The sequence below is a fragment of the Vipera berus genome (genome assembly GCF_964194415.1).
Source record: "Vipera berus genome assembly, chromosome: Z".
NCBI classification, from domain to species: Eukaryota; Metazoa; Chordata; class Lepidosauria; order Squamata; family Viperidae; genus Vipera; species Vipera berus.
In genome coordinates, this window is record NC_138205.1 from 107,181,818 (window position 1) to 107,470,175 (window position 288,358).

At 39.3% G+C, this 288,358-nt stretch overlaps 5 protein-coding genes across 8 annotated transcripts; 3 read left to right on the plus strand and 2 right to left on the minus strand.

Moving 5' to 3' along the window:
- Positions 1–4,826: 4,826 nt before the first annotated feature.
- On the minus strand, positions 4,827–79,848 carry MRC1 (mannose receptor C-type 1; the record flags this gene model as incomplete). Its single annotated transcript, XM_081345096.1, is given in 32 exon segments — positions 4,827–5,808; positions 7,061–7,102; positions 8,222–8,389; positions 10,097–10,213; positions 18,122–18,271; positions 21,222–21,387; positions 22,743–22,972; positions 23,955–24,057; positions 25,575–25,729; positions 26,836–26,956; positions 28,292–28,434; positions 33,372–33,472; positions 34,091–34,158; positions 35,644–35,807; positions 39,977–40,018; positions 41,352–41,493; positions 43,145–43,226; positions 44,058–44,179; positions 45,971–46,170; positions 46,766–46,914; positions 48,220–48,335; positions 49,519–49,629; positions 56,604–56,761; positions 59,288–59,470; positions 67,322–67,468; positions 68,221–68,334; positions 69,105–69,266; positions 73,394–73,567; positions 76,274–76,672; positions 79,743–79,809; positions 79,813–79,830; positions 79,834–79,848. Coding segments are annotated over 32 exon segments (4,380 nt in total). The 3' UTR covers positions 4,827–5,557.
- An 8,114-nt stretch (positions 79,849–87,962) lies between these two features.
- STAM (signal transducing adaptor molecule) lies at positions 87,963–134,133 on the minus strand. 3 transcript variants are annotated; one of them, XM_081345221.1, is made up of 14 exons: positions 133,931–134,133; positions 125,699–125,783; positions 117,645–117,720; positions 117,482–117,556; positions 116,632–116,778; positions 115,151–115,241; positions 113,482–113,671; positions 103,177–103,271; positions 99,104–99,192; positions 94,624–94,711; positions 94,253–94,307; positions 93,350–93,503; positions 92,517–92,692; positions 87,963–91,497 (listed from the first exon to the last, which is right to left on the minus strand). In XM_081345221.1, exons 1-14 carry the CDS (start codon positions 133,968–133,970, stop codon positions 91,281–91,283), a joined length of 1,578 nt encoding a protein of 525 aa, XP_081201347.1. In that variant the 5' UTR covers positions 133,971–134,133; the 3' UTR covers positions 87,963–91,280. The 3 variants fall into 3 exon arrangements, with proteins under 3 accessions (XP_081201347.1, XP_081201346.1, XP_081201348.1); XM_081345220.1 differs by having other exon boundaries at positions 117,461–117,556; XM_081345222.1 differs by lacking the exons at positions 125,699–125,783; positions 133,931–134,133 and adding an exon at positions 118,623–119,198 and having other exon boundaries at positions 117,461–117,556.
- A 4,433-nt stretch (positions 134,134–138,566) lies between these two features.
- LOC308676934 (uncharacterized protein) lies at positions 138,567–146,755 on the plus strand. Its single transcript, XM_081343005.1, has 9 exons — positions 138,567–138,594; positions 138,815–138,901; positions 140,235–140,370; positions 141,030–141,162; positions 141,278–141,418; positions 142,132–142,316; positions 142,421–142,538; positions 144,969–145,118; positions 145,293–146,755. The coding sequence occupies exons 6-9, from the start codon at positions 142,267–142,269 to the stop codon at positions 145,584–145,586; spliced, it is 612 nt and encodes a 203-aa protein (XP_081199131.1). The 5' UTR covers positions 138,567–138,594; positions 138,815–138,901; positions 140,235–140,370; positions 141,030–141,162; positions 141,278–141,418; positions 142,132–142,266; the 3' UTR covers positions 145,587–146,755.
- A 12,845-nt stretch (positions 146,756–159,600) lies between these two features.
- On the plus strand, positions 159,601–178,548 carry HACD1 (3-hydroxyacyl-CoA dehydratase 1). Of its 2 annotated transcripts, none has more exons than XM_081344444.1 (7): positions 159,601–159,795; positions 163,026–163,143; positions 165,783–165,801; positions 165,882–165,970; positions 169,402–169,523; positions 173,553–173,731; positions 174,612–178,548. In XM_081344444.1, exons 1-7 carry the CDS (start codon positions 159,659–159,661, stop codon positions 174,692–174,694), a joined length of 747 nt encoding a protein of 248 aa, XP_081200570.1. In that variant the 5' UTR covers positions 159,601–159,658; the 3' UTR covers positions 174,695–178,548. The 2 variants fall into 2 exon arrangements, with proteins under 2 accessions (XP_081200570.1, XP_081200571.1); XM_081344445.1 differs by having other exon boundaries at positions 165,888–165,970.
- Positions 178,549–221,882: 43,334 nt separating this feature from the next.
- On the plus strand, positions 221,883–269,131 carry ST8SIA6 (ST8 alpha-N-acetyl-neuraminide alpha-2,8-sialyltransferase 6; the record flags this gene model as incomplete). The annotated part of the gene is made up of 8 exons (XM_081346266.1): positions 221,883–221,977; positions 222,228–222,335; positions 227,975–228,073; positions 243,178–243,264; positions 261,222–261,366; positions 262,022–262,131; positions 267,984–268,076; positions 268,663–269,131. 8 exons carry the CDS (start codon positions 221,883–221,885, stop codon positions 269,129–269,131), a joined length of 1,206 nt encoding a protein of 401 aa, XP_081202392.1.
- Positions 269,132–288,358: the final 19,227 nt, after the last annotated feature.

A 288,358-nucleotide genomic window follows, 5' to 3' on the forward strand; every position in this document is an offset into this window, starting at 1 on the left:
TAAATCCTTCGATGTCAATGCAGCAGGAGGAAGCAAGGCTTGCAACGGTGTCTGTTGCACCGGAGAAGTTCCAGCACTCCGAAGGGTTTTTGAGGGAGGTTTAGCCGCCATCTTTTACTTTCACTTGTGACGCAGTTTCACTTTAAGTTTAAAAAAGTCCATTAAGCTCGAGAGTAAACATAAAGATCCTCTTCTCCTTTTTCTCTTGTACCGCTCTGCCTGCTCCTTTTATTCCAGGGTCTTTCCTTCTGGCAGGGGTGGTCGTAAACGCCTGGCTCTGCTCCAAGAAATCCGGAGCAGAGACGCTGACCAGCTGGGAGCAACCCAGGCTACGGGGGAGTTCGATCCTTCAGCCGCCCAAGTTTTGAACTCAGGCGGCCCCGGAGAACTCGACCCCTACCTGGGGCCTCACCCCCTCCTCTTCTCCCGAGGAGGGGGCTTCAAATTCACCCGAACAGCTGATCGGCGCTGTTTCGGGTGAAATCTACACAGCTGAGCCGCGGGCAGCCCGAAAAGGCTGTCTCTGGCGCTCCGCCGCCACCGGAAGTCCAAGAACTTTCATGTTATTATGAGATATTTCTATTAGTTTGAAATATAATGTATGGAATATAACACTTATCACTAGACTTTATAAGACACTAGAAAACCAAACCTGGAAAAACTGTATAGTTGCTATGGTCTATAAAAAGCCGATTCACTCACGATTAGCTTTATCCCCAGTGATAACAGGAACACTTTCATTAAAGTCTCCTTGTCAACAATACCGTAAAGCAGTGATTTGCCATTATCATCTTTCAGATTGCTTTTTTCAATTATCAGACCAACTTGCAACCAGGGGTCTCTTGGTCATCTTTCATCCAGACATTAATTAGATGTAACTCTACTTAGCTTTTTTCAAGAACAGCCAATATGAATTAGGTGACCTGTTGCAACTTTGAAGGAATTGCAAAACAGAAACAAAGAATGATTTTGCACTTTTATTGTATTTTCATGTTTTGATGGATTGTATTTTGGTTTCCTATGTGTACCACTAGAAAATAGCTTTAGGTTGAATTTGACTGCATATTATATGTATGAAATGTAACATGAATAAAGTATGAATTAGAAGGCCAATCTATTATTGTGTTTAAAAATTTATGAAGATTGAAGAGCTATCTAGTACAACATTCTGTTTCCACAATGTACTTGGGAAGATCATAAACTTAACACAGGAGAAATAATGCTACTTCCTGCATGTCTGCTGGGGCTGCATAGGTTCTGATTCTGCATGATTAGGTTCTTCTTTTCAATAGCCTTACACAGTTTTATTCTGCATAAATTTATCTAATCAATGGTACTGCATCATGCCAATACATATTCTTTAATCTGTCCTGTGACTCCATCATTCAGTATCATTCAGATACCTTTATCCTAGTTACATGAAGAAGAGATAAAAACCTTATCCTTATTTATTTTCTTCTCATCATATAAAATTATAAAATTCCTTATATTTTTATCAATTGTCTCTTACTTAAACCTTCCCCTCCAATATTTTTAATTTTCTGTCTTGGCTTCCATTGCATCTGAGATAGCATGCTTGTTCATTCAACAAGTTTTCCAGAACCACATTTTTCAATCACCTGATTACTGATTAGAAGCTCAAAATTCACAATACATTTTTGAAGAATCCTATTTCAAACACAATATGAAGCCCTATCCATCATCTCTCCATCATCTACAGTTGGATAGAGAAACTGAGGAACAAATTGCATCTTAGAACGTCACTTCTACTGCTTTTACTAAATACCATCTCAGCCATTAGCCAGATCTTTTATACATAAATAATTTCATGCCTCTATTCATTTGTTGCTATTTCATGCAATCTATGGCTACTGAGTTTGGGTTTTCCTGAAGACTTACCAGGTTTTATTGGATACAGAAATGTCCTGATTCACCCAGAACCTTCAGACAAGATCAAGTACACCACTCCACATCAAGTCCTCATGCAAGCATTCTGCTAACCATCATCACTAGAAAGCCTCCCCCATACCTTAGAATCATGGTTGGAACTCACTTTTGACTATCTATCCCATTTCGCCCTCTCAAGCCAGCAATCTCAGGGCTAGGGTTACTCTTTGTACATATGCTTAAAATAAATGCACAATCTATTCTTGTTTCCAGGTCAAATTTTGGATAGTAAGCAGCTCCTTGAAAAGTGTAAATGCACAATCAAACAATAGTAATAATGACCAATTGAAATATTAAATGCATACCAGGTTTGGTTTATTTTAGCAACACAAAAGAATATTGCTTACAAAGTTACCCCTTGTCAGGTTCCCTAGTGTATTTCCCATTATTAATCTCTTTGTTGTTCTTTTGACATAAATTGAGAACATTAGCTTGCAGTCATATTTATTTTCTCAGAATGCTGACATAAGCCCAGAGACAGCTTTGTAAAGATAATAATACACTAGGCTAGACCTTTGAAAATGTCCTGTGTTCCATTAAAAAAGCAACTTAATAGGGTAAGGTAATGTATTAATGTTGGATGAGACAGAAAGATTGATAAGAATAGAAAGAATAGAATAGAATAGAATAGAATAGAATAGAATAGAATAGAATAGAATAGAATAGAATAGAATAGAATAGAATAGAATAGAATAGAATAGAATAGAATGGGGTCATCTAGTCCAACTCCCATCCAGAAGACACCATTTCTTGCAGATGGCAGTCCAGTCTCTTCTTGAAAGCTTCCAGTGATGAAGCTCCCACAGCTTCTGAAGACAATCTGCTCCATTGGTTGATTGTTCTCACTCTAAGAAAATTTCTTCTTATTTCTAGGTTGAATCTCTCCTTGATAAGTTTCCATCTGTTATTCTTCATCTGGCCTTCAGGTCTTTGGAACATAGGTTGCCCCCCTCATCTCTGTGAGACACCCCCCCTCAAATATTGGAACAGTGTTATCATGTCCTTTTCTTCACTAGACTAGCCATGCCCAATTCCTGTAACTGTTCTTCATATGTTTTAGTCTCCAGTCCCCTAATCATTTTTGTTGCCCTTCTCTGCACTTTTTCTAAAGTCTCAACATCTTTTTTATCAAGTTCTTATTTTGAAAATAAAAACTTATTTAATCATCCCATTGATTCCTTGCATCAAATGATTCTTCAGATAAATGGACGCTTGGAAATAGATTATTAAAAATGTAAAATAGGTCATATTTTGCAACAACAATCACATCATAATATGCATGCTGAGATTGAGAATTGTTTGGATGTTTTTAATTTTGGAGATGAATTTTATAATAAACTATTTTTCAATTCACAAAATCAGCATTCAACTTGGAGTATACATATTTGTTGCTGAATATTGTAAGGAAATGCAGAGATGATCTAAGGAAACCCATGCATACTTTTGTTCATTTACATTTGAGAAAATGAATCCATTAAACTCTGCTATATTTTACATTGAACATCATTTACAGTCTGAAAACAATGCAATTTCATATGGTCCCTCATTAGATATACAGCACCAAAAATATTTTCTGAGTTATTCTAAGCATCAATGAACAGTTTCAAATACACTTTTGATCCAAATGGGGAAGAAGAACTTCAGGTTTATTTGAAATAGTCAGTTATTTCATCATATGAATTTTAAAATTATATAAAATTATAAAAAGTGGATGTATAATTCATGGAAATAATTACAGGAATTAAAATAAAATGTCCATATTGAGGGGTAAGAGAAGTTCAGTTCTCCTTCCCTTTTTTTATATTTTCTCTTTCTCCCCATAATCCTCATGTAGGAAGCAGCAGACCATGTTTGACAGAGTTCTGAACAAAGGATTGGAAAATAGGATGAGAGCTTAATGCATAACATTAACATAAATGCTATGGACATTTGTTGTTTATCTGTCTACTGGCCTTGCTTCCAAAGATTTATTTAAGCCAAGGGACATATCTTAACTTGTATGTTTCCCCACTTTTCCTCTGGCAATGTTTACGTGGAAATATCATGGACTAAATCTAAAGAAGAAGCAGCAACACAACATATCTGAGATGGAATCTGCATAAACCCCCAAATGAAAAAGACTTTTTAATGACCTAAATCACTCAGCTTTTTGGCACAAGGATATTTGAAATATTTGAGGTCATTCTAAAAACAGTGAAAATTACAATACATGAAATATGCCAAGTGTAGTAGTGACACCTAAAATGATTGTTTCCCCAAAGTACCACCTATATTCACAGGCTTAAAAAAGGGAGATAAATGATACAAAGATAGGTGGAAGAATTGAAATGTCTGGCCTGCAAAAAAGACAGTGGAGGGGAAACAGTGTTCCAATACTATACATGAAAGCATATCAAAGAGAAAACGTTACATTACATTACATTACATTACATTACATTACATTACATTACATTACATTACATTACATTACATTAACTTTACTGCAGTCACTGACCGACATACAGAGAAAATAGTCACTAACTATTTTGTACTGTCCCAAAACTAGAACCAGAAATAATGTGCATGGAAATAAAAACTTTGTAATAGTAAGGTGGAAAGTTAAGCATTCCACTTACCAAGGTTGTGGGTCCTCTATCTCTGAAGGTTTTTAAGAAGATATCTTAACCTCTTCAGAGTGGTTTAATTGGTTTTCCTGCATAAGGCAAAGGGTTAGATTAGATGATCCTTGGGAACCTTTCTAGATGATCCTTGGGATCCTTTCCAACTCCACCATTTAACTATATGAATCTGATCTGAAATTAGTCCTGTAATACTAATATAATGGTAATAGTTTGGTATGCAATTTGCAGGCTTCTTCTTGATGAACAATTTGAGCATATGATGATATAACAGAAATATATGTTAGATACATTTGCATTTGCAAATTTGCTACTGATTTAAGAAGTACAGCACATTCAATAAAGCAATTAAATATTTCAGTAGATTCTTAGATCTGCCCTTCCAATGGGAATATATCAAAATTTATTGTTTACTTGTTTATTAATTTTATATTCTGCCCATCTTGCTATCCAGATATTAAATGATGTTATCCTGTGAATAATTTACACAGGGGCAAATTTAGTGATGCAAATAGAGGGAACAATGACAATATTTCTCCAGACAAAACACTTTTTTCATATCTCTTATTTATTATGCCCCTCGAGTTAATGTAAATTATTCCATTATTTTTGTTTCAGGAATTCAGCATTAGAATACAGCTTACGGATTCAGTAATGTAGTTCTCTGGTTCTTTCCTCTTCTTTCTACTTTTTTTTTTTAGTGCCAGAAATACCATCAAATCTAGCAGTTGCCATGTTTCCCTCCGACTGCAGTATGAATTTGAGAATGGATCTTCACTTAAACGTTGTAAGCTGCCTCTCGTTATACAAAAATTTAGCTATCGGTCATATTGTTTACTTTGAATGCATTATTTAGTGTCTGCAATGAAATTATTGTTCCTTTTGATATGTAGTAAGGATGCTGAAACAGATAGACTCGTTATAATTGACATTAGAATGTGTTTCAGAAGTCAGTGTTTATTTTATAAGAGACAGTTTAGATTGTTGTCAAATTAATTGGTTGCCTGTTCATTCTGCTCCATGTTCATGACCAGATCAATTCCATCACTAGTTGTTGGAGCAGCTCTACCAGTGAAATAAAAAGAATTTTCAAAATTCTCATCTATCAAGCCATGTTGATTCCTTTTCTTGTAGAAATATAAACCTGTGAGAGCAGCTCCGGAAAGGATGAGGATCACCAGCACCACCACAATGACGGCTTTGTTATGGGTTTGTGAAGGAATGACATCTGTCTTTCTTGATTCTGTAAATTAATGCAGGGTAATCACAGCACAATATTCAGGGAAATTTGTCTTAGTATAATTGGACCTTGTCCTTCAAAGAGCACTGGTACTGTTCCTCTCCATTTATTTTTTTCAATAACATTGTGAGATTATGAAATGACGCTCCAGTGATCTTTGTGGTTATGTGGCATTGCAATCCATTTCTTTGGTTGTTTGTCTAATACTGTAGCAACACTAAAACATCACCATAAACCAGGGGTGTCAAACTGCCGGCCCATGGGCCAGATGCATCATGCGGAAACCATGCCCACCCCATTGCTGGCAATGGAAAAAAAGTCAGGATACGTCACAACACGTCACGTGACATTGTGAGTTTGACACCCCTGCCATAAAGCATCACTATATTGGGCCAACATGAAGCTGACCCCAGATCTATCTGACCCCCATGTTGGCCCAAAGTTTTCCCCTTAACTCGACACCCCTTTAACTGAAACTGGAAAAAGGCTGAAGCTGAATGGGGCTTATGATAGTTTGTGTTCTCATGGGTGGGAACTTCATCTAGTCCTTTTTCCCAGCTTCTATACTTAAGTGACATTTAATTCTTTCTTTCCTCCTCTCCCAAGAGGATAAATGTTTTGTTCCTGGACACTGAATTTATTTATTTCTCTTTCTTTCCCTCCAGTTATCTGCAATTTCTACACTGAATTCCATGGAGTTTTGTCCTCAAGGAGAACTTGTATTATAAATAAAGATTAGGAATATTCATTATGGATGGTATTGCAGGTTGTTCTCAGATTTGTTATTTCCCCACCCCCACCCCACCTAAAGAATTTAAATAAGAATTCAGAATTGCTGGAATTTTGCCTAAAATTTTTCTGGATGATGTTCTGTCTACAGAAAATAGCAATATGAACATTATTCTAACTGGTGCATTCCAGTTATATTAGATCAAAACTCATGTGAATTAGGAATGCTACATATTTTGTTTTAATACTTCTAAATACATCAGGTTAAAAGAAACTGAAAGATTCATTTCTTTGGTGCTGGAATCTTGAAAAAGCAACAAGAACAATCCCACATCTTAATATTTAAATTTTATCAGTTGAGAAACTGATTTGAAAATATAATAATGTACAATTAATTATTTTAAAAGATATGAGACAGAGAGGGAAGAGAGAGTGGTAGGTAGGTAGGTAGGTAGGTAGGTAGATGACAGAAACAAATATTTCTCATCTGAGTTTTAAAATTTATTTACTGTGCATAAATTCTTACCTTTGTTTTCTTTCGTCTTCTCAGTAGGTACTGTTTCAACAACTTTAAAAGAGAAATATTGTGAATTATGTTATGCTCAGAGTCCATTACATTTCAGTGTAATGGACTCTGTAATGGACTCTTTGGAATTATCATTGATCATTAAATGGGTATTGTATAAATAGCAACATAATAGCCAAAAAGATACATGCAGTTTCAAGTTGTACCAATATAAATATAGTTCACAAGAAGTAAAAACCCCACTGCATTCTGCACTGGTCAGGCTCTTCTTTCAATACTGGGAGATACTGCTAATGCTCAGCTTTGAGAAAAAGAAATGAGAGCTGGAGAGAGATAGGAAAAGAGTTTTCAAGTATCTGAAACAGTTTTACAAAAAAGTCCAAGATCTGACCTTAATCACACCAAGGTGCTAGGCAAAAAACAGTGGCATTAAATTACAGGAAAGTATATTCTGGTTGAATATTAGAAAAGACATCCTATTAGCAAGAGCAGGGCTTTTTTTCTCATAGAACGCTCAGAACGGAGTTCCGGCACCTTTTTTTAGATGGAACCTTGTAGGGTAGGCAAGGTGGGTTGTATGACATGTGTGAGTTCTGGCACCTTTTTCTGTTACAAAAAAAGCACTGAGCAAGAGTGTTCAGTATATGGTCCTAATTACCAAGAGAGTTCCCCTTCATTTAATATACTCAAGCAAACTATAATTTGGATTCCTACCACAATCAAAACATTGTGTAGGAATGGAAAGAATGTGACTTTTTTCCTGTAAGGTGAAAAATCATGGACTCTCCATAAATCTCCTTGCTTGAATCCTCTCAGGAGACTTATGATTCATCCCTTTACAAAATTTCAGAGCTGTTGATTTTTCTTTCTTTCTCTTCCTTTGGGTATCTATTATTGCCAGTGCAGGTCAGATTAAATGCAGGAAGACAATTTTGTGGTCAAGCTAGGTGAATTAACTGGAAATTCTTTTCTAGACTGATTTCATTCATGTTCAAGATAAACATGAAGATCATCTTAAAGTTGCTGACATATACTTATATCCCATTTGCTCCCTTTCTCCCTCTCATTTTCAGTTATGTTGTGACAAAAAGGCCAAACTGAAGAAAACTAGAAAAATAAAAACATAAAAAATAAAATAAAAATATAAAATGTATTACTTACTTTTGGGTTTTTTGCAAATATATCCCAGATATGAATTACAATAAACATTATTCCAAATCCCATTTGAAGCAAACATTTCTACACAATGTTCATCATACTGGCTTGAAGGTTCTCCAGTGTTCCAGTTGACAAAGGCCACAACAGAATTGTCAATCCATAACCAATCACCTAATGTTGAGATAGAAAATACACCAAGATAATCAGCTCCAGCAATGTCTTTCTTTCTTCCTTCCTTCCTTCCTTCCTTCCTTCCTTCCTTCCTTCCTTCCTTCCTTCCTTCCTTCCTTCCATACTTACTTACTTACTTACTTAGCCTATTTTATGATTAAATGCATGGTTCCATTTAAACACCTCTAGATTTAAACAAAAGTAAAGAACTTTAGTCATGTATGTTACCTGCAGTTATTAGAAATTTGTATTTATTTCAATTTAAAACAAATATGGTTTTAAATATAAAGCAGGAAAACTGTTTCCTGACCAGATATACACATATAGCAGTAGAATTTGGAAACATCCTTTTCCTTTACCAATTTAATAAAAGGAGGACGGTATGATTTTTTTTGTTCATTCAGTTTTAAATAATTGGGCAGAACAAATTCATGTGCCAATTTTTAACCATATAATTTAAATTTGTCATATTGTTGAATTCATAAATGTACAAAGCCATAAATCACAAGGTTGGATTTATACATTACTCTAAGCCAAAAATAAACATTTTTTTTAGTCAAGGTCCTCATTTGTATATTGTATAACATGCCAAAGGTACATGCAAAAACATTAGTGGGCCAGGATCAAAAAAACCCCAAGATGAACTATGGGTGTCCACAGGGGCATCAATGGGCAGCAGACAATGAAATATCCATGGCAACATCACTATGCAAACTGCCTCTTTCATCCTTGTGGTGGACCTTCACTTATGATGACATAATATGTGTTTTCTCATTTGTATGAAATTTCAGCTCATTACAAAACAAGTGGCTATAACAGAAATAAATTTGATGTGATGTCATGTTTTATTTCTTTATTTAGAAAGTTTATATGGGCAGCTAACCCTGGGCAGCTTACAAAAAATAAAAACCCAATAAAGAAACAATAAAAATAATAACCCCCTCCCATCACCCCTCTATAAATGTTAATTTATATATGATTAAAGTTATGTTAATTACTTTGGGGGCAAACTCTCAGGGTACTCTAAAAGCTTTCAGGGAGCAGATAGAATTTGTTCCTCCAAGCCAAAAGTAAATGTCCTTATATTTTAACATAATGGATAAATCTACTAATTTTGCATTTAGTAATTGATGCATTTTTTCCAGAGCAGGGCATGTGACAAAATGCCCTGTGATGTATGAAACTGAGCTATAGTCTCAAATTCCCAACATAATCAATGAAACACTTAACCACACACACACACACACACACACACACACACAGAGAGAGAGAGAGAGAGAGAGAGAGAGAGAGAGAGAGAGAGAGAGAGAGAGAGAGAGAGAGAGAGAGAGAGAGAGAGAGAGAGAGAGAGAGAGAGAGAAATATTTATTGGTTAATGCTTTTTTAAAAACTCAGGATTGAATAATCTAGCGCAGATTCATCTGCCAGTTAGCTAAATAAATTAATAATATATTTTACCTTGGGAAGCATTAGATTGTGACTGAAAAATCTCAAATGTGCTATTTATTTTTTCCTAAATTTAAAGTTTGAGTTATAATTAAAAATCACGTCTACATTTTTCTCTGTTTTTCTCTGTTTTTATATACAAGGAAAATTGTAAGGAGCAATCAAACCTTCTTTGGTACTTGCCAGAAGATTCAATTGTGATCATAATAAAATATTCATAATATAAACAACACTGAGCTTAGAACTTAAATTAAAATATACCATTTAGATTTTTGAACATTCCTATCCAAAATGATTGGGATTTGCTTTCAAGATTTTCTGTAAATTCTGTTAGAAAGTTTGCTTCAGCTGTATCCATTACTGAAACCAGAGAGGCGTCTGTAAAAAAATCAGCAAAAATCAGAGAAAATATTATTTGACTAATTTTTTGACCCATAGCAAGTTAAGTAGCTAATTAAAAGAACATCAAAAAAATATTAAAACATGTTTTTTCTTTGATTCCCCCTTTTTTATATATGGATACCCTGATCAAGCTAACCACTTAAATTTTAAAATAAAGAACACACATCTATACCCATCATATTATTCTCTTTCAAACATTGTGCAAAATGCAGAAAAAGAGTAAACAGTGGTAAACAAATGAAATTAAAGCAGGAAATAAAGGGGAAAATAAAATATAGTTTATAGCAACACTTAGTGCTATATTGTATATCTTCATATCTTTCTAATTCTACAAACTATCCTTGCTTCCTCTGGTTCTGGAAACCAATTTATAAATTGCCTCTTCTTTAAAAATTTTCTCTTTCTAAGGAAGTCATCAACTTTATCCATTGACAAATTTTTTGGGCTTCCCCTTCGTCTTCACTCATTCATTTTTACCTTATGTAAAAAGTATTAGTTTTGTGATTAGAGCCTTACTCATTCCCTATCAACCCTGCTCAGTGTTCTTCTTTCGTATTTCTATTGTATTGGTCATTTACTTTTGTATTCGATCCCCATTCCTTCAGTACCCCATTCCAACTCCATGCAATTTACTCTTGTTTCTCCTCACATGCCCAAATCTTACTTCCATATAACAAACTGGTCAAATGCATATGCTTAGAGAAAGCCATTTCACATCTTTTGACAAACCTCCATTTCTTTAATATTAATCATTTGTTCTACGTTATTCACGTAAGAATCAATAATATAACAAAGATCCTGAAAACAATATCAAGAGACTATCAGCAGCTTGGCATGAAAACCAAAGAGTTAGGAGCAGAGGTGGTATTTTCATCTGTACTTCCAATGGAAGATCAACATCCAGTGAGGGAATGGAGGATTCTAGAAATAAACCACTGGTTTAAAGGATGGTGCTATCGAGAGATCTTCAGATTCCTAGACTAGGATCAACATTACATATATGAGAGCTTCTGGAAGAAGACAGGCTGTATGTCACAAGAACTGGGAAGAATGGGTGTGGAAAATAACTCAGCAAATCTGAAGGACTTTAAACTAAAACTGGAAGGGCGGGGGATCCAATCTTTAGGTCTAATCACAAGCATAAATCCCAAGACAACTAATATAACAGTGAACTAGGGAGTGGTGCAAAGAAAGGGGAACTCAGAAACAAAATAGGAGAACTAGGAAACAAATGCAGGGTTGGCCAGAAAGGACCCAGATAAGTATACACGAATGCTCAAAGTATGAGGAACAAATAGGTCATACTTAAAATCCTAGTACATGAGGGATTGGTGGGATTGGTGGGATTGGGCTGGGTGGGATGAAACTCATGACTGGAATATACTGCTGGAAAGATATAAATTGTTCAAAAGAAATAAATCTAACATAAGAGAAGATGGAGTTGTGTTGTATACAAGAAATCACTACACCACTACAGAAATGCATAAAACCAAGGGTGAAAGCCTTCCTGAATACATATAGGTTAGTACAAAATGAAAAGGGAATGATATTGCATAGGTGTATATCACAGATCATACAACCAAGTAGAATAAATATAGGAATTCTTTGCTAGTCACTTAGCTAAGGTATGTAGGAAACACACCATAGTAGTAATCAGGGACTTTAGCTAAACTGAGAGCTAACTTCAAAAAACTAAGAGAAAGTTTAGGAAGTATTCCATGGATGGAAATCCTAAAGGAGAAAACAAGTCAAGATGCTTGGGAAATTCTAAAAAATGAGATTATAAAAGTTCAATATAAAACAATATTACAAAGAAAGAAAGAAAAACAAGAGACCCAGGATGAAACCAGCATAGTTACACAAAGAACTCTCTGACAAACTGAGAAAAAAGGACAAGTATTAAAAAAATGGAAAGAGGGACATATAACTAAAACAGAATACAAGCAAATAGGTCAAATCTGCAAAGATAAGGTCAGGAAAGCTAAGGTTAAGATTTACAACAAATGTCAAGAATAATTATAAAAAAATTCAAATTTAAGAAACAAGGAAAAGGTCAAGGAATTGATCAGTCAGCTAATGGGAGAAGATGACAGGTTGGCCATGGTTAGCAGGAAGAAAGCAGAACTGTTTCATTCATTCTTTGTATTTGTCTTCCTGCAAAAAGAAAAAAAATAATCCAACCTATCAAAAGGGGTACCGTAAAAGATAGATTAGTAATACAAATTGAAATAGACAAGAAAATGATAAAACAACACCTATCCAGTCTAGACAAGTTCAAATCATCAAGATCAGATAGAATACATCCCACAGTTCTGTACTAGCTGTTAAACATGATCTCAAAACCATCAAACATTTTGTTAAAAAAAAAGCTCCTTGAGTATGGGAGAACTACCAGAGGATTAGAAAAGAGCTGATGTGGTTTCAGAATACAAAAAGGGGAGGGAGTGGATGTAGGAAACTACAGACATATCAGCCTGATATCAATACCTAGGGAAATCCTTGAAAAGATAATCAAGCAGTACATTTGTGAGTACCACTGGGCTCTATCCAACAAAATGCAATTCAATGAGAAAAGTTCCTACACATAGGCAAGAAAAACCAAATGCACAGATATAGAATAGGTGGCACATGGCTCAACTGTAGTAACTGTGAAAGGGATCTTGTGTCTTTGTAGACTACCACTTAAGTATGAGCCAGCAGTATGCTGCAGGTAACAAAGAAGCCAAAGTAGTCCTAGGCTGCACCAATAAAGGGGCAGTTTCAAGATCACATGAAAAGATAGTACTATATTATACTGATCCAATTCTGCTCACCACAATACAAAAAAAAATGTTGAGGACTTCCAGTTTGACGTCACAGCATGACGGGTGCTGGAAGATGGCACTCCATCCTCTGCATTTGATTTTTCCCCACTGGGGACCCTAAAAAGGGTTGAAAGTCACCCCAAAGAGGCACCAGAGAAGGAAGGGACTCTCATTGATCGTGGGAGGGCAACGGTCTTTCCATTTGATCTGAGGAAGCCCTCCAAACTAGTGGGGGACAGACTGGCTACATTCTTGAGGCCAATTAGAAGCTGCTGACATCTGAAGAAAATAAACATTAACCAGCAACTTTTCAGCAACATGGATAAAACTGGATGAGATCTTATCCTCTCTTTATGATTTTAAGACTTTTTCCTGGGGGAAAACCGCCCAAAGCAAAGAATCCTCCCCAATGAGAAAGGGAAGGGGAATTTCCACCCCATTCCCTCAGGAAAAGAAAAGTGGCAAATTAATTGCTTGGGGGAAAATACAGAAAATTACAAGAATAATTTGGAAGCAACACACATATATAACTTTGAAATTTGTAGACTAAAAGTGCTTTTGAGATTTTTTTTAAAGAGACTTAAAAAAGCTTGTAATATATGTTTGGATGCAAACAGCTGGAAGATGGTGTCAATGACATCTAGTGGCAAACTACAGCACTACAATTTATTATGCCTAAAGGAAACTTGGCTGGAAGCCCAGACTCAGGTAAGACTCTTGTTTTCAGAAACTTTCACTTTTGAAAACTGCAACTGGGAAAAGTGGGTGGAGAACCCTCTTGGGCTACTTATCTGTGTGGCAGAGAAAATAAACTATTTTGAAACTGGCCTGCCTGGACTATGAATATAAATACTAACTGACTTTTAGAGCAGTGTCATGGAGCTATTTCCCTATAGAAGAAACATGCATTATTGATTGAGATGATGGAATACTTTGCACTATAAACCTTTGATTGATGAACAATTTTTATTTGCTCTTCCCTCTCTCTGGACAAAAAGGATGTGTTTTTCATTGGACATAAAAATTTGAAAAATTTGAACTTTACTTATATTTGCTGAGGGGAAATTTAAAGACAGACTGATAGGCTGGCTGGATAATTAGGAGTACAAATGACAATTGACTGAAACTTTTTAAATCCCTAAATAGATTGGACTATAAAGACTACATACAAAAACAAAATGGATGTTCCATACTTAGCTTCAAATGGTAAAAAACCATCCCTAACACCTGTCCCCAAAGTCCCGAGCTTGACATACCAACAAGAAAATGTTGTTGAAGTTTAGAAAGAAATTCTATGTTAAAATCATTACAAGAGACAATTGACTTAGCTCATGATGAGACTAAAAATAACAAAGATAAAAGAGCAATTATTTAATCTAAATCTACAAACTCAGAAAATGATTACAAAGAAGGAACTGCAACCCATAAAATGGAAAATCAAAGGAAGCAGATCAAAAGATGGAGGACCTAAAGAAGGGAATTAACAGACAGAGTTAGAGAAACGAAGAGTTAGAAGACGTAGCGATATTGGAAATGGAAAAGATATCTTAGCTGTCAAGATCTCAGAATACACTTGAGGGTAAAAAGAAAGAATTGCTGACTGAATGGAAGATAGAGCTGTTAGGAGAATTGTGGGAAACTGGAGAAGGAGGGAGGCTGTTTAATGAATATCAGTGGGCTGAGCGTCCTTCCAAAAATACTTTAATCAAATTGTCTTTCTTATTCCAAACAATATATACAAATATAGAGCAAGAATTACTTGATGATTCAAATGCATTGACTTAGAAAGTTAGACGGCAAAGCAAAAAAGGTAAAGTAAGACTGAAGAAGAAAATAGAGGTTTTGACCCATTAGATGGGATATTATACTATTAATCAGATGTTTGAACATGGCTGAGAATAGATAATTGTTAGAAATAGAAGTATTTTTATAACTAGAATATTATATTTTAGTATGAGAAGGGAAATGTGAAAATTCTAAAAGGGTTTGAATAAGGGAAGCTTTTGGCTACCCAAATATAACATTATGGGAAATTATAAGTGACAGAGACATTTTGAACACTGATGGGAAATTACAATTAAAAAAGCTGGAAAAACAGGATATTAATTGAACAAATGGATATTAAGTGCAAATGCAATTAAGATATATTTGGTTAGAAAATATATTTTAAACTGCCATTATTGATATTAGGAAAATGTAACAAAGATGTTGACATTCAATTGTATATGTATTAACAATAATAAGAATTATATTTGCCAAATGTGGGGAAATGTGTACTACTGGAAGAAGAAAGGAAGCATTGGATGGTGTAATACTGGGCCTAGATTGAAGAAGTTAAAATGTACCACTGAATTACTAATGGACCCAGGACAACACATTGTTTATTAAGTACTTATGATTGTAAAACTAGAAAATTTATATAATATTTATATAAAAAAGTTGAAACCCTAGAAAGAATGTAGAAAAGAACATCAAAGATGATAAGGGGTCTGGAGGCTAAACCATACAATGAACAATTCAGGGAGCTAGGTACCATGTTTCCCCGAAAGTAAACCCACCCCCGAAAATAAGTCCCCAGTATAAGCCCTCTCTCCGAAAGTAAGCCCTACTTTTTATAAATAAATATTTTATTAATTTTCTATTTTTACAATCAAGTGCATAATTAAACAACGTTATGACTGAGTGCATTAGTAAATCCATGGTACATGTAAGCTTCTTCAAACTTAATCCAGTATTACACCCTCCAATACATCCTCTCTTCTTCTGGTAATAGACATTTTTCCACACTAAGCAAATACAATTCTTATTGTTGTAAATAAATATACAATTGCCTATCAACGTTTGTTATATTTTCTAAAGGTGACAATAATATCAGTTTACAATATCTTTTATCCAAAGCATATCTTAATTGAGTTTGCATTCAATATCCATTTATTCAGTCTATATCCTATTTTCACTTTTTACCATTTTAATTCCCCATCTCCAAAGTGGCAGGTGGAGTGCTGGAGGCTCGGGGAGGGAGGGTAGGCGGGCCATTGGTGAGCGCAATGTGGCTCGCCTGAAAGCGGCCTTGGAACAAGTGGGGCAGGTAAGGAAAGAAATCCTCACTCCCCCCCCCCAGGAATTGCCTTTCTTTGCTTACCTGACTCCCACCCCCATGCCATTTCTCCTTCACGATCTGCTGCCACCACGTACAGGGAAACAAAGGAAGGGGTGGAAAGGTCAACCAAGCAATTCAAAATTGGGAAAGGAGTCCGGCAAGGCTGTATACTGTCACGCTGCCTATTTAACTTATATGCAGAGCACATCATGAGAAAGGCAGGGCTAGATGAATCAAAAGTTGGAGTTAAGATTGCTGGCAGAAATATCAACAACCTAAGATATGCAGATGATACCACTCTAATGGCAGAAAGTGAAGAAAAACTAAAGAGCCTCTTGTTGCGGGTGAAGAAGGAGAGTGCAAAACTTGGGTTGAAACTTAACATTAAGAAAACCAAGATCATGGCATCCGGCCCTCTCAATTCCTGGCAAATAGATGGGGAAGAAATGGAGGTAGTGACAGATTTTATTTTCCTGGGCTCCAAGGTCACTGCAGATGGGGATTGTAGCCAAGAAATTAAAAGATGCTTGCTCTTGGGAATGAAAGCCATGGCAAATCTAGACAGCAAACTAAAAAGCAGAGACATCACCCTGTCAACAAAAGTGTGTATAGTCAAGGCTATGGTCTTCCCAGTTGCAATGTATGGCAGTGAAAGCTGGACCATAAAAAAGGCTGAGCGCCAAAGAATTGAGGCCTTTGAACTGTGGTACTGGAGAAGACTCCTGCGAGAGTCCCTTGGACTGCAAGGCGATCAAACCGGTCAGTCCTAGAGGAGATCAACCCTGACTGTTCTTTAGAAGGCCAGATCCTGAAGCTAAAACTCAAATACTTTGGCCACCTAATGAGAAGGAAGGACTCACTGGAGAAGAGCCTAATGCTGGGAAAGATTGAGGGCAAGAGAAGAAGGGGACGACGATGAGGTGGCTGGATGGAGTCACTGAAGCAGTAGGCGTGAGCTTAAATGGACTCCAGAAGATGGTAGAGGACAGGAAGGCCTGGAGGAATGTTGTCCATAGGGTCGCGATGGGTCGGACACGACTTTGCAGCTAACAACAACAACAATGCAGCTGAAAGGCAGATTAGTAAAAAAAAATCCTTGGGGGAGGCAAGAGCATCTGGTGGGGACGGACACGGCAACCTTGCCCTGTGCAACTTTGACAGGTGTCTGGCAGGCAGAGGGAAGTAATTCCACCACCACCCCATAGCAACCTTACCCGGCATGGCTTTGGCAGGTGTCTGGCAGGTGGAGGGAAGCAACTCCACCCTTCCCCATGGCAACCTTACCCTGTGTGGCTTTGGCATGTGCTGGCAAGCAGAGGAAAGCAACTGGTCTGCCACCACACTCTCGCCACCGTGTTTCTTCTCCACCCCATGCACAGGCCCTGCCTCCCACACACACACTTGAGGTCTACTGGTGCCAGTACCAGCAAAAAATAATCTCTCCCCCCCCCAAAAAAAACTAGTGCTTACTTCAGAGCCCAAAAGAAAGTAAGACAGGGTCTTGCTATCAGGGAAACATGATTTGTTTATCTAACAAAAAGAAGGATTAGGGATGATATGATAGCAGTACTTTAGTCTGTCCTTTAAGTAAACTTAACATGATTGACCTATTCTCCAAAGCACTTGAGGGCAGGACAAGAAGTAATTGGTGGAAGAGCATTAAATAGAGATCCAATCCAGAACTAAGGAGAAATTTTCTGACAGTGAAAACAATCAGTTGAATGTTTGTGGATGCTCCAACACTGGAAGGTTTCAAGTAGAGACTGGACAGCAATTTGTCCAGAATTCTGTAAGATCTCCTTCTCAAGTAGAGGGTTGGAGTATAAGGCCTCTAAGATCCCTTCCAATCCTATTCTATATTCTAAGGAATCCACATCCTTTCTATTAAAATATTTACAAATCTTAGTATTTTAATATTAGTTTCTTCTACTTGTTTTAAAATAAAATCAGATATTATAATTAGTGAATGGAAACACTTACCTAGTTGCAAACAAGCTAATGATGCCTTTGGCCAACTCATCTTTGATGAGGCTTCAAAGTGATAGCAATGACCACGGAATGGAATCCAAGATTTCTCCACTGTAAGTGGGCAGTTTCCTGGTTCTTGGGGTGGAACAGTAGGTGACAACACTGTTTTTAAAAAAACAATATAATTTTTAATTCTAATTAATTTATTTTGGTTAAAAGATTATTATGAGGAACATTATCAAAACTGCAGTGTTTTCTAGTAAGCACCCTTGTCCTTTTTAATATTTTTTATGTTACTGTTAACTATTTTTTAGTTTTACACACCAACATAGGGAAATATAGATAGAGCTTAAATTAGGTGGTTATGGTCACTACCTTCACACTTCTATAAATGTACACTCCCTAATATATGCACTGGTGGGTGTATAGTTATTCCTAATATGCTCTTTTTTGACACACAGTCATTGAGTTCAAATATAGATCACAAAACTGAAAGAATGCAGCATGTGAAAAATAATTGTGTTCCAATATGTAGTCTTTTGAGATCTAACTATTTAAAGGGCAGACTAAATTTGCCAGTCTCTTTCCTCCTTAAACACTGTTATAGTTCACAATCTGACTTAACTAGTATATAAAGGCAGAGGTCCTTCCATCCAGGTGCAATTTAAGGGGCAGGTCTCCTCCTAAACATCATCCAAGCTGTATGGTTGCATTTATTTATTGTACATATTAGAATTTCATCTTCCTTTTATTACTTTACAGGTAGCCCAAAATGACAAACATATCTAATGCTACTTACTCCCCTTATTTTCTCCACAACTACAACTCTGTAAGGTGAACTGGGCTGAGAGAGAGAGAGAGTGACTGCTGCAAAGTTACACAGTTGGCTTTTGTGCCTAAATCAGGATTAGAACTCTCAGTCTCCTGGTTTCCAGACCACTACATCAAACAGTCTCTTTAAATTTTTGCAAGCTAAATCATGAATACCCCTACATTAGAAGAGTAAAATTTGGAATTCCCTACATTGCTGAATTACAATTCTTAGCAAGCATTAATTTATTTTATTTATTTATTTATTTAGTTATATTTATATACCGCCCTATTCCCTGAGGACTCAGGGCGGTTTACAGGGAATTAAAAATCCAAAATACAAAAATTAAGAACCAAATTAAAAAATATTAAATTAACCCTGTAGTCAGTTAAAAAGAACCCCAAATTAAAAATTCCTCCTCAGTCTGGGCCCGAGAGCTCAAAGAGCCAGGTCTTCAGGCCCCGGCGGAATGATCGAAGGTCGGGGGCAGTTCTCAGCTCCACCGGCAGCTGGTTCCAGAGGGCAGGCGCTCCCACCGAGAAGGCCCTATCCCTGGGTGTCACCCGCCGGCAGTCTCTTACCGGCGGGACCCTGAGCAGACCCTCCCTGTGGGAGCGCACTGGGCGAAGGGCATTTGATGCCGGCAGCAGGTGTTCCCTCAGATATCCCGGACCCAGGCCATGTAGGGCTTTATAGGTGATAACCAGCACCTTGAATTTCACCCGGAGGGCAACCGGAAGCCAATGCAGCTCACGGAGTAGAGGTGTTACATGGGAGTATCGGGAAACCCCCATTACAACTCGCGCGGCCGCATTCTGCACCAGTTGAAGCCTCCGAGTGGTCTTCAAGGGCAGCCCCATGTAGAGAGCGTTAGTAGTCCAAATGGGAGGTCACAAGCGCATGAGTAACTGTGCGTAGGGCATCTCGGTCCAGATAGGGACGCAACTGGCGCACCAGGCGAACCTGGGCAAAAGCCCCCCTGGTCACGGCTCCTATATGGTCTTCGAAATTGAGCCGTGAATCCAGGAGGACGCCCAAGTTGCGAGCCCTATCGACGGGGGGTAACACCTCACCCCCCATCATTAAGGATGGAATAACTTGGTTAACCCGAGATGCCGATATGCACAGCCACTCAGTCTTGGCGGGATTGAGACGAAGCCTGTTTCTCCCCATCCAGACCTGAACCGCCTCCAGGCACCGGGACATCACGGAGAGGGCATCACTGGGTTGGTTCGGGGTGGAAAGAAAAAGTTGGGTATCATCAGCGTACTGATGATACCCCACCCCAAAACCACGAATGATCTCGCCCAGCGGCTTCATATAGATGTTGAACAGGAGAGGCGAGAGAACCGACCCCTGAGGGACTCCACAAATGAGAGACCTCGGGGCGGATCTCTGCCCTCCTGTCAACACCGACTGCGAGCGGCCCTGGAGGTAGGAGGAGAACCACCGTAAAACGGTGCCTCCCACTCCCAGCCCCCTGAGACGCCGCAGTAAGATACCATGGTCGATGGTATCGAACGCCGCTGAGAGATCTAATAGGACCAGGACAGAGGAGCAACCCCTGTCCCTAGCCCTCCAGAGATCATTCACCAGCGCGACCAATGCCGTCTCCGTGCTGTGTCCGGGCCTGAAGCCCGATTGGTACGGGTCCAGATAATCAGTTTCCTCCAGGAACAGAGGGAGCTGATGCGCCACCACACTCTCAACAACCTTCGCCAGAAAGCGAAGGTTGGAGACTGGACGGTAGTTGTTTAAAACAGCCGGGTCCAAAGCAGGCTTCTTGAGAAGGGGTCTCACCACCGCCTCCTTCAAGGCGGCAGGAAAGACACCCTCCTTCAAGGAAGCAGTTATTACTGCATGGAACCAGCCTCGTGTTCCTTCCCGAGCCGCATAAGCTAGCCAGGAGGGGCACGGATCCAACAAACAGGTGGTGGTGCTCAGTCTCCCCATGATCCTGTCCACATCATCAGGGGAAACAGGGTCGAACTCATTCCAGATAACGTGCTCAAGATGTTAATGTTATTCGTGATGGCTAAGTCTGCTTGGCATGTAGTTCAGTAACGTTTTCCTATGTCCACTCTACAATATTCCCAAAGACTTTTTAAATAAGACTTGTGCAAAATTTCACCGCTTAAATGAAGGTGTATTCCCTGCAAAAAGTAACCTGGATGTCTATGGCACTGTTTCTAAATTATTTGTGGCACTCCAACATACTTACAAGATGCCAAGGCTGGAGAAAACTGCTTTAGTCTGAATATGAAACCATTAAGAAAAATTTTTACCTATCCTCTAACTTACTCTTGGGATATTTGCAAAGAGGAAAATACTTTATACTGCATGAGTCTGTCTTCCAGGTCCCATCCAAGTCCATATAAACACAGCCTAATTTTTGTTTGGGTTCATTTGCTGCCCATCTAGTATACTTCATCCGGAACTTATCAATCCATATGTACTGTCCACCAGTCTAAAAAACAAACAAACAAAAAACCCACATTGAATGAGAGACATGTTTCTTATGAGGGATCACTAATCTGAAAATATTGGGCTTTTGATGTCTGTCGTTGTGCCCAGAGTAAAAAAATGACAATAAAGATTATCTGATCTGATCTGATCTAGGAATGTTACATTATTGCTTCACTGGAAAGAAATCCTATCAGAATTTAGTCTTTATTTGTAGTAACAACAGCAATCCAATTTGAAATACAAATATTAGAGTAAATGCAATGTAGGTTGTTTTGATGGATGGTTTCACAACAACACTAAGCCTTCATGTTTGCTGCCATAAACCAAGAGAAGTCTTTGGTTCCGAATTCCAATTCCCAATAATTTGCCAAATGCTCATGGACTTACATAATAAATATAGCTTTAAGTAAACTCTGACTTGGTTAAAAGTTTTGAGAGATAGAAAAAAACAAGAACTGCTTCAGAATAACATTTGCTCACTATTGTTTCATCTATTCTGAGAATCCTCGTGCTATATACTCGTATTGTTTGAACCTGGCCACTAAGAGCGTGTTTAAAAATAAATAATTAAAAAATACTGGCATAATAGCAATATGTATCTGGGTGCAATTAAAGGTGCTGGTAATTACCTATAAAGCCCTACATAGCTTGGGACCAGGGAATCTGAGGGATCGCCTATTTCCTGTACAAGAGTTTCTACCTATCCAGTTAGATCAAATAGGATGGACATGCTGCAGATCCCACCAGCCAAAGAATGTCAGCTGATGGGGACTGGAAGATGAGCTTTTTCTGCAGAGCAAATCCTTGCTCTGTGGAACATCTTCCATCCAGAGATTAGAATGGCCCTAACTCTGTTAGCAAAGCTTTAAAGACCAGGCTATGCTCCTGAGCCTACATTCGCCAAGAGCCCCGCCTCCTGGATATATTATAAACAGGCCATATGTTTTGGTTTGAATGAACCTGAATTAAACACTTTAATGGCTTTTGCTGTTTTTGTTGTTTTAAAATATTTTTTACAATTGTAATTGTAATATATGTTTCAGAATTGTGAGCCACTCAGAGTCATTTTCTGAGATGGGTGGCTATAGAAATCAAATCAAATGAATCAACAAATGAATAAATAGATATCAGCATGTGTGAATTCAAACTCTGGTCTTGGGAGGGCAAAGTCATATTAGACTGACTGGAAGGTATAGCAAATAGTCATTTCATTCATCTACAGTAGTTTTCTCATTTTCATTTCCACTGAATGGAACAACTGCCCTCAAAATTAATAGCATATTCTTGTATGCTCCAAAATAAATAAACAAATAGAAATTTGATGGAACTTTGTGGACTGATACAAGTTGCATTTACCAGATTACTGTTGAGGCCAAGCCACACAATCCTTTTTTGTTTTAGTATTTTTAGCCAGAGATATGAGAGGCCAAAGGGATCTAAAATGCTAGCAAGACTTGAGTCTCTCCTGTCACAACTTTTCCTTGCATCTTCCCATGTCATTTTGGCTTCAATGATGAAGTAGCTGCTATTTCTATAATGGAAACGCTGCTCTGGGGTGGTGGATGGAAGAAAAGAGTATTTGGGGTCTACAAAAGAAAAAGAATATGGTAAGGCTCTTGTCAAAAATATGAAGACATAAAATGCAAAAATGAGAAAACCCCTTTTTAGACATACAGTGGAAATGATATCTGAGGCAAATTGACGTTTGTTTTGGGAAAGGTCAGCATAAAATGCGAAATGTGTTTTTATTTCAAGGTCAAAACCAATAGCCCCACTTGAAACACTTTCAGGTATTTTGATCATAGAATATGCCTGGTTTTTTTAAAAAAAAATCATGACCAGGTAATAAAGATGACACCCCCATACTTTTTGGCTGGACTAATGCATGGGATTGTCCTTGAAGATCACTCAGAAGTCAGTTAATTCCAACTGCAGCAGCTTAAATGATGGGCTTAACTTAGTTACCACTGATATTTTTACTTTAAGAGCTGCACTAGTTACTAAGAGCAATTCAAGATGGTAATTGTCACTCTTAAAGCACTGCATGTACCAGGACTTAAGTATCTTTGTGATCATCTGCTCTGAGAAAAAGTTTGCCTATCTGGTGAGATCTGGTAGACCAAATTTGCTTTAGGTCTCATCACCAAGGACAACATGGGAGAACATTCTCCCTGCTCACATCTCTTCTCTGGAACAGCTAACAGTACAGTCAGGTTGAAGGCTGCTCCATCCTTGCTAGTAATTCACAAAATAAATGAAGTACTGGCAGTTAGTGACTGATGAAATTTTATATTAATGTATCATGCATTTTGACTTTATTATTGCATTAATCAAATGTTATGCTTCTCAGTCATTTTTCATCTGGAGAGGCATGTAAGTCTTAGCAAATAAATAAAACACCTAATTATAATTCTGCACTATGGTTATGCTCTGAGATTAAAGACCATCATAGTCTGGTGGTTGTATTGAAACATTGTGCGGGAAAGTCAGAGAAATTTAAAACAAAATGTGCTTTTCTTTTCAGAAATTAAACAGAGGCAAGGAGACAAAAATAGACAAAATACTCACTAGTGTTAGCTTGGCATATGTACCCTTTGTTATAGTAGCAATAACTATTTCTCCATAAGCCTGCACTTTTGTAAGGCAACGATTTCATTACAATACAATCTTCCTGTATGAAATGGAAAACAATAAATGTTGAAAGTGGTATGGATAAACTCCTTAGTTTCTCAGTCATACCAATTTAGTAGCCATGGGAAAGCAGAGAAAGTTGGTAGAGAAGGTTACATGGAATCCTCAATTTACAACCACTTGTTTATTGACCATTTTAAGTTACAACAGTCCTGACAAAACTGACTTATGACCAGTCCTCACAACCACTGCAGCATTTCTCCATAGTCACGTGATCCAGATTGGGACACATGGTAATCAACATATATTTACACTGTTACAGTATCCTTGGGTCATGTGATCACCATCTGCAATCTTTCCAACAGGCTTCTGCCAAGCAAAGTCAATGCGGAAAGGCGGATTCACTTAGTGATGACAGGATTCATTAACAACTGCAGTGATTTGCTCAATAACCATGATAAAAAACTGGGCAAGATTCACTTAACAATCACCTTATTTAGCAATGGAATTTCTGGTTACAATTGTGGCTGTAAATCAGGGACCTCCTGTACAGAAGGAGTCACCATGGTTTCTGGCAGTATGGAAAAGCAAGAATGTTGCATGCCCAGATGTCAACAGTGCGCTGCAAATGGTAAATCCCACCCACCCACTCTCCCAATCATAACTCAGGCATAGCTCCACAGGATGTTCCTGGAAACATAGTTGGATGTATTTGTCAAGAGATGACAAATCTGGGATAGAATAAGGAAATATCATTTGTAATAGCTGCTCTTACACTGTATGCTACCTTATTACGAGATCTGCTATACACCAAGGCAATTCACAAAAGTAGCCTATTTGTTTTCCTCGCAGAGAGCATTGGTCAAGATCAGTTTTTCCCTGGGTAACAATCAGAATAGTCACCTGCCCAGTTGCTATCCTTAATTCTTTTGTCCAGTCTGCAGGATACCCTGCACTTGTCCCTCCTAGCTGATTGTTAGATCAGCAAACTAGCTAGTGGATTCTGGGAATTGAAACTGACACTTCTTACAGTTGCCAAGATTGAGAAAAACTGGCTTACTGTGTAGATCCTATTCTCAAAGGAAGTACCTTGAGATTTAATTTTCAATATTGCCTCTGCTGATTTATTCTGCTGATAAAGATGTGCAATCAAGCTGAATGGTGCTTCAGACGGCATGGGATGCTAACATAACCCCTGTCTGCAACTCCTTAAAGCAGCCATATTTTTTCCTGTGATTGCCTAGCTGCCCTCTGCAACTGCAACATAATTCTGAGAAAAAACACACATTTAGTTTTAGAAACTGTAAAGGAGTATATTTTCTGTACTCCTATGTGTATGTAAGAGAACATCTGCCTTCAAATCTAAATCAAAACAAAACAAAACAATAACCACTAGTAGTTCATTAAATTATTTTGCCTACTCATGTTGCTTTTTTTCTTCTAATCGTGTGACACTAATTTCAGACTCATACAGTATAACAGAGGTTGAGTGGGAAGAAGATAAAGCAAGGAAATTGGGAGACGTTTTCAGATTCCATCATGTAGTCAAATACCTACACTGCTTTGTCCAAAACTCAGTGGGAAACCTTTGTCCCAGTTGGTGTAACGGACTCCTCTTCCATCTGTCCAGAGGTACATTTGATCCTCATTGATGTCATTTAGTCCTATCCATACGTCACTTTGGAATTTATTTAAATGGAAGGTGAGAAAGGCTAAAAAGAAAAAGTAGTGGGAGAAGAATGATCAGAGAAAGTAGATATTCCTAATATTTGGGACAGCATGAAACCAAAGCAAATATTTCACTAAATAAAGAATTCTGAAATGAATTAAAACATATTGAAAAGTAGACTTAAATGAATGCATAATGAGTATTTGAAACAAAGTCACTGAAGTTTGAAATTTGATTTGGAAAATGTACCAAGCTTTGTGGGAAATGAATAACCACACCATGAATGTTATAATTCCACTGAGATACTTACTGCTTTTACATTCAGTGGTTTGCCATTAGTAACAAAAGTGAGCTCAAGCTTTTATAATGTATATGAACAACACATTTATTTATGTACTGATTAAAATATTTTAATCTCACTTTGATCCTAGAGCAATACAACTGAATCATAAAACATATGTGTGGGTGTGTTATCAATGTGTATGGCACCTTGATCACAAAAGCAGCTCTAAATGATTTATACATTATATGACTGCAAAAATCTGTAAATATTATGGCTGTGTAAATACTTGGAAATTTATGTGTTTGAGTGTTCAAGAGCATATAAAAGATTTTTTTTTTCAAATTGTTAAATCATCCATGTCTATTTTGGCTGTCTTAGCATGAATAGCCAACAGGGAAAATGCAAAGCAAAGCAAACATTTTGCACATCTCTAATAAATATATACAGCAGGTACCTTCCTTTCTTCCTTTGCTTTTAGTATGAAAGGGAACATCTGAAACTTTTTTCTGTAATTTCTATGAAATCACAATTTTCCATTTTATCTTAAAGATGCAAAATGACTTTTACAACTATATTTGCTTGGGGGCAAACACAGGTTTACCATTATCTGTATGTAATAGTAAGAAAATTAAGGAGGAGGAAGAAATAGTTGTACTAGCAGCAGTAAGAAAGGAGAAAATATGAATTAAGGTGTTATAACTTTTCATTTAAAATTCTGGGTACAAACTAGTATTGTAAGACTCCATAAAAGTGGTCAGGTGGTTTCATCAATGGCATATTCATCCCATAAAACATAATCACCCCAAAGTTGATGTAAAATTTCACAAATAAGTAAACTTTTATTAATTGATATGGTGCTTATATACCTTGTACCCTTTCATTGAGTATTGTAACCAGGTTTCCTCCAGTTTCATAATCCTGACAAGCTTTCCGTGCATTTTTCCAATTTTTTCGGTCATCTTGATTAAATCCAAAGAATTTATAGCACTTTTTTTACAAAAAAAAATCCAAATGCAAGGATAGAGACAAATAAAAATAAATGTTTATTTCATTATTAATTATTTTAGAAATGTATATAGTCACAGACAATAAAAGCAATAAATAATATACAATTTAAAAACCAAGCAGCCAGGAAAAAAGCATCAGTTAGAAGTCAAATACACTACCCTCTTCGTCATTCTTTTTTGATCCCAGCCTGGAGGAAAAGCCAGATTATCTAGACAGAGACCACATAGATGTCAGCTGGGAGAGTCTCCCAGAGAACCATGTTTGCAACAGAAAACAATCTCACAAGTGCTTTTCTAAGTACGCTCACTAGATTTTGTGGTAGTAGCATCCAGTTCTTGATTGATTAGATTTTTCCCCCACCTTAGTTTATAAGTAATTCAAACTGAAGAACATTCATAGGATTCCTTTCTCCTCTTATTTTCCCCACAACAATGCTGTGAGCTGGATTGGGCCAGGAAAAAGGGACTGGCCCAAAGTCATTTAACCAGCTTTAATGCCTAATGGGAGGATTAGAACTTAGTGTCCTGGTTTCTAGACCAGATCTTAATCATTATACCAAATTGGCTCTATTAGAAAATTATGGTTGATTTTGAAAAAATGGATCTGATTGGTACTTGGAAACTGACATGTGTCCTTCTATTGGGAAATCCAAAAAGATTCCACTAGGACAATATATTTCCTTATAGTTACCAAAGAAACTGGAGGAACTGATATTGGTACCTATGGATGGAGGAGCAAAGAGGACCAAACCAATAAAAGCTGTGTAACAATGCAAACCCTATCCATTTTTATACAGTATATGCATTGCAATGATGCACATATGGATGGAATGAACTGAGCTTGCAGAATGATAATATTTACACTGCTTTTGCCATTTTTTTTAATGCGAAGGATCCTTGTTATAGGATGTGGGAAAGGCCTTGGGAGACTGTCTTTGTGAAGAGATGCTCAGAGACAATACAGCTATAGCTGGTTAATGGGCAGATCAAGAGGCTCAGAAGGGACTCTACCTAAGTTCTTGATCAGTAAAGGTAATAATTGTACTTTCAGATTTGCAAGATTCTGTTAATGTAGCTTTACCATAATGTAAAATTAGTTTATCTGGTCACGTATACTGTCTAGTATATATGGTAAGACTGATGAGCGTTCACCTTTATTTTATGTATATATGCACAAAATTCATCTGTGATGCCATCTTATCAAGGCATTTATTTTAATCGTGTAAAAAAAATCTTCCATAGAAAGTTCCTCTCATCTTGTTATCCTTTTGTTTCTTGGAGCAATTCTTTTTAAAAAAGGAAATAATTACTATACCTTGTTTTCAAACAACAGCCAAGATTCAGCGCATCCTCCTTGAAAGGAAGGTGGTGTGGGGGCAACAGTTACATGGACTGAGTTGTTATGTCGTTCACATATGAAAGAAGACGGATAGCCACAGTTTATATCATTCCAAAGTCCTAAGCAAAAGAAGAGAAATGGTTGAATGTGAGCAGGGGAAGGGGACTACAGGGTGGTCAAACAGTCAAGAAGGTAAGAACAACCTTGCAACCAAATCCCCACACATTTCTAATGTGTCATGACAATAGCTACATGAGCTGCTTCATGAGTTTCTAATGCATGCATTGACAGACAAGGAGATAATTAGAGGAGCATTTATCCACAAAGCTGGATTCACCCATGCTAGAAGTGAATTGAGGTCACTGTATTGGTGGGTGTCTCACAAGACAGCATTGTCTCCAGATGCCTATTAGCCTGCATGATACTCAGATTCTCTAAGACTAAGTCTTGTCCCATTTGTAGTAAGGAACTGATTCCTTTCTCTTTTGTTTGCTATTAAACAGTAACATTATTTCAGTTCTTAAGAAACTCCTGGAAAAATACAAGTTAATGCTGAGTGACTAATGGAATTCCAGATTTTATATCCATATATTCTGAGCTCAGAATATTAAAAACACATTTCAAACACAACTGACTGTTGGCTAAGTAATTAGAAAGACTATGTGACCAGCACTTGAAACAAAATCTAACATTCCTATGTTAAACAATACTGCAGAGAATCAAACAGCTTCTTCCTTCAGCCAATCCAAATTCTTTTCAGATTTGGGAAAAGAGCCACAGCTTGCTGTCCAATCTATAGAAGAGACTGTCCTAAAAACAGCATGTTAGCTTGAGTCACATTCAAATAACGTATGCATATTACAACTGCTTTTCTAAAGCCCATATCCTGGTAGAAGACAACATTAGTGATATAGATGCACTGTGATTAACCAGACTACATGATATCTCTATTGATCAACTTGGGAGTCACAGAATATTTTGAAAAGTAGACTTCAGTGCAACTCCAGATGTACCTAATCTCCCAATTCAAGAATTTCAGCAACTAAATAAATCCAGTCAAAACAATGCTCCTCAGCAATGATTAACAAATTAGGAAAATGAAATTTCTCCAGACAGAGCAGCAGCTAAGCCAAAAGGAAATGCCATAATGGCTTCCAGGGCTAGGGAAGGACTAGAACTAGTAAAAGTCATACTCTCAAGAAAATGTGAGACAGCCTTGGAAAAAGTAGAGAAGAATCTAGAGATGTTGAGAATGTTATAACTCCAGCATAATTTATCAAGGTTGAGGCCTTGACAAAGTCTCAATCCTATACTGCAAAAATACATTTTCCCACATTTAAAGTCTTTTGTTATATGTATCCTGACAATTATTGATTGCAAGATATTGAAACACACAAAAGGCACATTTATTATATGCTACTGGGCCTATATCAGTAGTGGGATTCAGCTGGTTCACACCACTTCAACAGAACCGGTAGCTAATTTTTTGTTGCCCAGGCCCAGAACGGACTTCCGGAAGTGGCATCCACACAGAGAACCGGTTGTTCACATATCTGAATCCCACCACTGGGCTGTATGCTTCTTTACTGTATACAGGTAATCATTGACTTATAACCATTCATTTAATGACTGTTCAAAGTTATAATGGCCCTGAAAAAAGTGACTTATAACCTGTCCTCACACTTATGACCATTGCAGCACCCATAGATGATCATACTTTGGGCCCTTGTCAACCAGCATATATTTACAATGGTCACACTGTCCTGGGATCATGTGGCCACAATTTGTGAACTTTCCAAACAGCTTCTGACAAGCAAAGTTAATGAAGGAAGCTAGATTCACTTAATGACTGTGTGATTCACTTAAATTTAATTTAATTTAATTTAATTATGGGACTTATATGCCATCCTATCTCCCGAAGGACTCAGGGCGGCTAACAACAATAAAAAAACAATAAATACAATGAATACAAATTTTAAAAGAGATTAAATTTTACAAAGCCCCACTAAAACCTGTAAAAATTAAAAACATGATTAAAACCCCCAACATCAGTCCGGGTCGGCCAGTTGGAAAAGATATGTCTTTAGGTCGTGACGAAAGGAACGGAGATCTGGGTCTATCCGAAGTTCTCGGGGGAGCTGATTCCAAAGGGCAGCCGCCCCAACAGAGAAGGCCCTCCCCCTGGGGGTCACCAGCCAACATTGTAGGGCTGACGGCACCCTGAGGATACCCTCTCTGTGTGAGTGCACAGGGCGATGGGAAGTCGTTCCTGGCAGCAGACGGTCCTGCAAATATCCCGGACCTAAGCCATGTAGGGCTTTATAAGTAAGAACCAGCACCTTGAACCTCACCCGGAGGGCAACCGGCAACCAATGCAGCTCACGCAGGAGGGGTGTAATATGGGACTATCGGGATGCTCCCATCACAACCCGTGTGGCCGCATTCTGCACCAGCTGAAGCCTCTGGGTGGCCTTCAAGGGCAACCCCATGTAGAGAGCGTTGCAGTAATCTACACAGGAGGTAACGAGTGCATGAGTGACTGTACGTAAGGCATCACGGTCCAGATAGGGGTGCAACTGGCGCACCAGGCAAACCTGGGCAAATGCCCCCCTGGCCACGACCCCTATATGGTCTTCTAAATTGAGTCGTGCATCCAGGAGGACACCCAAGTTGTGTGCCCTATCAACGGGAGGTAACACCTCTCCCCCATAACCAAAGATGATGAATCTTGGACAACACAAGATGCCAATACATAGAGCCACTCAGTCTTGGCCGGGTTGAGTTGGAGCCTGTTCTTCCCCATCCAGATCCGCACCGTTTCCAGGCAACAGGACATCACGTCGAGGGCATCACTGGGTTGGTTCGGAGTGGAGATGAAAAGCTGGGTATCATCAGCATATTGATGATACCTCACTCCGAAACCACGTATGATCTCACCCAGTGGCTTCATGTAGATGTTGAACAGGAGGGGAGAGAGGACCAACCCCTGAGGCACCCCACAATCAAGGGGCCTTGGGTTGACCTCTGTCCTCCTGCCTACACTGTCTGCGAACAGCCCGAGAGGTAGGAGGAGAACCACCGTAAGATGGTGCCTCCCACTCCCAACCCCTGGAGACGTCACAGCAAGATACCATGGTCGATGGTATCAAAAGCCGCTGAGAGATCTAATAGGATCAGGATAGAGGAATAACCCCTATCCCGAGCCCGCCAGAGATCATCCACCAGCGCGACCAATGCCGTCTCCATGCTGAGCCTGAGGCTGATGCAGCACATGGAAACATGGAGGGCATAAATCAATCAGAGGGACCGCTCCCTCCGAGCCCAACCAAGTTTCCGTAATGCATGCCAGGTCTGCGTCTTCCTCCTCGATCAAATCACGGATGAGGAGAGCTTTATTCACAACAGACCTGGCATTCAAATAAATCAGCCTGAGCTCAGGTATCTGCCCTCCCCCTTCCCTGGGAAAGCAGGTGAGAGCCAGAGGGTTGGAGCGCGCCACAGCTCAAAAATAGTGGGGGTGCAATCCCAGATTACGATATGGTCCTCTGTTCATCCATCTGCCGCCATTCCCAATCACCGTGGGGATTGCTATCCCCACCCCATCCCCCCAGGCCCCAAGACTCTCCCTGGCCCCCTTATCGCTGAGACCATCAGCCAACCTAGGCCTAAATAGGTCCGGCAACCCCCCCCCCTCATTCTGTTGGGCCTGATAGCCCTCCCCCCTCCCTAACCCATTAAATTTTTTTAAAAGAAAACCCAAAAGCCTCCTTTTTGCGCTATGCCACCTCTCGGGGTCCCAAGACCCGTCATTAAGGAAACGGCAGCACAGATTGGATGGCCACATCTGAGAGAGGCGGGAATCTCTCAGGGCGAGCAACTCACTTACAGTATAAGCCATCAAAAGATAAAAGCAAAAGGAACGAGTCAGCTGGAACAAAATGCATATTAATAATAAGTCCACAGAGCTGGACAGTGACTCCCAAAACATGGTCATACTTTCACAGTGACCAAGATCTTCCAGTCTCAGGGAGAAACCACTATCCAGATCTGGGTAGGTCGCAGAAGGAGAAAAAGTCCGATGGCTGGGCGATAGTAAAACAGTCTATTGGTGATGGCATTCGTAGCTCCGATGATAAGCAGATGTAAAGTCTCAGGCTCCAGATTCCAGGCCCAGCCAACAACAGCTGGGTCCCTCTGCTGCCCAATATCACCAAGCCGCATCGCCAACACCTCCAAAGCCACCAAGGATTTCAATGGGTGGCAACAGGGGCCAGGCCAGTCATCCATCTCCATTCCTTGAATGTAATCACGACCAAAAGGGGCTGTAGTAAGTCTCTGGATGTGGAAAATGAAGGAGGCTCACCTCAGTTCTCTAATATGGCCCCCAAGAAGATAACCACCATCTCGGGCGCCATCTGGCATGCTCCACCTTCAACTTCAAGTGGCCACAGATGTTTCCACCCTCCAAACAAGTCCAGGAGGGCTCCAAACGGCACTCAATCCATCGAACGGCGGCCTCCACCATCCAAGGAACCTCCACCGGAGGGGGAAGCTCGCCGATCAAACAGATGAGTAGACTCAGCATCCACAAGCCCAGGAGCCTCGCCAGCCAGACTGCTTCTCCAGGCTGCCACAGGCCGTCACAACCCTGCCGCAGGCCACCACAGGTCCACACTGCCTCTCTAGGCCACCGCAGGTCTGCCGCAGGCCACAGCAGGCCCATCGCAGACAATAGCAGGCCTGCCACAGGCCGCCGCAGGCCACCACAGGCCCGTAGCCTCGCCGTTCAAGCCACCTTGCTCGACCATCATAGGTCCGGGAGCCTTGCCGCCCCGCCGCCCAATAACCAAAGGCCAAAAAATATGGCCATATTCACTTAATTATTGCCTTGCTTAGCAACAGAAATTCTGATCTCGTGTGTTCATAAGTCAAGGACTACCTGCATATATTTTTATTTCTGCATTGTAAAGTATATCATCATTACTAAAACCATACATTTTAGCTTGCATACAGTAATACATCAGAAACTGGAATTGTCAACTAGCAAACCACATACCTGTAGTCCTATAAATGACCACACAGTTTTCATCGTTGTTTGCAAAGTTAGGTTCATGTGGTGCCCAGGCAACATACTGGACAGGAGTTTTATCCATCCAGCTTTAAGAAAAGTTAACATGTTATTGTTAATCAGTTTAAAAGAAAAAGGCTCCCATCAGAACTGTGTTTCTCAAACTTGGCAACTCTAAGATGTATGGACTTCAATTTCCAGAATTCCCCAGTCAGCAGTCCCTAACCAGAATTCTGAGAGTTGAAATGCACACATTTTAAAGTTGCCAAATTGGGAAACACTGCATTATAATGACATCATGCAGAGTGAATCATTTCCCCTACTGGAAACCATGGATGGAAACTAATCAAGGAGAGAAGCAACCTAGAACTAAGGAGAAATTTCTAGACAGTTTGAACAATTAATCAGTGGAACAACTTGGCTCCAGAAGCTGTGAATGCTCCAACACTGGAAGTTTTCAAGAAGACAACTATTTGTCTGAAATGGTATAGGGTTTCTGCCTCAGCAGAGAGTTAGACACTAGAAGGTCCTTTTCAAGTCTGTTATTCTGTTACTCCCCACATGGAGTAGTAAGGACAGCATGTCATGTGAACTAGTCCAATGTATTGGGCTTTCCTAGATGAAAATCCTAATTGTCTGTCGGAGGATAACAAAATAAACAAAACAAACCCTCATATAATAAAATGCAGTGTTTTCTGTTTGCTCACCTGACTACTTTATCAAGGCTCAGGTACAGTCCAATGAAATAAGAATTCACCTGTTCGTTTTGTAAGATCTAAAGAATCAAAACAAAAGACCGTCACATATATTTGTAGCCTGGGAATTATCTCTCAAGCAAGAATATATTAAGCTTTATGAAATTATTTTAGAAAACAGCATTGTTCCTTTAAGAAGAAAACATTTAAGAGTTGCTAACAATCCAGTAATTGGCTCCTAATTTTTTTTAATGACCCTGTAATCCTTTGATTTGAGGTAGAGTCAGGGCAACTGAATGGAGCTGAGCATTTATTGATTATTGGCTCCTAAATAAAAGTAGAAAAATATCAGGCAGGGAAATTGGTTAAACATCCCAACTCCAGCCTTTTCTTCTTACATTCCATAATTATAAAGAATCAAGTCTGAAATGGAATAGGGTCTCCTACCTGAACAGAAGGTTGGACTGGAAGACCTTCAAGGTATCTTCCAATTCTGTTCTTCTGTTAAGTCAATCTAACCTGACAACAGATAGATGATTTGCTGGGCACTAATGTAAATGTTAGGGACGCGGTGGCTGAGTGGGTTAGGACGCTGAGCTTGTTGATCTGAAGATCAGCGGTTTGGCAGGTCAAATCCCGAGTGCCGCGTAACAGAGTGAGCACCTGTTACTCGTCCCAGCTTCTGCCAACCTAGCAGTTCGAAAGCACGTAAAAATGCAAGTAGAAAAATAGGGACCACTGCGGTGGGAAGGTAACAGCGTTCCATGCGCCTTTGGCGTCTAGTTATGCCGGCCACATGACCACAGAGACATCCTCGGACAAGCGCTGGCTCTTCGGCTTTGAAACGGAGATGAGCACCGGCCCCTAGAGTCAGGAACGACTAGCACGCATGTGCGGGGGAACCTTTACCTTTACCTTTAATGTAAATGTTAATAAATAAATATTTGCCAGCTTTTAATTGCAATCATAAAACAGATCTTGTCAGGATCCAGTATTTGTTAACCTAGCTTTTTGTTCCTTGATTAAAAACTACAAATGTAACTATTTGTCTGAAATGGTATAGGGTTTTCTGCTTGAGCAGGGGGTTGGACTAGAAGACCTCCAAGGTACCTTCCATATCTGTTGTTCTGTTATTCTATTCGGATTAAGAGGAATGGCTTTCTTATGAATATATTCAATAGAATTGATGTTGGAGCCATAGGATAGAAGAAAGCTGATGTGCATGGAATACAGACTAGCATGTCTGAATTTTAGATCCAGTTGTGAAAATCAAAAGCTGTCCTTTCATACTTATTCCAGCACTAAGTATTTTGATATGAACAACTGTAGAATAGAAACAATCTATGTTATTTAAATTTTAATTCACTAATGGGAAAAGCTCAAATATACTCATTATACTCCACAGTGTAGATTTTGTGCTATAAATTTATAAAGAAGGCTATGGTTATTGTAAGCCATCAAGCATCATCATTTGGCAGCCACGGAAATGCCTTAAATAAACTAAAAATAAGCAAATAATACACATTCATTCTTTTCATATCAAAAATAATAAATGAGTGCCTTACATATTTCCAGATAAACTTCCTTTCAGTGTTGTCTTCAATGACAAGCAAATCTCCAAAGTTTCTTTTACAAAATTTACGAGCTTCTTCCATTGGAACTTTGTTGGTGTTGAAATAATACTGCTTGTCTTTATTGACGACCCAGCCATCACTAGTAAATTGATAATCTATGAGAGATATTAATTAGCTATTTATCCCACATTTATTACTTAGTCATTTAAGGCAGCAAAGATACACAATACACTTTCCTCTTCCTATTTTCTCACAACAATTTTAGAAGTTGACCTAAGAGAGAATGATTGACGCACAGTTACCCAGACAGCTTTCATGGGACAAGAACTTATCGTCTCCTGGTTTCTAGGCCAGCAGTACACCAAACTGACTCTCATATTCTGTGGTCCCAGCTAGGCAGCCAATCAGCAAATAGCCTTCAGTTTATGAAAAGATCTGACAATGCTACAAATTTGATCAATTTCAAGACTCTCATTGGGTGATTTTGGGATATTCTCCTTCAGTCCAACTTAATTTATAGGACTGCTGTGGTGATCACATTAGGATACAATATCCCCATGTACACTGGAGCACAAATCATAATATAATATAAATAGGCAAGGTGGAATTAAATCTTTTCTTCCTGTATTGCAGCTAATAACAAATTGAGATTCTCCAGCTTGTTGAGGAAATGATAACAGAACAATAGAATAACAGAGTTGGAAGGGACCTTGGAGGTCTTCTAGTCCAGCCTCTGATCAAGCAGGAGAACTTACACCATTTCAGACAAAGGACTATCCAATCTCTTTTTAAAAACCTATAGTGATGGAGCACCATAAATTCTGAAGGGAAACCTTTCCACTGATTAATTATTCTGTCAGGACATTTCTCCTTATTTCTAGGTTGGTTCTCTCCTTGTTTAGTTTCCATCCACTGCTTCTTGTGCTGCCTTTAGTTGCAATGGAAAATAGGTTGACCTCCTCTTCTTTCTGATAGTCCCTCAAACATCCTTTTTTCATTAGACTAGACATACCCAATTCCTGTAACCGTTCTTTATATATTTTAGCTTCCAATCCCCTATTCATTTTTGTTGCTCTTCTTTGCACTCTTTCTGGAGTGTCAACATCTTTTTTATATCATGGCAACCAAAACAGGATGCAATATTCCAAGTGTGATCTTATCAAGGCATTTATAAAGGAGTACTATCACTTCATGTCATCTGGATTCTATCCTTCTGTTAATGCAGCCTAGGATTGTATTGGCCTTTTTTGCAGCTACAGAACACTGCTGGCCTGTATTTAAGTGGCTGTCAACAAAGACTTCTAGATCCCTCTCACAGGTACTACTATTGGGCTAGATACCACATATTCAATACCTGTACATTTGGTTTTTCTTTCATAAATGTAAAACCTTATTTTTCTCACCACTGAATTTCATTTTGTTAGATAGGGCCTATTGTCCAAGAGTGTCAAGACCCTTCTGGATGTTGAGCCTATCGTCTGGTATGTTGGCTATTCCAGACAATAGTTTGGTGTTATCTGAAAATTTGGTGAGTTCCTCTTCTACCCCCTTGTCTAAATCATTTATGAAGATATTTTTTTTAATCCCATTTATATCCCGCCCTTCTCCAAAGACTCAGGGTGGCTTACAATCTAAAGCACAATGTGCTTAGCAATAGCCTTCATTCTATGTATATACCTGCTTATTAGGGCTTTCACACCCCGCCCACAAGTGGCATTTTTACAAAGTCAGCTTATTGCCCCCAACAATCTGGGTCCTCATTTTACCTACCTCAGAAGGATGGAAGGCTGAGTCAACCTTGAGCCTGGTGGGATGCGAACCTGCACTAATTGCAGGCAACTGGTGTTACTTAAGGAGGCATTAGCCCACTGCTCCACCAAGGCTCTTGGTACTGCATCTAAGACACTGCATACTTCTCTCCACATAGATGCAGGTCCATTAAGGATTGTACATTGAATATCCATGTTTTTCTATTTTGTCAAGTAATAGGTTGTAGTCCATTTGATTGAATGTCTTACTGAAGTCCAAGTAAATTATGACCACAGCCTTACACTACTTCACTAATTTAGTCACTTTGTCAAAGAATACAATAAGATTTGTCTAGTGCAAGGATGTCAAACTGCCAGCCCATGGGCCGGACGCATCACCAGGAAACCGCGCCCACCCCATTGCTGGCAATGGGGAAAAAGCCCCGATACATCGCACAATGTCATATGACTTCGTGAGTTTGACCTGTCTGGTCTAGTGTGATCTGTTTTTGACAAAGTCATATTGGCTTCTGGTTATAATTTTGCTTGCCTCTAGGTATTTGCAGATTCATTGCTTGTTTATCTTTTACAGGATCTTCCCAGGTATTGATGTCATACTGATAGATTTGTAGTTTCCTGAATCCATTTTTTTTCCTTTTTTTTGGAAAATGATAACTACATCATCTCTTTTCCAATCCTCTGGTAACTCCCCTGTCAAAGCAAGAACATCCATTTGACATCCCCACTCATTCAGACTCTTTGAAAAATATAGCGCAAGATTTGATTCCAAGATCATGTTTGCTAGTTCCTTCAGAATCCTGGGATGTAATCCATGTGGACCTGGTGAATTGAAATCATCTAGAATGGGTAAGTGTTCTTTTATCATTTTCTTGCCTCTTTTGACTTGCATTGCTAATCTTTTTTATGGTGCTGTTTTTGATAGGCTAAGCTATTTTTCATTTTGTGTGAAGACAGATGCAAAGAATTAAACAGCTCCATTTTCTCACTGCTACCCATCACTTCCTTGCTATCTTCTCCCTTTAGTGGACTTCCTTGACTTTTTTCTTGTTTTTTATATGTTGAAAGAACTTTTATAAAAAAAATGACATTTGTTGCAAGTTGTTGATTCTGACTTCATCTTTGCAGATTCGTGCTATATGCTTGTATTCTGCCTTAGTTATGCTTCCTTCTTTCCATTTTTTATACTTGTTCTTTTTGTCTTTCAGCTTACCAGGTGTAACCATGCTGGTTTGTTCTTGGATGTATTTTTTAATGGTATTGTGATGGGCTGGGCCTTCACAATCTCATTTTTCAGAGTCTCCCAAGCTTCTTCAGTTGTTTTCTCCTTTAAGTTTTCATCCATGGAATTTTTCCCAAGTTTGTTGAAATCAGCTCTCTTAAAGTTTATGATACTGGTTTAAAGGTTTTGCCTATCCAATCCTTCATTGTAGGCAATGTAAACCATGGTCTAAGAATCCAAACTTTTCTTGATGACACCAACTTTTAAGCCAGTGATTTATTTTCAAAATCCTCTATTCTCTCATTGGATGTTGACCGTCCTTTGGAAGTACTGATGAAAACAGCACATGAGCTGCTTATAGATATAACAATCTGTGGACTTCATTATTTTACTAAGGCTCTCAGTCACATTTTTGATTTTCACTCCTGACAGGCAAGATACCTCCCTAAATTGATTGTCCATTCTACAGTTTGCCGATTCTGTTCCTCTGAGAAGTGAATCTCCTGTCATAAATAAACACCTTTTTTTCCCTTGAGAAAGTCTAAGCTACTTTTCTTGCTGTCACTGGAACATTTGATGATGTCCATTTTCCAGGTGTCTGCATGCTTTCTTCCAGGGGGAGGATATGAATCTGGTTTCTTAGCTCCAGCAAGGTTGTACTGGGCTGGCTTTACTAGACAGCAAAGACATTGTTCTTCATTGTAGTTTTCCTCTATGAGTGACATATTACCATCGGTCTATCTCTAAAGATTATGTTCATTTCTTCTGGAAATGTTTGTTCCTTACTATGTTCAGTTTGGATGAACTCTTTTTTTTAACTTTGTTTGGAGTTTCTCATTTTGTAGAGTTAGTGCCTAGACTTGCCTTCACTTTTTCTTCAAGCAGTTTATTTAGTTTACATTTGGTAAATGTGTTATTTGGGTCATCTGTGGGCATGAATACATGCATGGAACATATTACGCAAATCACTATAGTGTCAGTCTCTTTTTCCATGGCTATGTTTTATCAATAGTTCGTTTAAAGTTAAAAATTTCAAAACTGTTCAAAATTTTCAAAAAATATAAAATATTTTTTCAAAAATTTTAAAAGTTCATTTAAAACTATTTTTTCACTATTTTCAGGCATCATTTCCCTCAGCAAACTGCAACAAGTCAATGTGTCAATGTCCAAACTATGACATCATTATGCTGCCTTTACTTACTTGTGTCCTACATTTAACACAAGCATATAAGTAATAGCATTTGTTTGATAATGCCACATGCCCACTTTGTCCTCAAGAAGACAATTTTAGCTTTAGCATAGAAATATTTCATCACAACAAACCATAGAAACGTACTTGGAATGGGTGGACTTGTTGGTTCTGACTTTAGTTGCACACCTGAAAAAGAAAAGTTAGAGTAAAATCTTATTAACATATATGGTTCCTCAATTAAAATGACAAAATTGAATAACATCATACTTTTATAGTAATAAATATTTGGGGAGGGGTGCCTTGAAGTCATTGTTGACTCCTGGCAACTGCTTGAACCTGTCCCTGCACTTTTCTTGGCAAGGTTTTTTTGGTTGCCATTGCTTCCCTCCTAAGGCTGAGAGATAGTGGTTTGTCCAAGGTTATTCAGCTGGCATTAATTAGTGTAATTATCATAATTTAAATAAATGTTTCAAAAATCTTCTCTATGTGGTTTAAAATTGTAATTTTAAAAGGCATAAAGATATAATAGCCTCAGTGAGTCAAGCAAAGAATTTAGCTAAAACAGCATCCTGTCATCTCCACTGGTCAACCAAGTGACAATCAAAACTTCACAAATGGTTATTTTCTTCTCTTTCTTCTCTTCTGGGAACATTTAATGAAAATTATGCATAGCCCACATGACTAGTAGCCACTAACTTTTTAAAAAAATACTAAATATTTACAGAGTTTCATCACTCTCATTCATATCTAGATTCTAACAAAATATCAACGGAATTTTCAAGGATGAATTCTTTACCATTTTTCTTTTCACTGAAAGAAAAAGAAATTCCAAATATCTTACTTGGAACAGGTATTGTAACCGTTATATTATTTAAATCTAACATAATTTCAGTAAATATTTGGCTTATCACTATCAAATTTTATACCATGCTGACAAAGGAAAAAATGAAAATGTAGATTGGCTCAATTTAATTATACTATGATAACAAATGTTACTTGCTCCAAAATCACAGCATTTACACCGTGAATTGATTAATAAAATACATTGAGACAGATTTGAAGGTGGCATAATCCTCTCATTGATATTAAAGACTAAAATGTCTATATGGTGGAAAAATAATAAAAATCAACATTTTTCCACTATATAAACATTTTAGTCCTTAATATCAATGAGAGGATTATGCCACCTTCAAATCCGTCACAATTTTTAACTTCCGTGAAGGAAAGTGCAAGAGACTAAAGACATTTTTTTAAATATGATAAATCTACTACTATCTCTCATGCCTTCCCAGCTTGCCTTGTTAAGCTTACACTGCTAGGTCACCAAGAAATGAAATATTCTAGTTAATTTTATTGATAGAAATTTTAAACAACGATAATTCATGTTTATTATTCCCAAAGTCCAGCCAAATTAGAGATTATTTTTTTTAAAGTAAACCCATTATTGTTGGTTAGTCATGCTATTAACCTGATATCAGTCTGAAGATGTTATGATTTCCTATGACAAAGAAAGTTGTACCTTTTGTAATCTGGCAGATCCAGAAAAACATTTCCTCACAATGTACATCATTCCAATACATATTTTGTGGATTTATCTCTCCACAGTGTTCTGCTCCATTATAATTATTGGGTTCTCCATATGCCCAGTTGACATAACCTAGCTAATATAGAAATATGTAATATTCATTTGTTGAAAAAATACATTTTATGATGCAAAATTAAAAAAAAAACTAACTATACATAAAAAGTTCCCCACTATTGAGTCTGAAAACTGGTCCACCTTAGCAAACATTGCTTACACTGACTGGCAGTGACTCTCTAGAATTTAGACTGGAATTTTTTAATCTGTATTGGTGGTTACAGGTTTAATATTGGGTTTTTTACATGCTAAGCAGCATCCTACCATTGAGACAATCAACTGCAACAGTCAAGGAAATGTCCTAATTCCTCATGGATACTTTTTGATAATTCATTTTGCTTGAGTTTTAAGATGTTAATCATATCATTTCTCCATCCAGGCAAGCTTGCTATCTTGCTTCCTTGCCTGCTTGCTTATTTGTTTGTTTGTCTGTTTGTTAGACTCTATTGATTTTTATCCCATCTTTATTATCAGATTGGCAAACTTAAATAATGTTCCCTCCTCCTCCTACTTTCCCCCAGTAATAACACTGTAAAGTGAGTTGGGCTGAGAGAAAGTGACTGGCCCAAGCTGGCTTTCCTACTTAAGGCAGAACTAGAACTTAAGTCCCCTGGTTTCTAAGCCAAACTGTTGTTTTAGTTGGAGGCCAGGTTTCATTATCACCATTTATCAATATTATTTGTTTGCTTGTCTGTAATCTAACTTTATTCTTTTAGAAATAACTTATCCAACACACCTTCCTCCTCTCATTTTTCCAACAATACCAACAACCCTGTGAGGTGTGTGGGGCTCTGAGAGAGTGAATGACCCGAAGTCACCCAGGTGACTTTTATTATGATCCTCTACCTTTGGTCACTGAAACGATGGTGTAGTCACATTGCCGGAGGGGACATAGCAGAGTATTTTGGGGTTTGTTTTTTATTGTGTAGGGTGCCTTGGGGGTTAAAGATAAAGGAGATTACTTTATATGCCATAGAGTATCAAAATAAATACACAAGCAAGCTAGCCTTGGGGAGGTGTAATTATTTTCTCTTTATTTTATTTAAAAGTAACTTAATTTGCTCTTTTGCCAAAAAAATTTGGCACTGAGATTTCTGGAGGAAGATAGTTATATTCTGGATATCAGCGAACCATTCAGTTCTGATCTAAGTCATGAAGTCTGGTAATGAATCTTTTACCTCAGTTAGCAATCAAATCTTCTTCAGGTTGTCCCTTTTTTTTTGCTCCCCCTGATGGTAGATGACCTCACTCTGTGCTTCATGTAGATGTTAGATAGGAGAGAGAAAGTAACAGGCTCTGCAGAGCCACACAAGAGCAGCCATGGACTGGACCTCTCACTTCCTATCAACACTGACTGGGACTGATCTTGGAACAAGGAGCCAAACCAGCACAAAACTCCATTGCCCAGCCCCAAATCCAGCAGCCAGCCAGAAAGGATATTACAATCAAGGCCTCTGAGAGGTCAAGAAGAGCAAGGATGGATGCATTCCCCCCACCCCACTTTCACCAGAGATCCATGAAATATTCAATATTGTAGAATGCAATATTTCAGTTCAATATTCCAGATCCCTTATTTTTTCAACTCAATTCCCCAGTCTACTTTGCCAAAGCGTATTTTTAAAAAAAACAAAACAGGAAGAATATTGCCTGAGAAAAAAGTTGAAATCACTCACTGGTGAATCATCACTCCATTTAAACCCCTCCTGTTGGTTTAAATAATTTAAACCAATCCAGTAATTGGCGGTTCCATAATTCCTACAATATAACACAAACACAAATAAAATCAATGTTTTTAAAAGGTAAGATAGACTATGGTTAATTTCCATTAAAATCTGAAAAAGTTTGAAAATTTCTATAAATGTTTCTGATAGGTAGACTCGCTATGTAAGGAAAATGCAAATTAATTTTCAAATTTTCTTTTTGGCCTTTCGGGAGATAGGGCGGGATACAAATCCCATCAATAAATAAATAAATAAATAAATATTAAAAAAGGAGTGGAATTTGGATCATGGCCTTTGCCCACCATCTATCAGCAAAAGAGGAGAATAATGGGAGTGTCAGAATGAAGAATGATGAGAAGGTAAATGGACAGCCAGCAGAAAAGAAAAATAGATGGATATCAAACAAAAAGAAAAGTTAGGAATTCTTTCTACTTTAGGCTTAGTCCATTCCCCAAACTGGTAAGCAATTCAGTCCCAGATTAAGAAATTTCCTTGGGAATCTGACCTTCAGCAGGAAAAAAAATGATCATCTCAAAGAGAATGTGTTACAAGTTATAAAGTCAGAGTCTGGTCCTAATGTTTAATTCCGTGTTTCTCATTTGGCATCTTTAAATGTTTGGACTTCAACTCCCAGTATTCTTCAGCCAGCTAAACCACATATCTTAAAGTTGCTGTGTTTGAAAAACCCTAGTTCAATTGTTCTGTCACTTTATTTCAACTCTTAGAATCTCCAGCCCAGATATGTGGGTTGATATGTGTGAATTCCAGCTTATATCTTCTTTATTGTCTACAAAACGTAAAGGCATTTTGATTATGCTCCTCGAATGAAATAGCTAAGATTGCAGGGATGCATCCATTGACTTACTGCAAGTAATTCTGCAGCTTGTTGGATTCTTTGGTACTAGAAATGGTAGCCAGGTCTCCTCCAATTGCTAAACAGAAACTCCGAGCCTCTGTCCATGATCTCTTGCCATGGTTTAAGAAAACCTAATGACAATACATTACTTTGCAGTTAGGCAGGAGAAAAAAAAAACATGCACATGATAAAGTTGAAAAGTGTGTCATTAGCAAAGCATGGTAATGATACTGACATACTCACCAAAGTCAAACAGGAAAAGAGATATGGGATGTAACAGTCAACATTAAAATTAGTTTCCCTACTTCAGTTATGTGCAACTGTTGATTATAATTTTTAAGCTATTTTATACACTAATTCACATACGGTAACTCTTTTTTCACCAAGTCTGATTCTCTCCAATTGGTTGGAATTCAAGTCCTGAAATTCCCAGAGCAAACCCAATTAGCAATAATTGGGAAAAGATGATTACATCGTCCATTACTGTCTATTCTGAATGGATGTTGTTTTCTGAAATTTTTGTTTATCTGCCCCTCACATTCTTCGTAATAAATATTTGAGGAATTAAAGCTCAGGATCTTGGTGTTCACACCTGATACCCTTCTATCAAGTTATTGGGCCCTGCATCTTTGTCAAAAGTAAACAATGCACACAAAAATAAAGCTAAACAAATAAAACGGCTCTCAAGCTATAGAATGCATATACTTTCATCTCCATTTTTTCTACTTCAGGAAAGAATGGAACACCTCCCCACCACCAGTTAGGTCTGAATTAAATTGCTTTTTAAATATCTTCTAAACTGCTTACAGCTAATTATGGGGGACTCCACTGAGTTTACCATGGATGGAAATGCAAGGTAACATTTATTTTATCAAATTTAGATTCCACCCATTTTACTCACAAATGGCAACAGTAATGCAATATAATTTTGAAAACTCAGTTTGTAGTAAAATAATGAATTCACATTGAACATAAACACTTGGTGATAATGTGGACATGTAGCCTTTTTGCAAACAATATGAAAGTAGTTCACAAATGCCTTTTTCCAAAATATCCTGCTCTGATAATCTCCTATCCATGTACAAAATAATTCCAAGCCTGCTTAGTTTTATCTAAATCAACCAATGTTTTCATATCTTATGGGACAGTTTCAAAAGAAAGACCTGGAATTGTATTGAATTGGTAGGATTTTTTTCCAGAGATGTGGGAATGAGCAAAATGCTGCCATCAGATACCAATATGCATTTAGGTATGTCATTTGTCCTAGAGGAGTACCTTATAGCTACAAAAATGAAAGGAAAGATGCATTTATTAAGATCTGCATACATCTGGTGTCTCAGCAAATGGCAGTACTTAACTGTGGTCCTCAGGAGCATCAGTGGAGGGGATCAAAATTGTCAAGATGACAGGCACAACTATGCAGTCAAAACCCTGCCCTTTTTTATGGTTTCAACATACGTGAAAAGGGGTGGGGCTTTCACACACACACACACACACACACACACACACACACACACACACAAACACATCATTGCTGGTTCAAAAGTTATGTTATTGAAACTCTGTGTTTAGACTTTAGTAGGTGTCTTTGGTAAGAGACCAGCATGAAGAAAGACAAATAAGGTATATCATGGTTGTTATTGTGACAGGAAAGTTTTTTTAAAAAAAATCCTTTTAGAACAGGGATGTCAAACTGCCAGACCGCAGCCCAGATGTGTCATGCCGAAACTACGCCCACCCCATTGCAAGCAATGGGAAAAAAGTCGTGATATGTCATGTTGCGAGTTTGACACCCTGTTCTAGAAGGCAATGGCAAAGTACTACCATATAGTTACTAAAAAGATTACATGCAACATCCATGAAGTATCAGGAACTGAGTTTAGCTTTTCTTATGTCATACATTCTACAATGAAGTGGCATACTTTGAAGCACATATTCCTTTCTTCACTTGCAACCCAGCCTTCAGGACACTGAGGGGCAGGTGTTGTAGTTGGTATCGGTGGAGGGGTCACGCCATCAGCAAAGCGCTTACAAAGAAACTTTGCCCTGGTCTCACATTTCAGAAGATCCCATAATCCAGCTGTAATTCCAGTTGTCATTGCAACACAGCCTAGCTTCCGACCTTCACGATAGATCAAACAATAAACATGTCTGTATCATTTAAAGTGAGATATCTTATTCAAGTTAGATACTTAGTTGCCTCTTGATTTACTTTACTATCTTCCCAAACCATTTCCCCAAAGTATGCTATCATTTTTTAAAATTTGAGATTACATTGTTTATAAAGAATGAATAAATAAGGAACATTATTTCTAAAGAAAACATAACTTCATGCCAAATTGGCATTGTGCCAGACTTAGATTTATTATCCTTATTTTCAACAAAACAGAAAATTTGAAATCTGAGTAAGAATCTTTCAAAATGTTGCTCATTAATTCATTTTTGGATTTAATTAGATCAACATCCAGTTCTAAGAAAGGAAGTAATTAACAATAAGAAGACCAATTAAATAAATTTACCTTTATTATTTATTTATTTATAATCTATTTGCATTCTATCAATTCCAAGGAAGCACATTTTCAGAAAAAATGTTTGTGTGACTGAGAAAAACAAATGAAAGTATCCTCAGATGTCCTTAAGATCAAGATACGAGGTGGGAATTTTATTAAATCCAATAGGTTTGAGTAGAGCCATCTCCAAATGTTAACTATACGTACCTGGCATTTCTGAATTCCAGTGAGTGAACTGGACTGGTTGTCCATTGGTCCACCTGAATGTTCCTTTTTCTTCTAGGTCAGAAAGACCAATCCAGATGTAAGGTTCAGTTTTGAAACCAACCAAACTGGTCAGAAAAGCTTGTTCATATCTGTAAAAAGGAGATAATTGGCAATATTTTTGCCAATTTTTAACAAATATTTTGTCAGTATTTATCTCAATGTGCTATTCCTGCTAAAATCAATGTGCAAAATGATTTTTAAATTCTTTAAATCAAGTGCTTATTTAAGAAAATCAACCCTGACTGTTCTTTGGAAGGACAGATACTGAAGCTGAAGCTCAAATACTTTGACCACCAAATGTGAGGTGAGGACTCATTAGAAAAGACTCTGATGCAGGGAAAGATTGAAGGCAAAAGAAGGGGACAGCAGAGGATGAGATGGTTAAATAGCGTCATCAACACAGTGAAAATGAATTTTGGAAGACTCCTGGAGATAGACAGTGGAGGGCAAAGGGGCCTGGTGTACTATGGTCCCTTGGGATCGTTAAGAGTTGGGCACGACTTAGCAACTGCACAACAAAATTGCATATTTATTCAAATTTCAGGAATGTTTTAGATGGTTTACTAGAAAGAGAGCATGTTCATTGTTATAGACCAATTCTCTGATGGTCAGCAGAGAATTGCCTTACAGTGATGAGTAGAACAAATTTCTCTTGGATATTGCAATAGTTGTGTTTGAAATGGAGAGGAGTCAGAAAGTTCCCAGGAGTAGACAACTTCCTGCCATCCATTTAAGCAATAATCCAAACTAGTACAGCCAAGAGGCAATTAGCATGGCTCCAATATTTGGAGAGTATCTTATCAACCAGAATTTAATACTGCCTTCTAAATGGAATATATCACATCCATAAAGCAGGAATTGTCTATTTTTTTTCTCCTACCCTTTGAAATTTCTTTATTCTAGAAAAATTGTTCCTGTTAGTTCAGGGGTGTCAAACTTCTGGCCCGTGGGCCAGATGTGTCACATGGAAGCCACGCCCACCCCATTGCCAGCAATGGAGAAAAAGCTCCGATACGTCGCACGACATCACGTGACGTTGTGAGTTTGACATGTCTGTGTTAGTTGGAAGAATTTTAGATATTGTCTGTCTTTAAACTTAGTTAAATGTTGCACCAAAGCTAGTCTCAATAAAGTTAAGTATTTTTCAACTTGAGTATCTGTTATTTAAATCAGCTTCCTAACTTGAGGACCACCAGATGTTTGGACTTTACTCATTATTTCCCACTATGTAAACTAGTATTTGGTCATGAAGACTGGGCATATTGAAAGTTGAAGCAGAATACAACTGCATGGTATCAGACTTTTCTGCAGCAAGATTTTTTTTCCAGAAGACACTGGAAAAATATGTAATTAACACTCTTTAAGCCAAACAATTTTTAATTAATGTTTATTACCTATTTTCAATATAGGCTAAAGTAGCCCCATTTTCTGTACACCTTTGACCTGCTTGAGCAAATGATGCAAATGTACTTCCAATCATGTAGCAGTATAAATAGTATCTTTTCCAGCCCTGGAAACAGAAGAAGACAGAGAATGAAACCCAAGTAGCCTTTTTTGCTATAGCTAAGCAGTTGTATACAACATTGTATAAAAAATCATTTTAACCATTTCTTAAACTTGAAGGATGGCAAGCAAAGATTTTAATAACACAGTAGTATTTTTTTATTGAAAAGTTTTACAGTACATTTTATCTTTAACAATCCCCCCTCCCTTATAGATACTACAAAAAACTTAAATGCAACAGAAAACCAGCAACTCTACATTTATCTAATCTCTCTCTCTCTCTCTCTCTCTCTCTCACACACACACACACACACACACACAAACATACACAGAGACAAACACACACATACACACACGTACATCTTCAAAGTACAAATCTGACACTCTTTCTCTGACTAACAGACTAACAGACTAAGTCATTTGTCACAAGGAAGGATGATTAATATCTGAGCATTGTTATAACTGACTCATCGGATCTCATGCTCTTTGCTCTGACCTTTTTCCTAGTTTCATGGTATGCATTCCATATATTTTTTTAAAGTGTGGAGGGTCACAGTGAAAATATATTGAGAACTTATGCTTTTGAAGTAAAAGTAATAATCAGTTTAGAGGGAGAGGGAGAAAACTCAGACAGATACAAAAATAATTCTGCTAAGTATGACATGAGCTTAATGGATGAAAAGACACTTTCTAAGTGTCTTTTGTTATCAATATTGTTAGGAATATGTTTTTAATAGAGATATTAAAATCATAAAACATTACCATGTAAGAGATAATATTTGTTCTGCTTCTGCTCTTTTTTACCTATTTAAATACAAATCTCTTGTTGAAATATTTTTGAGGACATTCATGTGTGGAAATAGTTTTTAATATTATATAAAATATGGTTGCTCCCCCATTTTAAATTAATTTCCTTTACAATTATGCATCTTTGCATGTTTATTAATTTGGTTTTAAGATTATTTGTTTTATAACAATAATATAAGACATATTTTAATATTTTACTATATCGCATCCAAAATATAGAAGACAATTTAAAAATTCCTTCAAGCAATCTGTCACACATAAAGATGAATCAATAATCAGATAAAATGTTTAGTTTTGTTCCATTTTCATACTTACTGAACAAATTGCAGAGAACAAGGAAGAGTAACTACTTAGCACTTTGATCTCACCAATTTTCTACTTACTTTCGAGCACCCTTCATCAATTATATCCTTTTCTGGTGCTATTTTTAAAGGTTTTCTTTTGCAAATGTATCCATATTCCATGTCACACGGTTCATCTGCCCAATACCCATCCTGTGTTGGGCAGAAGGAGAACAAATTTAGAATTCCACTATAAATATCCTCTATCAATGAGGCGATATGCGGACTTTCTCTTCAGGACTGATGGCTTGACATCTCTCTTTGTGGCTCACCAAACTGAGTTGTTTTCCTGATAGCCCCTGGTCTTTTTTATCCATAAAATCCCAGAATCAAGCTAATCTCCACATATCAAATAGATGCATCAGATACAATAGAAAATATTGAAGGGTGTGCTTCTTAGATACTGGGTTATTAGAATTGTTATGTATCCAGAGCAGGCAACTGCATGGCAACAGCCACTAGGGGGCGTTGGCCTGGACGGTTTTGGCGGGAACCTCAGTTTTGGCGGGAAACCTAGGGCCAACCCCATTGGCTGATCGCATACCTGGCTGGGTATTTAAGGAGGCCAGGTAACCCTTGTTCCTCAGTACGCTACCCCCCCGGCTGAACACATACTCCGGCTGGCATCTCTTCCTTCTGTCGGACCCACTACATTACAGTGGTGACGAGAATGGGATCCTGCCGACAGAAGAGCTGAAGTCACTGGGGGAGAGCACCACACGCTGAAGGGGAAAGAGGAATCTTTTCCTTTTCCCCAACGTGACTGCCAGCCACCGCAACCGGCCACCGCAAGACACCGGTCAGGCCGCCTTGCACGCAACAGAACCCCATGCCACAACGAACGACGGGACGATGGCACGAGCTGGGCAACCCCACAAGTTCGACATCCACCACCCCGAGAAATGGGCCCGGTACCTGTCGCACGCCGAGCTGTATATGAGATTTAACCAAATCTCGGAAGACGGCTCAAAGGCGGCAGCTCTGCTCTGCATTGGCGGACCCACACTCCTCGAGGTCGCCGCCAACCTGTTCGCCCCGGAGGCCATTGATACCGTCTCATACCGGGACCTCGTCGCAAAGCTGAATGCCAATTTCTGGCCCCGCAGGTCCAAACTGGCTGCAAGATCCCAGTTTGAGAAGAGGGACCAGCGTCCCGAAGAAACCGGGGCCGAGTTCATCACCGCCTTGCGAGAAGCCGCCGTCGCCTGCAACTTTTCAAACTTGGAGGAGCGGCTACGGGACAGGCTGGTTTGTGGCCTATGGGACACGAGGCTGCAGGAGCGCCTATTCGAAAAAGAGGAGGTTTTGCTCCAAGAAGCCCAGGACGCCATCCTGGCCCACGAAGCAGCATGTGGGGCCGTCCAGGCAGTGCAGGAGTCCAAAACCAGCAGCCAGGTGGCCAGCATCCACCAGCAGGTTGCCTCAGCCAAGGACGAGAAGGATGGACAGAGCATCGACCTCTTCCAGTGGAAGTCGACCCCCGACCATCGAGGCGGACGCCCGGACAAGCCCAGGCCAATGGGTGACAACAATCCGCAGAAATGCACAGGCTGTGGCGGAAACCACGTGCGCAGCCTCTGCAAGTTCCGGTCGGCCACGTGTCGGGCCTGCAAGAAAACAGGCCACATAGCCGTGGTCTGTCGTAGCCGCCGCCCCCGAGAAGAGATCCATGAGCTGCACCCGGAGGAATCGCCATTTGAAGGTACTGGGGCCCCGACCAAATTAAGAATTGGCTATGTTGAGAGCCGGCTGGCCATCCACCACACGGGTAGCCACCGGCTGCTCAAACCAAAAATTAGACTTATAATCCGCTTGCAAGGCATTCCTTGCAGCATGGAGCTTGACTCCGGATCAGCAGTCTCTGTCATTTCGGACAGGACCCTTCACTATATCAACAGCTGGAGCAAGCAGCGGATTAAATTACGGCCTTCAAATTTAGCCCTGACCGATTTCCAAAACTCGCTGGTCAAGGTAAAGGGGGAGGCCACCCTTTCCATGGGGTTTAAGAGTCGCAAAGAGCACCTGGAGGTTGTAGTGGTAGAGGGCCGAAGAGCCAGCCTAGTCGGCCTAGACTGGTTTGAGGCCCTGGGAATCACCGTCTCCAGGATCCACCGGATCCAGGGAGAATCCATCGAGGCCGTCTGCAAAGAGTTCGCAGACGTCTTCGATGGGATGCTGGGCAGGTACACAGGGCCCCCCATCTCTTTTAAGCTCAACCCGAATGTTCCCCCCATTAGGGTCAGGCCGCGGCGAGTTCCCTTCACGCTCAAGCACAAGATCGAGTGCAAACTGGATAAGCTGGTGGCCCAGGGAATCTTAGAGCCCGTAGATGGGGGGAGTGGAAGACCCCAATAGTCACCCCACTAAAAGCCAATGAGGAGGTAAGGATCTGTGCCGACTACAAGTGTTCGGTGAACCACGCCCTAAACCCGCATGCGTACCCGGTCCCCACGGTCAGACACGTTCTCGCTTCCCTCCAAGGCGGCGCCATCTTTTCAAGGCTCGATCTTGCGCAGGCGTACCAGCAACTCACGGTTACCCGGGAAACTGCGGACGCTCAGACAATAGTGACGCACAGGGGAGCGTTCAGGGTAAACAGGCTGCAGTTTGGGATCAGCGTAGCTCCTGGCATATTTCAGGAGATCATGGAAAAGACGCTCAGGGGCATCCCAGGGGTTTGCCCTTATTTTGATGACGTCCTGATTGCAGGAGCATCAGCTGAAGAACTGGCAGGCAGGCTGAGGGAGGTAATAACCAGGCTGCGCACTGCTGGACTCAAACTGAAGAGGGAGAAGTGCAGCATTGGTGTCCAATCCACGAAATTTCTGGGATTCAGGTTAGATGCCAAGGAAATCCACCCCACAGAGTCCAAGGTGAGGGCAATCAGACTGGCACCTACACCTAAGAACAAGGCAGAGCTACAGGCATTCCTGGGCCTGCTTAGCGTCTATCATACATTCCTTCCACACAAGGCAGCCATTGCAGAGCCACTCCACAGGTTACTAGACAAGAAGGCAGCATGGGTCTGGACATCCGTCCACAACCAGAGTTTCAGAGCCCTAAAGGCACTACTGTCTGATAAGCCCACAGTAACCCATTTCATTGAAACAAAGCCCATATGCATCGCGTGTGATGCATCCCCTTACGGTGTGGGTGCGGTACTAAGTCACCTCGAGCCTAATGGGGCTCAAATCCCCATAGCCTACTATTCCAGGACGCTGTCTGGAGCAGAGAGGAACTACGCCCAAATAGATAGGGAAGCCCTCGCAATCGTGGCAGGAATCAAGAAGTTCCACGATTATCTGTATGGCAGGGAGTTCACTGTCTACACGGATCACAAACCCCAGCTAGGCCTGTTCACAACAGACAAGCAGACCCCCCAAATACTGTCCCCCAGAATGCTCCGGTGGTCCATCTTCCTTGCAGCTTACAATTGCAAGCTGGTGCACAAGCCAGGGAAGGAGATGGGCCATGCAGACGGCCTAAGTAGGCTACCCATTGACACCACTGAACCAGACCCGGCACCAGCAACACAAATCCTAGCTCTGAAAGAACTACCAGAATGCCCAGTCCATGCCAAGGACATTGCAAGCAGCACAGCCACTGACAACATCATGAGCAGGGTACACTCATGGGTTTGCACGGGGTGGCAGGACAAGTCTCCGAGGCCAGAGTTCCAGGCCTATTTCACCAGGCGACACGAGCTCTCCACGCACCAGGGTTGTCTCCTTTGGGGAAGCAGGGTCATCATCCCCACAGCAGTCCGGGGCAGGGTATTGGAATCCTTACATGAGGGACATCCGGGGGTGGTTAGGATGAAGGCACTGGCCAGAAGCTACCTCTGGTGGCCAGGGCTGGACAAGGATATTGAGGAACAGATCAAGGCCTGTTACACATGCCAGAGATCTATGCCAGAAATGCCTCACGCCCTTGTACACAGGTGGGAAGCCACAGTCACACCCTGGTCCCGCATTCACATCGACTATGCGGGGCCGTTCCAGGGCCAACTGTTCTTAGTCGTAGTGGACAGCCACTCTAAGTGGCTGGAGGTAGTCCCTGTCCCCAGCATGACCTCCGCAAGGACAATCCAGGTGGTCAGAGCCCTCTTTGCCACACACGGCCTCCCCGACGTAATTGTGTCTGATAACAGGCCTCAGTTTACCGCTAATGATTTCCAGGCGTTCTTGAAGGCGAATTAGATTAGGCATGCCACCTCCACGCCCTTCCACCTATCGACTAACGGGCAAGCTGAACGGATGGTAAGGACGACCAAGGACGCACTCCGGCACATCATTAGCAGGGACTGGCACCACAGACTGGCAAAATTCCTGCTTGCCGAACACACTACACCATGCGTTGCCACAGGAAAGAGCCCAGCAGAACTACGGTGGGGATGGTGCCTCATCACTAAGCTTGACCGTTTGCACCCCGACTGAGTGGCAGCAGAGATGAATAGGCCCTCAGCATCAGCATCATCACACAGGGTTCTCAACGTGGGGGACCTGGTTTGGGCAAGGAACTACGGGACAGGGCATCCATGGATTCCAGGGACTGTGGTTGAGAAAACTGGGCCTCTCTCCTACATCGTGGGGGTGGAGGGGGATCGACACATAAGGCGACATATTGACCAGCTCAGAGGAAGGGTCCCTGAGTACACCAACCATGGCCAACAGGACTGCCACACCTCAGGGGAGGTCCACACCCCAGGGGAGGTCAGTCCAACCGAAAATGACTCGGAACCAGAGCCAGAGGAGGATGGCCTCCTGCAACCAACCCTGCTCAACCCAGTACAAAGGCAGCACGAGCCCACTGTCCAGGTCCAGGGCCAGGCACATCATTAGCAGGGACTGGCACCACAGACTGGCACTAAGCTTGATCGACACATAAGGCGACATATTGACCAGCTCAGAGGAAGGGTCCCTGAGTACACCAACCATGGCCAACAGGACTGCCACACCCCAGGGGAGGTCCACACCCCAGGGGAGGTCAGTCCAACCGAAAATGACTTGGAACCAGAGCCAGAGGAGGATGGCCTCCTGCAACCAACCCTGCTCAACCCAGTACAAAGGCAGCACGAGCCCACTGTCCAGGTCCAGGGCCAGGCACATCATTAGCAGGGACTGGCACCACAGACTGGCAAAATTCCTGCTTGCCGAACACACTACACCATGCGTTGCCACAGGAAAGAGCCCAGCAGAACTACGGTGGGGATGGCGCCTCATCACTAAGCTTGACCGTTTGCACCCCGACTGAGTGGCAGTACAAAGGCAGCACCCCGACTGAGTGGCAGTACAAAGGCAGCACGAGCCCACTGTCCAGGTCCAGGGCCAGGCTACACCCAGATGGTCCACCAGGCCCCACAGGGCACCGGCATACTTAGCGGACTATGTGTGCAAATGATCACCCAACAGCTGCGCATGTTGAATACACACTGTACATAGTTATGTATATAGTTGTAATGTTGGTTCTACAGTTGTCATGTGGTTCTTCTCTAAGGGGGGAGGGGTGTTATGTATCCAGAGCAGGCAATTGCATGTCAACAGCCACTAGGGGGGCGTTGGCCTGGACGGTTTTGGCAGTAATCTCAGTTTCGGCGGGAAACCTAGGGCCAACCCCATTGGCTGATCGCATACCTGGCTGGGTATTTAAGGAGGCCAGGTAACCCTTGTTCCTCAGTACGCTACCCCCCCCCAATAAAGAGCTGAACACGTACTCCGGCTGGCGTCTCTTCCTTCCGTCGGACCCACTACATTACAAGAACAGAATAAAAATGATCAGCTTAAGCCATGCTGTTCTTCTAGACAGAAAGTTAAATGCTTATTGGAAGTCTTTGTCAAAATGTGCCCACTAAATGATGACTGTAACAGAGAAGCCCTCAGTTCTGACATGCAAGGAAAGCCTTCAATTATCTTTTTATTACAACTTAAAGGGGGGGAAAGTCTTTTTCTCCTAGTTTAGATTTATTAGTTTAATTTGAATATTTAAAAGTTTCTGCAAGGAGGTAGCAACTTTCACACAATTTATTTTTCTTGCTTTTATAGAAATAATCTTTTTATTACTGAGGGAATTGAAATTATAGTAACAAATTAAAGAAATAAAACAAAACACATCTCTTAAAACTGCACTTGTGATGTCAGAAGTGGTGCAGATTATAGATTCCAAAGTTGAATCTTGTGTAGTTTTGCCCATTGCTGGTCTCCCAAACCTTGTTTGTTCTTCTGCAGGTTTTGCTGCCTTAAAGTAAGACAAATCTATTATCCAATTATCTCAGTATTCTCTTAATGACAAGATAGCTTTTCCAGCCTTACTATAGATATCGGAGAGCAAACCTGGGGCCCTCTATATGCAAAACATGAGTTCTAATCTCAATTAATCTAAAGCAGACATGTCAAACACAAGGCCCGGGGGCCAGATCCGGCCCATGAAGTGGTTTCATGAGGCCCGCGAAGCCATCCTGGAAACAGTGAGGGAATGGCCCCCACTGCCTTGGCCCTGGCCCAGAGACCCTCCTCCTGCCAGAGACCCTCAGATCTGTCCCACTCCTGCCCAGGCCCCCATAGGCACCCTTGATGCGAACGATGTAGAGCTGGCCATGCCCACCCAGGCCACACCCACCCGGCCCCCTGAGGGCAACCTCAATGCTGATGCGGCCCTCAATGAAATTGAGTTTGACACCCCTGATCTAAAGAAAGGTGGGAAGTAATTATCTAAATAAAATCATTATCTCAAAGGAGAATTATCATTCATCTTAATGAAGTCATGAATTAATTACTACTTATCATGAGCAGCCTACTGATTAGTGCTCTATACAATTAACTAGAGACTTATTTAAAGTTAATGTGGGAACTAGTATGCAGTAATGCAGATCCTAAAACCTTTCATTTTTAACACTGTAGCTCTGCTTTTGTGTTTCTATTATCCATAGTCAGCCATTTCTTATCTTCATTATCTCTACCCACCTGGTCATTTTGAGGTACTAACTATGATGATTCACCATGCACAATAGGTTCAATAAGCTTAAAAGATTCTCTCCATTCAACTAGTTGACTACATATAGTTGTCAAGTATTAAGAGGATTCTAACAATATTTATTTAGAATATGATGGAGATGTCAAAATTACATTTACCTTTCCTTTCATGACCACACAGTCTTCTTGCCTGTTGTTAGCATGTGTTGGCTGGCCACGGAGCCATTTGGTATATGTCACAGGACTCCCATCTGACCATTCAAAGAACATTTGGATCTTGAGATCATTCAGGCCAATCCATAATTCATCACTTGGTTCTTAATTCATTGCAGGTAAACAAAAAGTTTATTAATATTTCCAACATACATGCCACAATACATTTTTCTAAATAAACAATCTGCTATTTACATTATTATCATTTATACTTTGCATTTTAGTTAATGTTTTAGTGTTTTTGTTTAATATAACTTTAGTACATTGCAAACTATTTGAGAAGAAGGGGTTTAAAAGATAATATACACATTTTTAAAAAAAATTAAAACAACAATACATTTTCCCATGATCCATCTCAATCATGGATGCTGTCTCCTGTATTCGGGCATCCTGCTGGTTATGGAAGATCATTTGAGTCACTTTCTTCAATCTGGCAGATGTGTCAGGATTACAATTCCCAGAACTCTCAGTTGGTATGATCAAGTGTCCTACAAATGATCTCAAGTATACAGGTTTCCCACTACTTCTTTCCTTCCACCTCTGGATTATACACAAGGGCAGCCACATTATAAGCTCCACTAGGTAGACCAGCCCAGGAAATTAACTCCACAGGAAGGTTAAAATTACTCTTATTGAGACAGTCTTTGAAGTCTGATTGTGCTGTAGCCCCCTCTTCCTTCTTATAGTTCAGTAAATCAGGGATGTCTCTGGCTGAGCCATTTCTGAATGTTGTTCTGGACTTAAAAAAATACTTCAGATCCTTTTGCCTGCATGACTCCATCAAGGTTACCTTCCTTAGTCTCAGCAAGCATTGCCCATTATGAACAATGAGAGAAATAGGTTAGGGGAAAATTGTAAAGCTGTGTGAAGACATCTCTGCCTCTCCCAACCTGCCAGTCAGTCCTCATTCCTGTGGATCCAGGAGTCTTTGTCTCACAAGTGCTACATAAGGAATGGCTTCAATGAGACCCTTCCTCCACTAGATAGTACTGAAATATGAAGGGACTGCTTTTCAGTAATAATTTTCTAATGAGATTCCTTGTGCAGAATTTTTTTTATACTAAACAAGAGGGGATACCTTTAAAATGTCATACATAGAAGAGTAATCAGTATAATAGGACTCTGTGCCAGAATATAACAGGTGTTTCCTTTCCATGGGACTAAAATACTATGACTAAAATGTCCATGTGCAAATGATTTCCTCAGACCTGTACAAAATTCAAAAGAGCAGAGCACATTATACTATTTGGCTTCCTGCTCTTACTGTCATTTTGACTGTTGTCTCATGACAAAGGTACTGCTTTTTGAATTCCTGAAATTTTCACATAGTTTTCCTATTTGCTCTCATAACCCTGTTCCTATGCTTCCTATTACTGACAATAGAGATATGCTGCAAGAAGCAAAATCCTTCTCTCAGGAATATTGTGGCCTATGCAAAAATCCTCAACATTTTCACTTGAACTGAGTTTTCTAGATTTCAAATACATAACAAACATTGCACAAAAATACTAATTTTTGCAACCCAATACGGTCCACCAGAATTGTGATTTCATATATGGAGAAGTTCCCCTGGTTTGATTTCCCTGACAGAGGCCAAATATGTTTAGTATCTATTATCCCAAGGAACATCTTCCAAATTAAACCTTCAGCATCATATTAAATTCTAATCTTGTAGTAGACAAATCTTAATCTTGTAGCATGTGTTAACTATGGAACTTCAATATTTGTCTGCTTCTTCTTCAGTATTATTTATTCTGCTTCTACGAGCTATTGAAAAAGCTTCACTGGTTGAGCATCAAATCTCCATTTAACATATAAAGCAGCTTTAAGCAAAATCAAATAGTCTAGCTGCATGAAATATTTAGACCCATTGGCAGTGGTTCTTCAAAAAAATGTAAGCTAATTTTTTCCCCCAGTCATTTAATATCTGATCCTTTGAGTTCACATGCAAGAGTTGAACTTGTCACCTTCTGTATCCAAAGGATGAATTGTGTTACTGAGTAACAATTCCTCCCTTGTAATTCCCCAAAGATCCCCCATTCTCAGGGGTGGGAGTAATGCTTTTGAACTTATTTTGTTCTACTAGTGTGTGTGTGTGTGTGTGTGTGTGTGTGTGTATCCATGTCAGCGTATAGTGTTCCTGTTTCCCACCAGGTCAATTAAGTCCCAAAGGAAAACTTTTCATGGAAATGGTAAATCCAGGCAGGCCCAAATTTTGCAAAATGATGGGAAGTTATGTAACTGAAAACAGTGACACCAGGTCCAGAATTCTTCACCAGCTCTAATAGTAAAGAAAGTTAAACTGTCCTAACAAGCACTCTGAGAAAGAAATTGCAAGTTAGATTTCCACCCAATTTGACTATGGATACTCCCTGAAAACACAGTTTCTCTGCAGAAGTAATGTCATTCCCACATTCATGAACATCTGCACAATCAATGGAGGAACCCACATACAGAAATTTTCAGAAAATCCTGCAAAGAGGCTGCACTTACGATTAAAATTCTTACTGGCAATGTTTAATCACTTAAAACTGGGGCTGTCAAAATAAACCACTGCTGTTACTTTCACCCAAACCAACCGTGTTTTTAAAAAGCACTGAACATCCACATAACCCCATATTGATACTCACTGTACCCAAGCAGAGAAAAAATAAAACTGTACTCTTCCACGTTATGGATGCTCGCCAGATCACCACCCTCCTTTCTACACAGAGTAGAAGCATCTTGCCAGGAAGTAGTTTGTCTACGAATCTTATAACACTGACCCACATAAAATATCCATCCTTCAGGGCAATCAGCTGGTATCTCAGAATCTGAAAAACACCACAACACCAACCATAATCAAAGCTCTGCTTAGTACTTATGCAATACTAAGTACTTAGGCAGATATTTGTTAAGTCCTTTATTGATTGCATTTATATGGCTTTCCACCTCAACCCAATGACTATGGTACCAATAAAGGATATTTGTAACTCTGGGTTGAAATGAGGGGCCTTGGGTACTTTCTGAGCTTGGTGGTTTTTTTGCAAACATTTCATTACCCAACTAGGTAACATCATCAGTAAGAAAACCAGCAAGAAAACCACCAAGAGAACCAAGAACCCTTTAAGTGACTCTCGGCAGCATAAAAGTTAACTACAACTACAACCTTAAAGAAAGTGAAACAAAAGACCCTAAAAGTCAATTGAAGCCATAAAATGGCAACTAGACTAAAATATACTAGCATTGGTGTGCAAACTCTCAGCCATGCCTTTTACCTAAAGTATCTTCTTAATTGTCTGAATTACAAACCCATCATTTAATCTATACCAACTTGCTACTGTGGGATTCCTTAGGTTAGAACAGAAATGAGGTGAGGTGGACATGGATAGAGCCAGAAGTTTTTTCCCCATTATTTTTGGAAACAATCCAAAAGCAAAGAGGTTAGATTAGACTGGATATCTTACTGATTCACCATCACCTTGATCGGAAAGCCATGTCATTCTTGGCAAGGAGGACTGGAACTTGTCACACCCAACTTCCCAGAATTGGAGTAGAACTTATTAGTTCCAGCAGCAATATTATACCACTGTTTAACTCCGGTGACCAGATTATTGACATAACTAGGGAATCAGATAACTGGGAATTTCCCAAAGCAAAATACAAAAATGCTGAACTTGGAATTAGGAAGATATAATTTAAAAATGTATGTTAGTACTATCTGAAAATCGACTGGAGAAAAATGGTTGGGTACCTTAAAGCAGCTCATGAAATATTTGGAATTTGACAGTGATTTAAGAACTCAGAGATGTCTGGGAGCATACTGAAGTGTTTAGTAAGACCTGGAGTACCAATATGCCAGTAAAGAAATACAGAAAATATAATATTTTGCTGTCATATTTTGCTGGAACTGGATTCTACTTGTCTTCATTGACTGCAGTACAATCATAAAACTGGAGCATCTTTGGCAGCATTCACACAACATGCTTCCCTAGATCAAGGAGAGGTAGTTGCATTTTTTACATTTCCTGCTCCTGATTTGCTTCTGTTTAAACTGGTAATTATAAGGAACTCGAACAAAGGCCAGGTTCTCAAAACAACTTTAGCCATCGTAGGATGTGTTTCATTTTTACATATGTAGTCTGTGAACTTAAATGCTGCAATTTTCTGACTAGATTAATATTCAGCCAACCATAACTAACTGCATAAGTAAACCTCATGAAGGAGTTGCTGCATACATGATTTTTACCTTCTTCATATCTTTTTTCTTTTGGTGTGGTTGAGCTTGAAAGGGGGAAACTGTCAACATTCATGCTGATTTGCAAACTGCTGTATAGCAATCTTGTTTCATTTAAAATCATTTTAATAAACATGGTATAAAAATTTATTAAAATATAACCTGACATCCTTTGACTTATGTCTAATAATTTATTATTAATAAGTTTCTAGAAAAGAAATAGCTCAGTATATTGAATGTATGTATGTTTGTGTATACATGTAGAGGCTGCCATATCAACTCATTGGAAATCTTATCATTTCAGTATAGCAAATCCAATAACATTTCTTCCTATGGAAAGTCTTACTGACCATATATATTTTTACTTATTTCATGCATTTACAAAATTAAATTGAGGCTAGATACAGAAAATGAAAAAAAATCAAAATGCATACACATACAGGCTATTAACCAACTTTAAAGTATACCTAGTCCTCACTTATGAACAATAATTGAGACCGACAACTCCATCATTAAGTGGTGCAATCATTAAGTGAAACATCATGTCACCATGCCAACGTATGATGTCAGTTCCAGCTACAGTTGTTAAGCAAGTCATTGCATGTTATTATGTATCAACACATGACTGATTTTGACTTCCTGTCAATTTCCCCATTGACTTTGCTTGTTGATAACTGGCAGGAGATAAGGGTCTTGATAAGAATGGTGTGATCATCATAACTGTGGAATCATAATTTGGGCATTTCAGTTGCCCAAATTATGATCATGTGACTATAGAGCCACTGCAACAACTGTAACTTCAATGACCTGTCATAAATCATCTTTTTTAATGTCACTGTAACTGTAGAGATGACCAGGCTGAGCCTAACGAAGGAGGTCAAATGCTTTAATCAGTCTTGAGTCCTTTCATGCCCACAAGAGATCTAAGTCCAGCCCAGCTTGAATTCCATTGATTCTTATCTACCACTTATTTGCCTTGACTATTAGTAGTTCAGATTTTTAGAAAGAGCATAAGCTTGCAAAAAAAAAATATTCTTTTGAATGCCTAGATTTCCAGATTTTCCCATGCTTGACAGTAACTCTGAATGGTCGCTGAACAAGTGATTGATAAGAGAGGATTACTTGTAAACATTATTGCTGCCTTCTTGAACTCTAATGTCTTCTAAAGATATTTTTATCATTAATGCTAAAGTGACAAAGCAGCTGTAATATCTGCCTTTGAAGTAGAAAGTTTCTAATTACAAAACTAAGGGAAATGTATGCAAATCTTAAATTATTTGTAAAATAATTATATAATGATATTTAATCATTATTTTTATTTATCTGAGCTATTCTGAGCTAATAAATTATTATTTATTTATCTGGGTAAGAGAATACACTGCATTGTTTCATAGATTTTTAACTGATTACAAAACCATGAACTTGTATAACATTTGACTTTCTTTCTTTTTTTTTAAGGAAATCCAAGGAAAAATAGGAAGCTTGGGGGAAATATACAATTTTGAAAAAATATGCAATATTTTGAAACAATAACTTTCTATTTACAAGCGTTAGAACTTATGTGTTATTATGGCATTATAGTTAATCACTGAAAACATTACAGAAGGGAACAATAATTAGTTCAGCTTAGAGGCTGTTTGGCCTTTGTAGTTAGTGAACTGCTGGGGCTGGCCAGTAACAAAGCAGTCGCCAAAGCAGAAAGAGCACTTGAGGTGACAATAGGGAGGAAAGTTTCTTTTAAATGGAAGCAGAAACATTTATACAAATTTTGCATTTGTAATGAAAGTAGGTCAATATAGAGCAATGGCTTTTGTTTTTACCTTCCAAAAATGGTTGTGGGCCTGTTCAGGCAATGCAGAGAGAAAGCAAGCTAAAAATATCTTTAGGAAAAGACTTCCGGTCCTGCGTGGTAGTGACTAGTCACGGGCTTGCAGATCGCCGAACCCCCGCAGCTAATTTTCATCCTGCCTGGAGACCCTAATGGGTCCAACCGCCCCGGAGAGGCGACAAAGAAAGAAGGGTGCCCTGGCAACTCTGGAATGATGGTGGTTGTTCTGTTCATCTTGGGGAAAGCCTTCTAACCTGACAGCAGAAAGGTTGTATTTCACCGATCAACCCAAGCTACTTGCAACCGAAGTCCACAAAAATTAACCAGCACAACAGTAAACAGTGTGCTTGAAACTGGGTGAGGAATCTGATCTTCCCTTTTCTTCTACACTTAATTTCCTGAAAAGATCCCCCAAAAGCTAAATACCTATGAAAGTGAAGGAGGGGAAGCAGTGAATTGAAATTTCCATGGAGTATCAAAATATATGGTAGTGAAATAAATTTATAAACTTGAAAGCTAAAATTTAACTTTGGACAAGTTTAAAATTGTTGAATGGTTAAGACTCTCATTTTAAAGACTACTGTTCATATTGAAAACTAAATAGACGCTGACACTTAGTGGTGGATGAAAATTATGACAGCTATGATTTCCATAGAAAATTTGCCAAAACCTAGGAAAAGCTAATCTGTGTTTGTGACCTTCAAAGCTTTAATAACAAAGAACAGCTGTGACAAAATCTGGGCTGCAGACAAAGAAAGAATTATAAACTTCAGAAAAAAAATCTTTTTTGGATTACAAATATTTAACTGGGACTCTAAAGCTATTTGCAGATAAGAAGGAAAAATTCAACTTTTGGCCATCATGGATCAGAGACATGTAGATAGAACACACCAAGAAAACATAAATACCTCTCAGGAGGAGATATACAGTATACTGCAATTAATTCAAATAAGACTGAGTTCAAATCACAAAGAAATCCAAAATAAATTTGAAAATATAAATCAATCTATTTCTAAGTTAACTCTACAAAAAAACCTTCCAGGAAACAACAACAGAGAAGGAGCAGACAAAACAAATAAGTGGACATAAAATTGAAAATAGAGACTCAAAGATGAAACTTAACAAAGCAAGAAAACATGATTAAATCCTAGTGGGGGAAAAATTACAAGAAATGGAAAAAAACAACTCATCCCTTAAGATTACAAAATAAATCTGAAGACAAAAAAATAGATTGGATAAAATGGAATGTAAAGATGTTGAAAACATTAGAGAGAAAGGAAATGATCAGAGAAGCAAAGAAGGAGAAAAAGAAAAAGATTTTCAAGAAACATGGAAAGGCAAAATCTCATATAAAGACACTTTATTTGATTTACTTCTTATACCTACAGCAACTGTAAGTCATTACTATATGAAAGCACTTTTTGATTCAGCAAAACACATTGATCAAGAAAGATACTGGTCAAAGGAAAAAGATTAAAGTGAAAATTAAGAAAATAGATGATGGGATTTACCAGATAGAATATATAAAAAAGAAATATTTATTTGAATATGGCTAAAGAAATAGAAAAGATTCTGAATACGTATGTCATTCTAAGAGAGATGAATTCCTTAAATGGTACTGTATGCTTTCCCTTCCTTTTTTATTTTATTTCTTGAGATAGGTAATATAATACTGTTGAAATGGCTTAGATGAAGGAAATGTTTTAGACAATTAAATATGTTTGAATTTAGGGAAATTATAATGTATAAAAAAGAAAAAATGTTTTAAATAGGAGTTAAATGATTAGATGACTACACATTAAATGGAATATTTAAACATTAAATATTTTTATAATTATGGTTAAAAAGAATAAGAAATTTTGGGAATGAATATATATAGCTTAGGAGGAATATATATTTTAAGTAGTATTTTACTTTTTATGTTTCTTTACTCTTGTTCTCTTTTCCTTTTGTTTACTGTTTTTACCTATTTTTTAAGAAATGTAAAAGTGTTGAGATGGTTTATATGGGAAAAATAGATTTAAATCTTTAAATATAATTAACTGTTGAGAAAATCTTAACCAGCAAGAATACTTTGAACTTTATGGGAGAAACAAATTTAAACAAGGACTCTAACAGATATATGATGAGGCAACCAGAATGACTAGATAGAAAAGAAATATTGATGTGATCATTATTTCTAGGAATATTGGGGAAAAATCATATATGCAACTGCTATTTATCAAAATAATAAAAACTGTATTAATTCAAGGTTTGCAAAGAAGACATTTTGATGAAAAGGGGAAATCAGCTAAATGTACTATGTGGATTATGGATTATAGAAACCAATTGTTAATTATTTTTCTTTATAAATGTAAACCCAGCAAACACACTGTTTACCAACTATTAAGTGATTTATGTTTTAAAAATTCAATAAAATTTATTTTATTGTGTTTAGGAAATATCTGGATCTGTTTTCAGGAAACAACAAGCAGAAATTAGAGTTTTCTTCTAATTGGCATGATACATTGGGATAATTAACAAATACGTTTTTACAAGCATTTTATAAACAAATATATTTTTACAAGGATTTTTTCTGATCACTAGATCTGATCTTTCTTCTCTAGCTGGAAACCCTCTCCTCACCATATACCTGCTAGTGATGGGAATTTCCATGTCTCAGGAGATGGGATCAGTAAGACCAAGGAGATCTTGTCCTCCATGAGTTTTTTTAGGTAATCTCAAGTTCAACCACATAATTGGACATACAACAAATCTTATTTTTTATTCAGAATCTTTGTCTTGTGATCTGGTTAGGGAGGGCATTTCTATCACTCTTTTGCCAGAATCATATCAGTCCCGGTCCAGAGGAGTTTGTCAGCTACCAGCAACCTCTATAAGACAAGGTGTATTCATCTCAACTACTGGTGGCATCTGATGGATCTGGGTGGTTCTCAACTATTCAGAAACTAAGGAAAGTTTCCCAACAATCTGGCAGGCAAATTTATCAGGAACCTAGTTGTCCACTGACATTGTGAAGCAATCCAGACTTTTTATATGATTCCCAAATGTCCTTTCTCTAATGGTAAGTCCTAGTTTGCTCCTTGGTTTACTGAGGATCTGGAAATAAATCAATGCATAGAGAATTGATGGAGGAAGACAAAAAGAAAATCTGACCAAGTTTGGATATAGGCTATATTTGGTCCTATAATATGGTAATACCGGCAAGGCTTCTTTTGCTTGTATTTATCTGGTAATATGTAAAAAAAAAATCTACAGCAGTCCCTCTGAGCAGAAGCTGCAAATATCTAAATTCCCCTTTCCCTTGATGTACCAAACTGTGATCAGGAACCACGAAATGTACTGTGATAAAAATTCCTGCCAATGGAAAAATAGAATAGCCAGAAGTCCATTGCAGAATTGTTGTTATTGTTTTAATTTTAAACTGTGATTGAAAATAAATTGCAGAAAAGTCAGAAGTAAATAATCTCTACTCTTGAATGCAGCCACTCGTGGGACCACAGATATTCCAAGCTGTTTTCTGAATTGGTGCAATATCTTATTTTGAAAATGCCCTAGATGCACACTGATGTGTATAAAAAAGCTGGGCTTTTAGAATAAAAAAATCGAATACAGAAAGATAATAGAGTCAAGAAAGGGATACAGATAGTTAATAATGAGGAGCAGAAGGATGGAAAAGAAAAGGAAAAAACAAAAAGATTGTCTGTGGGATCAGGATGGGAAGGCACTAAAGAACTATCCAGATGTTTTCCCACAAATAGCAAAGAGTTTGACTTCCTGTTGTCTAATTGTACAATAGCAAAATACTTCCCTTGGCACCCTGAATTATTAAAGTGAAGAAACAAAGAAAGCTTGAAGAAACAATGACATTTTCACTTCATTTTCATGTTCAGTCTAATCCTAAGGTTGGACATTTGTGGGTTCAGATTTTTAAAAATATAAATGGATGTCTTTAACATGCCTTGATAGATTTTACAGTTCCAGGAAAAATTAATGAAGCAATAGAAACCTGTGTGGTGTGGTGGTTAAGGGGCTAGGCTGGTATCAAAGACATCCACCTTCAACCATGGAAGCTCCTTCAGTGGCTAAAGAGCCAGCCAATGTCTATCAGCCCAATCTATTACACAAGATTGGGAGATGGGCAATAGGAAAAAAAATCTTTCTACAACATCCTGAGCTCCTGAATATAACTTGGGATATAAATCTCATGAGAAAATAATTTTAAAAATTGCCTAAATTATGCCTATCATACTTTTATATAGGAATTTATTGAAACAATTGCTATCATTGACTAGTACAGATGATATCTCCTAGTTTGGGTAATCATATCTCTGCAAGAAAACAACCAAGCTCAGAGACCACCAAAGTCCCCAACTCCCCCATCAATTGTTATTACTGGAAGTTAGAGGCTCTTGCAGATGATATAGTTGATTATATATTTCTGAATTAGCTAACTTTAGTTCATAAAGCTAGACTTTCCCAGAACTAGAAAATGCAAAGGCTTCCCTTGGTATGAGAGGATTCACAAATGCATTTAAAGAAAACTTAGAACACTATCTTTTTCCATCAAAGCAACATCAATTTTGTCAATTTATCTCCATGTTGCATTTACTAACCTACCTGAAGGAATAATGAAGTTGTTCAGAGAGGCATTTCCTTTTTTACAAATGTAACCAAGCTTTTTATCACATTCCAGGTTTTCCCACTTGGCAGCTTTACCAGGATTTAATGCTCCACAAATTTTCCCAGGCTCTGGGGAAGGGCTTCCTTCAGGAAACAAGTAGAAAGCAACAAGGGCATTATTAACTTGCATAATTTTGTAAAACTTTATTGAACCTAATGGAGATGTGGATATTAACCTTGTGAACTCTCAAGTTTCCTCCTTCCATTATATATTCAAGATGGACAGTATTTAATATTTATTTGTTATGTATATGTAGAGGTGTGGGTCTATACATATGTGTATATAGTATGGTTAGGTGTGTGTCATGTATGTGTTCCACTTTGAGAGCGAGCAACTAAATTTCATTTTTGATGTGTGCCATTGTGCCCACAGTAAAAAAAATGACAATAAAGGTTATCTTATCTTATATGGGCAAGGCTGTGCAACTTGTTCAAAAGATCTTTAGTGTGTGTGACAGCCCATACATAGATTGGGCTCATATTTGCACAGCAGCCTGATAATATAGAGTCACCCTACTATCTTTCAGTGCTTTCTTGCTGTCCCTATCCTGCACCTTTCCTCTCTAAGTTGTGTATATTGGAAACACAAAGTACAGGCAATGGCATTCCACACTGTCCAAAGAACAACCTATGTTAGTGTTTCTGTGCATGTTAAAACTGAAGACAAGAATTAAAGCATTCAGAAAGAGTAGATGGAAGGAAGAAATATGCCAAATGTTGAAGAAACCATTTTATTTATTTATCCAAATATAATAGGAAATTAGGTGTTGTAAGATTTTAATGCAAAAACAAATTAAATGTTAAAATGTATATGTTAACATAAAAGAGAAAATTACCTGGTGCCCAATTTAGATATCTTAAAGGATAGCCACCACTCCATTGCCAACCACTGTTGAAATCCAAACTGTTAAGACCAAACCAGAGTGCAGTATTCAAACTAGAAGTTAACCCTGAAAAAGTAACAGAATAACAGAACTGGAAGGGACCTTGGAGGTCATCTAGTCCAACCCCCTGCCCAGGCAGGAAATCTTATACCATTTCAGACAAATGGCTGCCCAATCTCCTCTTAAAAACTTCCAGTGTTGGAACATTCACAACTTCTGGAGGCAGGTTGTTCCACTGATTAATTATTAATTGTTCTAACTGTCAGGAAATTTCTCCTTAGTTCTAGGTTGCTTCTCTCTTTGATTAGTTTCCATCCATTGCTTCTTGTGCTGCCTTCAGGCGCTTTGGAGAATAGCTTGACTCTCTCTTCTTTGGGGCAGCCCCTGAGATATTGGAACACTGCTATCATGTCCCCCTCGTCCTTCTCTTCATTAAACTAGACATACCCAATTCTAACAACATTTAACAATGCATCTGAGTGGCAAGCAGCAACAATTACAATTTATTGGGAGACATAAAGCTTACACTTAGTTGCTTCTCATATTTCTTCAACCACAACTCTATAAAACTTGTATGTCCTAGATTGTTTATGGTAGAAGAATACTAAGAGTGTCACCTACCCTGCCAGGGCACTGCACATTCACAGCTCATAGTGGAACTACTTCTGAGCAATTGTGAATCCTGATTTTCCAGAACCACCAATAACAGGGAAGATAATAATAGACAGATACTAACCCTGGGCATGCCAAGGATTGGGAATAAAATGTTATGGCCTTCTCTTTATTTTAAGTCTGATGTACTATATGAAATACTACAAAATATTAATGGCCTTTACCTGTAAGGTACATTTGTTCATGTACCTCTGTGATATCCAACAAATTGGCATCTTGTTGCTGGCAACTTTTACTAGCTTGGAACCAGGTTAGAGCAGCATCTGAGTTTATTTGATACTGGACAGTTGCCACAGGGCCTGTAGTCCAATAGATGTCTACATCAGCTGTTAAAAGAAAGATGTATCCATATCTCATAGTTTTAAAACAATATCATACTAAATATTTCATTAAGACTAAAACCACATTCATAAAATTGCCTTAATAATAGTAATTTAATTTTCACTCAGTACTGTGAGGATTCTTCCTATATTTCAAAATAAAATAATTTGGTAAAGCAGCTAAAAAAAAGCATAAGACTTTACTACCCAAAGACTAGATGTCTAAGTAATGGTTTATACAGAGAAAAGAGGCAATTTTGCACTAATGTCTGAAACTGGTACATTCCACATATGTGAATTATCCCTCCAGGCTTCCCCATACCATTTTTCTCTAGATGTATTAGACTATGGCTTCCATAATTTATTTACTAATTTGTGCCTTTGAGTCAACCTTGTCTCAAGTCCATGTAGTGGTAATATTAACAGAACTGAAGAGAATTTTGGAAGTCTGCACGAACCATAGGTAGGTGCCACAGAATCACATTCAACTTCTGATGAATCCTTAAAGAAAGGGTAACACTGTGTGTATTTATGTATTTAATAACAGCCTTTTCTCCATTTAGGTCTAAAGCCTAATTTCATTAGAACATAGCACATTAAACATGAATTAGATGTGGCAACAAGTTGTAGTTAAATCAGAAAATCTTTTATTTTTACTCTAACTGAGCATAATATAATGAATATGTTCACAGCAGCTCAGATGAACAAATTGTCCCTTAGTTTGACAAATGAATCATAGAGCTACAACTTTTGAGTTTTTCTGCTACAGGGCATTTGTCATAGGGGCTAATATAAAGTAATTAGAAAGAAGAAGAAAGGCAATTGTCTATGGAGATTCTCACTCATCCAGGTCATGTTTGTCTCATGTACTTTCATTCAAGAAGTTTTTTCAGTTCTGAAGAAGAACCGAAGAAGAACTGAAGAAGCTTCTTGGATGAGAAGTGAAGTGTGTTTAAGGAAAAAACAAAGTCCAGTTGTCTTTTGAAAAAGAGCCTTTGGGAGAAGAAAGCTTATTGGTAATTCACTAATAAAGAAGCTGTCTGCAGAACAATATCTCCATTACATTACAGTAATATTAACCCCCAGAAGAAGAGGCAGTAATGAAATGTTTTCAAATGAAAGTTCTTCAATTATAAAATTCAGGAAGGAGATCAGAGTTATCTGTCATGCTTCCTGTAAGCTAGACAATTTTGCAAGAACATACAGAGCAAAAGACAATGTGCAAAACAAATGTGTCAAAAGATCAGGATGCAGTTCCACTTTTTCCTGAATTAGCCTTCGCCATCTAAACAATGCTATAGTTGTTGCTTATCATACAGTCCAAATACATTCTAGTAATGGGTTATATAGTATGCTATATAGTATGCTTATATGTTCTGCACTTAATTGATAGTTTACAATGTAGTGTCTAATCATATTGCATATTAATTACATACATATTACATTAACGACACTGACTCCATAATACTGTTTGAATCATTATAACATACTTGATGTGGCCCTGATCTAGAATACATCTAGGAGCATCAACTGGTCCACAATGCAGTAAGGTGAGTAATTATGTCTGTATAATTCTACTCTGTGAATTGAAGTAGCTCACTGAGCTTCTGGATGCAACTTCAAGATATTGGAGTTGGTTATCAGCTATAAAGGCATACATTGTTTTGTGTGGGCATGTGTGTGTGTGCATGTGTGTGCATGGACATACATACTTTTGAGTCATTATTGACTCTTGATGACTGATTGGACAAGTCCCCTGCAAACATGAGACTGAAACTCACTTTCTGCTGCTTCCTTGTTTTGTACCTTAGCTACTACACTAAACTGGTCCTTTCCCAGTACATTGCTTAAAGGTAAAGGTAAAGGTTCCCCCGCAAATGCGTGCTAGTCGTTTCTGACTCTAGGGGCCGGTGCTCATCTCCGTTTCAAAGCCGAAGAGCCAGCGCTTGTCCGAGGACATCTCCATGGTCATGTGGCCGGCATGACTACACACCAAAGGCACACGGAACGCTGTTACCTTCCCACCCTAGTGGTCCCTATTTTTCTACTTGCATTTTTTACATGCTTTCAAACTGCTAGGTTGGCAGAAGCTGGGACTCGGGATTCAACCCGCCAAACTGCCGACCTTCTGATCGACAAGCTCAGCGTCCTAACCCACTGAGCCACCGTGTCCCTGTACATTGCTTAGGAGAAGGCTGATTGTGAAACTTCCTGCTCCCAAATGTATTTGACAGTCCCAAATGTTCCAACAGAATGAACACCTGGTTCCCTTACTGAAGTAATGTCAGCTTATGGATCTTAGAAGTATGCCTTCTTAGTAGCACTTCCTTTTTCTTTCTTTTCTTTTCTTTTCTTTTTTCTTTTCTTTTTTTTTGAACAATCTTCATCCATCTTCACAATTGTTCCCAACACTTTCAGAAAGACAGTCAAGACCTAGTATTTCCCCCAGGGCTCAGGCTCTGGATGAGCAAATTTTCCAATTGGATAAGCTATATGCTATACTGAATTCTGACAACTCTTTACTGCTTTAGTTGCTATTTAATTGTATGTGTTATTTGCTATGTGTTTGGTATGTGGTGATTTTTGCTTACCACCCAGAGACACTACAAACAAATATTAGTCTTTTTTAAAAAAGTATTTCCTCTATACAACAGTGTTACATAGTTACCTCACATCTTCACTATTGCAAAGTGCTCTACTTCAGGCTGCTCATGAAAAGGATCCAGAAGCAACATTTGATTCAAAATGCAGCAGCCTGCATGGTTTTGTGCAGGCCTAGGTAAATATATGTGTCACCTCTCCTGCAGGAGCTGCATTGGCTGCCAATTTGCTTCTGGGTACAATTCATGGTGCTGGTTAAAGCCCTTCGTGGCTTGGGACCAGATTATCTAAAGGACCTTCTCTCCCCGATTACATTTATACAACCCACCAGAGTGGGAAGGCAGGGAAAGTTACAGGTCACCTCTCCTAAGGAGGAACATCTGGTGGGACCCAGAAGAAGGACCTTCTCTGTGGTGGCTCTGCCCCTTTGGAACATCATCCCCACAAAGATTACACTGGCCTCCACTTTTATAATCTTTTGCCAACTGGCCTGGGGAACCCAGACTGGGATACAGCCTGTCAATTGGGTTGTTTGACTGATTGCTGTCACCAGGTGAGATGAGGTGATATTATTTTAAGTTTGTATATTGGGTTTTAAATTTTGTAAGCTGCCCAGAGTCACTGAGCACGGTCATCGACCATATAAATGTTTTAAGTAAATAAAATAAATAAATAAAAACAGTGAAAGTCAGGTAAGAGAAGTGATAGCCATTAAACTAATAATTTTGGCTGAAGGAGAACTCTCCTATTTCCTTCACATGGTAAATCTTCATTTTTCCAATGTTGAATGAATACAATTCTCACTGCAGTTAATACATGTAAAATTAGACATATACACTCTTTCTCCTTACTATCTTTATAAGTTGAGTGTTCACTTCACCCAAGAACTCACTGTCACAGTAGAAAAAAGCCTTGTGAAATGGAAAGCATCCAGAAAACCACTTTGCTGAACAATAGGAGATCCAACAGATCTAAAGCTTTGTTTCGTAAAGTCATATGAAAAGTCCAAGATGTGTGTCTCAGAAGAGCTGATCAGCATTCTGGCTACAGATTATGGGAGTATGTGATAGACAAAACCTAAGTTGTAGGCATCACATGGAAGCCCCAAGGATGTTGAATGCATTATGACAACTTCATACAAATTATGTCATGTGCATCATTTGTATAATGACAACATAGCACATGCAACATCATTTGCTCCACTCCCACTCTTATGAACAATAGGTTGAGCAGGGATCTTAGTAAATTCCTCTGAAGATATATTGCATATAGGAATAAATCACTGGTATGAACAGTTTTGTGCATGATGATAATAATATACCCAAGAAAGATGAAGTTTAATTCATTTTTAATTGATAGAGCAGAGTATCTTTTGAATCTAGTATGATGATGTAAAAAATAATAAAACATGAAAAAAAATCTTTATCAACCACATAAAACCCCTATAACTTTTTAATTAGGTAAAACTTTTAACAGAAACATAGTACCATAATAACACTTCACGATCCAAACTTTTCTTGAAAAAACATTACCTTTCACAGGACAGAATCCATATTTCTTGTCTTTATTATAATCCCTTGTAGTTGAACACCATTGCAAACCATCGGTCCTTCCTTCAATTGTACATGTTGCAAACCACTTGGTAGTAAATTGAAAAGGAAATACACAAGGAGCCCCATTGCTGTTGCCTTTTATGGTAAATAAGTCTGGAATGAAGGGAAGAAGAAACAATTAAATATAATTTACATATTTGTAAGAAATGCTCCTTCCTACAAAGAAGGAAAAAGAAAAGTTCTCCTCAAAGCTAATGGCGGGGTTTCCAAAGTGAACACTGTGAATTCTTCAGTATATCTCTACTTTCTGCATACATGATTGTATACAGAAATGGAAGTTAGCAAGAGTAGCGTGATATCGTTTTTTGGATCTGCATGACAATATGAAGGACTTCACTGTTTGGTACAGAGAGCCAGTTCTGTGTAGTGGTTAAGGCAGAAGGCAAGAAACTAGGAGACTGTAAGTTCTAGTCCAGTCTTAGGCACAAAGTCAGCTGGGTGACCTGGGGCCAGTCACTCTCTCTCAACCATAGAAAGCAGAAAATAAAATATTGCCAAGAAAACAGCAGGGACATATCAAGACAGTTACTAGGATTCACTACTGACACAATGACACAGACCGCATACACAAACATGCAGGCACACATATACACAACAAAAACAATTTGGCATGCATGGAACTGCCAAATTTCAGTGTGATTCTATAATAGATCTCTCAGCATTACTCCTTTGTTTTCTGCCCACTCACCTTACAACTGTCTTCCACTTTACCAATTTCTTTTTCATGAAATTGAAAGGAAAAGATTGAACATTAAATGTAAGAGATATTTTGGTGGAACATTGAAGTGTATTATTCAATTTTACAGCACACTAAAAAGCAGAGACATCACCCTGTCAACAAAAGTGCGTATAGTCAAGGCTATGGTCTTCCCAGTTGCAATGTATGGCAGTGAAAGTTGGACCATAAGAAAGGCTGAGCGCAAAAGAATTGAGGCCTTTGAACTCTGGTGCTGGAGAAGACTCCTGCGAGTCCCTTGGACTGCAAGGCGATCAAACCGGTCAGTCCTAGAGGAGATCAACCCTGACTGCTCTTTAGAAGGCCAGATCCTGAAGCTAAAACTCAAATACTTTGGCCACCTAATGAGGAGGAAGGACTCACTGGAGAAGAGCCTAATGCTGGGAAAGATTGAGGGCAATAGAAGAAGGGGACGACAGAGAATGAGGTGGCTGGATGGAGTCACTGAAGCAGTAGGCGTGAGCTTAACTGGACTCCAGAAGATGGTAGAGGACAGGAAGGCCTGGAGGAACATTGTCCATAGGGTCGCGATGGGTCGGACACGACTTCGCAACTAACAAATTCAATTTTAATTCTGCATCTGACTTAAATGAAGATATGAGGAATCAGAAGCCCTGAACAAATATTTTTGGTCAGGTGCAAATAGAAGTGCATAAGATAACATTTGATTATAAACAATTTATTTAGAGTATGAATCAAATAAAAAAGTTCAAGTCTTTTTTTGCTTCAGTATTAAATATTTACTACAGTAGAGGCAAACATGCTAAAATGATCAATGAAAAGATAATTCATATTGATTTCAAGGTTTAGCCTTTAATAAAACAAAGATGAAATCTTTTCAGACTACTACATTTGGGTGGAATATCTGAGATCTGACCAACTTTGAAAAGCTTATAACACCAAATTTAGAACATTTGTTGTGTGTGTTTGTGTGTGTTGTGTGTATGCACAACATCTTACAGAAATATGTTTCAGAGACTGAACAACTCAAACAAATGCATAACTTAAATGGACAATTTCTAAGCAATAACAATGGGGTAAATGTATTTGCTGTTAATATTACACTCAAATAAATTGATTTTCCCCCTTTGGAATATTACTCCATAGTTGATGTATAATATATATTGAAAATAACTGTTGCAAATATAAAAATTAGTTTGGGATCATTATGGTGGCAATGCCAGAAAGCTGGGCAGCTCTGCAACATGATTAATTTTAGAATAAAACAAATTTTAAATTCTGACTTTTTTCTGTGAAGTCAGATCTCATATGAAGTATACTGAGCTGACTTTATATCAGAGCATCACTGAGATAACTATGCTTTTCCATGAAAATTACATCTCATCCTTTCACTGGAGGTCTGTCAGAGTAAACTTTGAAATATACATCGATCGTACAAATATTTTTGTACCTAAAAATAAGTCTGATACTAACTTTAATTTAATTTGGAATCTCTAATTTTGCCTTGCCACATCCAAAATTTGTGTTTCTTTCAATATGAAGGTTAGTCCAATTGGCCAATGTGTTATGGATAGATTGCTTCATATTACGGTACTTAAAAATAATACATTCATTCTGATTATTTTGCCAGTTAATTCTTATTACTTTGGTATTTTTGACAACTTCTAATGTGATTCTAATATTAGTTCTTTGTTCAAAGGGCGCAAGATTTTATATGTTCTAATCTGTGATTTGTAAGAATAACTGTGAATTTTTTTTTCTTTTAATATGTTGTAATTTTTAAAGGAATATTAATATTTTGTATATTTTTAATGTATTTTTATTTTTTGTCTTTTAGAAAACAAGATAGATAGATAGATAGATAGATAGATAGATAGATAGATAGATAGATAGATAGATAGATAGATAGATAGATAGATAGATGATAGATAGATAGATAGATGATAGATAGATAGATAGATAGATAGATAGATAGATAGATAGATAGATAGATAGATTAATTTTTGTTTGATGTGCCTCTATCTTTACTTTTTTTTTTTACCACATTCTTTGGACCTCGCTGTATTCAAGAGGGAGTAAGCAAGCAAGCATGCACAGGTTACCTTCATAGCCCCGAGAGCATAAATCATCTTTAGTTCCATGGACTTTCCATCTACTCCACGAGCCTGATCCTTTGTAGAGCATAATTCTTTTTTCATTTCTGTTGCCATAGTTGAAATACAGGTTTGCCTCATGAATGGCAAAAAGTGTGTCATTTCTGCACTCCCATTTCTGAAGACTACTTGAGCTGCATGGGTAGAGTTCAACTGGTGTCCAGTCAATTTTTGAAGCTACTCCCAAGCATAATTTCTTAGAAACACTCATCAACTGGTATCTTGAAATCCACCTGAATTTCTGTGCCTCGTTTTCATAACTACAAGCAGCCGTTGTAACATTGTTGGCCGGCTGAACATATACACAGACTTTATGGTCTTCATTATATATTAGAAATGTGCTTGTATCTATAGATATAAAAATAAGTTAAAGCATAACTAAAGCAAATGTTGGCCATAGAATTGGTTAAAACAATTAGTTGTGCATATCACTGAATTAAATATATGTCTTCCAGATTAGAAGATTGAATATACAACTCCTAAATAGACAACTTCTAAAAGGAAGCAGGATTAACACATTTAATCTGAGCATGCTAAACTTTCACAGGATTGGTGGATTTAAATAAAATTAAACAGTATAATCACTATTAACAGCTAAATTTCTGATCACTGTTTTGCAAATTGTAATAAACTATAATTAATTTCTTCTGGTGAGAAGAAATATCTGTTTTCCTACAAACCATAATATACAAATGTGCTATTCCTACCTGGAAATTTAAAATACTATTTTTATTTTATTTTATTATTAAAATAAATATTAATTATTAAATTTGTTAAAATAATAAATAATAAAATAAAGTAATAATACATTTTATTATTATTGAACTAGATAACTAGTAGATGGCTGCAAGAGGTTTTGGTTTGCTTTGATGGTCTTTTGTAATTTTATTGCTAGATAAAGTAAAGCCAATTTTTATTGTCTATATTTATCATGCAAGTAATTTCTAAATCAATTGCACTACATTACACATTATACTGTCTTCATGGGAGGCAGTAAACAGCTTTTCTGCAGACTTATGACCTAGAAGTTTTTCTGTCTCAGTTAAAAGTTTGGCCTAGACTTATCTCATCCATAAACCAATTTCCGCCCCTTGTTCTGTTTGGCTTAGGCCATTAGGAAACAGAATACAGCTGATGAGAACAAACTCTTACTGTTTGACAGTTGGTTTTTCTTACTGACAATACCAGGAAATATATAATTATCACCAATAGTGATAAAGCTTAGTATTGCATTGTTCTAGCAACACTCAATTTATTTAAGCAAGCTAATGCTGTATATGCAGTGTTTGCAAAATGTCCTGCTTTATGGAAATATCTAGCAAAAAAGGGAGGGGCCAGTTTTATAGATCATTCTTCTATACTGGTCTATGACCATAATAAATATTGGTTTGAAGCTAAAAGGAGGGGAGAATTTCACAAATTCTGCCTTGAACTTCCAGAAGAAAGGCAGGATGCAAATGTGATGGTGTGATTGTGGTAATGACCCAGACAGTGGCATGATAATGATTATGGTAATGCATGTGTGAAAGGGATGCTTCAAAATACACAAGGATATCTTCCCAGGGTATCTTGTAAGAAATGTATCTTTTTTTTAGGCTTGGGCAAATTTCTGAAAAAGGACATCGCTATTTTAAAGAAGTCCTGTGCTTAAACTCACGTTCAGGCACAATCTGAAGTATCTCTTCCAACTAATAAAAACATCTATAATTATAAGAATAACCATAATCCAAACATTATATACAGGACACTGTGCATTTTGCTCTTCCTTTCAACTCCATGGAATCATAATTAAAAAGTTGAGAAGGTACCATATTCTTTTAAGATTTTACTGAAAATCAAACTCACTTTATGAGCTTGTGTACTCATCCTTGTTTCCAAATGTTGTTTCTGCTGCAAGATGTATCTGGCACATTGTATTCTATAGCAGCCAGGTTTTGCTGGTTCTGTCTATAATCCAAACATTATACACAGGACAGTGTGCATATCAGCAGTGAAAAAAACTATCCCCAAGAAAAAGTTATAGAACAGCTGTGAAAATAGGTCCTCCCTTCCTTTCTCCAACAGCAGGAAAACTATAGATTGTCTTCAAGGCTATACTATACCCCAAAAAAGTGTGTGTTTAATGTTCAAGCCAATGATGAGATCCACAGCTGTCCACACAACAAAATAGAACATAACCATCTCAGCTTGTTCTTTGGGACATTCATGAGTTCTGCATAGGCAAGCAGACTTTTGCATAGAAGATACTAGTTGAGATTCCATGCAGAAGATTTCACAGAAAAGGTAAGCAATGTAATATTTTTTTATTCCTCCTTCTATTGATTGAAGTAGCTTTGCACACCAGGATTAACTAAGGCTGCTAATCATGAGGAAATTGGCATATTACTTTTATTTACAGAGATATATGCTTGGAAACACAAGCAAGATAATCCTTCGGTTCTACTTTGGAGCTTCTCATAAGCATCTTTATGGCTCTCATGGGCTAGACGAGTCTCTGGACAAATCCAGCATTTTGGATGCATAGAATACAATGTGCCAGATACATCTTGCGGCAGAAACATAACATTTGGAAACAAGGATGAACATACTGGCCCATAGTTCTGTATTTAATAAAAGTGGGTTTGATTTTCATTAAAATCTTAAAATAATATAGTACATTCTCAACTTTTTAATTATGATTCTATGGAGGTGAAAGGAAGAGCAAAATGCTTTCCAAACATTTAGCTAATGCATTAAACAAAATATAAGGTATCTTTGCATTACCCCAATTTCTGAAAATCCTAAAAGCTTTCCTTTGTAATAGTGTATAAAGTAGTCACTTAAATAATGATTATAAATCAGTATCTCCCAATGACTTCAAATGAGATTACCCAAAAAGAAATACATGAGGTTGTAGTTTTAAAGTAGTACTCAGGAGCTAAATTTATAAGAGATAACTATTTTTGCCTTTAGAGTTAGAAACACTAAAGTTACTACTCCTTTAAAAACTTACTCAACCCATGTAAAACTGCATCTTAACAGAATGGCTAGGAGTGAAATGTTCATTTTTTTCTTGATACAAATCCATATTTCATGCCACATGAGTTTATTCTGGGTTTATTACAATACCCGCCCATTCTCCAGTCTTCAATGACTATATTAGAGGTGGGGGGGTATTTTATTTACCGTAATCTTCAGACATCCAAATGAAGATTTGGCAAATGAATCCCTGTGCAATAGAAACCTCACCTGGGTTATTTAAACTGACCCTCTTCCCAACCTATTACTACCATTACAGTTAAATCATTGCACGAAATATCAGTTTGAAATATATATTCTCCTATGTGGGTGGAAAAAACTATTTTTCCCTATATAGCAGGATTCCTATGCTGTTTCATATGAATACGCCATTCATGGCAAAGATTTGAGAGCCACTTACCCACAAGCGAAACAGTGCTGTGAAGAGCAGAAAGAAAAAAGAGAAGCAAAGAGATGATCATTGCTAGCTAGTCTCCACTCTCTTCCTTTCAACCAGGATATGTCATATCATGGGCTCCTTTTGTAGTCCATCTTATTAAATCCAGCCAAGAGGAGAGATGGGCTCATTTCTGAGAACTGATAGATCTGTGGGTACATTCTGGAGCTCAAATGATAAGGAAATGTGCTTCCGCATTGAGCATTTTGGAATAACAGGAATCTGCCATTCAAACTTTGCTTCCATAAGCTAATTTCACTGCTGTTGGGAGGGGGTTGGGGCTTCCATAGAGTCACAGGTGATAAAGCAATGATTGTTCAGCATTTTTTCACCTCTGGGATTCTGAAATCAAACTAGAGGCTATGATTCACCCTAGGAAGAGGGCAAGATTTTCATCATTATTATGGAAAGAGATGAGTTAGTGATGCACTTTTTCCACCAAGAAATTTATTTTGGAAGGGTGATTTTAAAAAAGAAAAAGGCTGATTTTGCCTTTTAGGGAAAATAGTCTGGAATATTATGTATGATTGATCCTGTAAGCATACTTTTCTAGATGAAGACTGCAAGCTTTATAAATCCACTTGGTGTAAATCTTAATACAGTGATTAAATCTAGCTAGTGTTTGAATAGCATATTATCAGGGAATCCCAAGGCTGAAGCTAGACTGTGAAATCAGATATCATCCTGGGGGAAAAATCCCTACCAGAGTTCCACTACCAGAAAACAATGTCACTGAATTCATGTAATTTCCAAGATGTTTAATTTGACTACTTAAGGTGTGATTGGACAAAAGTTATCCTGCTGCCTTTGGGCCTAAGGTGGGACTAGAACTCAGTGAAAAGTGTTGATGTAGTTTCCTATCAGTATAAAACAAAACTGGAGTGTAGAAATAAATAAAAAGCCAAATCCCTTTTCCCTTGCAAAAAGAGAAGAAAGAAAGGAAACTCCTGCTCAGAGTGTGGTTCACAGGCTGACACTACTTCTGTCCAAATGATAGAAGGCACATATGTGTGATGACATAACAACATAGCAAATGGGTGGACCTCGCATCAGTCCAAACACACAATTCAGTATGCCTCCAGCCCATACAAAATTTACTACCCCTGCTTGCAAAGAATATGTCCTCTTCTGTTAGCCCTACCCCTGACTTTCCCCGTCGTTGATGACATTTCCAGCTCCATACTATTTGAGAGACCAAGGCTGTACAGAAGGCAGACAGAATGGCCTTGAGGGACAGGAGGAGAAGCCACTGCAGAGGTGTCAAGTAAAAGCAACCTAGGAAAGAGCTGTAACATACACAGATGTCTCAGATAAGATCCTCCCTTCTTCACAGGAAGAAAAAAAGGAGAGAATAAGAAAGCGCGTTCAGGTGTGCAAGGTTTGGTTACTATAACTTTATGTTAAACGTAATATAGGTCTATGTGATTTTGACTTCCTTGTCTGGTGTCTACAGCAATCCAGTTCACCTCTATCACTTTTTTTTACTCAAATACATCATAAAAAAGAAGCAACAACCACAAAATCTTTCTAGTTTGATGAATCTTTACATTTTTCTATTATTGGAATCTGCCAGATGATGGGTGAGGGTGATATTAAATCTTCCTCCACTACAGAGAGCAATGTTTTTCTATGAATGTTTATAACTGTGCATTAGACAACCTGGATTTTGTGGAATGAACTTGTGACCAAGGATAGAAGTGCTGAAAAATAAGTAATTTCAAACTTTCAGGTTCTCAGTTCTCCCTTTTCTTTTGTTGCTGCCTGTGAAGCAAATATATACTGTGTGACAGGAACTATTGTGAACCTCATGATTTCCTTTGTCAAAAACAGTGTCCTTAAGGACAACAACAAAAAATACTCTTTATTAGAAGTTCCTGCTAACATTTCCATTAGCTATAACACCCAAACATTGAGGTTTTCTATCTACAATTGTACAGAACTTTAATAATTCTAATCTCATAGCATGACTTTATTATTATCCCCATGCATTGAAAATGTTTGCTATTCTTTAATAATATTGAATATACTTCCTTAATGGTGGACCTTGAATTAAGAACTGATCAAAAAAATTAACATGGAGTATGTAATGTATTGGAGTTTTTGCTTGTACTGATTCACGTGTCTGTTAAATGCTGCATTAACGGTTGCTAAATGGTGTGTATGTGTAACAGCTACTGACTAAGCCAGACTTGTTGTCTCCAGGGCTATCATTGGTTGATTTGGGCCGGGAATGGCTTCCTTCAAATCTATTGGCCGCCGCCTAGTGGCCAACCGTATAAATAGCTGCGCAGCAGCCACTGTTTCAGTACTGTTCTGCTTGACTTCAAATAAAGCATGTTACTGTTTGGAACCTTCCGTCTTGCTCAATGCCTACCAAGAACCAGCTACACAACAGAGTATTAAAGCTCTTATCTACTATTCCTCATCACCATGTACCTTGCATTCAAGTTAGGAATATTTTAGACAATTTAGTCCAATAATATTTGCATTTCTTTTATGATAGTTTAATTCCTTTACCATATATTCATAAGTAGAATCAGAATATGTAGAATCACTATGATTTAAATCATCCTGATTTTTAAGTATATTGTAGCCATCATTTTGACTTTTTTTACCATACCCTGTGGATATAACTGTTTCAATACAATTGTTGGACTGCAAAGCAATTAAATATGTAAGTTATTAATTTTGGCTTACTTTGCTCAGCATCTTGCCATGGTATTTAATTGATGATTTAACTGATTATTTTAATCAATTAGCCAACTAAAAGGACGTCATATATAATAGCAGTCTTATCTCTAACACACAAAACTAGAAGAAATATTAGGCAATGGGAACATCATTTTGATTGTAAAATCAAGAACATTCGTATTAGTAGGAACATATCGATTGATTGATTGATTGTGTGTGTGTCTGTGTGTGTCTGTGTCTGTGACTGCATCTGTGTGTCTCTCTCTGTGTGTACAGAGACTGTATATACACAGACACACCAAAGAAGCATATCTGGCCTTTGAGTTGTGCACTGGTCCTACTTAAAAAATAATAATAAATGGAGCCAGAATAAAGAAGCATCCAGTTGCAGAATTAAATTACATATAATTTAAACTTAATTATGTAGTTCTTTCCCTTCATTAATATATCTTTCTCTTTACATATATTAAACATTAAAATTTGGTGACAACATTTGATGGAGTTCTAATGATTGCAAATCAAGCATGGGGTTGCATGTGAAGTCTGGAGCTTAAGCTTGTCCACCTCTTTTATATAGAAGTTAATCAAAAAAGGAAATGTAAGATATGAAATCACCATGTCATTGTAATTCAATCATTCAGATGGTCAAGGGCTATATAGTAGCTATAATCAGATCCCAGATGAAGAAAGAATTCATCCCAGATGAAGCATCCAAGAAGAGGTAGACATGACCATGTGATCATCTAGTGATGGTCACTGTCTTGATATTTTTACATGTCCAAGAGACAACCTACTCTGATTTCCATAGATTTCTCCTCCCAAAGTTCCTATGCATTTTTCTTCTTTCCTTCTCCTATTTTTTTTCATTTTCATTCTTTAAATATTTTTAAAAATAATATTATGAAAATGAAAAGAAATAGGAAGAATGAATATATCAGAACCCTTGGATGGAAATGGGTAAAATTTAGTACTTTGCTCTGCACTATAGCTCTTATCTAAATGTGAACTTTTGGTGTAGGATTAAAGACTTCCAAACCTGGTGTAGTGAGTGTTCTGTTGAGGAAAACAAGAAGTGGGAAAGAGCCTATCAAGATTTTAACCATAAATCCCAAGAAAGGATTTCAATTGAAATTAACACAATGTGATAATCAGGGAATCTTGGCTGATCTTGAAATACTAAGCTGGTTCAAGTGCTGATCCACACTTGGATGAGAAGTCACTAAAAAAAGCTAAGGCTGTAAAGTGAATTGCAATATTGAAAAAACATGCTGGGAGGAGGAAATGTCAAACCATTTTTTGCATTGCATCCCCAACCACCACCCAAAAGCTGTTACAAGACAATGTCTGCAATTTCACGATCAGTCCAACAAAACTTTTTTTCTTGTTTGTGATTTAATATATTAAAAACTCATGATTCCAAAAAAGAAAAAAATGGCATCTTGTTAGTTTAGTGATAATTTTAACCGTAACAGATCATCACATCTAGCTAGGAAGTACATGAATATATTCATTGCCGTAATAAATGTTTTAGTTTATTAATCTAATTCTTTTTAAAGGAATTTATCTTGGCAAGCAATGTATCCTCTTCTGAAAAAGCAATGAGTATGTTCATTAAACATAACTTTTGCTCAGTAAACAGTAACCTTCAGAGACCTGGGTAGTGAAATCTGTTTCCTTGCTGAAATCAATTGTGCAACGAGGTTGCGTTTATTGCAGGCGTGGGCCAAGCATCTGTGGCATATTGTGAAACAAGGAAGATGGTTTTCTTCTTTGTAAGAGCAGCAAGTGAATGCTACGGTGTTTCCACAAAATGTTCTTACAGTTCTCCTGAGTCATTGATCTACATTTAACAAGTAAGCAAGCTGAGTTTTGGAAAAGCAGGGAGGGTTTTTTTAAAAAAAGAAAGAATCTGGCCTTTTATACTTTGTTTACAGTAAATATAAATTGGAAGTAACTTCTTTATATGTTTCTTTATAATACTTCTTTCTCTTTTCTTTCTTTTCTGTTTTTTCCTTTCTATCACTGAGTTTAATTTTTTTTTCCAAATAGTCCTCAAACTAAACTATAATGTACCCCAGAATTTCTGTTGTATGTCATGACAGTTATAAGTCAAGGCACCCATGTGACCAAACCAATTTTACAATATAATTTGTGGCAGTTGTTAAGAGAATTCCATGATAATTAAGCAAACACTGTGGTTGTTAAGCAAACCTTTTATCCACGATGCGGGGGTGGGGTGGGGTGGGGGTTGTCCCAAACTGGAAGTAAACACTAATTTTTTGCCCAAATTGAAAATTGTGGTCACACGACCATGGGTTGTTACAAATGATCTTAAATGTGGGTTGGCTGCCAAATGCCTAAAATACAATCACATGACTGCATAGAAGGGAGTAGTTGTCAGAACGTTCAATCCAGGTCATAAATACCATTTTGTGAATTCATCATAACTTTGAACAATCCCTAAGTGACTGGTCATAAGTCAAGAACTTCCTGTATTGGTTGTTATTAAATCATTAACATTAAAATTAAAATCTTTCATTAAAATCTTTAATAGTATATTGGCAGCTACTGACAGTAAGCTGAAGTGGCTGACATTGGGAAATCCTACCAGTGTCTGAAAAAATTTTCAGTCCCAATTGTGGTTACAAATCAAGGATCGGTATAGGTGATGGTTGGTTGCTTAGCGACTGTTCAGTTATAACAAACCCTCCAAAAGGCTATTTGCAGCACCCTGCAGACATATAACTGCGATTTACAACTTTTCTGCTAAAAACTGGCTTCTACTTCGCCACAAAAAAGTTGTATAATCAGATCAGTCATTTGATGGCCTGCTTAATGACTGGTGTGGTTTACAACTGTAATTACAAGCTCAATTATGGTTCAAAGTTGTGGACTAGCTGTACATAAAATCTGTTTAAGGATTTATATTACAATGATCCTTATATTAAAAGGTCAGGAAACATTCTATGATTTAAGGAAGCTCCAATAAGTACGTAAAATGATTTCGGAGATCACATATGATTGGTTGTCCAATTCAACCAGAGCAAGCATCTTTCCTCTTGAAACATTTTTCTCCATATTCCTGAAAGTTCTGAAAAGAGCTTGGTTTTTGTCATAAGTTCCTCAGCCCTGTGATTGAAGAAAAATATCAGAATTTCTCTATGAAATTCCCTCATTCCCCCAGGGACCTAATGACTTAAGTTAATTATTTTAATTTTAAGTAATAGCCACATTAGATGGTTGAATGACCTGATATGACCATGTTTCCTATCAAAACATTTGAATGAATCATAATTCCAAGGTAGTAAATGACATCCATCACTTAGTCTAGGTTTTGTCAGTATATCAGTGTAATTATAAACAAATGTTCACTTGAATTTAAATTCTTTTACTGAGAAATAGCATGAACTGTGAATTATGCAGCACTGATCTGAAATCTAGTATCCCAAGAAACCCTTAAAAGCAGAACATTTGAGTCATACTGTGCAGAAGCATGGGGAACTTCTGTTCAGAAAACTACAAAAGCTGAAGTGAAAAACAGACCTATTTTGATCTCTGTTCCAACCAGATAATCAAACAACTCCATTATAATTTCCAAACAACTCTTTGAGAAGAAACATTTTATAATTTATGATAGGCAAATTATAAATTATTGTTGATGTTATCTGATATTTCTCAGTCTCATTGCCCTGCCGCTGTCTACATCACGATATATTAGATTTTAGAGGTTTGACTTGTTGCTCCATTTTACATTATTACCTTCCCACCATAATGCTCATCTTCTCCACTTTGGGTTGTGCTATAGAAATGAGGCCAGTCAGCCAATAACTCACTCAAATGTTCCCACTGGTTACCTTCCACAACAGGGATTTTGACCATGAATTCCTGGCCTTATCTTATTTCATGTAATAATTGATTCAGGAATACTATAATTTATTTTCCAACGTATGATTTCACTTTCTCCCTTCATCTAGGGCAGGAGTTGGAGAATTCTGGGAGTTGAAGTTCACACATCTTAAAGTTGTTGAGGTTGAGAAATATTTCTCTTAGGAATCCAAAGTTATAAAAGTGTCCCTGTCATATTTACACTCTCCTATCTCTTCCAGATTGAGTATTATTCAGGGCTTACCCTCTTAAAATATGATGTTTGCTCTCTGAGATAATCTACTCAATAATTATATTTCCAACGCCTACCTGGCTTCTGTTTTTATCAATAGAGTGTGGATTGCATGAATTTATTCATCACTTTTGGACTTTGCTAGAAGGACAATTACTTTCTGGAGGCATTTTCAACTCTGTTCATCAAATGCCAAGAATGATTCCAAGAACATTATTTGCTGAAACTGTGATTGTTATAGTGCTTAATAACAATTTTGAAAATACCACTGTTAATACTGATATCCAGTTATATTTATGCTACTGAGAATCCCAAAGTAATTTATACCAAGTTATCCAACAAGATTGGAAATATGGATCCCTCTATGAAAGATGGGTAGTTTCTAAATTTGATGGATAAATACCAAAAGCATGATTCAAAATGTCATAAGATATGTGCATTTAAGCAAAGTTCTTGTTAAGAGCATTAGATCAGAAACAACAATATGAAAAAAATCAGGTTGCTTTTTCGAGTAGTTAGATGTGCAATCTCACATAAGGGTTTTTATGAGCTTACAAAATAAACCTCAGATAGACTTTAAAATTCAATCCAGGTAATGTCCTACCTTTGCTGCTTGAATGGATTTTAAAATAATAATAAAGTTGTATCTTGAAAAGACCATTCAAATCCATTGTCAAGTATCATAGAATCATCTTAGCATAGAATGAAAACATAAATGATTTCAGATAGCTTTCTGAAGTACAGTTACAGGAAATCAATCTTCCATTACTTCTTCATAGTCTTTGAAGTTTACATATGTAAACAAATTATTATGAATTTACATGGATGCAGGACTGTCCTGTTCCTTAATGTGTAGGATATACTCCAGCAAAGAAATATAGTAAAAAATCAAATCAGTAATAGAAATACCCAATTGTTCTTATTCTTTCAAAGAACTGTAATTGAATTATGTAATCTAATTAATTATATTGGTGAAGAGGTAGATCTTTTCCAAAAAGATGTTGAATAGGAAAAAAAATCGTAAGACACACATTGACAATGACAATGAGCTAATCTAGGGGTCCCAACACTAAATGAACGAGACAGCAGACTATAACAAGGGATGAAACAAAACTTCAATTAATTAAAACCTAGATGTTTATGAATTAAATGTTAGTGAAGTAATTTGCAGTTTCATTTCATATTACATTTGTCTTTCATTTATTTGTGATTAAACACTGTTCTGTCAAAATGTATAAGCCCAATTTTTGAATACTTGACGGCTTTCTTGCATTAACTATTGGTTTCAGGTTATGCCACTGCAATATTACTGAGCTGAATCAATTCACAATGGAGGAATTGGCTAAAATTCTACATACCAGTTCAAGGATGGATCCAAAGTTATTGTGGCTATGATACAACCAGTTACTGAGCATAAGTACTTTTTGTGCTGACAAATAGTTTATTGAATACTTCATATTTCACAAAGAAAAGCACTGGGCCCTGATATTTTTATACAGATTCCTTTTAAACATCATAAGGATCCCAAGAAGCTCTGAAAACACACAACAAAATAATGAAAAAAAATCAGAAAACCCCAAACAAATGCTTCTTCATAGAATTATATATGATGAATTATCCAGCTCAGTTTTTACCTATGGGGAGAATTAAAAGGTGAATACACACAAGAACTTAATTTTCTTTTGTGAAAATTTTTACTTTATTTGCATGCTCCTAGAGAGAACTACAACATTGAAACTGTTCTGGCAACTGGGATCAGCTGTCACAAGCTATGGGGACATACAGATTTATGTTCAACTTCTCTTTTTCAATTAAACTGGGGTAGGGCTTTTGCCAATTTTGTAATTTTAAAATCAGTAAATAGAAATAAAAAAAACATTACAATATTATACTTTTCAGGTTTGATTTTTTTAGTCTGTGTGCAATTTGAAAATGACATTATAGTGTTGTCTATTCCACCATTTCCCAAACCTCCTTTTGTTGAAAATATACTTTCTTAGAGTGAACACCAAGTTGGGAAAAGTTAAAGTAGTCCAACTTGCAATAGTTTAGGTACAAGGTTTAATTAAACCCTGTGTCTGGAGATCCTTTTAGAGGAAAAATGAGCCTACCTTAATGTTTATTCTATCAATGAATAAATTTTGTATTCTTCCAATTATCCTTAAGTAACATTTTCAATATGCTATTCCAAAAACCTGAGGCCATCTAAATAAATTACTTACATAGCTCAATTGAATATATAGATTATAGAAATTTGTATGATTGAATACTTATCTTCAGTATCTCTGTTCTCAGATTAAATATTAATTTTTCTTATTTGTTCTTCTGCTAAAAGCTATGTTAAGGTTGTTGACAAATTCAATCCAGCAAAAGTTTCAGAGCTTTATCTGGAGTAACCAGAAGGTTATAGATTAGCAACTGGTGAAAGAACAGGAAACACAGAGCAGGAATACATAGGAAACTTTCACAATGGAGGGAAGTGAGATTCTTCACAAGGATATGCAATAAAACCTGTACTACTTATTCATATAGATAATATGCATTAGCTTGCAAATAGGATACACTGAAATATTTTTAACTCAGTGACCTGTAAATCCTTCTCTCTAAATTATGTTAATAGGAAACAAAACAGCAAATAGAATTCCATGATGATAATTATTTAGATATCAAATAAAAAGTACCTAAGGATCATAATCAAAATGAAGAAAGCAACAGTTCCTAATCCTACTTGGTACTCATATATTCTAATGATATTTGTTAAGTATGTATTGATAAAGGTACATGTAACAAGTCCATGTTTTGAAAAATGCAATGTTTTCATGAGTATGCACTCAAATGTAAAGCTGTTTGAAATGAATGACTTTTTTTTATTTTAATTCCATTTATATCCCGCCCTTCTCCGAAGACTCAGGGCGGCTTACAAGCTTAGCAGTAGCCTTCATTCTATGTATATGCCTGCTTATTAGGGCTTTCACACACACCCCCAAGCGGCATTATTACAAAGTCAGCTTAATTGCCCCCAACAATCCGGGTCCTCCAGGTAAGTACATTTAGGACTGTAGCATTAGCAAAGCTAAGGCTGAATAAATAAAATATGTATATTTTGATTTATTTTCAGTCCCTATGAGCATCCCAAGCAAGTAGTGGTCATTTTTAATAAGGATAGCTGTTGTGAGGACAGTTGAGTGGATTGGTCTCTGAGCAGGAAACTGATTAAATAGGAAAGTTTCTATTTTAATCAAAAACATGGCAAATCTTGGCCTCCCTACATGTTTTGCTACTGGAAAGCAAAGAATGAGTTTCCTGTGTTTAACCTTCTAATTATGCCTAAAATGTAGGTGGCTGTAGCTCTAGAAGTTTAAAGAAATGGTTTGAAAAGGATATAAACATAACTAGAATTCTTTTAGCGCCCTCTTTAAAAATGAACTAAATAAATAAATATCCAAAACTACCCATCATAATCAAAGAATAAATCCAAAAGCATATAGAAGTTGCTGCTTGGTAAAGTATTTTTAGAAGCAATTTTCAGTTCAGAAGAGTATTTGCCAGAGAAACCAACAATAAACTAGTGTCATTAACTATATTCATTCATGTATCACTCTATCGCTGAATCAGGTAATAAATTTCAGGACTATATTCATATAGCTTGAGTCATGAGTAGTTAAATTATTTCACTCCTTAATAAAAGCTGATCTTGGAGGCATTTCTCTATGAAATTGATAGTTGAAATTGCTCTGTATTGTATAAGGACTACAAAGAACGGTAATTCAACAAAAACCATAAAAAAGAGTGTTTTTACAAAACAAAGTCAACAAAAGTGGCAATTATGGCAGTCTTTAACAAGACTTTAATAAATGTAGTGTTTTCATTATTCCAGTTTAAAAATGTCATTCATTCACATCCAAAGTGTCCCACTCAGCATGTTACATAAAACTAGCATGGAAATGTAAGTCATATCATTTAAACAGTAAAGATAAAACAGTTTTGTTTCATGGTTCCATAAATTTAGCAGCCTGCCACTTATTGTTTTGAAACCATTACTGACAAGCATAACACATTTTCTGAATGAAGAGTGTCTGAAATTCTAGCCTACTTTGGTAGATAAGTCATTTCATAGCATCCACAGGCTACAGGAAGGCAGAAAACAACACAATTGCATTCTGTGTATTATTAATGAAAACCAAGCAGTTCAGGTTCAATAACATATCCACAATCTGTAAATATTTGACATACAGAGGTTAAAGCAAACATTCTTATAAAATACATGAACATGGTCCATCTATGACCAAGACTCATGATTAACAGTAATGTAAATTTTAACACATTATATGTTCACACGATCACTATAGTAATTCAGAACAATCACTAATGCAACATATTGTATGTACATTACATATATGCCACAACAATTTGCTGAGTTGGATCTTCACAAACTCAACAGTTTCAGCAGACATAAATAACTTTGTACCAATGTTTAGGCATTTTAAAGGAATTGAATATTCTAAATATTTTAATTCCTTTTCCACAGGTAAAACAAAAATCTTAAAAAGTCAGTGCAAATAGAATTCTTCACCAAGAGATTCTTATTAAGCCAAGGATAACCCATGTCTAAAATATTAAAGAAACAAACTCATAACTTTGTAAACTGCCTTCAACAGAGGTTAGATTAGATTAGGAATCGAAAGTCCTACTTCCTATAGTAATGCCTTCTGTGATGATGGAGGCTGTGGTGGTGGTGGTTGGTTTCCTGGAGGCTGGGGAAGAGTTGACGTGACTAAATTATAACCTGGCACCTGAGACAAAGTTCCAGAATTCTGATAAGAAGTAGCATCAGTAGCAGCAGCAGGGGTTGGGCTGTACACTGCAGCTTGGCTGGAGTAAGTGTTTCCTGGAACAGAACCAACCATCGTGCTAGAAATAGAGATAGGAAGGGAAAGAAGATAAACAAAAGGATACATAACAAGGTTCACAAAAGTAATCAAATTCTTCTATAAACATATACACAAAACTAGTGTGAGCTTCTCTTCCAATCCCAGTGAGGAAATAGTTAAGACAAAATAGTTAAAGCAATAGTTAAGACAAAGTACTTGAAGTAGAAATATGAAAGCTTTTAGTCAAATCTTTCCAGCCCCATCTTTTAAACCAGTTTCTTTTAGTGAACACAAAAGTGTTTCAACTTCTTGGCTTACATGAATAATCTCTTAACTGTACCTATTTAGGCTGGGATAAACTAGCATATTTGTCTTTTGATGTTCTTCTATTTTCTAAACTGCAGCCTTGCCTTAACTCTTCTTTCACTGTTTTTATGGTTGAAATATAATTCAATTTAAGAGAAAATCCAAACTGACCTCTCAGCTAGTTAGATTATCTGACATGATTTATTAATATTCAATAAGTATTACTACTAAATACCATTGGTGGACATATCAAGTTTTAGGAATCTTATTCACATGCTACTCTATAAAATCCATTCAATTTCTTGTCTTGGAAGAGCGTCTCAAGATATGGTAACCTGTAATTTAACTTCAAAAAACCACCTTTACCATAAAGAAGTACTTCAGGTAAGAAAAGGAAAAGTCACTCGGAGATCTAAAAAGATACATATTGTCTGCAATCTTTTGACTACCACGAACAGGAATGTTATGGTTTTTTCCTCCCAAACTATCTTAAAAATCTGTTATTAAATTAACACTCAAAATGAAAACCATTTAAAACTAATAAAACTCAATAAAACTAATTTATGGAACTCTATTTCAATTAGTGTTTTCATTCTGATTTTATTCATGTTCTTTTAAAGTGAAGAACAAATCAAATACATTAAAAAGATTACAGAGATGAGTAATTCAAGACAATTTGATGCTGAAAGTTTCTGTTAATTTCCACTTTAAAACTGGCTAGTTTAGTTTAAAACAGATTTTTTTTCCAATTACTTTGTATAAGATGCCTGGACTGGCTGGCTAGCTAACCCAGAACTTGCTACTGGAGGAACTGTGCCTTGATTAAGAGATGGAAGTTGATCTGATGGAAGGCTGTAGCCTTGCACGTGACTCATCTGTGTATTTCCTCCCACTAAATAAGTATTGCTCTGAGGCTGTCCTGGATAAACCTAAAAAACATCAAATAGGCAGAAACAAATTACAAGAAGTCAATTCATTTCCAACATATGCTTATTGGTTTAATCCCCCTCCCCCCAAACAAAAGACTAGCAATATTTACTTGCAGCTTAAGAAAAGGAATCCGGGTTCACTAACATCTTTTCATAATGTCTATTATATAACAGAACATTAGAGCCTCATCTCTTACAAATCCTTAAACGTGAAGTCATTACTCTCCAGGTGGACTCAATTACAGGGCTGGTCAGTGCACTGAAGGACTAAGTTAGGGATAGATTGTTATGGGAAAAATTTCTAGGTGATCATTACGAATCAACACCAAATAGATGGTACATAATCCATCAAGCAATCATTTTTTTCCAAGATGAATGTAATTTACTATGTATTTTGGTTCTATATAGTAGAATTGGGGTATAATAAATTTGACTTCATAACTCTGGGCAGATGATAGAGACTCCCATTATATTTTGTTATGATATATGTCACATTAATACTGCCCCCATAATTTTCAAAAAAAATGTACAACACAAACCTCCCACATTCTGAAAATCACTGATCATTTATGACTAATATATATTAATAACTTTGTAATGATTTGGCTCAAAATGGGACATTATCTCTACAGGTTTTTAAAACATTCAGGTGCATACCTGAGAGTTAGAAACATTAGACTGAGTCATGTAGTATTGAGGGTTTTGTAATTTTGAATACATAGAGTACATTGGATCTTCATTCATCAACTTAGTATATAGTGAAAGGGCTTCCATCACTTTTACATTGAGCTCCGAAAGTTCTGAGTGCTTCCTGGGTGAAACAAATAAAAATAAGTAATATTTTTTAAATACAAGATTTCATCATGAGTTATTTGTAACAGTTTATTGGTTAATAAGAAATAAAAATCATTCCACTGCAAGTCAAAAGTAGAAGCACAAAGCTACTAGAAATAGATTTTTACAGAACCTCTTGCTTCCTAATTCCCTTTTTATGACCCTGTAATCTCTTTATTCGGGGTAGAGTGGGGGCAACTGGATGGAAACTGAGCATTTACTGGCCGGATGCCCTTTCTGAAGCCACACAGAGTTTACAGCAGATATAACCCTTTTGCTTCCTAACAGCAAAAAAAGACCCTACCAACCTTTGTAAAGAAGAAAAGTATTGCTAGGAAATGATCACAGGATAAAAATACCTAAAAAAAGAAGAAGTAGTGACTATGTGGCCTGAATCTCAAGTAACTGCAGGTAAGGAACCAACTGTATGCCTTCTCAAATGGGAAAATGGAAACAATAATGGCTACTATTAAAACTAAATAACATTAACACATATCACTTTTAAAAAAATTGTGTAGAAATGTAAACAGTGGTATAACTCTAAAATAGGCCAACTACTTATAAACCTGCCAAAAATTTCTCTGAAAGCCAGTGTTGCCCATGGCTGTGATATAGTCTCAAAACTTCATAGTTTTCCCTGTCCCCCTCCAATGTTATGTGCTGTCTTTGGCATAAAAAAGGCTGCCAATCCCTACTGTAAGATACTAAGCTTACTGCTATTCTTACCGGTCAATATCTTCTAGCTTTTCATCAATGAGAGGTCCCATTTGATGGCACATTGCTAGAAATAGAGATATTAATATGCTTTATTTGCTCCAACTGTTACAAACGTTAACATTGTATTACTTCCAGATTCCTTATTCTATAACATCTCTAAACAAATAGACAACTGCTGTAGATAAATGGTGTGATTAGACAACAGAGCTAAGCACTGTTTCCTTCACTGAATTAACAAATAAAAAAGATTTAAGACAGTTAAAGAAAGCTAGTTTTGCAGAAATGGTCAGGATAGCTCAGCTTAGCAGTTTTTGAAAAGGTTTTTAGGGAGGAGGTCTGTTGTGTGACGTTATATGTAGCGTGAAGGAAAGGAAGCCTACTTTCAAGATGGACAAGCTCTGGAAGGTCCGGCTGGTCATCTGCTGGATCTGCACTTTGCAACATTTGCAACAGTTGGTCCATTTTATCCTAGAAGATGACAAATTCTTTATTTGTAACTGCATGAAGTATTCACAACAACTTGAATATAGTTGCTTTTTTTTCTTTCCTTCAAAATGAAATACTTTTCTTCTATCCTCAACTGCCCTGAGATATTGGAATTTAATTTTAAAAATCCATTTAAGTGCAAAAGGTTTGTCATGTGACATGGAGATGCCTGTTGACTTAAAAAAACAGATCAAGCCTCATTGCAACACCCAGAAATAAATACATCGTTTCTATATATGGGCTATCAGGGAATTTTTTCGGGGGGTGGGGCTGTGCTTTCAAGTTAGTCTTTACTCCTGGAAACTTCAGACTGCCCAAGGTCACCCCAGCTGGCTGTGTGCTAAGGTGGAATTGGAACTAGGTTCTAGCCGGGCACCTTAACCACTAATAGCATTTTCTTAAATAAAATTAAATTATGTGCCAAATAGTCACCTTTAAGAAAGCAGTACCAGTATTATCAAGCCAGTTGCAAGTAGATTTAATAATACAGTTGTATTTTCACACCAGATTTCTTTCAGTGAAACATATCTTTATGTGAAGAAGGAAGTTCTACAATATCTTTTGTAGAAAATAAATTGTGTAAACTGATACCATACATTTTAATATATTGATGTAAAAATTTAATAAATATCACTGAGTTAAAGAAATACTGGTCAGATTTATACAACTGTTCTGCAACTATAATTTTAAAAGATATTGATAACCTCAACAAATCTATTAACAGGCCTAAAATAAAAGTAACATTTCATATGTTTGAAAATATTTATTTATTTATTTATTTAAGAAAATATGAATGGCCGCCCACTCACTCTCAGTGACTCTGGGCGGCTTACAAAAATATAAAGAATTCACAATACTATGAATAATTTCCAATTATTCTATCACTAGTACAAATAGATTATTTCAACATATACAAGCTACTTCAGAAATCTCTAAGCAAGAACGGAACCCCATTGCTAATCATTAACTACAGCAATACTGCCATCTAGTGATTAAATCTCCTTCATGGATTACTGCCTTGTCGTGGCAAAGGGGCTTGCATAATTCAATGAAGCTATGAGCTATGCCGTGCAGGGCCACACAAGACGGAAAGGTCATAGCAGAGTTCTGTGATCTACTGGAGGAAATGGCAACCCACTCCTAAAGTAGGAAGCCTAAAGATAACCAGAATAACAGGCACGTTTGGCCTTGGAGTACAAAATGAAGCAGGGCACAGGCTGATAGAATTTTGTCAAGAGAATACGATGGTCATAGCAAACACTCTTTTCCAACAACCCAAGAGACGGCTCTACACATGGACATCACCAGATGGTCAACATAGAAATCAGATTGACTATGTGCTCTGCAGCCAAAGATGGAGAAGTTCTATATAGTCAGTAAGAACAAGACCAGGAGCTGACTGTGGCTCAGACCATGAGCTTCTTGTTGCAAAGTTTAGGCTTCAACTGAAGAAAGTAGGGAAAAGCACTAGGCCACTCAGGTATGAATTAAATCATATCCCTGTTGAATATACAGTAGAGGTGATAAATAGATTTAAGGAATTAGATCTGATAGACAGAGTGCCTGAAGAACTGTGGATGGAGGTTTGCAACATTGTACAAGAGGTAGCAACTAAAACCATCCCAAAGAAAAAGAAATGCAAGAAAGCAAAATGGCTGTCTAAGGAAGCTTTGCAAATAGCTGAGGAAAGGAGGGAAGCGAAAAGCAAGGGAGAAAAAGAAAGATACACCCAACTGAATGCAGAATTCCAGAGAATAGCTAAAAGAGATAAGAATGCCTTCTTAAATGAACAGTGCAAAGAAATAGAAGAAAACAATAGAATAGGGAGGACTAGAGATCTCTTCAAGAAAATTGGAAAGATGAAGGGAACGTTTCATGCAAAAATGGGCATGATAAAGGACCAAAATGGCAGGGACCTAATAAGAGGTAGAAGAGATTAAGAAGAGGTGGCAAAATTACACAGAAGAACTATACAAGAATGAGCTTAACGTCCCTGATAACCACAATGAGGTGGTCACTGACCTCGAGCCAGACATCCTAGAATGTGAAGTGGGTCTTAGAAAAACTGAGCAACAACAAAGCTAGTGGAGGTGACAGTATTCCAGCTGAGCTGTTCAAAATCTTAAAAGACGATGCAGTAAAAGTGCTACACTCAATTTGAAAGCAAATTTGGAAAACTCAACAGTGGCCACAGGATTGGAAAAGATCAGTTTACATTCCAATTCCAAAGAAAGGCAGTGCCAAAAAATGTTCAAACTATCGCACCCTTGCATTCATTTCACATGCTAGTAAAGTTATGCTTAAAATCCTACAAGCTAGTCTCCAGCAGTATGTGGACAGAGAACTACCAGAAGTACAGGCAGGATTTCGAAGAGACAGAGGAACTAGAGATCAAATTGCCAACATACGCTGGATCATGGAGAAAGCTAGGGAGTTCCAGAAAAACATCTACTTCTGCTTCACTGACTATGCTAAACCATTTGATTGTGTGGATCACAACAAACTGTGGCAAGTTCTTAAAGAGATGGGAGTACCAGACCATCTTTTTTGTCTCTTGAGAAACCTATAAGAAGCAACAGTGAGAACTGGACACAGAACCACTGATTGGTTCAAAATTGGGAAAGGAGTCCGGCAAGGCTGTATACGGTTGCCCTGCCTATTTAACTTATATGCAGAGCACATCATGAGAAAGGCAGGGCTAGATGAATCAAAAGTTGGAGTTAAGATTGCTGGCAGAAATATCAACAACCTAAGATATGCAGATGATACCACTCTAATGGCAGAAAGAGCCTCTTGTTGCAGGTGAAGGAGAGTGCAAAAGTTGGGTTGAAACTTAACATTAAGAAAACCAAGATCATGGCATCTGGCCCTCTCAATTCCTGGAAAATAGATGGGGAAGAAATGGAGGTAGTGACAGATTTTATTTTCCTGGGCTCCAAGATCACTGCAGATAGGGATTGAAGCCAAGAAACTAAAAGATGCTTGCTCTTGGGAAGGAAAGCCACGGCAAATTTAGACAGCACACTAAAAAGCAGAGACATCACCCTACCAACAAAAGTGCGTACAGTCAAGGCTATGGTCTTCCCAGTTGCAATGTATGGCAGTGAAAGTTGGACCATAAGAAAGGCTGAGCGCCAAAGAATTGAGGCCTTTGAACTATGGTGCTGGAGAAGACTCCTGTGAGTCCCTTGGACTGCAAGGCGATCAAACCAGTCAGTCCTTAAGGAGATCAATCCTGACTGCTCTTTAGAAGGCCAGATCCTGAAGTTGAAACTCAAATACTTTGGCCACCTAATGAGAACGAAGGACTCACTGGAGAAGAGCCTAATGCTGGGAAAGATTGAGGGCAATAGAAGAACGGGACGACAAAGAATGAGGTGGCTGGATGGAGTCACTGAAGTAGTAGGCATGCGTTTAAATGGACTCCAGAAGATGGTAGAGGACAGGAAGGCCTGGAGGAATGTTGTCCATGGGGTCGCAATGGGTCGGACACGACTTCGCAGCTAACAACAACAACAACAAAGTGATTAAATAGCAAATAAAATGAAACAAGGGAATAGTGAAAGATAATAAACCTGTGGCAAAATGTTATGTGGAACAAATCTATTAAAATTCTTCTAAATCATACGTATTCCAAATATTTTGGTATAAAAGCTAAATATTCTAATGAAACAAAAAAACTACTTTAAACTTTATTTCTAAGCTACCCATTTCACTATCTGAAACAACTCTGGGTAGTTTATAGTACAATAAAAATATAAATATAAAGACAATTGCCTTTTGTTAAATATTTGATTTGTTTGCTACTCCAAATATATATATATATATATACTGTATATGGATAGCAGTAGGCATAAAAGTAATAATTTGAATATGAGCCAATGGATGATGTAATTTGGAAATAAATATTAAATCTTTAAACTCAAACAAGAAAAGATTAAGGGAAGAATCTGTGCTCATTATTCAGGCACGTCTTTTCAGCTTCTATGTGAGTTGTTTTAAGCATCATACTGAGCTGACAAAGCCTAAAAAGAGGTGAATGAATGAGAAGTTGAGAAGTGCTGTGCTGGTGCAAATTGTGAACCACTTCTTCAAAATAATTTTTGAAGCATGCACAACTTGAAATAGCAGTTTCCATTATATTTACTTCCTAGCAAGTATGTTTATTAATGTTTTAATTAAACAGCAATGAAGATATTACTAAGGGAAAACAATAGGGGAAAAATAAAAGCTATAGGGACCACTTAACATGCTTAAAATAGAAAAACAAATTGACTGAGGTTTTTAGTACTTTGATCTATTGAGAGCACTCAACCTCTGAAATCAAGACAGTACTTCATGTATTCTTTACTGATGGCTGGATTTTGTACATACTTCATCAATATACATTGGTTCAGGTTCTGGTTCAATTGTTTCAACTTGAATTTCATCACTAAACTGTACCGTTTTCTTTTCAGACTTCACTGCAAAAACAAAAAATGAAAGAATACTGAACAAAATGTTTTCATTGGAAAATAACTTTACATCAGGTGTTAATATAGATTCAGATTCCTATAGCACTACAATCATCCAGTGTCTTCCCACCCCCAGCCAAAATATTATTGTGACTCTTAGATCCTGCTGGCAGTTGGCTGCCAGTTAGGCAGAGTAGTATTTTCAGGGACTGAAAAGATTGTCACAGTGGAGGAAATCAGAAGGGCAAAAAGAAATCAGCATATAGCATCTCAACTTCCACTCCAATTAGTTTTGGTGAACTGGATATAATTTTCAAGTCAGTTATGTCCACATAATTGTCATCCTATCCAGCTTCATTTTATTAGTTGCCTATTCAGAATGTAATAAGGTACAATGTGAAATGCTTTGCTGAAATAAAGATATATCTTCAGCATTTCCATTATCTGCTATGAAAGCTACTTGATTGTAAAATAATGTATAAACCTTGCTAATACTTGTTTTTGACAAACACATACAGAATTCAGGTATCCATTGTTTATAACATTTACACACTAATGCTTTTCTGATTAGTTCTATAAATTTCCCAAGCACTGAGGTCAGACTATCCTGTAGTTCCATTACGGGTGGTAGTTTAGTTCATCACTGAAATCATAGCTTCATTATTCTCTAACTGCTATTCTCTAAGAGTAATAAATATGCTAGGAGATAGACTCGATGGAATCTGTGAAGCTATTTTTGAACAGCAAAGCAAATGACTCAACAAATAACAGTGAAGGCTACCTGCAAATAATCTAGCTTTATCAGAGCAAAGGTGGGCAAGATCAGAAATGCCACAATTAAGCTTGTGCATTTTAATTGTGTGAGAGGAAAATTGCACAGCAAAAAAAGTTATTTGTGCCCCTGCCTGCCCTTCCTTTATTTGGCAGTTTGGCTCTATTTTTAAAGGGGTCTGAAAAGAAAGTGTGGTAGTAATGACAAAAAAGGGATCATGAGAAAGAAAGAAGCCGAGAACTGAGCTCAGCCAAGGGAAGCTTCCAGCCTTTCCCTATAGCAACAGCTGATCAGTAAGCCCCAACAAGTAACCAGCATTACAGTATCATCAGCAGTGTTGTAACTAGCTCTAGCAATCATGCAACACAGCAATGGAAAGTAGAAAGACTCTAGAGATATGAAACTCCAGAAGCTACAGTATATTTCACCTAGGCAAATATATACCAATCTCTGCTGCAGACTGGGAGAATTATTATCTGCTTGTTTGCCCCCACCGAACCGGTAAAGAAATTATTTTTAAACACTGATTTGGTAAATCCTAGAACCCTCCCCCCTTGGCCACCAGTCTCAGAAAAGGAGATACAGTCCATCATTAAAAGCTTAAATAGCAATAAAGCCCCAGGCGAGGATTTTTTACCAGCAGAATTATTTAAGAAATTTCCCAACTGGTGGGGCCCTGTATTAGCAGATCTTTTTACACACATAAATAACACCTGCCATATACCAGACGGGTGGAAGATGGCAATAGTTGTCCCCATATATAAAAAAGGGAATAAAAAGGATCCTAGTAATTATAGGCCCATCAGCCTGATTGACATTGTAGCAAAAATATATGCTAGGTACCTTTTGAACAGAATTGAAATCTGGGTAGAGGAAAACAACATCCTCACAGAAGAACAAGTAGGTTTTAGACAGAACAGATCTACTATTGATAACTGCTTTGTTTTGAACCATCTAATTGCCAAATATGCCTATAAGAGGAGACCCCTGTTTGCTGCTTTTATAGACCTTACAGCAGCATTTGATATGGTAAATAGAGACGTACTATGGAGTAAATTGACATCTCTTAAAATAGAACCCAGACTTCTGGCTTTGATTAAAGCCCTTTACACAAGTACCTGTTTGAGGGTGCGGTATGGGGTTAATGGGGCCCTGACTAACAGGATTCACACAAATAAAGGGATAAGGCAAGGGTGTATCCTGGCCCCATTATTATTTAATTTATACATCAATGACTTGCCAGGGTTAATGAAGGATACCATGGTACACATGCCGATGATCCTAAATACTTACTGTAACAGCTTGCTTTATGCTGATATGATTTTATTATCATACTCACAAGTAGGATTACGTAGGCTATTAAGAAGATTCAGCTCTTATTGCCAGGATAACTCCCTAATTATTAGCAAATCCAAATCGAAAATAATGGTGTTTGGAAGAAACCATCAGAGACATAAGTGGCAATTAGACGGTGAACCAATTGAGCAGGTTAATACCTTTGTATATTTGGGAGTAACTTTTTCCAAGACTGGATCTTGGGCCTGCCATCATCAACGAAGTACATTTAGAGCAAAAGCCCGTTTGAATTTATTGCTCAAACTAAAGAACCATAGTTACCCAGGGTCCCTAGCTCTACTACTCAAAGTTTATAAAGCTAAGGTTACGACAATGCTCTTGTATGGAGCAGAAATTTGGGGTCTTTATTCAACCACAGCTTTAGAACGAACACAGTCCCAGCATCTGAGATGTATTTTGGGTGTAGATCCAAGAACATCTGCTGCAGCAGTTAGAGCTGAATTGGGAATTCATACAATTCAGGCATTATCTAAAATTAGAGCTTATAACTACTGGTGCAAAGTTAATGAAATGGAGACTGATAGACTCCCCAAATTATGCCTACAAGAGCAAATAAAACTGCAATCACAAATCTCCTGGATCACCAAACTAACAAACTTTGTAAGAAGCTGTGGCCTTCCTGTTTCTTGCGTAACAGGAGAACAATCTAAAAAAAGAGTTGCCCAAAGAATTAAGGATATAGAAGCACAAACTGATATAGCTATCCTTAGTAAGGTGGGTAACTTGAAATGGCTGAGTAAATACAAATGTACTTTTCAAGTGGACAGTTATTTGAAGTTACAACTCCCAAAACATCTTAGGGAGATATTTACGAGAGCGAGATTCGAACAGCTTGATACAATGGTCAGATATGGGAGATTTCATGCTATACCGTACAATGAGCGTCTCTGCATTTGCGGAGCGGCAGAGGTAGAGGACCTGGCTCACATCCTATTTGACTGTTGTCTGTATAAGAGGGTGAGAGACAGGTATCTTGGTCTATATACCAAATGAATGACCCATTGGGATCCCCATATCAAAATAACTTACCGTACCTTATGTCCGGCCAGAACTTGAAAATAACATCCAACGTAGCACAGTATTTGAACAAAATGATCCAGTTAAGATCTGCATATGTGGGACTGATTGGGGTAGATTGTAAGGGCGACTCCGAAATATAATGTTTCCATATTTTATCTATATCTTAAATTTGTATTTTATTACTATTTTAACTTAAATTGTATTTTAATTCCATTTTAAATTGTATTTTATCAAATTCCATTTCGGATTGCTTTTATCTAGTTTTGGTGACGGTTTGTTGCTGGAACTTTGTACTTTGATATGGCCCAAGGGCTAATCAATAAAGTTGTTGTTGTTGTACCTAGGCAAATAAATCAGGAAAAGAGAGTCCTGACTTGAAATCGCAGCCACCAACTGTTAGCAACACTAAATCTCTGATAGCACTGCAGTATACACAAAGCATAGAAAAAGCAGGCAAGATGCCAGCCTTCCCCCACACACACAAACACTCCAACCCACCCAGTACACAGCTATTAGACTACACAAGTAATTGCAGACAGAGGTGAAGAAGGATTTAGGGGGCATTGAAAGCTAAAAAAAATATCCCAGATTAAATTAAAATGGAAATAGATTAGGAGATATTAATTAGAATATATACAACAAATAAATTAGAATTGAATAGAGACTAAGATAGAAGAATACAGAGTAAAATAAATAGAATATAAAACTAAGGGTCTTTTGTAATAAAGAAAAATATTTTCTGTAGTAGTTAAAATCCTTTTTGAAGGGAATTATTTAGCCTTTTTCTGATTCTTGCACCATCTATCCAAATGATCCATGGCTTTTCTCTCAGTGTTGCTACTCACTCATTTCTGGTTCAGCAGTAAGATCAGCTGTTACAAAATTGGAAGGAAATAATCCTGTCCCTTGGTGAGTTTCACCTTTCCACCAGTTTGTATCACTGTGAAAGATCAAGAAAATAATTACTTAGAATGGAAAAATAAAAGGTCGAGCAGTGACAAGTTGCATCCCATTTCTACCCACCAAAATACTTTGGACAGCATCCTTGATTAATTCTTGAAGCCACTAAATTAAATACACACTCTTATCTACTTATCTGTAGGTTTATTAAGAAATGAATAATTCATCTGAAACAAATAAGATAAAGAACAACTATTCAGAGAACTCTAAGGAATATGAAACACAAGGAATTTTTAAAAGGCAGCTTTTTCCCAGTAAAAGTCATAAGTTTGATAAAACCTTGATTTTACAAAGGAGGATATTAGTTAAAGTTAAGTCCTTGTGAAGTTCAATTTATGGAGCGTAATAAATTTTACATAATCACATAAAATATAAACAATGTAAAACTTCTAAATTTAAGCATTTGGTCATTGCCTGAAATGTCTGCTGATAGGGAATTTTACTGTATTACAAATGACCTGCTGCCCATAAAAATTAAAAATATCTTCCTTGGATTATGATTTCAAACGTTTGTGCTTATGTTCTTGCTTAAAATAATGCATTTGGCTGTTACTGTACTGTTGATTCTTGTTTAATAACTGCTCATTCAAAGACCGTTCAAATTTACAATGTCATTGAAAGAGCAGTACTTAGGACTTCCCAAAATTCCAGCCATTGCTGTGTCCCCACAGTTACATGAATGTGACCCAGATGCTTGGTGATTACTTCACAACTACAGCACCCATTTGAATGGGAACCATGGGACATTGGACTTTACAATGGTATGTAATTTGCTTAATGATGGCAAATAGAAGTGCCATCACTAAGAAGTGCAGTCACATAACATCATTCTTTACAACTGCTTTATTTAGTAATGGAATTCCTATTCAGGCAATACAAGCATTAAACACTGCAATGCAAAGAATAGATAGGAAAAAAATTGCTAAATATATTTTACCATTTCAAATATTCAAAATTCTATTCTTAACTTTTAAAGGATTCAAAAAATAATTTTTCTGTAGGCCTGAGGACAATTTAATTTATGCCTTGCTATGAGACCAAAGCCCTATGTTTATATTAAACTTTTTTTTATTTCTATTGTCCTACATAGAAAACTACTCTTTTTATATATCACTTAACACTATGTCCAGGTTTTAGCTCCTACATCTTATGTATCATACATGTATGTATGAGCAGCATGGTGTCTTAGTGGTGAAGTCACTAGCTCCCATTCAAAAGGTTGAAAGTGCACTCCTAGGTAGTGGCAGATGTTTCTCTCCTAGGGTGCAAAGAAAAAAATATCTGCTGCAAACTCTTGATTGGTGTCAGGAAGAGCATCTGGCCAGCTCAGTTCCATCCAGTCACCCTGACTCTACCCGAATTAAGGGATTACAGAGCGATAAAAAGGGAGTATATGTATGTGTGTAAGCGTGTGGGTTGAAACTTAACTTTAAGAAAACCAATATCATGGCATCTGGCCCTCTCAATTCCTGGTAAATAGATGGGGAAGAAATGGAGGTAGTTGTTCTGAACCAGCCCTCTTCTGGCCTTGTAATAAGGCAAACCCCTATTCAGAAAGAAGAGACTGGAGAGCGTCCAAGGCTAAAAGGCATCTGCCAAGATTTATTACGCAGTTAACAAAAACACTAGAGCTTGTCTTCTCAAGCGGAAAAGTTGCTTTCAGCAACCAGCCCCTCCCCAAACACTCCTTTTATAGAGAGCTCAGGGCGTGGTCTCCCTGTGCCTCCTCCCGAGGAGTCCCGCAGCCTTTCTTTGTTTGTTCCTGCTCGACTGCCTCCTGCGTCGGGCGTCCTTGAACAGGGCCAGCTGTGGGTCATCTTCCTCCGCACTCTCGGGCTCACGCAGCTGAGAAGAGGTCCCCGGCTGAGGGCTCTGCAAAGCCTCCAAACCATCATCAGCCGGTTCGTTTCCCTCCTCCCCCTCATCTGAGTCATCCGATACATCGGAGCCGGCTGTCGGACCCACAGGCTGGCCCTGAGTCACAACAGTAGTGACAGATTTTATTTTCCTGGGCTCCAAGATCACTGCAGATGGGGACTGTAGCCAAGAAATTAAAAGACGCTTGCTCCTCGGGAGGAAAGCCATGACAAATCTAGACAGCACACTAAAAAGCAGAGACATCACCTTGTCAACAAAAGTGCATATAGTCAAGGCTATGGTCTTCCCAGTTGCAATATATGGCAGTTAAAGTTGGACCATAAGAAAGGCCAAGAGTCAAAGAATTGAGGCCTTTGAGGTATGGTGCTGGAGAAGACTCCTGCGAGTCCCTTGGACTGCAAGGCGATCAAACCGGTCAGTCCTAGAGATCAACCCTGACTGCTCTTTAGAAGGCCAGATCCTGAAGCTAAAACTCAAATACTTTGGCCACCTAATGAGAAGGAAGGACTCACTGGAGAAGAGCCTAATGCTGGGAAAGATTGAGGGCAAGAGAAGAAGGGGACGACAGAGAATGAGGTGGCTGGATGGAGTCACTGAAGCAGTAGGCGTGAGCTTAAATGGACTCCAGAAGATGGTAGAGGACAGGAAGGCCTGGAGGGTCGCGATGGGGTCGGACATGACTTTGCAGCTAACAACAACAAAAGTGTGCACACGCATGCGCGCGCGTGGGTGTGTGTATGATGTGGTCATTGACTGAATCTTCATGTGATGATCCAATTTTAAGGCTGTTTTATCAACGTCATTAAGCAAATCACTGCAGTCATTAAGTGAAGAGTTTCCCCCATTAATTTTACTTTTTGGAAGATAGTTGGGAAGGTCACAAGTCACAATCAACTGACTACAGGATATTGCAACTGTCAATGATGGGAGCCAGTTGCCAAGCATCCAAATTGTGATGACATGACCATGGGGGTATGAATGTTATCACTTCAAGGAAGGTGTGTCACTTTTTTTTGGCACCACTGTAACCCCAAACCATTGTTAAATGAATGGTTGTAAGTGAAAGACTATACGTAGATATTTATGTTCTGTGCATATTTATTTATATTTCCACAAAATAAAATAATTTCTATATTTTTACTTAATAGTCTAACATTTAATATGTAGAACTTGTATTTTCTATCCACTTTATTTCGATTAGTCTATTCTGTTTCTATAACTCAGGTTTTATTTTTAGTACCCTGTCACATGTACTCATTAATTATAGTAAAATATTTTATGCATTCTTATTGAAGTTTTAGTTTAGATTTTAGACATTCTTGCTGTCTTCTCTATACACTGTCTGTCACCTTTGGAATGGATTAGGGATATACAAGCCTGCTGAATATGATTATTGTATCCAACACAACATATTGATTTCACTCCAAATAATCTTCATGGAAGAACTGTCTTTCTGATGCAGTAAAAGAATGCTGCACAAAAATTTAATTACAGGCTGTGCTTTACTATAATGACCAAATAGCTGGGGAATGTGCATGCAAACGATCAGTAAGCCCCTAGAGCCATTACAAGGTGTTTTGCAAAAGTAAATGGTTGTATGCTATTGCCTTAGATTTCTCAGATGAGAATAAATGAATTAATTTCGCTCATACTTCTTCATATCCCAACTATTTTCTAATTCCAAAATTAGGCCACATAAAAGAATCTGTTCAATAAGGCTAATGCTTCAGAACAGATGCACTAACAGAGGATACTAGCTGAATAAGCCAGTTACAATGAGGGGGAAAAATATTTGATCCCCTGCTGATTTTGTACATTTGCCCACTGACAAAGAAATGAGCAGTCTACAATTGTAAGGGTAGGTTTATTTTAACAGAGACAGAACAACAACAAAAATCCAGAAAAATGTATTTCAAGTTATAAATTGATTTGCCTACTAAGTCCCAACCATACTTTAGCTTATTAAACCTCTAAGCCCCAGCCACATTCTATCCTAAGCCTTTAAACCCCAACCATACTCTAGCCTACTAAACCCTATCCACATCTAGCCAACTAAGCCCCACCCACACTCTAGCCTACTAAACCTCTAAGTCCCATCCACACTCTAACCTACTAAACCTCTAAACCCCGGCCACAATCTAGTCTACTAAGCCTCATCCACACTCTAGCCAACTAAACCCCAGGCATACTATATTCAACTAAACCCCATCCACACACTGGCCTACTAAACCTCTGAGTCCCAACCACACTCTAGCCTACTAAGCCCCATCTTCACTCTAGCCAATTAAACCACTAAGCCCCATTTACACTCCAGCCTACTAAGCTCCAACCACACTCTAGCCAACTAAGCCTCTAAACCCCAACTATACTCTAGAAAATGGGGTTAGAAATATTTGTTCCAGCTCACACACACTGGGGCCTGTTAGTAGGAAATCAAGTTCCACAAGGTGATAAAGAAAGTGAGGTTGTAACAGAGTATCCCACAACGCAAAAGTGAATTCACATTAAATTCTTTTATCTGCTATATAAAAAGAGCTCCCACTATGAACACTAAAACCGTTCATGAGTTACGTGCTGTTGCAAAACAAGGATGAGTTATTCAAGGTTTTAAAAGGCTGAATTGATTACTTTACTTAGTAGCTGTGATACACCTATGAGCCCACTACTCAATGAGCTGGTTCCACATATACAGGTTGTCCCTATTACACTAGCACCAACCCGAATATTCAACGTTTATGACAAGACCAAATCTACCATCAACCCATTTGTTGATTGGTTTATTAACCATGTACCTGAGGAAACAAAGAGAGTTGTGAATGAAAAACTCAAAGCACTCAAAACTCAAGTCAAATCTATCTCCAACAAGCTTTACAAGAACAAAGTGCTGGTGAGAGAAAGCAAGACGGCAATCAAAGGATTTGCAAAGCAATATGTTACTGACAGAATCGAAGGAGTCGGACGCTATTCCATTTCTAAGAAGGGCAAGAAACGAAGTTATAAATCTGCTGGCTAATAATCACATGACAAAATTTAACTTGACTCTTTGTTGTGGGATGGAGCGTGTTGATATGAAAAGCAGAGAAGTTATCAGCACTGATGCTCTGTTTTGTTCAAACATCAGAAGCTGTATTAGAAGCGACCGATATCCGCGAACTGTATAGCAAAGCTGTTGACAAGATAATGGAGTCAATGGCACTGTTTCAGATGCAGGGCAGTAACTGGGGGTTCAAGGCCATGCAAAGGTTGGAGATAAACACTGTTGAGTACATGCCATTAAAGGGTAAGTTGTACATTCCGCTTCCACCCGTTTTAGTGAACAAAGAAGCCATTAACAACCTGAAAAACAAAGGCAACAAATGTTTCAAGGCGTGTGACACGAGTGTTGAATCTGATAAATCATATTCTACAGAATAACAAAGGAATTGAGGAAACAAGCAGAGACGTTTGATGGGAGCGGTATCAAATTCCTGGTTGCTGTTGATGAAAATGTTTTCAATGTTTGAAAGAAACATCAGTGTTAATGTCTTTGGATATAATAGAGGTGCATACCTATTACATGTGTCCAACCGTCAAACCAATAAAGTTGTTGATCTGCTGCTTATTTCCAATGGCATCAAGAAGCATTACTGCTGGATAAGGAACTTTATCAGACTACTAATATACATTAGCATTGTGGGATACTCTATTACAACCTCACTTTCTTTAGCACCTTGTGGATCTTGATTTCTTTACTAACAGGCCCCAGTATGTGTGACCTGGAACAAATATTTCTAACAACATTTTCTTGAGAACAGGTTCTCCTCAGGGCTGTCTCCTAAGTCTGCTGCTGTTCACCTTGTTGACCCATGACTGTTATACTAGATTTGCCACCAACCATATTGTAAAGTCTGCAGATGATACAACAGTAGTGGGCTTTATTCAAGACAATGAGGGTGCTTACCGCAAGGAGGTTGAAGGTTTGGTGAACTGGTGTAAGGAAAACAGCCTAGTTTTAAACATTGGAAAAACCAGAGATCATTGTCGATTTCAGAAAAGGCAAGCACAGCCACACAGCCTCTGTGCATTAATGATTCACCTGTGGAGATGGCTACCAGCATCAAATTCCTGGGTGTGCAGTTAACAAGTAGGCTGGCTTGGTCACTCAACAGTGAGACACTGGTGAAGCGGGCACAGCAGCACCTGCATTTTCTGTGTCGCATGAGAAAAGCACATCTTCCTTCCCCTGTCCTTGCCACTTTCTACAGAGGGATGATTGAGAGCATCCTGTCACACAGCATCACAGTCTGGTTTGGAAGCATCATTACTTCAGATAGGAAGGGGGTGCAGAGAGTGGTGAGGATGGCTGAAAAGATTATTGGCAGTTCCCTCCCGTCCATCCAGGACATAGCATATAAGTGTTGCAAGATTGTCTGGGACACTACACATCCTCTTCACGACCTGTTTTTTTTGTTACCTTCTGGGAGGAGGCTTCGTGGTGTCCGAAGCAGAACTTCCAGATTCAGTCATAGTTTTGTTCTATACAATATTAACCTTGTGAACTCTAAAGCTTCCTCCTTCCGTTATGTATTCAAGAGGGACAGAGACTAACATTTATATGTTACTTACATGTAAGGATGTAGGTCTATACATATGTTGTACATACTATGTTTAAATGTTTATAATGTATTTTTTTACTTCGAGAGCAAGCAACTAAATTTTATTTTTAATCTGTGCCATTGTGCCTACAGTAAAAAATGACAATAAAGGTTATCTATCAAGTGCTATTTCATACTTACCCTTATACGGTTTTCTTTGGATGTACGTCATAGTCATCTGTGAACAACCTAGCGGGTAGCTAGCCTTCCTGATCGAAGGATACTCTGTCACAACACCGCTTTTTATATCTTTAACTATCACCTTCCTCGTGTTATGGCGAATCAATTTAAGGTGCTCACAGTTTGGGTTATTTCACGACCTTTTGTGGTTTTGTGAGAGCCACAGAGGGGAAAAGCCCTCTTTCATCAAGAAGTGTTAAGATCTCTGGTTTGTTCATAGTTGATGTGCCTTTCATTAAATGCTTCAGGGTAGGAAGTGGATATTTCGTTGCTGTAGTCATGTTTTTATATAGGCTGGTAATAAATAATGTTAATGTGATTTCAATTTTATTTTATAAGTTCCTAGTTTTAAGTGTGTGCAGGGGGATTAGAGGGCTAGAGTGTGGATGGGGTTTATAGGTATAGTAGGCTAGAGTATATGGTTGGGGTTTAGAGGCTTAGTTGGCTAGAGTGTGGTTGGGGCTGAGTAGGCTGGAGTGTAGATGGGGCTTAGGGGTTTAATTGGCTAGAGCAGGAGTAGGCCACCTAAAACACTTAAAGAGCCACTTGGACCCATTTCCCACCGAAAAGAAAACACTGGGAGCCGCAAAAAAACCTTTTGACATCTAAAATGAAGATAACACTGCATATATTGTTTTTACCTTTATGCTATGTATAAAAAAACTATAGCGTGCTACATTTATGAAATCAATGAACTGCTACAAAGAAAACAAATTTTTATTTCTGCATGCAACAAAAGCGTTTTGAACTCCACAAAAAAGACACTGGGTTGAAAGTTACTTTCAAATAAAATACTCAAAATGTCTATTTGAATCCTCCTCGTAGTTATGAAATAAAAAGCCAGTGCAAGCTATAAAAACACGAACAGAAAAATAGAAAAGAAAAAAACTGTGGGGGGAGAAAAAGAAAAGGATAGGAGAAAGAAGGAAAAAAAACCTTTCTCCTTAATCCCAACAGGTAAAAACAATTTTAGTAGCTTATCTACCATCTTTAAATACAGCATAATTATCCCCATACCTCACCTCTTTATTAAAAAAAAATCAAAATATTTCATTAAATGTTCTTTACTAAAAGTCCAGTAAGGACAACCACATATATTCATATTTTCTCTCTCTTTCCCTCCCTCCCCCTCTCTCTCCCTCCCTTCCTTTTTCCCTCTCTCCCTCCCTCCCTTTCTCTTTCTGCTCTTGGTCTGCCAGTCCTCTTCCCCCACTCAATGTGTTTGTGTGTTGTGTGTGTGTGTGAGAGAGAAAGAGACAGAGAGAGGCACTTGCGCTTCCCTTCTCTCTCTCTCTCTTTCTGCCCTTGGTCTGCCAGTCCTCTTCCCCCACTTGGTGTGTGTGTGTGTGTGTGTGTGTGTGTGTGTGTGTGAAAGAGACAGAGAGGCACTTGTGCTTCTTCTTCTTCTTCTTCTTCTTCTTCTTCTCTCTCTCTCTCTCTCTCTCTCTCTCTCTCTCTCTCTCCCTCCCTCCCTCCCTCCCTCTCTTTCTGCCCTTGGTCTGCCAGTCCTCTTCCCCCACTCAGTGTGTGTGTGTGTGTGTGTGTGTGTGTGTGTGTGCACGTGAGACAGACAGAGAGAAAGAGAGACACTTGTGCTGCCCTTCTCTCTCCCTCACTCCCTTTCTCTCCCTCCCTCTCTCCGATCTTCTGTTCACCTGGCAAGCTGGCTTCATGCTCTTCTTGGACAAGCTGATACACATTCTTATTGGGCTGGGTCTCTTCCTGCGGAGACGCAGCAAAGGGAGGAGCCCTGCCCAATAAGCTCATCAGCTTCTCAGAGGACAGCATGAGTTTTACACACACACACACACACACACTTACACACACACACACACACAAACACAGAGAGGGGGGGGAGAGCGCAAGTGCCTGTCTCTGTCTCTGCAAATGGGAAGCCGCAGGAGAAGGCTGGAAAAAGCCGCATGCGGCTCCAGAGCTGCAGGTTGCCGACCCGCGAGCTAGAGTGTAGATGGGGCTTGGTAGACTAGAGTGTGGGACTTTGAGGTTTAGTAGGCTAGAGTGTGGATGGGTTTAGTTGAATATAGTGTGACTGGGGTTTAGTTGGCTAGAGGGTGGATGAGGCTTAGTAGGCTAGATTGTGGCCGGGATTTAGAAGTTTAGTAGGCTAGTGTGGATGGGAATTAGTTGGTTAGAGTGTGGCCGGGGTTTAATTCACTAGAATGTGCATGAGGCTTAGTTGACTAGAAGGTGGCCGGGGTTTAGAGGCTTAGTAGGTTAGAATGTGGCTGGGGTTTAGCAGGCTTAGTAGGATAGAGTGTTGTTGGGGCTTAGTTGGCTAGTATGGTTGGGGCTTAGAGGTTTAGTAGGCCAGAGTGTGGCTGGGAATTGGTTGGCTAGTGTGTGGCTGGGGATTAGAGGTTTAGTGGGCTAGAATATGGTTGGGTTTAAAGGCTTAATAGGGTAGAATATGGCTGGGGCTTAGAGGTTTAGAATGCTAGTGTGGTTGGGGCTTAGTAGGTAAATCAATTTATAACTTTTTTGAAATATATTTTTCTGAATTTTTTAATTGTTATTCCATCTTTCAATGTTAAAATAAACCTACCATTACAATTATAGACTGATCCTTTCTTTGTCAGTGGGCAAATGAACAAAATCAGCAGGGGATCAAATATTTTTTCCCTTCACTGTACCTGATTTAAATGTAAACTGAAGACTGTTTGCATTATCAACAAATGCCTAAGTCCTATGCGTGAACCAGAGTTTATGGCATAACATCTTACAAAACCATACTTTCTGATGCTCTAAAGCAGGGGTCCCCAACCCCCGGTCCGTGGACCAATACTGGGCCACGGCATGCCAGCAACTGGGCCGCACAAACAAAGCTCCATCTGTGAGATGCAGGCAGCACACAAAATCACGTCCCCTCCGATCCATGAAAAAACTCTGCTCCACAGAACCGGTCCCAGGTGCCCAAAAGGTCAGGGACATCTGCTCTAAAGGACCAGCTCCATTCAGACATTTGTATGGAGATCTCAAAGTGGAATAAAAAAGAGATCACAAATGCAGTTCTGCCCCACCACTACTCTTCAACCTCAATATATTCAAGTAGCAGATCTAAAGAGGAAATTATACTTGTGTTCACTTAAATGCAAGGACCACCATCAACCTTTTGAAATCCAGATTAAAGAAGTAACTGTATTCATATGTAGTGCTAATAGTTTTCTACATAAAATGGCCTTCTTTTCTGAAAGTGGTATGCTTGGATTCAGCCCACTATATTTAAGGGCTTTTCAATGTCCTTTCATTAAAAAAAGCACAAAGACTGAAAAAAGCAAACAAGTAACATTAGGCTACTAAAGTTATGCCTAACAGTTAAGCATATTCTGATTCAAGTGAATCAAAAGAATATGATGATCCAAAGATCATTAAAACGTAGGCCACATTCTACTGAGCTGCACAGCATTATGATAACTGAAAGTAATAAGTACATATCAAGGTATTTAACAATTCTATATGTCCAAGAGATACTCCTTTTACCTGTCATCAAGAACAGTGATAAGTTCTCCAGCTTTAAATGTTAATTCATTATCTTCAGCAGCTTCGAAATCATAAATTGCTCTAACATTTCGCCCCTCGTGTTTGTGATTTGAGAGTGTTGTAGTGTTTGGATAAAGAGTGGAAAGTGGTGTTTGCTGTTGTCTTTGTTCTTTCAGTGATAATTCAATAGCTGTGAAGTAATAAAGAACGAAAATAAATTTTCATTAAATTTATGCCATTTAAGTTGTGTGATTATTTGCGTATCATTAAAAGTAAACTAAAAAATGACAATTCATTTAAATTAGCACAGCATAACTTATACTGAAGATATACAATTATGCCTACTAAGAGAGAAAGTTCATGAATTGATTCTCATGTTTGCATTGCAATATTCTTGAATAACATACTTTTTAAAAAACTACTCAAACTTAACAAGCAATTATTGGGGGACAAGGAGATTATGCAGAATAAAAGAAAGAGGAAAAATACTTCATAAAGTATAAATATGAGAAGACCTATCAAATACCAATTTAAAAGATATATTAAATATATATGTAAGACATGTTTGTTTAAACTAAAAAATACTTTTTTCCTGTGTCATTTCTAAGCAGTGGAATTCCCCTTAGGAGTAGTGGCTGATCCATTCTGTCATCAAAAACAGTTTTAAAATATATATTTCCCATTTAATCTAACATATTAATTAACAGACTAATAAATTAATAATGGTCACCAGATTTTATTGGCTTTTAATCTTTTTTTGTATAGTGTTAATTCTGTTTTTAATTTATGTTGCATGGTATTATTAGCCAGCTTGAATATCTTTCTCCTCTGATGGAAAAGTAGGATTTAATCCAAGTATTATTATATTTTCTGGTCAGCTTAATCTTCAATATCAGATATGCAAAGTAATAACAGTAATACTAGTAAAATTATCATGTACCAACAATTAAATGCAGTGCAGAAATTAGGATTTTGTCCCTAGCGTTCATGACTTCTCACATTTGAATTACTTTCTGGTGCTCTTATTTGGATTGCAGTTTAATATTTTGAAAGAAATCTTTTTGTAACAATTTTTCTTCTTCTTTGCAGGTTATTTGAAATATTAATGGAATTTGGTCAGAATATATTCTGCAGAGCCTTGAAAGTAAAATAAGATTAAGATAACACAGTATTGTCTTAGTCTTACGTTACTTTCAAGGCTCTGTAGAATCCCTTCTGAACAATGTTCACTAACGTTTAAAATAATATGTAAACATTATAGAATCTCTTAATATTTTCTTTTGATTTCCTATTTACAAAGCTGGTTTTATAATCATTCTTTTTTTTAAGCCAAATACTCTGATCTCTACTTCCTTGAAAAATGGTTGTTTCTTTCATAATTAATTGGTCCTCAGCAATAATTAGGCTTTAGTTCAAGTACATCTGTTCACATACCAGTCATAAAGTTGTTTTGGCATCATTGTTTAGGCCAGCTTTTTTTTCTACTTTTTCATTTCACAACAAAAAGCTACTGGATATGTTACATGTTCAAAAACTACATTTTCATACAAAGAATATAAATACATCATCTAATAAAGCATATTAACTATACAATCATTGGTTTTTATTAAATTTTTAAAATACCACCTGTAAATGTTGAATGTTTATATTGTTTTTAAGTCAAACCAACCTTTAGCTAAATCCTCTTCTTCTTTCTTATTTGCTACTGTTCCAGGATCTTTGGCTACTAGAGCTGGGCTTGCTTTTGCTTGTTCTGCAGCCTGATTAAAACATAGAGAAACAACACTTAGATTTTTTTAAAAAAATCACTGCAGTATATTCAATATATTAAAAATCCCATTGTTTTCTTTTAACATATTTCCAACTGGCTTTGAAAAGTCAAGTAGAGCAATGGTCTATGAAGGGAGCATACTGTTCTAAAAAGCACAATTCTCCAAACACCCACTCAGAAAAAAAAACCTACTTAAGCTTCAGCCTAGGTTCATGGAATGTAAGCATGACAGGAATTGACAGTCGTTGTTGTATCTGTTTGAGATTTGATAAAAACACCTAAAATATAAGAACATAATCTATGTTATCTAGGTAATAGTAACTTATTCATTAATTTAAAAAAGCAATCTTTTTGCACTTAAGTGCCTTTGTCATTATAAAAAATAGCACCTATGGATATGAATGTGATACTTCATCATGTTTGCTTCACTGATTTCTTTGCTGTGGAACAAAGTAGTCTGTAGTTGTTACAACAGGTCAGGCATGCAATTTTTCAAGGTTAGAGGCGGGTTCATGAGTGCTAGGCTTCACTAGACATGCTTCTTCACCACTCAGGCTACATAATTCTGACAGCTTCTGGGAAAGGATCAGTTTTAAAATCAATAGTCCTGAATATAGTAACAACTGCAAGTTTTACTGTTTGCAAAAGCACAATTGGTGGTAATTTTTTTAGAGGATTAGAAGATGTCAAGTTAGGTCTTGTCAATTCCTTCTTCAGTGACTGAGAACCCACGTGAGTAGCAGCAAACATTAGGAAAATTGTATTATGAACTGGTGGATCTGAAAATCAATGTATAAAAAACCAAGTCGGTGGCCTGAGACAGGAAATCAATACAGTGCAAATTGTTTACTTGAGAAATGTGTATGATAAACAAGATAGGATGAAGAATAAATGCTGAACAAATATGGACTGAATACCGAATGAGTGAACAATATGAAAGAAGTATGTTGAAGTTAACCAGTTCTACAGAGATAATTAAATGTCATTCCTTCCATATAAAGTAAGAGTGAATGGTGAAAGAGGAAGACTAAGAAAATTATAGTTAGATTTCGGTATAAAAAAAAACATATGGGTGATTTTGGACAGACACTCAGCTTAATCCACTCACAGGGTTGTTATGAGGAAACCAGGAGAAAGTATTACCGTAGATATATTCACATCTTTGAGTTATTTATAAAAAAATAAAGATGGAATAAAAATAAAAGAACTAAAAATTGATGTAACTAATGAAGGCCAAGAAATAGAAAGATGTAATTTAGAAAACAAAAGATTATGTATGAAGTAGTATGTGGACATGTACTAGAAGTACAGAAGCAATAGAAATGGAGGAAGCAAGAACAGTTTGTGATACAAATATAAGTTATTTATTACCACTATACCTGTGAACCAATAACTGGAAACATGACACCCTGTTCCTTAAGGTTTTTTATCATAGCAGATATTAGACTAAGTTGAGGATCATTCTTGAATTCATCTGTCCATTCCACCATGAGGGCTTTTAACTTTTCACAGACCTTTGGATGACCCTGTGAAAAGCGTAACATATTTACTATAAAATAAGATCATCAGACTCAGCCTTAATTATTTGATATCATAGGACAAATGGATAAATGGACTAATTTCTAATAGCATTCAGAGGGTACCAAACCATTTTTCAAAAATGTTTTTGAATATATGCTTTAAACTTCATGCAAATATATAAACTGTTGGCTATTCTTAAAAATAGCCAGTTTTTTTCAGGCTTCCATAGAGGACTCAGTTCTTTTAGGAATTTCATAAACTTTAATGACTGATTTTCATTATTACAAAATTCTGTTTAAATACTGTATTCAATTAACAAGAGTACAGACAATATGAACATCATTTCCTTGGAAATTTATTCAGATCAATATACACTAAGATTTCTGATAGCTAGAATAAAAACATTGGTGGGCTTTTTTCTGTCTTCCCTTCCCAACCTTGATTTCTATTTGATAATTTAACAAAAGCATATAAGCACATTAAGGACCAATTTATTTTATGAATTACTGCTCACTTCAACTTAAAAATCCTTGATTATATTTTTTGCTAAAGAACAGCATTCCTATTATAATCATATAATTATTTATCCATATATATATATTATTCATGGTGAAGTGTATCTGTCTCTCATAGTATCTATCTCTCTTCTAAACTGATAGCTGTATAACCAACTTTAAACTATATTACCTTATTTAGTACATTGCTTACTTCGCTTGCAAAATCTCTTGAACATACTTCCAAATGAAATATTTTACCACAATTTGAGACACATGCTCCAAGAAGCTAAAGATAAGAGGGAAAAATTGAGATTAGGTATTTAACTATTTAAATTTATTTTAAAATTTTCTTAAAAAAATAAAAAGCCACGTACGGTCAATGCCTGCATAGCAACATGAGGATCCTTGTGGTTCACCCTCTTCATTATAGAACGAAGACAGTCCTTAGGCCTAAACAAATAAAATCAGTAGGTTTTAAAATATATTGACCAAAGCTGCTACAGCCTGAAGGAGACAATTCCTAAGATACCCTGAAGCAAAGGCACTAAGGACTTTATAGGTTAAAAATAGCCCTCCGAATTGGATTCAAGAGGTAATTGGCAGCCAATGCCACAAACATGGGAAAAAGCTGTTATGCTTGCATAGTTGTTCTTATCCATTAGCATCCCTGCAGAATACTGCATCCACTTATTTTCAAACTAGCCATGTGTACAATCACCTAAATGGATGATGATAAATTCATAATTTGTTGCCAAAAACATCCCAGCCTAGGTAAAGAACCAGTTGGCCCAACCAGCCTCAGCTTATCAAATGACATCCTGGCCATGGTTCCCACCTGACATTCCAGCAGGAGACATAGGTCCTGGGTGGACCTTCCCCTCAGGAGAACAGTGATTCCATCCAAAGCCAACAGACTTGAAGCCAGCGTGTTTCAGGACAAACATCAATTACCTCTAGCTGGGAGTTTGTTCTATCCATCCAGATCTCACAACTTCCACACAGTCAAATTTGCAAGATAATCCAGACAAAAAGCACACCCAGAAGTACAACTTTATTGTAAGGTTACATTAACAGAATCTTCCCAACTCTGAAAGTACATCTCTCCTTCCCTAACCTTACAAGAAACTAGGGAAAGTCCCTTGTGGAATATTTCTCACACCCACATTCTTTCTGCCGATTCAGCCACCACTTGTCATACCACTGTCAGGTTTATGGCCCCTTCTCCTGCCTCCCAAGATCATTCTTATATGCCACTACATATACATTGGATTAGGATTTCAATAGCATCTGCAGGGTGATCTAAAGTAGCAGGTGTTCAGCTGAATATCATCAGTGCATAGATAAGACCTCACCCTAAAACAGCATATGACCTCCTCCAAATGTCTTATGCATGCTGATTTGTAGTGTGGAGAAACAGAGTCCTGTTGCAACACAGACAGGGCACCCAGTAACAGAACTGCTTCTTCTCTACTGCTGCTGATTGGAATTGCCATTATTAATATAGAAATGAACCACTGAAAAAAAAAGCTCCTCCAACTCCCAACCCCCACAGGTGGTCCAATATAATAGCATTGCTGTTGATATTAAAAGCTGCTGAGAGATGTATGGATGAATACGGTTATGTTCCCACTATCTAGATACCAACAGAGTCCATCTACCAGAAAACAATATTGTTTTGGTTCCACACCCAAGTCTGAATCCAGATTTGAAGGAATCCAGATAATCTGCTTCACCTAAAATTCAAAGAAATCCCAAGCAACATCTCAAAATTCTATCTAAGAGGTATTTAATTTGAATGAATATGAGAAAAATTATTGGGGGGAAAACCCTAACAAATATTTCATGATGAATAGTGCAAGAGCCTTGGGAAAAAAACCCAGAATGACCAGCAACTGCCTCCCATACTATAGGGTAAGACTGGATATGCCCTGTCAGCAATCAGAGAAAGATAGCAAGAGTCAGTGGATGAACTTGATTCAATTTCACTGTATCATTTTTGAGTTTAGGCCTGATAGATTATGTTAACATGTAGAATCACTTTGATGTAGATGATGAAACCTAGAGTTTTTGAGTTCTAGTCCTCCTTTAAGCATGAAAGCTGGCTGATTTTGGACCAGTGGCTCCCTCTCAGACTAACCCGCTCACAAGGCTGTTGTTGTGAAGACAGAAGACAGAAATATTAGCTATGTTCATATATAAACACACACATTAATATCATTAATAATGGTATAAAAATACAATATTTTTTGTCAAATATCAATATGCAGCTGAAGGGAACAGTAGTTTAATTATACTTTATATGGGATATCTTTATTTGGTGGTCTCTATGTTTTGTAAATTGCTGCATCATTTTGGCACTACTAATTATAAAACACAAGCCAAATAATATGATTATTTCACACTGCATGGAACTGCAATCTTGTCAAATTCCAGGCAGTAGTCTCCATTATACTTTTGGTAAAATGATTATGTTCTTATTTTATATGAAAAATGAAGGCATGTAATAAACTGAATATTTATCATAACAACCATATATTTTAAGACGCATTAGAGAATAAGGCACGTAATACAATATATTAATTCAAATTTATTTTGTTGTTTAATGACAATCATTTCATTCTGCTTTTTTACTAGTTAACTGAAACTTATGTATTTAATTAAACAAATAATTCAACTGCACTCCATAATTTAAGTCTTATTTGAAAAGCTGAATTTTAATTTTGCTTTGTTTAGGGACTCATAGGTTTGAATGTACCTAAAGATCAATTCTCATAGCAACATTGAATAACACTGACATAACACAAAAGAACCTTTAAACAGCACTAATATACAGCATATCAACGAAGGCCTCAGTATTGCAGCCTTGTGGTAATATCTACAATAATGTTACAGAAAAGCATTGTAAATAAACCATCAAGCAGTAATAAAAGATAAATGTAGCAAAATATATATCCTAAATTATATGACAAACCTTGGTTTCAAAGTTTTGGTTTATTTAAATAGTACAAGACTTAGAAAGTTATATTTATATAAATGATTTGCTTCCAGAAAGTTCAATTTTTTACCCAGAACTATTTGTTCATAATTGTGAAGTGCTTTTAATATTCTTTTAACACTTTAACCTATTTTAAAATCAAAACACATTAAAAGCTATTGTACGTATTACTATTCTGAATTTATCATTTTAAAAATAACACTATCTGTGCCTATCATATTAGAACAAATACTATATGTACATTTCAATAATCTTAAAGTTTATATCAAGTCATGGAAATGAAGAAGCCATAATTTAAGACTAAATTAAAATAATGTTAACAAATAATATTATTATACAGAATGATAGCCTGCAGTGGAAAAATAAAATTCAAGTAGTAATTTAAGATCTGAGTCTTTACCCTGCTCAATGAAACTTTTAAATTTCTAAGCGTTATATATGATACTCCATACTACATAGTACTTCTTAAAGTTTCCTTATTCATAAAATTTGTTTCAAATAATGTAACTTCTTCCAAACAAATTCAAGAACAAAGAAATTAACATGGTGTTATATTTGTGACACCAACTAAAACATACAAATTCATTACGGCAAACTAAATGGATAAAGTTGGTTTGTATTTGTCTTCATAGTCTTTTTTCATGAAATCAATTGAAATAAAAGACTATAAGGGAAATATGGTGCTACTGCATAAATAATGATTACAATAAAAGTTTTTAAATCTACATTATACAGGACAATGAAGTAAAAGAAAAAATTTCAACAAATTATATATATACCAAACAATTCTGTTAAAAGGGAGACGGCCCTGGTTGACGTCTGAGACGGTTGGCGGTGAGGGAGTTGGAGTGCCGCGACCGCCTTGGCACGGTGACTATGGCTGGGTGGAGTATGGACTTTTATGCCTGGACATCTGGAGGCATGGACTATTATAGCTCACTGGACCATATCCCTGAGCCCCACTCCGTGACTTTACGGGTTTTTACCCTAATCCATCTCGCTGACTGGTTTCCCCTATTGTCCTCCCTTTTTCCTTTTCCCCTTGGGTTGTGGAAGGCGCCGGGTGTATAACCACTGTGAGAGAGTGGTTATGAGCTAAGAGTTTCCATCTGTTCCGTCTTAGAGGTGAGAGCTCTAGGCGGTATCTCTCTCCCTGGCCGTATATCTCAGGCTGCTCCCCGGTTCTTACCGTTGTGAGAGAACGGGGATTGTCCCGGGGTTACCCAGCTCTAGTGGCAGAAGAGCTGGGTTTGCAGTCTGGATACTCTCCTTCCATTTTTAAGATCCTCCCATTTTATTTATTCGATCTGGGTCTGTTTTTGCTGTTTTACCCAATTTTACCATGGTTTTGAGGTATTCCAGCACGGTTTTACTCGCTCTCAGGGGTGCCCCCCCATCCTGGGAGCGACCCGCCTTACCTATTAATTTGCCTCTTGATGACGGGTCTGACTGTTGGGTCCCTGAGAGATGGCCGGGCAGTAACAGGGGCCTAAGATATAAATTTAATAAGAGGCCCCTGATTACTTTTTTAGCCAGATTTTTTGTAGGGTTAGGGAGGGGGGAGGGTTGTGGTTGGTTGGAGAGGGGGGGTAATCCGCCAACTGCTGTTCAGACCAGGCCTAGGATAGATCGCGTTGAGGGGGAGCCGGGGTCGGTCATCTCTGGAGCTCTGGAGCGGGTCGTGGGAATGCCAATTCCCACGACGATAGGGAATGGCAGCAGGTGTAAGATCAGAGGGCCGTACCGACCTCCGGGAGGGCCTCTCCGCTACCTACAAGCGGTGAGGCGCTCCGACCCTCTGCCTTCGACCCAAGGTTCTGGGAGCGGGGATGTGCAGCCACCTGAGCTCCGACTGGTGTACTTGAATGCCAGGTCCGTTGCTAATAAGGCTCCCCTCGTCCGGGATTTAGTCGAGGGTGAGCAAGCGGACCTGGCCTGCATCACGGAAACCTGGTTGGGCCCAGAGGGTGGTATCCCCCTGGTTGATCTTTGCCCACCAGGCTTCCGGGTGCTACACCGGCCTCGGACTCAGGGTAGGGGTGGGGGAGTGGCTGTGGTTATGAGGGAGACCTTATGTCCGCAGGAGGCCACCGTTCCTCAGATAGTCGGGTGTGAATCTCTCTTATTGAGGTTTGGTCCCAGGGCGCAGTTGGGCTTGCTGCTCGTGTACCTTTCGCCTAGTCGCGTAGCAGCAGCCCTGCCTGAGCTTCTCGATATCCTCTCAGGGCTGGTGATTGAGTTTCCCAAACTTATGGTTTTGGGAGACTTCAATCTACCATCCCTGGGAGGAGCATCTGAGGTAGCTCGGGAGTTCATGGCTTCCATGACGGCCATGGACCTGACGCAGGTAATTCTTGGACCGACTCATGAGGGAGGTCACACCCTTGACTTGGTTTTCTTATCTGGTCGGTGGTTAGATGATCTTGGTGGGGGCTCCCCAATTGTTATGCCCCTGTCATGGACCGATCATCATCTCCTGCGGCTGGTCTTCCGTTTTGCCACTCCCCACCGTGGGGTTGTTGAGCCAACTAGATGGTTCCGCCCCAGACGCTTAATGGACCCTGAGAGGTTTCAGGCAGCGCTGGGGTCCCCACCTGCCTCCTCAGCTCACAGCTCGGCAGATGCCTTAGTGGAAGCCTGGGAAAGGACGGCCACGGAGGCACTTGACCGAGTTGTACCCTTGCGGCCCCTGACCCGGCGCAGATCCCAATGGGCTCCATGGTTCTCCGCGGAGCTCCGGGAGATGAAGCGTCGGAGACGGGGCCTAGAGAGCGTTTGGAGGTCCACCCGATCTGAATCCGACCGATTGCGACTAAGAACCCATATTAGGTCTTATCTCGCAGCGATGAGGGTAGCGAGATCTAACTACTTCGCTGCCCTCATCGCGTCCGCAGATAATCGCCCGGCCGCCCTGTTTAGGGTGACCCGCTCCCTCCTTAATCAGGAGGTTAGTGGGGAACCCTTGCAGGGGCGGGCCGAGGAATTTAGTCAACATCTGTCGGACAAAATCGCTCGGATTCGGACCGGTTTGGACTCCGACTGGGCAGTATCGGACGATCAGGACACGAGCGGTCTTGTCAATGTCACCTGGGAGGAGTTCGATCCTGTGACTCTGGAGGAAGTGGACAGGATCATGGGGAGGCTGAGCTCCACCACATGTTTATTGGACCCGTGCCCTTCCTGGCTGGTTTATGCAGCCCAGGAGGGGACACGAGGCTGGTTCCAGGCGGTTATATCTGCTTCTCTGAGTGAGGGTAGTTTTCCCGCCGCCTTGAAAGAGGCGGTGGTGAGACCTCTCCTCAAGAAGCCTGCCTTGGACCCGGCTGTTTTGAATAACTTTCGTCCGGTCTCCAACCTTCGCTTTCTTGCGAAGGTTGTTGAGAGTGTGGTGGCGCATCAGCTCCCTCTGGTCCTGGATGAAGCGGATTATCTAGACCCGTACCAATCGGGCTTCAGACCCGGGTACAGCACGGAGACGGCATTGGTCGCGCTGGTGAATGATCTCTGGAGGGCTCGGGACAGAGGATACTCCTCTGTTCTAGTCCTATTAGACCTCTCAGCGGCTTTCGATACCATCGACCATGGTATCTTGCTGCGGCGTCTCAGGGGATTGGGAGTGGGAGGCACGGTTTTTCAGTGGTTCTCCTCCTATCTCCTGGGACGCTCGCAGTCGGTGTTGGCAGGAGGGCAGAGGTCGACCGCGAGGCCTCTCGCTTGTGGAGTCCCTCAGGGGTCGGTCCTCTCGCCCCTTCTGTTCAACATCTACATGAAACCGCTGGGTGAGATCATTCGTGGTTTTGGAGTTGGGTATCATCAGTATGCTGATGATACCCAACTTTTCATTTCGACCCCAAACCACCCCAGTGATGCCCTCGACGTGATGTCCCGGTGCCTGGAGGCGGTCCGGGTCTGGATGGGGAGGAACAGGCTTCGTCTCAACCCTGACAAGACGGAGTGGCTGTGCGTACCGGCATCTCGGGATATTCAGGATATCCCACCCCTCATTATGTGGGGTGAGTCTTTACCTCCTGTAGTTAGGGCTCGCAACTTGGGAGTCCTCCTAGACTCACAACTCTCCTTAGAAGATCATATTGTAGCTGTGACTAGGGGGGCGTTCGCCCAGGTTCGCCTGGTGCGCCAGTTGCGGCCCTATCTAGACCGGGATGCCTTGCGCACGGTCACTCATGCGCTCGTGACCTCTCGTCTTGATTACTGCAACGCTCTCTACATGGGGCTACCCTTGAAGACCACTCGGAGGCTCCAACTGGTACAGAATGCAGCCGCGAGAGTTGTATTGGGAGTCTCCCGATACTCCCGTGTTACACCTCTGCTCCGCGAGCTGCATTGGTTACCAGTTGTCTTCCGGGTGAGGTTCAAGGTGTTGGTAATGACCTACAAAGCCCTCCATGGCATGGGTCCAGAATACCTTGGGGAGCACCTGCAGCCGGCGTCAACTTCCCTCCGCCCAGTACGCTCCCACAGAGAGGGCCTCCTCAGGGTGCCGCCGGTCAAAGAATGCCGACTGGTGGCCCCCAGGGGGAGAGCGTTCTCTGTGGGAGCACCGGATTTATGGAACCATCTTCCGGTTGAGCTCCGGATGGCGCCCGATCTCCGCTCCTTCCGGCGCGACCTTAAAACCTATCTCTTTAAACAAGCTGGCCTGGCCTGATGGGACGGGGTGGGATTTTTATTAACGACTTCAATTTTAAATTTGTATTATTTCTGGGCATTGTTTAATTATGTTTTAATAATCTAATTTTAACTTTTGTATCTAATTTTTATGTATTGCCCTGTTCACCGCCCTGAGTCTCTTGAGAGAAGGGCGGTATATAAATTAAATTAATAAATAAATAAATAAATAAATAAAATAAACTGGTTTTTTTAATCTAATTTCCAAAATGCTATTAAGAGTATTGGGTATTTTTATAAAAACAAAAAAAAATGATTTTATTTTATTTAATACAATTTTATACATCAGGTAAAAATATTTTAGCAGCCCACCAGAAAAAAAAATAGCAAACTGCTCAGTCACTTCAATGCTTTGATTATGATGATTAGATGCCAATTCTTAGAATTCAACTCTGAGTGCTTTGGAAATGCTTATTTTGAAAATAAGAAGTACTAATTCACTGCATTATTTACAAGATCAACTGCAATTAGAAGAGTACTTGAATATTGTAACAACTGAAAGCTACAATTATGGGCTGCCTAATGCAAAATTAATGAAATATTCTATATCAGCTGCACACAATTCTACTAAATGCATTCCTAAATTTCATATCCTTCTGCAAAAAAAGCTAAAACTATAAACAATTTGCAAACCTGAGCATTACCACATGCAATGTTACGTTTGCCCCAAGAGGTGTTTTACACATTTTAGATTTCTAAGCTCTTTATTTCAAATATTGCCAAATTAATTCAAACAATACTTACCCAGTCCGTGATTGTCCAACTTTATCACAGATATCTAAGATGAGTCCCCAGTCTTCAGCAGTATTCATTTCACTAGTTGCTTTCTCTTAACAAAGAGAAGTGAAGTATGAGTAAAAATTTAGTATCAAAATCATACTGAATTAACTATGATAATTTTAGTGATATGTCATTCTACTGTTAAAAGATGAGTTTTCTTTTAAGCAGGCATAGCATTGTTTTACTATTTTAAGAATGTATATTTGCAATGTGAACATATTTAACAGCAGAATTTCATTACTGAAAACATTAACACATTGCTTCATCAAATCAACACATTTATGCTACCAGCTATTACTGTAGATCTTGCAAGCCAGTAATAATTTGTTTCCCTTGCCTGCTCTATATTTGCTTTTAAACAGTTTGGAACTATTCATAATTTCTGACTTCTAAGTCTAACTAGGAACAACACAAAAAGTGGGTCAGTTAAAGTCTTTAGTTCACAGAAATAATGGAAAATATGTGACAATAATTGTGACTGCTCTGTAGTTCTTTGCCATCTGTTGTAATCATGCATAATTATACCGTCTAAATCCAAAGCCTTAACAGATCATGCTGAGCTTGCCAATCATCCCCATGATACAACACACCTTCTAAAAAAAATTATGTTTGATTTCTATTTTGTAAATATTGTCCAAGTACTGAGACTGTATACTATTTCAATCTAAGTAAAGATGTTTTCTCTCAAAGATTAAAGATCAAAATTCATTTTATTTTTTATTCCATATTACAGACTTAGAACCTCAAAAATGAAACTTATTCAACAGTTACTCTGATAGTAGTGCTACAACTAATAAAATGATATCATTAATATCAGCAATCCGTATGTCCTACGTTAAAATTAAAAATTTAGAACTTACCTGCTCCAGGAAATTGCATGTGCAAAATAGAATTCAAATTATATACTGAAAAAACTTTCACAATAATGGATCAAACGCACTATAGCTAACTAAGGTTTTATTTGTATATAGATTTGAGAGTGTCAATTTGGTGTAGTGATTAAAGGCTTCAGGGTAAAAACCAGGAGACTGAGTTCCAATCTTATCTTAGGCCCAGACAGCTGGATGACCTTGGGCCAATCACACTCTCTCAGATCTAGGAAGAGGGCAATGGAAAATCACCTCCAAAAATCTTGCCAAGAAAACTTACTCAGAGGTGCACAAAACATAATCATCAAACTGAATATCTAATATCCTTATTTTAATGGTGCCTCTACAATTAGTATTATTAATTCCCCAACAGATTTCACTCGAGATTTTTACTCGATAGATTCTAGGTTTTATTTATTAAATGTATACACAGCCTTAACACTGTCAAGTGACTCTGGACAGCTTAAAGCACTACTGTGCTTCCCCCCCTAAAAAGACCCACACGGAAAATAAGCCCCAGCCTGAATTTTTTGGGTGAGCCTAATATAAACTCTAAACCAAAAATAAAACCAGGGGGGTGGACATGGCCAATACAAGAGTCGGTGAGCATAGGGGACCGGCCCCATCCACAGTGCAGCACAAGGAAGTCTGAGGACTGCAGCAGAGGCAGGGAGGAGGCAGACAACCCCGATGCGCCATGCACTTTTCACCCAGAGGGAGACTGGAAGCTTTCTCTGCTTGCAAATGGGGCACTTGGAAACAGAGTGAATAGCTCTCTTTCCAAGTGGCCCATTTGCAAGTAGATGAAGCTTCCAGTCTCCCTCTGGGTGAAAAGTGTTTGGGCTCCTATGGGGTGCTTGGAAACGGAGCAATTTGCTCCATTTCCAAGTGCCCCATAAGCACCCAAAACCTTTTCGCTCAGATGAAGAACTGACAAGACTAGAAGCTAGGTCTGCTTGGAAAAGAAAAGAGTGTGGCAGGTGAGGCTTGAGCCGCCTGGTCACAGTGCAAGCCACAGGAGAGTTAGTGGAGGAGGCAACTATCACCGGGGAGGTCTGCAGGGAGAACCGGAGGCGGCCCAGATCGAAGAAAGTCCCTCCAGCGGCAGATGCAGTTGATGCGCAGCAGAGACCTTTCGCCATCACTTCCCCCATGGCTCCGAAACGGCAGAGGGGGATCGGGTAAGGAGACCGAGCCTCACCCACACATTCTCCACACGAGGTAAGTAGGTATGGGGCGGTTGGGGCAGCTCCATCCCCCTACCTGCCTTACCTCACCTTGTGGCGGCAGCACCGGTGCCATGCGTGCTCTCCTGTCCCACTGCAGCCACAAGCAACCAGACAATGGGATGGAGTGGGTAGGCGGCTGCAAAGTCAGACATTCCCCCAAAATAAGCCCTAAGGGGTCTTTTGGTCCAACAAAAAATATAAGACTCGGTCTTATTTTCATGGAAACACGGTATAAAAACAGAGATAGAAATATTAAAATACTAAAATTAAAATTCATAACAATAAGTAGGAACCAGAACACAATCGGGTGGGAGTGAGATCTTCCTATAATCTTGAAGAATCTGTGACTTTTCAAGAATTTGATGAATTGTAATACATACAAACTTCTAATTCCTTTCCAAAATTATTCTTTCTTATAGTCAGCTAACCATACAAAAAAATTTAAAACATCAAAAAAGAAACAAACCGTGTCTTAAAAGATCTTAAATTTGATTGCAGAATATTGTATTTTCATGCTACTCCTCTTAATTAAAATATAAATTATTGTAGCTTTACAGACACAAGAAACACAGAACCTTAATTAACCCAAGTGTGGCATTTAATGATGTGAACCCAACTATTCATAATGGTGCCTAAGCATAAGGGAGTATGCAACTTAGTAGAATATGCAGAGAGCCAGTTTGGTGTAGTGGTTAAGGCACTAGGCTAGAAAGCAAGAGAACATGAATTCAAATCCTGCCTTAGCTATGAAAGCCAACTGGGTGACCTTGGGGAATTCACTCTCTCTCAGCCCAATTCACATTGCAGGATTGTTGTCAGGAAAATAAGAGGTGGAAGAGGTGTTGGATATGTTCTCCGTCTTGAGTTATTTGTAAAAATAATATAAGCGGGATATAAACAAATAAATATGTAAATCTAGTCACTGTTTTACTTAGTGGCACTAGCCATAAAACGTAATCAGTCAGAATTAAAGTAATTAAATAAAATACTTTTATCCATAATGTTTATCTTCCATATGTTACTGCTAGTTATCATCTATTTCATTTTTAGTTTGTTACAATTTTTAGCCAGCATACAAGATATAAAAGCCTTGTAGACTGAATAGCATATAGTCACCATCTTAAAACTGAAGGCTACTGAAAGGCAGAACTATAATGGTTTTTTTTAAAAAAAAAAGTCTTACATGCTATATTACAATCAAAACTATTTATGTCCTTCATTTTAAAATACTTTAATACTGTGAGAACCCTGTAAAATAATATGGCTGAAATTATAAACAGGGTAGCAGGAAAAATATCAAAATATGGCTGTGGTTTGCTTATTCATGTGTGAATATTTCATCTTACCCAATGAAGAATGTCATAATACTCCCTTATAAAAAGACAAGTTATGAAAGCATACATGTAAAAAACACAATTATTGTAAGTTATACAGGTAGTCCTCTACTTCACAATAGTTCATTTAGTGACCATTCAAAGTTACATCAGGATTGAAAAAATGATCATTTTTCACTTATGAGCATTGCAGTATCCTCATGATCACATGATCAAAATTCAGATGCTTGGCAATTGACTCATATTTGTGACAGCTGCAATATCCCAGGATCATGTGGTCACTTTCTGTGATCTTCTGACATGCAGTCAATGGGGAAGCCAGATTCACTTAACAACTGTGGAAAGAAAAGTCATAAAATGGGGCAAAATTCACTTAATGTTTCACTTAACAAAATAAATGGGTTCAACTGTGGTTGTAAGTCAAGAAATACCTGTATAGATATGGCAAAAAATCAAGAAAAAATTATGTACCTTACTTCGGCAGTCCCCAACCTTTCTGGCACTAGGAACCAGTTTCAGAAGATTTTTTTTTCCAGACAGGGGGAGGGGGGGAATGGTTTCATGTGCAAACTAGATCCTGCACATGCACAGATGAAACTTTGCTTGTTCGCCGGCCTCATGTGGGGCCCGGAGCCTAACAAGTCATGGACCGGTACTGGTCCACGGCCTGGTGATTGGGGCTTTACCTGATTTCCTAAAACAGTGTTTTTCAACCACTGTTCCGCGGCACACTAGTGTGCCGCGAGATGTTGCCTGGTGTGCCGTGGGAAAAATTGAAAAAACACTGACCTAGGAGACAGCGGTGAGAGGAGGAGGAGGAGGAGGAGGAGGAACAGCCGCGGGCGGAGCGGCGCTCCAAGGCTCTCTGGCGAGGAGCGCTGGGCACCGGAGCCTTGGCTAAGCTGACGGCCCTACTTCGCTGGAAGCAAAAGCCCGGGAAAAGAAGTGGGCTCGACCTCTCTAGGCACCAGGGCTCCATGGCAGCGTAGCTCCGCCCCCTTCTCTGGCTTTGGAGGGTCTCTTGCTGAAGAGAGAGAAGCTGGGGAGAGGCGACCGGCTCGCTTATCGGAAGAGGACGGACGGGCGGCCAGCCCGGCTCGCCTGAGCTGTCGCGTGGTTGGTTGCCTGCAACATTCGAAAAAGCTCTTCTTCCCCAGCACGCGCCGCTTACTCCTTACTCCCCGCGCGGCTGAGGATGCGAGACTCCCGCCTGGTCGGCTGCCTGGCTCCGCTTTCTTTGCTCGCCGCGACCCCTCGCCCCAGCCCGAAATAGAGGGATCTGACCGCTTCGCTCTTGGAGGCTTCGCTTGCGTCTGAAAAATTACATGGCTGATTTTTTTTAAACCTGTCCTTTTGATATGTTGCATAATAAAATGTCCTTTGGACCAAAGCAATTAAAAACCTTTGGGGTTCCCCCCCCCCTGGAGTGAAGTGCTTTTAATGGTAAAGGTGAGAAAGAAAGAAAAAAGGAAGGGAAAAAAGGAGAAAGGGGGAAGGGGAAAAGGGAGGGAGAAAGAAAAAAAAGGAGAATAGAAAAGAAAGAGAGAGAGAGAGAGAGGAAGGGAGGAAGGAAAAAAAGCAGGAAGAAAAATTAAAAAGAAATGCAAGTAGCTTCCAGTTTCCACAACAAGTAGAAAGCAAGAAATTGAGAGAGGGAGGGAAAGAAAGTGGGAGAGAGAAAGGAAGGAAGGAAGATAAAGAAAGAAAAGAGAGGGAGGGAAGAGAGGGAAGGAAGGAAGGAAAGAAGAGAAAAAAGAAAATACAGAAAGATAAATTAAAAAGAAATGCAAGCTTTCCTTTTCTTTCACAGCAAAAACAAACAAACAAAAGCCCCAAAATAAAATAAAATAAAATAAAATAAAGAGGCTAATAATAATAATAATAATAATAATAATAAGAAGAAGAAGAAGAAGAAGAAGAAGAAGAAGAAGAAGAAGAAGAAGAAGAAGAAGAAGAAGAAGAAGTTGGAAGGGACCTTGGAGGTCATCTAGTCCAACCCCTTGAGAACACAGGCCATCCTCGACTTACGACCGTTCGTGTAGCGACCGTGGGGAGGTCCAACGGTGCGGAAAACGGTGGAGTGCCTCGTGATTTTTTTCATGAAACAAGTGTGCCTTTGCCCAAAAAAGGTTGAAAAACACTGTCCTAAAAGATGGGAAAGTTGATGAAGAAATTTAAAGATGTGGGAATGCTGGTAGAAAGGCAGTATATGGTTTGTTACTAGGAACAATTTATTGAACTAAGTCATATACCTGTGTGCTTCTGCACAGTGTTGTATGAAAATAAACAACGGTTATACCAGAAGAAGCATAAAATTTGTATAAAGTGGAGTGGGTGATCTGAGAAATATGTGTGGCGCATACAATTAAAAAAATGGATGCTGAATGAATGTGAATAAATTACAAAACTTAATGACCAATAAAAAAGACCTACCGTAAGTGATCTACTCACATTGACAGAATGAATGAGGATTGAATAGTGAATTATATATAAATGAAAAGTGAAAGGCTTGAGAGGAAGGGGAAAAACAGAAAAAAATCATAGTTGGATGGAATTAATTAGCTTCTCAAAGGAAAGAGCTGAGATGTTTAAGGAACAAAAAGACAGTTTATGAAGCAGTATATAGATGTTATTTTTTGCAAGAATAGAAAGATATCAAGATATATAATAAATAAGTATAATATAATAAAAAGTATAGGTAAAGGTAAAGGTTCCCCCGCACATGCGTGCTAGTCGTTTTCGACTCTGGGGGCCACTGCTCATCTCCGTTTCAAAGCTGAATAGCCAGCGCTTGTCCGAGGACATCTCCGTGGTCATGTGGCCGGCATGACTAGACGCCAAAGGCGCACAGAACGCTGTTACCTTCCCACCGGAGTGGTCCCTATTTTTCTACTTGCATTTTTACGTGCTTTCAAACTGCTAGGTTGGCAGAAGCTGGGATGAGTAACAGGCGCTCACTCTGTTACGCAGCACTCGGGATTCAACCCACCAAACTGCCAACCTTCTGATCAACAGAAATATAAATAAATAGATTTAGCTATATCTCCTTCTTTTTCTTATTCTATGCCTTAATTTCAAATCTTGAAAGTCCAATTATTTAAACAACTCATTATAGCAGGAAGGTATAGGGAGGTGATTTTAAGAGCTTACATACAAAAGCCTGTTCCTAAATTCTCTGCTAGAAAATCCTGATAGGAAAATAAAATGTAGATAGGAGAGTATGATCTATTAACAAATTGCTTCTCTAGCAGCTTGATAAAACAAAGCAGTGCTTGTAAAACATTCATTGTGTCACTCTGAGAAGTCATCCTTGAATTACTTAGTGTAGACTTTAACACAAATGAAGTACTCTCCATTAATATATTGTTTCAGTTTACTGCATATTAACTAATGCAGCCTTGTGACAAACATGTCACAAGTTCCTATGAATCACTGATGACTGTGTGTAACTAACTAAGTTATAAACAGAATTAAATTTATTTCATATTTGTTGAATATCCTTCATGCTTTGGCAACAAATTACAGCAGTCTACATTTCCATTTGTCTACATATCATATAACTCTAAGTCTGAAGATTCTTAGCATTAAACTCTGTATGGAAAAGATTCTGATGAACCAATCTCTTCAGATATTTTGGCAATGTTGACCAAGGATATGTTGGCCTAAAATATCAAGTTGCCTTAACTCTGCCTTAACCTCTGGACTTTCCGTTCACATCTTTCTCTTGGAAAAAAATAAGAGTTATTTAATCATTCACTGCAAATAAGCAAATCAATTTTGCAATATAATATAGTTGCACTGTATAAATTTTTTACCCCAAAGGCACTATAAAATATGAAAATGATAAACATCCTTTAGTTATAATATTCAATGTTACTATAGGAGTGCTCCTCATATACTTAAAGTTAAAAGCTACTTCCAATCACAGAGATGAAAGTCTACATAAGACAATAGCTATTTCATTATTATAAAGCTTTCTTCAGATTTGTTTACAACAGAAAAAGCCAGTGAGTCAATAAAACTGAAAACCACTAATATCATATAATACTCAAGCATGATGCTGAAGTAGTATCAGTTTAAAAAGTTCCTGAAAAGAGTTAAAAGCTTCAAGAGAAAAACTAAAGAAATACTATTTAAAAATTGTAAAAAGTACAATAGGTAGTACATTTCCATTTAATGTTTCTAAATATACAACACAGTTCAAAATCCCACATGGTATATTGCACTAAAATTAATTACTTGCGCTATTATTTTGGGAGAATAGTTTATTTTGCAAACGTGGCTAATTTTGAATCACCCTCAATTTGCGGGGTAAGGGGAGCCATTATAACAAGCAGAAAAGGAGTAAATTCCTCGGATAACGAAAATAACGTTAAAAACACTAAGCGGGTTCACGCTATAAACGGTTTAAGGTAGAGAATAAAGATAAAAGGGAACTTTTCCCCACTTCCAAGACCCCTGGACCGGGATGAAGGAAACTGGCTAATGATTCTGAAGGGCACCGTGTCCCAGAAAGGATGGTTTTAAACACGGTTCGCCTAATTTGGGGAGCCCAAGTTCGCTTTGCTCCAGTCCCCAGATCAAAATCCAAGGCAGGGCATTCTGCGACGAAGGGAGCAGACGCGGTCCCATTATGGGGAAGGATGAAGCAGAGCCTCACAAAGACCCCGATGACGACATGGCGAGGGCCTAAGTCCAGGAAGAGGGCAGCCCCGGACAGGGCCCAAGCTGGCTTGACGACAGGTGGGCCTCCCTCACACTTACCCACATCCTGATCGAAGGGGTTGCTGGTGAAGAGAGGCATTTTTCCGGGGTGGGCGAGCGGCTCAGCAAGGCCAGTACCCCCCGTCCCCGACCTTGTGAGGTAGGACAGAAGACGGACACCGACGGCTCAGCTGAAGGACCAGCGACCCGAAACGGACGAAGCTCCACCCCGCACCCGCTCCACGCTCTTCTCCCGGAGCTCCTCTTTCTTTCTCCGCTTGGCGCTCCAGACACCGCCTCCGTGGGAACCGGCCACGCAGTGCATGTCGGGAGAGAGGAATAGGTATCTTCCGCATTGCCAGAAGTCCGGCATTTCAACTGCCAGGGCTGAGGAAAAAAAGTTTTACACTTTTCACCAGCTTCCTCTAAATGTCAACATTTGTTGCGTGAGTGCATAGGGATATACGGGTGAAGTAAAACATTGAATAATCTCAGGCTTGGTCAGGACAAGAACTGTGGGCCTTCCAATGAGGCCCCCTCAGGCACAAAAATCATAGAGATGGAAGGGCCGCGTTTTTGTTTTTAAAGGGTCTGCTGTGGTTGAAGTACGAATACAGTAGTTGGTGGTCATAAGGCGAATTGTTCGAACTTTCATTGTACTAGAGTTTAGTATGTTCATGCATGTTCCAACTCACTATTATTTTTGGTTTCTATTTTTTTCCAACTAGAATCCTAAAACATTTATTGGATAATGAGTTTATGGGCTTGGGGGTTTAAAAATTGATTTTTTCATTTCAAGAAACTGAATTTGTACTCTTCCTACTAAAAATAAAAAGTAGTGTTTATTTTCAAATCTTTTTTGTAAATTTATATCTTTATATTTCTTTATTTGAAGGTTCTGAATAATTCTGTGTTTAAATTGTCAGTAGGCTGGCTTTGAAGATCTAAACAAAAATTGCCTGCCTGTATTCAGACAGGATGCCAGAGACATCCTGGTTTCCTGCCCAGATATTGAATAGAACCAGGCAGCTATATACCCATTATGCATCAAAGTATAGAAATCATCTTTTGTTTAAGGGAGTGAAAATTGCCTAAACTTCCAAATAATATTTAATAGGCTGCTTTGCCTGCTTAGAATTGCTGTGGAGCAGTGCTTTTTTTGTTAAAAAAAGGTGCCGGAACTCACCCGCCTTGCCTACTCTACAAGATTTACCTTTGTAGTTGGAAAAAAAAACCCTTCAATTTTTAGTGTATCTACAAGACTAGGATTTTGTTCAAGGTAAGTTAATACTATTAATGTTACCATGCACTCTGTGGCTTTAAATTACAAGAAGGCATTTTATTAATCTTTTGGGACATTTACCACTGGCATACCCATTTAGTTTAATGAGTGGAAATGTCAGCTTTCTGTGTGGAATGAAATTGGCCCAATAAAACAAAATTTGGTGGCTTGTAAAAGATTGAATTATTTTTAAGAAGTTGTCAAACAAGGTGGAAAAATTTACATTTGAAGTTTAATATGGATATTGACTTGAAACAAATTAAAGTTAAAACTTTGTCAAATCATAAGACATTGGCTTTATTCTTATTCTTCCCCTCTGCAGTTTGAATATAAAGTATAAAAGACAAAAAAGAGATTTTCGTAGACATCCCAGCCTTTGAACTACCCAAGGAACCGAAACAGCAAAGTTTCACTGTCAGGCAGGCTTCCACGCCCAGCTGCCTTTCTTTCCTCTCGCTTCGCCTCTTTTTAACCTCACACCCCACCTTCTGTAAGGGAAGGCAAAAGGCTCGCTCACCCTCTCGTGAAAGAGGGCTGCCATGTTTATGTGTCTCACCACCAATGGCTTCCACACCACATGGTCCGACCCTTCCAATCAAGCCACACTCTGGCTGTGGTGCTCCAGCGCCTCATGGCTCCTCCTACAGGAGACAGACAGCACCAGAGGGGACCCGACCACCAATGGGGCATTTTCAAAAACAAAAGAGGATAGGAAGGGAAACAATAGGAAAAGAACGCAACTCTGGAAAATCCACCGAAAAAAGGTGCCGGCACTCCATCCTGGTGCATTCTATGACAAAAAAAGCCCTGCTGTGAAGGATACACTAATCGTGGTTAGCCTAAACACTGTTACAGGTAATGATTCTTACATTCTACCTTTCAAAAGTCCATCCATTGCCTTTCACAGAGGAGTCGCTGGCTTAAGGAGTAGGGGATGGTTCTTTTAGATCCCCGTTTGCCTCTGGTTCTCCCATGGTTTAGGATTTGCAGAGGGATTTCTGCTAGTGCGTAGGAGACCCTTGTGTATTGCAGATGTTCACCTCTCTTTTTTTCCCTTTTTTCCCTCTTCCCTTCAGTGGTTTGGTTTACCTTCTATTGCTTTGCCGTTGCGCTTTTCAAAGAGACAGTTTGCTTTGGCAAGGTGAGCAATTTTATTTGATTGGATTGTCACTTTACTAATAGTTTATAAAAAAGACTGATACACAGCCAGATAGAAGGGAGATAGATAGATGATAGATAGATAGATAGATAGATAGATAGATAGATAGATAGATAGATAGATAGATAGATAGATGATAGATAGATAGATAACATGAAATGATATTAAGAATTTTTTGGTAATAAGAAAACCTTTTCTTTTCAGGTGTTCTAGCTAGCATTTTATAATCCACTAATGTTTGGTTATCTTGTGGAAATCTGTGAGAATCAACTATATTAACGTGAAAACAATCTTTTATCTTTCCCCCCCCCCCCAGCCTTTCAGTAAGTTACATGGGTAACCTACTGAATTCTAAAATCTTCCAGCCATCCACAGGACGTAGGTGTGAATATAATATAATAACAGATTAAAATATTAAAAAGTAAAAAAACTACATGAAAACCATGTAACAGAATCTACGGAATGAAAAGCAGTCAACATCAAAAAAAAATTTTTTTATTTATATAGCCACTTATCTCAAATGCTATTTATTCCATATATTTCTCAAATATATATTCTGGATATACAGTGTTAAATTTCTTGGGTGAAGAATGATTAACTTTGCCACCCAGAAACCTGCCATTTAAGACATTTTGGCCCAATAAACATATTTTACAGTATTGTAATTTTGAGGGCATCAGTATCCTAAACCAAATTTTATTGGCGTAGAGATGGCAGCAATTAATTTATGATCTCTCACAACTAATATTTATGACATAAAACTATTTTTTTACTGTGGCTTTTAATTGATTTACAACAGTTCGAGAATAATTATTGTATCCTTTGTCTTGCCTAAGAGTACACAAACACTCAGAGAGGAAAGAAAGGTTCCACAAGAAAAACTAAAGGTACAAGTATAGATTTGGTGAAACTTGGCTCAATAGCAGCAACTATGAGAGGAACCTTGGAGTCCTAGTGGAGAATCACTTAAATATGAGCCAGTTGTGTGTGGCAGCAGCCAAAAAAGCCAATACAATCCTAGGCTGCATTAATGGGGGTAGAAAAAAGATGATGTATTAGTACCACTTTATAAAGCCTTAGTAAGGCCACACTTGGAATACCACATCCAGTTTTGGTCATCACAATATAAAAAAGATATCGAGACTCTGGAAAGAGTGTAGAGAAGAACAGCAAAGATGATTGGGGTCCTGGAGGCTAAAATATATGAAGAACAGTTGCAGAAATTGGAATCTCTAGTCTAGAGAAAAGGACAGGGGTGACATGATAACAGTCTTCCCATAGCTGCCCCAAAGAAGGAGGGGTCCACCTATTCTCCAAAGCACCGAAAGTAGGACAAGAAGGGCCAACCCTGAGTCACCCACAACTCCACTTAATGACCTAGATGTTCATTTACCGATACATCGGGGAGAATGGAGGGGGGGTCATTAGATTTGACACTCAATGGCCGTCACAACCTGCAACCGTAATAGGCAGACTCTGCCTTCATGTTTTATGATTATTATCATTGAAATGATAAAAATATAAGAGATGGTTTAGTTATTAAATTCCTTTGCCTCTCCATCTCCCCACAAGATGACTCTGTGTGGCTTCCATTGTACACAACGTTAATGCAATTATTACTGCCGATTAATACATTTGTGATGTGAGCCTGGCACCTTCCCCTTTGCTCTTGATCTGCCTCCGTCTCTCTCTGGATCCTTCTGCATGTGATGAAATTGTCTCCTCCTGCTATTCAAGTCTCTGATCACATGTTATTTGGACGTTCTGCCAGAGACGGGTGTGAAGAGCAGGTATAATTTTCCATTTTTCAAGGACCTGGTCTTTCCTACTGGGAGTCTCGCTTACGGGGTAGGGAGGGAACACGCAAGAATCTTGATCTTTGTCTTAAGGAATGGGACAGGCTGAATGGGGAGGCTCCTGCCTTATTCGTATCCCAGTTGGATTCTGACATCCGAGTCTACACAGGGTTTCCCTTAAATGCCATCTAGAAGTGTGACAATATTGTCTCCTTCTGCTCTTCAGGTTTCTGATCACACGGAATTTGTAAAGAGCAGGTATAATTTCCCATTTTTCAAGGCCCTGATCCTTTTTTCTGATGGTCTCGCTTAACGACCTGCATGTTCATTTACTGATACATTGGGGAGAATGGAGGGGGGGGGTGTTAGGTCTGCCTCTGTCTCTGTCTGGATCCTTCTGCATGTGACAATATTGTCTCCTTCTGCTATTCAGGTCTCTGATCACATGTCATCTGGACGTTCTGCCAGGGACGGGTGTGAAGAGCAGGTATAATTTCCCATTTTTCAAGGACCTGGTCTTTCTTACTGAGGGTCTTACACACGGGGTAGGGAGGAAACAGGCAAGAATCTTGATCTTGTCATAAGGAATGGGACCTGCTGAATTGGGAGGCTCCTGCCATTTTTGGATTCCGACATCCAAGTCCATATAGGGTTTCCCTCCAAGGCCGTCTAGAGGTGTGACGATACTATCTCCTTCCGCTATTCAGGTCTCTGATCACACGTCATCCGTAGATCGGACGTGTGAGCGCTTCGAGGCTCGGCTTGCTGCCGCTATGGAGGAGCTATGCTCCAGGGTAAGAGCATCTTCGTTACACGGGCTCTGTGCAGAATTTATTTATTTATTTATTTATTTATTTATTTATTTATTTATTTATTTATTTAGATTTATATACCGCCCTTTCCCAAAGGACTCAGGGCGGTTTACAGGGCATTTAAAAGAAAGTCAATACAAACGTTAAAACAAATTAAAAAAGATTTAATAGAACCCTGAGAAGATGAAGAATGACTGACTTCCTAAACGTCCTCACCAGGAAGGAAAGGATGACATTTTGAAGGAAGGTCTCAGTGCTGGGAAGTGGGGATAGAAAGAGACAATTGGGTTCAGGCTATTGGTGCCAGCTAGTGAAGGGAACAAGAAGAGGTTCCTATCTCACCAAAGTTCCCAGGCTGGTTCCATTTCCCCCAAAAGTGTTGCTTCCTGAAAAATGTCTGGTGATGATGTTAGACCTCCAAACCTTGGGACAAAGCCGCCAAAGAGGCAGCTTTGGCAGCAAAACCAGCTGTTTGTCAGCGGGAGAGAAAAACCACCCGCCACTCAGCACCCCTTCTTCTGGGAGGTCCTGATAAGAGACTCTAAATTAAAGAGTATTTTTCCTCAATGGGTGGCAGCAGAATTGTGCAACCATTCTTTCCTCTGGTATTACGGTTTAGTACTTCTAAAAATATTTTCAAAAACATCCTCTCAATATTTTCCCCCCTCCATCTATGATTGGATTAAAGACTTTCTTAGGGACCAGCTACAAACAGTGAGGGTCATGTCTGTTTTATCCACACACACCCTGAAGCTTTGCACCGGCTCGCCACAGGGCTGCATGCTTAGCCCCTACCTGTACTCTTTGTACACATATGACTGTGTATCATCCGACCCATTTACTGCGATAATTAAGTTCGCAGATGATACGACCGTGGTGGGTCTTATTACAGGTGGGGATGAGACAGCATACAGGGCGGAGGTACAAAAACTCCATATGGTGTTGTAACAACAACTTGCACCTGAACATCGGCAAGACGAAAGAGATGGTGCTAGACTTCCGGAGGAAAAGAGAGGAACCTGCCCCACTTTACATTGGGGAGGGAGGGGCTGTGTGGAGAGAGTCTCCTCCTTTAAATTTCTGGGAGTCTACCTCTGCGAAGATCTGACCTGGAAAGTTAATACAACCCAGGTGGCCAGAAAGGCCCAACAGAGACTCCACTTCCTCAGGGTCTTGCGGAAGAACAGGGTAGAACAACGGCTAATGACCTTTTTCCAGCCTAGTATAGTGAGTGTCCTCTCGTACTCTGGAGAAACCGTTTATACACCACTTGTGTTTATTTCACTTCCCTGCTGCTGGTTTCCCTTTGTTTCAGAGGTGTTGCTCTCTCCACTGCAAGGCGATTTTGGACATTCTCCAGAGCCTACTTGACTGGCAGAAAGATCAGGCACATCTGAACAGAATAATTGCGGTATGATCACGGGCGATGGTTGTGACCGTCCAGTTTGAAGGTATTTAAAACCATGTTGGCTACGACTCATAAATCGTAGTATTGTAATCAAATGGGTTGCCCTTTCCTCAGTCACAGAGAGGACTCAGGACTTGCTATTTCATCCAGAGGAGCCAAATCCTAACCAGATGAGGCATTTTTAAGAAAGAGCAGTTTGCAATAAAATGTAAACACTTGCAAGCCGTTGTTGCTACATTAACCAGCATTGTCCTAGTGGTGGTTTTATTGAAAACATACTGCAGTATAGTAAACTGAAATAATTACATTTAAATTTAAAAAGCTTAGAAAAATGGCTTCTTTCTACAGTAAGCATCTTAATTACTGATAAGAGCAGTGCAGTTTTTCTATTACTGATATATGATGAAGTATTCATAGAGATTCTCAAATAAATCAAAGAGTGCAATATATATAAAAGGTTAAAAAAGTCTACATTATCCTGCAACATAATCATAGCGTCCGTATAATAGGTTAAGCCAAAGCAATTGATATTCTTTAATTATAAGTTGTTGTTTTTTTTAAAAGCAAAGTGAAAAAAAAAGCCAACCCATAATAAATAATTTATGGACACAATATGTCGTCATCATCGTTCTGGTCCTTGAGGATGACTTTCACCATTTTTTCTGGGTCACCGTCACTGATAATCTTTATTTTTCCCTCCAGCGAAATCCAAGCCGTCTGGAGCTGCTTGGCAGCCGATGCCTCTCTCCACCTCAAAGTCCTCCTTCATCTGCTGAGCAAGATTCCCCCCATGAAGGAAGTGATGGAGGAGATGGAGTTCGAATTGCTCACTTCTGTAGGTTGCCCACCTGAGGGGTTTCTCTCCGCCTGCCGTTCCCGGGAGGGTTTGGAGAGAAGACCCTAGAAAACCTGACTCTTCTCCTTCCTCTTCTGTCTCTCTCTCCCAACAGCGGGGTGCCACCCTTTGGGACTTCATTGCGGTGATGAAAAAGGAAGAACTGCCCAAAGGGCAAGTGGACACCCTTCTCTTTTATTCCATTTTTTATCTACCTGACTGGCCCAAAGGAGAGCGACCGCTGTAGTCCCTGCAGGTGATTCATCACGATTTCTTCCCATAATTTTTCCTGTTTAAGCTTTACACTGAACGGTGTTAGCCTTGAGGGAAGACAGGAGATGGTATCTGCTGGGCCTGTTTCTGATGAACTCGCCAGGCCGGTGGCCAGTCTCAAGTCTGAGACATTTGAAGAACATCTGAATCCAACTGAGAGTCAATATGGATCCTTCAGAGCTCCTGATGGATGCAAGAACATCAGAGAGTGGAGGGTGGGCTGGAAATCCTTGAGGTTATCACAGCCCAAACCTTGTTCCATGTGAGAAAACAGAGAACTGATGGAGTAAGGCTTGGAGCCAAAGGGATATGAGGCACAGAGCCAAAATTTGCACATTTATACGAGTTAAATGATTTAAAATGCTATATTTAAGCCTTCTTGCCAAAGTGCATTGCAGCCTCATTGCAGATTTTTGATCTTTTATTTGATATTATCAAATTCAGATTCATTCCCGCAATCTAAGATATTGATGTGGTGCCGGAGTAATGAACCAAATGGAAAGGGAAAAGGAAAGGGAAACCCACCTGAGTTTTGCATTTTTATCCTACAATAATTTGGGGCAGGGATAGGGGTTTGGCTATTGTCACCCAGGAGATTGTGGTGGATTCCAGGGATGGGGAGATCTCTATTGGTGAAGCTGGGCCATCTGGGTCCCCCATCACCTTGTCTAGCAGCCTCTCTCATCTGATACACAGAGCCAGAATCAGCCTATTGATCAACTCTACCATCTCATGTAGAGTGTGGCAGTTGAAGCCCTGAAGAAAATTATGAAAATAGCCTAGACCAATTCCCGCATCTTGGTGGCCATCAACAAAAACCACGGCTGGGAGATGCTCAAAGATCCCGAGGAGCAACACAAGGGATTTTCCTCTCTAGGAAGGTAAAGGGCAGAATCCTCTCTTGGGCTTTAAAAGATGATACTTGACTTTGTCCACTTGGAAAGGAGGTCTTCTGCCTCTAATATGAACAATTTCTCCTTTTCAGAGCAATGCGGATGTGCAGAATGGACGAATTTCCAGGGAGACTGATTCCTCATTTATTTGAATACCTGTTTTTGGAAAAGGAGGTTACGAGAAAGGATTACGCTGCATTTTTTGCAGAGGTATTTTTCTCACAACTAGATAAATTAGGGAGGGAGTTGAGAGATGAGAGGCCTGACCATACAATGCCCTTATTTCCTGCTCTGAAAACAGAGCAGGGAACTAGGAAGTGACCAGACTTAGCAGATTAGAGATGTTTTACTAGTCTCAGCTTATTTTGTGGAGAAGTGGAGCTGCTGCATAAGAATTTAGGAAACAGCTGGGAAAGGCGGGTAGAGCTATGAGAAACTGCAGGGGAGAAATCCATGGATTTAAGACTGCATTCTTTTGCTCCACACTTTTATCACAACTTTCCTTCTTCCAACAGCATCAAACAGAGGCAAGGAAACAGGGAGGGAATGCATGAAAGGGGAACATTTTCATCAACCACAATTGGGCTGCAAAAACTTCAGGTTGTCCTTTACCCAGAACTGTAATGAAACCCGCCCATTAGGGTGGTATTGCATAATGGTCATGAAATGGGTTGGTCATATCAACGAGCAGATTTTAGGAGCTTTTTTGTGGAGGTTGTTAAGCAAGACACCATTGGGAAGCAAGCCAATGATTTCCTGGAGTTTGGTATTGCCATCAGCCAGAGGGAAGGGCTGGTTTTGGGCAAAAGTGTCATATAATGCAGTCAGGGGTGGCCAAGCATGCAAAGTTAGGTCATGTGACCCTGGAGGGGAGCAACCATCACAATTTCAAATCCAGTTTGTAAGTTCTCTCTTGTGTCAGTCTTAACGTTCAACGTTCAAGTTAAGATAGGCAAAAAAATGGTAAGTGAGCACCTGTCCAGCCTAGATGAGTTCAAATCACCAGGACCAGATGGATTACACCCCAAGGTTCTCAAGGAACTGGCAGATGTGATCTCAGAACCACTGAACTATATTTTTCAAAAATCCTGGAGCACTGGGGAACTACCAGAAGACTGGAAAAGAGCTGATGTAGTTCCCATCTTCAAAAAAGGAAAAAAAATGGATCCAGGAAATTACAGACCTATCAGCCTGACCTCAATATCTGGAAAGATTCTGGAAAAGATAATCAAACAACAAATCAGTGAACACCTTGATGCAAACAAAGTCATCACTAAAAGCCAATATGGGTTTTTCAAAAACAGATCATGCCAGGCAAATCTTATTGCATTCTTTGATCAAGTGAAAAAATTAGTGGACCTGAAGAATGCTGTAGATATAATTTACTTGGACTTCAGTAAGGCATTTGATAAAGTAGATCACAACCTACTACTTGATAAGATAGAAAAATGTGGGTTAGATAGCATCACCACCTGCCATACTCAGCATGTGGTCCTCAGTGGAACTGCATTTACATGGAAGGAAGTGTGTAGTGGGGTGCCCCAGGGCTCTGTTCTGGGCCCAGTGCTCTTCAACATGTTCATCAAAAAATTGCATGAGGGGATTGATGGGGAACTCATCAAATTTGCAGACGACACCAAGCTGGCAGGACTAGCAAATACTCCAGGCTTAAGATACAGGAGGATCTGGACAGACTCGAACACTCGGCGCTATCTAACAAAATGAAATTCAATGGTGAAAAAGTAAGGTTCTACATTTAGGCAGGAAAAATCAAATGCACAGGTATAGGATAGGTGATACCTTGCTCAATAGTAGTAACTGTGAAAGGGATCTCAGAGGCCTAGTGGACAATCACTTCAATATGAGCCAGCAGTGTGCTGTAGCTGCCAAAAAAGCCAACACAGTGCTAGGCTGCATTAACAGAGGGATAGAATCAAGATCAAGTGAAGTACTAATACCACTTTACAATGCTTTGGTAAGGCCACATCTGGAATACTGCACCCAGTTTTGGTCACCACGATGTAAAAAAGATGTTGAGACTCTAGAAAGAGTACAGAGAAGAGCAACAAAGATGATTGGAGGACTGGAGGCTAAAACATATAGGGAACGGTTGCTGGAATTGGGTATGTGTAGTTTAATGAAGAGAAGGGTGAGGGGTGACATTATAGCAGTGTTCCAATATCTCAGGGGCTGCCACAAAGAAGAGGGAGTCAAACTATTCTCCAAAGCACCTGAAGGCAGGACAAGAAGCAACGGATGGAAACTAACCAGAGAGAAGCAACCTAGAACTAAGGAGAAACTTCCTGACAGTTAGAACAATTAACCAGTGGAACAACCTGCCTCCAGAAGCTGTGAACGCTCCAACACTGGAAGTTTTTAAGAAGAGACTGGACAGCCATTTATCTGAAATGGTATAGGGTTTCCTGCCTGAGCAGGGGGTTGGACTAGATGACCTCCAAGGTCCCTTCCAACTACTACTACTTCTACTACTACTACTACTACTACTTATTATTATTATTATTATTATTATTATTATTATTATTATTATTATTATTATTATTATTATTATTATTATTATTATTATTATTAAACGTCCGCTTCCTTAGAGTGGAAGTCATCCTGCCCTCTTGTTCCCCTCAGTTTATTGGCAGGCCCTTCCAAAAAAAGGAGAAAGCTCTGATGGAAAGAATCTTCTTCGGCCTGAAGTTCCTGCTAAATGACCGCAGCAGCCTCATCCAACTCTTCGGCATCAGAGGAATCTGCAACGCAGCCCCGAATCTTCCCCAGAAGGTAAACCTGGACGTAACGTGGGACAGATGGCGACATCGTCCTTCTTGGAGGAATTTGGTTTTAGGGTTCATGATGTAAACGTCTATGTGGCCTGATGCCTTTATTTTATTCATGAGAACTGATGAGGCGATGGGGCCACTAATAAAACTGACTTTCTTCCTTTCGGGTCAAAAGGAAGGAGGAGCTGATTTTAAATGCTTGCCTGAAATTTACAAGAGATTCACATTGAGTGATCTGGCAAGAGCAATGGACGGGATCCTGAAGACTTGTCCAGCTCCTCCTCCTCCTCCTCCAGCAGAAGTTTCACTGCCATCCGCACAGAAGGAGGACAACCTGCACATTGGGGAAACTGAGGAACCTCTCAGTGGATGCAGGCACAGCCCAGAGGACAAACCCCTCAGGGCGGGATTTGGCCACTCATCTGCACCTGAAAGACACTGGTCACCTTGCTCAGGACAGCAAGATTGACCTTCTGGACAGAGAGGTCTAAACAACGAGTCAAAGACTTCTACACTCTTCTCTTCTACTTTACTCTTCTGTACTCTACTCTAAATTCTACTCTTCTTTACTCTACTTCTCTTCTACTCTCTTTTCTTCTACCTTCTCTCCTCTGCTCTCCCCTCCTTTCTCTTTTCTCTTCTCTTCTTCTTCTCTTCTACTCTACTGTACTCTACACTCTATTCTCTACTCGGAATGGCTGTGTTGTGACGCCGCTCCGAATGAGAGTGCCGATCTCACAGCTTTTTCTTTGTTCCCGGGTTTTTTTTAAAAAAAAGCTCCAGATCTCTCGGAGGGAGATTAGAAGCAGAGGCGCCCAGCTAAGCAGCTCAGGACGGCGGTTTGAGCTGCAGAAAGCAGGAAAGCCTAGGAGAGAGCCGGGTGAAGGAGACGGCCCATTATGGCGGCTGTGAAGAAATGACAGCTGTCAAAAATAGCGGGCCAGCGGGACAGCGATTCATCTAACCTGGCAGAAGAATCACTCAGCGAACTCTTGTAAGTGTTCCGGATGGTGAAATCTTTCTAGAGAATGTGTTATATTGATGTTAAAATGTGTTATTGTTGAAAAGTTATGTTAACCACTGTTGAGGTAAATAGCCGTGATGGGAATACACGCGGCAGCTTTTGACAGTTGTCAAAAGCCGCCGGCGAGTGTGCAGGCGCAGCAGCAGCTGACAGCTCTCAGCGGCTGTGAAGAAATGACAGCTGTCAAAAATAGCGGTGGGCCAGCGGGACAGCGATTCATCTAACCTGGCAGAAGAAACACTCAGCGAACTCTTGTAAGTGTTCCGGATGGTGAAATCTTTCCAGAGAATGTGTTATATTGATGTTAAAATGTGTTATTGTTGAAAAGTTATGTTAACCACTGTTGAGGTAAATAGCCGTGACAGGAATACACGCGGCAGCTTTTGACAGTTGTCAAAAGCTGCCGCCGGAGAGTGCGCAGGCGCAGCAGCTGACAGCTCTCAGCTGTCAGCACGGCTTACCACCACGCATGCGCAACCGCCACGAGGACACGAAGCTGTCAAACACACCCCGCAGCCGATTGGCTCAGCAGTTCATGCGGGAGGAGAACGTGCAGCTGATTGGTGCAGCCAGACGGCGGCCGGCTATAAAAGAGCAGGAGCAGAGCATATGATTGTCCGGTACCTCAATAAACAGTTAGACTAAGCCAGCTGTCTCCGAGTTGTTCTTAAGCCACTTCAGAGAATTTCACAGAAGAGAAGATAAGAGGAGAGGCCCCAGAGCGAAAGGGGAATTCATCTCCCCTGTCAGATAATGGTGAGAAGGAGGGGGGGTGTGGAGAGATCTGACCTTAAAGCAACAGGCTCACAGGCTGTAAGGACTGGAGATCAAGGGTGGTTTCTCTTTCTGGCTTTTGCAGTAAAGCCAAGAAGTAGTTTAACAAAAAACAAAATAAACTTGAAGAGTGACAGTGCGGACTGAGCTGAGAGAGCGGACATCTTGAAGAAAAACTAATGACCAATTAGCATCAAAGGAGGGAAGAGTGATACTCATAACATAAGAAGTGAACTATTTGTTTCAAAAAGTTTCTAAAACAAAAGGGATAAATGGTAATTGTTTTGAGAATTTAGACCAATAAGAATTAATTGAATATAACCTATGGTATGATTGATCTGGAGGAAACTAATTAGGAATAAAAAGTTGAATGTTTAAGAAGGGAGAGAAAATCTATTTCTCCCCTTGTTGTATATAATAATATTCATAACTGAACTGACTGTGAAATCTGGTTTTTATTGTTAAAGAATTGAATAATATTGGTTATATTATTGTTACATGTTTCTTTATAGAAAAGTTAGGACTGTTTGGAATATAGATATTTGAAATTGATTAATAATGATTATTATGTTTTAGTGTAATAGGTGTAATAGGTTGGATATTGTGTTAGCAACAAAATCTAGCATTGTTAAGATATAAGGCACTAGTGATTATAACCTTGGAAGAACGATAAATTCCCCAGGTGTGGTGGAGGGAAAGACAAAGATTGTGTATAAGTGGGAGGGTTGGCTGACGTCTTTTAGAAAGATGACAAGCATCCCAAAATCTCACGAGAGTTGGGACTGGAAGAAGGCAGATGACCCAAGCCTCATCAGCAGGATTAAGCTCAGCAGGGCAAAGATCTATAGAGGAGATGATGCCGCGGGAGAGAGCAAGCTCACTTAAAGACATACAAGCAATATTACAATCCATGCAAGAGGTTATGTTGAGAAATCATGAGGATTTAAAAAGAGAAATAGGTGAAATAAGGAATGATACTGGAGAACTCAAAGAGAGGATGGGAGCAATGGACGGAAAATTTGAATGTTTTCAACAGCAAATATTGAAAAATGAACAGAAATTATTAGAAATGGAAGATAGAATGAATAAGGAGGAAAGGAGTAGATGAAATGAATGAAAAACTTTTGCAAGCAAACAAAGAGTTAGAAAAAACCATTATACTGTTTGAAACCGAGAAAGCAGACCACTATTTATGTTTCTAAAACATGAAGGAAGAGAAGGGGGAGGACCTCCCAGAAATGATGACGGACTTGCTAGCAAGGGCCCTAGGGACAGGGAAAGATGAGATGGCAAATGAGATTGATGAAATATATAGAATTCACACAAATTACGCGAGAAGAAATAACTTACCTAAGGAGGTACATATCAGATTTCTGAAGGTCAATTAGGGATGAGATTTTGCACAGAACAAGAGACGACCCAATAGAATATAGAGGTAAACAACTAATTGTCCTCAAACAAGTCCCTAGGAGGGTAAGAGATCTGAGAAGGCCCTACCAACATATTACATTAAAATTAATAAGACAAAATATTAATTTTAGGTGGCTGATGCCGGAAGGGATTGTGGTGACCTGGCAAGAAAAGAGATATAGGTTAGATTCGATTGATAAAGCAGAAGAGTTTTTCCAGCAGCATCTAGGCAATGAAGATGAACTAGAAGAAAGAGAGTTAAGAGAAGGAAACAATGCAGAGAGATATAATAGAAAGACACAGGAATCACAAGACAAAGAACAGGAAACAGAGAGAAGAGAAAAAATGAGAATGCACCATGACAACAATGATGAGTGTAGACAAAGAAGTTAAGGAAGATAGACCGACAAGGGCAACAAGATAAAAACAGAGGCAGTAATATAGAAATATTAACAGTATTATCATTAAATGTGAATGGACTAAACTCCCCAGCTAAGAGAAATATACGGTAACTTTGAATAAACTCAGTAAAAAATTTTTAGATATAACAATTCTACAAGAAACACATATAAAGACTCAAGATCAGGATCTATTAAACTACCCTAAGTTAGGAATTAAATTTGTATCGCTTTCACAGCAGAAGAAAGGAGGAATTGTGATATATGTTAAAGAAAGAATCCCAGCAAAACAAATTTATCGAGATGAGGAAGGTAGAATATTGATTATTGAAATTTCCTTGAACAAAATAAAGGTCGCCCTGGTAGGAATTTATGCCCCCAATGAAAAACAAAGACAATTTTATAAGAAATTGCATAAGGTTATTGCTGATATGGATTATGAGAACATTTGTATAATTGGCGATTTTAATGCAATTATAGAGAGAGAATTAGATTATAGGAGTGAAGAAGTTAGGAAACGAACCAGGAGAATATTACCCGGTACTTTTTTTAAATGGTGGATGAATTAAATATTCAACATAGTTGGAGGGAGAAAAATTTGAATGAAAAGCAATTTACATACTATTCAGGGCGGCATCAATCGTGGTCTAGAATTGATATGGTCTGGACAACGAAAGAACTAAATTCAGATATTGATGATATAATAATAGATATTAATACTTGGGCAGATCATAATCCCATTGTAATTAAATGGAAAGAACAGAAGACAACAACAAGGAGGTGGACTCTTAAAAAGGCAATCCTAAACCAAACAGAATTTAAACATAAGATGGAGGAACAAATGTGGACATTCTTCCAGATAAATAAGAAAGAGGAGACTGGCACTCAAAATTTATGGGATAGGGCCAAAGCAGTTATGAGAGGGACTGCAATTGCATATATGACCAATGAATATAAAAAGAAAAGGCAAAATCAAAAAAGTTTAGAGGATAAACATAAAAAATTAGAATTAGAACTATAAAAAACCCACAATGTAGAGATTTAAAACAACAGTTGGATTTAAATAAGCATAAATTGAATATTATAGAAAAGGGAGAATTGGCACACACAAAAAAGCATTAGACAAAAAATTTTTGAGCAGGCAAATAAACCTGGGACATGGCTGGACTATAGATTGAAAAAACAAGATAATAGATGGATTAGTAAATTACGTAATCAAGCAGGGGAGATAGTACGTCAAAATGATGGGAAAAATGGATGACATATGAATTCTATAAAAATCTTTATAAAGAGGAGGAAATGATCACTGAGGAAAGAGTATCACAATATCTTATGAAAGCAGACCTACCGAAGGTTTCAGAAGAATTTCAAAATGTATTAAATAAAGATATAACAGTTCAGGAAATTATGGAAGCTATTAAAAAACAAAAAAGTAATAAAACACCTGGCCCTGATGGACTACTATCCAAAATATATAAAAACCTCCAAGAACTTTTGTTCCCAACACTATTGGATTTATTTAATGAGGTACTAAACACAGCAAAAATTCCAAATTCATGGAAAGAAGTAATCATCTCACTAATTCCTAAAGAAAACTCTGATTTGACCTGTATTAAAAATTATAGACCCATTTCTTTACTGAACACGGATTACAAGATTTTCATGACTATAATGGCAGAAAGATTAAAAAAATATTTAGCGGAATTTATTCATATTGACCAAAACGGCTTCTTGCCTAAAAGACAAATTAGACATAATGTCAGGATCATACTAGACATCTTAGAATACTATGAATTTCATAGCAAAAAACAAGTGGCATTAATTTTTGTCGATGCTCAGAAAGCCTTTGATAATGTCAAATGGAATTTAATGTTCACTCAACTCAAACAGATGGAATTCGGAGAAAAAATTATGAATATGTTTAAAGCAATCTATTCCAAGCAAGAGGCAAAAGTAATCATAAACGGAGAATTAACAAATAGCATTCAAATACAAAAAGGTACGAGACAAGGCTGTCCACTATCTCCTTTATTTTTCATTCTTTCTTTAGAAGTACTCACAAGAATAATCCGAAAAGATAAGATGATTAAAGGATTAGAAATCAGAAAAGAGACATTTAAACTACAGGCTTATGCGGATGATTTAGTTTTCATCTCGGAACACCCTTTAGAATCTGGAACAAGATTATTAGAGGTGCTGGAAAATTATGGAGATGTTGCGGGATTAAAAATTAACACAGAAAAAACTAAAATGCTCGTTAAAAATATGTCCAACTTGCAAGAGACTGAGTTAGTAGAAAAAATTGACATCCAGACATCTAAAAAAGTATTTGGGGATACAACTATCAGCAAGATGTACTACACTTAAAAGAGAAAATTATGATAAGTTAATGGACCAAATTATAGTAGACCTAGATCAGGGGTATGATTCATGGACTTCAACTCCCAGAATTCCTGAGCCAGCCATGCTGGCTCAGGAATTCTGGGAGTTGAAGTCCATGAGTGATTAAAGAGCCGAGGTTGCCTACCCCTGACCTAGATAGATGGAAAAACTTGCAGCTCTCTTTTATGGGAAGAATAGCGACAATCAAGATGAATATACTGCCCAAATTACTCTTTTTATTCCAATGTGTACCAATTAAATTAGGTAAGGATTTTTTTGAAAATTTAAATAGAGTTACATCTAAATTTATGTGACAAGGTAAAAAACTGAGAATCAAGTTAAAATTATTACAGGATGCAAAGGAAAGAGGAGGGCTCGGCCTCCCAGATTGGGAAAAATATTATCAAGCAGCAATAGCGGTATAGATAAAGGATTGGATACATATAAGGAATAGAAGACTACTAGCCTTAGAAGGTCATGACATGCAAATTGGGTGGCATGCTATAATGTGGAATGGAAAATATAGGGCTCATCAGTATTTTCAGAATCATCATATTAGACGGGCACTATTAGATGTGTGGATAAAAATTAAAAAAATTAACTATATAGAAATTCCCAGTTGGCTATATTAGAGATTTTTATGCACCCCAAGTTTATAAATCTAGGAAGTGTAATTACATATAAAGATCTCTTAGATGAAAATGGAGACCTGAAAACAAGAAAAAGATTATCAGAAGATGGTGTAGTGTTGGAATGGTGGGCATACTTACAAATACAGTCACAATACAGAAAAGAAAAAAAAACCAGGGATAAAATTAGAGCATACACAATTAGATAAAATTCTTCTAGGAACAGAAGATCGATTGATAAAAAAGATATACCAATATTTATTAGAACAGGATTTATTAGAAGAACAGATAAAAGAAACAATGTTAACCTGGAGTAAAAATTTTGGTTATAATATTGACTTAGATAATTGGCAAATACTATGGGATAGAAATAGGAGGTTAACGCTAGCCACCTCCTATAAAGAGAATTTGTACAAGATGTATTATAGATGGCATCTTCCCCCTACAAGGTTAGCAAAAATAGATAAAAAAATCTCACCAATATGCTGGAAATGCAGAAGGCTTCAAGGGACTTATTATCATATGTGGTGGGAATGTTCAGAAGCGAAAATTTTTTGGCAGTGGATTAAAAATTGGTTGGAAGAAATATTACAACAAAAAATTAATTTAAAACCAGAAATCTTTTTATTAGGGATTATTAACGATAATCTCAGTAAAGCATCTCTCTACTTATTAGTACATATCTTAATCGCAGCAAAACTGGCATATGCCCAAAAATGGAAAAGAAAGGAAACACCCACTGAAGAAGAAATAATTGATAAAATTTTATCCTGTGCTGAAATGGACAGGTTAACCCTAGAGATCAAAAATAAGAACGAAACGGAGTATTATGAAATTTGGCAAAATTTGTACAATTGGTTAGAGTAAGGAGGATCGCTGAGATGAACATTGTTTGATTGGTTGATAATGTAAAGATTTTTTTATTAGCATCTATATAATGGACATAACTGAAAGATACGTAAATATAATGCTGAGGACTGAAGGACTGTTTACTAAAAAAGCGACAGATCTTATATGTACAGTTTTTTATACTCTGTCCTGTTATAGATTGTATTTTAGGTTTTTGTTATTTCTTTCTGTAACATAAGATAATACTAATAGTAGTGTTGTAGCTAGGGAAGTTGAATCATGTCTACTTTTGTTTTTAAATGTATATTTAATAAAAAATTTAAAAAAAGAACAGGACAGGATAGGATAGGATAGGATAGGATTGAATATTCTCACTGTCAGGAAATTTCTCCTTAGTTCTAGGTTGTTTCTCTCTCTGATAGGTTTCCATCCATTGCTTCTTGTTTTGCCTTCAGTGCTTTGGAAAATAAATTGACACCCCCCCCCTTCTTTGTAGCTGCCCCTCAAATATTGGAAGACTGCTATCATGTCTCCCCTCATCCTTCTCTTCATTAAACCAGACATACCCAATTCTGGCAACCGTTTTTTATATGTTTTAGCCTCCAGTCCCCTCATCACTCTTGTTGTTCTTCTTTGCAGTCTTTCTGGAATCTCAACATCTTTTTTACATCATGGGGAGCAAAACTGGATGCAGGATTCCAAGTGTGCTCTTACCAAGGCATTATAGAGTGATATTAACACTTCACGAGCCTGATCTTGATTTTATCCCTCTGTTATTGCAGCCTGGAACTGCATTGGCCTTTTTGGCAGCTGCAGCACATGGCTGGCTCCTGTTTAAGCGATTTTCACTAGGACTCCACAATCCCTCTCACAGTTGCTACTATTGAGGGAGGTGCCATTTATACTGTAGGAAGGAAGGAAACACAAAGTCAGCCATCAAGGACTCACACCTAGATGAACCTTTTGCTAATGAGTTAGCTAATGTATTCAGGAAACACATCACCGTAGTAGAGATTTTAAAAGCCCTGAGATCCATTGGGAGACAAATTCTGGACCACGTCAGAGATCAAACAGGGCCCTGACAAACACAGCTGGCAGGTTTTGTCATCCAAAGACAGAGGAGGGAACTAGAGGGTTCAGCTATCCTGGACTTACATCTTACTAATAGAGATGAAATGAGGGAGGGGATTGAAATTGTGGGAACTTTGGGGGAGAGGGATTGTGTCACAGTGGAATTCTACATAATGCAAGCACTAGTAACTGAACAATGTTAAACTACTGTCTGAAACTTTAAGAGAGATGATTTCAACAAACTAAGATATAGTTTAGGAAGGGTTCCATGGATGGAAATCCTAAAGGGGAAAAATAACTCAAAATGCTTGGGAAACTTTGAAAGATGAGATTACAAAAGGGCAATTTAACACAATACCCCAGAGAAAAGAGAAACGAGACCCCAAACAAAGCCAGCATGGTTTCATAAAGTACTGTGATAAACGGGGGGGGGGGGAATGGAAATGTATACAAAACGGAAAGAGGGACATATAACTAAAACAGAACAGAATAGGAAAGCTAAGAGTCTCTGTAGATTCTCAATCATCCAACTCATGGTTGTCCCAAATGTGCTTTTTGTTTCTTCAAAAGGCAACTGCACTATCTTGGTTTTTTCCCCTTTGAAAACTTTTCACTTCTCATCTAAGAAGCTTCCCCAGTTCTAACCAATGTGGGGACTTGAAGGAGTTCTATTCTTTGCAGCCATCCAGTTGTTGGCACTTTGAGAGTCTGTTCTTAGCATTTGGAGAGTCCTGCAGGGCCATTTGGGGGAGGGTTCTCTGTATTTTCAGAGTCACCTGAATTGGGGTAAACAGTTGTTGGACCTCCCAGGACAGCTGGAAGGACTACATTGTCAGCAAACTAAGAGATAGTTCAGGAAGGATTCCATGGCTGGAAATCCTAAAGGGGAAAAGAACTCAAAATGCTTGGGAAACTGAAAAATGGGATTAGAAAAGGGCAATTTAACACTGTATCACAGAGAAAGAGAAACAAGAGACCCCAGACAAAGCCAGCATGGTTGCATAAAGTACTCTGATACACTGAGAAAAACAAATGGAAAGAGGGATAATAGGATAGAACAGAACAGGAGAAAGAATAGGATAGAGTAGAGTAGAGTAGAGTAGAGTAGAATAGAATAGAATAGAATAGAATAGAATAGAATAGAATAGAATAGAATAGAATAGAATAGAATAGAATAGAATAGAATAGAATAGAATAGAATAGAATAGAATAGAATTAGAGGGAGGCCTGTTCAGTTTTAATCCAGATTGCCTCTTTGACTCCTCTTTCAAACCAGTGGTCCTCTGTCCAGAATGTCAACCTTACTGTCCTAAGCAGAGTTGACTCTCTTCTTGCAAATGAGCAGCTGAATTTTGTTCTGCAGAGTTTGTTCTTCGTGTTGTGTCATGCATTCCTGAAATGGTTGTTTAGTCCCCTTAATGTGAAGGTCTGTCATGTCTGCAGAGTTCACGAAAAGCACCACCACTACAGGACACAGAAGAGCAATACAACTCAAGATAAGCCAGGAGATGATCCGAAGATGCCTATCCACTTCAGACCAGTTCAAATCGGCGGAGGTAAATGGGTTAAATGGAACAACTTGCCTTGTGGATTCTCCAACACTGGAAGTTTTTCAGAAGAGATTGGACAACCTTTTCTCTGAAATGGTGTAGGGCAGACATGTCAAACTTGCGACGTCGTGCAATATATTGGGATTGTTTTGCCATTGCCGGCAGTGGGGTGGGCGCGACTTCTGCATGACATGTCCGGCCGGTGGGCTGGCACTTTGACATCCCTGGTGTAGCAGGGAGTTGGACTAGAAGACCTCTAAGGTCCCTTCCAACTCTTTTGTTTCCATTTCTGTCTTTTAATCATATTTGCTCTCCCACTCATTTATCAAGCAACGATTTGAGAATCTAACTAGGCTATAAATATCAAGAAAAAAAACTTAGAAACCAATGTGCATTTTGAAAAAGTTTAGAGGACTAGATTTATCATTGCATAAATACACAAATAAATATTATTTCAATATTTTTAAAACTCCAAGGTGATTCTACTTTCAATCTCATTTTAAAATAGTTGTTTTCTTAACTCCGATCTTAGCACCCCACATCCATTAAGCGACATGTAACCTCTCACCCAAAGACAAGTAATTATATAATAGGGATTCTGCATTCTAGCTTAGTTTCATTCATCACAGACTGAAACTGTACTCCATTCCAGGATACTTAATTATTGGTTTAAGTAAAAACCAGTTTTTCAAGATATGTCACTCCATATCCCCACAGTAGTTGTAATAAAAATGATTGTGCTTTGTTCTTTCTGAACACTAGCTTATTAACAAATATTATCCCATCCCCAAAACAAAAGTCTAAGAAATCTCTGTATCATCTAGGTAACAAGTGTAATTATTCAGCCTAGAGTAATCTTGAAACTGACTAAGGTATTTCATAGTCCCAGTTGGTCTCTCTGCATATTTATAAACTTTATTTTGCAGAGCAGAATAGTGGTTTGGAATTCTCTGTTGACTCCAATGTTTGTTTGTTTGTTTAAGTGTTCTTTCTACAGTCATGTTAACATACACTCCTCCTCCCATCCTTGAGCCAGCAGAAAATATACTGGTAGTCCTTGACTTACAATCACAACTGGGACCTGAATTTCCTTTGCTAAGTAAAGGTTAGCAACAACCTGGTTGTGGTTGTTAAGTAACTTGCATCTGATTCTGTGATTGTTAAATGACTCCCACAGACATTAAGCAAATCTTACCCCATTAAATTTGCTTGTCAAAAGGTTGCAAATGGCAATTATGTGACCCTGGGATGCTGCAACAGTTGTAAATATATGCTGATTACAAAATACCTGAATGTTGATCGCGTGACCATGGGGATGATGTTATGATCATAAGTGTAAGGGTCAATCATGAGTCGCTTTTTTAATAGTATTGTAACTCTGAACAGTTGTTAAATGAATAATCATAAGTGAAGAACTACCTTTACCAGCATAATTTGTATTGCTGCTACAGCCAAATTTTCAGCTTCCTCTGAGTCTGTCAGTATAGGTTTCCTGTGGAACAACTTAAGAACAGTAATTAGTGGTTTTCCCAGCCTTCATTTCCTTTCCCATCCAACGTATTCACCCAGTTGGAAAAGCAGTTATCAGTTGTTCTTCTTAATAGTAGGAAGGCATGGGGAACTGGGTAAATGCCTGGTTTGAGGGTTTAGCCACATTTCAAAATGTTTGACAGACAGATAACTAACATGAAGATTTTCAACCATTAACCTGTCACTCAAGTTAGTTCTGAACACAGGTGTACCCATTTTTTAAAAGAAGAAATACATTACCTGAAAACTGACACCTTAAAAGAAATGTAAAGTGCTCCCATGGTGGATTGAGACTGAGGCAGTCTACATTATGACAAGATCTTTAAAAATGAGAGTAATTATCTCATACATGCATGCCAATGCGTTCATTCTCACTGTTATGTCCGGATTGACGAGCAGAGACAGCGAGGCTTAGCAAGGAACATTTATTGAACTCACATATGTCAACTGACTAACAACGGTTAAACACTACCTTATATACTAACTGTTATTCAAAACGTAACCAATCCCCAACCTTGAATCTCCCGCTGAGAAGTAACAGCCAATGGCTGCACTGGGTTTTCCCGCCGAAGGAGAACCCTCCCGTAACTAAGGACACAACACCCCTTCCCCCCTGGATGAAATTTACCATTGGATATAGTCCTTCAAGTACCCAGGAGGCTTATGCTTCCTGACTGGGTATCTGCTGACCATACTAGCTGCTGAATGGGTTTCAGTTCCACCATTGCCAATTGCCTCTGACCCAGGTGTGTGTATTGGTGTTTCAGATGGTGAATCCCTATCGGGCTGTTGTTGTTGATGCTGTTGTTGGGGTTCACTGGACTGACTGGACGACTCTGTTGGGCTGTCAGGACGCAATTTCTGTTTCAGCATTGCGAAACTGGGGGGTTGCTTCTATTGACCTGAATTGTATTTCCCTCCCATTACCCCCTGGTGCTGTGTTTACCCTGGCTGGGGAAGGAACAGTGTCTGCTGTGGTGTTCTCACCTACTTTGTTGGCTAGTACACATTCGGGGGCCCTTTTCCTTAACTGATCAATGTGTCTCCTAAGCAGTTGCCTCCCTTCCCCCTCAATTAAATACGACAGTGGTCCAGTTTTGTCAATTACTGCCCCAGGAACCCATTTGTCCCTAATACGAATCTCCAGATTGTCGTATTTGCAGCGCAGGGCTGCTTCTCTGACCGCCGCCACAAACTGTTGAATAGATTCACCCGGCCGTTGGTTCCGCTTCTCGAATATCCGCCGCCAAAACAGCTCCGACCTTTTAGGGGTGAAATGGACCTTCAGCTTGGCCAACAGGTCAGCGTACGATACGCTGGAGACTGGCAGGGGTTGGCACAGGCCTACGGTTACCCGGTAAACCGGTGTGCCGCTGATTGTTAGGAGAGCCGCCGCCTTTTTCCTGTCCTCCGTGATCCCGTTGACCAGCATGAACCCCTCGACTTGACCGACATACTCCTCCCAGTCTTCGGGGTAATTAGGGTCGAACTCCTTCAGAGACCCCACTTGCGCCATCCTTTAGGTCTACTCGCTTGCTGCTCGGTTGACTGTGGTTCAAATTTCCCGCTTTTCGCCCGGTCGGGGTTTTTTTGTTTTTTTTTTCTATTCCCCCGGCTCCTTCGCTGATCTGCTGTCAGATCCCACCTTCGTCGCCACTGTTATGTCCGGATTGACGAGCAGAGACAGCGAGGCTTAGCAAGGAACATTTATTGAACTCACATATGTCAACTGACTAACAACGGTTAAACACTACCTTATATACTAACTGTTATTCAAAACGTAACCAATCCCCAACCTTGAATCTCCCGCTGAGAAGTAACAGCCAATGGCTGCACTGGGTTTTCCCGCCGAAGGAGAACCCTCCCGTAACTAAGGACACAACACTCACAGATTAAAAAGAAAACAGGTACAAAGAGAAATTCTGCTGAATCATGTCAAATTAGCAAACCTCTCATCAGTTTAGTGATGCTCTAAGGATGCAGTAATCTTCCCTGGAATTTATCCACAGCACTTATGTTACTGTAGTACAGAAGTCCCCAATCTTTTGGGCATCGGACTGGTCCATGGAGAAAGGTTTTTCCACGGACCCGGAGAGTGCATGGTTTTATGTCTGCCTGCATCCCACGGATGGGGATTTTTTGTTTGTGCGGACCGGTTGCTGGCATGCCATGGCCCAGTACTAGTCTATGGACCAGGGGGTTGGGGACCCCTGCTGTAGTATATTGTTTACCCACAGAGGTCTGCTACCTTTGGATTTGGAAGTTCCATTTTGCCCTCCAAAAACCCATGAAACCGTCTGAATATAGTCGTCTTTAAAAGTAATCAGAAAGGAACATAAACTAACCTTTTCAGCCTAGCAGACATCCCAAAGTATGCAAGTAATTACTGCACCCATTTTTTATTTCTCTAAATAAGGAGAATCAGTGACTTTTTGAAATGTGCCAACTGCTTTGCAGAACCCCAGTCTGAAGCCTTCCAAGTGTGCTGAACCACAACTTGCAACTTCCACCGGGTATTCTTTAGGATGTAGAAAAGCTCAAGAGTTTATGTAGTGCAACCCACCTGGAGAGCGCATTTCCCATTATTGAATAAGCTACTTAGGAAGAATGAGGGGGAAGGTCCGAATGTATCTGGGATAGAATATGTTCATTTGGCTACCCTTGAAAATCACCCAAGCAAAAGCCCCGCGGGCAAGTGACAACTCCTTTGCCGTCATGAAACAACACAAAGTTGTGTGAGTGGAGCGCAGCAAAGGAAGGGGGGGAGGAGATAGTCGCCCTCGCCCCCACTAAGTCGATGCCCGAGTGCCTAAGCTGGCCGCCCCGCCTGCGCCTGGCCCCGCCTGCTCTGCTCCTCCCCTCCGCCCCTTTCGCGGCCGCGCGTGCCTCGACCTGTCTGCGCCTGGCCTCGGGGGAGAGAGACCATGGCGTCCAGCGAAGAGGACGGCAGCGCCGGCAACGGGTCGATGGAAGAAAAGGAGAATGGCAAGAAGTTGCTCCGGCCTCGCAACGCCGTGACCACAACCTGGCTGATCTTCTACAACATCACCATGACGGCCGGGTGAGCCTGGTGTTGCAGGTGGAGCCGGCGGTGGGGCGAAAACGGAACTTTTCCTCCTCCCCGTCCCAGGACGAAAGGCTTCCTCTCTGAACCACCGGCCGGGCTGTACCTGCTGGGCACTGTGGCGAGGGGAAAAAGGGGCGGCATTGGCGGGGCAGCGCGCGGCGACTGGGGGATAAGCCCTGGCTTGCTTGCATTGCCTAATACGGTGCAGGCTTCCAGCAAGACGAGCACGTCATCCCTCGAGCCCGCTGGAGAGGTTAAGTATAGCCCGAGCCCGGAATGCCGGCCGGGAGTTGTGGAATGGGGCAGACTGCTTCCCTCGGCATAATTTATTGCGGTGGCCGCCGAAGAGAAGAGCGTATTCAGTCGGCGCTCGGTCCCCTCCCACTGACTTGAGCCGGCTTCCTTCGACAGCACCTGCCCCGGCCAGATGGCCGCGGTAACCCGAGCCAGATCAGGGAGCATTAACCCCAAACCTTCTGGGCGACAAGAGGATTAGTAGGAACTTCCTTAAAGAAGAACTTCTAACATTGTTACAAACTTGTAATATTGTTTGGTTCCAGCTTAGTCCTTGCATTGCTTTAGATGGGTTTAAAACGAAACGTGCACAGTGGTTCTATTGACCTCCATGGTTTTGTTTAATCATTGAAATGAAATGAAATGAAATGAAACTTTTTTATTGTCAAAGTACAACTATGTGTACATTGAGATTAGCTGAGCCTCCCTTTGTGCTCCCACCCCCCAACACACAGTGAATAAACCATAACAAGCTAAGTGCATACATTACATTACTGATCTGATTTGTACTTTCTGAACATACCTTCTGAATGTTAAATTAAGAGATGTTGGGTCTTCCATAATGGATGTAAATGACAATAGAATGTTTTCCCAAAGAGTAGGCATGCTGCCGTTTTCAACTCTGCTTTTATTTTCATTATTTCAAATTATTAAAAAGATTGAAAAAGAACCCCATGCCCCCCCCCCAAAATTTTTATTTTTGCATGCTTCATGTCTTCAAACATGTCAAGCCCCAAACCAAGAATGGCAGGGGTCATAATTCTTCCATGCTCTTTATTGTTTCACACATAGAGATAAACTCTTATCAGACTGAGGACTCCTGAGGATTCACATGCAGCTACAGTATATTCTACATCCCTCTATTATTAGCAAGGGCTGTCTTCACTCTCTACCTCTCACATATACACTGTATAGTATCTGGACTAAGTTGCCTCTTTCTCTTCTGGACTTCAACCACTTCCTCATGGGAACCCTTACTACATTCCATCTCAAACATTAGTGAATCTAGCCTTTGTGATTTATAATTCTGTTCCTATGTAGCCACTTGTGTACTTTTAACCCCTAAATTTCACTAGGAATCTGACTTGATTCATTTTATTTATTTGTATCTTGCTTTTCTTATTTTTAGAAATAACTCAAAGCAGCGAACATATCCAACATACCTTCTTCCTCCTATTTCCCCCAAAACAGCCACCCTGTGGTCCATGACTGGCTTTCATGGCTAAGGCAGGACTTGAATTTATGGTCTTCTGCTTTCTGGCCTGGTGCTTAACCACTACTAGACCAAACAGACTGACAGATGTGTCTTTCTATTATGCATTCATTGTTTATATTTACTATTTGTATGCAGTCAGATGTTCTTATTCAGCAAACAGTTGTTAAAGCAAACCATAACTTGGTGTAGGATCTTATTCTGTGTCTCAAGTTATTAGAAGGTTATATATAATATAATGTCTTGTGTATTCATTAACATTCCACATGAACACTTGGGTTTCAGATTCAGTTTATTGCAATTGACAATCGTATGCCTCAGCTGGACATGTTATGATGAACTTCTATTCCTGGTTCATAAGATATGTTTTAAAAGCTTTCAGACCTCACTACCTACCTAGAGGGGGCTTAAGATTTATTTGTTTACTCAATCAAATTTATCTGGAGATGGTCTAGCTATGAAGTCTGTGTAATTGTTACTTGATAGCACATAGTCAATCATAACCAATCCAAATTGGACATTTTTGTATTAAGTTTTTACTAAGGTTTATGAAAGCTTTTTTTTAAAAAAACAGGCAGAGCTTGAAATGTATGGAATGAGATAACAGACAAAATTTTCTTCCTTATACTATATAACAATAGTCACAAAGATTATTTCACTATCTAAAGTAGGACTTAGCTTCTATTCTCCCCATGCTGGGGAGAGCAGTGTATGCTTCATCTCTTGAATTACACCTCTTGCCCCCCCTTTAACTCAGAAAATTGCTTTAAAGAGACTTGTGGCTATCAATTTTTGTTTATGTATTTTTTGCTGCATTATGATTTCGGAATCATAATTGAATGCTTTGTGTAGGAAATAAAAAACGAACTCCTAATTTGCTGCATATTAATGTACCTATCTAGTAAGGAACCACTTTATCTTAATGGAATGATTAGCTACAGAAATTTGTGTGGTGGCCTCCGTTACATTTTTGTAATGGGCAGTTCAAACTCAGCTGTTCTGTATAGCTGTTGAAAAACATAAAAACACTCTTGTTACCAGGGTTTCAGTTTGTTCATGATTTATGGATTTTGCATAGCTGTAAATTACCAGAAATTAGTGATACAAAATGTGTAATAAAATAAATTCAGTTGGAGCATGAATAATAGTTGAAATTAGAGAAAGGAATCCTCTGAAATACTGTTGTCTTGCCGCAGAGTAAACTTGCTCTCCATTCTTTCCAGTACTTTAGAATTTGTATCTGTGTAAAAACACTTTCACTTACTTATAAATACGAAACACAGATGAATGACAGTGTCTAAGACAGACATGTCAAACACAAGGCCCGGGGGCCAGATCAGGCCCACGAAGTGGTTTCATGTGGCCCGCAAAGCCATCCTGGAAACAGTGAGGGAGCGGCCCCCACTGCCTTGGCCCTGGCCCAGAGACCCTCCTTCTGCCAGAGACCCTCAGATCTGTCCCACTCCTGCCCAGGCCCCCATAGGCACCCTTGATGCGAACGATGTAGAGCTGGCCACACCCACCCAGTAGGCCACACCCACCCAGGCCATACCCACCCGGCCCCCTGAGGGCAACCGCAGTGCTGATGCAGCCCTCAATGAAATTGAGTTTGACACCCCTGGTCTAAGAGATGACTTATACATAACTGATATGGAACACCATGAAAATACTTTAACCATTCATTATTCCAATAAGGATATTGTTTTTTTCTGTTTAGGTGGCTTGTACTGGCTATTGCCATGGCCCGGTTCTATATGGACAAAGGAACATACAAAGGCTTATATAAAAGCATTCAAAAGACACTTAAATTTTTCCAGACTTTTGCTTTGCTTGAGGTAAGTTTTTAATAAATATATCTTATTTGAAAGGAGAATGTAAATTTGGACAAAAAGTAGTTAGCAGCCTAAACTAATTGTTGCCAGAGGCTGTTGGGCTGTTAGTGAGATCAGAAGGTATTTATGGATTTATTCTGAGCTGTAGCTTTCAGGATGCCCTTTCCAAATTGTTTTGTGACACTTTATTAAGGGTTCAATGGTGACAAAAAAGAGTTGGAGCCAGAGTTGTTAGTTACTTTCCCAGAATGCCTCTTTGGGATTCTGTGGGAAATTAAAATGATGGTTTCCAGACCTTTTTTAAAACGAAGAGCCCTACAAGTTACTAGAGCTGTATTTAATGAACTAGCGCTTTCAGATAAGAGCTGTACTCACCTGTCACTGATAAAATATATGCAACTGTAATAGTTATTTTATGAAATGTCAAGATCAAATATAATTATTATAATTCATAGACATCCCACATGGAAATGCTATGAGAGCACTTCAGCTTACAGACTTTAATGTTGCAAATTTCATACTCTGTGTGCTCATTTAGAACCTCTTCAAGTGACTGCAATGTAATCTAAATTAGTTCATGAGTAGTTCTCAACTAATGACTGTAATTGTGCCTGGGATTACTGTTGTAAGTTGTGACCATGCTCAGTGTTAGAATATTTTTTGTGGTGGTCATTAAGTAAATATCATGAATGTGAAGTGAACGCCACTGTCATTAAATGAGTCTGTTTTCCCCAGAGGGGGTGGTTGCTTATTTTTTGCTGAAACAAATGCCAGAAACGAGCAAAAAACACCAAAAATCATGGTCATGTGACTGAGCAGTGGGTGCAGCTGTCAGCTGCTGTTTGGAAAAAAGTCATAAGTAATTCTGGGAAGTCTGTCTTAACTTTGAACAATTGCTAAGTGACTGGTCATTAAGCAAAAACTATCACTATTTATTTTGTGATGCCTCTGAAACATGTTCAGCAAGCCCTGAAGGATCAGGAAGATCTGCTATTTCAGATACCCAGCCATCTCTCTTTGTGCTGGCTGTTATCCATTATGATGTCATTCCCTGTCAATGTGTCTCTGAGCGGTAGCAGTTTAATGTCTGATTTTTTTAAAAAAAATATCTTAATATGTTCTCTATTGAGTGCACACAGACAATCCATTCACACTTATTTGCAGTAATATGGGAAAAATCTTCCTATGCTCTGATATCCTGAGAATTTGAATTTGTAATCATAAATGCCCAGTGATATGCACTGATTGGAAGGAAGTAAAGAACATCAAACATTATTGCTTAGTGTGTAATAGTTAGGAAATATGGAAACCCAAGCTTAAGTCCCAACTCACCCATAGAATTCTTTAGGTGTATCTGGAACAATCACTTTCAGCTCAAATTCCTTCATTGATTTGCTGCTGTGGAGATAAACTTAAGGGATATCCTCAAATGTTATCTTGCGAGATAAAGCAGAATAAAAATGTACTAAATAAACTGAGTTCTTCAAAACAGAGAATCCTAATCCTAACTATAATCCTTTAAAGCCTCTTTCATTTTAGGTGCTAGAGAAATCATATATATATATCAGTCTTCTGTAGCCTACATTTGAAGCTCAGTTTGCACAATTTCCTAGTTGTCCCAGGTAGATTTTATGTTAAAATATGAATAAGAAACATGCCCATCCAAATTCTTTGGAATTCCTCCTATCAATACAACCAGCATGGCCCTTGGTGAGAATTAGTGGGATATATTGGAAACATCATCCATCTTATGTACCTTGTGGCATATAATTTCTTCAATTTTGCTATTTTCATGTTTTTTTCAAGATATTAGATTTCATAATTTTACAGGTCATAGGATTGGTTAATTAGATATTGAACTCTAATGCCATATAATTATTTGCTCATTTTTTTCAATGTAATCATGCCTTCTCCCCCCCCCCCTTGGGCATTAACGGATATTAATAGAGAAAATGCAAACACAATAATAAATGTCATGGCTGAGTTGGGGATGCATGTTAGTCATAACTATGAAAAAGTGAGAGGGAGAGAGAAATAAAGAAAGTAATTATAGATAAGTGACACTATTTTACACCAAATAGCACAGGTAGTAAGCCCTGTGCCAACATGTAAGTTTATGTTATTTTATCCACTTATAACTGGGGGACATCACAACTCACCTCTTCCAATCCATTTGTATTGCATTATAATTGCCTAACTTGAGTAATTAACTTCAAATCATAAGGAAGATGCCATAACCAGTAATCTGTATAATCTAAATTGGATGCATTTTGGTTGAGATAAGAAAAAGGAAAACCTGCTATTATTACTTTTATTTTTCATTATTACTGCTGTTTTTAATTAATATTTGTAAAGTAAATTAGGTAACCAGTTCACTTTCTTCCCAGAGTCCTACTCCCAAATAGAGTCCTACTCCCAAATTATCATACTTCTCTGATAATTTCTCCATGGTTACTATATATCTTGTATTTTCCATGTTACAATTCATTCTTAATACAAGATCCATGTACAAATTAAATTAATTATTTCCATGTGTATGTGTAAGAAAAACCTCTCTGAAAAAAATGATTTTCCAGCCATAGGCCAATTCTGAATACTCACGTTCTAATTCCTTCTGTCTTCCCCTCCTTTCAATTTTACAGATAATCCACTGTGCAGCTGGTGAGTCTCTTTTCAGTTCCTCAATTAACTAAGCCCACTCTTACTTTATTAGACAACGGTGACCTATTTCTCTTTTTAAGGAGTAGTGCACACTTCTGTGCTTGTGACGGGGGTCCAAGTGAGTTCCAGAATCTTCATGGTGTGGTTTGTTACACATAGTATAAAGCAGGTAAGCGTCAAAATGAACATTACATCGTTCAGTCCACAATATCATGGTTTCACAGAAACAGTTAAACATTTACAGATACATTGAAATTTTTAAAACATAAGTTAGCATAGACCCATTGTCAATGGTCTTAAGAAAGACTGAAATGCACAGACCCAAAAGGTAAACTGAAAAAGGCCCTAATACATGTATATGGGTGAAGAGGCTGTAAAAACGACTGAAGTTGGATATACAACTCTTATGCTTTGTCATTCCATATTTAAATTACGAAGAAAAAGTACCCATTCTTGCAATGCGTATTATAAAGTGGAATTGGGTAAAGGGATTTTTGGGTTTGAGGAAAAATGTGTATTTTTAGGCAGCTGAATTTTTGGATATATATTCTAAGTAAGAGCAATTGCTATGCCTTAAATAGTATTTCTATGCTTTTGACTTGCTGAAAAATAAAAGTAAACAGAAGAATGGAGCCTAGTCCCTCAGTGTCCCATTGATTTCAATTGCATTTACTCTAAGAGTTTGTAGCTTCTGTTCTGATACTGCTACAGAGGATTATCAGTTCATGGTATAGTTATTAATCCAGTCAGTAAATGTATTGGATCAAGATTGTTATTCTCAGTTGAAGAAGTTCTCTTTAGGTGGACATGGAAATGACAGTCTTAAATCCATTCACTGGGAGATCATTTCTTACTGCACAAACTGAGAAAAAGTCCGGTTAACTATATTTATGATTGCCTTATATCACTTTGGTTGGATGGGGTGCAGATTCTATTATAATAAGGTAAAAAAAGTGTTTTCTGCTATTTTATAACCTGTTGGATCAGTTTTTGCATTTAGGAATTATTAGTAAATTGTTAGTGATTACTGTGTGAATGGACCTTAGATTTTAGACTTTTGCTCACATAAAGCTGGTTTGTTTTTGTATACCCCTATGCACTTTGAAACAGTTGGATCTCTCACCAGCAGATGGCAGTTAGTGATTTCCTTATGTGGGAAAGTAAGTAGGACTGGCCTCTTCCCCCTGATTAAAACTCTTATGGTTTTTCTGTTCCTATGCTACTTGAAAGTTTATTTTTTATTAGACTAGATAATTGCCTCATATAACCATGGTTTATATATAAATACTTTTTTCAACAGCAATGGAAGATATCCCACAGTTTCTAAGATATTGATCAGGCTAGGTTTATGTTTCCCAGAAAGAAAAATGTAAAACACATTGATTCCAGGAGAATACTAGAGCCAATTGAAGGAATAGGGAATAGTACAGATAGTCCTTGACTTCAAATTATAACTGAGCCCTAAACTTCCATTCCTAAGCAAGGCAGTTGTTAAGTGAGTTTTGTCCCATTTTATGACTTTTTTGCCACAGTTATTAAGTAAATCATTGCAGTTGTTAAGTGATTCATTATGCAAATCTGGCTTCCGCCATTGGCTTTGCTTATTGGAAGCTGGCTGGGAAGCTCACAAATGGTGATCACATAACTCCGGGACTGTGCAACTGTTATAGGCCAGTTGCCAACTGTCCAAATTTTGATCACGTGACCATGGAGATGTTGTAACATTGATATATGTATGAAGACTAGTCATAAGTCACTTTTTTCAGTGCTATAGTAGTAATTTCAGATGGTAACTAAACAAATGGCTATAAGTCAAGGACTATTTGTAAAAGACTGTCCAGACAGGAAAAAAAAGTTTAAAGATGACTGTAGGATGATAATGTTATTAGCAACAACAAAAAGGTTATGAAGCTTTCTGATTTATAATGCATAAAATTAAATTATACTATGCCAGATAAAACAAGAATTCAGGCTTCAAAAGAGCAATTGCTTTGAAAATCTAAATGTGTAGTAATCACACACTTGCTTTTCTATAGCAATAAGTCAGGATACACAAATTAAAAATATTACTTTAGTGTATTATTATAAAACATGTAGTAATTTACGTATGGGTACAAGGTATTTATACAGGGTTACCGTAACTAGAATTATTTTAACCCTGGTGATTTAGATAACTAAAGATAAAGAGAAAAAGGTTAAGTAATGTGTTTTCTAAAATGTTAATATTGCATAATAAGCATAAGATTACTTATATTTTACATCCAGAGATGAGTTTAGCTTTGATAAACAACTGCAAAATACTTAAATTATTTTTTATATAATAAAGGTTTCTACCTTAATATGAAGAGTTTCACAGTATTGTGGCATATTGCTGTTTCTTCATTTTAGAAAAAAAGTTTAAAAGCGATTTGATTTCTATCTTATCCCTTCTTTAGGCCATAATCAATTTCCATTTAGCCTCCCCCACTCCCAGAAACCATAGTGTAAGTGCAAGTATAACAATGTTTGTACAGAAGTTAAACAAAAAAAAATGCTTTTACTTAAATACTTCTAGAGAAAAAAATGAATGCATTTATTAAGGAAAAAATTGTTATTCTTAAAACTAATACACAGTCTTTGTATTATTGTAGTGGAAATAGCCAAAGTTGTCTTTTCTCTTAAAAACAATTTTGAATCTTTATTTCTCAGATGCCGTTGGAATGTGTGTTAGCCTTTGAGCAAGAAGATCTATTACAAAATTCTTCCTATTTTAATGAAAGGAAAATTACTTGTCTATAGTGATTTCAGAAACTAATCAATAGATCTTATTTTGTAAATCTGGGAATTAATTTAATCCGCCATAGATGCAAGTGTCATAAAAGAATGGCTACATCAATATAAGCTATTGAGACAGTGAAATGACTATGGGCTTTTCCCCATCTGCCAAAGAACAATAAAAAAAAGTTGTTCATTGCAGCAGTGTTAACATTTTATTTTGAAAAGCATGTGCAATAATTTTTAATGTTTGTTTTACCCTGTTTTGTTCAAGGGTGTTCTGCCAAAGAAATCCCTCAAAATCTGAGCCAATACAACTTCTGTAAAAAAATATTTTTGCCAGTTATCCGAATAGTGTCCCTTGCACCCCTACATGTAATTATGATGGATTTCTAAAGAAGTTACTTCTGAGAAGCTATGTATAGTGGCATTCTTTAAGCTACTCCTCCTCAGATGTGTAGGATTTCAGTATTCAGAATTCTCCATCTAGGTTAGGCATTTTTGACTGGAGGTTGAGTGTTGTAATTCCCTTATATCTGCAGAGCACCTGGTTGGGGAAGGGTGATAGTTGTGTTTATGAGACCAAATAGAAATAATATAGACATAATCTTAAAAAAGGGATGCTAGAAAGAAAAAGAGAATGGTTAGTTTAAAAATAAGAATATTACATTATGTATCAGTTCTTTGCTTCTACATCTTTTTCAATTTAATAGCAACCTACTCACTTAGACTAAAATATAGACAGCATCTCTATTCGTCCTAGATAATATTGGCTTTGGTGAATTATCTGAGAGTCTGTTGCAATTCTAGGATTCAAGAAAATGTTGGCTCTTTATACTTCCACAGATCCAGAATGAGGAGAGTGTTATTCTTTTTCTGGTTGTATGGACTATGACTGAGATTACTCGATATTCCTTCTACACATTCAACATGCTCAACCATTTGCCATACTTCATAAAATGGGCCAGGTGGAGAATGCCTTGCAGTTTAGTTTCTTATTGTTCTGGGCATGCTTTTCATGCATGCCTAATCATTAAGGAAGAAATTTGCTTTGAGAGTTTTCCATGTATGTGTATAAAGTGATTTGATGTGCTTTAAGCACACTGTAAGTTCTTAGAACTGAATATATTTTAAAGGCAGAATTCTGTAACTTTTCATTAACTTTCCCTTTGCTAATGGCCTTAATATTTCTAAGGCATGCTTGTGTGTGTCTTTTGAAAATTGAAAATTGAATTTATTTTAATTTGCTTATTAGGTTTTTATTCTGCATTTATAATTTTTATAAATATCTCTTCTTTTCTTTACAACAACAACCCTGTGAGGTAGGTTAGGCTGAGAGAGAGTAACTGCCCAAGGTCACCGAGCTGCTTTCATCTCTAACTGGGGAGAAGAACTCCACTCTCCTGGTTTTTAGGTCAGCACCTTATTAGCTAGTCAGTGTACCATTTAAAGTGTCCTTCATTTTTGCATATTGCAATGCTAGATGTTACTTCTTATAGAATTTGTTAGAGACTTTCTATTCTGCCATTTTTGGGCATTATTTTGCTGGAATGAAATGTAAAAGAAGGTAAAGTAATAGAAATATGCAAGGTACGGTTTCTGGAAAGGCACATCATATCTAAAAAATTAGAAAGCAATTTATTGGAGAACTTAAATTTCAGATATTCTATTCATATCCAACATGAACTTTACTCCCCGGTAATTTCTCCTTCAGTAGCTAGTTCTTGCAGTCATGTTGGTTTTCACAGACTATATGGATTGAAACTGAGGCTCTGGAAATCATGTAATTGTAATATGTTGCTTTTTATGACTGTCCAATGTAAGTGTTTTTCACTTTGGAGATTCATTCATAATAGTATATTTTGCAAAGGCCTACACAATTAACATTTGGGGCATTTTTTTCTTCTCAAGGTAGATCTAGTTTTTATTTGAACTATAAAAATAATTGAATTTCATTAAGAGCTTCCAAGCTGAATAGAGATTTGAACTTGGGTCTCTTTAGCAAGATGTGATAATTTTCCTTCAAGCTCTGCTCAGTTAAATGTTAATAGTGCTGTACATCATTACAATACTACTTAAATGTGCAGTAACTAGCAAAAAATTATTAACAATGCAAATTAAAGAATGCCAGTAAATTAGCAATTTAAATTTTCAAACATTTCAATGGAGCTAAAAGGAAGAAGAGCCTATCACTTTGCTGATTTCCCCCCCCCCCCAAATATCCTTTGTTGTAAAAATAAATAGTTTAGCTGGAAAGTTCCTTGTGAGTGTACAGAATTTAATTTCTAAATCTAATTTATAGGATTGCATACATGTAAAAGCTAAAACAATTTTCATATTTTTCAGAAGAAGATAGCACATACAATAGCAACAGTTTATTAAAAAAAAGTCAGCAAATTAGTTCAAATCATTTGAAACTTAAGAAAATGCACAATGACAATTATAGTCTTACAAACTCTCAAATCATGGTACTGAACTCTTCTGAGTGTAAAAGAGAAATTTTGCAAGTTGTCTGAATATCATAGAATAAAGACAACAATATTCTAAAATAGAATTGCAAAAATCCATATGACAGTTAGTTGGCAGCCATTCTTTTGCGAAATGAAAATGATAGTTCTAAACTGAACTTTCCCACAACCTTTTCTAAAGCGAGTGTTCAAAATTCAAAAGACTTTGTGGTTTAAATTCTCAAATTTTGGTTCTGCAATAAAAAAAACTTTGCATAGGCATGGTTTTCACTTAAACTTTATTGATTTGCAGTTATTATAGTTACAGTTGCATTAATTAGTTTCTCCTTCAAGGTATTCTTGGGCCTCGTGTTGAATCCCATTCATTCATTCCAGTTGACCTATATATTATCTAAGTTTATTAAATCTTATGAAGTTTTCAGGTTCTGGTGCTGCTGTTTTAAAAACTATTTTCTTCATTGAATGCCCTTTGTGCAGTTTTTCTAACTGTCTCCTTCCTTTTCCCAGCATGAATTGAAGAGAGATTTTATTTTATGAAGACTACATTTGCATGCTGTATCTTGCATGAAAACTCTTCAAATATTTTCAAATCCTTTTGAAGGTTTTCAGTGAGTGACTTGACAACAAGTAAATAAGACAGTGCTTTTCAAAGCAGCCAGTCTTTCATTTTTTAAAAAAAATCATCCTAGCATTTCCCAAGATGCTATTCCTTCAGTTGTAAGCTTTTATCCATATAACATCACTAGTTGCCTATGAAATAGCTGTGGGAATTGCTTGACTGCTGTTCCTTATTTCATTTTTAAAACATTCAGCCTAGCATTTTTAATGCCATTCTAAACTATTAGAGCATAACCTCACACTTAATTTGTAAGTGTCATTATAATCTAAGGCCTCAGGTTCTTATAGGGAAACAAGATGAAGAAGGAAAAATGAATAAATTAACAAAAATATTTATAAGCAAATAAGGAAAAAAAGATAGCAACAATAACATTTTGGAACATTTTAGATTATGAATATTAATCTTTAAAATCTCTTATTGGTTTTCTACCTGTTATAAAGATTCAGCAGAACCCTTATTGATCTGCTGAATTTATAAAGCCTGAATAGAAAGCCAGTACATTATATTACAGTATGCCCTTCGGTGGGAAGGTAACACAGTTTTATACATCGATGCTGGCCACATAACCATGGAAATGTTTTCAGATAACCCTGCCTTCATCGGGTAAGAAATGGAGATGGTCACTGCCCCCTAGAGTCAGGCACAACTAGACAGGGGAAAACTTTTATCTTTGCCTTTTCTTTAAGGTAAAGGTAAAGGTTTTCCCACACATGCATGCTAGTCGTTTCCGACTCTAGGGGCCGGTGCTCATCTCCGTTGCAAAGCCTAAGAGCCAGTGCTTGTCTGAGGACGTCTCCATGGTCATGTGGCCGGCATGACTAGATGCCAAAGGTGCACAGAACACTGTTACCTTCCCACCGTAGTGGTCCCTATTTTTCTACTTGCATTTTTACGTGCTTTCGAACTGCTAGGTTGGCAGAAGCTGGGACGAATAACAGGTGCTCACTCTGTTACACGGCACTCAGGATTCGACCCGCCAAACTGCCAACCTTCTGATCGACAAGCTCAGCGTCCTAACCGGCAGCGGTGTCCATAAGTGGGAATGACAGCCTTAGCTGTGTGATTGAAGTCATACCTTTTTATGAGCATCCATATTGGTTGGCTGGTTGGTTGGTTGGTTGTTTGGTTGGTTGGTTGGTTGGTTCGTTGGTTGGTTTATTGGATTCCTAGGCTGTCCATCTCAATAATACAGTGACACTGGGCAATCTACAATATAATTAAAGTTAAGTGCAAAAAACAATTAAAATAGAATAAAAAGTTTTAAATTAAAAATCAACAGGATGGGAAGCTTGGTGGAAAGAATCTTCCCTGTCTCATCATCTGCTCCCAATATAGTAAGGCACTATTGTTATCACAGACCATGTGGCAGAGCCACATTTCTAGGCTTTTCCAGAAGGTGAGGAGTGTGGGACCGGATCTCATGTCTAATAGGAGAATATTCCAGATGATGGGAACTACAGTAGAAATGACACTTCTTCTGGACTCCACTAGCTAAAATCCTTTGGCTGATGGGAACCCAAGTAGGTCCTTTCCACTGGAATGAGTGAGGCAGGTTAATCCCATTGTGATTAGACAGTTCCTCACATGCAAGGATGGAACTTTAGTTGATAGTTGCAAGATCCCTCCCCACTGACATTCCTGTGAACAGGTTTTCATGCAAGCCTTCAAAATAATATGGACCCCTGAAAAAGATATTCAGCTATTGACTTGCCCACCAGAACATATACATATTTTAAAGCAATGTTAAGAACACTACAGTATGCTGGATAGAAATATATTTTTCACATGACAAACTATCCTAAATGGAACCTATTTCAGTTAAGTACAGATAGACTTGCAGTTGGTCTTTTCCTTACTGGTTGTGTTACGGCAAAGCAGAAGGCAAGTAATTTATCTGCTGTTTCTTCCAGGTACAATTTTTTCATCATCTTATATCCAGTAGGAGTTGTTGGTGAACTTCTAACGATTTATGCAGCATTACCCTATGTGAAGAGATCAGGCATGTTTTCTGTGAGGCTTCCCAACAAATATAATGTGTCTTTTGACTACTACTATTTTCTGCTGATCATCATGGCCTCATATATACCATGTAAGTTTCAGTGAATATATATATTCATCTCAGATAAAGGGTATGACTGATTGATGAGAACAAAATAAGTTCGAAATGGCCATATCAGCCTCCCAAATTCTTTATTAGCAATTTGAATAATTTACACAAATAATGAACTGTTGTAAGTTGTGATTATAGCCTGTGGATAGCCTTGGGCTAGACTGAAACAAGAAAGAAGATTTAACTAGCAAGGTGTTCAAAAAGACTTGACAAATACTTAACATACACACACACACACACACACACACACACACAATCATTTTTGTTGTATAGTGCTAACTTTTTAAGAATGCTATGAATGTTATAGTCATTTGAGATGAATTATAGTTTAATAAATAAAACATGGAGCTTAAATGAATTCTGTCATGCATTACAACTTCTTAGATATGATATCTAGAATTAAAAAGGATTTTGAATAGCCTGGAAAAAATTGTAATGAGCCAGAGATCATGAAGAGCTGCTGTATACTGGAATAGGCAAAACTGCACCAGATGGGACCATGGAATATTTCAGGTGTTGCAAAACCGATAATTCCTTCCCAGTATGTCTTAATTTAGATCAGGAAGTTCCCAAAGTGAGATACTGAAATCACTATCTAGTAAAACACTATCCAGTGCTATTCATTAAATTATTAATGAATATATTAATTAAAAATTAGTATTTTGAAATAGTAATAAAAGTCTTATCAAAGATTAAAACACAAGCTAAAAGCAATTCTTGGACTTTCAGATAGGGATCATTCTAACCAATTTACTAATCCAGGATTCAATTTCATATTGTACCTATTCAATGCACTGCAGTTTGATTGCACATTTTATTTTCAACATAGTCTAACTTGTTTTGTTTTTTGCTTTTTTAGTGTTTCCACAATTGTATTTTCACATGCTTCGTCAAAGGAGAAAAGTGCTTCATGGTGAAGTGATTGTAGAAAAGGACGATTAAAACAAACTTTGTAATCGTGGTGCTTTTTCAGAGTAACAATCATATCCTTCATGTTACCAAGTCCAACCTGGAAATTATGGGACAAAATAAAATCAATATAGATCATGATATTTCGTAACATATGCGCTCCCAAGGGCCTATATGAAATTTTAGTCTTATTTTTCAAGCTGTTTAATATGCTTTTGGTCACATATCTCAGCAGAGGTTGAGTAAGATGAAATTCCCATTCATCATTTTAAATCATGCTTGATTACTAAATTAATATTATTGCACTAGCCGAATTTGGCTAAGCTTCCATAGGAAATGCAAGTAGTGATTGTGCTCACAAAATCTTTTTACCTGTCCTTGATGGTAAAGGCAGCTTTGAGTCAAGGTCAACTAATAGTGACAACCTGGAACAAAACTATGTCGTTTTCTTGGCAATACTATGGAAACAGCTTGACATTGGCTTTCTCAGGATGTTTTTATCTCCCAAAGCTGGGCTACAACCTTGCTGTTTTCCTTGGTGATTATACTCCCACATGCTAACAAGGCATAAGCTTACTTAGCTTTTGAACCTGGCCAGATGTTTCCACCTACTGAGTGGCATTTGGAAGTAGCTGGATGCTTGTGACAGCCTCTTTCTGTGTTATAAGATGCTGCTTAAAAAGGCTCCTAAGTAATGAAAATGGTTTTCTTTTCTTTGTTAATAACCTTGCATTCATATTTTTTTTTGTTTCATGCTTAGAGTTTTTTAACCAATCTTAAACTTAACATTCATTAGAATTATTTGCATTGAATATGCATGATTTTTAAAAGCATCACCCTGTAATAATTACAACAGTATAAATAAATAATAGAAATTAGAAATAAACAAAATAGAAATAGAAATACATAATAGAAATTAGTCTTAAATATAAAATAATTCATAACTGGAAGTAGCTAACAAGCAAATAAATGTAATATCTCTGCAATCCAAACCTAGTAAATTCCAGAATAATTTTTAAAAGGAACATTTAAGCACCCAAGTAATTTTTAACTGACTGTCAAAAAAGCATTTTTGTATAAAAAAATTGGATACAAAAATGTATGAAAATATTACATCCACTAGTTATGCTAGGAAAAACCATGGTAAACTCTGTCAAATTTTGGTTTAGCATGATGATGTTTAGTGTTTTTTAATTATTTCAACCCTTCTGGTTAAAGACCAGAACAGAGGTTAAAATTGCAGAGGAGCATTCAAAGAAACAAACAAGGACTGGGTAAAATTTTGGTTTCAATTCCAGATAAATATCTTGGAGCACATGGGAGTGTGACTGCCACAGCTGTCTCCAATTCTTTTAAGATATGTCCAATTCTTTTAAGATATGTCTTCCATATCTTTCCCCAGATCTTGTTGCAGATAATACCACATATGGTTCCATGCTAGGACCAGGTGTACATTTTAAAGAGTTGCAAAACAAGCTGCCATTTCCATATGTTTCAAAATTTATTTTTCACAATTATTTGTGAAACACTGCCCTAGCAATTAGCTCCAGGTGTTCATGAAGTCTTAGAATTTATATTTTGTAGGGAAAAAATGTTATTTGGTCAAATAGATTTTAAAAATCTGCTAATGGGAGAATTGCTGATAGGAAATAAAAATCTAACTTTCCCCTCCAAAATAACATGATGTAAGCTATCTAACTTTTTGAATTCTTGTCATTCTAATTTGAATAAAATAGGTACTGGAAGAAATAATGCTTATAATTTTAGATCAACCTGAAATCTGACTCCAGGGATGTTCAAAGCAGAAGTAAGCAATTTTTTGACATCCAAAAGTTGCATTTAAAAAAAAAATTCAGTAGTGAATAATGATACAGAATGGATAGTAAGAGTATATATAAAAGAAAGTGTAGTTGATAATATTTTGCCTATTTATTATCAGGGGGATAATGCTAAAAATTCCTAATCAGATCCATAACATTTTTACTTTAAAAACAAATTATTGCTTTTCAGGCTTCCTCTGGACTTCAGAAGTGTGTTCTGCAGAACTCTATGAGCTATGAAAATGGCGGGGAGGAGACATTTCCATTTGGGGCTCATGGGATTAGGGAATTTTGCTACACAGCATCTGGACTATAAAACCTATAGGGGCAGTTACTGGCTAAATCTAAGTGATGGTCTTAATTGTTTGGGACAAATCCTTATATGATTTTTTTTTAAAATTCCATTTATATCCCGCCCTTCTCCGAAGACTCAGGGCGGCTTACAAGCTTAGCAGTAGCCTAAGATTTTAAGGAAAAGCTTATTAAAACTACATTTAAAAATTGTTTTCACTGCTCAGATATTATGTTTAATTGAAATTTGTTTCTACAATAAGATGATGAAAGGTGCTCTGTTTATCTCATGTTGTAAAAATCTTTTAAGATAAAGTACCACGAAAAGCCTTCGGTCATACTTGTATGTAAAGATTTCAAGAGGAATCAACTGTATCTTGCAATAACTGCTTGTGTCTTCTTTTAACCATTTCATCTGTTTCACACAAAATATACTGGCAGCTGTTTGAAACAGATTTCTGAATTAGTACAGAGAAGAGCAATATGAAAAGAAGTTTGTTAATGACTGATGTCTTTATTTTCTTCAATGTTTTAACACTTATTACACATATCTTCTTCATGCTGTTAATTCTTTCTGGTCTAACTTGGAATTGCTCCAGGTGCTTTTGGATATAAATATTTGGTTTTAATTTATGCTGTCATTAAACTGGGGATGTCATTCATTAAACAAATGACTATTATAAGGTGTTTTTTTATCATTTTGTACATCCCAGTAAATAATACCATTTTCGATTCTCAACACATACAGTACTTGGAGTGAATTTCTGGACATAATTTAAGAACAAAAATATTTTATTCTGGAAACTGCTTTTCCAATACATCATTTAAACCATATCCCTATGTTTTAATGATTTTGCTATTCTCAGTTCCCAGAAACACAGAGATTGGATTGTTACTTGTTTTATAGGACTAAGATTTAGTGCTGAGTCACACATAACACTAAATAAAGCAGGTTGAATTCACTTATCATGATAAGCTGAAAACAGATTTCACATAACTATGTGTAAATCAGCCACAGTCAAAGAATAGACTGATAATTGAATAGAGGGTGATTTTCAAACATGGCAACTTTAAGATACATGGACTTCAACTCCCAGAATTCCCCACCATTCTGAATGGAGAATTTTGGGAATTTTAAGTCCGTACATTTTAAAAGTTCAAGTTGAGAAACCCTGGAACATAGAAAAGTTAGACTCACGTTTGTTACTAAGGCATTTAAAAAGATGAAATTTCTGATGTAGCTTTTCTTTTTCCTTCAGCCTGACAGTTGCGTTTATTCTTTATTAAGAATAAAATGCCTTTTGTCCAAGTTTCCTAATCTTTTACAGTAACTCATCATTTTCATCTTAGATTGACTATAATACACATTGAAAATTTTGAAGATTTTCTATGTGATGCTGAGCTCCTGACATTTTATTCTTTAAGTCATTTTTACAGAGGAACAGAAAATCTCTAGTCATAGTCCCTTTCTGCAATTTTGGCTGCTGGGCTTGGAATTGCAGTATTTATTACTGCCGTTTCTGAGAAAAATGGAACTCTCAGGCCGGTTTTGAAAATGGAGTCAAGCTACTGTTTTCAAAACCACAGTTGTTCATAATTGAATTTCACAGACTCTGTTACAAATGTGAAGGCTTAATTATTGTCATCCTATATGGTATCTTTGGATTTGCAAAACATTCGAGTTCCTTTAATGTGTGTCTTTAATACAAATGGCTTTATGCATATTTTTTCTTACACTTTTACAAATTTTCAATAGCCTTCTACATAAATCTATCCTGACTTCATACAGAAAGAATCTATTCATACATTTGAAATTCCCCAAGAGGCATTTTCACATGCACTGCCAATACTACTGAAAATGTATGTGGGGTTTTTTTTAAAAAAAATGGAAACAGCAGAAAAAATGAAATCAAATAATTTCCAACTGTTTACATAGCAAGGCTTTTCAGATGAGACTGTACATTTGACTTTTCAGAATGTATTATTAGTAACCTTGAAGCTGATCAGTGGGATAATTCAGTGAAAAATCTGTTGGTCATGTGGCTGTGCTTAATTTTAATAAGCATTGCTAAAAAGACACAGATCAGCTTATGCAATTAAATATTTTTCAGACAGTTAAAGCCAGTCATCGCACAAAAACAAAGTATTTCCATGACAGGAATATTGCACACATTTTGGTACATTAAAAATATTCATGCATTTTCAACATTTGGAAACACTTGGTTCAAATAAGCATTGTTAGTAACTGTTCATTAACTTGCAATTTATTTGGTGCTTTTGTTTTTCATTCTTCAGTGTATTGAAAGGTGTAAGAAATAGTTATGTATGCTTCACTTGTGCTGAATAATGATTTTCTGCTATACAGGTAGTCCTTGACTTACGATCACAATTGGGACCAGAATTTCCAATGTTAAAGCAAGGAGAATGTTACCTGGGTCTCACCCAATTTTATGTTATTTTTTGCCATAGTTGTGAAGCAAATAAGGTTCTCCTGATTGACTTTGCTTGTCAAAAGCCAACTTGGCTGGGAAGGTCACAATTGATGATCATATCACCTTGGGATACGGCAACCATTATAAGTACATGACAGTTGCTAAATGCTCGAATTTTAATTACATGACTGTGAGGATGCTGCCCCAGTTACTTTTTTGGTGATGTTGAAACTTCAAATGGTTGCTAAATGAATGGTTATAAGTCAAAGAATATCTGTAATACATTTAAATGTTGGCTACAATTGTCACACATCTCGCCATTCTCTTGTTCAACCCCGTAACCCAGACTTTTAACTAATCTTACTGTAGATGTATCTGATTTCATTTCTCAATTCTTTTAAGTTTATAAAATAAACATATTTTTCACTTTCCCTTCAATTATATCAACTAGTCCTCCATTCTTTTGCATGAAGTATGCAGTTATATATGATTGCCTTTCCTTTCCTTTGTACAGTTGTCTTTTTGTTCATGTTTTTTTATCCAGCTCCTTGTGTACTGAATGCTTTTAATGGGAAATGCCTTTCTTTCTCCCCTTTTCCTTGTGAACTGTATTTTATACCAGGGTGGCATATCTAGGATAAGAAACACTTTTGAATTCTATTCATATTGTCACCAACTAATGGTTGTATTAGTTGATAGGATGGGTATTGAATTCATACTCATGCCATGTATCAGAAGTCTATTGTTATAAAGTTATTTTCTCAGAGATAAACTCCTCTTAAAAGGTTTCTTAAGAATATTTCAAGATGTGTTTCCTTTCAAAGTGGCTACCGAATGTCTTCTTTTGTAATGCGTCTGTTTTCTGTCCTCATACTGAATTTCCAATCTGCATCCACTCATCCAAAAGAGGCAGTATCTCATGTCCTTTAATAAAAACTTGTATGTTGAGTCTGCATATAATATTTATCATTTATTTATTTATATCTCACCTTTATTATTTTTACAAATAAGTCAAGATGGTGAAGATATCCAAAAACCCAGTGAGTTGAAAGAGAGTGGTTGGACCATGCTGGATCGAGAACAAACCACCACAGCCAACTCGCCATGGGACAATTCGCTGTGGATCAATTCAATGGTGTATTAATCACTTCATTCAATTGCTGTCATTCATGGTGACAGGTTTTCATTGAAATTATTGTAACTATTGTATTTCTGGATTGACTTTATTATTATTGGCCACAGTTCCATTGAAATTAATTTAACTTTTGTATTTTTGAATTGTTCTGTGGAGAGTTGTCCCACGACAAGTTGACCATAGCAAATTGACCCATTTCAGCCCAAGCTCATCCATATATATTAACTAATAATATATATTAATAGGTGTGCATATATTAAATGAATTAGGCTACTCACACAGTACATGGAAATGAGATTTAGGCAAACAATTTCTTATTAATGAATGTATAACTAATATTTATAAAAAATGTTGAAAAGAGATTAAAATGAACAGAAAAAAATAGACGTTAGGAATCACAATTCTTTGAAAATCAATTAAGATTAAGATAATCCCCTAGCTACTTCTCAATCTATTATTTCTTTCCTACTGATAGGAAGGATTTGCTGCTTAAACTGCAAGAAACAATTGCTGTGAAGCTGCCATGAGTGAGGTGGCAGTCATATGTGATGAATGTTCTACTAGCATGAAGTCTTTGATGCTTTCTGAACTTGGCTGTTTTTTGCAAATGTTTCATTATCCAACTAGGTAACAACTTTAGTACATTGAAGATGTTACCTAGATTGATAAAGAAACTTTTGCAAAAAAATAATAATCAAGCTCAGACAGCACCTGGAACTCCATCGTTCAACCCTGAGCTACATGTACTCTCTTCTTATGCTCTACTAGGGTGTATTACCTCAACTGGACTATGAAGCAAGTAGCAACATAATTTTGGTCTCCAATAAGATTAAAAGGTAAAGGTTTCCATATCTAGTCATGTCCAACATTAGGGTGTGGTGTGCATCTCCATTTCATGACCAAGAGAGCCAGAGCTGTCTGAAGACATTTTCCGTGGTCATGTGGCTAACATGGCTATGCACCGAAGGCACACAGAACACTGTTATCTTCCCACCAAAATGGTACCTATTCATCTACTTGCATTTACATGCTTTTTAACTGTTATGTGGGCAGGAGCTGGGGCAAGTAATAGAAGCTCAAATCCATGTTGTCAGTTTTCTAGCTAACAAGCTCAGTGGTTAAAGAACAACTAATAATTGGCAATTATTAATAATAAATTATAAATAATTAGCAATTGGTGATTTGCCAATTGTCTGACACTACTATACTTATGAATATTATATTGGAGTTACAATATTGGAGTTCTAAGATGGCGGTGCCTGGATTGGCTGCGGCTGCATTGGCTCTCAAAGGTGAAAAGTTTTGGAAAGGATATAAGGGATACAGGCCACATGATCAGGAAGGTTTTAATGAGTTTGAGCAACGTGGTGGAACTAAAGTAACGTACGACCGATAATCTTTGCTGGTATGGTAAGTTTTTAGCTTTTTCGGAACTGTTGGTGAGACCGTTAAAAGTCATTGGTGCTGTCTGAAATTGTTCTGCCAGCAGCAAGGACTGACTGCTGGCACAATGACAGATTCTATTGCAAATCAGAGCTGTTTCCAAAGGAGGCAGAGGAGCAGAGGTCCTGGGGCTTATGGAGCAAAGGAACTGGATGAGGCTGTTGGCAGGCCCAGAGGAAGGGAGAGAGGCTTTTGGAGGAGTTGGAGGCGGTGGCAGCATGCTCCAGGGGCGAAAAGGAGCAAGACCCCTTTAAGGAAAAGGTGGAAGAGACAGGATCAGAAAAAGGAAAGGAGGCAAGATTGCCGTGCATGAATATAAGCTAATTTGAGGGCTATGTTGTGATTCAGGGTCAGCCTGTGGGTTCGGCAGTTGGGTCGGATGACTCAAATGAGGGGGAGGAGGGGGGTGTTGAAGAACTTGCTGATGATGGCTTTGAGGCTCTGCAGAGCCCCCAGCCAGGCCCCTCCTACCTGGTGGAGACCCAGCTGTGTGAGCCTGATAGTGTGGATGAAGATGACCCACAGCTGGCCCTGTTCAAGGACGCCCGACGCAGGAGGCAGTCAAGTAGGAGCAAGCAGAGGAAGGCTGTGGGACTTCTCGGAAGGAGGCAAAGAGAGGCCACGCCCTGAACTCTTTATAAAGGGAATGTTTGGGGGAGGGCTGGTTTGCTGAAAGCAACCGCTCTGATAGTGTTTCAAAGCTCCGGTATCTTGTTTCATGTTTTGTTTGTTTTTGTAATAAATTTGGCAGACGTATTCCAGCCTTTTGCCGTCTGTAAAGGGGTTGCCTTTTCTGCAAGGCCGGTAGCAGGCTGGTACAGAACAGGCTAATCCACATGGAGCTCTGTTTCCATCGGTCCTGTTTGCCATCATTTGTTCCCTAGACACTAAAATGGATGATCAGAAACTTGAACTGGCCATGAACAAGGATTGTATATCGGAGCTCTATGCAACGAAATTTAATTTTGATGTATGCCGTTTGGTGTACATTCAAAGTGACAATAAAGTTGTTGTTGTTGTTAGGACTACAACCAGTAAAATGCAAGTTTGATTTTAAAAACAACGATACATGTTAATCAGTTCACTGTAACAGCAAATATTTGACTCATATGTCTGCAGTCATCAGCCATGACTACGTTTTAATCACATTATGTCCAAAACAGACTGAAAATCAAACAATAGTTGCTGTGATATTTTCCACTCACATAGCTTAATCAAGTGAACATTACTCTCTTGCTGACATTCCTACTGTTCTAACCAGTTACATTTCACATGTTCCAAGTGTGGTATTCACATAGTATTGTAAGGCAATTGGCAAATCACCAATGTTGGGTGGGAGAGGCTTTCATAACTTATGCTAGAGATATGTTTTTTAATTTGGCATGTTCAACAGCTGTATCCCAAATTATATTTTTGTGACAAACGTCCAAATGTTCTATCTCAGGTCTTGCTTGAAATAATGATGCAACAGATTGATGGAAATATACTTCTCTTTTTCTGATCGTTTTAGTCCTTCTTTCTCCTATTAATTTACATTATAACTGATTTCTTGCATTAATCTTTTGCAATCTGATACGTTCATAATGTGGTGGAACCTCTAATCAGCACACAGCCTACATGTATTTAATATTGTTAGATTTATGATGGAGGAGTTATCTAAGTAAGCATTAGGCAAATTATAGCATATTCTTAGGTTTTTCTCAACCTTTCCCCAACAGCATCTGCAGAATCTAATGATTTCATCAGTGTGATAAGCATCATGGCAGACATACAAAAGGGCAGAACTTGTGTTGTGATGGCACAATGCTTAACTTTGTTTTCCCCTCTGAATGCTTCTACCTTCAACCACCTCTGTCCAATATTTCTGACAATTGGGAACATATTATTTCCTGCCAGGTAAATCCTCCCTCCCCCCTCAAAAAAAAATCCTACTCTATACTGCACTAGTGAGGCCACATTTGGAATAATACATCCGCTTCTGGTCAACAAGATACAAAAACGATGCTGATGCTTGAGAAAGAATGCAGAGAAGTGTGACAAAGTTGGTAAGGGGTGTGGAGGCTAAATCCTATGATGAATGATTAAGAAAACTAAGAATGTCTAGCCGACGAGTCAGCAACCCGTGGCTCCAGAGCTGCATGCGGCTTTTTCAGCCATCTCCTGCGGTTCCCAGTCCTCTGCCATGTGCAGTCCAAAAAAAAAAAGTGGGACTAAAAAAGTTCAACCAATCAATTCAAACTTCTCATGGAAAAAAAAACTTGCGAAGCTTGAATTGATTGGTTAAAGTTCTTCCCACAAGCTGTTTGTGGGACTGCCCACAAACCTCTTTTCTTCCTCGGACTGCACATGGCGGCAGCAGAGGAAGAGACAGGAGGACTGCTGGAAAGGTCGGTCAGATGGGGCATGCTGGGGAGGGACAGTTCTGTGTGTGTACACGTGCGTGCGCCTCCAAATCCATTCATTGCCAAGGTTTATTCCCAGTGAGGAGGGTCTGCTAGAAAGGGGATTTAGCAGGTTAGTTGGTCAGCCCACAAGCTTTCTCTTACCAGTTTTGCTGGATGAGGAAAGACGCAATCCCCCTTCCCAAACTGCCCCCTCCCTAATACCCATTGGGTACCACTCTGTCCGTTAGAAGGAAAGAAACCAAAAGGCATCCCTTTCATGTTCCTCCTTCCAAGCAGGGAACCTTTTGGGGGAGGAAAGGGTGAAGCAAACACACCCCTCCCCCAACCATTCCTTGCAGAAGAAACTAAGACTGATGAGCCGCATTTATTAGGAAGCAGCCCCTCTATTCTGGAGAGCCAGCAGGGCCCCTGCTTTGCTTTTCCTACATCAGCAGGGCTGGCACTCCCTTAGCCTGGAAAAAGAAGAGTAAAAAACTCAAAAAGATGGTTCTTGCTAGTGGCAGGGAGCTGTGAAGGTTGGTGACTCGGGAGAAATGGCCAGGGGGAAGGTGGTGTCAGAAGAAAGGGATAAAAGGAAAGCTTTTATCTCACTCTCTCATTCACTCACACGTTCCTCGCAAAAGCTTATTTTGCTCTCATTGACTTCCATGGGGACGCTTGGCAATTAAAACCACTCCCGCTACTGCTGCTACTACTAACTGTTTCACTTGCTGCTTGGTTCTGATGCTTTTCAGGCAGCTTAGTGCCATTGCCGAGATATGGAGGTGCTCCAGGCCCACGCTCCTCTCCTCTCCACTGTTGGTGACTCTGAACAGCTGGCCCCGACCTCCGACAAGCCCGTCAGAGGAGGTCGGAGCCGGTAGTACAGAGTCGTCAGCTGATCAGCAGCCCTGTGTATGCGTCCTCCTGGGCCCACGGGAGCTCTGGCAACTCCGTAAGGCCAGCCCCAAACTTCACAAGTGGAAATCGAGGGAGATTGCCAGGAACACGAGATTGGCGTTTTTCAGCCCGCGCTGATCTCGTGCTCCTTACAGTCTCCCTCTCTGTTTCAGCTTGCTTTCTGCATTTGGGATGAACACCAAATCTCAATTCTTCATCCCAAATGCAGAAAGCAAGCTGAAACAAGAGGGAGACTGTAAGGAGCGCGAGATCAGCATGCGTGGAGAAATGCCAAATCTCAAGTCTTCGTCCCGAAATGCTTGCCTTCTGCAATGCAAGCAACTGGGATGGCTCAGCAGAGGGAATGGGTGTTACTCTGCGCGCACTGATGAGCGTGCATGGAGAAACACCAAATCTCAAGTCTTTGTCCCAAATGCAGAAAAGCAGCTGCCACCGCCACCAACCTTTCTGTTTTTTCTGCCCGGCAGGCAGGCGTTGCTACTTCTGCCACCAAAGATGCTCCAGCGTCTCGGCGAGCGCACTAGGCCACCCCAACAGCAGCCACCAGTGGCGGAGCGATTGCCTGCTCCTTGGGGCTCGCTGCTGCCATGGGGGCCGGCACGGGGATTTGTTTCTGTGGGGGAGGCGGAGGCTGACAGAGATGCGGCAGACCTCCAGCGTCTCTCTTACCGCCGCCTCCACCGCTACTGTTGTTGGCTTCCGCTACGGCCAAACCTGGGCAGCCTCCTCCACCGCCAGCAGTGGCATCCAGGGATTCTCAGGTTAAATCGGAACCAAGCAGCAAGTTAAAAACTTAGTAGTAGCTGCAGTAGTGGGAGTGGTTTTAATTGCCAAGCGTCCCCATGGAAGTCAATGAAGGTGCTGCAGCTGGCCTTTTGAGTTGGTGAGTGAATGAGAGTGAGAGAGAAACATTTTTTGAGCAGTGTGAGTGAATGAGAACGTGAAAGAGGCTTTTTAGAGCAAAAGTGAGGGAATAAGAGAGCGAGAGAGAAGCTTTTGCAAACAAAACGTGAGTGAATGAGAGCGAGAGAGAAGCTTTTCCATGCAAAGGCGAGTGAATGAGAGTGGAGGGGGCAGGGTGGCTGCATGTCTCCCCTTAGGCTCCACTGTTCTGTCAAACCTCTTGTTTTGCACATGCACGCGCATGTGCATCCTTCTTTGCGGCTCCCAGTTTTTTCTTTTGTGAGGGAACCAGTTCCGAGTGGCTCTTTCACTGTTTCAGGTTGCCAACCCCTGCTCTAGACCCTTTATCATCTCTTTCTACAGTCTCAACATCTTTTTTATATTGTGGTGACCACAACTGGATGCAGTATTCCAAGTATGGTGTCACCAGTACAATATAAAGCAATACTATCACTTCATGTTATCTTGAAATAATCTTTCTCTTGATGCAACCTACGACTTTTTTGGTCAGGTGCAGCGCACTGCTGGCTTATACTTAAGTGAGACAGTAAATAGCTGTTCTAGGTTTTTTTCAACTTGGCACCTACCTAAAGCTTATCTTCTTTAATTTGCTCAACTCAAAAACATAAATTTTGTATATATACATGAGTAAAAATATTTAAATATTATTGTATCATTTTGCAATTTTTCTATTGCTACACTGGGATAAATTGAGTCGATACTGGTATTACCTGTTTCTATTTTTATAAAATACGAAAGATTTAAGTGAGCCACTAGGGAAATCCATTGTTCTCTGCACTGAACAGAAAATCAGACCTGAATTCCAGCTCAGTAACTGCATGGGGAAAAAATGCCTAAAATATAAGAAAAAATGCCTAAGTAAATGGCTTCCTAAAAGAATAAAAACTTTAAATTTAAAAGCAGAAGCCGTAAACTACAAAAACTGAATGAAAGGTATTGCTTCAATACATCTTATTTTGGAAGCTATGGCATTATATAAAGGTTTTCTTCTAAACTTTGACTCTCTTTCAGATGGATTTCTTTACATGAGAAATTTGATTAACCATAGCAGTTCCACTAAAGTAAATATTTATTAGTAATTACTGACAAGTACAAAAAGGAACTATTTAGCAGTAGAGTATGTTTTCTGATTTCTAAGGCCCTGATACATTTTTCTACATTTTTATATGAAGATTAAGGTGAACTTTGTACTATGGATTCTATTCATATGGCTGGAAGCCAAGTTATTTGTTTAATATCGGTTATTAATTTGCTAATTCTGGGAGATCTGGATGGGATTTGGAAGTAAATATCCTTGATTTATGGCTTGTTATTGGCTTCACTACAATGATATGGAAATTGTTTGCTATTGCTTTATTCCAGAGAGTTTTTTTGTTTTCTCAGTTAAGCTCAGGTTTCTCAACCTTAGAACTGGCTGGGGAATTCTGGCAGTTGAAGACCACCAATAGCCCTGAAATTCCCTTATAGTGTTCAGTGCAAGTATCCCTCTCGCGACCCCATGGAAAACGTTCCTCCAGGCCTTCCTGTCCTCTACCATCTTCTGAAGTCCATTTAAGCTCACGCCTACTGCTTCAGTGACTCCATCCAGCCACCTCATTCTCTGTCGTCCCCTTCTTCTCTTGCCCTCAATCTTTCCCAGCATTAGGCTCTTCTCCAGTGAGTCCTTCCTTCTCATTAGGTGGCCAAAGTATTTGAGTTTCAACTTCAGGATCTGGCCTTCTAAAGAGCATATATATAAAATTTGTCCTAAAGATGCAAGTCTCGGGTGTATTCATAACAAAACTGGAAACACGGATCACCAAGACTAAAATTTTTATTAAAACTGAGCTTTCGTCAGCTCCTGCTGACATCATCAGAGTGTAAGCCAGGATTGGGAAGCATGCTTTTATAGTCCCTGTGAAGCCAACAGTTTAGCTAATGAGCTGTTACGGGACTGTTTGGCCCCATCCTCCTGCAGTCAATTGCATCGATCCTATTGCTGTCAGGCTGGCTGACCTCTGTTTGATTTTGGGTGCTCTGCCTCTCTCCACTTGCCCCACCTGCCAGGAGCGTTCGTCTTGCTGCGTGCGATCATCTCGCTGCCCAAATGACTCTTCTGCATGCAATGCTGCCGTCTTGGCTGGTCACGCCTTCATCATGCTGGCATCACTCTCTGTGGTGGTCCGGTGCCCTCTTCTGATGTCTGTGGGTCCGGTCCACTCCTCGTCATCTCCTGCTGCACTAATATATCAGCTAATAAGAGGTTACGATCTTCTGCGCCCCTGCTCACACCAGGGGGAAGGGATCGTTGGTTCATAAGTTCAATCCTCCTGCATGATAACTCATGTCAGCACAGCATCAGGTAGGCTGGCAATAGTTCAATGTGTCGGTTGACAGAATGTTGATTGGACAATCAAGCCTCTTTTAACAAGTGGCTGCCCTTAGTTGTATCGTGAGCAATGACTCTGGCCTCTGTAAAATTGAAGGTATGGTTGTGCTCAATAGCATGAGCCCATACCTGAGATCGCTTTTCTTTGCATTTGATGGCCAGTTTGTGCTCATGGAGCCTTGAGCTTCTCTGTGTAGAACTTTGATTCATAGAGCTCATTAGCTATGGTTTGCTTGACAATAGAACAGAGAAATATATGGTAGATTCACACAATATACTAAGCATAAATAAGTTTTAGTGCAGTGAACCCAACCTCAGGCAAGAGCAAAAGATAGTTTATTTGCTCATGCCTGTATGTCTGCTCATACTCTCTCTGTTTACAAGAGTTCAGCAGAGCAAAGATGATAGCTGAGCCAGCAAATGACTTATTGGTCAGAACCCAGGGTCATATTAAACATAAAGAGACATAGTTTTATATAATGCTTGTCTTCATTCTGACCTTCAGAAGGATAAGAGTAAATTACCAAATGAAAGTACAAGAACTTACTTGGATCTTCTCATTATTTTCTTTAAAAAAAATAGTGGAAAACTCTCCTGCTTTCAGCTAAGGCCTTTATGAGTGGATGGGAACAGGAATTAAACTCTTTCCCTCTACTCACCCTCTAATCAACCCCTTTTCAGTGCAGGAAATTCAGAGTTCTAACTACTATTGTTTAAAGTTGCCAGAATGTAAACATAACTTTAATGTAAAAGGGGTTAGGCTTTGGTAATTTGATTTTTATCTTTTATGTATGCACCCCACCTATTTGAAATCCTATTATTTAATCCTGTTCTCCAGGACATCAGAAAATAAGCATTTGAAGGGGAAATTATAGATTTTTAAATGAGTGGTAGCTGCTCAAAATTTTCATCACTTCCTTCTTACTACTGAAACAGGAAAGCAATTTATTTGGGATGGAAATGTAATCTGCAGCAGAAATGTAGTTAAAAAATGGAAGTTTAATGACAGTTTGTAAAGAACAAGCATGTAACAAAAATCCACAAATGTAGAATAGAATATTACAAATGTCACTGTGGAAACAAGAGCTATTATCCTGTAAACATGCCATGTGAGGGAACTGTGCCAGAGATTTTAATAGGTTCATTGACTTTCAGAAATCATACAGGACAGCTGAAGTAATGAAATTGCTAGCTTAACAGACTAGCAAGGATTTACACAAGGAAGATGTAATTCAAGAAAATAAAAGTAATACTGACTTGGTTTTCACATCAGGCTAAGCCAAACCCAAACACAATCAGATTTATCGGCCTAAGCAAAATGTGTGAATTCAATCATTATGGTTTATTAACCATTGTGTATAATTTAATACTATGTAAACCAGCACATTATGTGTTCTTTCAACAAATAAGAGTAAAAAAAATAACATTTATATTTATGCCACTACTTAGTTTCAAGGTTTATGGCAGTGTCACAAATTAATGCAATAAAAAGGAAGACAAAATTAAGTTAAATATTTTATTGTGCAACCACTCTGTCTTATTTATATAATGTTACTGGAGGTTCAGATATGCTCTTTTTGTCACCTTCTGCATTTTTCTAACATGGTACAACATATGAGCCCAGATAATTGTAGCATACTCATAAAACAATGGTCTATAAGTCATGGTTTATTGAGATGTGGGAACCCACCCACTGAAATGATATAGCCAAGAGTAACAATCTTTTACACGGCTGTCTCATTTTCCATACATCACTTTTCATTCAAAATAGGCAAATAAAAGCCAGAACAAAAAGACTATGAGTTGATCATGATTTCATTATTATAATAGTTTATACGGCTACTACCCTCCACAATTTGTTCAGTTTGTCAAGTCCAAAATGTGGTAAATGAATTGCTGAGAAAAAGACAGTATGAGTTATATTAGAAACAACAAAGGTATGACTGTACATGAACCCAAAGACCCCTTGTGTAATGTAAAATCGTACTACAGTATGGTGTTACATTTGCTTCAAGATACTTGCTGAAAGACAGAAGTAGATTTATGCCTTCTAAGTGAATAATTTCTCCTAAGCAGATCTTTTTTTAAAAAAAAATACCTTGAAAATATAAATCTCAGAGTGAAGGGAAGAGTCCAGGAATAGCACTGAGAGGGATCAAAAGCAACTTCTTGCATACTGGTGTACTGGAAAAAAATTATGAAAAAAAATGCAGATCACTTTCATTTGACTCTGACTTCATGATCTACCCATATCTCTTGCCAGGAGAAATAGTTGGCTGGCCTAGCATTGAAATTGATTTCATTCTTTTCATTGCTACTTCCTTCCTTCCTGGAGGGTATCAACTTACAGATTCTATATTGCAGAAACAGTTTATGAAACTGCCATCATTTGTACCAAGCAATGGATTTTAACATTAACTTACTCAGAAATAAAGATCTGGAGTTCAACATCCAGATAGGACAACTCTGACAGCTGTTGTTGGAGCCATTTAAAAAAGTTTAATAGAAGCATTAAGGTTTTGCTATGATTCTTACTCTCGGGAAATGGAAAAGTTAATTGAAAAGGATCATATTAAAATGCTACATTCATACAACAAGACTGCTTCTACGGGCATCTAAAATGCCAGTTTTCCCAGCATTATATGCTTGTTTTCTTCATGAAAGGATAATTATTTTGTTGCTGAACAGGAATATAATAATCACCATTGTCACAGCTAATGTTACAAATGAAACAAATTCATTTTAGAGCTGTGCTGAGGGATTGTTTTAATTGGGTTAAACTCCATTGGAATTTTACTTATTGTTTTTCACTTAGTAGCATCTGTACTTGTTCAATGTACAACTGATTGAAGATGTTTACTGCCACGAGGGCCCTTGGTATTCACATTACTTTAGGTAGCTTTTAAAAGGCATTAGCTAAACTGATAGAATTTAATATATAGTCAATAGTCCCTAGATTTCTGAGTCCATTAATTTTTAGAAAACATCCATAGCCGCAAAACTTTACTGTATTAGGCATGTTCTTATAATGTTCTGCCAATTATTCACTATTGCACTACAGAAGGAATAACATTAACTGTAAAATGATTGAGATTGGTTTTTCATATGAAAAGAAAACTCATTTATTTATCATTTAGATCTCTAAGGCTATCCAACTTAACACTAAGAGAAGAATCTAAAACTTCTACTCCTAATTCTTGACCTGGCCTCTGGTTTTTTTTAAAAAAAAATTGTGGGGGTTTTTTTTGTTTTTTTTTATTTTTTGTTTTTTTGCATTAAGGAAAAAAAACCCTAACCAGACTTGGCATCTGAGGCTTCAAAACCACAAATGTATGTATCAACAATGGAAGACTTAACTGTAAAGCTGTGCCCACTTTCTTGCAGACTATGAGTCCTCCCCAGGAAGCCTTCACCTTAGCTCAGCTTGATATAATTATCATGATGCCTTGATTTCCACATGGAGGTAGATCACATTGGGAACACCCTATCTCCTACTGGAAGCCAAAAGGACACTATTCCCTGAGTGAAGATCTTTTGAAGTTGTAAACAGACTAATTCCCAATTCCTAGATTTTCTTCTTGGTAGAGGACAGGAAGGCCTGGAGGAATGTTGTCCATAGGGTCGCGATGGGTCGGACACGACTTCGCAGCTAACAACAACAACAGATTTTCTTCTAGAAAGTAATATATAATATTTCAGCTTTTCTTTTTTTGATTGATTGATTGATTGATTGACTGACTAACTGAGTGATTGATACCCCACCTTTACTTTGTACTCAAGGCAGAGCATCTCCAACTATTTTCTTCATAACAAAAGTCCTCTGAACTGAGTTGTGCTCAATGAAAATGGCCAGCCCAAAGTCATCCTGATAGCTTCTGTGCCTAAGAACCCAACTGGCAAAATGCACAATGACCTCTTCTAAAGTTGTCTCCTAGCGTACTAGTATATGTTATTCAAAGGGAAATTATAAAGAAGTAACCCAGTTTGAGTGTGGAAACACTGCAGTTTATTGGACAAATATTTTTATTTGGTATTTGTACAGACCAAAACAAATACAGTATTCTAAGGAAACATTAGGATGTGTACTTATTAGATGTTAGTCCCGCTGAATTTATTACCAAAGAAAAATTACTGTGCTGACACAATTGTTTAAGTCTGTAGATTATTTAGATTTATCCTCTTTTCCTTTAAAATGATATGAAAAGTCTCACAAAGAATGGCTGTTCTGTGGTTTTTTTAAATTAAAAACACATTTTCCTAATCGTTGCACAAGTCTGTCCTCAACCATTAATGCAAATTAGGGATTTGCCCAATTGTTCAAAAAGAAGCTGACAATTCAGCTAGGGAAATCTAAGGACTGTTAAAGAACTCATTCCATTTCAAGCCATTAATTAAGACTTTACTGCCACTTTGAATTATTATCACACTGCAAAATGATAAATTTCTCTTTTGGCAAGGCAGCAGCTGCCTGAAGTGTAAAAAAAGAAGTGGCAATATTTATAAGATGATAGAATGAAGATTTAGGCCAATTTAATGATAAGAGCAAAGCCAGCAGCAGTCTGTCACTGTATCTGATGAAACCTGAATGTATTCAGTCGTAATGCCAATTTGAATGGAACCATCTTTCTAGTTTCCAGTATGATGTAATCTTTTCTAAAATAGCAGATGGTGTCTGGTTTCTCTTAAATACATTTGTTGTTGTTGTTAGCTGCGAAGCCGTGTCCGACCCATCGCGACCCTATGGACAACATTCCTCCAGGCCTTTCTGTCCTCTACCATCTTCTGGAGTCCATTTAAGCTCACGCCTACTGCTTCAGTGACTCCATCCAGCCACCTCATTCTCTGTCGTCCCCTTCTTCTATTGCCCTCGATCTTTCCCAGCATTAGGCTTTTCTCCAGTGAGTCCTTCCTTCTCATTAGGTGGCCAAAGTATTTGAGTTTTAGCTTCAGGATCTGGCCTTCTAAAGAGCAGTCAGGATTGATCTCCTCTAGGACTGACCGGTTTGATCGCCTTGCAGTCCAAGGGACTCGCAGGAGTCTTCTCCAGCACCATAGTTCAAAGGCCTCAATTCTTTGGCGCTCAGCCTTTCTTATGGTCCAACTTTCACTGCCATACATTGCAACTGGGAAGATCATAGCCTTGACTATACGCACTTTTGTTGACAGGGTGATGTCTCTGCTTTTTAGTGTGCTGTCTAGATTTGTCATGGCTTTCCTCCCCAGGAGCAAGCGTCTTTTAATTTCTTGGCTACAGTCCCCATCTGCAGTGATCTTGGAGCCCAGGAAAATAAAATCTGTCACTACCTCCATTTCTTCCCCATCTATTTGCCAGGAATTGAGAGGGCCAGATGCCATGATCTTGGTTTTCTAAATGTTTAGTTTCAACCCAAGTTTTGCACTCTCCTTCTTCACCCGCAACAAGAGGCTCTTTAGTTCTTCTTCACTTTCTGCCATTAGAGTGGTATCATCTGCGTATCTTAGGTTGTTGATATTTCTTCCGGCAATCTTAATTCCAACTTTTGATTCATCTAGCCCTGCCTTTCTCATGATGTGCTCTGCATATAAGTTAAATAGGCAGGGCGACAGTATACAGCCTTGCCGGACTCCTTTCCCAATTTTGAACCAATCAGTGGTTCCATGTCCAGTTCTCACTGTTGCTTCTTGACCCGCATATAGGTTTCTCAAGAGACAAATAAGATGGTCTGGTACTCCCATCTCTTTAAGAACTTGCCACAGTTTGTTATGATCCACACAATCAAAGGCTTTAGCATAGTCAATGAAGCAGAAGTAGATGTTTTTCTGGAACTCCCTAGCTTTCTCCATGATCCAGCGTATGTTGGCAATTTGATCTCTAGTTCCTCTGCCTCTTCGAAATCCTGCCTGTACTTCTGGTAGTTCTCGATCCACATACTGCTGAAGTCTAGCTTGTAGGATTTTAAGCATGACTTTACTAGCATGAGAAATGAGTGCAATGGTGCGATAGTTTGAACATTCTTTGGCACTGCTTTTCTTTGGAATTGGAATGTAAACTGATCTTTTCCAATCCTGTGGCCACTGTTGAGTTTTCCAAATTTGCTGGCACATTGAGTGTAGCACTTTTACTGCACTGTCTTTTAAGATTTTGAATAGCTCAGCTGGAATACTGTCACCTCCACTAGCTTTGTTGTTGCTCAGCTTTTCTAAGGCCCACTTCACTTCACATTCTAGGATGTCTGGCTCGAGGTCAGTGACCACCTCATTGTGATTATCAGGGACATTAAGCTCATTCTTGTATAGTTCTTCTGTGTAATTTTGCCACCTCTTCTTAATCTCTTCTGCCTCTGTTAGGTCCCTGCCATTTTGGTCCTTTATCATGCCCATTTTTGCATGAAACGTTCCCTTCATCTCTCCAATTTTCTTGAAAAGATCTCTGGTCCTCCCTATTCTATTGTTTTCTTCTATTTCTTTGCACTGTTCATTTAAGAAGGCATTCTTATCTCTTCTAGCTATTCTCTGGAATTCTGCATTCAATTGGGCATATCTATGTTTTTCTCCCTTGCCTTTCGCTTCCCTCCTTTCATTAGCTATTTGCAAAGCTTCCTCAGACAGCCATTTTGCTTTCTTGCATTTCTTTTTCTTTGGGATGGTTTTGGTTGCTACCTGTTGTACAATGTCGCGAACCTCTGTCCATAGTTCTTCGGGCACTCTGTCTATCAGATCTAATTCCTTAAATCTATTTGTCACCTCTACTGTATATTCAACAGGGATATGATTTAATTCATACCTGAGTGGCCTAGTGCTTTTCCCTACTTTCTTCAGTTTAAGCTTAAACTTTGCAAGGAGAAGCTCATGGTCTGAGCCACAGTCAGCTCCTGGTCTTGTTTTTACTGACTGTATAGAGCTTCTCCATCTTTGGCTGCAGAGCATATAGTCAATCTGATTTCTGTGATGACCGTCTGGTGATGTCCATGTGTAGAGCCGTCTCTTGGGTTGTTGGAAAAGAGTGTTTGCTATGACCATCGTATTCTCTTGACAAAATTCTATCAGCCTGTGCCCTGCTTCATTTTGTACTCCAAGGCCAAACTTGCCTGTTATTCCGGTTATCTTTTGGCTTCCTACTTTAGCATTCCAATCCCCCATGATGATAAGGACATCATTTTTTGGTGTTAGTTCTATAAGGTGCTGTAGGGCTTCATAGAACCGGTCAATTTCATCCTCTTCAGCACTGGTGGTTGGGGCATAGACTTGTACTACTGTGATATTGAATGGTTTGGCTTGGATTCGAACTGAGATCATTCTGTCATTTTGAGGATTGTATCCCAGTATTGCTTTTCCTACTCTTTTATTGACTATGAAGGCTACTCCATTTCTTCTGAGGGATTCTTGCCCGCAGTAGTATACCTGGTGGTCATCTGAATTAAATTCACCCATTCCTGTCCATTTTAGTTCGCTGATACCTAAGATGTCGATGTTCAGTCTTGTCATCTCTTGTTTGACCACGTCCAGCTTTCCTTGATTCATGGATCTTACATTCCAGGTTCCTATGGAGAAAAAATCTTTACAGCATCGGACTTTCCTTTCACCACCAGACACCTCCACAGCTGAGCGTCCTTTCGGCTTTGGCCCAGTCGCTTCATTCTTTCTGGCGCTACTAGTACTAGCCCTCTGCTCTTCCCCAGTAGCATATTGGACGCCTTCCGACCTGAGGGGCTCATCTTCCAGCGTCATATCGTTTTGCCTTTTGGTACTGTCCATAGGGTTTTCATGGCAAAGATACTGGAGTGGGTTGCCATTTCCTTCTCCAGTGGATCACGTTTTGTCAGAACTCTCGGCTATGACCTGTCCGTCTTGGGTGGCCCTGCACGGCATAGCTCATAGCTTCATTGAATTACGCAAGCCCCTTCGCCACGACAAGGCAGTAATCCATGAAGGGGTTAAATACATTAGCAGCATGTAATTCAAAGGGAACAGAAATTAAAAGAGTAGAGACTAAAGTAAATCATTGTTTGTTGTATCAATTATTCTTCAAGATGAGGACTGCCCCTGGCTTCATGAATGGCATGTTTGGGACAATACTCCCCAAAACCATGGCAAGCTGAGAAAAAGAGTAGAGAGGTGATTTAGTTTACTTTCAATTCAGTTTAATTCAATGCAAAAATATGATTATTCTCTTTGTCTTTGATGAGGTTTCCCTTCTTTTCACATAAAAGTAATAAGTTAAGACAAACTTTGGGTTGACCATGGGCCTATGCTCAAGGCTTTCGGGGCCATAGATACATTCAGATCCTTTCTTAGTATGTCCCAAACTTGTTAGATTGTTAGTAACAGCAGAAATAACAGGAGAATCTTTTATCTGAACAGCTATACATGTAAATAATGATAAAGCAGATCAAGCTGAGCAGCAGAGAGAACAAAACCAAGATGCTTCTTTAACACTGTCTGGTTCTTACTGTCTCTTTCCCCTCGGCTGCTTCCATTTACAGCAGGATCTCCCTGTTAAATACAATTCTGTACCTCAGTGATCTTTACAGTTATTAACCTACAATGTCTTTCAAAACTGTTGAAAGCCCCAAAAAGTTAACTCATTATTTTTTTTAAAAAAAAAGTAGGAACCTCCTCCCATTACTGCCCTAAATAAATGCAACTGCTGTCATCACACTGAATTTCATTCAATAAAATTTCTTTTCACTTATGATGATAGTCCAGAGACTATCATTCTTTCAGTTCAGCCAGTCAGGAGTTAAATAGCATGTCAGTTTAATAATAAATAATTAATTTTAAATTATTATTTTTAAAATCTGCTTTGTTTCCATAGAAAAGTGAAGCCCTGTTTTATCAACAGCTCTTTTAGTGCTATTATTATTACAGTTGGTCGCATAGTCAGCCAGGTTTTAGACTATATTTGGCATTTTTATCCACCTATCAAGTTCTTCCCAAGAACCTGGGATAGACAGATGTTGTTTGATGGTCTTAAAGCAAGGGTGTCAAACTCGCAACACCACATGACATGTTGCGACGTATTGTGACTTTTTTGCCATTGGCGGCAATGGCATGGGCGCAGTTTCGCTATGATGCATCCTGCCTGTGGGCCGGCAGTTTGACACCCCTGTCTTGTTGTGGGATATAAGCTGTTCCAAGTAAAGCTACATTTTACAATAGACCGATTGCAAGTGATTTTGTCAATGCCAATGATGTTCAAGCAGATGTTTTGGGATTACATCCAAGGCACCTATCATTATGAATACTACTTTGTCTTTTTCTTACTATACTCATTCTATTTGCAGCTTTTTTATTTTGTGGTTTTCTATAGTTCTTTTTTTCTATTTTGATGACTCTAGGTACTACCCCATTCACTATTCAGACTTTTATGTCTTTCTTATCAAGAATTGTCTGTGAGTTGTCAGTTCTAAAATTCCAGAGAACTTTAGCTTCTTCATTTTCTATAATTTTGTCTATTTTGTGATCCCATCAATTCTTGTTTGCAGGCAAATGGTATTTCTTACAGATATTACATGCATCATGGAATACTGTTGCTACTTTGTCATGCCGTTGTTTGTAGTCATTCTGTTCGATCTTTTTGCAGCAGCTAACTAGGTGGCCCACTGTTTCTTCAGTTTCTCCACAGAGATGGCCTTTACTCTCTTTTGCTATCTTCTTCATTCTGACTTTATATGTATTTATTCTTAAGGCTTGGTCTTATGCAGCCAGGATTAGCCCCTCTATCTCTTTCTTCAACTTTTCTGCTCTTAGCCATTGCCAAATCTTGTTTTATATCCTTTGCCTGCTAGAGTGTGTGTGTGTGTGTGTGTGTGTGTGTGTGTGTGTGTGTGTGTGTGTGTGCTGGCCTTGTAATAGTTTGTCTTGCAATGTCTCTTTTCTGTTCTTCATTTGATCTTTCTTATAGGCCAGTTTGATCTTTCCAGTATTCAATAAGCCTTCAGGCATCTTCTTCACCATCCTTCAGATATTCTTCCAATCTGCTTTTTTCTTCTTCAACTGCATGATGTACTTGAAACATTCCACTCCACCTACTGTATGCTCCTTGGCAAGTAGAGGCTGTCAACATCACTGAGTGGATGAAAGGTATGATTCATTGTCACTATTTTTCTGGTCTTCCCATTCAGGTCTTTTAATTCTGCTGAGTCCAGTCCACAGTTCCAGCAATGTACCTAATGACTGAAATTGCTCAGATGTGGATTGCCTTAATGGTATTTCCTCCAGGGAATTTGGACTTTAAGATCTCCTTCACTCTCACGATGTATTCACTTGTAAGTTCTTCTTGACTTCAGTTGTCTTCATCCAAACTCATGATATTATTTTCCTAGAGCACCTTAATTCCTTCAGTTTTCACTATTTTGCCCCGATTGATGGTAAGGTACGTTTGTCCAATCCAAATTCCATAGCATCATCTTGGCTGTATATATGGACAGTGTTGAACAGTGATTCTTTTTCAGATCATGTTTTTCCATATAGCTTCAATATTGTTCCTGTAAAGGAGCTGGAATACCCTGCTTTTGATGTTTTATAGTTGTAGCTTGACTTGTTTAGTATTTTGGACAGAGGTATCAATGCAGTAACGAACAGTAATAATGATAATGAGCATCTTTGAAAGACTCTTCTCTTGATATTAATCTCTCTCAGTGTATCCCCATTATTATTGTTCACTGTAATAGAAGGGCAATATGCTCTACATTCATGTTTAAATTGCAAAATTTTAGACAAGTGGAATTTGCAGAGTATTCACATTCTATTACCAGTTAGAGGAAAAGTATTATTTCTGCCTATACTTGGTAGAGAAGAATTGCTTTTCCTCTAGCTCCAAAAGGGAGTAGATGTAGTGCAACCGTCAAAACTATAACAGACCAACTACTGTTTTAAAAGACTCTCTGTAATAGCCAATTTTATAAATTTTATAGAATGTTGTATATTCAATAAACTTATTTTCACTTGCTTCCCTAACTTTATGCTGCAAATAAAATTATCTGATTTGCACATTACATTATTACTTCTTTGACATCTGATATCTATGTACACAACTGTCTATATTTTTCTAAAAATATAGACTTTTTAAAATAAAATGTCAGTTGAATTACAAAAACAGAAACATGCAAATATTAATGTGTCAGATATCTAATTTTGGGAATATGCATTGGATAAACTATAGATTTATTTTCTTTTTTATTTCAATACCATTAGGGCCACTATTAATTTTTATTAAAATAGCACTTTAAACCTTTTAACAGACAGCATATGCTGTTCCTGTAATGAAGACCCAAAAAGGTGAGGATCTGCAAAAATTCCAATTTAGGTTCAACATGGCTATGGAATATTATTGTTAAATGCTTTATTTTCTTTTTCCTAATCAAGATATGTCATATTTTCATTGTTTCTGTGCTATTAGTGGTTTAGTAATCATCTGGCTTGCTTCTTGTTTGGAACAGTTGCTGTGCCATCTAGTGTTTTATCTTATTGATGAATTATGTGCAAGATAGGAGAGGCATTGGAGATAATTGTGTGTAAGCAGCTGCATGATGGCAAATAAATATGGAAAATTAATCCAAGCCGCTTACAATGTTACCTGAGACTTTATGGGGACAATGCAAAACACTTAAAATCACTTTTCCAATAAAAAACAGTTAATATAGGTAATACAACCTAAAACTCCTACAAAAACCATCCCAAAATCCAGTAGAGAAATTAAATATTATTTTCAGATGCAGCAATAAATACTGGAAGTAGCTTTGCAATGGTGCCAAATATCTGTAAGTAGCATTGTTAATCATAAAATCCTCATAAACTAAAAACCATCATGAAATGCTGTGACTGCAAGTTAATATTTTTTTAAAAAAAATAAACATCTGAGTGGGATTCATATCCCATAGAACAAAGTCATAGCTGTTTTCTTGCATTTCTCATTTCAGTTTATTATTTACCCTGCAGACAACAAATGAAAAGTAATATGAAGATCATTTCATTACTATATATTCATTTTTTATTTGTAGTTTTTCATATACTCGCATATAAAGAATTCATACACACACACACAAACACAAAGTCAGCAATGCCCCTAGTTATACAATGATATTTTATATAATAATAATAATAACAACAACTAATTCCATGAAAGCGAAGATACAAAAATCCACTGACAATCCAAATTGCTGACTTTGCAATGACAAAGTTGAAACTGTTTCACATTTAATATGTGAGTGCAGCAAAATCATGCGAGCTGATTACAAAGCTAGACATGACCGAGTTGCTAAATTAATCCACTGGGCATTGTGTAAAAAATACGACTTGGTGTCCGAAAAGACGTGAGAACATAGGGTGGAAAAAGTTGTCGAGAATGAGAGGGTGAAGATCTTGTGGGACTTTCGAATACAGACAGATTGCAATTTGTCACACAACATGCCAGATATTGCAGTTGTAGAGAACTGAAGCGTACAGCTGATTGATATCACTGTACCAGGAGATGCCAGAGTCGAAGAAAAAGAACTGGAAAAAATTACAAAATATCACGAGCTGATATATTCCTGTATGCCCTGGGTTACTTCCAGTTTGGTGGCTTTAACATTCACTGGATTCCAACCTCCCTCTTTCTGGCTAGTGCAGTTTTTCAGTGTTGGACTTGGGATGGAAACCTCTGTATATTGTGAGGAGCTTCTGGGTCTTCACATGAATGATTTCCATGTTCTTCTTTGGCCATTTTAATCTTCACACTTTTCTCCAGACAGGTAGGTACTAGCAATCAACTGACATCATGTAGTAGACAGGGATCAGAAGATAGCAACGGTGATAGATATAGAGGTGCCAAATGACAGTTGTAATGTATTGGGCTTCGTCTTATTAAGGGAACACCACTGGGTTAATTGCTGGAAGGTTGCTTAAGCAGGGAAGCTGGTTAATGGCTCCCAGCTCCTCAGAAAACCCGTCTCCAGTGCCACCATTGGCTGCCTCTAGGGTGGCAATAGGTTGCTTCAAACTTATTGGCCGCCACCTAGAGGCCAGGGTATGAACTGCTGCATTCGCAGCCCTGTTTCTCAGTTCAGATCCTGCAAGCAATAAACAATTATCTTTGCTGAACTCGCCTCATCTTGTCATTGAAGCGACGAGCCCAGTATTCAACACTGGCGATGAGGATGGGATCCTGCTCCTCCAACTGATCTGAAGACTCACTAGGGGAGAGGCAGCGCACGCCTGGTGGGAAAAGCAATTCCCCCCCCTTACGGTCGGCTAGCACAGGCACGCTAGCAACCATGCGCCCAGAGGACCAGTCCCTGGGGAACAGAGGAGCAGGATTCGAAGATGCTGAGCACCAGCCACAAAGACCAGCAGAAATGGCCAAGGTCGGAAAGCTGGAAGAATTCAACATAACTCGGCCAGAAGGGTGGTCCTCGTACCTGTCCAGGGTTGAGAACTACCTTTGAGCGAACCAGGTCAGATTGAAGGCTGCCACGCTCCTTTGTGTGTGCGGCTCAGCAACGTTCGACATAGCGGAGAACCTGTTTGCGCCAACACCATTGGAGTCCGTATCATTCGCAGACTTGAAGAAGAACCTCGGAGACCACTTCCAGCCCAGGCTGTCGGTAATCACTTGACGCTAGGCATTCGAGCAAAGAGTCCAGCAACCACGTGAAACTGCATCTGAGTTCATCACGGCCTTGAGGCAGGCTGTACACCTGTGCCAATTCTCCAACGTCGAGGAGAAGCTACGAGACCAGTTTTTCTGCGGTCTCCGAAACCGAGAGCTACAGCAAAAGCTCTTCACCAAAGAGACTCTGTCGTTCTTAGATGCGCTGAAGGAAGTCTTGGCAGACGAAGCCGCCGGTGGGGCCGTATGAGCCATGCAGCCCGCCAAAACTACACAATGCGAAGAAGCCATCCACCACGAGGACTCCAAACACACAGAAGACCTCGAAGATGACACAGAAGTTGACAAGCTACACAGACACCATAACCAACAGTGTCGCAGTGACAAGCAACATGGGGCCACTTACAAGGCAGATCCCTTCCTTAGATGTCCAGGTTGTGGCAGCCGCCACCAACACTTGGACTGTAGGTTCCGGACAGCCATGTGCCAGACCTGTGGAAAGATGGGCCACATCGCGTCCATCTGCAGAGGTTGCCAGAGGGACTGGCCATCAAACCACCAGTCGGAAGATCCAACCAGGAGAGGTACCGGGGCCCCGGGACAGTATAGCGTGGGGTTTTGCTCCAGCTGCAGAAGCATTTGCCGTACCGGGGCTTGCCACCCGATTAAGCCAAAATAGAGACTTCAGGTAGAGCTGCAAGGGGTCCCCTGCAAGAAGGAGCTGGACACGGGCTCCACTGTTTCCATTATTTCCCTTGAAACATTTAATTTTGTTTGTGGTCGCAGTAAAAGATGGACCAAGCTGAGGCCATCTGATATTGTATTAACTGATTTTCAGAATGCCAGAGTCACAGTCAAGGGTGAGGCCACACTAGCCATTAAATTTAAGGGGTTTTTGGGGCACCTGGATGTTGTTGTAGTAGGGGAACAGTGAACGAGCCTGATCGAGCTCAATTGGCTTGATGCACTAGGCATCCAAGTAACCGGGATCAACCGGACACAAGTCGTGAGTCTAGCGACAGTATGCGAGAAATTTGCAGATGTGTTTGATTCAGCTCTGGGGACATACACAGGCCCGCCAATAGTATTTAAACTAGATCCAAACATAGTGCCAGTCAGGATTAAACCTCGTAGGGTTCCATTTGCTCTTAAACACAAGAGAGATGCTGAACTAGATAAACTTATTGAACAGGGCGTACTGCAGCCAGTAGATGGGGGTGAGTGGGAGACCCCAATTGTAACACCACTTAAAGCCAATACAAATGCACAATTAACCATGCACTCAAACAGCACGCATACCCAGTACCGGTAGTAAGCCACATCCTGGCATCTTTGCAGGGTGGCACCATTTTTGCAAAATTAGATTTGGCTCAGGCCTACCAGCAGCTCCCTGTTGATGAGGCCACAGCCGTGGCACAGACTACTGTAACCCATAGGGGGTGTTTACAGTAAAGCGCCTGCAATTTGGGGTCAGTGTAGCCCTGGGCATTTTTCAGGGCATCATGGAACATACACTCAAGGGCATTCCGGGGGTTTTGATGACGTGCTCATTGCTGGTGAGTCCACTGAGGTGCTTGCAAGGAGGCTCAGAGCCATCCTGCAAAGGCTGCGTGAAGCAGGCCTCAAGCTTAAAAAGAATAAGTGCAGTATTGTAGTCCCCTCACTGAGTTCTTAGGGTATCACATTGATGCTGACAGCATCCACCCTGCTGAGTCGAAAGTAAAAGCCATTCAGATGGCACCCAGCCCTAAACCAAAAGAAGAGCTGCAGGCATTCCTAGGCCTCCTAAATTTTTACCACGCGTTCCTTCCTAACAAGGCCGCAGTGGCAGAGCCGCTACACCAGCTCTTGGATAAAAATGCTACATGGAAGTGGACTAGTGTTCACGAAAAGAATTTCCAGGAATTGAAGGCCCTTCTGTCCGTTAGTTCCACGATCACTCATTTCAAGGAGTCAAGACCAGTATGCCTAGCATGTGACGCGTCCCCATAAGGGGTGGGTACAGTCCTAAGTCACTTAGAGAGAGATGGAACTCAAGTTCCAATTGCTTTTTATTCAAGGACATTGTCCTCCGCCGAGTGTAATTATGCTCAAATCAACAAAGAGGCACTGGCTATAGTTGCTGGAGTAAAAAAAATTCCACGACTACTTATACGGCAGGGACTTCACGGTCTTCACAGACCATAAACCATTATTGGGGTTATTCACTACAGACAGACAGACACCCCACATCCTATCCCCTAGGATGCTTAGATGGTCCATTTTTTTAATCGGCTTATACTTTTAAGCTAATTCACAAACCTGGCAACGATATGGGCCATGCAGATGGCCTGAGCAGGCTTCCACTGCCTCAAATTGAACCAGATCCAGCCCCAGCAGCCCGTGTTTTGTCCATTCAGGACTTGCCAGACATAGCTGCAGAAACAGCAGCAGACAAGACTCTAAGTAGAGTGCTATCTTGGGTACACACAGGGTGGCTGGATAAAAGCCCAGGTCCTGAATTTCAGAGTTATTTTACAAGGAGACATGAACATTCAGCTCATAAGGGTTGTATTCTTTGGGGGAACAAGGTCATAGTTCCTACCTCACTAAGAGACAGGGTACTGCAATCCCTTCATGAAGGTCATCTGGGTATTGTTCGCATGAAAGCTTTGGCAAGAAGCTATTTATGGTGGCCAGGATTAGATAAAGCCATTGAGGCCCAGGTGAATGGGTGTTATACATGCCAGCAATCAAGGCCTGAAATGCCACATGCTCCAGTTCACAGGTGGGAGTAGACACACACTCCCTGGTCTAGGATTCATATAGACTTTGCTGGGCCCTTTAAGGGACAGCTCTTTCTTATAGTGGTCAACAGCCACTCTAAATGGCTAGAAGTTATACCAATCGCAAATATGACTACTGCTAGGACCATCCAGGTGCTTAGGAAACTTTGCAATGCACGGGCTGCTGGACATCGTAGTGTCCGATAATGGGGCCCAATTTACTGTGGCAGAATTTCAGGCGTTCCTTAGGGCAAACCTCATTAGGCATGCAACATCGGCTCCATTTCACCCATCTACTAATGGTCAAGCCAAACGTATGGTTCGCACCACAAAAGAGTCATTGTGGCATATAGTGACTAGGGACTGGCACCACAGACTGGCCAACTTTTTGCTCTGTCAACATTCCACGCCATGCATGGCAACAGGGAAAAGCCCAGCAAAGCTGTGCTGGGGGAGGCGCCTAATCACAAAGCTGGACAGGCTGCATCCAAACCAGGTGGCAGCTGAGGCCTCCCGAGGGGCTGCAAGTGGGCGACGGGGTGTGGGCCAGGAACTATGGGCATGGGAACTTGTGGGTGCCAGGGAAGATCACCAAAATGTCAGGCCCTCTCTCATACGAAGTGGGCCTAGAGGGCGGGCGAGTTGTCCGTCACCATATCGATCAGCTTAGAAAGCGTTTTCCAGAATGGCCACAAAGTGAGGACTTCATCCCAGGTCCTTTCCACGGACCGCAAACTGGCAGCCAGGCTGATCAATCCATAGGCTGTGAAGGTCCAAGCAGCCAGAGCAATGGGGAGGTGGCCGTAGGAGAGGAAAGCCCAGGAGTGCAACATGGGTCCCCTGACGGAGCAAGCCAACCAGAACACTACAGCCACTGTGCTAACTCTGTGGAGCAAACTGACTCTAGGGTGGACCAACCTGGAAGGGCCAGCCAGAGAATTCCGAGTCAACCAGACTCACTTGAACTTAAAGACACTGGTCTACCCAGCCCAGAGGGCAAGCTGGTAGACCAGGAAGTGCCTGGGTCCCGCAGGTGTTCCACAAGGGTTCGCAAGCCTCCTGCATATCTACAAGATCTTGTTCTGAAATAACGAAGCTATAATGTTGTCTGTATCATTATTGTGCTGCTAGCTAGGAAGCATCATTATTAGCCAGGAGGAAAAACATGTAATTGCACACTATTGTTGTACCTTTGTAAACTTGTATTGCTGTAATCATTTTCCTTTTGTTATTATGTTTGTACATTCTAGGGGGGAGGGGTGTAATGTATTGGGCTTTGTCTTGTTAAGGGAACACCACTGGGTTAATTGCTGGAAGGTTGCTTAAGCAGGGAAGCTGGCTAACGGCTCCCAGCTCCTCAGACAACCTGTCTCCAGCACCGCCATTGGCTGCCTCTAGGGCGGCAATAGGTTGCTTCAAACCTATTGGCTGCCATGTAGAGGCCATGGTATAAATTGCTGCATTCACAGCCCTGTTTCTCAGTTCAGATCCTGCAAGCAATAAAAAATGATCTTTGCAGAACTCAACTCGCCTTGTCTCATCATTAAAGCGACGAATCCAGTATTCAACAACAGTAACATCAGGAAGGAGTATGAGAAGATGGAGAAGTACCAGACCCTGAAGAAGGAGCTAGAGATGATGTGGATAGTAAAAGCCAAGTAGACCCTGTGGTATTAAGAGTATTTGAGCCTCCTAATCTGGAAAAGTGGTTCCACAAATCCCAGGAGAGGCAGCAGAGCTTTCTGTGCAGAAGAGTGCGGTGCTAGGAATAGTTAAGATCCTGTGAAGAACCTCAAATTTCCAGGCCTCTGGTAGAGGAACTGAGACTGAGGAAGACACAGGCCACACATAAAAGTGAAAGTGTTTTTTTGGTTTTTTGCTAAATATAACAACCAGAAGATATGATGAAGTACAATGAAAAAATGTTGTTAGCTGCGAAGTCGTGTCCGACCCATCGCGACCAAATGGACAATGTTCCTCCAGGCCTTCCTGTCCTCTACCATCTTCTGGAGTCCATTTAAGCTCACACCTACTGCTTCAGTGACTCCATCTAGCCACCTCATTCTCTGTCGTCCCCTTCTTCTCTTGCCCTCAATCTTTCCCAGCATGAGGCTCTTCTCCAGTGAATCCTTCCTTCTCATTAGGTGGCCAAAGTATTTGAGTTTTAGCTTCAGGATCTGGCCTTCTAAAGAGCAGTCAGGGTTGATCTCCTCTAGGACTGACCGGTTTGATCGCCTTGCAGTCCAAGGGACTTGCAGGAGTCTTCTCCAGCACCATAGCTCAAAGGCCTCAATTCCTTGGTGCTCGGTCTTTCTTATGGTCCAACTTTCACTGCTATACATTGCAACTGGGAAGATCATAGCCTTGACTATACGCACTTTTGTTGACAAGGTGATGTCTCTGCTTTTTAGTGTGCTGTCTAGATTTGTCATGGCTTTCCTCCCGAGGAGCAAGCATCTTTTAATTTCTTGGCTACAGTGTCCATCTGCAGTGATCTTGGAGCCCAGGAAAATAAAAACTGTCACTACCTCCATTTCTTCCCCATCTATTTGCCAGGAATTGAGAGGGCCGGATGCCATGATCTTAGTTTTCTTAATGTTAAGTTTCAACCCAACGTTTGCACTCTCCTTCTTCACCCGCAACAAGAGGCTCTTTAGTTCTTCTTCACTTTCTGCCATTAGAGTGGTATCATCTGCATTAGGTTGTTGATATTTCTTCCGGCAATCTTAATTCCAACTTTTGATTCATTTAGCCCTGCCTTTCTCATGATGTGCTCTGCATATAAATTAAATAGGCAGGGCGACAGTATACAGCCTTGCCGGACTCCTTTCCCAATTTTGAACCAATCAGTGGTTCCGTGTCCAGTTCTCACTGTTGCTTCTTGGCCCACATATAGGTTTCTTAAGAGACAAATAAGATGGTCTGGAATGCCCATATCTTTAAGAACTTGCCACAGTTTGTTATGATCCACACAATCAAAGGCTTTAGCATAGTCAATGAAGCAGAAGTAGATGTTTTTCTGGAACTCTCTAGCTTTCTCCATGATCCAGCGTATGTTGGCAATTTGATCTCTAGTTCCTCTGCCTCTTCGAAATCCTGCCTGTACTTCTGGGTAGTTCTCGATCCACATACTGCTGAAGTCTAGCTTGTAGGATTTTAAACATAACTTCACTAGCATGAGAAATGAGTGCAATGGTGCGATAGTTTGAACATTCTTTGGCACTGCCTTTCTTTAGAATTGGAATGTAAACTGATCTTTTCCAATCCTGTGGCCACTGTTGAGTTTTCCAAATTTGCTTTCAAATTGAGTGTAGCACTTTTACTGCATCGTCTTTTAAGATTTTGAATGGCTCAGCTGGAATACTGTCACCTCCACTAGCTTTGTTGTTGCTCAGCTTTTCTAAGGCCCACTTCACTTCACATTCTAGGATGTCTGGCTCAAGGTCAGTGACCACCTCATTGTGATTATCAGGGACATTAAGCTCATTCTTGTATAGTTCTTCTGTGTAATGTTGCCACCTCTTCTTAATCTCTTCTGCCTCTGTTACGTCCCTGCCGTTTTGGTCCTTTATCATGCCCATTTTTGCATGAAACGTTCCCTTCATCTCTCCAATTTTCTTGAAAAGATCTCTGGTCCTCCCTATTCTATTGTTTTCTTCTATTTCTTTGCACTGTTCATTTAAGAAGGCATTCTTATCTCTTCTAGCTATTCTCTGGAATTATGCATTCAATTGGGCATATCTTTCTTTTTCTCCCTTGCCTTTCACTTTCCTCCTTTCCTCAGCTATTTGCAAAGCTTCCTCAGGCAGACATTTTGCTTTCTTGCATTTCTTTTTCTTTGGGATGGTTTTGGATGCTACCTGTTGTACAATGTTGTGAACCTCTGTCCATAGTTCTTCAGGCACTCTGTCTATCAGATCTAATTCCTTAAATCTATTTGTCACCTCTACTGTATATTCAACCGGAATATGATTTAATTCATACCTGACTGGCCTAGTGCTTTTCCCTACTTTCTTCAGTTTAAGCCTAAACTTTGCAATGAGAAGCTCATGGTCTGAGCCACAGTCAGCTCCTGGTCTTGTTTTTACTGACTGTATAGAGGTTCTCCATCTTTGGCTGCAGAGTACATAGTCAATCTGATTTCTGTGTTGACCGTCTGGTGATGTCCATGTGTAGAGCCATCTCTTGGGTTGTTGGAAAAGAGTGTTTGCTATGACCATCTTATTCTCTTGACAAAATTCTATCAACCTCTGTCCTGCTTCATTTTGTACTCCAAGGCCAAACTTGCCTGTTATTCTGGTTATCTTTTGGCTATGGAGAAAAAATCTTTACAGCATCGGACTTTCCTTTTACCACCAGACACATCCACAGCTGAGTGTCCTTTCGGCTTTGGCCCAGTCGCTTCATTCTTTCTGGCGCTACTAGTACTAGCCCTCTGCTCTTCCCAAGTAGCATATTGGATGTCTTCCGACCTGAGGGGCTCATCTTCCAGTGTCATATCGTTTTGCCTTTTGGTACTGTCCATAGGGTTTTCATGGCAAAGATACTGGAGTGGGTTGCCATTTCCTTCTCCAGTGGATCACGTTTTGTGAGAACTCTCTGCTATGACCTGTCCATCTTGGGTGGCCCTGCACGACATAGCTCATAGTTTCATTGAATTACGCAAGCCCCTTCGCCACGACAAGGCAGTAATCCATGAAGGGGACAATAAAAAATATAAAGCACTAATAACATCAGAGAAAATAATATACTGAATAATGAATGAGTGATATTTATAGAAATATATATCCATAAATTTTAATATAGAACTTGATCAGTCCCTTAACATACTATTAAATCAAACCATGTAAACCATCTATTGCTCCACCTTCTCCATTATAGTCCAAGATGTTGTTTTAGTACAATAATACTTATATAATATGCTTAGATTATTAATACTCTATTAAGTAGGTTCCTTAGAGTATTAAATATAGATAAGAGGAAAGAAAAGAAAGTGAATATTCCATCAATATTAGTTACAATGTGAATGTTACAAATAGCATAATTATTTGACTTTTTTACTGTATATATTGCATGTTTGATGTCTTCAGCCCTTATTTACTATTATTTGTAAAAATCATAAAGGCAGATTTTAAAAAAAATGCAGTGGCCATTAAGCAGGATTTCAATCCCACTGGCACATATGTACCAAACTGAATACCAGACTGAAAATGATCAATTTAAATAATAATAACAATCATCATTATTATCATCATCAAGATCATCTAAATCATATAAATCGAATAAATAAATAAATCTGGTGTTTCTGTCATTAGCAGGTCCCTGCAGGCAAAGCCAGGGAATGGAGATTCCAGTTTTTCCAAACCTTGCACAAAGCTGACTTAAATTTTGTCAAAAGAAGAATACAAGTTTAGCCGTTTAAACTTACTCTTTGTTTGCCTGGAAAAACTCACTGGCTTCCATAGGCAAAGAGGAAGCAGGTTAAGATTCAGGAGTAAATCTATACTATATGTGTTTAAACTGTTTTTATATTCTGGGATTGGTTTGTTTGTTCGTTTGATGGCACCTTGACAAGACCAGATTGGAGTGTAAAATTAAGAAAAACAATCTGATCAAATCTTGACATAGATGGTGATCTAACATCTATAGATTAATTGACATAAAGAGTAAAATTAATAAAACTATTTTAATTGGACGAAGACAGTGTTAAAACTGATTTTATCATGCTAGTTTTGAACAATTGCTTTGAATTATCCAGCAAGCACATGCCTGCAGGTCATTACAATTTTATTTGCATTCACAATGTGCTTCGTAATGGTTCCTGGAGAATCCACACTGGGATCTTGTGAGAACAACAGAGTCAGTTCTAGATTTCTGTGGAAAATGCTTATATGCAGTGATTATGAAGACAATTGCCTTCTGCTAGCCAGACTAATTTAAGATATCAAGAATCTCCTAGAAATAATCAGTTCTACCTCCCGCTTCATTTGTTTGTTTGTATGGAGGATGCATGCATGATGATGGGTTGATATTGCCTGCAGGGACAAAGAATAAAATTGTACTTGATAGCTTTACATTGCTTTTGAATTGTTTCTTGCAGATCTTCATGTGCCTCTCTATATGTGATCTGATTTAAATGTGGGTCCTTAAAAGCTACTTTCCAAACTGGTGAGCTTGCACAAATGTGAATCAATTCAAATGCTTGGAGTGACAATTTTGATTCCTTATATAATCAATAGATTCACCAAGAGTCATTTATCACATCCTCAATTCTAGAAGAATTCAGCCCGGTTGCATTCTACAAGATATAAAACTACCCCCCACACCCACACCCGCCGCCATAAGAACTGTGCTCGGTAAATCAGTCCAATATTTTGGCATTTTTGCCTTCTCTAAAGATTGGAGAAAGTTCCCTATTTTTCCCCATCATTTTTACTTTGCTTTTCACTCTAAAATTTGCCAGAGCAAATTGGTTTTCACAATGGGGCAGGAAGTGCAAGAAGGCAGTTAATTTGTGCCTTTTAGAAATGGAATGATACACATGCACTGTTATCTAAAGAGAAATTCTGGAACATTAAGTACAGGATCTGTTATTTACAGTATCATAGGTCATGGATCCAGACCTCAGTCCAGCCAAATGACCTTCCTGTGTCATTATCTATGATGCTCTTGTGTTCTTCAAACCTTGACCAGCAATTAATTTCTCTTGATGGAAAATCTCATTCCACAACTAGGAAAATGTTTCAGTGTGATGTATTGAGTTTAATAAATCAACATTTGAACTTAAGGGAGGGATCATGTCTGCAATTTTGCAGAAACACATTGTTTTATATTGGTGGACACATTTCGGATCAGGGAGTATATTTTGAGAGCATTCCCAAAGTGGTTCCCATGTGTAAGAAGTCACAAACTCTCATTTCTTAGAAAGCAAGTAGGTGAGCCCCAGATTTTCTTTAGTGCTCCAATGAATCTTCATCCTTTTCCTGAAGAAGTGGGCACAATGTAAAAGAATTCCCTCTTTGTTGATAATAATGTAAATGTATGTCTGGCACCCTTAAGCATTCTTTAAATAAAGTTGGTTCTACAGTCTGCTGCTTTGCTCTATATAGCATGTTGATTTCCCATTTATTTTTATTTTTACTTAAAAGAAACTTTAGAAGAATTAAATAAGTTGAAAAATGAGGGTTTCTTAGTGCCAAGGGAGATGTTTGCAAGCATATCAATTCCCATGAGCACCAAATTCATTTCTCTTGCTAAAATTAATTAAGATACCTATAGGAGCATTCCTTCAGTTTGGAATGGTCCCCAGGAGCAGCTTACATCATATCAATGAGAGAAACAATCTGATATTCCATGAACAGAAAGCAAATGCTCAACGCCAGACTGCATTTGGAATTAAACTTGTTTTAACTGATGGACTGTAACTATTATTACTTTCACTGATGATAGTTACTATGTTTTTGCCCTGTTTTATATTGTTCATTTTTGTATTCCACTTGGAGGTCCTTCAGGAGTGATGTTAAAATAAAATCGCAAGACTTCCAGTTTGTCACGCAGCTGCTGTGGATGGCTGGGAGACTTGCTCTCTCTCTCCCCCATCCAGTTTCGCATCACTGGGAGGCATTGAAAGGGGCCGAAAGTCATCCCAAAGAGGTGACCAACAAGGAGGGGTGCTCGCTGGATCATGGGAGAGTTGCAACTCTCCCGTTAGACCTGGTGATCCCTCCAAACCGGCAGATGAAAGGACCGGCCATTATGGCTCATCCCTAAACTGTGAACAGCCAAAGTCAGATTTTCCACCAGGCAACTCTTAAAGCAGCATGGAAGAGACTGGGTGAGATCTACCTCTTTTACACCCTAATTACTTTCTGTACCTCCTTAAGCTGCTAAGCATTTTCTCCCCTGCGGTGAGGGAAAGGTGATTTCTGCCCTCTCTCCAGAAAGACTAAATACCCAGGGGTGTTTTAAATGTTGAAAAAGTAACTGAATCCCAATTGGAACTTTATTTCTCAGAGCATGTGGATTGAAAGATTTTTTATTTCCTATTTTTTCATTGTCTACTTCTGTTGGAAATCTGGATTCTTTCTTATGAAAAGAAAAAGAAAAAGAAAAACTGAAAAGATTAAGACAACTTTGGGACTCAAAGGGAAACTTTAAAAGGGGCCTGGCTGACTGCTTAGGGAAATAGATAAGATACATAACCTTGAGAACTTTGAAACAACAGCTGTGAAAGGCTTTGTATTCCCTGCCTAGAAAAAAAAATCTCTCTTTTGGATTTTCTAAGTCTGCTCTAAAGCCTTTAGCTTAAAATACCAATATGGAAAAAGACCAGGAACAAAATTTATTTATGGATGAAGATCAACAAACTCTCACTATGTTGAAAACACTAATCCAAATTCTTACTACAACCAATGAAATACTAAGAGGCTATGTGAAGGAAGAAGAAGAAGGCACAGAAATGAAAGCCCAAACTTTGACCACAACTAAAGTATCATCTACACAAAATACAATAGAAAAAAATGAAACATTCAAGTACGATGACAGAAGAATCTACTATTAAACAAATATTGATATTTGAATATTCAGAAAAGACATTGACAACTTGGAAAAAGGAAAAGGTTTCTTATACAACTCAGAAGGAACTAGAGGATCTAGAAAAAGAACAGTTGGATGAGAAGACAAACAATTCAGAACAACTACATCGATATGGAAGAATAAAGAGATGACCCACTAGACCTACAAGTCCTCTCAAAAAATGGTGATCAGATGGTTGTGCCAATATCAATTAATATACATGATATTACAAGGAGATTGGTTCGATGACCCAAAAACAAGGACATGGAAGATAATTTGGCAAAGGAAAAAAGCCAGAATAAGACTCAAGAAGAATGGAGTTTCGACCATCTTATTGAAATCTGAAACAGAATGTACTTAAATAGATAAGATGTGTATGTTGAACACAAGACATTGTTATGAACTGAGATAAAGAAAATTTTTGGTCATTAAAATTTAGCAGTATAAATATTAATAGCTAATTTGAAAATTGATTTGTGCATAAAGGTCATGTAAAAGTGAATAATGTAGACAAGCTAAAAACCTATTGTTTAAAGTAATAAATAGGTCTACATGGAATGTTAAAAATGAAAATTATCAGTTTAAGCAAGAGATAGCAGATACAAAAAGGAAGAGAGGAATTATTAAATATTGAAATAAAAAGAAATTTTGATTACTACTTAAAAAGACAACTGAAAATTAGCAAAAAGGAAGGATATCATATTGTATCCTTAATTTGTTGACATATAGGGTGAGAAGTTAAGTAAATGGGATGTGTATTTTGAATATTAGATTTTATGAGGAATGGTGATAGATGAATTGGGAGTATACTAAAAATTTTGGGAACGATAAATATCAAAGGTTAAATCTAAATGTTAGTGGAAATTAAAATTGAAAAATCTATTAGGTCATTGATTGTCTAAAAGATTGTATGTTAAAACAATCAGAATATGTGTAAACTAAAAACTTTGGGTATATATAAGAAAGTTATTTTCTATGTGATTGATAGGATAAAACTTGTCTTTAAATCTACAAATAGACAGTATATATTTTATTTATTTTATTTAATTAAATGAAATTAAAAAATAAATAAAAATAAATAAATATATGAAAGGAAAAAGAGAGGAAATGTTCATGGTAGCAGTTTGAAATCTGTACTAATCATATCTGTATGTTATTGAATTACTACTACCCAGCCACCATGTTGCTTTTCAAATATGTGAATGTAATATTAGAAAATCAATAAAATTTGTAAATAAAATAAAATTGCATAAATTAACCATCAATAATACCATGAGTAAAGTAGCCATTAAAAACAGCAGCCAAGACACTTCCCTCTTCAGTAGCAACTATGTCTCAACCAAGATTTAAAAACCAGTAAGGTTTTTAAGTCAAAGAGGAGACTTCACCTAAGTCATTAATTTTCCTTTTAATTATTTCAAGGCCAGGTAAGGAGCTGAAGACAATGAAAAATGAATAAAATGCTAACCACATGAAAACAATAGCAAAGTGAGGTGACTGATCCCATAATTGAGATTAGAACAGCATTATTATTTCTATATTGTATATAAGTCCCTTTGGAGTTATTTCTGAACCAAGAGACCAGATAGAAATAAAAATAGCTTGCAAAATAAGCAGCAGGATGTGGATGGCTAAACTTTGGATACACATCATATAGCATTCCAGCTACCTTTGAATATCTGAGGCAATGTTTTCCATCTCAGTTTTGCCAGAGTAACTAATTTGTATAACTAGAAGGTCTTGTTAAGGGAATGAGGCAACTAGAATCTGTTTCAAGAGCAGCTAATGAATGGATATTCATCACAAAACAACCAGAAGAAGCAAACATCAGTTTGTTTGGAGGTCTCTCGGGAGGAGATCAAAAAGATCAGGAAGTGCTCACATGATTGAAGTCCACCCTCTTTTTTACATGTATCAGGCATGCATTACACTTTTTTTTAAAAAAAATGTGACTTTAGTTGCAGGGGCATTTCTGCCATGTTGATGTTTGTAACATACACACAGATGTTAATTTTAAAATTAAATTAAATTAAATTTAAAAATTTAAGGCATAAAGCTAGAGACTGAGAGAGCATGAGTTCTTCTCCCACCCCCAGGCACAAAGCCAGATGACGGACCTTGGGCTAGTCGCTTTCTCTCTCAGCATTAGTGGGGGAAGCACTTGTGAAGAAGCACCTTGCTAAGAAAACTGCAGGGACTTGTCCAGGCAGTCTATGAGAATTGGACATGACTGAATGGAAGGACAATACACAAACAGATACATCCCACATATTATTGGTCCTGCTTGTCTGGTTTCCCAGTAAAATCCCTAAAATTTTGCAAAACGGGACTTGTTTGCAACTTCCCTTTTTGTTTCATGCATGAATACAGAGAAATTTATTCTAGCTCTCCTTGATCATAATCAAGCTGGAGGATGAAAAGCCAAGATTGTTTTGGCCATAAAAAAGAATCTCAAATACATATTAAGGCATTATGTCAATTCAATGACATGCAAACCATTTCACTCCCCTATGACTTCTTCTTAAGAATTATGGTAACCAAGCCAAAAATTTTTTTTTTTAAAAAAAAGTATTATGATTGACATTGTGGCTACATCTCATCTTGTGATGGGAACAGTCTTTACATTCTCCATTCTGACAATAAGCCATATGCCCTGAACATTTCTTGATAGTTTAGGATTCATTGTGCTGTTTTCCAAAAGCTTCTTCTCTTATTAACTTGAGAGATAAGAGCCAAGCTGAACACTTGATAAATACATGAATACTTTCTTGTACTGTACATTTCTTGGCAAAACTACAAAAATTAATAAACATGGAGTCTGGTAGCACTTTCAAGACTCAAGTTTATTAGAGTGTAAGATTTTGAGAGGAGCTTTCATCCTAATGAACTTAATCTTGAATGTACTACCAGAGTTCACTTTGTTCATAAAGTAACTTGGCTCTTCCCCATCTACAGTTTAGACTATCTTTCCCACTATCTCCTTCTGGGATACTTTTTTTGATTCCCCAATCTAACTTACAACTTTGAAATATCATGGTGACCCTTTCTTCTGATCCTAAGCAGATAATATGAAAAGTTTGAAACAAACTGGCAGTGATATGTTGTCTGAATGTGATCTTGTTTTTCCCCGCCCCCTTTTATTTTGCTTTGCATAAAGTGATCTAGCATATTCAAAGGCATATACATTATTCTGTGCCCTTGACTTGAACTACCATTAAGTATTATTATCCTAATTTGCATGTTGGCAGATTTGAAAGAAACATTCAAGTGAGTCCAGATTGGAAATCATGGAGTCATGTAGCTACCTAAGTGGAATACTTATGTTCAGAGAAGATAGATGACTAAAACCCAGATACTGACAGCAGATATTAGGGGACAGCTGTTGGCTAATAATTACAGATCCTGTTTATAAATTTACCAGAAACATCTGGCTGACCACTGGTAGAGACAGGATGACACATTAATTAGGGAATGTCTTGATTCTGCAGAGTTTTTACAGGATCTGAATGTCATCCTTGCGTTCATTTCTGGTTTGTCGAATGTCCTCTAATTTGTCATGAAAAGAGTTTTCACTTTTTAGATGTTCAGTACTGCCCACACTTTGGAAGAATTGAAGTACATTAAAGTGTTCTAAAGTTCAATGCTATGAACGCATTTCATTATGAAATAGATCATTACACAGAAAAATGTCCACTCAACACTTCGATACAATCTGTGGTACAATTTTTGGGGAGGGGATGGAAGAGGAGAGAGAATAGGTACCAAATTTATGGCACACTAAAAATAAATGTTCTTCAGAGCATCAAAAGCCTCTTCATGCATCGAAACAGCATCTCTGAAGGACAGAAATAAAAAGAGTTGCGTTAATGGAATACAATTCCTCTTTTAGAGTTCAAGTATAAGAATTTCTCTCTTCCCAATGTCTCTTACTGTAAAAATTACACTGACATAGACCATGAGGATTTTGCATATCAAGTGTCTATTTCTACATCTTGTGGTGTGCAAAATCCCCAGGAAGACAAAAATCTGGCACTAATAACTTCACATTGGATGTGCCTGCACATATGACATGTTTATGTCAACATCTATCTGAGGCAAAACAGCTTTTGAAAGCCCTACAGGGATTCAGAAAGCTGCTTTTGTTTTCTCTTTTTCTAGCCAATTCAATATATTTTTAAAATCTTCTATGAGTTTCTTTAAATTATTCATAAATGAAAAAGGGTTGCCATTTTGTAGCTGTAGGATTTTTGCTTGTATACTACAATCTTTAATACAATTATTGGAGACAAATCTTGCCATGTTGGTGGATGGTAGGCAATAATTTCCAAACAGAATTCCCAGTAGAAAATGAGGTAATTAGGAAAATTTGGGAATGCGCAGAAATGGATAAATTAACTCTGGAATTTAAAAATAAAGATCAATCAGATTACTACAGAATTTGGAATAAATTTTATCTTTGGCGGGAACAAAAGGAAGGTCTCTATTAGGTCTTACAGACTGGTTCATTGTTCTAAGTATTGTATTATACTTAACTGATTTGTATCTTAAGTGTATTTAAGTGTATTTTATATATATATATATATATATATATATATATATATATATATATATATATATGGGACGCGGTGGCTCAGTGGGTTGTCGATCAGAAGGTCGGCAGTTTGGCAGGTCGAATCCCGAGTGCCGCGTAACAGAGTGAGCGCCTGTTACTCGTCCCAGCTTCTGCCAACCTAGCAGTTCGAAAGCACATAAAAATGCAAGTAGAAAAATAGGGACCACTAGGGTGGGAAGGTAACAGCGTTCCGTGCGCCTTTGGCGTCTAGTCATGCCGGCCACATGACCACGGAGACGTCCTCGGACAAGCGCTGGCTCTTCGGCTTTGAAACAGAGATGAGCACCGGCCCCTAGAGTCGGAAACAACTAGCACGCGTGTGCGGGGGAAACTTTACCTTTACTTTACTTTATATATATATATATATATATGAATATTGTAGACAAGAAGGTTTGTCAGTTTGTCAGTCCGTTTGTACCGTGTCCAATGTTTTTAAATAATAAATTTAATAAAATATATTATAAAAAAAATAAAAACTTATTTATTTGAGCAATCTGACCTGGTCTGATGGGTTAGGGTTGGGGTTTTAATATGTTTTTAATACTGTTTTAAACTTGGGCTAAATATTTAATCGTTTTTTAACTTTTGTATTTCGTTTTTTATATTTATTGCCCTGTACAGCGCCCTGAATCCTTCGGGAGAAGGGCGGTATAAAAATATAATAAATAAATAAATAAATAAATAAATAAATAAATAAGTAAATAAATAATAGCAAACCGTTTGATAAAAACATATACCAATCGTTAATTGGGAGTTTGATGTACCTGTGTAACTGGTCAAGACCTCATATAGCTTTTACTGTAAATCACCTTGCAAGATATTGCGAAAATCCAACAGTAAAATGCTGGCAAGGTGCTAAAAGAGTTTTACGGTATTTAAAGCACACCATACATTATTATTTGTATTTAGAGCCAACAAGGGAAATGGAACGGAAAGCGTTTGCAGATGCCAGCTTTGCATCTGATACTGTTACCAGAAAATCCACTTCAGGTCTGGTTATATTATTGGGAAACGCTTTGATAGGATGGAAATCAAACAGACAGAAACATGTTAGCTTGTCTACAATTGAATCTGAATTCTCCTGTCTATCGTTATTGTGCACTGAGCTACTGGTTTGGAAACAGTTAATGTCTGATATGGGGTTGGAATGTAAGAAACCAATAACTGTGTTTGAAGACAATCAAGCAGCTATTAAGTTGGCAACAAGCCGCTGCAGTAAAGACTAGATCTAAACACACAGATCTACGTTATCTCAATGTCAGACAATGCATTAAAGATAATTTAATAAAATTGGAATATTGTGCTACAGAAGATAATATTGCTGACCAGTTTACTAAGGCACAGGGTGCTGTGAAACATAAAACTGTATGTAATGAATATAATTTAAGATTGTAAAAGTGTAAAAGTGTATGTCGCCCAAAAGGGGAGATTGTTAGGAATTAAAGTCCTAACCTGGTTTGGGTGAAATACATATAATATGGTTGTGTACCTTTAAGAAGAGAAATGGCCTAAGGGTGTGACTAATTCTATTCAGCATAAATGAATTTCAGATGTTAGACTTATTCTGGCTCTCTCTCGTGTTTTTTCTCTGACTGACTTGTTACTGTGTGTATTGATATTTGTCTTTTAACTGGTAAGGATTTTTGACTTTGACTTTGTTTACTCCTGAACTGTTATTCAACGGTGATTCTTCATTACTGACCTTGGATTGAAAACTGGACTATATGTAATTGTATGTTTTTTTGTTTTGTGTTATATTGTCTGAGTAAAAATATTGTTATGATACAAAAAAAAAAAAGAATTCCCAGAAGGACATTTCTGTAAAAACAAAGCATTGAAATTTAAAGAGAAGCTTTGCACAAAATCGCTTGACTTGTCAGCTTGACTGAAATTTATTGGGATTAACTCTCCTATGTTAAGCAAATTTCAGATCAGTTCAAACAATAAGCAAAAGACAAAGAATAGTTATTTGATCTTCCAAACTCACAAATCAAATGAGGAAATCATGGTGATCAGGGGCCAAAATCCAGGAGTAAATATATGACATTATTAAGATTAAAGGGCTGGGTAAACATTAGAGCTGGGCATGGGCCCTCTTTGATGAGCCCTTGGCTTTATTTTAGGTGCCCTCCATAGGCAAAGAGTTGAGACCTTTAGCAGGATGATTTTAGACTTCTGCATATAGGAGGCTAGGAAACAGTGAGAAACAGGGAAGCACAGAGAAGTAACAAAAAGAGGCAGTGAATAAGAAGATGGCAGAAAACAAATGTGTATCATATTTATTTGGTTTTGTCCAGCCTATTACTTACCTGGTATATCTTTTTTCAAATTTCTATCCCACATTTTATCCATACACAACTCAAGCTGACAAACATGCATAACACACTTTCCTCCTCCTATTCTCTCGACAAAAACAATCTTGTGGGTGACTTGGGCTGAAAGAAAAGTGACCTGCCTAAAGTCACCCAATCAGTTTTCATGCTTAAGTCAGGACCAGACATATACCCCACAGACATCCTTACCAACCCACTACATTTGGGTCTCTACGGGTGGTTCAGAAAGGAACGTAACCATCCCACAATAAAAATGTGGCCTGTTCCACGTTTAAAAGACAAAGAGTGAAGACAAAGTACTGCTGAATTAGACTATACACTCTTCCAGTCCAGCATTTTGATCTCCTTTCCACAAATATCTGTTCGGGCAAGCCTTGGAAAAAGCACAAGCAGGACCTATGGCCTGATGCAGGAGATAATGCATTAAATCGAGTTTTGGACCACCTGATATTTCACAGGCTATGGACTCAAGGAATGTGTTCATTCATTATCCAGGTTAATGCAGTGAATGCAGCCAATGAGTTTGCTTGTATTGATCCACGACTAACCAAGTTCTAAGTTCATATGACCAATAATATTTTTTTTAAAAAAAAGCCTCAGTCAAGATAAAAGTAACATTTGGCATGTTGCAGCTATACAGGTGCTAGATATAGAAGTGACCTTCTCAAACCAATTGTGTCAATACATTGTTGGTATCAAGAATAACTAGTGACAAGAGATAGGGAGGGGCAAGGCTGGCCCTCTTCTGTTGTTCTTTTCTCACTATTACCTGTAAAAGGAAAAGTGAGTAAAAATTGCTCACATGTGAGGGCTTGGCATTCCTCCACTATAGTAGTTGCTTTGGATGGATGCCCACAATTTAAGCCTCAGAAATGTCCTACATAGAAGATTTTACAAATCTATCAGAGCTTGGGTTGAAATCTTACTCTTTTCTGCAGTATCATTCATAACAGTTCTGGTGGCTTTTTCACACTATGCTTGCTTAGCTCTCAGAAGAAAATTGAAATCCTGTTATTGTCCCTAAAGCTCTATCGTTCCTCACATGCTCAGAGGCACCCTTTTCCTGTCGTTTTACACCGGATCCTGTTGCAGCTGGAAAATGGGTGCTGGCAAATACTTGGTTTCTCTCCGCTCTTCTCTTTCACAGCACCCGATTACTCCCAACATCTCCTCCCCGCGCCACCCCCACCTCCCAATTCCGTTTCCATCCCTCCAGGCGCTTGGTGTCGATAGGAGAAGAGCGAGCGAGAGACCGCGGGGGAGAGAAATGGAGGCGGATTGCCAAGGGATGTTCTCAGGGCTGGGACAAGGTGCTCCCCTCCCCTCGGCTTTGTCAGACCCAGAAGGAAGCGAATCTCGTGCCACCAAGCCGGACTGGCGGTGATAGCCCCTCGCGAGTTGAATCAGCTGGGGAGGCGGCGCGGCGCGGCCAAAGAGGAGGCGGCGATCCTGGGCGGACCGTCGCCGCCCCTCCTTCACCCACCACCGCCACTGCCGCCGACCTGACGGTGTTGCCATCACTGCAGCGGGGGGGGGAGGGGGGCTGCCATTGCCATCGCTTCTTCATTCACCATTCCTCGCTCTTTCTGCAGCTCTCGGGTCGCGTCGCCGTCCAGCTGCTTCGGCAGCTGCAGGCAGGCGAGCGGACGATGCGGGCGGTCCTTGCCCTGCTCGCTCTGATCGCCAGCCTGCTCCTTTTCCTGTGCTTGGCGCGGCTCCCGGCCGACGGCGCCGGGGGCGCAAGGTAGGCGGAGGAGACCCGGAGCTTCCACGGGGGAGGCGTGGCTTAGGAAGGGGAAAGAGTTCGGGGGGGGCACCAATGGCAAATGGGGGAGCCGATACCCCGGACAGGGTGCACGTAGGTCACGGTCCCGCGGGGATTGCAAGAAGGATTAGCCGCTGAATAAGCGCGTGCTGTGGCTCTTGCTGACCGCTCCTCTCGCTGGACCTTCTAGACAACTTTGGTCTCTCTTGCTTGCTTGCTTGCTTTCCAGTGGCTGGGAGCAGGAGGTCAGAGCTGCAACGGACTACACCCCCAGAGTGATGAGGTACCTCCGGTCCCCCGCGCATGTCCACATGGCTTCTCCGTTGGCCCCGAACAGGTAAAGACGGTGAGGGGGTTGCTGTGTTGGGAATACATCTCTGCGTTCTCTTGGACAAGAAAAGATCGCTGCTAACTAACATCAGCCTGCTCTGAGAATGCGGAGCATCTCAAAAACTCTCAGGAGTTTGTCTCTTTGGGTTGGGCAGTAATGTAAAGAATTATTCCACAGGAAACTAAGATGCCCCCCTCACCCCTCTTCTAAATGGCTGATCCAATTATGCCCTAAAGTTCAGTTGTCTATTAGTGCAATAATCTTTCATTTCATTGATAGTTGGGCAATTGTCTGATGCTCTACTTACAGCACTTTTAAAACTTTGTGTATGAGAGTCTATATACTATATATATAATGCATGAACATATATTCCAGATTTCAGATCTCTTGAAGTAAATCTCAGAGTTTCAATAAATGATGTCTTATACAACAGCAGAAAACACACTAATTTGTAACAATGGAAAAATGGTCTGCCTTGCCTTAGACTTGTTTTTTCCCCACATTTAAGCTAGTAGAATAATAATATTTCTGAAATAGTCTGGGAAATTATTTACGTACTTGGCTTCCATTTCTTTTCCTTTCTAGAATTTTTGAATTTTATCTCTTATTTTGTCTCCAGGCCTTTCTTTGATGAGCAACTAGATGTTTTGTGTGTGTGTGTGTGTGTGTGTACCTGTGTGCGCACAAGCACACAGTAATATCTTTCCTGTGATTATTAAAACCTCATCACTTAAAATGGGATGAAAATTTTTCAAAAGGAAAGAAATTCATATTTAAGTTCTTTGGCATCATATTTAAGGTAAAGGTAAAGGTTCCCTCGCACATGCGTGCTAGTCGTTTCCGACTCTAGGGGCCAGTGCTCATCTCCGTTTCAAAGCCGAAGAGCCAGCGCTTGTCCGAGGACCTCTCCGTGGTCATGTGGCCGGCATGACTAGACGCCAAAGGCACACGGAACGCTGTTACCTTCCCACCCTAGTGGTCCCTATTTTTCTACTTGCATTTTTTACATGCTTTCGAACTGCTAGGTTGGCAGAAGCTGGGACGAGTAACAGGCGCTCACTCTGTTACGCGGCACTCAGGATTCAACCTGCCAAACTGCCGACCATCTGATCGACAAGCTCAGTGTCCTAACCCACTGAGCCACCACGTCCCACGGCATCATATTTACTAGTACTCATAACATATGTTACATTAGTTTCCTATAAACCTAAATTCACACAGAGGAGTAGTGAAATATATCATTACAAGTGCCTCTTCACACAATAAGTATGCAGCAGTTTTTCTCAAGTTGGAATTCAGATCAAATGTTAGCTCGATATAGTTCGCAATTATTGTACTTTAAAAAATATCATCACTCTTGTGTTCATCCAAAGCAATGGACAAAGGAGATGGTTTACAGGGACAGAGATATTGGGAAGTAGAGAACAAGCTTCCTGCTTATTTTCTGTTCTCTGTAAATGAAAGGATACTTTTGGAAGAAGTGCTCCTGTTATTTACTTTCAGAAAATCTCTTCTAGTTGACAGTTTGGTGCCTATGGAAAATATAGGTTCCCTTCTTATGTTTACCAGGTTTTTTATTTCACTTGCATTTTAGAAATATATTATTTTAGGAAGCAGGTACGTATGAGGTAGAGACTAGGAATGAGGACACCCAGTTTCAAGTCTATCCCTTACCCCTGGATGGTCATTTAGTGGCTCTTGGTCTCTTTCAGCTCAACTCACCTAATAGGCTTATTGTGGTAACTGGAAAAGGAGGAGAGAACACTATGCACCCTTCAGCTCTTTCATGAAAAGTGGAGTGTCCATCAAATCAGCCAATCAATATCATAATGCAAACCACTGGTCCTTGCACTTTATTTATTGGAATGACTCTGGATTCTAAACAGATCCCTTTTCGCCCCTAGAATAGTAGCATATCCTGAGAAGTTCATTTATGCCTTGAAAAATTCATGCTTTTGTTCAGGGTATTAGATCTGGGTTACATACAGTACCTCCAGGGAGGTGCAAGAAGATGCATAGAACTTAATTCCTTGGTGTTTTCATGTAGAAGATGCCTGAGTTTGCAGCTTGGATTTGACAGCTCTATGGCCCTTCCCATTTTAAATAGGCAGATTTCCATGGTAACCCTTTGGGATCGCAGCAGCCCACATCAGCTCCCAACATTCCTAATGTGTCCCTGGCTGAAAAAAGTTGTTCCATTGTTGTATGATGTACCTATAGGAAATCCGTTTTCACATAGGAAGCACATCATTTGCATTTATTACTTTAAGATCATTTGCTGTTTGCTGTAGTGTAATGCTTTACAAATATAAATATAAAAAATATAATACAGATATTTACCATACCTACCAATCTGAGCCAAAATAACTGAGATGTTCCAAGAAGTCAGCAAAGAGATACAGAAAACTGTATAACATCTTTCTATTATCTAGCAATCATCTGGATTTTTGTAGTCCCAATTTGGTAGTCCTACATTTAACACATAACACAAACACACAGACACACACACACACACACACACAGACACACACAGACACACACAAATGACCAACCACTAGGCTAGGGAATGAAGTCTTATTCATACAGGCATTTTCCTGGTAAACCACTGCTGAAGCTGGTACATTATAAATTCTCTTGACTAAGAGGATGTGCTCCTTTCCTTGATTCCAGGGAATTGCAAGATAAGATCCAAAGGTAGAAAAATAGGGTTGGGTTAACGATATTTAAATTGTAAAAATTCTGACAGCCTTTAGATGCTAGCAAATATGTACAGATATTGATACACATGTATCAATGAAGATGATGTGGTAGCCCTAATTAGAACAAGGTGTGGAAATTGGGAGGAAATTTCTTCTAGGTTAAGGCATGGGCAACTATTTTTGGCCAAGTGCTGCACAGTAATCTGCAGAGGATTGCAAGGTGCATCCTCAGTGACCCACCAGCATAGTAAGGAAAGGAGAGAAACTTGAATTTGGGGAAAGGTTGAGATAGATAATAAATGCAGAGTATTTACATACAAAGCAAAAAACAACCCAAAGAAACAAATATACCACAACATCAATAATTGGTTTAGCATAGTTTGGTTTTCTCAAACATAGGTAGTGAGTTCTGAAGTTAGACTCAGGCTGCAAAATGGGGAGCTGTGAGGCTTTGTGTGTTTGTGTGTGGGGTGTGTGTGTGTGTCCATGGACTGCACATCCCAATTGATCCAACAATCAACTGTATCCAACTGAGGAGCTGTCTGAGAAGAAACTATAGAGCTATACTGTAACTAGAATAACTAGAATTTCTGTAAAGTGTTATGGTATGGACTCAGATTTAGTCATGCTCAGAGAAAATGTTGAAAAAACTGAAATGAGACAAGTTACTTATTGCTAACTTAAATCAATTTAAGATATTGATTTCAGTGTGCTTACTCTAAGCACAGCAATGGTGACAGTAGGTCTTTCTATTACGATTCTGAGAAATTACAAGGAGAAATGTAAGTTTCAAATACTGCTTATGTTAAATAATATTTATATTATTTCAGGTTTCCATTAATGAAGGATTTGCAGAGATAAAAAGGAAAAAAGCTTTTTAAAAAAAGTAGGAAAGAAATAATGAATTCTCATGTTGTAATAAATCACAATGTATTTAATTTTTCTTCAGTTGCCTATTGAATGAAATAGTTAGTTTAAAACACTGAATTAAGCCCACACAAAATAATTTACATTCTGGCTTAGGACAATAAGGTAAAAACGTGGAAGAAGTATTCTTCACTTTACTAAAACTACTTATATAAGAAAACAGGTTTTATTCATGCCTCGGTGCCTGTCTGCTAGTCTTTTGTTCTGCAAAAATATTTTATGGCCCAAAGGACTTATAGTTTTATAATCTGTCTGACAGACTGTCTCCCTGTTTCATTTTGGAATGCAGTGATGAAGGTTCCCACCCTGGCTGAAGAGTGCTAATCATTTTATAAATCTCACTACTACCTATTAATAATTGTTTTCTAGTTTTTTTTGCTTGGCTTTTCACTCTGTGGTCACCATCTTAGGAAACAGAATAACAGAATTGGAAGGGAGATTGGAACCCCTATATTATTCTGCACAAATGGCTGTCCAATCTCTTCTTAAAAACCTCCAATGATGGAGCACCCACAACTCCAGGAGGCAAACTGTCCTACTGATTAATTGTTCTCACTGTCAGAAGGTTTCTCCTTAATTCTAGGTTGGCTCTCTCTTTAATAATCTTCTATCTGTCGCTTCTAGTCCTGCCCTCAGGAAAACACCTTTATCAAGCCATAACAGCTGCCTTCTTTACCAATTTTCACCAAGTCAAGGGTGAACTTTTAAACCACATTAACTGCCAAACATTTCTTAGTGTGATTATTCATACATTATTTTTCACTGTCATTTTCTTCGATGTGCATGTTGTAGGAGCCTACTTTCAGCCAAGTGGTAGTGAGATATACAATATTAGCTGAAGGAAGGTGGAAAGGAAGCTGTTTTCAGGGATGAAAAAGATTACATCAATATATTGGGCTATATTCAACTAAAATTCATGACTGGTTTTCATAAAAGATTGTGTGCAATTCAGCCCTTCTTCTTATTTCTCTAAGGGATTAGAGATATTCTTACTTCCAAGTACTTTGTTTTTTCTGTCTTGGTAGCTTCCTTACAGAATTCGATAGTGATGTCCAAATCCTGGGAAGAAGTGGGAAGATGTCACTGATAAATTTTGAGCAAAACACTCCAAGCTTCTTCATAGGCTAATGTGTGTCCTTCCCTTGCTTTGGACTGCAAAATGAAATGGCCACATGGCTTTGCTTATCCCACTTTGCTTCCTTTCTTTATGCCTTTCTGTGGCCAGAAGCAGATTCAACAGAGGTTAGAAAAGCCATAGAGGTTTCTCTGCAGGTGCAGGATCAAGCCACGTGCAAGCATCCCAGCCACTTGATGGTACCTTCTGTGTTACACAGAGAACACTTATGGAAGGGGTGAAGAAGATGGACAAACTATGTAGACCTCATTTCATCTTCACCTCAAAGAACATATCATTATTGGGGTATGAAGCTTTTTGTCTGGTTGCATTTAAGTTGCCTGCCACAGGCCCAGTGCTTGCAGCCATTATAATGGTTTCTCCCAACTGCATTGCAATCCTCTTGCTTAGGCAACAAATGCCATAAGGAGTTGTTTTTCAACTTTGCAATTTTAAGATATATGAGCTTCAATTCCCAGAATTCCCAAGCCAGCATATCTAATATTGTTGCTGTGTAGAAGGTCACGGTGCCACATACAATTACCTGGCACTAAAAGAATCAGCTGACATAAAGATTACAGCAAAGCAGGATGACTAAGTATTACCATTTCAACTTAAATAATTATTGATTATTGAATATATTCTATTTCTTTTAATGTGTTTTTGATTTACATTAGCATCTACACAATGCACTACTACACAATTCAATCAGAAATCAAATTGAAAAAATAAATTCTTCATTGGGTGGCAATTCAGTCATTCTTCTTCAGAGTGAAATAGACTTCATTGGTATTTCTTGTTACTTTCATAATCAGAGCTGTTACTTTTCTTTTCAGCAATTCATTGTGCTGCTGCAAAGAGTGTTTGCTCTTCTTTCAAATGGGTTTTCCTTTTTATATAAACAGACTAATTCCTAATCCAGCCAGAGTGCAGAAATCTGAGCAAGCCTCCAAATGCAAGGATATATGGAGTAACAATTGGTCATCGTCAATCAAGAAGAAAAGGTAAAGTGTCTGCATTCAGTTATAAATGTACTTGACTGACAAGCAGCCATGGCAATTTTACAATCCTGAAAAGCTAAGTGTATAGTATAGCAATTTTAGGTATGAAGAATCCATTGGCTTCTCCTTATAGGAACTTGGGCAAAATCTTTTAGTAGTTGAATTGGCCAACATCTGATTTAACTTAAATGTGGTTACCTTGAGAAATTATTATAGCATCATACTTTACTGTCATGGCATCTGCTGTCTAGAATGGCATCTCTCAACAGGTTCACATTGCCCCAACTCCATTGCCCAGCAAATTAGTTTTAATTATCTGCAAATACCTGAACAACCAGTTCTCTTATTGGATGCAGGCCTCAGTCTCTGAGGCCTAGAACAGATTTCCAGAAGTGACATGCATGCACTTCCGATGGGCTGTTCTAGGCCTGGGTGGCCTCCAAGGCCTAGAACAGAATTCCGGAAGTGGCATTCATGCACTTCTGGCAGGCCGTTCTAGCTGGTGTCTTGATCTTTTATGTTAGGTTTTATTTTATCACAAGCTGAAAGAATGGTTTCATGTATTGCTTTCAACATGGAAAGGATCTTTTCCTGGTCTTCATCCATCTCTTTCACATGTTTATTAATAGTCTTTATAGTAGAAGTCATTTGTCAAGCAAGAATTTATAGCCCAAGGTATTTCATCATCTCATATAGTAACTAATATTCCTCAAGTAAAGAGATAGGAAGGCAATTCCCCACATATAACTCTGAAAGTCAGTAAGGGTTTACATTCACAGTTCAAGTATGCCATTTACGCCGCCCAGCTGTTCTCTTACAACTGAGTTTCTCACAGGTGATGCCAAGGTCAGAAAAGTCTTATCTGAGGCCTGGGCTTTGAGCCAAGTCTTTTAGGAAATAACAAGTTGTAATACCAAACCTTGCCACAAGATGTCACTGATGCCATTTAAGGTTTTTTAAATCCAAAATATTTATGATCCTTTTTCCAGTTTTATTTCCTTTTTGTAGATAAAAGCAAAAGTCTCCAATAAAAATAGAAAAATTTGGTCCCCATGTTTCAGGAACATATAAATCCAATTAAATTAAAATTGTTCTTTTAACACTTTAATTCCCCTGGGTAGTCAGTCCCTGCTGTTCTTAGAGAGTGGGATAGAAATTCCCTTCCCTCTCCCCTCACAGGGGGAAAGATATTTCAGGCAGCTTTTACAGGAAAAGAAAGTACTTAGGGTAAAGAGAAGATCAGATCTCACCCAGTTTCATCTGCATTGCTTTCAAAGTGCTTGGCAGTGAGTTTGACTTCTGCTGTCTGCAGCCTAGTGACAGGCCATATTACTATTGCCGGTCTTTCCTCCACCAGTTTGGAGGGCTGCCCTCCCGTGATTAAGTGGGGGTTCCCTCCTTGCTTGTCGGCCCTACAGGGCGACTTTTGACTCTTTCCAGGGTCCCCCAGCGAAGCAAAACCAAATGCAGAAGACAGAGCTCACCTTCCAGCATCCACAGCGGCTGCAGTGGCAAACTGGAAACCTCCTATTCCAATGAATTTTTTACGAACCCAAGACAGTTGATTATTGCAGCCACCCAGCTATATAGTGGTGGAGAATGGACCTCCAGGCCAGAAGAAGTCAGAATAACTGAGTCAGCAGGGACAGGCTTTTAGGCACACAAGTCAGGTTGAATCAACAGCAGCCTGTCAAACTGTTGATTGCCATAACCCTTGGCAACCATTACAGGAGTTCTTAAATAGCTGTAGAATGGAATGCTTTTGGAGCCTATTTATACAGAAAAACAGGCTATCTTATTCAAAGATTAAGAGCTTGCATTAATTTGCTTCTTTTGGTTTTATGTACCGTAGCATGCTGATAATTCTAATGCAATATCAGTAAACTCTGACCTATATCAAGATTTGTTACAGTTATAGATCTTTTATGATTTAACAATAAAAATTTCAAAGCAACATTAACAGTAACTATTTCACTGAATACCAGAATCTGATATCTTCTTTCTCATGTGCTGCAACTCAAGCAGTGATGACCAACTAAGAATTTCCTTCGGATATTATTATTTATTTATTTTATTTATTTTATTATATTTATATACCGCCCTTTCCCGAAGGACTCAGGGCGGTTTACAGGGTGGTTAAAACAAAAAATACAAAAGTTAAAAACAGATTAAAAAAATTATATCCATCCCTGAACAAATAAAACCCCAGTTAAAATTAAAATTAAAATTAAAATTCTCAGCCTGGGCCAGAGAGCTTGAAGAGCCAGGTCTTCAGGTCCTGGCGGAACAAACGGAGGTCGGGGGCGGTCCTAAGCTCCACTGGCAGCTGGTTCCAAAGGGCAGGCGCACCCACTGAGAAGGCCCTATCCCTGGGTGTCGTCCGCCGGCAATCTCTTACCGGCAGTACCCTGAGAAGGCGCTCCCTGTGGGAGCGCACTGGACAAAGGGAGCTTGATGCCGGCAGCAGGTGTTCCCTCAGATAACCCAGACCCAAGCCATTTAGGGCTTTATAGGTCACCAGCACCTTGAATCTCACCCAGAGGGCAACCGGGAGCCAATGCAGCTCGCGGAGTAGAGGTGTTACATGGGAGTATCGGGAAACCCCCATCACAACTCGCGCGGCCGCATTCTGCTCATTCTTCAGGAACTATAGTTTCCTTCGCAATTAGGATTGCTTTAAAGCTATGTAAATCATGGTATGTGAAGCATAGGATTTAGATCTGTCACTGATACCAGTTGATTTAATATTTTCCTGGAGATTGTTTACATGGTATTTAGCCAGATTGGTATTTACATGAACTTTAAGCAAATTGAAGCTTTCTGGAAGTTTTGGGATATCGCTACTTATGTCCCTTGTAAGCTTCAAGGGGGAATGAGACCTACAGTATATGGATAACAAAAACATTCAAAGACTTTACCAATTTATGTAAAGAACAAAAAAAATCTCTTCAGATACTATGGAGGAGTATATAACAATTAAAAATCTTTCTAAACTGTCAGGAAACTGATAAGAGAAGCAAATTTTGAATAGTCCAATAACAACTTTTGAAATAATAGAAGCAATTAAAAGAACTAAAACAGGTTAAGCTCCAGGACCAGTTGGCTTCTAAGTGGTTTTTATAAAATTTTCAAAGATTAACTACTTCTTCCGATGAAGGACTTAATGAATTCTATCTTACAAGGCAACCCTATAACAGACTCTTGGAAGGATGCCTATATTTCTTTAATACCCAAAGATGGATTGGATTTAACTTCTGTGAAAAATTATAGGCCAATTTCTCTCCTTAATAATAATTACAAACTTTTTATATCTATCTTAGCTGAAAGATTTAAAAAACGTTTTACAGGATTATATACATGAAGATCAGTGTGGTTTCTTACCTAAAGACAACTAAAAGATAATATAAGAGTAATTTTGAATATAATTGAATATTTACAACAGTGTAGCGACAGGTTGCATTAGTTTTTCTGGATGCAGAAAAAGCTTTTGACAACTTGAACTGGGCCTTTATGTTTAAAGTAGTGGAAAAGATTATTCCAGAAATCTTTCTTGATTACCTATAACCTCATCAGAAGTGGTAGAATTCTATTTTATCACTTAGTTATCCATTTTAACACTTCAAAATTAAATCACATATTCCATGTGCTTTTGTAATACCTATAGAACATTAATGCAATTCTATTCCATCTCTTGATAAGCATAAAGAATTAGGTGTTTCTGAACATTGCCATAATATTTTTCTGAATGTATCTACAAGTGTATATTTTATGGATGATACTAATTCTTATCTTTGCTTTATGTAGAATACACCCTTCTAAGTCAGCACTTCTAGGATGCCTGAATGTGGAAAAATTCTAATAAAATAAAGAGCTTTGGGAAACTATCTGGTTCATTGATCATCAGCCAATGTGAGAATTAAGGTTGAGGAGGAAGTAGAGATTTATGTTAATCTAATTAACTATTGATAATTTGAACTTTGTTTTCCTAATCCAGCCTCCACATCTGGTACTATGCAGATGTGTTGGTCTTCAACCACTATGATTTCTAATAATTCATGTATGAATTATTGGATTTGAAATCCAACACAACTGGAAGACATCAGGTTTATGGTTGCTTTAATTGATAAGATCTCCTTTTGGACAAAATTAAGGAACAATCACATCTCTTCTCTATTATTTTATAGAAATTGCTGAATAAGTACTTTTATGGTTATATATTTCATTGAGGTACATGGAGGAGAAAGGAGACATACCTTAATGTGAGATTGTCTCCTATATTTGGCTCAAATTCAATTAGAAGCTGCCCACGCATTCATCTCAGCATGGCAGTATCTTTATATACCTCATTTTTTTTAATCAACATGTAAATGCAATACCTTCCTCTACCCCCAAAAGTAGAAATCTACCCATTCTTTTCCCTACTTTTTCCTCTGTCTTAGTGGATCCTTTACCTGCTCTTTCTCACACTACAGACTAGGTGGTAGTTGGCTTTTGGCTAATTAGACTTCTTGCCTTGGAAATAAATCTACTACACTTAGATATATTATATAAGTTTGAAGCAAAGAACTTGTAGTAGTGTGTTATCCATTATTCTTTCAAGTATTTTCTATCTATAATTATTTATTAGCAAGATATTGATTAGGCAGGGTTTAATTAGATTGAACTGATTTAAGTTCAATAAATTGGAAGAATCAGAAGGCAACTGAAACTGTGCTTTGAAGCTTATGTGCCTCTTCTAGAAACACCTAAGGAATTTTTCCCAATGCTAGAGCCAAAGAAAGGATTGCCAGTCCATCTGGCATTTGGAAATGGAATGGGAGACAGTATCCTCTTGTTAAATCTTAGGCCAGTCCTTAAGATAACTGCTCTAGGAAAGTGTTCTTACTATGAATGAAAGCACTGTCAGAGCACATGCTTAAAAAAAGTCTGAATTTCAAGATTTAAATTTCAGAGCATCTTCCTTCCCATTATATTCTGACCTAAAATGTTTATTTAGGACTACACTGAGATCTTTTCAGGGCCTCTTCACAATCCTTTTGCATGTACCATCTTTCTAGAGAATACAGTGTGTGGAAATATCAAGTTCCTACTTAATGATTGTGAAAGTGGTGTTCAGACTGTGGGATTCTCTGGAATTGAATGTTGCAGCTGCCATTTTCTATTGTATTGCCAGGTAATGACTTTTCTTCCAGAGCCTGAGAGTTCTCATTTTCTTATCCCCAGCCAGTGAATATCTATAGGCAACAAGTTCCCATTATAGGAATTTCTCTAGATGAAATCATTGCCCAAAGTAACTTTTTCCCCTTCAGTAATATCAGGTTTATAGTCTACCTCTTAATTTATAGAAATTTCCCCCCCTTAAGCTTCAAGCTTCTAAGTAAAATTATTTTTCTGTCATAGGATGATAACCAGCATTAACTAAAGGAATGGCTGAATAGTTACTCTTATTCACTCTTTTTTCTTTGCTCTGCTGAATGATAGCCTGGCCATAAGATTTCCATAAAACAGAAAGCTTAATAAAATTAACAATATCAGAGAATTGGTTTCTACAGAAACATTTATTGAATGCTCTAATCAGTGTTCATTACACTGAAATGTTGGTTTTAAGAGCATTTAAAATAAAGTATTTAATACTTTCTGTATTTCTGGAGTCTACAAGCATAAATAATGAATATAAATTGGAAAGATTTGAAAAAAAATCTCTTTTTGCAAGTTTGCTTTATCAGCTTATCACTATAATGAGATAAAATATTATGATCATAATGAAAAAAATGCTGTTATGTGATTTGGGCCAAATATCTTGAAATATGTCAGGACTTCTTCCTTCCAAAACCTCCTTCTACCCTCATTCAGGCATATCTTATTTCTCACAGCTAGAACAACTGTTATGCGGTTTATTTTTACTATCAGGCAAAATGGCCCCTCACCCAAAATGAGGAGGAAAAAAAAGGCCTCTCCTACACTAGAAACAGAAAACCAGTTTGGTATAGTGGTTAAGGCACCAGGTTAGAAGATCAGTGGTTAAGGTACCAGCAGATCAAGAGTCCTAATCCCAGCTTAAACACAAAACCCACTTGAAACAAAGTTAGGCACACTACATCACACTAAAGCTGGTGAAGCATCATCTCCCCAGGACAAATTTTTAACTTGGGCAAATTTACTGCGGGGGGGGAGAACATAATGGAAAATACTAATAGAATTCAGAGTGCCATGATGATGCTTTCTACCTCTTTGAGACTCAGAGAAACCACATGCACTAGAAGTCCAGCTATGGAAAACATGAAAAAGTGTGTGTGTGTGTGTGTGTGTGTACACGGGGGAAAAAGTTGAATAGCATCTGTCAAGTGCAAAGAATCAGGACCATTTGCAAGTTTGCAGCATAGAAGATTTATTGAAGCCTATACTATACACAAGAATCTGGAAAACTAAAGTTCAGCACTAAACTGACACCAGATAAGGGTCAACAGAATTCAGGAGAGGTTGGACTTGGGGCACTTGTAGGAACTCAATGACTGATAATACACTTAACTCTGCCCTCAAATCTGCCTGCTTTTCTCCTATAGTATCATGCTTAAAAATAAGGCTTTAAAAAACTAGGAGCAAATTTGTCAATGCATTTGATAAATCTGACATTTACCCCATAAACTCCCCCCTTTTTCCACGAGCTGAGTATCTCACATTATGCAAATTTTCTTTCAGTAAGCTTTTCCCTAGCCTGTATTTTCCTTCGTAAACTCACCAGATTGCCTGTCATATCCATTTATTCATTATATGCTGTTGTTTCATTATATGGTGGTTTTCTTAGTATTTGTCCTGCATGGTTATGGAGTTTGCTTATTTTTTCAGTATACTGACCCAATTCTTACAGCATAGTTGTAGATGAGAGGATGACAGGAGATCTTCACCAGTCATACTGACAACCATTTTGAGAATTGGCACTCCTCTCCCATGAAAGCCATTTTGTTCAACCATCCAAAGCAAGATTCCAGAATTTAAAACATATCCCACAGACTTAAAAGGGAGATGCAAGCCAGTTGTGTGCCAAGTACTGTAAACCCGTTTTTATGGTGAATGCCCCTTTCATTGTAGTCCCATTTATGTATGCTCTATTGGTCCTGGAATCAAGTGTAAAAAAAATGAAGTTAAAAAGTTTGCCATGACATCTATAATGGCTTCAGTGAGAGAACGTGTGTACCATTTTAGGTGAACCATTACTGGCTGCAGAATAATTAGATTCTTATACTCCATCATGACTGTGAAGACAGAAAGAAAAATGATCAGAAACACTATTGCTATTGTTGTGTTGGCTTTTCACTGACTTAAAAGATATGGCAGTATTTAAACTATGCTACAAATTTTGTTTGGGAATAGGAGTTGTGATTGAGGCTTGAGAAGTTCTAGTCCCTCTCTTGATACTGCCAGGTAGGACTACTCATTTTCAATTCTTCCAACATTTGAATTGCTTTATAAGTGATTCAAGCCTTGTCTTGCTTAGAGTTCTCAATTTTTTGCATGAAAGGTTATAACAAGGAAGCTAAATCATATAATGATTTATTCCAGATAGGGTTAGTGTTAAATAGCGGGTTCTTTGGTGCAGGAATGAAGACGAGGTAGCTGAGTACAGGGAAACTCATATTTTCTTTCATGCAGGATCTGTACTGAGCAAATGGCTGCAACTAGCCAAAATATATTGTCTAGCCCCTAGGTGGCAGCCAATAGGTTGGAAACAACCATTGCTGCCTAGGGATAGCCAATTGTAGTGCTGGAGACTTGTTGTCTGGGTTGCTGGAGAGCCGCTAGCTGCTCCAGCAACCCACGTAGTATTACTATGAGCCCAGTACATAACACCCCTCCCCTCTTAGATCAGACAATATTAACATAAGTTAGTCTCAATGCAATTATCAAGACCCATTATCAAAACACACTAAAATAAAAGTAATAGAACAACAAAAAACCATATAGGTTACAACATGATTAAACAACGTCTGAATGAATAGGCTTCATGGATAGCATACTTAAAACGTTACAACATAGCACTAGTTTCTGTAGTATAGTGGCATACAGCAATACACAATATTATAGCTCTTTATTTTACAATGTAGTCAACAAGATATGAAGGAGGCTTGTGTGCCCTAGTGGAACGTCTCAGAGTCCCAATCACTTTGTGGTCTACCAGCTTACCCAGTGGGCTGGGTAGACTTGTGTCCCTTTGTGCTCCTAAGTCAAGGGGATTAGATGCTCTCTGGCTGGCCTCTCCTGGTTGGCCCACCCCAGAGTCAGACTTGTCAGCAGAGTAGGCGCAGCAGTTGCTGAAGTCCAGATTAGATGCTCTCTGGCTGACCTCTCCAGGTTGGCCCACCCCAGAGTCAGACTGATCAGGAGAGTAGGTGCAGTGGTTGCTGAGGTTCAGATGGCTTGCTCCTTCAGGGGATCCATGTTGCATTCCAGGACTCCACACTTCTCCCTCTGGTTCTACCTCAGTTATGAAGGAAAAGTCCTGAGAGTCCATGTGAGGACTGGCTTGGTTACCAGTTTGAGGACCTTGGGAGGGACTTATGATGCAGTCCTCACTTAGTGGCCATTCTGGAAACCATTTCCTGAACTGATCAATGTGTCGTCTGACAACTCGCTCTCCCTCCAACCCCACTTCATAAGACAGGGGTCCAGATGCTTTGGTAATTTGACCAGGAACCCACAGATTCCCATGACCATAGTTCCTGGCCCAAACCCAATCGCCCATCTGCAGCCCCCTCGGGGGTTTTGGTCTAGAAGCTTCTGCTGCCACTCTATCTGGATGCAACCTGTCCAATTTAGTGATCAAACGCCTCCCCCAATATAGTTCTGCAGGACTTTTGCCTGTAGCAGTGCAGGGCGTAGAATGCTGGCAGAGTAGAAAATCTGCCAATCTGTGATGCCAGTCATCTTTGACAATGCGCTTGAGTGATTCCTTCATTGTCCTCACCATGCATTCAGCTTGACCATTAGAAGTCGAATGAAAAGTTTAGTTTAGTTTAGTTTAGTTTTATTTAATTTATATACCGCCCTTCTCCCTAGGGACTCAGGGCGGTTCACAGGGCATATATAAATTACGATACAAAAGTTAAAATAAGATCTGGCAACCCATGTGTGGCAAAGAGTTTTCTCAGCACCTGGATGGTCCTAGCAGTAGTCATGTTAGGAACTGGAATTCCTTTCAGCCATTTGGAGTGGCTATCCACTACTATAAGGAAGAGCTCTCCCTGAAAGGGCCCAGCGTAGTCTATGTGAATCCTAGACCATGGAGTGTGCATTTCCTCCCACCTGTGAATTGGAGCCTGTGGCATTTCAGGCCTAGACTGCTGGCATGTATAACAGCCATGGACTTGTGCCTCAATGTCCTTATCAAGGCCAGGCCACCAAAGATAGCTTCTAGCTAAAGCTTTCATTCTGACAATGCCTGGATGGCCTTCATGTAACGACTGTAAGACCCTGTCACTTAGGGAAGTGGGAATTATGACTCTATTTCCCCATAAAATGCACCCCTTGTGGGCAGATAACTCATGCATTCTGACAAAATAGTTTTGAAATTCAGAACCTGGGCTTTTATCCAACCAGCCCATGTATAACCATGACAATACTCTACTAAGTATTTTATCTGTGGCAGTTTCAGCAGCAATGTCCCCCGCATGGAGGGGAAATTCAGGTATGTCCTATATGGACAGTATTCTAGCAGCTGGAGCCGGATCTGGTTCCATTAGTGGCACTACTGATGCCATCAGCATGGCCCATTTCTTTACCCGGTTTGTGAATCAATTTAAAAGTGTATGCAGATAGAAAAATAGACCATCTCAGCATTCTTGGAGAAAGTATGTGGGGGGTTTGTTTGTCTGTTGTGAAAAGTCCCAACAGAGGTTTGTAGTCTATAAAGACCGTGAAGTCCCTGCCATATAAATAGTCATGGAATTTTTTAATTCCAGCAACGATGGCTAGGGCCTCTTTGTCAATCTGAGCATAGTTGCGCTCAGCAGAGGACAATGTCCTAGAGTAAAATGCTATAGGAACCTGTGTTCCATTTTTTTCTATGTGGCTTAAAACTGCCCCCATCCCATAGGGAGATGCATCACATGCAAGACATACTGGTTTAGACTCTTTGTAGTGAGTTACAGTGGACTTTTCTGACAATAGTGCTTTTAAGTCCTGGAAACTTTTTTCATGTAAGTTAGTCCATTTCCATGGAGTTTTCTTATCTAGAAGCCTGCGGAGGGGCTCTGCTAGTGCGGCCTTATGAGGTAGAAATATGTGGTAGAAGTTTAGGAGGCCCAAGAATGCTTGTAGCTCTCCTTTGGATTTGGGCCTAGGGGCTATTTTAATGGCCTTCACTTTAGAATCAGCGGGGTGAATGCCGTTAGCATCAATTCGGAAACCCAGGAATTCTGTTGAAGGAACCCCAATACTACACTTGCTTTTTTTTAATTTGAGGCCTGCTTCGTGAAGTCTCTGCAAAACAGCCCTGAGCCTACTAGCTAACACTTCTGGGGATTCCCCTGCAATAAGAACATCATCAAAATAAGGGCAGACACCCTGAATACCCTTAAGTGTACGCTTCATGATTCCCTGGAAAATGCCTGGTGCAACACTGACTCCAAACTGTAAGCGTTTAACTTTGAAAGCCCCCCTGTGAGTCACGATTGTCTGAGCTGCCGCTGTGGCCTCATCAACCGGCAATTGCTGATAGGACTGTGCTAAATCAAGTTTAGCAAAAATAGTACCCCCTTGCAAGGAGACTAAAATGTGGTTGACCACTGGGACCGGGTAAGCGTGTTGCTTGAGGGCTTTATTTAGAGTGCATTTATAGTCAGCGCAAATGCAAATTTCCTGGTTGGCTTTAAGTGGAGTGACAATAGGAGTTTCCCACTCCCCACCATCAACAGGCTGTAATACGCCCTGTTCTACAAGCTTATCAATTTCGGAATCAATTTTATGTTTTAAGGCAAAGGGGACCCTACGAGGCTTAACCCTGATTGGAACTATGTTGGGATCTAGCTTAAATGAAATAGGCGGGCCTGTGTATGTTCCTAGGGTTGAATCAAAAACATCTCTGTAGTAGGTGTCCGGTTTATACCAGTAATCTGAATACCTAAGGCATCAAACCAATCGAGTCCAATGAGACTCGTTGTCTGGCCTCCTACTACTATTACATCCAGGTGCCCCCAAAACCCCTTAAATTTTACCATCAAAGTGGCTTCTCCCTTAACTTTAATGTGAGCATTTTAAAAATCCATTAGGATTATATCTGAGGGTCTTAGTTTGGCCCAATTGTTACTGCACCTACACATGAAGTTAAAAGTGTCTTGAGAAATAATTGAGACTGCATAGACAGAGTCCAATTCCATCTTACATGGAACTCCTTGTAGCTCTACCATGAGCTTAAGTTTGGGTTTGAGGGGGCGTCAAGCCCTGGTACGGCACACACTTCTACGGCTTCTGAAAAACCCCACACTAACTGGACCCTGGGCCCCAGTACCTCTCCTAGTCGGTTCTTCCTACTGGTGTTTGGGTGGCCGGTCTCTCTGTCGGGCTCTGCAAACCACTGCAATGTGGCCTGTCCTTCTGCAAGCTCTGCACATGGCTGATCGGAATCTGCAATTGGTGTGAAAATGGTTGCTGCCACACCCCTTACATCTTGGTAAGAGAACTGCTTTGTAACTGTCCTCTTGCTGCTGGCTGTTGTGGTGTTGCACGTTGCATTGCTTTTGGAGTCTGTTGATTTCAGTTTCTTCTTCCTCGGAAGATTCTTCAGTGCATTTGGCATCCTCAAGTTGGACCGTTTCTACAAATTTTGTCATTTTGGTGGGCTATACTGTTTGAATTGCGCCCCAGGCGGCTTCGGCGGCCACCACTTCATCTTGTGCTTCAGAAAACATTACGTTTGGTCTAGCAAAGAGTCTCTGCTGAAGCGTTCAGTCCCATAGGCTGCAGGCAAGCCAGTCTCATAGTCGCTCTTCTAAATAAGAAAATTTTCAAAGGCGTGCGGCCTGCCTCAGGCCCACTATGAATTCTGAAGCCGATTCACCTGGTTGCTGCATTCTTTGGTCAAACTTGAACTGCCAAGCCATTTCAGACATCTTGGGCTGGAAATGTCCGGTTAGCTTCTTTTTTAGGTCTACATAGGAGACTGCTGCAATCGATGTCGGCATGAAAAAGTTCTCAGCCAAATCAAAGGTTGCTGGGCCACACACGCAGAGTAGCGTTGCAGCCTTCAGTCCTTCTTCCACGATCTGATTAGCACTGAGGTAGTTCTCTACCTGGGATAGATAGGATGGCCATTCCTCCGGGTGCTTCACATTGAATTCCTGAAGTTTCCCGACCTTCAGCATTCTTTCTTTTCTGGTTCCTGCATTTCTTTCCGATTCCTGCTTTCCAGGTTCAGGGAATGAGTCCACTGAGCATGAGGTCACTAGCGTAGCTTGCTAGCCAACCTTGAGAAAGTGGGGGGAGAAAATGCCTTTTCCCTCCAGCGTGCACTGCCTTCCCCTCGTAGACTTCAACTCTTTTTTAGTGAAGCAGGATCCTGCCCTCGTCACCAGTGTTAAATAGCGGGTTCTTTGGTGCAGGAATGAAGATGAGGTAGCTGAGTACAGGGAAACTTATATTTTATTTCATGCAGAATCTGTACTGAGCAAATGGCTGCAACTAGCCGCAATGTATAGTCTAGCCCCTAGGCGGTAGCCAATAGGTTTGAAACAACCATTGCCGCCTAGAGATAGCCAATTGTAGCGCTGGGGATTTGTAGTCTGGGTTGCTGGAGAGCCGTTAGCTGCAATCCACATGGTATTACTATGAGCCCACTACATAACAGTTAGGTTTTTCTCATTCCCCAAATTTATAGGAACCCTACTGAATTACAGTACAATTACAAATCTATGAGATTGCCTAATTGGGCCTGGTGCAAGCCATTGCTGACAGTAAGTTGCACTAGGCCCCATTTTTGAATCTATAGCTTACTTCTGAGTAGGCAAATAGAAGTTTAGGTCAGAGATAGAGAATCTGTGGCTATCCACATTTTGTAGCAAAACAAATGTCAGCTGTCCCAGAGAGTATGGCATTAAAATGCTAACAATTAAAGATTAAAAATATTTGAATGGTTGTGCTGTAAATTCCTGTTAGTTGGACCACATTATATGTGACTTCCAAGTTATTAATACTAATGACATACATAGGCTCCATGGGTTTCAATATAGTTACTCTAAAGGAAACTAATTCTGAACCCTAACCCAATAAATTTGTTTTTTTTACACCTGAATAAACTCTTTATGCAAGATACATTATTATGGGAAAAACAAATTATTCTGTCGCCATCTTTGTAATCTTTAGATGGCTCATTGCATATGAATGTGATGTTCTGCTGAAAATGTGTTTCAGCAGATAAATGTTCATTTAAAAAAAGTATTCAGAACACCAGTTTTGAACACAAAGGCAAAGCGTGTGGAAAGACGCCAAGAAATAAATCAATGAAAATTCAAGGCAATGTGCCATTCTGTGTTGCCTTCTTAGAGATTCCCTTTCTCATTAATGTTTTAAGGACCTGATTCAACAATAAAAAAATATCTTTGGCACAAAAATAGGAAAAGACCCCTGTCTCAGGATCCATTTTAGGCAGGATTTCAAGTTCTTTCTTTGGAAGGGATTTAGACTGTGAATCTGAATGTTCCATGGTGCAGTGAAATGTATGTCCGACCCAGGATTGATTGGAAATGCTCTCAAATAACCATGAAGCCCATCGGTGGCTGATGGATGATAAGAAATCATTCAATTCAGAGGGAAAGATCACATTAAGATATGCAATTAACACAGTGTTAATTACATTTATCTTAAATCCTAGCTCAGAAAGATTTCTTGCTTCTGAAGTAGAGGTTGATCATTCTTAAATTAAGAATTGTGATGTGTAAAGTAGAATACATGGCCCCTTATTCTGGGTGTGAAACAGGAAGCATAATTTTAAATGGCCATGAGTAAATAAATCTGCTCGGCTGCACTTTGGAGAAGTGCAACCGAATGAGAAAGACATGGACAGTCTATAATTAGCAGTTGAGAATGGTGGAAGAGCTGCCTTCAATTATTCTTTTAGAAATTCAGCATTTTTATTTGGATAGTAATTTTGAAAAGGCCTTGGATCTCAGGTAGGTGGCATCTAAAACTTTGTATGTACATATGTATAAATAAAGGGTCAAACTTGCAAGCCATGTGTTATGTACTGGGCTTTTGGAATATCACCATGTGCTTTGCTTTGAGCTTCGGGTCGATTGAATGTGATTACTCAACCTGTCCACTCCGGGACCGGGATTGGCTCCTTCAGCTCAACCTCTTCTTTGGGGCATGTAGATGCTGGTGGGGTTCCGAAACTGCTTTCAGCTCCAGCTGGGGTCCCACTGACTGACCCCAACCTGGCTCCAGCTGGTTGTTCCATTTCAAGCATCTTCTCCTGAGTTTTCACCACCCCTCTGGAGGCTACCAGAAGGGCGTAGGGACTCAGGACGTAATAGAATTAAGTCGAAAAAAGGGCTAGCTTAATGTCAGATCCCAGTTGAAAAGCCCAACAAAGTAAAACACCAGAGACACAGCGATCTCTAATGTAAACTTTAAGCAAGCATACCATATTGTCAGATAGAAGGAAAGGTAGCTCTGGCAGTATGGCGGGAAACAGATAATTAAAAGAGTAAAGCTTCCCCTTCCTCTCTGACAGTTCAGGTCACATTGTCCAATTAATCTTCCAGCAGTTGTTATGAGAAGAAAACTTCTGCTCCACCAAAACATCTTTTCAGTATCTTCTGTTCTCACATTGATAGGGAACATCTGTGGATCCCAAGCTCTTCCCTCTTCACACACCCCCTCACAACTGTAGGCAAGCTAGAAGCAATATGGCAGTCCTAAGAAGATACATTTTCATAGCTTGACAACAAGTCACAAAGAAAGTAAAACTTTGCAATAGATTACTTCAAACTTTTTTCTCTTACCATGGAGACCAGGGATTTTCTTAGCAAATTCTATGTCTATTTCATCAGATGTTGGGAAAGAAATGTTAATGTAACTCTGTTTCATTGCTATGTGTTTAATTCTTTTTCTTTTAGATATTCTGAAGATTATTATTTGCAAATAGTTGATAAATTACAGAACTGTACCTGGAATAGAAGGCCACAAGAATATGCCAAATTCAGGTAAGGGAATTTGGAAATGAGGCCCATTGAATCTATGGAACTAGCTAGTGTGACACATAAGCTTAGTCTCTTGTTTTCTGCAGAATCATCTGCAGAAGAAGTTTAATGAAAATGTGATATACTGAAATAATAAAATTTTATTTTTAACTCTCTAACTTGGAATATACTACTGCATGCATTTTTTTTTACTACTTTGGGAATACAGTGCTATATAAGAGCAATTTTCAATGGTATGAAAACTAGAGAAATGATCTGTAATATTACTTTTTCTTTCAGTTTTTGTGAATGAATTGCAGAATTAACCAATTCGCTTAATGGCTGCAACTTTTTTAACATAATAGATAATACTTCCTTCTATGAGATATTACGTAGGATGCTAATATATGGGCAGTGCATGTCCTTATAATACATTTATGTGAACATGTATTTATATTAGACATTAAGTTTATTTTGCCCAAATACATTTCTTTGTGGAGCAAAGACCAGCCAACAGTGAGCAATCATATTTGTGACATGCTCCTTCTAGATTTAAATAAAAGCTTTTATCAACTGCTAGGGTATTAAGAAAAGGGATTGATTGGCAACCACATTCTGTTTCTGAACTAGCTTTGTGGAAGGCAGGATGTTGAACCGGAAAGAATTTTGCTCTAGGACGGCTGTCAAAGGTGATGGGGCCCTGTTATATTTTGTTCAACATACCAAACCTAAGAACTTGAAAGTCAAACTAATTTCAGTGTGCATGTGCTTTTTGGCTGGTTCTTGCTGCTCAAAATATTGCAAAAAGTGTCTTAGAATGGATGAGCATTTGCTCATCTTTTCAGGCTTTTGAAAAGAAGACTCCTGTAAAGCCTCCTTCAGTGTTACATTCTCCAGATGAGTTTGGGAAACAGCTTAGGCAGCTCTTAGGTAATATAGGAATTTTGGGAGATGGAGCCATAGCACAACTCTTAGGTTTTCCAGTTGGAGAAGGCTATTTAATAGCATTCAACATCTTGTGGCTGGATCCAAGCCTGCTGATGCCTGAAGCTGTAGAGAATATTACACTGCATTTTATGGGGTGGAAATAAACAATAGAAGCTAATATTTTAAAGGGACGATGTATAAAATGTGAAAAAGAGTATGCATACTGTTGTGTAGTGAGTTCTTTGGAGGTAGTAAGCGAGACCAGAGACGAGAGGTTGCAAACAGGAACATTGCTTTATTGAAGCAAACAGGAACAGAACTGAGAACAGAGGCTTCTGAGCAGCTACTTATACAGTTGCCCACTAGGCGGTGACCAATAGGTTTAAAAGAACCAATTCCCGCCCCAAATCCTCCAATGATCTTCTTGGAGACAGCTTGTCTGGCAAGTCAGTGACTGTTACACAGACACACCAATTGAGCAACCTTAAGCAGCATTCAAAAGACACATGAAAGCAGTTCAAGTAAATCCCAATACATTACACATACAATGAAACCAGTTTGGCGTAGTGGTTAAGGTAGCAGACTAGACTGAGAAACTTTGAGTTCTAGTCCCATCTTAGACACAAAACAATTCCAAATCACCTTGCCAAGACTTATACCGTATACCTCCTGATTTCTTTATAACTCATACATAACACAAAGAAATTTTTAGCAAGTAACTAGTTTTGAAAGCAAATCCAGGTCAAAAATAAAAATAATTTAAAAAGCAGATTTTAAAAAATATTCTATATAGTACTTCTTGTAATTCAAATATGATATAAAGGTTCCAAACCCAAGCCTTTTATTTTCTGTCAGTAACCGGGGAATTGAAATACAAAATAGAAATATATTTTCATTTCTGCATGTGTAATCAACTAAATTGTCAATGTTTCTGTGAGAAAGTGTCCTACCAAAACTATCTGCTTCCATGTAGTTGTCTTTCCTCAGTGCTTTTCCTTTTTATAATTTTCAGAAACTAGCCATTAAAATTTTACTGGGATCTTTCTTTGAAAAAACAGAGAACAGCAAGTATTCTAATCTTTTCATAAATACGAGTAAACAGCCTTTTCCTGTTATAAAAAATTACTGTAGTCCTGGATTTTTTTTAGTTCAAATACATATTGTGTGCTCATCTGTGTGTTTCTTGCAAAGAGCCAAATGTATTATGAAAACTAAACTAACAATCCTCTGGGAAGTTTGGGTTCAGAGTCCAGAAAATATTTCTAGAAGTGTGGAAGAAACAGATTCTATGCTTTTTCAAAAGGTGTACTGAGTGTTGATGGCAGGTAAGATAGGTTGATCCTGGCAGGTAAACAGTGAATGATTGAGAAGTTTCTGGTTTCTACTGATCTCCCAATGTGATTAGTTGCATATTCTGGTCTACGTCCTTCTCATGCAGTGAGAAGGACAACAGTCATACAAAATAATTGACATTCATAGGGGCTCCCTTGAGGTAGATAGGCCATAGTTGCCCCTCCCCAAATCAAACAAAGCATGGCATAAAATGGCAGAGATGTACAGAACCAGTGTTGGGCACCATCAGGACTAAAATAATTGTTTGAGCATCCTGTTTATAAATGTATTCACAAACACGCACATACACACACAGAGAGAGACATAGTACTCTGTAATTATGGTCAAGGATTTGGCACCACATATAACTTTCAATAAAAAACCAGTATTTAATTAATGAGCTGGATGGAATAGTTAGTGTGCAGAGAGCTTAACATCAATCACCAACCAAGGCAGATCATTTTAAATAGGAAGTTTGAAACAGAGAGGGTGTCTGTCGTCTGTCACCATCTGTGGTGACAAATCAATTCTCAGTTGAAATACACAGCCTGCTAATTAGCCTACATTTTCGTTTGTTGTTGGCCTAAATACAAATGCTGTAATTCTAGGCCAAAGCTGCAGCGGAAATAAAAAGAGAAAACTATTATGGCAGAAAGATATGTTAATAGGTAGAGTATATGCAACAATAGTTGCTAAGAAAAATGTGATTTAGGAGCGGGTGATTTGAAATGTACTGTAGAATTCCAGAAACATTTTCAATGTATCTGATTTAAGAGATTCTGCATTGCTCTTCAAAAGAAAACATTTTTCTAGAACACCTTATGAGGGTGTATCTGTTGATATTATGAGCCAAATCAGAAAATACAGATCTCTAATAACTATCACACCCAACTTAATCACTGGACCAAACTGGTGTTCAAATGTATCAATTAATAAAATTAAATATTTGCTAGGTTGGAAAACCTGAAACAATGGAAATAAGGTTTATTAAAAGGCTCCAATGCAAAATAAATATTAGTATTAGAAGCACTGAAAGAAAAAAAACATCTCTGCCTGGTGCCAAAATTTACTTTTGATCTGTCTTAGGCATGAAAGCCAGCTAGGTGACTTTGGGCCAATCATTCTTTATCAGCCCACCTTACAGGGTTGTTATTTTGGGGAAAACAGGAGGAGAAAGGAGTATTATTTGTGCTCACTGCCTTAAGTAATTTATAATTTCTTCAAATATTGTAGGCTCAAATCAAGAAAAATGGAACTGAAATAAATGGGTTGATTAATACTTATTTGATACAAGCCTAATGTCCTGTTTGGACAGTAATATTGCTGATTCCTGCATATACAGGATCAAATCTGAATCAGTCACCGGAAGCAAAAATTTTATTTTTCTAAGGTTTCAGACCCATGCTGGAGCCAATCATCAGGAAACTTCCAGCATGAGCCCAAAATCTTGACGAATAAACCTTTGGCCCAGTGACTGACTCAAACTGGATCCTGCAACATTATCCTGGGACATGTAATTTTGTCTTCATTTGTGAGAGAAATGGGCATATATACCTACATATACTTTTGCATGCACATATTTTAAACACTCAGGGTAGTAGCTTTTATTTTTTTAATGTTTTTATTAACTGAATATAAAACAAAAATAAATATCACAGAAAGTTATAATGAATCTTTTTTAAAAGATACAGATATATTTATATATACATAAATATATATTAAAATTCCATACATGTTTAGTTTTGTTGTATGCTGTCCAGAATCATTTACTTGGGAGATTGGTAGCTATATGAGTTACATAAATACATACAAACATACAGACAGACAGACATTACATACATAAAATATAAGCATTTCAATAAAAAGTAACCATAATTTATTATAATCATCCATAGCTAATTTACATTTGTTGAGATTCAGGCATAGATTATAGCCTTGTAATAATCTGCTTAGATCTGGAGGAACAAATGGCAAATGATCTTTTCCTCTATCTCTTCCCAATTGCCTTTAATTATCTGGCTGTTAATATCAAAGTTATGCATAATATATCATTTCCAAATAGAATCTTTATATCTTGTTTCATAATTACAATGGTAGCTTCTGGAGTTCGATTTATACAACATGCACCAGATCTATTTATTTAAAAGTATGCTATCCAGTCATGATTCCTTGGGGAAAGCTACTATAATTTTTATAGTACAGAGAGTCTGTGTCATATAGATCAGGGCTTTTCAACCTTTTCACCCATTGTACCACTTTTAGGATATGGCAACATCCGAGTACCACCAGTCGCCTAGCAAGGTGTGAAAAACTTGATGACCAAAAAAAAGAAAAAAGTAATGAAGTACAGGTAGTCCTTGACTTACAACAGTTCGCTTAGTGACGGTTCAAAGTTACAATGGCAATGAAAAAAGTGCCCCCCAAGACACAGCCAAGCAAGACACCTGCCTGCCCACCTGGTGGCACTCTTCCTCCTGTCGGAGGTTTTCATTGTTGTGAGCATTTCTGTTGAGGATTGGGAGCAGGGGTGGGGTGGGGGGATGTTTGGTTTTTATTTCCAACACACACCCCTCTGCTGGGTGGTTGCAGCAGGTTTTGGTCACTTCACATGACCCTGGGACACTGTGACCATCATAAATATGAATCAGTTGCCAAGCTTCTGAATGTAAATCACAAGACCCTGGAGATGCTGCAACATTCCAGCTGATCGGCGCTTCTTCTGGGCTCAGCAGAAGCACCAGGATCAGTGCTGCTTTCCAGTTGATCAGCGCTTCTTCTGGGCTCAGCAGAAGTGCTGGGATCAGCGCCGAGCTCCAGCTGGAACATGGCACTGATCCTGGCGCTTCCGCTGAGCCCTGACAGCCCTGCAGCTCCAGCCATCTCTCGCTCAGGCTTGTGTGGTGCTGCCACCGGTTCAGCTCATTCTCCTCCCCTGCTACCACTTTTCTAGGATGGTTGCGTACCATCTGCCAGGTGCCAATGTACCACAGGTGGTACCCATACCACTAGTTGAAAAGCCCTGGTATAGATGGTTTCTTTTTGTGATGTGAATTTAGACATTAATCTTTAATACCTACATAAAGTATTTTTAAAATAAAGCTTTGTAGGTAACCAATCTCAGCAGGGGCAGCATTTGGCTGAGCTCGACTGGTCTCCAAAAGCTAAGCAAGCCTGATAGCATTTGAATGGGGATCATAGAAAACCCCAAAACTTTGGGATTGAGAAAAAATAAATCTGAAAATACCTCAGAAAATGGCAGCTGCAAAGCGGTTTCATATTGCTGCTAAGAAAACTACATAAATATGCCCAGGAAGATACTGATTCTGACTTGAAAGAAATATTTTTATATTGCTATAAGTAATATGATACAATGCAATACGATACGATACGATACAATACAATACAATAGAGTTGGAAGGGACCTTAGAGGTCTTCTAGTCCAACCCCCTGCTCATGCAGGAAACCCTATATCATTTCAGACAAATGGCTGTCCAATCTCTTCTTAAAGACTTCCAGTGTTGGAGCATTCACAACTTCTGGAGGCAGGTTGTTCCACTGATTACTTGTTCTAACTATTAGGAAGTTTCTCCTTAGTTCTAGGTTGCTTCTCTCCTTGGTTAGTTTGCATCCGTTGCTTCTTGTCCCGCTTTCAGGTGCTTTGGAGAATAGCTTGACTCCTTCTTCTTTGTGGCAACCCCTGAGATATTGGAACACTGCTATCCGGTCACCCCTGGTCTTTCTTTTCATTAAACAGATAGGAGGTTTGTTCCATTGTCTGAAAGAGGAATCTTTGTTTTGTGCTACTAATTTATTTTACATCAAGGGAAGGTATTTTCATAAAATATGTACATTTTATAAATACTAGATAGTAAGATCTCACATCCCAAGGTATGATTAAATCAAGGTGATGTGTAGTCCAAATGTTGTTTAATGATTCTCGAAGAGTAAAGTGTGTGTAATTTCAGGTGCTAAAATCAAAACATTACCAATATTTATTCTGGCACAATTGTATTCATCTTAAGAAATGAGGAAGGAATATTTTAACAAATATTCCTATGTTGTCTCTTGTCCCACTGATGCATAGTATTAACATGATACTGCTTGATTGCATTTACCTCATTAGATGAAGCATAAAAAATTCAAAAACTTTTGTATTAGTTTCTAATTTTAAAAAATATTGGGCCATTTCTGATTATATTGCAGTAATGCTCTCTGGGTTGGGAATAGCTTTGCCTCTGAATATTATACATCACAGAGACATTTTAACTGATATTCAAATCAGTTCAACCAGATTCTTGCATACAACAGTACACAGTTCTCTTTTTACATAAATGTACTTTGTAAATGCAGATTTAACATGAAAACATTGCATAAAATATAGTAGAATTTGTATTTGGATTACAGCAATGCACTCTCCAGCAGTGGCTCAGCAGTTAAGACACTGGGCTTGTCAACCAGAAAGCTGATAGCCCAGGCTTGAGACCCAACAGTCACATGACAGGATGAGTTCCCATCCTGGCTCCATCCCCTGACAATCCAACAGTTCAAAAGCATGCAATGCAAGTAGATAAATAGGGAAAGTAACAGTGCTCTGTGAAGTCATGCTGGCCACATGATTGTGGAAATGTCTTTAGACAGCGCTGGCTCAAAGGCTCTGAAATGGAGATGAGCACCATCTCCTATAACCAGCAACAACTAGCAGAGTAAAATCATCAGGGACTCCTTTTTATTATTCTACATGGGGTGCCCTTGAAGGTACCCCTCAAACTTTAACTGGTTCAAAATGCAGAAGTGCATACATTAATGTGGGCCCTAGATTTGCCCATGTAACACCTTTGTTGCATGAGCTGTGTTGGCTTCCAGGTTTTTCTGAATGCAATTTAAGATGTTGGTCATCACCTTTAAAGCCCTATATGCACATGGCCAGTTTGTATGTGGGATCGCTTTTCCTTAAATCATTAATTCTTAATTCCCTAAATCTACCCATCCTACCAGGTCAGATAGTGTGCACACACTTCTACTCCCTTCCCTTAAATATTGCCATCTGATGGGAGCTAGGAAGTGTGCCTCTTCTGTAGCAGTCCCTGCCCTATGGAACCCTCTCCCACTTGAAGTTTAGCAAGCCTCTACCCCGTTAGCCTTTCATAAAGCCTTTGAAGACCTGACTTTTTCCCCAAACACTAGGATAAGATTAGATGACTGAATATTAGAAATTTGACTTGATCCCAGGTTTTTGTTTTTAACATTTTAGTGTATTTAGTTTCATAGATTTAATATGGTTGTATGTGATGTTTTAGCTTTTGATTAGGAGCCGCCCAGAGTTGGTTAAAAGGTAGGTGACTATATAAATGTTTTAATAATCAAATAAATGAATGAATGAATGAATGAATGAATGAATGAATGAATGAATGAAATAGTATTAATAATGAATAAAAAATCATGACTTTTTCATATATGTATTGGCTGCTTTGAACTATGCTCTTCAGGGTAGTAATGGGGTAAGTAAAACCTTACAGAATTAAAATATTTCATAAAAATCTCTCTCTTAATTTGTGACACATTGTGCACCCTATTTTCTTCCTTGGAGAATTGATTATAAAGTAGCAACTGCTGTTGTGTAATGATTACTGTGAGGAAGTTAGACATGGAGATCATCAGGAGGCTGTGGGGGCCTGGATGGGGAACAGAGGCTTTGGCTGAATCCTGGCAAGATTGAATGGTTTCAGATGCATGGGACTCCAAAATCCAGAACTTTGACATCTTTAATTCTGCATGGGGTGGCACTACCCGAGATGGATCCAGCCTGCAACTTGAAGGTTCTCCTGGACTCGTAATTCCTGCTCAAAGGCAAGAGAGCCTTTGCAGAACTTCAGGTGGTATGCCAATTGTGGCCATTCTGGATCAGGTGTCCTTGTGCTCAGTCATTCAAGTCCTGGTCATCTCACACTTGGACTACTGCAATGTGCTTTACATGGGGCTAACCTTGAAAAGCATTCGGAAGCTTCAACTTGTGCATAGTGCAGCAGTGCAGGGAATTTTTGGGGCCCCTAGAGTGGCCAATGTTACACTGCTGTTCCATGAGATGCATTGGCAGCTGCTTTTTCTGGGTGCAATTCAAGATGTTGGTTATTATCTATAAAGCCTGAGCATGAGTCCTCCCCTTCATGGATTACTGTCTTGTTGTTGTGAAGGGGCTTGCGTAATTCAATGAAGCTATGAGCTATGCCATGCAGGGCCACCCAAGACGGAAAGGTCATAGCAGAGAGTTCTGACAAAATGTGATCCACTGGAGAAGGAAATGGCAACCCACTCCAGTATCTTTGCCATGAAAACCCTATGGACAGTACCAAAAGGCAAAAAGATATGATGCTGGAAGATGAGCCCCTCAGGTTGGAAGGTGCCCAATATGCTACTGGGGAAGAGCAGAGGGCTAGTACTAGTAGTGCCAGAAAGAATGAAGTGACTGGGCCAAAGCCGAAAGGACGCTCAGCTGTGGATGTATCTGGTGGTGAAAGGAAAGTCTGATGCTGTAAAGAATCAAGGAAAGTCCGATGCTGTAAAAAATCAAGGAAAGCTGGACATGGTCAAACAAGAGATGACAAGACTGAACATTGACATCTTAGGAATCAGCGAACTAAAATGGACAGGAATGGGTGAATTTCATTCAGATGACCATCAGATATACTACTGCGGGCAAGAATCCCTCAGAAGAAATGGAGTAGCCTTCATAGTCAATAAAAGAGTAGGAAAAGCAATAGTGGGATACAATCCCCAAAATGACAGAATGATCTCAGTTCGAATCCAAGGCAAACCATTCAATATCACAGTAGTCCACGTCTATGCCCCAACCACTGGTGCTGAAGAGGATGAAATTGACCAGTTCTATGAAGCCCTACAGCACCTTATAGAACTAACACCAAAAAATGATGTCCTTATCATCATGGGGGATTGGAATGCTAAAGTAGGAAGCCAAAAGATAACAGGAATAACAGGCAAGTTTGGCCTTGGAGTACAAAATGAAGCAGGGCATAGGCTGATAGAATTTTGTCAAGAGAATACGATGGTCATAGCAAACACTCTTTTCCAACAACACATGGACATTGCCAGACGGTCAACACAGAAAACAGATTGACTATGTGTTCTGCAGCCGATGTCCTTATCATCATGGGGGATTGGAATGCTAAAGTAGGAAGTCAAAAGATAACTGGAATAACAGGCAAGTTTGGACTTGGAGTACAAAATGAAGCAGGGCACAGGCTGACAGAATTTTGTCAAGAGAATACGATGGCCATTGCAAACACTCTTTTTCAACAACCCAAGAGATGGCTCTACACATGGACATCACCAGACAGTCAACACAGAAATCAGATTGACTATGTGCTCTGCAGCCAAAGATGGAGAAGCTCTATACAATCAGTAAAAACAAGACCAGGAGCTGACTGTGGCTCAGACCATGAGCTTCTCATTGCAAAATTTAGGCTTAAACTGAAGAAAGTAGGGAAAAGCACTAGGCCACTCAGATATGAACTAAATCATATCCCTGATAAATACACAGTAGAGGTGACAAATAGATTTAAGGAATTAGATCTGATAGACAGAGTGCCTGAAGAACTATGGACAGAGGTTCACAACATTGTACAAGAGCTAGAAACTAAAGCCATCCCAAAGAAAAAGAAATGCAAGAAAGCAAAATTTCGACTTCCGGTGGCGACGCGACGCTGAAGACAGCCATCTCCGGGCTGTCCGCTCCGCGGCTTTGTTTGAACTGCTGAAAACAGCGCCGATCAGCTGTTTTAGTGGTTCGGAAGCCACCTCCTCAGGAGAAGAGGAGGGGTGAGGCCCCAGGTAGGGGTTGAGCTCTCCGGGGCCGCCTGAGCTTTTAGATCGGGCGGCTGAAGGATCGAGCCCCCCCAAAGCCTGGGTTTGCTCCGGGCTGCGCAGCGCTTCTGCTCCGTGCTTTTGGGAGCAGAACCAAGCGTTAGCAACCACCCCTGCCAGAAGGAAAGACTTTTGAGTGTGAAGAGGCAGGCAGAGCGGTACAGGAGGTCAAGGTGAAGTGGATTTTTGTTCTCTAGTTCAATGGACTTTATGGATTTTAAAAGTGAAAGTGCGTAGCAAGTGAAAGTGGGGGAAGATGGCGACTAAAACTTCTAAAGTTCTCTGGAGTGCGGGGGCTTCCCCGGTGCAACAGTCCTCGCTGCAAGCCTTACTTCCTCCTGCACCTGCTCCGGCACTGACGGTTAAGGATTTACAGGATGCTTTGGAAAAGCACTCACAACAAATATCAGATATTATAGATGAAAAGATGGTAAAGCTGGAGGAGAAGCTGGAGGAGAAGATGGAAGAGAAGTTTACAGCAATGAGGGCAGACATCTTGCCTGCACTTGAAGGTGTGGCTGTATGTATTCAATGCTTGGATGAAAAAGTGGAGGATCTTAGCCAAAAGAATTCCAGACTAGAAGCAAAAGTTTTAGAGAATGAAAATATGATGGATAAAATGGATGGAGACTTGACTGGTCCAGTACCACCAGATGGAGTTTGCTATCAGAATCAGAGGCTTAAAAGAGAATCCTAAAGAAGATTTAAAGCAGATAGTCTCTGAGGCTTTGGAAGTGGTACTGGGACAGCCAGCAGCTGAAATTGAGGGAAGTATAGACAAAATCTTTCGTGTGAATTCATGGATTGCAAGGCAGAGGAAGCTACCTAGAGATGTGGTGGTTTATTTTACAAAGAGAGCAATCAGGAATGAAATTATCCAAGTTGCTTATGATACTAAGCTTGTGGTTGCTGAGCAAGAAGTTTTGGTTTTAAAAGAGATTCCTCCAAGAATTTTAAGGAGAAGGAAAGATTTTGCTTTTCTGGCACAGGAACTTAAGAAACGCGACATCAAGTTCAGATGGGAGATACCAGTGGGCATGGTGGTGATGCATGAAGGTACGAGACACCGTTTGGTCACAGTGATCCAGGCACGTGATTTTTATAGCAAAGTTTTAAAAGCAACCCCTCTACCACTTTTGGAATCTGCAAAGAAAAATGGCGAGGGAAAGCCTCAAGATGCTGAAGGAACACAGACAGATGAGAAAGTTACTGGAGGGGATCAAATTACAGTTTCATCGGAAGACGCTAGAGAGCAGAGGATGACGCGTGCCGCCTCGAGACGAGTGAGACAAGAGCAAGAGCAAGACCAGCAGAAAGTTATGGAACCTTCAAAGCGTACCTATAGCGAAGCTGTGGGAGGGGCGCGGCCTAAGGAAGTTAAGGGGATCCTGGCAGGCGTGCTCCAGAAGCTTCGGGACGCCAAGGATGGCGACTAAGTTCCTAACTTGGAATGTCAATGGTTTAAACTCACCACAGAAGAGAAAGAAAGTTTTTCAATACTTAAAACAATTTAAGACTGATGTTATTTGCTTGCAAGAAACGCATATTAGGGTTATGGACCAAAAGTACCTGTTGAACGTAAGGTTGGGTACGCAATTTATTGCTTCTGCAATGAATAAGAAAAATGGAGTGGTTATTTATGTCAAGAATACTCTGACAGCGGAACTAATAGAAGCAGATAAACAAGGAAGATATGTTATGATAGATCTGCTGTTAGAAGGCAAAAAAACGCTTTTGGTTGGACTGTATGCTCCTAATCAACAACAAGCTGACTTTTATAGATCACTACATAGTATGATTACCCAGATGGATTATAAATCTTTTATTTTTATGGGAGATTGGAATGGTGTCTTGGACGTACAACTGGACAAGTGTGGTTCTTTTAAACATGCCCCGAGCCATGCTAGATTGCCTAAATATTTTTTTGAAATGAAGGATGATCTGGAATTGCAAGACATCTGGAGAGAAACACATCTACATGAAAAGGATTATACTTTTTTTTCTGATAGACACCAATCTTTTTCCAGGATTGATTTTATATTACTGACTAATGATTTTTTTTCTAGGATTAAGAAGATAAAGATTTGTCCAAGATCATTCGCAAGAACGCTATATTATGGAATGGAGAAAATGGATTGAGTTTATCCAGAACAAGTATAGGGTTAAGAAGTTTTATGTAGCATTCGAATAAGTCTTCTTTCGTTTTTTTTTTCGTTTTTTTTATTCTAGTTTTTTATATATATTTAATATTGTTAAGGTGTGTCTTATCCTATATAAGCTAGAGAGTGATGGATTTTAGAACTTATAGTTGTTAGTATATGGTTGTTTATGGTTGCCTTTTTATATGTATATACCTTGTATTTAGCTCTGGGAAGTCGGGGGGGGTGGGGGAGGGTGGAGGGAGGGGGGGAGGGAGGGAGGGAGGTTGGGGGGAGGTAGGGGGGGAGCAGGGAGGGGGAAGGGGGGTTTCTTAAGGGAAAACTGTATTTTAAAACTTTTCAATAAAAAAAAAAAAGATTTGTCCAAGAACTACCGTATATCTGACCATAGTCCAGTCTGGTTAGAGATTAATAAGGATAATAGAGATAGGCGCTCTTGGCGCTTAAATGAGAACTTGTTTAGAAATCAGAGTAATGTGGAAGAATGTAAAAAACAGATGAAGGACTTTTTTGAAATTAATATGAACAAGGATACTTCTATGGACATGGTTTGGGACGCTAGTAAAGCTTATATGAGAGGGGTGTTAATATATATGAATAAAAAATACAGACGTAACTTGGAAGTCAGGAGGAAAGAATTGGAGAATGAAATTAGGGAAAAAGAAAAGGCCCTAATTTTGAATCCATCGGATGTGAAGATCAAAGAGGTTATTAATTTGTTAAGAGGACAATTTGATAAGTTGATGGCTGATCAGGTGGCAACCAACTTACGGTTTGCTAGGCATAAAACCTTTTGCAATGCCAATAAACCAGGTAGATGGTTAGCCTACAGGTTAAGGAAAAAGCAAAGGGCTTCTAACATAGATAAAATAGAACATAAAGGCAAGGTTGTGTATCAACAGGATCTTATTAAGGAAGCCTTTGTGGACTTTTATTCCAAATTATATGCTAAAGATAAGATTAATGAAACAGACATTGACGTATATCTGAAGAATGCCAACATCCCGGTTCTTACACAAGAACAAAAGGAAGAGATTAATCAATTGATAACAGAAGAAGAAATTCTTTTAGCAATTAAGCAACTGAAGGTAGATAAAGCGCCAGGTACGGATGGACTGACTACGGTCTATTACAAAAATCTACAATCGGAGGTGATAAAGCCATTAAGGGAATTGTTTCAGACAATTCAAAGGGGAGGAAGGGTGCCTCTGTCTTGGAGAACTGCTTTTATTTCCCTGATCCCGAAGGAAGATCAGGATGTTACTCAAGTAAGAAATTACAGACCAATATCACTTTTGAATACGGACTACAAGATATTTGCTAAGGTTTTAGCTAATAGATTGATGAGGGTTTTGCAACAGATGATTCATGGGGACCAAACTGGGTTTATTAGTGGTAGACAAATGAAAAATAATGTGAGGCATATAGTTGACTTGGTGGAGTTTTTGGAAAGGAACAACCAGATCCCTGCAGCGTTGATCTTTTTAGATGCTGAAAAAGCTTTTGATCAATTGGATTGGCAATTTTTGATGAAAGTTTTAGATAAAATGAATTTTGGGGATAAATTTTTACAACCAGTTAGGGCATTATATCAAAAACAAACTGCCCGAATAATAGTAAATAATAGTTTGACTGAAGTATGCAATATTGAAAAGGGCACAAGACAAGGGTGTCCGTTATCACCTTTATTATTTGTATTAACATTGGAGATATTATTGATTAAAATACGGAATTCGGGAAAAATTAAGGGTATTCAAATTAGAGATCAGGATTATAGACTGAGGGCGTTTGCAGACGATCTGGTTGTTACGGTGACCCAGCCAGAAAATTCTGTTGTGGACCTGATGGAGATAATAATGCAATATGGGAAGGTTTCTGGATTTAAGGTTAATGTACAAAAAACTAAAATATTAGCCAAAAATATGACAGCATCGCAAAAGGCCCTTTTAGAAGGGTTAACTGGATTCGAGATTGTTAAAAGGGTTAAATATTTGGGGGTGTATTTGTCACCCTCAAATGCAAAGTTATATAAAAATAATTATGAAAAGCTATGGGGAAAAATTCAAAAAGAATTGGAGAGTTGGGAAAAATTGCAATTGTCCTTACTGGGAAGAATTGCAGCAGTGAAAATGAATGTCTTGCCTAAATTTCTATTTTTATTTCAAATGATACCGATTCTTAAAAAAGATTCAAATTTGGAGGAATGGCAACGGGGTATCAATAAATTTGTATGGGCAGGGAAAAGGCCACGAGTTAAACTTAAGATTAAGCAGGATACGCGTGAAAGAGGTGGTCTTAAAATGCCCAACTTTAAATTATATTATGAAGCTGCTGCGTTGTCAGGGATAAGTGATTGGATTAATTTGACACAAGGGAGATTATTAAATCTTGAGGGCCACGACTTGTTATTTGGCTGGCATGCATATTTACTGTATGATAAGAAGGTAGATAATGTGTTTAAAGTGCATATTTTAAGACAGGCATTGCTGAGAGTTTGGAAAAAGTATAGACATAAGTTAGACTACAAGATACCGTTGTGGGCAATTCCGAAACATGCAATAGAAAACATAAATGTTGGCTTCAAACATGATGTGACTACGTACAAGGAAGGGGTGGGCGGAGGGAGGGGGGGAGGGATTGTTAAAAATAAAATGTATTGTAAAACTTTTCAATTTAAAAAAAAAGGAATGGGTGAATTTCATTCAGATGACCATCAGATATACTACTGCGGGCAAGAATCCCTCAGAAGAAATGGAGTAGCCTTCATAGTCAATAAAAGAGTAGGAAAAGCAATAGTGGGATACAATCCCCAAAATGACAGAATGATCTCAGTTCGAATCCAAGGCAAACCATTCAATATCACAGTAGTCCACGTCTATGCCCCAACCACTGGTGCTGAAGAGGATGAAATTGACCAGTTCTATGAAGCCCTACAGCACCTTATAGAACTAACACCAAAAAACGATGTCCTTATCATCATGGGGGATTGGAATGCTAAAGTAGGAAGTCAAAAGATAACTGGAATAACAGGCAAGTTTGGACTTGGAGTACAAAATGAAGCAGGGCACAGGCTGACAGAATTTTGTCAAGAGAATACGATGGCCATTGCAAACACTCTTTTTCAACAACCCAAGAGATGGCTCTACACATGGACATCACCAGACAGTCAACACAGAAATCAGATTGACTATGTGCTCTGCAGCCAAAGATGGAGACGCTCTATACAATCAGTAAAAACAAGACCAGGAGCTGACTGTGGCTCAGACCATGAGCTTCTCATTGCAAAATTTAGGCTTAAACTGAAGAAAGTAGGGAAAAGCACTAGGCCACTCAGATATGAACTAAATCATATCCCTGATAAATACACAGTAGAGGTGACAAATAGATTTAAGGAATTAGATCTGATAGACAGGGTGCCTGAAGAACTATGGACAGAGGTTCGCAACATTGTACAAGAGCTAGAAACTAAAGCCATCCCAAAGAAAAAGAAATGCAAGAAAGCAAAATTTCGACTTCCGGTGGCGACGCGACGCTGAAGACAGCTGAGGAAAGGAGGGAAGCAAAAGGCAAGGGAGAAAAAGAAAGATACACCCAATTGAATGCAGAATTCCAGAGAATAGCTAGAAGAGATAAGAATGCCTTCTTAAATGAACAGTGCAAAGAAATAGAAGAAAACAATAGAATAGGGAGGACTAGAGAGCTCTTCAAGAAAATTGGAGAGATGAAGGGAACGTTTCATGCAAAAATGGGCATGATAAAGGACCAAAATGGCAGGGACCTAACAGAGGCAGAAGAGATTAAGAAAAGGTGGCAAAATTACACAGAAGAACTATACAAGAACGAGCTTAACATCCCTGATAACCACGATGAGGTGGTCACTGACCTCAAGCCAGACATCCTAGAATGTGAAGTGAAATGGGCCTTAGGAAAGCTGAGCAACAACAAAGCTAGTGGAGGTGACAGTATTCCAGCTGAGCTATTCAAAATCTTAAAAGACGATGCAGTAAAAGTGCTACACTCAATTTGCCAGCAAATTTGGAAAACTCAACAGTGGCCACAGGATTGGAAAAGATCAGTTTACATTCCAATTCCAAAGAAAGGCAATGCCAAAGAATGTTCAAACTATCGCACCATTGCACTCATTTCTCATGTTAGTAAAGTTATGCTTAAAATCCTACAAGCTAGACTCCAGCAGTATGTGGATCGAGAACTACCAGAAGTACAGGGAGGATTTCGAAGAGGCAGAGGAACTAGAGATCAAATTGCCAACATATGCTGGATCATGGAGAAAGCTAGAGTTCCAGAAAAACATCTACTTCTGCTTCATTGACTATGCTAAAGCCTTTGATTGTGTGGAGCAGAACAAACTGTGGCAAGTTCTTAAAGAGATGGGAGTACCAGACCATCTTATTTGTCTCTTGAGAAACCTATATGCAGGTCAAGAAGCAACAGTGAGAACTGGACACAGAACCACTGATTGGTTCAAAATTGGGAAAGGAGTCCAGCAAGGCTGTATAATGTCACTCTGCCTATTTAACTTATATGCAGAGCACATCATGAAAACTGCAGGGCTAGATGAATCCAAAGCTGGAATTAAGATTGCCAGGAGAAATATCAACAACCTAAGATATGCAGATGATACCACTCTGATGGAAGAAAGTGAAGAGGAACTAAAGAGCCTCTTGTTGTGGGTGAAGAAGGAGAGTGCAAAAGTTGGCTTAAAACTTAACATTAAGAAAACCAAGATCATGTCCCTCTCAATTCCTGGCAAATAGATGGGGAAGAAATGAAGGTAGTGACAGATTTTATTTTCCTGGGCTCCAAGATCACTGCAGATGGGGACTGTAGCCAAGAAATTAAAAGACGCTTGCTCCTAGGGAGGAAAGCCATGGCAAATGTAGACAGCACACTAAAAAGCAGAGACATTACCCTGCCAACAAAAGTGCGTATAGTCAAGGCTATGGTCTTCTCAGTTGCAATGTATGGCTGTGAAAGTTGGACCATAAGAAAGGCTGAGCGCCAAAGAATTGAGGCCTTTGAACTATGGTGCTAGAGAAGACTCCTGTGAGTCCCTTGGACTGCAAGGCTATCAAACCGGTCAGTCCTAGAGGAGATCAACCCTGACTGCTCTTTAAAAGGCCAGATCCTGAAATTAAAACTCAAATACTTTGGCCACCTAATGATCAATGATTATTAGGCCACCTAATAATCAATTTTTGCTGCCATGTGCTTTCCTTAACTGGAGAAGAATTCTTCTTCGAAGAATTCCAAAACAAAGTTTGCAGCAATAGCATTTTCTCATTGTTGTCCAGTAATCCTGGTTTTTCCCTTACATAAAAAATAAGTACATAGACCTATATAATAACTTTGGTGTTTCATTGCTTGAAAATAAAGCTCAGTAATCCAGAAAAGTTCTTGATGAACCTTCTTCAACATGATGTCCTCAAAAATATGTTGCATTCCAACTCTTGAAATCCTCAGCTAGCCTTTGTTGGCCAAACTGGATGAATTATATGAATTGAAATCCAACTTATCTCAAGAATGTCTTGCTGGGGACATTTATGCATGTTTATAATAATAAATAATATGAATCAGAAGTTAATTTTATTTTATAATGATTATTATCATACTGATATCTCTACTAAACTCATTATACTGGTCTTTCATTTTTATTATGAACTTTAGGGCAGAGCTTGCTTCATGCTGTGATGCTGTGCATAATTTTATTGCTTCTCAAAATAATACCCCATTGGGAAGCAACATGACTTATGAAGTGGACAATAAAAAAACCATCCACATTACAGAGGACATATTTCAGATGTTGCCAGAGGTAAGAAAAGCTCTGATGATATCATAAACAAAACAGGATAAAACCAAAAAGAGGTACAGAAAGAATATTTTTGTTCAGTTTTGACAAGAGTAGTTAAAAAAATTAAATTTTACTCTATTCAGCTCTAGTCAGATGTGAAGTCCAATCCCACCTCACCAGAAATGGAGAATGTCTTTTGTTCGAGAAACTATTGTCAGCTTGAAAGATATGATTAGACAAAATACAATGACTCAAATGTAAAACTGCTTCATACTTCATGTTCTAGCATTTTAGAAAGCACATATGGTAAGAAATTATGGAGATACACTATAGGAGGATATCCATTCATTGGCTGGATTCACATTTCATGTTAAACTCTTATATAGTTTAATCTTGATTGGTATGTAAATGCTGCTATTATAATGTTGTAGACCATGTTTATGGCTTTGCACAGTGACATTTCAACAAATCATGATTAAATTAAAATTGACTTAGTGCAATGTGTGTACCCAGAATTATTTGGCCCCTGGAAAATACTGGGAGTTTAAAGATAGGAGAGTTATACTCACCAGCAGTAGAGATAGTGATCTATCTGCATCACTCAGTAACTACTTTAAATACGAAAAGAATTGCATGCCCTTGCCCTTTTAAACTTGTTGCTGTCTCTTGTTTTCAGTCTCAGCCTCTGGATTTTCCTTTCAAACAGTGTGCAGTTGTTGGAAATGGAGGAAATCTCAAGAGTTCTAATTGTGGAGCTGAAATTGATAAATCTGACTTTGTGTTTAGGTAAGAATTATTAAGTATAATAATCAACTCACCGCAGTCCATTAATAAGAAAGGGAGTGAATCAGCCTTTTCCAATGTGGTTATGTTGGCTACGGATGTCTGAAGTTATAACCTACCTCACATCAAAGGAACATGTTGTAAAAGAATGTAAAGGTCATTAATTGCAAAAATAATATTGTTTGTTCCCACCTTTCAGGAGCAGCTGATTGTGCTAGAGTTTAGATGTTCAATATACAATATGGTCAGTTCTAAGTGGAATATCAAGCAAAGGGTTAAATTGGGTTATTCTGCTATATTTGCTTTTTTATTGCTATGTAATGAAATCTGCTTCATCAGATCCATACATGTGTTGAGGTGAGAGATCCATACATGTGTTGAGGTGAGCTTAATACTGAGGTTTTCCAGTGAATGAAGACAATTTTTCAACAATTTTTCATTGTAGCTTGTTGCAAACATAGTAACTGGATTTAAGAACAACCTTACATATGAAGAATTACTGCTGTTCCATCTATTTTCCTTTTGAAAGGCTGACAAGAGGGATGACATGGTATCAGTTACTCATTTTTAGTAGATACGTAAATTTGTCATTTCAAATGCATCTAAATAATTGGTCATCGTCCCATTTTATAGAAGGAATGCTTTAAGTTAGTTATGATTCCTAATTTTGAGCCTCAGATATGATACATTTTCAGCATGCTTGTTGTGTATGTAAATAGTTACTAACAAGGGAATTGCAGTCTGCAGTATTTGCTGGAGTAGAGCGGGAGATTCAGGTGCAATCATTGGTTGCAATGAGCAAGAAGCGGGAAAATAAACGCTGCTGATTGGTTACAGTTCAAGCAGTTCCACTATAAAAGGTTGCAACATTTGACAGTTGACAGTTGACTTATGTGTATTCAATAAACCTGTTTTATTGCAAACCACTCTGAGTCCTCGTCTATCAGAACCAAACAATTGGCGACGAAGGTGGGATAGACAGAAGACCAGAGAATCGTCGATTGTTGCGCAAAGGCGGCAAATTCGAAAACGTGTCACAGTCAACCGAGCGGCCGCGGCGAATAGAAAATTCTCCGAATGGCGCAAATAGGGTCATTGAAGGAATTCGACCCAAATTTCCCCGAGGATTGGGAAGAGTACATTGGACAAGTTGAAGGGTTCCTGCTAGTGAATGGAATCACCGACGACAGGAAAAAGGCGGCTGCATTACTAACGATTTGCGGCACACCGGTCTACAGAATTGCTGTCGGACTGTGTCAACCGCAACCAGTCTCTAGCGTGCCTTACGCCGACCTGTTAGCCAAATTAAAGGTCCACTTCACGCCTAGAAGATCGGAGCTATTCTGGCGCCGCATTTTCGAGAAAAGGAACCAGAGACCGGGTGAATCCATTCAAAAATTTGTCGCTGCCGTCAGGGAAGCCGCAGTACGATGCAAATACGATAACTTAGAGATAAGAATTCGGGACCGAGTCGTACTGGGCTTACGAGATGAGCAGCTACAAAACAGAATAATTGCCAAACCCACCGGCGATCTGCAGGAGGTGATAGACGAACTCTTAACGTATGAGTCTACCGGGTATCGCGACCCCCCCCCGCAGTAGCATGGCAGCGGCGTCTGAAATTAACCAAGAAGGCTATGTGGACTGCGGGGAGGTGGATCAGCAGTGGGAGGACGAGATCGCCGAAGTCTCAAGGCGATTCGGAAAAATGGCGCCAAGACTGGCCAGAACTGAGGGGCCCGAGCCTAACCGCCGACAACAAACCGCAACGCCGCAGAGACAAGCGACCGGGGCACAACGACCATGGAAGGACGCCGCAGCCCGTCCAAGAGACAATGACAACCAAAACCGGTGCGGCAGCTGTGGTGGCAACCATCCCCGTGCATCTTGCCGATTCCGGAACGCGAAGTGCAGGGCATGCGGAAAGACCGGCCACATCCAGGCCATCTGCAGGAGCCGCGCTCGAGACAACCGCCTTAACGAAGTGGATGTGTGGCCCGAAGGTAAGGTAACCCCTTACTTTAGTGGCAAAGAGTCCCCTAGACCCAGGGCTAGATTTCCTAATCTAGGGGTGGTGGCAGGTGTCAGTTGCAGGAGGAAAGGGAAAAACAGCAATTTTCCAGATGGAAAATTAAAAATCGTAGTCCATTTGCAAGGGGTTCCCTGCAGAATGGAAATAGATTCTGGAGCTTCGGTGTCAATAATCTCCAGTGAAACCCTGGAGAGAATTGAACAATTAAGTGGAAAGAAAATTCCACTTAGTTCAACAAAAATTCAATTAACAGATTTCCAGAAAAGCCCCATAAAAATAAAAGGGAAAATTAGCCTCAGAGTTCAATTTAAAAATTTTAAGGGGGTCTTAGATTTAATAGTTACTGAGGGGCGGAGGACTAGTCTAATTGGCCTTAACTGGTTCCCTGCCCTGGGCATTTGGGTCGGGGGAATAAATTCAATAATCAAAAATAAGACCCTCGAATCAGTCTGCAACGAATTTGCAGACGTATTCGACGGATCTCTTGGTAAATACAAGGGCCCCCCGATTAAATTTAACCTAGACCCCTCAGTGAAACCAATCAGGCTTAAGGCCCGAAGGGTGCCTTTCGCGCTGAAGGAAAAAATCGAGGCCGAGCTCGACCGGCTTGTAGGCCAAGGGGTACTAGAACCTGTTGAGGGAGGCCTGTGGGAAACGCCGATTGTCACACCCCTAAAACCCAATGGGGATGTGAGAATCTGCGCTGACTACAAAGCCACCCTCAACATTGGAATGAAAAAGCATGCTTACCCGGTCCCGACGGTGAAGCAGGTCCTCGCGACGATCCAGGACGGCGCCATGTTTGCCAAGTTAGACTTGGCGCATGCGTACTTACAATTGACTGTTTCTGAAGAGGCTGCTGAAGCACAGACGATTGTTACCCACAAGGGGGCGTTCCGGGTCCACAGACTGCAATTTGGTATTGCAGCTGCTCCAGGCATCTTCCAAGAAGTGATGGAGAGGACCTTAAAGGGCATACCTGGTGTATGCCCTTACTTTGATGATGTCCTGATAGCTGGAAAAGATGAAGAAATGTTAGTGGAGCGGCTGGAACAGGTATTGGGAAGGTTCAGGAGGGCTGGACTAAAACTAAAAAAGGAAAAGTGTAGCATTGGAGTTAAGTCCACTGAATTTCTAGGGTTTACAATAGACAAGAATGGAATTCATCCTACACCTGATAAAATCAAGGCAATTAAATTGGCACCAGAACCAAAAAACAAGGCAGAATTACAAGCCTTCCTTGGTTTAGTAAATTTTTACCACACATTTGTGCCTCACAAAGCTGCCATTGCAGAACCTCTCCATAGGCTCTTGGATAAAAAAACCCCATGGCAGTGGCTTAACAAACATAGGGTGAGTTTCCAAACATTAAAAAACATTCTTTCCAGCCAATCAACTGTAACCCATTTCATTGAAAATAAACCTATTTACCTAGCATGTGATGCTTCACCATATGGTGTGGGGGCCGTGATCAGCCATTTAGACAACCAGGGAATACAAAGGCCAATCGCATATTACTCTCGGACACTAACCAAAGCTGAGAGGAATTATGCACAGATTGACAGGGAAGCATTGGCAATTGTGGCAGGAGTTAAGAAGTTCCATGACTACCTTTACGGTAGGAACTTTACCATACTAACAGACCACAAACCCCTGTTGGGACTATTCACTACGGATAAACAGACTCCCCAAATCATGTCACCCCGAATGCTGAGATGGTCCATATTCCTCTCAGCATATTCGTTTTCTCTCCAATACAGACCGGGCAAGGACATGGGACACGCTGACGCCCTGAGCAGGTTGCCCTTAAACATAACAGAGGATGACCCTGCCCCTGTGGGGCAAATAATGTCCCTACAGGACATTCCGGACTGGCCTTTAACAGCCAAGGATATAGCTGTGGCAACAGACACCGACCCAATTTTAAAGAGGGTAATGGCTTGGGTTCTAAGTGGGTGGCCTAATACCAATCCGGATGCCAAATACATTCCATATGTCAGAAGAAAAGATGAACTATCAGTTCATTTGGGATGTTTACTGTGGGGAAACCGCGTGGTTATTCCTGAAATCCATAGGCCAGCTATCCTATTAGAATTACATGAAGGTCACCCAGGAATAGTACGCATGAAGGCGTTGGCTAGGAGCCACTTATGGTGGCCAGGTCTGGACAATAACATTGAGGAATGTGTTGCCAATTGCCATCTGTGTCAACGTTCTAGGCCTGAACAACAACACATCCGCACGCATAAATGGGAGTTAGCTAGAAATCCGTGGTCCAGGATTCATATTGATTTCGCTGGACCTTTCCAAGGGGTGACATTTCTGGTAGTTGTGGACAGTTTTTCTAGATGGTTAGAGGTAGTACCAGTCAGTTCTATGACTTCTAGTAAGACAATACAGGTATTAAGGGGCCTCTTTGCCACTCACGGGTTACCCGATATAATTGTGTCAGATAACGGGCCACAATTCACCTCTGTTGAATTCCAGGATTTCCTCAAGGCCAACTCGATTAAGCACAAGACATCAGCACCCTTCCACCCATCTTCCAATGGCTTGGCTGAACGTAACGTGAGGACCACGAAGGACGCATTAAAAAGAATCATCCGAGGTGACTGGCATCAAAGACTGGCTGAGTTCTTGCTAACCCAACACACGACACCATGTACTGCCACAGGCAAAAGTCCAGCTGAAATGAGGTGGGGAAGAAGACTAACCACCAAATTGGACAGATTACACCCTGACAGACTAGAACATTTAATGTGGGGGATTTGATATGGGCCAGGAACTATGCATCAGGGGACAAATGGATCCCAGGGGTGATTACTGAAATTTTGGGGCCCCTGGCGTACACTATTGAGGGGGAAGGGAATTGGATCAGCAAGAGACACATAGATCAGTTGAGGAAGAGAACTAGCGGATGCGTACCAGAAGAAAGGGATCAAAACATATTTGGGGGGAACAGTACATTCAGGGTCAGTGATAACAACACGCCTGGTAGTGGGGAAGCCGAATTGCAAAATAACTCAGCCTCTGGTAGCCAACAACAACAAGCTAGTCAGTTCGATTGGGAAATACCTTTGAGGAGTAGGCCAGCGACCACTGATCTTCAAACACAAACAAAAACAAATTCACAAATCAGCAATAGGGAAGCATCAGAGTCAGGCAACCAAGAGTCCAGGTCCAACAGAGACTATCAGCCAAGCAGACTATCTGGTAAAGGTGTCCCTAGCAGCCAGGGCAGTAGATACCCTTCTAGAATCCATAGGCCACCAAAATATTTAAAAGATTTTGTTCATAAATAACAACAACTGGGGGGTAAGGGGTGTTGTGTATGTAAATAGTTACTAACAAGGGAATTGCAGTCTGCAGTATTTGCTGGAGTAGAGCGGGAGATTCAGGTGCAATCATTGGTTGCAATGAGCAAGAAGCGGGAAAATAAACGCTGCTGATTGGTTACAGTTCAAGCAGTTCCACTATAAAAGGTTGCAACATTTGACAGTTGACAGTTGACTTATGTGTATTCAATAAACCTGTTTTATTGCAAACCACTCTGAGTCCTCGTCTATCAGAACCAAACAATGCTGTTATGCCAAAACATATTCCATTAATTCCTTATTTAGAATAAGCCTTAGAAATACAATCCTTCAGATGCAGTGATGAGACTATAAAAGTGATGAAATTCCAGTTCTCAGAATTCAACTGGCTAGAAGTTGGATAGTGCCTGATTTGGTAAAATTAATGTATCTTTTAATACTTGAGAGAAATCTGATTGCTATAATAGACGAATAGGAGTGGAATCTAAACACCTTTTGTAAAATTACAGGTGCAACCTTCCCCCGACCAGTGGAAGTGTCAGTCAAGATGTTGGCAATAAGACAAACCTTGTAACTATTAACCCAAGCATTATAGCTCAGAAGTGAGTATAACTGTGGTATTATTTGCAATCTTTGTTTAATTATTAGGCTAAACATCCCAGAAGCTCACTAGTGTGTCATCATCATCACCATGGCTTCTCAGTTCTACTGGCTTCATTAATGGTCCCAAACTCCCTCTTAAAAAGGCAGGCTAATGCAAAGAGAGACCTCTTATGTTTTTCATTATTGGAAAAGTATAGTTTCTGTTCCCACAAATTTCTCCATCGCTATGAGATCAAGAAAATATTTGAATAATGAAAACCATTATCTAAGAAGTGGCAATGGACTTTCTTGTCTCTCAGTGCTCCTTAAGGTTTTGCTTCAGTGCTGAAGCTACTTTTATGTTATGCATTGACTGAACATAGGAACCAAAAGGAAAAAGGGGAAATAGATACTCCACAAAACAAAATTTGCATAGTCATTTTGTTAAAAGTGGCTCACTTTGTCTACAAACTAAATACTGGTAAATTTAAATAAACTGTAAGCTCATCCTGTCTGCCTGTCTATAGTTAAACTACTGCTGCTTAAGGTAGGTGCTCTGCATTTTTAGCACATATCCAGATCTAGTGTCTTTGTTCTTATGACCAGATATAACAGACTGAATGATCAGAAGGCCACCTTCCTGGAAAACATTGCAAGTTATGGAGAAGCTTTCCTTTTGCTACCTGCTTTTTCCTTTAGAAGCAACACAGCAGCATCTTTCAAAGTACATCACACCCTGAAAGAGTTCAGTGCGAAGCAGAAGGCCATATTTTTCTATCCAAGGTATCTCAAAAGTCTTGCTCAATTCTGGAGAACTAAGGGTGTCAAAGCCTATCGTCTGTCTTCTGGCTTCATGATCACCAGTGCAGCAATGGAACTCTGTGAGAATGTGAAGCTGTATGGTTTTTGGCCTTTCTCCAAAAGCATAGCAGGCGTCCCTATAAGTCATCACTACTATGACAACCAACTTCCAAAGCCTGGTTTCCATGCCATGCCCAAAGAGTATAACCAGATTCTCCAGCTCCATGGAAGAGGTATCCTAAAGTTGCAGTTTGGCAAGTGTTTGACAGTGTAGCCCAAAGTATGTTTTTGCTTCAGAATGGAGGGCACTTCTGTCAAGTCATGCATTCCTATTTTGGTAGAGGGTTGAACAGTTTATGATAATCAGTGCCAGAAGAGATGGATGTTGCAGCTCAAACTGGGTTGTAAAACCTCTTTTCTCTCTCTCTTTCTAACACTCCTTTTTCTTTCTTTATGACAGTCCCTTTGTTTATAACATTTCCTTCTCTGATTCTTCCATTTTATCCACTCATTGACATTTCCCACAATTATTGTCTATAAAGGGCTTTTGAAATGAGGACACCTGCACAGAATTGCGGTGAGAATCAGAGGGTGCGTTAGGATCATACATTTGTCATTTTTAGTTTCAATAAAAGAGAATATTTATAGCTCAGGGTTGAACTGTGTTGGTGCTCTTTGAGTCTGATTGTTTTCTTGCAGATATTTCATTAGCCAACTAATTAAAATCATTGGTGACTCACATTGATGAAGTTATCTAGGCGGGTAATGAAATGTTTGCATGCAAACAATCAGGCTTGGAGAGCACTAAGAATTCCACATTTTTATTTTATTTGAGTATGTAATAATTAATTAAGCAACAATGGCTTTATGTTTTATAGCTGGGAAGAACAATCTGTAGCCCATAATCACATGCTTTCTTCAAAACCAGACCTCTATGATTGAGATCAGCTACATAGTTGTAGGAGATAAGAGATGCATAACATTTGTAAAAAAAAAGCCCTAAAATATTTTAATATGGCTTTAAGTTTTTTAATGCCATCTAAAAATCAGGGAAAAACAGAAAATCTTGGGAGACAAATAAATGGAGTGTTGCTAAATCAGAATCATTCTATTAAATACATCCTTGTTCGCTACAAAGATCACCAAGCACATAAATTAAACTTTATTTCATCATATATCCAAAAACATGCACAATTTATGCAAAGATCTTTAAAAAACAATATTTTACGGATTTTCATATGAACTAACCACAGATTTGATAGTAGGGGAGAGGCTATCTTAGAATGAACAATGTTCTGCATTTTTTTAATCTTTAGGCTAAAAGAGAAGCTGTATAGCTTTTTATTGAGTTTTCCAAGGAAAATAATGTTTTGGTGATATTCTCTATGTATTTATTTTATAAGGGATTTCAAGGAACCCTATTTTCCATTCGACAATTATTTCTCCATTGATATTCAGCCTCCTTCTCTTTGTTGAAACCCAAGATAAAATGTCATGACACAGAGATACACTGCAATCTGTTGTTGGATTTGATCAAGTCTGAAATGATTAATTTTTGCAAGTCTAACTACAAAGCATTCTGTACTTAAGTATGACGATCTAAAAGCAAATGTGTGCCATTTTAAATGGTTGTAATCTACCTTTTTACATAGATTACATTTTCAAAGCTCAGAATGTTCACTATCACTAAGAAGACACAATCTCAGGATGAAAGTGGTGTTTATGTAGCTCCTGCATTCTTAGTTTTATTCTTATAAACGTATTTATTGTTTTCTTAATGCAACCTAAAATGGTAGAGCACTATCTGTCTAGGACAGGGGTAGGCAACCTTGGCTCTTTTATGACTCGTGGACTTCAACTCCCAGAATTCCTGAGCTGGAATGGCTGGCTCAGGAATTCTGGGAGTTGAAGTCCACGAGTCATAAAAGAGCCAAGGTTGTGTACCCCTGGTCTAGGATCTTGGAATATTACTGAACATTTTCCAGTGTGCAAAGAGTTATACATGGACTATGTCCAAATGTAAGTCTTCTTCTGCATTGTGCCATTGCTTTCTTGTTTTTGTTATTTGTGGAACCTCAACGTAGCATCCACTTTATTTCTGTGAAGAACTGAATTGCCAAAAAATTCAGTCCTCTGCAATCTCTTCTCATCAGTGTGCAGATAACATGTACAGAATCTTCTGCATATTTGTCTTGTCCATCTCTTTTTTTTGCTCATTAAAATAATAGCAACTGAGAGCAGGCAAGAGATTTTAAAAAATATTCCAACATGCCTTATAAAATCAAATACTCCAAGAATTAACAATCCCTGTCTCATTCTCCAATCATAATATCAAAAAGTAAATATTCCCATATTTTGTAACAAGGATAAAATTATACTTTTAAATGTAACACTAAAGAATGGAATTCATGAAGTCAGAGTAAGAAAAAGAATTGTTTTCAGGGAATAGTGACCGTGTGCTTTGCACATCCATTTTCTAATTTTGTATGGGCAGGCAATCTCTTTCTAAGTGATGCATGTTTTACAGATAATCATCTGAATTTTGATATTTAATTCTTAATGTGTGTTTCATTAAAACTATGAGAATTAAATTATTAATGAGTCTTGATTAAATTTTCTTTTCTTAACAACATGGAATAAGAGAGAAAAAGTTACATTGTGCATTCCAATAAAAATTGGGATATGCCTCTTGGGCAACATTTTCAGACCATTGATGACATTCCATTAACCAAATGAAGCACTTGTCCATAAAAATTGGAGAAATAAATAACTTTTTGGATTGACTTTCCCCAGAGATGAAAGCAGAGCAAATATTCTACTGGGTATAAACATTTTCAGAACACTGAAAATTTGCTTAAATTTGGCCATTTATTGAACAAAACTGATAGAATTCTGTCAAGGTCAATCTATATATAAAAATCATATATAATTTTGGTAATTCAATCTCTCTCAGATAGATTTTCCATAGTTAACAGAAAAGCAAAAATAGATCCAGTTGCCTTTTGCATATGTCCTTAGTCATGTGCACAATAATACCACTAGCAGAATACAGAGTGACAGAGTTGGAAGGAACCTTGGATGTCTTCTAGTCCAACTCCATGCCTAAACAGGAGACTTCATATCATTCCAGACAAATGGCTGTCTAATTTCTTAAAAACCTCCAGTAGTGGGCCCCCCACAACTTCTGAAGGCAAATTGTTTTCACCATCAGGAAAAATTCTCCTTAGTTCTAGGTTGGATCTGTCTTTGATAAGTTTCCATCCATTGCTTCTCATCTTGCCCTCTTGCCATCTTGCTTTGGAGAATAGCTTGACTCTTTCTTCTTTGTGAAACCTCTCAAATGTTGGAACACTGCTGTCATGTCACCCCAGTTCTTCTCTTCATTAAACTAGACATACCCAGTTCCTGCAACTGTTCATTATATGTTTTAGCCTCCGGCCCAATAATCATCTTTGTTGCTCTTCTCTGCACTTTTTCTAGAGTCTCAACATCTTTTTTATTTCATGGTGACCAGAAATGGATGCAGTATTCCAAATGTGGTCTCACCAAGGCAATATAATATATAGCAGCACTAATATGTTTTTGAACAGACTGTTCCTCTGTTGATGAAGCCTAGAACTACATTGACAGTTTTGGCAGCTGAAGAACCTTGCTGGCTCTAATTAAGTGGTGTCCACTTGGATTCCTAGATCCCTCTCACAGTTAGTACTATTGAGCCAAGTGGCATCTTTTCTATAACTGTGCATTTGATTTTTCTTTCCTAAGTGTAAAATGTTACTTTTCTCACCACTGAATTGCATTTTGTGGATAGTGTTCAAGTCTGTCAAAATCTTTCTAGATCTTGAGCTTATCTTCTAAAGTGTTTGCTAGCTTGGCACTGTCTATGAATTTGATCAGTTCCCTTCTATCCCTTCATCCAAATCATCTATGAAGATGTTGAAAAGTACTGGACCTACGACAGAACCTTGGGTATCCCACTGAAAACTTCCCTCCGTATAGATGTAGTCCTATTGAGGACTACATGTTGAGTGCAGTTGGTCAGCCAGTTGTGACTCCATCTGATGGTGATGCTGTCTCAGATTGCTCTATCTTAGCAAGAAATAGGTTACAGATGGACAAATACCTTACTGAACTCCTGAAGCACATGGCACTATTATTATATTTCATTCCCAATTCTTGATTTCAGAGAAATGTAATCTAGGTGGAGACACATAACTCAGTAGCTGATAAGATCCTTGTGAGAGATCCCTACATATGTGCCATCTTGTCACAATGTCAGGCATTTTGCAGTGGACTTAGAAGCATGTTAAATTTGAAAAATCATTAAACACATCAATATGGCTTCAGCTTATAAAACCAGCTAATGTCCTTTTGGTTTTTATGTCTGCTGAAAGATTTGGTTATATGCTTTTCTTCTGGACAGTTAAATAAATACCTTTTCGTAGTATTTATTGAATTTCTACAATGATTGAACTATTGGACATAGAATCTCAAACTGTAGGTATTTCCTTTTTCTTTTAGTCTCTTTTCAGTAAATTTGTCACAGCACTTGATACTTTAAGTCAAAATATAATATTATATATTTGAAATTATTACTAAGTGTCTGACTATATTAATGGATCAATACCCTCATTTTCTGTGCAATGTATTGGGAATTGTATTCTGCTACTTTTTTGTATGGGTTTATTGTTTATTAGGTAATATTTTGTCATCAGCCAAAAGACATTGTTGATGCTTTGTTTTAATGATGTATCTCAGTGCCAAAGATGTTTGCTTTCATAGATATAAAGTGTATGTTGGTTGGTAAACTAGAATATTTTTCTGGTTTTATTTGAAAATCTTGCTAATAAAAAGGTTTGTGATATTTATCTCATCTACCAATTCATTTTATGCCTACATTCAGATCATTATGAATGCAGCAGTCCTGCATAGCCATATTAAGATGAGGGATCCCCAACTATTTAGGATTGGTGGACAATGTGGAATTTTGAAAATGTTATGGGTACTATCAGGAAAAGGCTACCATGGTGTGTATAACCAAGTCACCAAGCACCCGTGTACCAGAAGGCAAGTTAATGAAGTTATTTTATTATTCCACACATTCTCTATGGCTTCTCAGAAAATTCTGCCGTCCCCAGCTTCATGTGTATGTATGCCTCTCTGAGCATACGTCCAAAGAAAAGACTGCAACCATTCAACATGTTTTTCTTAAGACTGTTTCTTGAATATGTATGGGATTCAGAGATTTTTGCTTAAAATAAAGATTATGTTGCATTTGTATGTTTTGTTTTTCTACAGATAGAATCATGAAAATGTTATGTCCCAGGTTAAACAGACCATCAGGACCACTAAAATGAAACAGGGACAATTAGCATGTTTTCCCATTTGCTTATAAACAAATCAAATGACCTAAATCCTACATTTAACAAATTAATTAAAGAATAAACAAGATAAGATATGTAGGGAGCATATTTGATTTATTATAGTTGTTTCTTACATTGAAATGTTACCCAAACCAACTGTTTTTGAGGAAACTTTCTTTTAGTATGACCTGAATCAAGACATGCAAATGAATTGTTTACCATGGCAAGAAACTGAAACTGTATGTCTCTGATTAAGCTCTGCTCAAAGATTCTCATTTGCATAACTTAGTTAACTGATGGCCCCAAACTTCATTCTACTGACACAAAAAAGTTTTCTGCATGCAGTGATTGTTAGGTCTTTTGTTAACATGCTTTGTGCATATAACAAAATCTTGGAAAATGAGAAGTCACCCTCTTTCCTCCTCTTAAAGCCCTATAACTCTCTGACTATTGTTAACAGATCTTAAGGCACTGATTAATACTACACAGCCAGGAAAGAAACTGTAGTACAAGTTTATTTCAATAAATCACAGAATTAAAGTGTTTTTTTGCTCTTGCTCTCTCTCTTTGTAGATAAGAATTTATATCCAGCTTGCCATCCCTAAAAATAATCACATAAAAAGTGAATTATAAAATATGAAAAAGCACACACACATACACACAAATACAAGACTTTAAAATCATAACATTGACCCTAGATTGGCTGGACTTATAAGGTGAGCTTTAACTGGTTCCTTGGTTTTTACTCAGTGTGCTATATGAACTGAGCCTTTATTGTTTTAAACAATGGCTTTATATTAGAGAATGAACCAAATATAATCAGACATGTTTTATGCAATACAGTAGAGTGACACCCTGGCTTAAGCACCTAACTATTATCTAAGTCTAGTACTCTTTACTGACTTTCTATTGTAAGCCCTGTGATCTTGTAAGTACAACAAATGAAGATTTGGTTTGGTGCTCTAATGATGCAAGTTACCAGAACAATGAAGAGATAGATAATATCCCTTTATATTATGCAATCCTGTTTCCATAGTAGGGTATCATAAATTTGGAAGCTGGACAAATAGATCTCTACACCAATGGCCAGAACAATTTCCCTTTATATCAAAACGTTTTGTCCGTCTTCAATTTCTGCAGCAATATTTTACTGCTCATGCATGGAAGTCTCTAGTTTCCACAAAACCTGTCAGCTCATTGAAGGAAGCTAGGACCAACAGTCATGGGTAAGTGTCTAGTGATAGCTGATCCCGGAGCAGGGCACCCCCTTTGCTACATTGGAGGATGTTAACCTGTCTCAGGTAATCCCTGCCCCTCAGAAATGTTTCCCATTCTGGATCCATTGCCTCTTGAGAAAATTGGTTCAGAAGGAGTTGCTCTCCCTCCACTTTGATTGAATTTTGGTTTTTTAAAATGTATTTATTAGTAGAGTCTTTTATATTTATTCACTGTTTTTATATTCTTTATCGATTGTTGTGCACCTCCCAGAGTCACATCAGTAAGCTGAGCAGCTATATAAATTTGATTAATAAATAAGAAATAACTTCAAGGAAGAGCTAAGCCTTATCTCAGTTCTGATGCAGAACATAATTGGCTTCACTTACTGATAAATAATTTGATTATTTCCCATATGTAGAAAAAATAGGTAAGCTGCAAGCTAGAAAATTAATGTATGGCATTTATCTGCAAAAGTGGGACTCTGTAGTCTATGGCTTTCCTAAATTGCATTTTTTTAAAAAAATTCACAGAAGAGCTTTAGTGTAATTTCAATTACTGGAAATGTTTATTTGATAAAGGGCAATTTGACTGAAGATCTCCTGGGCACCAGGAGGATGCCCAGAAGGAATTTGCCATTCACTTTCAAAAATCAAGCCAAATATTCAGAAGTTGAAAGTATTAGTTTCCTTGCATTTGCAATAATTGCTTGGAAACAGCAGCATTGGAAAGATGAAAACATACATACAGATGCAGGCAAAAGAAACATCTTTTTGATAGCTTTGCTGTGACATAAGATCTGAAAAAAAGGGAAGCTTCATAAACTTGGCTCCAGAATCAATGTTTGTTAATGTACAGTTTTTTTAAGGAGTTGGAGCAGTGTGTGTGCTTTTTTGTAAATCTTCACAATAGTTGGAATGCTGTGGATATCCTTTACTTGGACTTCAGTAAGGCCAGGGCTTTTTTTCTCATAGAACGCTCAGAACGGAGTTCCGGCACCTTTTTTGGATGGAACCTTGTAGGGTAGGCAAGGCGGGTTGTATGACATGTGTGAGTTCCAGCACCTTTTTCTTTTACAAAAAAAGCACTGAGTAAGGCATTTGATAAAGTAGACCACAATCAACTATAGATAAGATACAGAAATGTGGGTTAGACAGCATCACCACCAGATGGATTTGTAACTGGCTGACCAACTGCACTCAATATATAGTCCTCAATGGAACTGCATCTACATGGAGGGAACTGTGCAGTGGGTTACCCCAAGGCTCTGTTCTAGGCCCATATTCTTCAACATCTTCATCAATGATTTGCAGATGACGCCAAGCTGGCAGGAATATCCAACACTCTAGAACATAGGCTTAAGTTAGAGGAGGATCTCGACAGACTTGAACATTGGGCACTATCTAACAAAATGAAATTCAATGGTGAAAAAAGGTAAGGTTCTACATTTAGGCAAGAAAAACTAAATATACAGGTATAGTATACGTGGTACCTTGCTCAATAGTAGCAACTGTGAGAGGGATCTTGGAGTCCTTGTGGACAATCACTTAAATATGACCCAACAGTGTGCTGCAGCTGCCCAAAAAGCCAACACAGTGCTAGGCTCCATTAACAGGAATAGAATCAAGATCACGTGAACTGTTAATACCACTTTACAATGCCTTGGTAAGAGCACACTTGGAATACTGCATCCAGTTTTGGTCACCATGATGTAAAAAAGATGTTGAGATTCTAGAAATAGTACAGAGAGGAACAACAAAGATGATTAGGGGACTGGAGGCTAAATCATATAAGGAACGGTTGCTGGAATTGGGTATGTCTAGTTTAGTGAAAAGAAGGACTAGGGGTGACATGATAGTGTTGTTCCAATATCTTAGGTGTTGCCACAAAGAAGAGGGAGTCAAGCTATTCTCCAAAGCATTTGAAGGCAGGACAAGGAGCAATGGATGGAAACTAATCAAGGAAAGAAGCAACCTAGAACTAAGGAGAAACTTCCTGACAGTTAGAACAACTAACCAGTGGAACAACCTGCCTCCAGAAGTTGTGAATGCTCCCGCACTGGAAGTTTTTAAGAAGAGATTGGACAACCATTTGTTTGAAATGGTATAGGGTTTCCTGTATAAGCAGGGGATTGGACTAGAAGATCTACAAGGTCCCTTCCAATTCTGTTATTCTAATTCTCTAATTCTAGTTGTGTAATGTAAAGTAGGGCTAGGAAAGAAAAATTGGGTCACTTGGTCTGGAAATTAAATTCATTTTTTCTCTCTCTTCAAGAAGAGAAAAGCATGCAAGCAATATCTTGATTTAGAGTGGTGTAAATCAGAAAAGGAATCAATATCTGGTTTGTCCTACAGCTTTTATTGTGAATGAACCCAGCCCATTATGGCTTGTTAACAAACCATGAGCTAATGCACAATGTGAGCCTAGAAGCATCATAAGCAAAGTATTTTTCTTATTGCAAATGCCAAAAGCCAGCCATCTGACTCAACCCACCTTTTGCAATCTTCGTCTATAAATGCTTCTCCTCTGGAAAAGGGTCTTCTTGAGCCTGTCATCAAAGGATGTTTGACAGACAAAACTGAAGTGGCTGAAAGACCACTCAGGGACAGCTGGCTCATTAACAGGTTTATTTAAAACAAGGACAAAAGGTACAGAAGGGTTCGGCTTTTAGAGCCGGCAGCCGGCCGACTGGTCCAATCAGAGGCCGGTCTTTTCGCGCCGCGGTTCTCTGCTCCAATCGGCTCCACGTCTTCTGACAGCCCTCTCCTCGTGGCTGGGCGGTTCCGCGTTGTTTTGACAGCCGCGAGCTGTCAACCGGTTTGCGCCTGCGCTTTGCTGGGGAATTTTGACAGCTGTCAAAATTCCCGCGTGTTCTCCTGTCAGACGGCTTTACCTCATAACTTTCACAATGTTTAACATTAGTAATAACTTATTTACATATAATACAAAAACCACAGATCACTGGGGAAAAGACATTCCACAAAAAGCTGAAATACCGTATATACTTGAGTATAAGCCGAATTTTTCAGCCCACTTTTTGGGCTAAAAAATTCCAATTCGGCTTATACTCCAGTCAACAAAAAAACTTACCGAGGACTTGTGCGCGGCCGAGGCTTTGGTGCTTCCGGGATCGCGCGCACCTCTCCCAAGCCACCGCCATCCGGAGACCTGCCGAAGTTTGGGGAGGTTTGGGGAGGTGCGCGCGCACCTCCCCAAACCTCCCCAAACGTCGGCAGGTCTCCGGACCTCCGCGCCTTGCCTGCCTGCTTCTTTCCGCAGCGGAAAGAAGCAGGCAGGCAGGGCGCGGAGGAACGGAGACCTGCCGACGTTTGGGGAGGTTTGGGCGCCTCCCCAAACCTCGGCAGGTCTCCGTTCCTCCGCGCAGACCTGCCGACGTTTGGGGAGGTTTGGGCGCCTCCCCAAACCTCCCCAAACCTCGGCAGGTCTCCGTTCCTCCTGCCGACCTTTGGGGAGGTTTGGGCGCCTCCCCAAACCTCCCCAAACCTCGGCAGGTCTCCGTTCCTCCTGCCGACCTTTGGGGAGGTTTGGGCGCCTCCCCAAACCTCGGCAGGTCTCCGTTCCTCCTGCCGACCTTTGGGGAGGTTTGGGCGCCTCCCCAAACCTCCCCAAACCTCGGCAGGTCTCCGTTCCTCCTGCCGACGTTTGGGGAGGTTTGGGCGCCTCCCCAAACCTCGGCAGGTCTCCGTTCCTCCGCGCAGACCTGCCGACGTTTGGGGAGGTTTGGGCGCCTCCCCAAATGTCCCCAAACCTCGGCAGGTCTCCGTTCCTGTTTGGGGAGGTTTGGGCGCCTCCCCAAACCTCCCCAAACCTCGGCAGGTCTCCGTTCCTCCGCGCAGACCTGCCGACGTTTCGGGAGGTTTGGGCGCCTCCCCAAACCTCCCCAAACCTCGGCAGGTCTCCGTTCCTCCTGCCGACGTTTGGGGAGGTTTGGGCGCCTCCCCAAACCTCGGCAGGTCTCCGTTCCTCCGCGCAGACCTGCCGACGTTTGGGGAGGTTTGGGCGCCTCCCCAAACCTCCCCAAACCTCGGCAGGTCTCCGTTCCTCCGCGCAGACCTGCCGACGTTTGGGGAGGTTTGGGCGCCTCCCCAAACCTCCCCAAACCTCGGCAGGTCTCCGTTCTTCCTGCCGACCTTTGGGGAGGTTTGGGCGCCTCCTCAAACCTCCCCAAACCTCGGCAGGTCTCCGTTCCTCCTGCCGACCTTTGGGGAGGTTTGGGCGCCTCCCCAAACCTCCCCAAACCTCGGCAGGTCTCCGTTCCTCCTGCCGACGTTTGGGGAGGTTTGGGCGCCTCCCCAAACCTCGGCAGGTCTCCGTTCCTCCGCGCAGACCTGCCGACGTTTGGGGAGGTTTGGGCGCCTCCCCAAATGTCCCCAAACCTCGGCAGGTCTCCGTTCCTGTTTGGGGAGGTTTGGGCGCCTCCCCAAACCTCGGCAGGTCTCCGTTCCTCCGCGCAGACCTGCCGACGTTTGGGGAGGTTTGGGCGCCTCCCCAAACCTCCCCAAACCTCGGCAGGTCTCCGTTCCTGTTTGGGGAGGTTTGGGCGCCTCCCCAAACCTCCCCAAACCTCGGCAGGTCTCCGTTCCTCCGCGCAGACCTGCCGACGTTTGGGGAGGTTTGGGCGCCTCCCCAAACCTCCCCAAACCTCGGCAGGTCTCCGTTCCTGTTTGGGGAGGTTTGGGCGCCTCCCCAAACCTCCCCAAACCTCGGCAGGTCTCCGTTCTTCCTGCCGACCTTTGGGGAGGTTTGGGCGCCTCCCCAAACCTCCCCAAACCTCGGCAGGTCTCCGTTCCTCCTGCCGACCTTTGGGGAGGTTTGGGCGCCTCCCCAAACGTCGGCAGGTCTGCGCGGAGGAACGGAGACCTGCCGAGGTTTGGGGAGGTTTGGGGAGGCGCCCAAACCTCCCCAAACGTCGGCAGGTCTGCGCGGAGGAACGGAGACCTGCCGAGGTTTGGGGAGGTTTGGGGAGGCGACCAAACCTCCCCAAACAGGAACGGAGACCTGCCGAGGTTTGGGGAGGTTTGGGGAGGCGCCCAAACCTCCCCAAACGTTGGCAGGTCTGCGCGGAGGAACGGAGACCTGCCGAGGTTTGGGGAGGTTTGGGGAGGCGCCCAAACCTCCCCAAAGGTCGGCAGGAGGAACGGAGACCTGCCGAGGTTTGGGGAGGTTTGGGGAGGTTTGGGGAGGCGCCCAAACCTCCCCAAAGGTCGGCAGGAGGAACGGAGACCTGCCGAGGTTTGGGGAGGTTTGGGGAGGCGCCCAAACCTCCCCAAAGGTCGGCAGGAGGAACGGAGACCTGCCGAGGTTTGGGGAGGTTTGGGGAGGCGCCCAAACCTCCCCAAAGGTCGGCAGGAGGAACGGAGACCTGCCGAGGTTTGGGGAGGCGCCCAAACCTCCCCAAAGGTCGGCAGGTCTGCGCGGAGGAACGGAGACCTGCCGAGGTTTGGGGAGGCGCCCAAACCTTCCCAAAGGTCGGCAGGAGGAACGGAGACCTGCCGAGGTTTGGGGAGGTTTGGGGAGGCGCCCAAACCTCCCCAAAGGTCGGCAGGAGGAACGGAGACCTGCCGAGGTTTGGGGAGGTTTGGGGAGGCGCCCAAACCTCCCCAAAGGTCGGCAGGAGGAACGGAGACCTGCCGAGGTTTGGGGAGGCGCCCAAACCTCCCCAAAGGTCGGCAGGTCTGCGCGGAGGAATGGAGACCTGCAGAGGTTTGGGGAGGCGCCCAAACCTCCCCAAAGGTCGGCAGGAGGAACGGAGACCTGCCGAGGTTTGGGGAGGTTTGGGGAGGCGCCCAAACCTCCCCAAAGGTCGGCAGGAGGAACGGAGACCTGCCGAGGTTTGGGGAGGCGCCCAAACCTCCCCAAAGGTCGGCAGGTCTGCGCGGAGGAACGGAGACCTGCCGAGGTTTGGGGAGGCGCCCAAACCTCCCCAAAGGTCGGCAGGAGGAACGGAGACCTGCCGAGGTTTGGGGAGGTTTGGGGAGGCGCCCAAACCTCCCCAAAGGTCGGCAGGAGGAACGGAGACCTGCCGAGGTTTGGGGAGGTTTGGGGAGGCGCCCAAACCTCCCCAAAGGTCGGCAGGAGGAACGGAGACCTGCCGAGGTTTGGGGAGGCTCCCAAACCTCCCCAAAGGTCGGCAGGTCTGCGCGGAGGAACGGAGACCTGCAGAGGTTTGGGGAGGCGCCCAAACCTCCCCAAAGGTCAGCAGGAGGAACGGAGACCTGCCGAGGTTTGGGGAGGTTTGGGGAGGCGCCCAAACGTCCCCAAAGGTCGGCAGGAGGAACGGAGACCTGCCGAGGTTTGGGGAGGCGCCCAAACCTCCCCAAAGGTCGGCAGGAGGAACGGAGACCTGCCGAGGTTTGGGGAGGTTTGGGGAGGCGCCTAAACCTCCCCAAAGGTCGGCAGGAGGAACGGAGACCTGCCGACGTTTGGGGAGGTTTGGGGAGGTGCGCGCGATCCTGGAAGCACCGAAGCCTCGGCCGCGCGCAAGTCCTCGGTAAGCTCCGGGCGGTCACTTGCTTCGCGTCTCCTGAGGGAAGGGGGGGCGACTGGAGCGGGCGTGTTTCCTCGCCTGCTGGGCGCCACGATTTGCCCGGGGAACGCGCGGGCCCCGAATGGCAGCGTGGAGCGAGGAAGCGGACAGCCAGGGCTTCCCCGAGAGCCGCGGCCACACAGGGTATTCCTGTGTATTCAGGCTTGCAAAATGGCGGATCGAGCCTCTGCTGGTGGCAGAGGCTTGCAGAACGGCGGATCGGCTTATACTCGAGTCAATAACTTTTTCCAGTTTTGGGGGGTGAAATTGGGGGTCTCGGCTTATACTCGAGTCGGCTTATACTCAAGTATATACGGTAAATATAAAAAAGCAAAATGAGAGGCAAAATGAAGTAGCACTTGACTTAATATTAAAAATCAGTCTTTTAATTTTATGAGCATGAGTGAAAGTTGTAGCCCTTACACATAATGACATCATAGTTCAAGTGTGATGTCGGAGTATGCTGAGCAAAGGGCTTGTGCTCCTTCAATTTTGTAAAATGTCCTTCTTTAATACAACTTTCCAAGATGAAGTAGTCCTGTCTTGTTTTGTTTTTGTTTTTTGTTTTGCTTTGAAGCTGGCAGCCCTACCTCACATGATTTTGCATGATTGTGCCTTGTGACACATAGGTGCATTTCAGACTGCAGCTGCAGAATTAATGTCTGCTTCAGAGGGAGCAAAGGTCATGTTTTGCTTGTGACAAACCACTATGGTATGAAACACAATCTCCAGAAGCCCTTTTCCAAGCATGTGAGAATTACATTACCACTTACATTTCCAAGTGTGTGGGAGTTACATTAGGGAATACACTAAATCAGTTTTTCTCAACCCTGCAACTTGAAGGCAATAGACTTTAACTCCCAAAATTCCCAGACAAACAAAACATTACACTAAAAGAAAATCACCCCCTGCATTTTTCCCTGCCCAAAACAAATCCTATGAGAAAATTAGTGTTATAACAGTAGGAACTATTGTAACAAATTGTTGCATCCTCCATAAATAGAATAGTCGGTACATATGATCAAGGAAGTCTTCAACTGGAATAACTAATCAGCTTCTTCATACTTTTCTTTATTTGCAATATTTCCCTCTTTTTCACAATTTTGGTATCATTGCTTGGGATGGCAGTCTCTTTTATTTTGTCAATGCCAAGTCAATAAGCTAATTGCTCCAAATGTAATATGACATATGAAGTATTTCTGCCTGGTAATTTAAAATAATGCATAAAAAAGGAAAATTGAATATTCATGGGTAATTCGCTAGGAAGCAATCAAATGGTAATTGGAAGAACAGAAAATAAAGCCCTCTATGGTATAAGAACTTCAAAAAATACGTAATGGCATGATTATGTATAAGGTAATGCCTTCAATTTAAAGTACAAATGAATAAAGTGATGTCACTTGTCTAAGTATCTTAAATATTTTTTGAAGAAGTGTTGGACTAATCAATAATTCCCGAACTCCTTATGAAAACCACCACTAAAAGCCTTTAAGGATCACTATAGAAGTATATAGAACCATGGCACCATGGCTTAGCGGTTAAGTTGCTGGCTTATCAACTGGAAAGCCAATAGGCCAGGTTCGAGATTGAGTGCCACATGATAAGATGAGCTTCGTTACCCACTCCTGCTAATCTAGCAGTTTTGTTGTTGTTAGTTGCGAAGTCGTGTCCGACCCATCGCGACCCTATGGACAATGTTTCTCCAGGCTTTCCTGTCCTCTACCATCTTCTGGAGTCCATTTAAGCTCACGCCTACTGCTTCAGTAACTCCATCCAGCCACCTCATTCTCTGTCGTCCCCTTCTTCTATTGCCCTCAATCTTTCCCAGCATTAGGCTCTTCTCCAGTGAGTCCTTCCTCCTCATTAGGTGGCCAAAGTATTTGAGTTTTAGCTTCAGGATCTGGCCTTCTAAAGAGCAGTCAGGGTTGATCTCCTCTAGGACTGACCGGTTTGATCGCCTTGCAGTCCAAGGGACTCACAGGAGTCTTCTCCAGCACCAGAGTTCAAAGGCCTCAATTCTTTTGCGCTCAGCCTTTCTTATAGTCCAACTTTCACTGCCATACATTGCAACTGGGAAGACCATAGCCTTGACTATACGTACTTTTGTTGACAGGGTGATGTCTCTGCTTTTTAGTGTGCTGTCTAGATTTGCCATGGCTTTCCTCCCAAGGAGCAAGCGTCTTTTAATTTCTTGACTACAGTCCCCATCTGCAGTGATCTTGGAGCCCAGGAAAATAAAATCTGTCACTACCTCCATTTCTTCCCCATCTATTTGCCAGGAATTGAGAAAGCCGGATGCCATGATCTTGGTTTTCTTAATGTTTAGTTTCAACCCAACTTTTGCACTCTCCTTCTTCACTCGCAACAAGAGACTCTTCAGTTCCTCTTCACTTTCTGCCATTAGAGTGGTATCATCTGCATATCTTAGGTTGTTGATATTTCTTCCGGCAATCTTAATTCCAACTTTTGATTCATCTAGCCCTGCCTTTCTCATGATGTGCTCTGCATATAAGTTAAATAGGCAAGGCGACAGTATACAGCCTTGCCGGACTCCTTTCCCAATTTTGAACCAATCAGTGGTTCCGTGTCCAGTTCTCACTGTTGCTTCTTGGCCCGCATATAGGTTTCTCAAGAGACAAATAAGATGTTCTGGTACTCCCATCTCTTTAAGAAGTTGCCACAGTTTGTTATGATCCACACAATCAAAGGCTTTAGCATAGTCAATGAAGCAGAAGTAGATGTTTTTCTGGAACTCTCTAGCTTTCTCCATGATCCAGCGTATGTTGGCAATTTGATCTCTAGTTCCTCTGCCTCTTCGAAATCCTCCCTGTACTTCTGGTAGTTCTCGATCCACATACTGCTGGAGTCTAGCTTGTAGGATTTTAAGCATAACTTTACTAGCATGAGAAATGAGTGCAATGGTGCGATAGTTTGAACATTCTTTGGCACTGCCTTTCTTTGGAATTGGAATGTAAACTGATCTTTTCCAATCCTGTGGCCACTGTTGAGTTTTCCAAATTTGCTGGCAAATTGAGGGTAGCACTTTTACTGCATCGTCTTTTAAGATTTTGAATAGCTCAGCTGGAATACTGTCACCTCCACTAGCTTTGTTGTTGCTCAGCTTTTCTAAGGCCCACTTCACTTCACATTCTAGGATGTCTGGCTCAAGGTCAGTGACCACCTCATTGTGATTATCAGGGACGTTTAGCTCATTCTTGTATAGTTCTTCTGTGTAATTTTGCCATCTCTTCTTAATCTCTTCTGCCTCTGTTAGGTCCCTGCCATTTTGGTCCTTTATCATGCCCATTTTTGCATTGAACGTTCCCTTCATCTCTCCAATTTTCTTGAAAAGGTCTCTGGTCCTCCCTATTCTATTGTTTTCTTCTATTTCTTTGCACTGTTCATTTAAGAAGGCATTCTTATCTCTTCTAGCTATTCTCTGGAATTCTGCATTCAATTGGGCGTATCTTTTTTTCTCTCCCTTGCCTTTTGCTTCCCTCCTTTCCTCAGCTATTTGCAAAGCTTCCTCAGACAGCCATTTTGCTTTCTTGCATTTCTTTTTCTTTGGGATGGTTTTGGTTGCTACCTCTTGTACAATGTTGCGAACCTCTGTCCATAGTTCTTCAGGCACCCTGTCTATCAGATCTAATTCCTTAAATCTATTTGTCACCTCTACTGTATATTCAACAGGGATATGATTTAATTCATACCTGACTGGCCTAGTGCTTTTCCCTACTTTCTTCAGTTTAAGCCTAAACTTTGCAGCAAGAATCTCATGGTCTGAGCCACAGTCAGCTCCTGGTCTTGTTTTTACTGACTGTATAGAGCTTCTCCATCTTTGGCTGCTGAGCATATAGTCAATCTGATTTCTGTGTTGACCATCTGGTGATGTCCATGTGTAGAGCCGTCTCTTGGGTTGTTGGAAAAGAGTGTTTGCTATGACCATCGTATTCTCTTGACAAAATTCTATCAGCCTGTGCCCTGCTTCATTTTGTACTCCAAGGCCAAACCTGCCTGTTATTCCGGTTATCTTTTGGCTTCCTACTTTAGCATTCCAATCCCCCATGATGATAAGGACATCATTTTTTGGTGTTAGTTCTATAAGGTGCTGTAGGGCTTCATAGAACCGGTCAATTTCATCCTCTTCAGCACCGGAGGTTGGGGCATAGACTTGGACTACTGTGATATTGAATGGTTTGCCTTGGATTCGAACTGAGATCATTCTGTCATTTTGAGGATTGTATCCCAGTATTGCTTTTCCTACTCTTTTATTGACTATGAAGGCTACTCCATTTCTTCTTAGGGATTCTTGCCCGCAGTAGTATATCTGATGGTCAACTGAATTAAATTCACCCATTCCTGTCCATTTTAGTTCGCTGATACCTAAGATGTCGATGTTCAGTCTTGTCATCTCTTTTTTGACCACATCCAGCTTGCCTTGATTCATGGATCTTACATTCCAGGTTCCTATGGAGAAAAAACCTTTACAGCATCAGACTTTCCTTTCACCACCAGACATATCCACAGCTGAGCGTCCTTTCGGCTTTGGCCCAGTCGCTTCATTCTTTCTGGCGCTACTAGTACTAGCCCTCTGCTCTTCCTCAGTAGCATATTGGACGCCTTCCGACCTGAGGGGCTCATCTTCCAGCGTCATATCGTTTTGCCTTTTGGTACTGTCCATAGGGTTTTCATGGCAAAGATACTGGAGTGGGTTGCCATTTCCTTCTCCAGTGGATCACGTTTTGTCAGAACTCTCTGCTATGACCTGTCCGTCTTGGGTGGCCCTGCACGGCATAGCTCATAGCTTCATTGAATTACGCAAGCCCCTTCGCCACGACAAGGCAGTAATCCATGAAGGGGATCTAGCAGTTTAAAAGTATGCAAATACTAATAAATAGTCAGGAAGATTACTGCATTCCATACTGATGAAGACTTTGTTGAAGGAAAAGTCTTCATCAATATTTTCATGCTGGCCACATCACGAAAGAAATGTCTCTCAGGCAACACAGGGTCTCTCAGCTGAGAATCAGATGGGTACTGCTTCCTTGAGTCAGTCGTGACTGGATAGGAGAAACCTTTAATTTTTTTGTAAAAGCATATAGTGCTCCATTTAGTTCCTTTATCCTGGGTCCTCCATCCACACTCCAGCTGGCTTTGAATTAATTCCTTCCTTCCTTCCTTCCTTCCTTCCTTCCTTCCTTCCTTCCTTCCTTCCTTCCTTCCTTCCTTCCTTCCTTCCTACTTAAACCTTTTCCAAGGTTGCTGGGATAATTTTGCCTCATAAAGGGGAAGGGAGGGTTAAGTTGCTCACTCTGCTGTAACGCTACTAACTGGATAACCAAACATTTGCCCTATGATGGTCCTGGTCATAATGGATTAATGTTAAGTTCAGTATTCTAAGAAAGATAGCTATCATTTTCTAATCGGACTGCCATTTAGCATTCCCCGGGCATGGATGTGAGCATCTTATATTGATCTGGAACAAATCCACTGAAAGCAATGAAATCAGTGCCATTCACCAACATCCCCATTTGTTAGGACCATCGATCCAGGCAAGTTATTGTTTGGTTTTAAGCTGCACTGATTTATTGAGGATTTTACTGAAATTTTTATTAAGGTGTCATTAAAATAGTTTAATTGAACTGTCCAGGGCTTGAGAATTTATTTGTGAAGCTCTTAAACAAATACAATTAATAAAATGCTTTCCCCTGATCCTTTGTTAACAGGCCTCTCTTGCTTTACATTTGTCACAGCACCACCTAGTGGTGGATTACATTACCTATACCAGGGGTCAGCAACCTGAAACAGTGAAAGAGCCACTTGGAACCGGTTCCCTCACAAAAGGAAAAACTGGGAGCTACAAAAAATGTGTGTGCATGCGCGTACACGTGTGCATGCGCAGAACAGGGTTGGACTGAAGAGTGGAGACAAGGCGAGATATGCACCTACCCTGCATATTTGAATTGATTGGTTGAACTTTTTTAGTCCCATTTTTTTTGGGACTGCACATGGCAGAGGACTGGGAGCCGCAGGAGACGGCTGAAAGAGCTGCATGCGGCTCCGGAGCTGCAGGTTGCAGACCTGTGACCTATACCCTTAATCCATTGCATTAATACTGTACAATATTTGAAGAAAAAATAGCAGAGTTCCATCATCATGATCCATCATTAACAGAATTATCATAGTCATTATTTTGTCCACAAAAAATATTTATAAATGCATCTGTTTCTCTTAACCAAGAAATTATTGCTTCCCTTCATTTCTCAGGACACCAAAGTGGCAGGCCAACACTTATCATGCTATTGTAGTAGTGTAACATATGAAAGGAGGGTTACTTAGCCCATGGCTTTTCAACCGGTGGTACGCATACCACTAG

Excerpts from the sequence above, each read along its gene's own strand:
- STAM (XM_081345220.1), bottom strand. The coding sequence starts at position 133,970 with ATGCCTCTCTTCACCAGCAACCCCTTCGATCAGGATGTGG. Across the intron at positions 103,272-113,481 it reads ATCACTGTTCTTGATGACAG|TGATACAAACTGGTGGAAAG; the intron begins GTAAAAGGAGTA and ends GATCTTTCACAG. Across the intron at positions 92,693-93,349 it reads CTAATGTTTCTAACTCTCAG|GTTTATCCAGGACAGCCTCA; the intron begins GTATGCACCTGA and ends GATGTTTTTTAG.
- LOC308676934 (XM_081343005.1), top strand. The coding sequence starts at position 142,267 with ATGCTCAAAGATCCCGAGGAGCAACACAAGGGATTTTCCTCTCTAGGA. Across the intron at positions 142,539-144,968 it reads ACGCTGCATTTTTTGCAGAG|TTTATTGGCAGGCCCTTCCA; the intron begins GTATTTTTCTCA and ends TGTTCCCCTCAG. Across the intron at positions 145,119-145,292 it reads CCCCGAATCTTCCCCAGAAG|GAAGGAGGAGCTGATTTTAA; the intron begins GTAAACCTGGAC and ends TCGGGTCAAAAG.
- HACD1 (XM_081344444.1), top strand. The coding sequence starts at position 159,659 with ATGGCGTCCAGCGAAGAGGACGGCAGCGCCGGCAACGGGTCGATGGAA. Across the intron at positions 159,796-163,025 it reads AACATCACCATGACGGCCGG|GTGGCTTGTACTGGCTATTG; the intron begins GTGAGCCTGGTG and ends TTTTCTGTTTAG. Across the intron at positions 173,732-174,611 it reads CATGGCCTCATATATACCAT|TGTTTCCACAATTGTATTTT; the intron begins GTAAGTTTCAGT and ends TTGCTTTTTTAG.